At 41.6% G+C, this 288,358-nt stretch overlaps 10 protein-coding genes and 2 long non-coding RNA genes across 17 annotated transcripts; 4 read left to right on the top strand and 8 right to left on the bottom strand.

Annotated features, from left to right (window-relative positions):
• The first annotated feature begins 4,383 nt into the window (after window positions 1-4,383).
• Window positions 4,384-5,543, top strand: LOC146571428 (uncharacterized). Its single transcript, XR_014893120.1, has 2 exons — window positions 4,384-4,521; window positions 5,130-5,543. It is a non-coding gene; the product is annotated as an uncharacterized LOC146571428 (long non-coding RNA).
• Window positions 5,544-7,058: 1,515 nt separating this feature from the next.
• On the bottom strand, window positions 7,059-11,100 carry LOC146571427 (uncharacterized). Of its 2 annotated transcripts, XR_014893119.1 has the most exons (5): window positions 10,550-11,100; window positions 10,070-10,105; window positions 9,559-9,711; window positions 9,104-9,194; window positions 7,059-8,492 (listed from the first exon to the last, which is right to left on the bottom strand). It is a non-coding gene; the product is annotated as an uncharacterized LOC146571427 (long non-coding RNA). The 2 variants fall into 2 exon arrangements; XR_014893118.1 differs by having other exon boundaries at window positions 7,060-8,492; window positions 10,070-11,063.
• A 1,104-nt stretch (window positions 11,101-12,204) lies between these two features.
• cetn3 (centrin 3) lies at window positions 12,205-17,256 on the bottom strand. Of its 2 annotated transcripts, XM_085280610.1 has the most exons (5): window positions 17,107-17,256; window positions 15,810-15,945; window positions 15,490-15,604; window positions 15,178-15,369; window positions 12,205-12,851 (listed from the first exon to the last, which is right to left on the bottom strand). In XM_085280610.1, the coding sequence occupies exons 1-5, from the start codon at window positions 17,121-17,123 to the stop codon at window positions 12,808-12,810; spliced, it is 504 nt and encodes a 167-aa protein (XP_085136736.1). In that variant the 5' UTR covers window positions 17,124-17,256; the 3' UTR covers window positions 12,205-12,807. The 2 variants fall into 2 exon arrangements, with proteins under 2 accessions (XP_085136736.1, XP_085136735.1); XM_085280609.1 differs by lacking the exon at window positions 17,107-17,256 and having other exon boundaries at window positions 15,810-15,983.
• Window positions 17,257-57,729: 40,473 nt separating this feature from the next.
• On the top strand, window positions 57,730-80,152 carry hapln1b (hyaluronan and proteoglycan link protein 1b). The gene is made up of 6 exons (XM_085280608.1): window positions 57,730-57,987; window positions 73,649-73,781; window positions 74,962-75,125; window positions 75,555-75,753; window positions 76,548-76,850; window positions 78,319-80,152. The coding sequence occupies exons 2-6, from the start codon at window positions 73,676-73,678 to the stop codon at window positions 78,606-78,608; spliced, it is 1,062 nt and encodes a 353-aa protein (XP_085136734.1). The 5' UTR covers window positions 57,730-57,987; window positions 73,649-73,675; the 3' UTR covers window positions 78,609-80,152.
• A 16,140-nt stretch (window positions 80,153-96,292) lies between these two features.
• vcanb (versican b) lies at window positions 96,293-131,272 on the bottom strand. Of its 2 annotated transcripts, none has more exons than XM_085280606.1 (16): window positions 130,568-131,272; window positions 129,253-129,330; window positions 127,855-128,277; window positions 125,178-125,352; window positions 124,620-124,747; window positions 123,906-124,202; window positions 117,383-118,087; window positions 113,774-113,907; window positions 112,173-113,496; window positions 110,897-111,010; window positions 110,680-110,793; window positions 106,011-106,169; window positions 105,268-105,350; window positions 99,599-99,743; window positions 97,982-98,164; window positions 96,293-97,876 (listed from the first exon to the last, which is right to left on the bottom strand). In XM_085280606.1, exons 2-16 carry the CDS (start codon window positions 129,317-129,319, stop codon window positions 97,629-97,631), a joined length of 4,299 nt encoding a protein of 1,432 aa, XP_085136732.1. In that variant the 5' UTR covers window positions 129,320-129,330; window positions 130,568-131,272; the 3' UTR covers window positions 96,293-97,628. The 2 variants fall into 2 exon arrangements, with proteins under 2 accessions (XP_085136732.1, XP_085136733.1); XM_085280607.1 differs by having other exon boundaries at window positions 130,701-131,272.
• Window positions 131,273-136,807: 5,535 nt separating this feature from the next.
• xrcc4 (X-ray repair complementing 4) lies at window positions 136,808-223,019 on the bottom strand. Its single transcript, XM_085280605.1, has 8 exons — window positions 222,910-223,019; window positions 218,548-218,685; window positions 216,642-216,832; window positions 155,178-155,344; window positions 153,348-153,479; window positions 152,973-153,112; window positions 145,866-146,007; window positions 136,808-137,281 (listed from the first exon to the last, which is right to left on the bottom strand). The coding sequence occupies exons 2-8, from the start codon at window positions 218,681-218,683 to the stop codon at window positions 137,182-137,184; spliced, it is 1,008 nt and encodes a 335-aa protein (XP_085136731.1). The 5' UTR covers window positions 218,684-218,685; window positions 222,910-223,019; the 3' UTR covers window positions 136,808-137,181.
• A 6,417-nt stretch (window positions 223,020-229,436) lies between these two features.
• On the bottom strand, window positions 229,437-234,554 carry zcchc9 (zinc finger, CCHC domain containing 9). 2 transcript variants are annotated; one of them, XM_085280604.1, is made up of 6 exons: window positions 234,497-234,554; window positions 232,758-233,172; window positions 230,942-231,092; window positions 230,764-230,856; window positions 230,282-230,350; window positions 229,437-230,012 (listed from the first exon to the last, which is right to left on the bottom strand). In XM_085280604.1, exons 2-6 carry the CDS (start codon window positions 233,154-233,156, stop codon window positions 229,900-229,902), a joined length of 825 nt encoding a protein of 274 aa, XP_085136730.1. In that variant the 5' UTR covers window positions 233,157-233,172; window positions 234,497-234,554; the 3' UTR covers window positions 229,437-229,899. The 2 variants fall into 2 exon arrangements, with proteins under 2 accessions (XP_085136730.1, XP_085136728.1); XM_085280602.1 differs by lacking the exon at window positions 234,497-234,554 and adding an exon at window positions 233,983-234,459.
• A 475-nt stretch (window positions 234,555-235,029) lies between these two features.
• LOC146571421 (hatching enzyme 1.2) lies at window positions 235,030-240,714 on the top strand. Its single transcript, XM_085281288.1, has 10 exons — window positions 235,030-235,180; window positions 235,277-235,309; window positions 235,410-235,475; window positions 235,895-235,944; window positions 236,399-236,468; window positions 236,536-236,650; window positions 237,199-237,371; window positions 237,667-237,748; window positions 237,835-237,956; window positions 240,462-240,714. The coding sequence occupies exons 1-10, from the start codon at window positions 235,129-235,131 to the stop codon at window positions 240,509-240,511; spliced, it is 813 nt and encodes a 270-aa protein (XP_085137414.1). The 5' UTR covers window positions 235,030-235,128; the 3' UTR covers window positions 240,512-240,714.
• A 489-nt stretch (window positions 240,715-241,203) lies between these two features.
• On the top strand, window positions 241,204-246,679 carry wdr45 (WD repeat domain 45). The gene is made up of 11 exons (XM_085280601.1): window positions 241,204-241,355; window positions 241,531-241,617; window positions 242,914-242,988; window positions 243,312-243,416; window positions 243,601-243,706; window positions 243,785-243,879; window positions 243,962-244,041; window positions 244,133-244,341; window positions 245,012-245,113; window positions 245,241-245,386; window positions 246,273-246,679. Exons 2-11 carry the CDS (start codon window positions 241,569-241,571, stop codon window positions 246,380-246,382), a joined length of 1,077 nt encoding a protein of 358 aa, XP_085136727.1. The 5' UTR covers window positions 241,204-241,355; window positions 241,531-241,568; the 3' UTR covers window positions 246,383-246,679.
• A 1,124-nt stretch (window positions 246,680-247,803) lies between these two features.
• lage3 (L antigen family member 3) lies at window positions 247,804-251,452 on the bottom strand. Its single transcript, XM_085280600.1, has 3 exons — window positions 251,345-251,452; window positions 248,710-248,838; window positions 247,804-248,613 (listed from the first exon to the last, which is right to left on the bottom strand). Exons 1-3 carry the CDS (start codon window positions 251,389-251,391, stop codon window positions 248,499-248,501), a joined length of 291 nt encoding a protein of 96 aa, XP_085136726.1. The 5' UTR covers window positions 251,392-251,452; the 3' UTR covers window positions 247,804-248,498.
• A 1,559-nt stretch (window positions 251,453-253,011) lies between these two features.
• On the bottom strand, window positions 253,012-263,854 carry prrc1 (proline-rich coiled-coil 1). Of its 2 annotated transcripts, none has more exons than XM_085280598.1 (9): window positions 263,724-263,854; window positions 261,327-261,459; window positions 259,464-259,847; window positions 257,790-257,935; window positions 257,472-257,574; window positions 257,219-257,382; window positions 256,538-256,641; window positions 256,064-256,166; window positions 253,012-254,564 (listed from the first exon to the last, which is right to left on the bottom strand). In XM_085280598.1, exons 2-9 carry the CDS (start codon window positions 261,418-261,420, stop codon window positions 254,349-254,351), a joined length of 1,314 nt encoding a protein of 437 aa, XP_085136724.1. In that variant the 5' UTR covers window positions 261,421-261,459; window positions 263,724-263,854; the 3' UTR covers window positions 253,012-254,348. The 2 variants fall into 2 exon arrangements, with proteins under 2 accessions (XP_085136724.1, XP_085136725.1); XM_085280599.1 differs by lacking the exon at window positions 263,724-263,854 and adding an exon at window positions 263,583-263,687.
• A 16,460-nt stretch (window positions 263,855-280,314) lies between these two features.
• Window positions 280,315-281,340, bottom strand: LOC146571417 (uncharacterized). Its single transcript, XM_085279612.1, has one exon. It carries the CDS (start codon window positions 281,338-281,340, stop codon window positions 280,336-280,338), a length of 1,005 nt encoding a protein of 334 aa, XP_085135738.1. The 3' UTR covers window positions 280,315-280,335.
• Window positions 281,341-288,358: the final 7,018 nt, after the last annotated feature.

Here is a 288,358-nt window from a genome sequence, read left to right as displayed (position 1 = left end):
TGCAGTAAGCCACTGATTTTCCAGTGTTTCAGTCCAGTTGCTTACTCTTTTGATGGTATCTCATGACACCCAGATGAACATCAGATTTCTGTGGCTGTTGTATAACAGAGACCTCTGGCGATCTTGATGGAACCAAGGGAAGAAGAGCCCAGCAGAGCACCTGAAGCAACTGAACTGAACAGCCACACAGTTTATTTCCGTACAACCAAATACTAGACAATAATGGAGGAGCATCTGGCGAAGGACCTTTTTTGAGTCCTCAAAACAATCCTAGCATGTTAGTCTCACTGATGTGTCCCATACAAATCATCTGTTTTTAACCATTATGACAAAGTAGATAAGATAAAACCACAGAATTCTGTGCAAGAGGCCCATTTGTTTATTCCTTGGTAATAATATTGTATGGCCCACCATTATTGTCTAAGACTTTTTTTTTCTTTGTACAAATGCAGTTAATACCTGAATAAAGACCTAAATTATTTGATCCCATCAAATTATTTCTAGATTACATTTTAGCAGATGGTTTTCTCACTTCACAGATTATTTAGATGAATTCAAGGAAGACATGATTAAACCATCAACTGCAAAAGGACTGTTCATAGAAACCAGAAAGCCTTTTAACCAAGCCAATTAGCCCATCTACATGTGGAACCACAGGTAACCTATGTTTTTACCCCCAATCACAGAGCAATAAGATCTTGGTCTGCCATCTGATGCATTTGTAGAATTCTCATCAGCACAGATTACTACTAGTAATACAAGAGAGTGAGTGTGGAAAGTCATGTAGTGGAAACCACAGGGGGCGACTTTGAGGTTGTAACTAGGAAGGAACTGGGTTGGGTTATTTCTAGAGCATGTGCTGCTCCAGTCCGGGACGTGACAGCTGAGCATGTACCAGAGGAAGGCTAAGCTCAGGGCCTCACTGTAATAACCACATGCACGTTCATATAATCAACATTAGTGATGACTTTCAGCCTAGTCATGTACATACATACAATACTTTGTTTCTCAGCCTTTTACAGCATCACTAACATTTATCCCATTTACAGAATTCAACTCTACTGCTCAAGAGAAAAACCACAGACTCATTTACTCATTGGCACAGGGTAGTACCAAAGCAAACTGGGTTATTCAACCCCAATCATCTTAAACATCTGAGTACTTGATGGGGGCTGGGACAGATGAAGTGTAAAGCAATGCGATCCAGATGCCTTCATCCAAACCAATATGTAGAAGCCTGTGGGGCGTCAAGTGACGGAGTTCATGAGGATTCGCCGAAAAGCTCTGTGGGCAGTATTCTGCATCACAAGTGCAGTGTGTGACAAAGGCCTTGACTAACTGGCGTTATTATTTCATCACATACATCACATTATGAGATGAGATTTCTTAGCAGTATCTATTTTTTATAGTCTGTATGGAAGGTGTCCTTTATTGTTTTAAACATGAGCTTAGTGGCTTTATGCTGTGACATCATTTGCAGTTTGTAAATCACACTCAACTAAAATTTTACTGTACTTTTATCCACGGTCCTCTTTTTTTTATTTCAATTTTAACATAAAATAATAAAATTAAAATGTAAACTTTACCAGAAGTAGTGCTCACAAAGACCTGAAGGACACAGAGTGCATGCAGTGATCAGGTGCATAATGTGCTGTCACACATCACTCCATCTTGTGGGCAGTCGAAGTAAAGCAGGAAGGCTGTACAAGCTTGGTTCAAAACTACTGCATGCAAGTGTGCATTCTGTCCGCAGGTGGAGACATTAACATACAGCAAACACTTTGTTTGCTTTATTCATAACTGCCGAGCCAGGAGACCGATTGGATTTACATATTATTTTAAGTAACTGGTATCAAATACTCTGTTTTTTGTAGTAATTTGTGGTTTTGCTATACTAGTGTGTATCAATTATATTGTGTACCATTAATTTTGAATGTCATTTTTTTTCCACTACGAGGCAATGTACACGAGGCAAAGGCGTGCCCTAATTTAGTGTAACTAACATGACCTTGAATATTACTATGCAGCCATTTGGAAAGTTTTCACAGGACTACAGAGTCCTGTGAAAACCTAAGTACACCCCACACCATCCCGCTGCTAAAGAGATAAGCTGCACAGTATGCAAGTAAATGTCTGATGTGCATACAGGAGCTCCACAAGGGACTGTGCCATCTTTTTCAGCTCCACTCCCATGAGCACAGACACAGGAGATATTTGATATCCCATGCTATCACATATGCTGCTAATAAAGGAGGACTTCCCACTAAATGTCAGAAAACTTAAATTTTAAAAACCACTTATTTGGGTGTCCACGCCTGCCCCCTGAGCATTTTAAGGCTGAGAGGTTAAAAAAGAAATAAACTGTTAAGAGATTAACAATCGATGCTCAAAATGTCATGCTTAATTTCCAGAGTGAAACAGTCTTCAGTACCCACTCCACAAGCCTCGCCTTTTTAGTCCATATTTAACTACATAAAAAATAAGTAGACATGCCCTTTATTTTTGCTACATAGAAATTTGTTTTTATTAGTCATCTTTCGTGAGCAATAACAGTATTGCAATAACTGGTGATTAAAACAACCACAGAAAATGCAGGGAAAATGCTTTTTTTCAGTTGAACACAGTGAAATCCCTCCTAAATCCCACAGCAAGTCTCTACATAATTGAGTAAGGCATCACTCAACTATGAAGTTAGGTGGCCCTGGTTGGAAGTCGAGTGATGCAACAAGCCTCCACTCTTAATTTAGGAACAACCAATCCCCTCACTGTTACTGGCAGCCCTAAGCAGCTGAACAACACCCACCCTCCAGAGGAGGGCACAGCTGAAGCATGTAACATCCTGCTCCCTGCTCACACACGTTAAATATCCACTGCTTCCTTTTAATCAAGACCCACAGTCTCACTGGTTGTGCAGTCATGCACACCTCATATCAGTCATTCATGTTGGATCAGTGAAGAAGAGTTCAAAGCTCATCACAGTCACATTACAGTATATAGTATGGATATAGCTGGCAGGACATCATTTTGGTGTTTCGAAACCAGATGCGATGAACAGGGTCAGCTCTGACTGAAACTGCATGCTTATTGGCTAATGGCTTGTCAACCATAAATTGGTACCCAGTGAGAAGATCAAAAATAGTTGCAAAACAACCAAAATTAAGAAAATGGAGTCCACTTTCTGTACCGTATGACCTGGACTGAACAACCGAGCCCACAGGATAATCTAAAACATGTTTAGAGAGACCCCGGCAGAGGGCCGATACCCTTATGTCCCCCCTTATTGAGTAAGGCATCACTCAACTATGAAGCAAAGTCTAGGGTTCATGAGGGGTGCAACACAACAAGGGCAACAGCACGAGCTATATAAGCTCAGACTACAAACAGTGTCAAAGATTTTACAATTTCCAAAAAAACAATTTACAAATTCTTTACACTGTTAACTTAATTAGGAGGGGAAAAGGAAGCATATTAATTTTCAGGGTCTCCAAGGCCAAAACAAGAAACAAAAACCCCACTCCTCCGGGAAAAAGAAGAACACACTAAATTCTAGGTTAAGACCAAAGAAAAAGTACTATGCCTGTGCCTGGCCACAAAACAGAAGAAAAGGTTTTTATAACGAGGAAATGGCAGAGAATACGAACGCAAACTAGAAGTGATGGCGCGTTTGAAGCTGAAGCTCATGTGTCAAAAATAAATAAATCAACACACTGCTTCAGAAACACTGTGTCGAGGCTTTGTTTGTCTGAAAGAGTCACATGATCAATGACGTGATCAAAGCTTCAATTGCCATGCGACTGCTTCAGTACTTGATTTAGTGGCTTTTAAGGAATTGAATCATTGGTGGGATTTATGCTGTTTTGGTGGTGATTTTGTGTGACAGCAAACCAGTGTGTGACATAATTACAGACATAAAGCCAGGAAGAGTGGACGCTCTGCCTATTCCTAAATAAAAACAGTTTATCAGCAGTTCTGCTCCCAGGTCTAAAATGTACATAAGAAGTACACATACTATAGCTATAATTATAGAAGTTATAGTATAAGTTATAATATAAGCCTGTGCCATCAGAAACTGAATTTGAATAAGTTCAATTTGAATTTGAATTGCTCAGATTGAATCTGAATTGTAACTTGAATAAATGCTTTTGAAAACTGAATTTGAATTAGTCTAATTTGAAATTGAATTTATGGTTTGAAAATGATCATCACTAAATTGAAATTGCATTTTATATTTTGAAAATGAATTGATTTGCTTTGAAACTGCATTTTATTCTTTAAAAATTCAGCTCTCGAATAATTTCAGTTTCACTTCTCACCATTCAGTTTCAGTTCTACAATTCAATTTCAGTTCCAAAAGTCAGTTTTTTGGAACTTACATCCGGTTCCGGTTCAAGCGCAGATTAATAGAACTACGTTTTACCAGCGGACCGAAAGTGTTACTGACGGGAATCTACAGCATCTTGAGCTGAAGTAAGACTTCAGAAGTCATTCGTCATGTCGAATGACCAGCGGATAAACTCTCAGGTTGGTATTAAATGTATTACATGCATAAGAACAAGCGTCATGTTAACAAATGATAGCCGTAAGGTAACTTTTATGCTTATTGTAGCTGTTAGCTAAAAACGCTAATTTAGCGTAGTTTGCCCTGAATTCAGCTTTGACAAACAAATATGATCGACTGTTCCTAGTAGAATTCCAAAGTTGTCATCTTGTACCCTCTCAGAGTACCCCCTCTGTATGCTTGCAGAGACCCCTACAGTAGGGAAACATGCAAAACGGGGCCCAAACCTTTGTATTTTAGCTTTATTTATGTCTTACACAGCATCCCAACTCTTTAGCTAACTTAATAACTTTAGCTAAAGTGAATAGTTAGTCTAATTCATTAGTGCAGCATTACTGGGTCACCTCTGTTTGAAGTGATATAATATGATATACAACTATCACTGAAACAGCAAACTTTGTAAATAAGCAAACAACACTTCTCATTCTCTAAACGTTTGGCCACAGCTGTAGATTACACTATCAGTGCTTGTTCACTCTTGACAATAATTACATTTCAAAATTTACTTTGTGCATTTACAGGTAAACAATATCTAATATTTTATCTAAATGACTGCTTTGTCTTTGAAAAGGGTGAAGAGCCTGAGGCCGGTGACAGTCCAGTTCTACTCTAAGTACATCCTTACAGTGGCTCACAGGACAAGGCCACATTCCTGTCCTGCCAGAAGAGAAGATTAACTTCAGAGTCTTCATGCAGTTCAACCACACCTGTCATATTCCATACGGCAGGGGTCTCAAACTCCACTCCTCAAGGGCCAGTGTCATGCAACTTTTCCATGCCCTCGAGGACTGGAGTTTGAGACCCCTGCCATATGGTGTTCATGCTGTTTTCTACCCCACAGTTACAGCATGTCTGACTGCCTGTTCAGCATATGCAAAAATATATGAGTTTAAGCATGTGATGACTAAGGCCTTCCATTATGGTGTTTGTCATCACATGTCACAGACATCTGGATGATCATTTGGAATAAACAAAATACTAAAAACTTGTTACTTCATCTTTATTATTATTATTATTTTACATTGTTAGGCATTAGGTTTATTTGTAGTAGTCCTTTCCAACTTCTTTCCCTCTTCCATGTTACTGTGGCAGCTTGTCAGCATCTATTTGGGGTTGGGAGTGGAACAGAAAGTAAGGAAATCCAAAGTGCCATTAAAACCAGGAGAGGTTCTTATATTTCAGAAGAAGGGCTTAATTCAAAAGAAATGACCTCAATGCCATATTTTATTTAGGAACCCTAGAGAGCACTTTGCAAAATAACACATTCTTATAATTTCACCCTCAGATGAGCCAAGCTACAACTGTCAGGGAAGGTGATGTAGGTACAGAGCATATGAGAGTGGTTAAGTTAATGTCTCTTGTCTAGATGAAGGCACAAGAGGGATCAATGGCAAGGCGTAGAGATTCAGTATCTTCAGTCTTCAGTGGACACTCCATTTCTGGCACAAAACACCTGTAAAAGATGGTCGATTTAGGAGGTGACCCGACAACTTCAGCCTGTCAAACACATTAATGGAGCAGTATGCTTTAAAAAAAAAAAAAAAAAAATCTAATTAAGTAGGGGTGGGTTTTTATAATAGATTCATCGATTAAAATCGATTCTGGCTTGGATAACGTAAAATCGATTAATTAAAATCCTGAATCGATTTTTTAATATAAATTTATTTTGTCCGAAATGCCAGAATCTCTGGTGACATCTCACAAAATTTCAAGAACCACCAAACAGTAAATGAGAGCAGGTACAGGGATTCTGCACATAGACTTAAACACACAGCGCGACCCGCGGATCAGAATCAGTTAGATGTCGCCTTTCTCACAGTCGGGGCTGAAAGCCGACAGCTCGCTGATCCGGGTCCGCGCTTTGTGTTCACGCCCTTTATGCGCTGATTCTAAGGCTGTTAGTTTGATCTCTCTCCAAACAATATTGACCGAATCAGCAGCAAAAGAAGATCCAAACGCTTCACATAAACATCGTCATGAATTCACTCTTTTACTGTTTTGCTTCCATTGCGATGCGCAGCTCTCTCTCTCCCTCCCCCTCTCCCCCCCCCCCCCCCCTCTCTCGAACAGTTTCGCTTTCTTCATTATTCGCTTGCTTGTTACACAAGTCTACTGTTGCTTACAGCGCTGTCGGCCGCTGTTTTTTCCCCTTTTACATTCTTCCGAAAAGAAAACCTCATTTCTGCTGTTCAATACTGAACAAATTGAAACTTTTTAAAATTATTCAAAATGCAAAATGCTTAGCCATGTCTCTAATAAAACCGCTGTAACGTCAGAGGTAATGTTGATTAATTAATGGTTTTCTTTCGTTTTTGATGTACTGCAGAATATTTTTATAAAATCCCAGGCCAGGAAAATCACCTACATGTTTTTCTGTGTTTTATCTTCAGCTACTTTGACACAAAGGCATCTGCTGTGATGCTCACACCTCACTGAAAAAAATATGTTGTTGGATTTACTTAATTCAATGGTGGACATTTGTTGCACACAGATGTTTTGCTTTGGCAGCAACTTAAACCATTGAGTTAAATTAACACAATTTATTCATGTTCAATAAACCTGTGCAATTTGTGTTGATAAAATGTGACTTAAACATGTTTTGATGAAGTAATTTGAGCTCTTGGAATATTTTAATCCTTCACAATTTTCTCACGTTATCCCAACACGATTCAATAACTTTTACCCAATACTACTTGGTCACTTAAATACTACATGTTATCTTCAAATTACATTTTGCTATTATATTCTAGTATCAAATACACAATTTTCAAATGGAGGCCTTATAACAGATTGTATTGTTCTCTTCCAAGATGGTTGCTGGCATCCACCAGTAACCTTTCAAAACAACATGTCTAATTTCACTGCAGTAGGTAAAGAATTAAACTGACATTACTCCTCTACTGAATCTATATAAATCAACAGTTAAATAATGTCAGTTCTTCCGTGTTCTCTGGAATCAATCGCAGCAAAGAAATTAGACTGTTTCTTTTGAAAAATGTTGGGAAAGAACAATACAAAACATTCTATTTAAGGCCTCTGACATCAAGATTCAGTTAAACAACAATTATGACTAAACAATTTGAGGTAATGTTAGTTTCCATTAACATTAAATTAGGTTACTGAATTGGCAAACACCTTCCTATTAACACTACCCATTTTACCCCAATAACTAAAGAAATTAGCACTTGCAGGTCAAAAACTTTATTCAAGAGACGCAAAAATAACATTGATACAGTGACTGTCAAAAATTACAGCACTGATCATACTGTGACATCTTGGTTCAAAACAGCACACTTAGAAATATTCAACGTTCTTTACTTCAACTGAATGAAACTGAAAATACCATTTCACACGGCCCATATGGGATATTTAGACTGTATAACTGTTCACGCTACATCTCTTCACTAGTAAAAGAAAGAAAAAATACAAAGAGAAATTTAAAAATGCTGCCAAACAGACAGAGAACTTGTACAGAGCAAAAGGAAAAACAAACAACAACAAAAAACAGCTCGTCCTCATGGCAGTTGCAGAGTATATAAAAATGAACCCTGCGATCCGTTCCTGGAATTGAGCTTCAAAAATGCAGCAGAACAAGTGTGAGATTTAAATGTCCTCTCACCTAGAGCTGGTCACCTCACATGCATAACAGTGAGCTTCGTTGCAGGAGCAGTTTTGTCTTAGTTGTGAGCTTTTCTTGAGAGCTGAGTTGCATCCAACTCCATTACCACCCATTGAATCACCTCAAAAGTGTAGCAGAGTTGTGATGGGTAACTCATGTTGAAGGAATAAAAAAGGTCCAAACAGCATGGCTACTGCAAAGGTCACGTTATCCAGATCTTGAAGAACAACATCAGAAAAGTCATTGCCTGGCGCATCTCTGGAGACAGATGTTCATTGTGGTTTTCTCAATCTGTGCAGTGGCCTCAGTCAAGTCCTGGTTAAACACAAAACATTTCTTTAAGATTCCTTTTTAAACTCATCTCTTTTGAATCTACCAGTTCTAATGTTAGAGTAATTTAAACCAATGCAAGCAACATAGTAAATAGCTATAGCCAAAGAGTGGCCTGCCATGCTGCCATTCATGGTCTAACAGAGTTTCTAAGAGAGGGTGAAAAACATAATAATTTCAAATGCTTTACATTAGTTTTTGTTAGAAAGACACCGGCCCATCAGAAATCCAGGCTATGTCACTCAGAAGATGTTAGAATTTAGACTTTCAGCCCCACAATTTGGTTAGCTGTTGGTCAGTTGGTCTTTTTTTTTTTTTTTTTTTTTTTCCAAACAAAAGCTAATGTAAATACTGGTGGGATTTTCCTTTGTTCATTAGAATGACAAATTTAAAGTTTTTTCACACTGATGTGACCCCTAATACAGGGGTGGGGGTGGGGCCTCAAGGGCCGGCGGCCAAGTTCACTACCAGGCCTCATATGAACTTCAAATTATTAAAGAGGACTACTGGTCCTAACCAGTCCAATGAGGATCAAGTGGATAACTAAATGCATTTTTAAAGGTTGCAAATCCACAATCTACTCATAAAACACTCACCATGAACTCCTGCACCAAGATGTTGCAATTGTCTTTCACACAGATGCGGAGCACTTTGATGAGGGACTCCGAGCATTAATGTCATCCTTGACTATTATAACAAAGAAAACAGAGATTTGTGAACTTTTCAGTAGCACAGAAGAAAATGATCCCAGACAAAAACTCTTGACTTTTTAAACCAGTCAACATGCAACACCAGCATCTACAAAGCAATATCAAAAGTTCCTGTTTGACATCAACTTTATGGATATATAGTTTCCAGAACATTTATTTTTAAAAAAAGATAAATTTTTCTCAGTGGGCCAGTAAATGCATGACGAAAATTATGGCATCCTTTTAGTGGAATCATTACTCACAGGTAATAGTTGACTGTTTCAATGGATGTAGCATAAAAATTTTACTGACCTAATGCAATACATATACACTTTGTAGTTAAAGAATTTTAAAGTTCTTACTGTCATAATGGCAGCTACATCCTTTAGCTTTGTGCCCTGTTCCCCCGATCACTTTGCAAACACTTTCAGCAGACTGTCAGAGAGAAACTCAGCTCCGTCAGAAACCTTGACTGTAAAGGCATGGTTGGGATGCACTGGAATGCTGCATTTTATCTGAAATGACATAAAATTATTTTGAAATAACAGCAGGCACTGTGCTTGGTTAATCAGTAATGTTTTGTTGAATAAAAACTGTGTTTCCAGATCTTATGGGATTAAAAAAAATCCAAAGATGTTTGTTTCTGATTTGCAACCCAACAACCCACAAGTTACAACCTCATTTCAGTTCAAGTGTGCATTAATGCGAGTCCAGTAATCACCTTTCTGGCAATACATACAGGTATAAGTTAAACCTATGGCAGATTTTGGATTTCTCAGTTGTATTAATAGGGTGAGTATGCATGCACCTAATAATTATAAAAAACCCATTATAATTAAGTTACAGAAACGAAAATAGAATATACTTTCTTACCATAACACCTTGAACCCACAATCCATCAGCTGACTCCTGGTGAAATGCAGAATAGATGTGGTCTCTCAATGTGCAGCAAAAAAAAAACAAAAACAAAAACAAAAGGACAGCAGGTGAGGGCATGAGGGGTAGGGATGTAAGCTAGCATAATGCCGCTGATGATATTAGCTAAAGCTGTTCAATGTCCAAAATCTCACTAACACCACGGTGCAGTAAATACACAATGTAACTGAAGAGTCAGTTGGCAAATCTATTCACACACAAATTATGTTATGAGTGCCTCGTAATTAGGTTTAATGTGATATTACGGCTCTTGTGCCAAAGACAAATTCAAATGAAAAAGCGCCAATTCTTTGACAACAGATAAAACAGCAAATAAGCTAACGGCTCTTTTTTAGCATGTTACATGGCGACACTCTAGACGTTTAACTACATTTGGCTGAAATATGGTAAATATTAATTCAAAAAATCAAGACATACCAAAAACGTAGAGTTGGCTGCTCGACTTGACTGAGATGGATGCCTTTTTTAAACCACGATCCAAAGCCCGCGAGATGAAATCACGCGTGGTTTCACGAGATTTAACGTTGCTATCTTATTGACTTACTTCACCTGAACATGATATGAACAATTTAATACACCCTTTCTGCATATCATGTAGTTTTTACACTATATAGTTACATTTAACTTTAAAACATGAGGCAATTGTGTTAAATACATGCAAGATGCTTACATAAATCCAAGAGATGGCCAGTCCCTTTTTTTCAGTGCTTGGATAAAGTCTTGAGAGTGTCAGCTTCCTTTTTATAGATACAAAAATATGTAAATGTCCTGATCTGAATTATATCTCTGACTGTCAAAATTTCCCAGATTTAAATCGAATCGAATCGAATTAAATCGAATCGTGGATCGAATCGATTCGGGACCTTGTGAATCGGAATTGAATCGATTCTAGAAATCAGTGACGATACCCAGCCCTATAATTAAGCATGCACTCAGTACCCTAAGAATTATTATGGTAGTTAAACACAATGATAGTTGTATATCATAATATATCACTTCAAACAGAGATGACCCAGTAATGCTGCAATAATGAATTAGACTAACTATTCACTTTAGCTAAAGTTATTAAGTTAGCTAAAGAGTTGGGATGCTGTGTAAGACATAAAGCTAAAACACAAAGGTTTGGGCACTGTTTTGCATGTTTCCCTACTGTAGGGGTCTCTGCAAGCATACAGAGGGGCACTCTGAGAGGGTACAAGATGACAACTCTGGAATTCTACTAGAAACAGTCGATCATATTTGTTTGTCAAAGCTGAATTCAGGGCAAACTAAGCTAAATTAGCGTTTTTAGCTAACAGCTACAATAAGCATAAAAGTTACCTTACAGCTATCATTTGTTAACATGACGCTTGTTCTTATACATGTAATACATTTATTACCAACCTGAGAGTTTATCCGCTGGTCATTCGACATGACGAATGACTTCTGAAGTCTTAATTCAGCTCAAGATGCTGTAGATTCCTGTCAGTAACACTTTCGGTCCGCTAGTAAAACGTAGTTCTATTAATCTGCGCTTGAACCGGATGTAAGTTCCAAAAAACTGAATTTTGGAACTGAAATTGAATTGTAGAACTGAAACTGAATGGTGAGAAGTGAAACTGAAATTATTCGAGAGCTGAATTTTTAAAGGATAAAATGCAGTTTCAAAGCAAATCAATTCATTTTCAAAATATAAAATGCAATTTCAATTTAGTGATGATCATTTTCAAACCATAAATTCAATTTCAAATTAGACTAATTCAAATTCAGTTTTCAAAAGCATTTATTCAAGTTACAATTCAGATTCAATCTGAGCAATTCAAATTCAAATTATTCAAATTCAGTTTCTGATGGCACAGATTTCTGCCCATACAGTTCATTGTAAGTTGTAGATTTAAGGTGTTCATCATATTTTAGGCCACCAGATGTCACTAAAGATGACTGTGTTGAAAAGGTTCGAGTAATGAACCATTTTTCAATAAAAGCTTCAATACTTCACAAGGCTTCATTTGGCCATCACTACAAACTAGGTCGCACAACAGAGACACACTTACCAGCACTCAGAGAAAGTAAAATGGTAAAAATGGTGCGACTTGCTGGGAAACCAGTTTATTGTGTCAAAAATAAATAGAACACTTGAACATGCACAAGTAAACTGGAAATACAACCATTCAAAATAGCCATGTATGAAATAGGTGTCCTTTACAATATACAGACACTTCTGATAAAAGCAACAACATTTTACTGCTATTTGTCTATATTTTCCCCAACAGTAAATTAATGTGTTTATAAAAGAGTGAAAAGATCTTTTTACAGGATCTAATTACAGAAAGGTGTGAAATGGTTGCAAAACACATTACCGTAAATATTTAACAAAGATGTTAAAACATGGGGGGGAAAACCCAACAAAAAAAACTCAACAACAATTAGCTAATTTTAAAGACTAGCATGATATTGATACTTTAACTTTCACCTTCAATAAGAAATGAGTTTGGCTGACATTGAATCTGTCACACAGTTCAGTGCTTTTATGGAATGACTCAAGTACAACCCTCAGGGTCAATGAAACAACTTCTGTCCACCTGCGATGCTTCAGAGGAAGCTGTGCGTCCTTGTTGACAGTCAAGTCGCTTAACTGCTCACAAATTGGACAACCAATCCAACCAAGAAGTCCTCAGCAACAGAGAAATCCCTCATCAGGACTCCCCGCCCATAATTGTAAGGAACTCCTCCTGGTTTACTGGAAAGGGGGTAAACAAGTCCAGTCAGTCAATGAGAGCACCAAACACAAAAGAAAAAAAGTTTTAAAAATGTCAGTTTCAGTTCTCTAAAATACAAAAAAACCTTTCGTTTTTGCATGTATGTGTATATATGAATTTCTTGTAATCTTTTTATCTCATTTATTTAAATTCTTTTATTTTGACTACAGTTTCTCTGTTCAGCCCACTTTGACCTTAAGTGGGCTGGAGCTGTGAAACTCCTTTTTCTGTCAGTGTAAACATGTTACATAATTTACTGTTCTTTTACATGACAAAAAAAAAGCTGCCGTGACAAAGAAAGAAATCTGTCAACAGGACTCTTTGGACTTAAATTGTAAGAATAAAACTACAGAAAAGGTTCTGGTAGCCAATTGCCCAAAGGGTATTTTGTTTGTTGGTTTGTTTTAAACTGTAGTGGTTTAAAAAAAAAAAAAAAAAAAGTGGTACATGCAGACATTTCTACATCTCTGCCATTCAGTTTGAAACCTTCTGTCCCCCTACAATGAAAATGGAAAGGGTATCACTTCAGCCATTTAATCAATTCTGCACTAAGCTTTGCAGTCTACAAAATCACTGAAATGCAGCCAGATGCTGCTTAATTTACTTTTTCGCTTGTTTCTTCACATTTTCCTGACACGCAGGCATTTAAATCCAGCACCCCCATCTCTCTGTGCAACCTAGCTTCCAAAAGTAGGAAGTAGTAACAAAGTAAAAAATACTTTGTTACTGTGCTTAAGTACAATTTTCAGGTATCTTTACTCTACTTCAGTATTTATCTTTCCAACTTCTTTTTACTTTTACTCAAAACAGGTTCATTACTTTTGCTTTAATGTATTTGGGTCAAGCTATTTGTGTCAGGTAATTTCAAATGCAAGGTTTCTATCAGGTCAACAAACACACAAACTGTGTACAGTTTGTCTCACAGTGTGTTGCTACCTACAGGTCCAGCTGCTGGGTTTCACAGGGAAGAGAAAAGAAAGAGCGCTAACTTCACTGAAAGATGGAAAAGTTTAGAAAGCCAAGAAAGACAGGACAGGAGAGGAAGAAGAGAGCTTAGATTTAAAGGTAAGGACTGCTCAGTGGTATTTGATTTAAATGCAGATTATGCGTATTTAAAAGCTTACATGTCAGTCCTCATGTTTTTAAATCAGATATCAGGTCTGTACATGTGACATTATGTTTTTTCATATTGTGAAACATGCTGCAAATCAAACTGAGATAGACTAACTGTTGTGTTATTTAAAAGCTGCATGAAAATCCTCTGCAGGTTAGTGCAGGTAAACAAGTTAGTTTGCTGTACTGTGATGGATTTAAAGTAAAGAACAGTGTGTGACTAGCGCACACTGGCTGTGGGTCCATGGTCAGTGTGAGGTTACATTCAGTGTAGCAGAAATTCACATGAATTTTCACTGATGATGCTGAAATCCACTGACTTAATTCTACCTTCATACCGTATAGGAAAAAGACAGCTTAAATAGTTTACTATCAGCATAGAAGATGGAAATCAGCTAGGACAACTCATAAAACATCTGCTAACATCTGGTTGAATTCAGTTGTGTACATCTGATCAGCTGATCACAGCCTTTACAATAAGAAAATCTACTGAAGGTCTCAGTAGAAATTATTGTGAGTTATGAGTCTTTTCCCCACATTAAGCCATTACAACCAATTTAAGGGTTCCCCCCCCACCAGCTGAATCCCACTGTAACCCCTAACTGGCTCTAAAATTTGAGTATATTTCATATTTAAAATCAGAAAAAAAAACATAAAATCAGGGTAGAAAAAAATGGATACATTGACAGTTTGGAGGAAGTAATTGCATCATTTAACTCAAAGATTAATAGGAGAAAAAGAGTCTACGTAATTATCAATGGTCCTGAAAGTAGCTGAACATAATGGTACGTCTGTGAGATGGTTATGAGTAATTTTGCTCTAATGGTTAAAATCTCATGAAGTCATTATTAAGTAAGTTTAGAGACTCAATAGCGCTTAACAGAACCACAGACAATTTTTTGAGATTTGAGGCTTTCTTTTTCAGAGGAGCGCCAGTAGCCAGAGTCGTAAACGGTAAAGATAAAAAACTATTAAGATATGTATTTTTCCCAAACTACTTGACGATAAATATGTCTCCATACGAGCACCTTATAAATGGTGTTCATACGCCTCTTTTGTACGTACACCAAAACAAACAAAAGTCCCGCTCATCCACTCCTGTTCACTTAAACAAACTGAACGCATTTCCCTTCTAGGGATTAAATGTATAGCAATAATTATCAATGTCGAAGAAAAGAGCAAGTGCTGACTTACTTTCACCATCTCCGTCAGTATCAAACTCCTCGATCATGCTGCGGAGCTCTTCATCGCTGATATTCTCCCCAAGTTCCCGCGCCACACGTCTCAGGTTCCTCAAACTGATCTTTCCTGATTCGTCATCATCAAACAGCTTAAAGGCTTTCATGATCTCCTCTTTCGGATCTCGCTCTAGGATGCGATCAGTCACTGCAGAACCATACATAACATGCATCAGAGTTACTGAAACACTTCAGTTAAAGATGTCAGAGATTTTCTTCCCCTCGGCCCCTGTCTGCACAGGGGCACATACAGGGAAAGCAAACTTACCAACTTCGCTGAAGTCCTCGAATGTTATTTTCCCATTTCCCTCTCTGTCATAATCCTTAAGGATCTTGAGAACATCCACTTTCTTCACTTCAAAGCCGAGTGCACGCATTGCCACCTGTTGACAGTTTGTGACAGTGAGATGTTTCTGTATTCCAACAGCAGTACAGCAGATGTAAACATGTGAGGAAAAACTGTTTTTTGAGTTCATTATGACAGACATATTGCACATTTTAACATACTAAACACAGCAGATTAAATACTGCGTCACCGGACTGTTCTTAGCTGTCAAACTTGTTTACCTCTCATCATCCAGTGCTCACCTTCAGCTCGTGGTAGTCAATTTCTTTGTCTTTGTCTGTGTCAAACAACTCAAATGCTTCTTTGATTTCATGTTTCTGATCCTCAGTGAGCTCTCTCCTCTTCTTACGCTTGGTTTTGTCTGCCATGAGCTCCGTTCTGGAGAGAGACAGATGCAGCATGTGATACACAAATGTATTGCACATCACATCATATTGCAAACATTTTTCTTTAACTTAAGTGACACACTTATCTGCTGTTACCCCAAATTAAAGCTTCAATACAGAGTATGTTGTACAGCGTATGGCAGAACACCACAGCTTTACAGAAGAAGGTTAGCTAAAAAGCAAAGGGCTGACAAAACACACAATAGACAAATATGCAGGCAGTGCACTCAGTGTTTAGACAACGTACACAGCCTTGTGATCAGTTTTACCCAGCCTGAGAAAACAAACTTAAAATCTGTAACTATTTACAGACTGAAGTTTACAGGTATCTACGCTCTGTGTTTGCAACACAAGCAGAGTTCAGTGCATATATCGTTAGCAATCTAACGAAGTATCTACGACCAAATACTTATTCAATAATATCTGATTTATCAGCAACTTAACAACATGATAGAGTAATACTCTGACACCTGTTTATCTAAATATCAACAACATAACAAAATAACATAACAAAACAAATTGACTGTAGTATCATTATAACATTAATTGTCAGATACACATAACACGGAAGTGTTTGGCTGACCGCTGATACAGCTACTTTCCTCGGTTAGATTTTCTTTGTTTTTGGTCCTTTTTCCCCTTTCTGTGCCAATTCAACACAAGATTATCCATTTATAATATTTAATATAGGATTTTCCCCTTACAATTCCACTACACGTACACAAAAGTGTATGTGCACTGAATAAAACGGAATCAGCAACTATGTTGGTCAAGAATGCTGATTTGTTTAAAAAATAAATGAGAAAAAACGCTCCTTTGTACTGTTACTGATGACCTTGTGCTGTGGCTATGCAGTCGTACAGGGGTGGCATCTGAACAGTAGTTTTGCAACTAAATGTGGTCTATAGTACAGTACATTGTAGTCGTCCAAGTCACATTCAAAGAAACGAAAAACAGAAAAACAGTAAGCAGCTAACGTCGACTCTACACTGATTAGTAGCTGCAGCTAATTCCTATGCACTATCGCTCCCGAACAAACACAGCAAACGCGTTGCAAAGTTAACATGCTAGCGCCTCTTATGTGAAAGAGCTAGCGAATAGCTCTGTGCGCTGGTTTGAGGAATGTTGGAATAACTGCGACAAACCGGCTTACCTCAGAGACAGGCTCATTGTGAGGGGATTTAACGGCCCTGAAACAATTACTCTTATTACTGTCACCAAACACAATATCACCGAGGCCGACACACAACAATTCCGTTTATCCGCGCTCACATTCACGCTTCCTATTGGTAGCTGGTCACCAGGCAGCAGCAAATTGCTTTCTGATTGGCTTAGAGTCTTCTTCTTCTTCTTCTGCTTATTTATTTATTTTAATATTTCCTCTAGTGCAATCGCAGCGGATCGGAGCAGTATCGCCGCCAGCTCCACGTGTGCTGCACTGTAGACGCAGTAGACGTGCAGATGTGTATGGCAAATCAATACATATCATCTAAACTACGACGATTATAACACGTAAAGGTCCCTAAAATGTAGTAAGTATTTAAGTATAATTCTGAACAGTATTCACCATAGAACAAGATCCTGTGAGTGTTTTGTTTTGTTTTGTTTTGTTTTGTTTTGTTTTTACCGCATTTTATTGTGTGCCAGCTATGTTTAAAAGCTATTTTATACGAGGCTGCGACTAATTATTATTTAAATTAATGTTTAAAATGTACTTGACATCATCATCATCAGCATTATTATTATTATTATTATTATTATTATTATTATTATTATTATTATTATTATTATTATTTCTTTTTATTTTTTTAGCAGTCGTAGTAGTAGTAGTAGTATTTCAACTGCTGAACAAAAGAATATCCTATGTAGGATAAATAAAGTATTTTTAATATTGTTGTGCTGATATTTTCTTGGTAAGTTGATTGATTGTTTTTTTAAGCATGATGATGCTGGACCTTTGCAGTCAATGCAAAAAGAAAATGTCGAACAATGAACATATGTGTTCACATATGTGTATTTTATGTCTCCATCTTCCTACTCTAGACCTCCTCCACCTGAATAAAAAAAATACATTTTCATTTTATTTATTTGTTCAGCAATCAGTAGTTGTTTTTTTCATTTGTGTCTCTTTGTAATCTTTTCAGATTTTATTGACTTTTTAACAAGAACTCTCAACTTCAAACAGAAACCCTGCAGGAGTCTTTTAAATCTATAACAATTTTTTAAATTATCATATTTTAAGGTGTTTTGTACACAATTACCTTCATATAAGATGAATGCTGTGCAATGAAAAATCTGTTTCGCTCTGAAATGCAAAGTATGGATTATTGTTTGAGAAGATCACGTCAGGTGTATGTATTTTATACATACACTAATAACAATCTTCAATCTGAATCTTTATTTTTCTGCAGATATCATAGTGTGAACCTTTTGATGAGGTGCAGACATGAGTTTGATTTCAGTAGCAGGTGCATCCCCAGCACTTCCTGAATGGGCATCTTTCTCCTGCTAACCAAATGAGCTTCTCTGTTTTCTATCACCTTCAATTCTAACACTTACAGCATATTTTAGTAAAAGCCACATTTACCCATTGGCACATACATGCATGTAATTCTTTATGCTGCTCTAAGTACTTCATAACTAAGTGGTGGGACTCAAACCTCCAACTTGCCACTCTATCTCCTCTACTGCCTGAGCCACAGCCACCCCCTCCGTCAGTACTGTATAACTGAGGTATTAATTACCTCAAGGGATGAAAAATGAAGGCAGTGCTTTAAGTGCCAAAACCTGCCGTTTCTCTTACAAGACATTAGCTGCATTGCTCTGTTATATCTTTATTTAGCAGTATACAGTGTATACCACTCATGATAAAAACTGTAGTCTTTTCTCTAAATTAAAGACATCTGCTGTCTAAAACTGAGTATTGCAATAATGATGAGAAAGCCTCTCTCTTCACTGAGCCTTTTGTTACAGGCAGGGCAGCAGAGGGATTATGCTGTGATTATGCTCCAAATGAACACTACTTACACCATGAAGATATCTCGTGCTTATTTCCTCCATCATGTTGTAGCCTGCATTTTCACTGTGAGTTCAAGATTTGCTTTCCTTACCAAAATTTCCATAAAATGCAATAAAAGCTTGCATTGCAAGCTTGCAAAAAGTATTCGCATATTTGTTTTGAGGCAAGCAGTTAATATTTCACATACATTAAACCAAAGCAAATTAGAAAACTGGTCTATATTTTTTATAACTTCACTGAGATTGAACTGGGCTTTATTTATTTATTTATTTATTTATTTATTTTTGTCAGCCAAACATGGGAACACAGTATATAAAAGCAACAAATTCATCTCATTAAGAGTGTCAGAGCTGAACTGAGACACACACCTGGGGACATCCACTGTTTCTTGTAGAACTGAGTTCAACTTAAACAGTCAGCTGTGGAACAGCAGACAGAGGCTTCTTGTGCTGCTTATGTGAGCTGCCTCTGTCTTCAGCAATAGAGAAACACCTATGAAACAAAACATACCAATGCTTGCTATGCTTCCCATCAGTTATTTTGCACTGCTCAAATTTATTACACACAGTGTCCACTATATTAGGAATGGCTCCTTACTTTCAGAAAGACTCAGTTCTGTATTAAAGGTGAACCTTCTTTGATAATCTGCTAACATATGCTAGCATGTCATTGCATCACATCAGTTAAGCAGATCTTTAAGCGCTTTCCAAAGGTGTTCTGTGAGACTGAGACCTAATGAATGGGGAGGCCAATGAACTAAACACAGAGTTTACCCCATACAAAATTATCCCAAACAACCCAACTTAAAAATGTAATTCACACAGTCCCTCTAAGAGATACCATCTGCCCGAAAGGTAATAAGTATCCGCCTATCATGTTTTCCAGGACGTTAATTCATGCTTTTCTGCCAAACACACTGCTCATTTCTGTGCAAGGTGTCTTCTGGCAGTGATCTCTGACATGCTGAATTATGGGATTGCTGTGAGCTCCTCAAAAAGATCATACATGATATGATCTTTTTGCATGCAGGGAACGTCCATGAAACCAGAACATTAACCTAAAAACATAGTGTTTATTGACTAAGTTTCGAAACTTAAAAAGCAAAACAAACAAGACAAAGCTATCAGATGGCTGAAAGCACACTCTCCTGTCTGATTAGTCCGGAAAGTATGTATAACCAGTAAAATGATCAAATATTAGAAAACTCTTGGTAGGGAGCTTTTATGTCATTTATTGCATCACAAGTGTTTCAGATATTTTAGTCACAGCCAGATAGTTCCAAAAACGTGCATCCTCCATTATCTGGTGGTTCTAAATTTGCAATAGATGAAGCACGGTGTCTACGTGCAGCTACGGTGCAGCTTGTTTATCTTCACGGAGACGTGGCTAACCGAGCTAACGCCGCAGGCTAACGTAGACCTATGCGGTTTCACATCCGTGAGAGCCGATAGGGACACGCAGGCCAGCGGAAAAAGCAGAGGTGGGGGACTCATTGTCTACGTTAACAACAGATACTGTAACCCTGGACACGTCTCCGTTAAAGTTTCGGTATGCCGTCCGGACCTGGAGCTGCTAGCTGTTAGCTTGCGGCCATATTATCTACCTCGGGAGTTCAGTCATGTGATCTGTGTGTGTGTTTACATCCCTCCGAGGGCCGACGCAACAGCTGCCTGTGAGAAAATACACACAGTCACAGCAAGACTTCAGACACAAAACCCCGAGGCTTTCATTATTATATCTGGAGACTTTAACCATGCCACACTGGCTTCTACTCTGGCTGCTTTTCACCAGTTTGTGAATTGTCCCACAAGGAGCAACAGGACAATTGACCTACTGTATGCTAATGTGAGAGATGCATACAGAGCCACCCCCCTCCCCCCACTAGGGAAGTCAGACCACAACCTGGTTTACCTACAGCCACAATACACACCCCTCGTCCAAAGGCAGCCTGTCACAACACGCTCCATCCGGAGATGGACCCCAGAAAAGGAGGATGCTCTGAGAGACTGCTATGACACCACAGACTGGGATGTGCTCCTGAGCCCACATGGTGAGGACATAGAGGGGGCGACACACTGTCTTACAGACTACCTCAGCTTTTGTGTGGACACAGTCGCCCCTGCTAAGACGGTACGGTGTTATCCTAATAACAAACCGTGGGTAACACAGGAAGTCAAAGCTGTCCTCAACATGAAGAAGAAGGCTTTCAGGAGCAAAGTGAAGGAGGAGATGAAAGCAGCACAGCGGGAGGTGAAACGCTGCCTGAGGGAAGCAAAGGACACCTACAGGAGGAAGGTGGAGCAGAAGTTGGAGAGGAACAATATGAGGGAGGTCTGGAATGGTGTGAAAACCATCACAGGCCACAACACCAAGAAAAGCACAGTGGGGGGGACTGTGGAGAAGGCAAACGAACTCAACAACTTCTTCAACCCCCCCACCCTCACCTTCACTACAGAGTCCTCTCCCCACTCTCCTGCCTCCCTCGCTTCCCCCCCTTCCTGACAACATGACACCCCCCTCCTCCAATCCCTCTCTCAGCAGCAAGACATCTCCCCCCCCTCCCCTCCTCCCAAACATCTCCCAGTGTCACAGTGGATCAGGTCAGGAGGCAACTGAGGAAGCTTCGCCCCAGAAAGGCAGCAGGCCCAGACAAGGTGTGTCCTAGGATGCTAAAGGCGTGTGCTGCTGAACTTGGGGAGCCGCTACAACGAGTCTTCAACCTCAGTCTGCGACTGGGGAGAGTGCCCGCCCTATGGAAGACATCCTGCATCGTCCCGGTCCCCAAAAAGAACCGGCCCAATGAGCTGAATGACTTCCGACCGGTGGCACTGACGTCACATCTTATGAAGACTCTAGAGCGGCTCTTCCTCAACTTCCTCCGACCACAGGTACAACATGCCCAGGACCCACTACAGTTTGCATACAAGGCGGGTGTCGGAGTGGAGGATGCCATCCTGTACCTCCTACACAGAGCCCACTCACACCTGGATGGGGGAAAAGGCACGGTCAGGATACTGTTTCTTGACTTTTCCAGTGCCTTTAATACCATCCGGCCCTGTATGCTTCAGGAAAAACTGAACAGGATGGAGGTGGACCCCTGCCTGGTGGCTTGGATCTCCGACTACCTCACCGACAGACCACAGTACGTCAGGCTGAAGGACATCACGTCTGACACTGTGGTCAGCAGCACAGGAGCACCACAGGGAACTGTGCTGTCCCCTCTTCTCTTCACCCTGTACACCTCTGACTTCTGCTACAACTCTGAATTATGCCATATTCAGAAGTTTGCAGATGACACGACTGTACTTCCTCAGGAGGCTGAGGTCTTTTAACATCTGCAGGAAGCTCCTGAGGATGTTTTACCAGTCGGTGGTTGCTGGAGTACTTTTCTATGCTGTGGTGTGCTGGGGGAGCAGCACAGCAAAGAGGGACTCATCCAGGCTGGAGAAACTGATCAGGAAGGCTGGCTCTGTGCTCGGCATGAAGCTGGACACTCTGGTGACAGTGGCAGAGAAAAGGACATTAAAGAAACTGCTGGACATTATGAACAATGCTGGGCATCCTCTGCACACGGCCATAAACAATCAGAAGAGTCTGTTCAGTGACAGGTTGCTTCTCCCCAAGACAAGAACTAACAGACTTAAAAACTCCTTTGTCCCACACGCCATCAAGCTGTTTAACTCCTCTCTGGAGGGGAGAGGGAGGGGAAACAGGAGGACAAAGGAGGGGGGAACAACTAAGCTGTAGTGCCTCTTCACCTCACTGTACAATACCTTGTGCAATACTTTTTGTAAATAGTCAACAGTGCAATAGACTCAATACTTGAAATGTGCAATTCACTTGTATTTTTATTTTTTATTCCTATTTATTCTATTTATCCCCTTTGTATATTTTATTTATATTTGTCTCTGTATTTATATATATGTGTGTGTGTGTGTGTGTGTGTGTGTGTGTGTGTGTGTGTGTGTGTGTGTGTGTGTGTGTACATATATATATATATATAAATATATAAAACAATTCTGTAACTGTAACTTCGGTCGTTGCTGTGCTTTTTTGGAAGTCGAATTTCCCAGAGGAACCCACCCGAGGGATTAATAAAGTTCTATCTTATCTTATCTTATCTTAAATACTTAAGCACATATAATAAAGGCTGTATGAGTAGGTGAATGTGGTTTATTGTATAGAGTGCTTGGGGGTTCATTCATTGACAACTCTTCTGTAGTTATCTGAAGGCAGACATTTCAGATAAAACGGTTCTAGATCTGCTTATCTTTCCAGTCCATGTGAATGCTGTCTCTTCAAAGACTTTCTTCACCACTGTCATGAACTTCCTACAGAGAGTTCTCACTGGCAGTGACAGCACTGTGTGAAGTAGGTGCCACTGGGTCTCTGGTTATCTCCAAGTGAGTCTCCTGTTTCACATGTGTATGCTGAGATAGAAGCTGGAAGGAAAGCAGATCTCTGTTCCTCAAAGTCTCTTCTTTACTTGATAATGTCCTGACGTCCAACCAGGCGTAAACTGTTCTTGTAAATCTGAGGCTTCATTCCCTTTTGCACGAGCAAAATGACAAATGGCTCATAACCAAACTACACCCTGCTGCAGTGAATGGGTTCCCTCGAGTGCAGTAAAGCATCATACTGAAGAAGAGATGGGTGCGACTGTTCCTGCACAGATGTTCCATCGGTTTGAACATAGTGAGATTAAATGACCAGTAATTATTTGCTGTGTTTAAAGCTGTGTTTCATTCAGATTATGAAAATAGATTGTCGTTATGTATTGTCATTTCAAGAGAACTCTGAAGGTTTATAGTTTTATGAGATTTTTGTCCATCATCACAGAAATTTGTGGCGTGGTCTTTAATTTGTAGACACTGCAGCTTTCAAAAATGGTATTCACATCTAGAAATAGTTTCAGCATTACAGTGGAAAACCCACTGTTAGGCTTTCAATTGGGCTGTTGCTGCAAAATATTGTTTCACAAACATAACAGATGGACTACAGCAGGTCAAATGAATTACACTCTTAAAAGTCAAAACACATGAACACTTGGTCAGCTACAAACACAAACATGTAGTTGTTATTATTGCTTTTTATAGTACTTGGAGGAAAAAAATCCTGGGCTGTTTACAGATGAATTCTGTCTTGCCATGACTATTCCAATATCCTCCTCTGCATGCCCTCCATAAATCTTCTCCTCATGGTAATGTCTGAAAAAATTTTTTTTACAGCATATGAGAGAAATTGGCCAAAGGATGGGCCATTGGCATCGCTCACTGGTTTATGTACTTCTGAAAACTAAAAACACAGCACTCAGAAGCGAAGCGGTAACTAAAAGAGGTCGCTTTATTTGCTGTAACTGCTAGACTAAAAAGAAAGACAAAAGTACAAAATTCCAAGAATTAGAAATTGGGAATGAGGAAAAATTGATAGAAAGCACTGAACACATGGAAACACACAGCAAATGGGAACAATATGACAATATGACCATCAGAGGGAGACTGAGGATATAAATATACACAGGAGGTAATTAAAGAGATGGGATGCACTTGGGGAAAACAAGGCACAAGTGAATTAAATCAGACTAACGACAGGGGCAGCAAAACTGAATATGGCACAAACAGGACGAAAGACTATCAAAATAAAACAGGAAACTAAAAGCCTGAGACTGCACACATAAACTTGACAGAAAAAAATAAACATAACCTAACCAAAGCAAAGGTCACTTTTAAACTGAAAACTACAACAAATTCAAACGGAATATATGAAACAGAAAACAGTGGGTACAAAAGCAAGGATCATGACAGACATGCCTTAAAGCACACCTTTAATCACTCATTCTACTCTAAATGGACACACTTTTTTTGCATATGAGCCATCCATGCATTTTGAAGAAGACTTGAAACTAGCAACTTGGAGTATTAAGCTCTGTTTAATTAGTGGTTAGGACTGTTGCTTGTTACTAAACCTATGGTGGGTTCTAGTATGTTAACTCTGGATGTTTTCCCGGGGGTTGCGCTGGTTGTCTCCATGGGTCTTCACAAAAGAGAGTCTAAATCTCAAGACTTGGACTTCGTTGTCAAATGAAGGTGAATACAATCAGTAATGTGTTCTAGTTATGTCAGGAGGAGGAAGCCGAGTACTAAAAATAACCAGTAGCGCTGTACTGCATTTGACTGTAGCTAGTTGTGAGTCAGACCTCCATGCCTCAGACCAAGCTTGTATTTCATACCCCCTCTCCATGGTTGAACCCAGTTCTTCAGGTCTAATAAAACAAGCACATTCAGGATCAGCAGGCTGCACAGAGGTGGCTTTCTCAAGAAGCCACATGTGAGCGTGACGCTTGAAGCACATGCTATGCAAACAGACCAGCAAACGGTCAGCCTGTGCATGTATGTAGGTGTGTGTGTCTGACTTTGCCTGAGGTAGGCTAATGGAGGCATCGGTGGCAGGTTAGAGAGCTGGACTCAGAAAGGAGTGCTTGTTTCTACTCGGACAGAGTTTGATTCACATTTTTCAGAAGCTTAGCTCTGGTTAAAGGAGCTTTGTTAAAGGACTCCACTCTACATACACAGATAACTGAGTCTGAGGCTTGAACCCTGGGCTATTTCAGTGTACAGTGTACTGTATTTCTTTTTCAGCAGACCTTTATAAATTTAGTTATATTTATAATTACTTATAGCTGTCAAACTTTAACTTTTGATGAAATTCAAGTTTAAGCAATTCAGAGTGTTTGACGTAGTGAAGCCTTTGCTCACCATACTGCTGGAGACTATTTACTGGATTGTGTAAATGAAAAAAATAACAATTAAAAAACATTAGCAGATCACAGAGAAAAATAGTTTGAAGTTGTATTTCGCATTATTGGTTGAATAATACAACAATAAAAGATAGATGCCTAGATACAGTTAATAATAAAAATAAAATAAAATAAAATAAAAAGCAATGGCAGTACCATTTTTCAGGGGGAAAAAGCAAAGTACACAGCATCATTTTAATGTAGCTGCAAAGTGGTGAGACTTCCACTTTATTGCCCTATTAAACTATTCCCTTCTGTTGATGGTTTTAAATCTTTAGTATCAAGTCTTTTTCAATAGAGCGTGAAGTTATATTTGAAAATTGCAGTTACATTTAAAGTAAAACAGAAGATTATCTGGATATGCTTTAGAGTGTAACTACCCTGTGACTGACCGTTCACTACTATATTAGGATACCTCTGTATACTTCACTCTATGGGAACTTACCGTTATTCTGTGGCCTCTGAGGTAACTGTAATATTTTATGTTGACTACAAATGCAACGCTGAACTCCTCATAGTAGGATTTAGCAGAATTCACACAGTTCACAGTTCTATGCTATAGTTATGCTATTGGATTAAATCTTCCTAACACTGACCAATAGAACAGGTTTTCAAAATAAAACAGCAAGTACTGTAATGGTTGTTTAAAAAAACATAAACCAGCTACAAATGATAAATAACAGTTTCTAAAAGATTAAAATTTCTTATAAAATATGAATTATGAATGGTTGCCTAGAGTCATTCAAGGTGTCTGGGGAGGGGCTGCAGAATGTTAAAGTTGAAGTGTACATGTGTGATTCACCTTATTAAAACAATACCCTCTGAACTCTCACTAAACAAGTAGAAATACCAACTATAGTTCCTGCACACCTTGGTGCTACTTAAGCTGTAGCACTTCTTGTGATAGAGGCAGTAGACAGTGAGTGCCCTAAAGCCACAGCAGAACAAGACAGATAACAAGATAGAAGACAAGTAGTTGAAAAGCTGTGAGCATGTCTGCTGAAGTTATTGAACACATAAGAACTGTTTGTGGCATTATGTTTGAAAGCATCCTCACTTCACTTTCAATGCTTGGATGTATTTTGGAGGAATTTTTGGAGCAGTTAATCACAAACTGGATTACAAAATGCAGACAGCTTTGCCCTTTCTGTCTATTCGCTCTCTTTGGGTTGACTGCAAATTAGTAAGGTCTACTGTGGTCAGCTATGGATGTTTCACTGTTAAAAAAATATTAAATTAAAGTTCAGGAAGCTCCTTGCCAGGGACTCTACTACACTGCTGAAATGAATGTATTTCAAAGTTATGTTTCGCAGTTTTAATGGTGACGTGACTGTGGTGAAATGAAATCAGAAAAGTGAGGCTGTTATACGATGACACCAAGAATACCTTTAAGATCACTTTAATGTGCAGGGAGAACTTTTGGGTGCCCATTTCAATTTTTTATGCAGTGTGGGTTTTCTTTAAAACTGGCTTCATTTTTGTTATTCTTGTTCTTGTTCTTCTGTTATTCAGAAGAATAACAATTTTTGCTGAAGCGCTGACTGTAACATGACAACAGCACTTTTTCCAAGCAAAACTCATTAAGTTCAGAGCAAGATTTACTTCCTCTGACAAACCTCCTCCTCAGCTGTTACGGCTCACAGCCTGACTGCTGACACTTACAACGTTTTATTACTTATTCTGCCGGAAAAGTCACATAATGGTGTAGTTAATGATGCAAGTTGAGCAGAGTGAGCTACACTAAAAGATGTATTGCATGTGGTCCTGAGTCATTTATGCTGTTTGGTGATCCATTAGACATTTTTATCAAAGTGATTTTAAACTGTGCAAATCAAGATCCACTTGTCTAATCTAAAGTGTAGCTGATTTTCTTGTTCTCTGGCACCAATAAGGTAGACCAATGTGCATCAAGTGATCTTTACATGTTATCAGGAGTGTTTTCAAAAGGTAGAAGAAATGGGTTGATGTACAGGGGGAAAAAAGCAACCATGCTGTATTTAGTCCTGGAGACTGGACCTACCAAAGGTATGACGTTACTGTTTTGTAAATGCTGAAAACATAAAAGATTTTCATACACTATTGATGTAAAGCTTTTACAGTTAACAATTATTAACATGTTAAGTGTGGTACAAACACTATCAGCTGCTGGTTAGTATTGCTTTTACCGCAATCAATTATAACACTTATAAACAGCAACTTATATGCAATTAATATTTTTACCGTCATCCCTATTTACATACCATAATATCTGCAAGAATCGCCCTAACAACATGCCAGTGACAGTTCGCCAAATCACAACAACAGTTGCCTCAAGGCGCTTTATATTGTAAGGTAAAGACCCTACAATAATACAACACAAAAAACTCCAATAATCATTCAACCCCCTAAGAGGCAGTACTTTGGCGACACTGGTGACCAGACTCAGGGCGAGCCGCCCATTTGCTGCAACAGGTTGGGGTGAGGGGAGGAAGACAGGACAAAAGACATGCTGTGAAAGAGAGCCAGACATTAATAATGAGTAATGATTCAATGCAGACAGGTGTATAAACACTTATTAAGTATAAAAGGTGACTGAAAAAGAAATACTCAATGAATCATGGGAATCCCCCAGCAGCCCATACCTATTACAGTATAACTAAGGGAGGATTCAGGATCATCTGATCTAGCCTGAACTATATGCTTTAGTAAAAAGGAAAGCTTTAACCCTGATCTTAGAGACAGTGTCCGTCTCCCAAGTCCATATTAGAAGCTGACTCGGCCTCCCATTCTACTTTTACGTACTCTAGAAACCATAAATAATCTTGCAGTCTGAGAGCAAAGTGCTTCAACGGAGTGATACAGTACTCTAAGGTCTTTAAGATAAGATGGGACCGGATTATTCAAGACCTTGTATCTGAGAATCTGGATTTTAAATTAGAATCTGGATTTAACAGTGAGCCAAAAAACAGAAGCCAGTACAGGAGAAATATGCTCTCTTTTTAGTACCTGTCAGTAGTCTTGCTGCAGCATTTTGGATTAGCTGAAGGCTTTTCATAGATTTTTTAGGACATCCTGATAATAACAAATTACAGTAGTCCAGCCCAGAAGTAATAAACACATAACTAGTTTTTGCAATGTCACTCTGAGACATAATGTTTCTAATTTAAGAGATATTGCACAAATGGAAGAAAGCAGTCCTATATATTTGTATAATATTTGCATTGAAAGACAAAATTTCTCACAGTGTTACTGCAGGCCAAGTTATGCCATCAAGAGTTAGAATCTGGTTAGATACCATATTCCTAAGATTTTTAGGGGCAACTACAATAACCTCTGTTTTATCTGAATTTAAAAGCAGAAAATTAGAGGTCATCCATGTCTTTTTATATTTAAGCCATTTCTACAGTTTAACTAATAGGTGTGTATTATCTGGCTTCATGAATAGATGAAGTTGGGTGTCATCTGCATAGCAGTGAAAATGTATGCTATGCCTTCTGATGATACTGCCTAAAGAAAGCATGTATAATGTAAACAAAATTGGTCTTAGCACAGAATTCTGTGGAACCTTACTGTGTGAAGAGGACTCTCCATTTAGATGAACAGACTGGGATTTATTTGATAGATATGATTCAAACCACTGCAGGCTTGAATACCTAATATTTTTTACTATTATCAGGATCATCTGATCTAGCCTGAACTATATGCTTTAGTAAAAAGTAATTGCGCACTGCTGGCACGGTCTCTGCACACAGAAAATCTGCGTTGCGCACAAAAAAAAAATCTAACCTTAATTGAAATTAAAATTAATACTTTAACATTTCTGTTTTGCAGTCTTGATGCATCCTCAATCATCCAGGAAAGTAAATCTCCAAAGGTTGATTCTGTTCATCTGGACGTAGCGTTTTGTGGGAGAAACGTTTCGTCACTCATCCAAGTGACTTCTTCAGTCTCAGCTGACTGCAGTTTTCCCCAACCTTATAAACAGTACATTTGCATAATGACTGAAACTAGCCCACTGAAGGAACAATGGTCATTATATACTGTATTTTGCAGACATAGAGTTACAGGACTGTCTCCCAGACTACAAACTCATAATACAAGTCAGAGCTTTATAAAATAAAATAAAAATTAATAATTAAAAAAAAAAGTTGTTTTCAAAGTTGGAGTTCAAGTTATTTTTGCTTCCAATAGTGTTAACATACTACACAGGTCATGAACAAGATTTATTTAAATTTTCATTGTAAGTGGGCTAAAGCAGTTAATTAAAAGTAGTCTAACATAAATGTAAATGCTGTAATTTTATTATTTTAATAAACCATGTAACTTGGATGGATTCGATGCTGGCGTGACCACAGTGCACACGTCTGCTGTTGCTCACAGTGGTCCAAGGGACCGCACAGGGAGTTTTGCTCAGACACGGAAAAAATTAGAGGGAACATTTCTCACTGTAATAAAATATTATGGTCAACAATATTGAACACTGCAGAACAAGCACAGAGATGAGTCCACTGCAGAGGCCATAAGAAGATCATTTTTAACCTGAGCTAGAGCTGTTTCTGCTGTTATGATTCAGTGTTGTGGTTTGTGATCACATGCCGCCTGTGTTGATGTGTCGCTCCTCCCACTGGGGTGTTGGGTGTGTATTTTCTTTCTCCTTCCACAAGGCTGGTTGTGTGGGTGTGTCTGTGATTGGCTGAGATGGTTTTATAGCTTTGGAATCCCCCATTTGTTGCTAGTGAACAAAAAGAAGTAATTCCTCTCAGAGTCCACTGTTTAAAGGTCCCATCCAGCCTGGCAGGTACAAACTCCGGGTCATAAGCTATCCAATTCAAGGTCTTAGCCTGCTTTTCTATTTGTAGTTTCCCCACAACCCTGAACCATAGTTTCAGGGTGAACCGGGTCAAATGGTTCAAATCTTTGTAAAAAAGGAAAAGTACGAGCTGTCATCGAGCAGAAACGAGAGCTGGAAGCATGTAAATATAATAATAACCACTGCAGCCAAGAAGAGTGCCTGACGAGCCCAGTTGTAAGTAAGCTATTAAGACTCGACTGTACACTGTGCTCATGTTTTCCTCCAAAAACAATAAGTTCCGTTGGAGCAGCCTTTCAACGCCTCTCTCTGTCTCTCGCAAGCAAAGTTGACCCACACAACAAAGTAAAGCTATTTTTCGGCTACGGAACCCACGGTATTAGTCAGAGGTCCCTTTACTACGGTTCGGAGCCGCGGACCTTCAGTAATAGTAATAAATCACACAGCAATAGTACATTCACGTAGTTGTAAACAGCATGCTAATATATTAAGTAATCCAAAGTATTCAGAATACGTTACTCTCATTAAGTAACGTAACGGAATACGTTACAAAATACATTTTGGGGCATGTATTCTGTATTCTGTATTCTGTAATCTGTAGTGGAATACATTTTAAAAGTAACCTTCCCAACACTGACCATGTCTCATCTATACCAACAAAGTGCCATCTAGTTGTTTGTACTTTGTACTGATTGATAAGTCATTCACCAATAAGCATACACTGCTTTACCCCCCTTCTCACTTTAATGAGACCTCTAACCTACAAAACAAACTAAACAGCTTACTGTTTCCCTCAAGAAGTGAAATTAACTTTTCATCCAATAAACTAATCAGGAAAGTGGTGTTAACTGCAGACGTTTGCCTTCAATATCATAATACCACAATTTCTGTCTCAGAATAATATACAGTGGAACAGAGGGTGTTTCGTAAGTCCAAATTTTCGTATGTCGAAGAGCCTTTTTCCATCGCCTTTTTGAGTGAGGCGATGCTGGCTGAAGACGAAGTTCTTGGTGGAGGCTGAAGAAAGCATACATACGTACGTGTATGTTACGCGGGCATTTTGCCATACCACGGGCAAAAATATTGCCGTTAAGTGATTTCATAACTTGACTTTTTCGTTAAATGGGGTCTTCGTAAGCCGGGGTTCCACTGTATTTCCCATGTGTTGTTACTAACAGTCAATTTCAAAATGTGGTCAAATAAATAAAATTGTGCACTAAAGATAATTGATACTTCCTGAAGTGACATTTATTATACAATACTGACTATATAGCGCTTGTTGTACAAAAACAAAACAAGAGATAAAACGAAAGACAAAACCACTAAACCACCAGTAAAACAAAGAGAATAAAAAGAGCATGTCAACTCACACTGGTCCAAATGCTTTTGAAAAAAGATGTGTTTTCAAAAGAGACTTAAAAACAGGAAGTGAAGGTGCCTCTCTCAGCAGTTGGCTGATCTAAGGGCCCAGGAGGGAATATAAGGCTGAAGTACATCAGAAAAGTATGGAGGAGCAAGACTGTTTAGGCACTTATAAGCCAACTTTAGGACTTTAAAATAAATTCTGTGATAAACAGGAAGCCAGTGAAGAGAGGACAGGATAGGAGAGATATGCTCATGCCTGTGTGTACCAGTTAAGAGATGGACAGCAGCATGTTGAACAAGCTGAAGACGTGAGAGGGATGCTTAGCTGACTCCAGCATAAAGTGCATTACAATACCCAAGCCGAGTTGAGATAAAGGCAAGTATTATTTTCTCCAAGCCATGCCTTGACAAAACTGGCTGAAGCTTTGCTATTTGCCTTGAGTGGAAAAAGCTTTGTTGCAACACAGAACTGATTTGTTTATTAAATTTAAAATCCAAGTCCATAATGACTCCCAGATTTGTGACATGCTGTCTGATGTATGACCCAAGCCAACCATAATTAATAACTGGGTTGCGTCAGGTATTATTAGGCCTGCATATAATTACCTCTGTTTTGCTTTCATTGAAGCTCAAAAAGTTCAGAGCCATCAAAGCCTTGACATCTTAAAGGCAGTTTTAAAAGAGTTTGATGGTGCCTGGATTATTAGGTGTTAAAGGCAGGTAAATTTGGCAGTCGTCTGCGTAGCAGTGGAAGGATATCTCATGTTTTCTAGGAATAGAGCCCAAAGGCTGCAAGAATAGGGGAAAAAAAGATGACCAAGGACTGACCCCTGAAGTACCCCACAGGAAAGGGGGACTGAGGTGGATAAAAAATGTTCAATAGTAACACTAAATGTTCTGCCACCCAGTTGGAACCCAGTGTTCCAAACGTGAGATAAGAATACTGTGATCCACAGTATCAAATGCTGCAGTAACATCTAAAAGCACAAGAATCACAGAGCTTCCAGAATCATTTGCTATAAGGATGTAATTGAAAACCCATTAGAGTGCTGTTTCAGTGGAATGTAAATGTTTAGAACCTGACTAAAAATCCTCGATTAAAGGGGTGATCGTGGCTCAAGAGTTGGGAGTTCGCCTTGTAGGTTGCCGGTTTGAGCCCCGGCTCGGACAGTCTCGGTCGTTGTGTCCTTGGGCAAGACACTTCACCTGTTGCCTACTGGTGGTGGTCAGAGGGCCCGGTGGCACCAGTGTCCGGCCTCTGTCAGTGCGCCCCAGGGTGGCTGTGGCTACAATATAGCTTGCCATGACCAGTGTGTGTAGGAATGGGTGGATGACTGGATGGGTCCTTAGGGACTAATAAAGCGCTATACAAATACAGGCCATTTACCATTATTCAACTGGGTAAAAACTATTTTCTCTAATAACTTTGAAAGGATGAGATCAATTTGAGATTGATCTAAAATTTGAGCAAAGTAAAGGGTCAAGGCCAGTTTTTTTTAAATAAAAGATTTACAATTGCATGTCTAAAACCACCAGGAAACACATTGGAAGTAATACTGCTATTTTTTATAGCTTGCCTCCACCAGTGTGTGAATGCGAGAGTGAATGAATAGTGGCATTGTAAAGCACTTTGGGTGCCTTGAAAAGCGCTATATAAATCCAATCCATTATTATTATTATTATTTTTTATAATGGCAAGGACTGAGGTTCCAGTCGAGGGATAAAACCTCTTTAAAGAGCCATGCAGGTATAACATCTCGTGAGAGCCAGAGGGTTTCATTTGCCTAACCACCTCTTTGAGAACTTAAATGAAACAGGCTCAAACTGATGTAAAACAGCTGAGCAGGGAATTAGCATGGGTGGGTCATATGTTGGAAGTACTATTGCTGACCTGACCTCGACATGTTTACAAAGAAAGAAAGGAATTGATTACATGAGTCAGCAGAGGCTTTCAGGGCGGTAGACTGTGGCACATTTAAAATAGAGCTGATAGTCTTAAAAAGAACACTGGGATTATGACAATTTGGCAGAGTGATCTGAGAAAAATCTCTGTTTTTCTCTTTTATTTACATTTCAAACGAAACCTGCAATTTGTCTTTCTTCCACTTTCACTCTGCTCTCTTACACTGATGCCTGACTGCTCGGGTCGATTCATTTAACCAGGACTGAGGAATACGTTTTGGGTGCTTGGCCTAAAGATTTTCTTCATAAAAGTGGAGGAGAAGAGAGCCGCAATGGAGGAGTTAAACGTACAGCAGCGCCTTTCAAATAAAACAGGTTTGTGACCAGAAAACACTGAATCCCAATTTCCAAATTAAAAACAGATAAACCATATAACATGATAACACCAGGTCAAGAGTGTGCAGTGTGTAGGGTCTTTTGTACAAGGTTAAAACACTAAATACGATTTAAAAACTCCTAAGCTAACAGTTTATCAGGGCAACAGACATGAATATTAAAATCACTAACTATTAAAATATTTAGGCACAATTTCAGCCAAAATCATGAAAAGTCATTTAAAAAATGTTTTTTAAACTGATTAGATTAGATTACTGTACACTACTAGTTGAGAACATCCCCATTCAAATATGCAAGTTCAAAGCTGGAGGAGGAAACTAGCACCTGGAGTAGTTAGCAGTGAAAATTATATTTAAAAACAGTCAATATTCTTCCTCCTCTACCTGACATCCTTGGAGCATTAAGAAATGAGCAGTTGGAGAGTAACATTTCATAAATAATGCTAGATTCACCAACTCTCATCCATGTCTCAGTCACAAAAAAGAGATCCAACACATTAGCAGAAAAAAAATGTATAATGAATGTTTTATTTCCTAAAGACTACACATTTACAGCCCCGATTCAAAGTTTAACACCACTTAAAAATGGCAAAAAATTATATTTTGCATTGTTGGATCCTGATAGGGATCCTACTGAAGTTCCATTGTTCCACTGGAGGACAAAGCACTCTAGACCATTATGGCGCCCCCTACACTGTGGCGCATAGAATTCATCTCAGGTGGGATTTGCTTGTTATGCCAGTAATGTTGGAAACCATCAGGGCCATCAAGGTTACCGAGTGACCCTGCTTATACAGCTCAACAACTCGACCAAAAAGGGAAAGGTGTTTTGCCTTTGCCATCAAAAAGTCATGACAGTGTGACTACCTGACAGAAACTGACAATGAATCTGTCACAGTTCTGGGTCAGTTCGACCCAGCATTTTGAGTTCTCTTGCTTTGGTTTATTTTTGAATGATCGTTTTGTTCGCTGGCGCTTTGTTGGTTATTATTATTATTATTATTATTATTATTATTTATCTATTGTTTCTGTGATTCTGGTTTTGGTTTTTGCTCTCAGGTTTTGTGTTCTCATGTTTGGTGTGGGTTTTAATCTGTGCCCAGTCTGCGTCTTTGTGTAGTGATTTCTTGTTTCCTGTTTTATTGTGAAGGTCTGCGTCTCATGTGAGTGTATTCAGTTTTACCTCCCTTGTCTCGTCTTGTTAATTACTCCCAGCTGTGTCCCCCATGTGTAATCGCCCTGTTTTTCTCTGAGTGTATTTAAGCCGTGTCTTCTGTTGTAATACTTGCTGGTCTGTCTGTGTATCTACCATGTATCACCCGTGTGTTCTACCTGCTGTCAACCGTCGTTTGCCTCTGCCCACCCTCCTTCATTTTTGTGTTTAGTAGTTTAGTTATTCCCAGTATAGTTTAGTTTAATCTTCGTTTGCCATTTTTTCCCCTGTGTTCAATAAACCACCTTCACGACTGCCTGCAATTGGATCCTCCTTTATTTTCTCCACAGCTCACTCCACTCGCCGTGACAGAATCCCCATTTTTGCACAGATTTAGCTGTTTAAAGGCATGCAGTCCTAAACTTTCAGTCAGCTGTAAAACAGCCCGTTTCAGTTTAAGCGTTGTATTCAATAAGTTGCACGCTTAAAAAAATGTTTTGTCTCACTCCCATTTCTTCTTGTTGCATGTTGCTCTACTTGGAACCTTGTTAATATCAGCCTTGCAAAATATGATTTTTGCCATTCTTCAAGTGGTCTTAAACTTTTGATCAGGACTGTATTAGAGCCATCCTCGTTGGAGCCAGAGCCTGGGTAGAGGTTGTCTGTGAAGCCCAAGTTAATGGGCGAAAATTGAAAAAGCTTATTCCACGACTATCAAGAAGTGAAAAACATCAGCTAGCAGGGTTATGGACACATAGTCCTTCCACAGGAACCAGAGAGGAGATAACAGGATAAAGGAGACGCCTTAGGATGCGATGGAATGGAGCATAACCAGTTGGAGCAGCTGCTGAAGAAAAGAAAAGGCAAGCTTTAAGCTTCACCAGCCAAGCACTCTTTCCATGGAAAAAGCAGTCTGTCTTCATTCAGCACAGATTACATTTTACTTAGTATAATCCTTTCTAAATAGTTTGAATTGCACTCTAAGCTTAAGGAATTGTTTGCTTTGATTATTTGATGTTTAACTGTTTAACATTTGGCTTTGTACCTTTTTTGTCTTTAACAGTCTCGTACTGTACCCCCAGAACAACAGGATCAGAAGATAGGGAAACAAAAAGAAGGAAGCACAGTGTCCAGAAAAGCTGTAAAGCAGACAATGGTGAGGCAGTTAGGAGAAGATAAGTAATGATAGCTGGAGAGACATGGGGGGAGGGATGGGGTGTGATAACAAGAGTGTAATTAATTCTGGGCTTAGGGTGTTGTGAAACATTCCCACAGCATGTGGTTCATACTGGAGACACTTGAGAAATGCTCCTAATTAGCCTAAAGACTGGGCAAACAGATGTAAAAAGAAGAAGGTCGTTTCCTATAGGACACTTTCCATTTAGCTCTCAGTTTCTTAAATTTGAATGTTGAAAGCGTGTAGCAGTGCCTGTTTGTTCACTATGACATAATGTTCTGTAATATGTTTACATCTCATCACAGAACAATAAGTACTTTCATTTTCCACTTTACTGTTCCTTTAATGTTCCATTGAAACTGAATTGGATAAGCAGAAGAAAATAGATGGATGGATAAGAAAGAAAGAAAGAAAGAAAGAAAGAAAGAAAGAAAGAAAGAAAGAAAGAAAGAAAGAAAGAAAGAAAGAAAAGGGATGCATGAATAAGAAAGCACAAAGGTTCAAACACACAATTAACCAACTCAAAGAAAGACAAATCAGTAAATCATCAAAACAGACATTACAAATTCCACAAAACGAGATTCAAATAATACCGTAAAACTGATGTTCAACATACCAGGATAGCAAGAGATGAAAACAACAATCAAAGAATTACACAAGAGTCAAAATCTCCCAACACTAGAACTCAACCTCAGTTATATTCTCTAAGAATTTTAAGCAAAGAACACATTTAATCTCAGGGACCATGGCAAAGATGTAGTTGTTAAAAAAAAGCAATCTATTACAAATTGTTTATTTATTTATTTTTTAACAGTAATGCAGTAATTACTCAGAGAAAGTAACTTGTTACATTACTTTCTCGCTACTTCATAAAGATAGATGGCCCCATAATTATTAGTTAACAATATAAACCTGAGGCTACAGTTCCACATACCAACACAAACTCCTGCATTTGTGTGGTCTCCTAGTGAGACCACACAAATGAACATAAAACCAGCAAAGCAAAGATGAGCACAAAGAGACTTCGAGATGATCATCACAGTGATTCTACGTAAACAGGTAGAAACAGAGGCTACAGTCCTACTGCTCACTGGTACCTCTGTTACCTGTTTAAGTTCAGACTTAGCTGGTGGGTTGCAATTTCCAGTATTTGCCAAAAACTCATTGCCAGTATTTAAAATATTTCGAATGAGTTGTTTGCCTATATCTCTTATGAATTTTGTTAAGTTATATTGAGCAGCAATGATCGTTCCTGTCACAAGGTAGAAACTGCATGTTGTGGTTCTGGGTCATTTTGATCCAGCATTTTGGGGTATGGTGTTTTTGTGATTTCATTGTGTTGTAATGTTTTACTTTCTATTATTTAGTATTGCTTTATCTTTTTATTTATATTTCTGTTTTCATTCTGTCTTGTTGGTGTGTCTCATCTCCCCTAACACACAAATTTCCCCACCGTGGGATCAATAAAGTCTTATCTTATCTTATCTTCCTGTTTGCAAGTTTCCCTGCTTGTTTTTCCTTTGTGTATGTTCTCCCCAGTTCTTCTTGTGTCTCTCTCGCTTCGCGTCCCTCTTTACCTCTCATCTCCCTTGACAGTTTTCTGTGTTCCCCTCTTTGTGTCCCCCCTCATTGTCTCCCCAGCCCGTTCAGTTTCCTTGAGCCTTCCTTCCTTCCTGGTGTGTGATTAGTCAGCGTCTTGTGTTTCCTGTTTTACTTTGACAGTGTCATGTGCTGCGTTTAGTGTGTTCTGTTTTGCTTCCCCATGTCTCGTAATGCTTAACTTGTGTTTATCTTTTTATCATGTATCACGTTCAATGTATCTCATGTTCAGGGTTTTTTTTTTGTCTCTTATCCCTAGTGTTAGTGTTAGTCAGAGGTGTGGACTTGAGTCACATGACTTGGACTCGAGTCAGACTCGAGTCATTAATTTTATGACTTTAGACTTGACTTGAAAAAATGTTCTAAGACTTGTGACTTGACTTGGACTTTTACACCAATGACTTGGGACTTGAATTGGACTTGAACCGGTTTACTTGAAAAGACTTGATATTTTACCCCAAATATAAAATTTAACATGCATATTATATAGAGATTGAAAATGTGACGTCATTCACGGGTAGAACCGCAAAGGATTCTGGGAACTCGTGGCAAGCGGTACTAGCGCACGCAGGCTTTCAATTAAAATCAGTTATACAGCGATAAAAAGAAACACAAAAATGTCAAGAAGCTGTTGTATTATTAACTGCAATAGCCGGTCGCATGACAGCCACGGGAAGCCGACGGGTAAAGAGATCGGTTGTTATCGGATTACGTCGTTGAAGAGAAATTGTTCGAGCCATGTTTCCGAAGTAACAAAGACGCGACGGATGGCCTGGATTGCAGCCATTCAAAGATAAAATATAACGTCCCAGAACACTCCAGCTCACAGGTTAGTCTGCTCCAAGCATTTACACGAAGGTCAGTGTTTTTTAGTAGTTAATACGTCATTTTTCTTAACATAATTGGTGATATAGGTTACAAGCAAGTCTGGCGCTGAACAGAAATGGTCGCGCTATGCTCCTTTGTTTATTGTGCATAAATAGTGAATTGTCCTGACACAATATTGCGTTTCGCCTCTGTTATTATGGTACATTGACAAAAACATATACTTTTATTCACAGGATAAAACAGGTTTTTTGTATCACTAATTGCCCAGTACGATTACAGCATACAATATTATTGTCACTGCTACATTTCTGTAACACGTACCAGAAATTATTTCCACTACTAATTAATTACCGTTGAGCTCAAAGGTCCTATTAATAAACGGTTAACGAATGTGTATTTATGACGACAATTTGTGAGACTGGTAAACTTATGATACGTACGATGGTCTTTCGTTCTACACGGTGCATTTCAAGGTCCTGTACCCATCCGTCGGTAAACTGTACCTGGGCTTGTTGCAGTGACCTGAAGTTACTAAACTTCATGAGTGTGTGCACTCACTCCAAGAACCGTATAATTATAAATATGCATATAAATATGCTAGGATGAGATAGCTGACTTCATCTAACTAGCAAATGTTGTCCAGGCTACGTTGGTGATACAGTTTTTTTAATGTGTATGATATTTTTGTCATGCGATTTTAAAGCCGGTCCTACAACCGCATCCAAGAATAACATGCAGCTTATCTCAGAACTGTCGGTGAAAATTATTCTTGGAGCTAGGTTTAATTGAGCTGCATTTTAAAGAGGTGCAATTTCACAATTTGTGTATATTTTCTAAGTTCACTATTTTGTCATGTGTTGAGAAAAACACAGATTTTAAAATTACATGGTCTAATATTTACATTTAGCATAACTGCAACATTATTTTTTCGTTTTTTTTTTTTTTTAAAGACTCGAAAGGACTTGAAATTCAAAGTTTCAGACTTGTGACTTGACTCGGACTTTTACACCAGTGACTTGAGACTCGACTCTGACTTGCCTGACATTACTTGAGACTTGACTTGAGACTTGAGGATAAAGACTTGAGACTTACTTGAGACTTGCAAAACAATGACTTGGTCCCACCTCTGGTGTTAGTGTTGCCTCAGTTTCCGTGTGCCTTTGTTTCTTATCCTTGAATCAGCCAATAAATCGGTTCACCTTTCGTTAAGTTCCCGCCTCATTGTCTTGTTTTATTACATTAAGGTCTTCACTTACAACACATCGACCACCGGGCTGTGACACTGCTCAATTTTGGCAAAGTGATTCTTAGATATTCTTTTTATCTTTGTAGCTAAAAAACACAATTTACAAATCTTAAGTTACAAATGTATTTTTCAAGACAAATGTGGTGAAGAGGGAAGCAGAAATTTCAACAAACATAATGCTTTTACAAAAAATATTTTAAGTGGTGAAAAAGAAATGCATTTATTCTAATAACAAAGAGAAACTGTAGTTCAAGCCTTTTTATTTTTTATATTTTTATTTAATTCTTTTCTTCTGTAAAGTATCCTTGGATTTCTTTAAAGATGCTAGTTAAAATGGTTTTTATATGTTATCAATAATATATATAATCCTTTTGTAACTCCTGTTGTCTATACCCAATTTCCCAGTGTCTATTTATAATGTCTATTTCCCAATATAAGCAAAGATATTACACTTTACAATAATGAGTAGAAACACTTGCAATCGTTTTTTGCCAGGTGATCGCTTTTTGGCTCAACAGCGGCATACATTCAACTATAACAGCTCACTAGGTTCTGGGTGAGGTTTGCGTTAGCATGCTATATGTGGAGATGCTTGCAAAGAGCTAAAGTTGTATTAGCAGCATAATGCAGTTGTTTTATGTCTTGGACACAACTTACACTTTAACATCTTGCTCTTGTCCTTTTGTGCAATAAAAGTAAAAGTAATGTCCATATCTCCACCCCTTAAAAGTTCCACCTCCCTGCATAGGAACTGAAATCAGCTGACTATCTGCACAGGAAAAAAAAGTATGCCTGGGGTTTTTTTTTTGTTTGTTTGTTTGTTTTGGTTTGTTTTTTTGTCCAACGGTTGTGAGCAGATAACTTAAGGATCTTTGTAACAAAAGCAACAATTACAACATTTTTGTGATAACTGAATTTAGCATGTTACTGAAAATTTTTATGTAATTACAGTAACTGGTTATTTTGGAATCCTTTGTAACCAAAATTGCCTGCCAAGCACTTTTTTTTTACTGAAAGAGATACTCTATCTAGGTTGTTCTGTTGCCAAGGGTGCATGGGATTACCTACAACTGTTTTCCACACTTCTGTTTTAAGAGAGTGGAGATCTGATAACAGAAGAAATGTATCTCTATCCCTTTTGTCTCAACAAATTTGTAATAAGTAGTTGTCAAACAGCTAACAGATCATCTGCAGAGGAATGGCTTATTTGAAGAGTTTCAGTCAGGTTTCAGAGCTCATCACAGCACAGAAACAGCTTTAGTAAAGGTTACAAATGATCTTACGGCCTCTGACAGTGGACTCATCTCTGTGCTTATCTTTCTAGACCTCAGTGCACTATTTGATACTGTTGATTACAATATTTTACTGGAGCATTTAGAGCATGCTGTAGGTATTACAGGTACAGTATTATATCTAACTAATAGACTCCAATTTGTTCATGTAAACAGAGAGTCCTCTTCGCACACACTAAGGTTAATTATGGAGTTCCACAGGGTTCAGGGCATAACCTATTCTGTTTACATTATACATGCTTCCTTTAGGCCAGACCTTCCCAAAGTGTGGGGCCCGCAGAGCCATTGTGGGGGGGGGGGGGGGGGGGGGGGGTATGAAAAGGGGGGGAGGGGAAACAACGCTTGGACACTGCTAGCACGGGGCGCCCACACGAACGCAACGCAGGAGATGAAGCTGAATATGTTTCCAAACCAACTTCATTCTAAGCCAAATACTAGAAAATATGGTGAAGCATATCCTCCCTTTGGCTTCATCTGCACAAGTGCCGAGGTAGGTCTCCTCAGCAGAATTGGTTTTCCCTTCGTTGGGAGCTGGGCTCTCCAAATCACAGACAAACAGTGTCCCACATTCTAGAGTTTTAGTTCACAAACACTTGTTGTAATGACTAACTACTCCTGACATTTTGGAGATGTTAGCTCTTTATACAGTAAAGTTACAGCGGGATACAAATAATATCAGGCTGATCCTGCCACAATTTGTTCTCCCGGTTCAAATCACGGACAAACAGTATCCCACATCTGTTTATGTTTTTAAACCCATTTTGCACAGAGAAGCATTTTTTGAAAAATGTATTGATAGCAATGTTGAATATTGTTACACAGGAAAAAAACAACTACACCTAAAATAATCACACCGTGAAGCCTCTGCCTTTGTAAATGGAGGGACAGTAACTGTGGGTGTGTATGTAAGCGTGTAAAAACTGCAGATAGTCAGATTAACAGTATTTTGTCTCAATCTGCCATTCTGCAATTCATCTCATGTAAACAATAATGTGGCGCACAGCGTGACATGAAAAACGGCACATACCTTTGACGTTGCGTGACCAACTCTGTATTCCTCGTCCACACGTAAATGCAAAATAAGGAGTTTTAAAAATCTCAGTTTTCGGTGATTCGAAACGCCGTTTACGTGTGGACGAAACAGCTGCGTTTTCAAAAATACCCGTGTAGGTGTGGACGTAGCGTAAAAGAGTTAGTAATTTATTTTATTACTACCTGTAATTTATTGCAGATTACCTGTATTTGCTTAACTGTTTGCTAAATGTTTGAGGTGTGAAATAAATCGCAATGGAGCAAAATATGGGTGTGTGGAGGATGTGTTTTTGCATGCGTGCGGGGGGCGGAAGACATTTTTCTTGTAAAACAAAGGGGGGCCTGGCAAAAAAAAGTTTGGGAACCGCTGCTTAAGGCAGTACCATTAGCATGCATAGCATATATTTTCACTGCTATGCAGATGACACCCAACTTTATCTTTTCATGAAGCCAGATAACACACGTTATTGTTACGGATTCAAATATTGGGGATGGATACAAGAGGAAAAACCACAATAACAACACTGGTCCGGCCGGGTTGAGTCAAACAATGATTTTCACATGCGTGGGAGATGGACACCGTACGCAGACAGCATCAGATCTCAAAATGGTGGAGCATTGATCAAACTCTTATAGCCTCTAGTGGCCCCCACCTAATCATAAAAGCCTAAACATTCACATTCTTTCTCTCACACGGCGCCTAAGCTACGACCTTGGCTCCCTGTTTATCTGCTCCTGCTGAGATGGGGCAGAAAACTCCAGTATGTTCTGTTCTCTTCTAATCAGACAAATAAGGCGATGACTTTCTGCGAACAGTATTTCTTATAACTCAGCAGTATAATGCATCATAAAACAATATCATTCATTCACAATAAATCAGCAGTCTAATGTAATGCAAATCAGTTTAACAAATGCAATAGTTAGCAGCTTCTTCTAATTCAGGAGAATAATGCAAACTAAAACTACATAATAATTCACAATCTTTAATTAGGGGTATAACATGGCATAAAATAATATTATAATCCAACATTCCCCCTGATGAGCTCTTTAGAATAAAGAGCTCACCTACACCCTGTAATCCAGTGTGGCCGGGTTCATTTCTTCTCACTCCTGAGGTCCTTTGTTCCCCTGTTGGGCGAACCATATGTGAGATGACCTCTGAGTTTGCGCAGTTCAGATGCAAGAAAAACTATTATTACAACAATAGCAGGTACAGATGACACTCCCCAGTTCTTCCACAGCTTTATTTTGGTGCTACCTTATACCCTTCAGACGTACTCAGACTAGAACCTCTGTCCGAGGAGCTTTTAGCCTTTATTTTATTGCTGCAGCCACCAGTGTCTTCCAGTCAGGTGATTCTCTGCTCTTCTTTCTTCAACCTCAGGGGTTAGACAACCCTTCAGTCGTTGCACAGATCAGGGGATTATTCTGCCCCGATTTCAAACAACGATCTGTGTATCCTCGGGTCCTGTGTATCCTGTGTATCCTCCAGAAAAAGGAACAGGAACGTGTCCCCCTTTTGCCCAAGAGCCTCTTGAACCTCGCTGGTCTGGTGTTCCTGGATTTCCGCCAACCCCTTCATGGTTATTGCTGTGTTTATGGGATCCATCCTTTTGAGGTAACTAGCTGGAGCCCAAACGCCATGACACTTGAACCCAGTTGGTGTCTCGGCAGTAACTGTGTCTGTCTCTGCTGCGAGGGATCCTCGTATGTCTGTGACCTCGTCTGGTGTCTGTTCCTTTCTCTGTAAGAGACAGAAAACCAAAACACCTCTCTTCCTAGCTCTAATAATCTAATGTTGTTATCTACTGATCTTCTGGCAATTCAGAATTGGTTTAGAATATTCAGAATGTCCCAGGGACTTATTCTAATCATATCCTATGTGTGTGTAAGCGTGTTTGCATTTAGCCCTCTGCACTCAAAGTCAATACCTGCAATATATCAGTCCGGACCATCACGCCGAACGAAGCTTATGACCTCCAAAAGACCGAGTGCCAACTCATTATAAGCACATTTGCAAGGTGTGTAAGAAAACTATTAAAACCACTCACTTTAACCAAAGACATCAAAAACAAATTAGCCATTTTTAATCCTAACATTTGCCCCCCAAAAATCATGTGTTTGCTTCCGCCTACTGTCCCACGGTTTCCTCTCCAGTGTGGTACTCAGCTTCTCATGAACACAGGCATTTTATCTTCTAAACGTTATTCAGTTAATTTCAATGATTAATGCTTAAACATGGAAATAATGATTTATGCTTCTCACTGATTCTCTAAAAAAGTCCGGAAACCTCTTGGGTCACTATTAGCTTAAGCTTTACCATACCTAAGTTATTAAAAACACAAATGAAGTCATAAAAATGTTCATATAACCCTTGTTTGATGTTAAAACTCAACTTTCCCCCCTTTTTTGACACATTCCCATGTGTCAAATCAACGGAGCTAGAAAATTAAAAGAAAAGGTTAGTGACCTCATATCTTAGAAAGTATGAGACCTTCTCCTATCCAGTGTCGTTGCTCCCGTCCTGTCATCCTGTGTTAGGGAATGAAATCAATTTAATTGTCATGTTAGATCTGTTCAACTCCTGGCTCCGCTCAGAGCCTGCGTCCGCAGAATTGCCAAGAAACAAAACCTTTATTAATATGAACTTCACTTGAATATGAACTTGTTGACACAGCAAAGGAACATTCTCTCCTTCTCGAGGACAGGCACTGACTCCCACTTATCTCCTGGAGCCAACTGTCCCTTATGGAGACACAACATTGCAGCTACAAGGTTTTGCAGATTGTTAAGTTGATCTGTGTGTAATGCTCTGAATCAGGTATGTAATATTAAATGAATGTTGTTTAATCAACTGCCACTACTTAAAACTTAGCAAAAGATATAACTGAATAAAAGATCACAAAGAAAAGCATGACATCGGTGTTATGTAAGCGCGTGCGGCCTTCTATGCTCGAAGTCACTCCAGTCCATAGATCAGCCAAACATCGCGTTGACTGTAGCTTTTAACCCTTATTAACTCGAGCACAACTCTATAATGAGCAACAAACTGCAATATGTATAAAAATGATCATGGTTACACCTGCAATGAAAGATCATATGATTACCCTGACACCTGTATATAGGAGATTAACCTGAGGTTATAACCATCAATGGAACACAAATGTTAGTACAATGTCAAAAGCTTCAATAAATGATTAATGCAATGCTTGTTATATGATTCTGATGCAATAATAATGCTGATGCTAAAATAACAGTAAAACACCCCCTTTTATCCTGTTTATAAACTTCACACATAAACGTTTATCCATGCCTCTTCTAATTTTATTTCCCCCTGTTTTTGTCACGGTCCTGGGTCAGTGACCCAGTGTTTTGAGTTTCTTGTGCCTCTGAGTTTTCTGTATTATGTTCTTAGTTCTCGTTGTTGTCCTAGCTTGTTCTTTAGTGTAGTGTCTTAGTTTGGTGTTCTTGTATTCTGTTTAGTTCTCTGAGTATTTAGTAGCTGCCCTCTGTGTTTCTTAGTTGCTGTCTCCCCTAGTCTAGTTTGTATCTGTGCTAATTCCTGTTTTACTTTGATGGTCCGTGTCTTATGTGAATGTGTCCTGCTTTGCTTGTCTCGTCAGTCCTGATTTCTCCCAGCTGTGTCCTCCTTCTGTCTCATTCCCCTCGTTACTCCCCAGTGTATTTAAACCCTGTGTTTCTCTGAGTCAGTGTTGCGTCGTCCCTCATGCTGTGTGGATCTCCCTGTGTCTCCCTGTGAGTTTTAGGTCATTATTTCCCAGTTTAGCTGTCACGGTTTGCGGGGCAAGCCGTGTGGATTTGTAGTAAGGACCCAAAAGGCGGAAGCTCTGGTGCAGGTGAGTGTTTATTTACAGGGGTGTAAGTACAAACAGCGGTGGCGACAAAACATGAAACCGGAAACCTAAACTGCGTAAACTAATAAGACAAACCAGAATGAGGATGCAGGGAGGTCCGGAGAAATACATATGGGGAGACGCAGGGAGACCGAGGGGAAACAACACAGACGAACCAGCGATTACTAAGACAGAAAATACAACTTAAATACACTCAGAACACAGGGAGATTACACACAGGTGGGAGACACAGCTGGGAGTGATTAACATGACGAGACCAGGGAGGCAAACTGAAAACACTCACATAAGACGCAGACCTTCACAATAAAACAGGAACACACGGGGGGAACAGGGTAAACACCAATTAGAGAACAGAACCAAAATCGCGAAGAGAAAACACAAAACCAAAAGGACCCAGGATCATGACATTAGCTTAGTTTACTTTGTATGCTCGTTTTTCTGTGACCAGCAAATAAAGCTGTGATTTTGAGTTCATCCCCTGAGTCTGAGTCCTGCACTTTGAGTCCTCATCTCCTGCCTGCCACACAGCGTTTCATGACAGTTTTCCCCTTACTGACCACAGCAGGGGAATCTATGTTTTGATTCAGCCATGAATCCGGCTCACCTGATTAATCACTGAGCCCCACCGTCACTGGCATCTGACAGGGTGGCGCTGCATACTCTTCCTCTTATGTCACTATTTTCAATCTGTTAATTAGAGTGCTTAAACATGAAGTAGACTGTGTCCACAACAAATCAATACAGCTGTAAATGTGGCCAATTATCAATCTATTACCAATCAATAACAAAAAATAGCTTTTATTTTATGCATGCTTTTAGTCAGGGATAGCTCAGTAGGTAAAGTGGTCGCCCCATGATCGGAAGGTCGGCGGTTCGAATCCACTTAACGGCTACCCTGAGGTACCCCTGAGCAAGGTACCGTCCCTACACACTGCTCCCCGGGCGCCTGCTTAGTGGGCTGCCCACTGCTTCACTGAGTGAATGGGTCAAATGCAGAGAAAAACAAGTAATTTCCCCATGGGGATCAATAAAGTATCCATTATTATTATTATTATTATTATTAGTCAACCACTCACCCAGAGGATCTCCAATCCCAGAAAAATCCTTCTCCTCATCATGCCCTGGTAACTGGTTCATCCAGAGCTGTATCGTCTTGAAATATACATACAACAAGCCAAACCACACCTTGGTCACACCAACCCTTTTCCATCCTGAAGATGTCCAACGCCATCTTAGTCTGGACTGTCAAAGGTGACTGTAACGCTGACTGTTCCGACAATCCATTTTATAACATTTCCTGGTCAGATTTGCCAATCTCTGCACCAGGGTTTTAATAGTTTTGCAATTTTCATTATTTTTTATTTTTATTTAGCTTCGACTTCAGATTTTCAATTTTATATCAGTTGTAATTAGTTTTTACCAATTGTTTGCTAGTTTAGTTTTTATTTTCTGAAAATCCTTAGTTTCAGTTTAGTTTTGATTAGTGTCAGTTATAGTTTTAGTTGTGTTTGCAATAATTAAGTGTAACAAAATCCCAGTTTCATCATATCAGTCATGCTCTTGTGCTTATCCTTGGGGATTGAGACTATTAACTCTTGCAGCACCGGGTGTTCGTAATTTTGGTTCAAGTGAATTGATAAACTTTTTGAAGGCAATTGACTCACACAGTTATGTAGATGTCCCCGTCCTGTTGTCTCGGGATGCATCACGCTGCCTTGCCTGGGGTTAGCTTCTGTTCTCTGGGGATGAGGGTTGAGTGTGCTCCCGTACCTTCTCAAGGTAAGCTAGGTTAGCCTTCTGGTGTGAGCTTTTCAAGTGCACTTTAAGGTTTGTGGGATTTTTTCCCTTTAGAAATGTCCCTCATATAATTTGTCTCTTTCCACTACAAGACACTTGCTTTAAGCAAAGCACAGTCATACTCAAAGTAATCCCAAATTGGACTCTGGCGCTTTCTCCCAACTTTTCCTAACATGATTCTGCGCGTGGACGGAGCAGCAACACAGATGACTCGACTAATGTACTGCCACCGGCTGGCATAATGAGACAGCAAGAAAAAAAAAAATCGGGAAACTAAACTTCATTTTCACCCTTGACTATTGTAGGACATGCACACATCAATGAAAACTAAACACATTTTTGCTATAAATTCAGTTAATTTTAGTTAGTTTTGTGAACACTCTTTACAGTTTTAGTTAGTTTTCCTTTGTTTTTATTTTTATTTCCGTTAACGAAAATGTTTTTTCACTTCTAGTTTTCGTTATTTCGTTAGTTTTCGTTAATAATAATAACCTTGCTCTGCACACTGGAATAAACATAATCAACATGATCAACATTTTACTGCGTGTTATTTCACCATCTTATCGATTCCAACTCTCCATCCGCATGTGGTTTGGCACATTATATTTATCTAGAACTCCACTCTGTCTCTAAATGTTTGAAGAATTTATCATGTTTGGGGCAAATTTTGAGAATTTGACCATAAACGAAAGTTATGGTGTTATCACCCCCTTCGGGGCTTACCTTTCCCAGTCTTGATGATATTCCTCCCTATTCTTTGCAAGTACCCCCTTTTGGTGGCGAGAAACTGTTGGTGTGGTCAAGTGCGTGCTGTAAAAACAAAAGCTCAGGACAGAACAGTTATCAGTCATGTACTTCATACAAAATTAGCATATATTTGATTTCATATTGATCCTCTGAGTGTAATGGTACATTTTAATTTGAATTTATCAAAGCTAAACACAATAATTTTTCTTTATTTTACTCTTGTTCTTGTGCAGCACCACCTCTCAGCACATGCCCCTGTTGGTTCTATCCTACTTTTAAATTGCTGACCATTTCAAGAAAGCACCTAAAAGACGGGGACCAGTGTTTATTATTACATATATCCATTTTGAATGTGACAAGCCTACCATTTCCCTGTTATCCATAGATATTACTAGAGTTTTGGCTTTTTTTTTTTTTTACCTCTATTTAAGTGACCAGTTAATTGACTCTTTACAGTGGCCCGCTATGGTTAATAATAACATGCTCAGTCATGAGTGAAATCAAACCTCTTCTTCCCTTTAGCATTTAACATTCCCAACAATATAATGTGATACGTTAATCGAAACACAGCTACTAAAACACACTTTTCTTAATGCAAACATCAGTAACTCAAAATTAGCAACTGTGACCAAGTGGTCGGCGGGGTTATGAACAAAATAAATAAACTTGACAACGCCACCTAGGGGAATTACACCCCCAGGAAATATATTTAAGAAAAATAAATAAAAGGAATAAAAGAAGACCGCACAGATTCAAGGATGCACACTGAGGCAGGTTGGCTTCCAATATTAAAACAGTTTTATTTATAGAAATAAATAAAATATTATAAATAATATTTTATAAATAAAATATTAAAAGTCAAGATGTAGCGTCATTATTGACAGTGTCCTACAGTAAAAATAAACAATCGTGGAACTTGGACTTACCAGCAGCCGTGGAACCAAAAGAAAATCACACCAAAAGAATCACTGCAGACCACCCAGTGCTGTACAAAAGAAAGTGTGAAAACGACCCACCACCTGAGGTCCCAGGGCCACTGGCTCGTCCTCCTTCACTGAAATAAAACACAGAAAAGTATGTTAAAAGAATAAAAGGACACTGAGCGTCAGGCTCGCTACAAATCATAAAAAGACTAAAACACACTTTAATAACTTTAATAAAAGAAATCACACACACACACACACACACGGGAAAGGCTTATTCCCCACGGGTCAAACTACCACTCGTGCTGGTAATAATTATTCTCAGGCGTAGGCCGGTCTGGCTCCCCACCGGCTGAGACCGGCCACCCAGGCGATTTAGAGTCCCAGCACGACACTCGGGCAGAGAATCACTTCAGCCCGATCACAGAAGTGTGGGTACGAGCAACAGTCCAGGGTAAAATAGAACACCAGGCGAACCCAAAAAAAAGGTAAGCCTACTTAATAAAAACAAGATAAGACAAAACGAGACAAGACAGCAGACTCCACCAAGGAGGAGTTCACAACAGCAACTGAGAAAGCAGTCCACTCTTCCAATTTAGGTTGGACAATTTACCATGGAGAGGTGAGTACAGCAGTGAACCCTGAAACAGATAAGTGTAACCTTAAACTCTTATAGCTATGAATGCTAATAAAAGTAGTTCTAACAGCTTACCCCAGGACCGGAGGCACTATACTCTCATTGGTGGAGATACCACGAACACCTCTCTCCGCAATGGCAGAATTAAACAGACTGCTGCGCTACAACAGGCCGGAAAAGGATATTAACACCAATTCCAGTATTCGGAGGGAATCCAAGGTTAAGCGAGAGCATACCTGTAGCTGTCGTATAATTGGCTCTTGCTGATCAGTCCGTCGCAGTACGCCAGCATTTACTGCTGTATCGTACCAGAAGCTCGGGAGGAATTAATCCAACAAGACATCGGCTTAGCTTTATACAGGCTAGCGCCACCCTGCAATCAATGTGCAGGTGGGTTCCCAATTAACCCGATCACCTGATACAAGGAGCGAGTGCAGTGGAAAGAGAGCGAGGGTGGTAGAGCGAGCGAGAGAGAGAGAGAATGAGAGAAGAAAAACAACGGAAGGCGAGTAGCCCATCTGGCTACACAACCAAGGGGTTAAGTCTGCAGTTCACACTCATGTGAAGCTACAGCCTCCCCCTTTAGTCCCTGTCATCCTTCTGTTCCTGCAAAAACAAAACAAAGCAAGACAAAACATCCACCCTTCTCTTACAGGCTGGGTGAATTGTTTGTGGACATTTACTAATCCTAAAGTCGGTACCGTTTTTGTCTCAGTATCAAGTCAGTTAAAACTTTTAGTCGTCAGTCCATCACAGTCCAGTCACATGCATACATCCACACACATTCATACCAGATATTGCTGATAATGGAGTCTCACGCGCAACCTATTCGAGGCTCCCTCACCAGCAAGATGATGTCATCATTTTAAAGGAAAACAGTTCCTTGTTTTTTGGACTGGATTGACTTGCTGCAATCCTTTTAGGCTCAGGACTTCTCATGTGATCAATGTCCCATATAAGTGAATTTCTCCCAAGCCCATTATAATCATGGAGAAAAATACTTTGCGACTGTTTCCAGTAAGAATATTTTATAGCGCTTTAAAGTTCAATCTCTCAGGCCTGGATTAAAGAGCTGATTTGTTAAATCAGGAACTCACAAAATACCAAAACATCACAACCGGTGGATCACACCTCTCAGATGGTCTTATCTCAGTGCACTGTAACAAAAGCAAAAACAAACGTAACCAATAAAATACTCATATAATAACAAATACTGGGGCCCATTGCAAACATGTCCAAGCATAAAACCATCTTTCTCTCTCTTAGAGAAAGAAAACAATCCAAACCTCACTGATAAAATCAACCTAGTGTCAAGAAAAACCCAAAAATCAACCAAAACTTCACCAGAAAGTTTTTCTCCCTCCCGGGACAATATTGTGTACCGTAACTCCTTTTTGCACTGAAAAAACATGTTGGACTTACTTGATTCAATAGTGTACACTGGTTGCACACAAATGTTTTGCTTTGGCAGAAACTTAAACACCTGAGTTAAATCAACACAACCTTTTCATATTCAGTAAACCTGTGCATTTTGTGTTCATAAAACACAATTGAAACATGTTCAGATGGAGTAAGTTGAGCTCCTGGAATATTTTAATCCTTCACAATTCTGTCAGTTTATTTCAACACTATTCAATAACGTTTATCCAAATACTACTTGGTCACTTAAATACTACATGTTGTCTTCATATTGCATACTGTTCAACAAAGTCTAGATCCTGGTTACCATAAAAATTGAAGGGGTCTACAACAATTACCATCCTCCTATCTTTATCCTGGTTGCAACAGGGCTGAGAAATAACCCTGAAGTGACAGGTTACCAGGCAGGGTACAACCCGGACAGCTGACCAGTCCATCAGATAGAAACAAACAGCCGTTTACACTTCCATTCATGGATAATTTAGAATCATCAATTAACATAGCTCTAATAACTGCATGACTTTTCACTGTGGCAGGAAACCAGAATACCCAGAGAGAAACCACTGCAAACTAGCCAGACTGTGGATTTGCACCCAGGAGCTTCTTACTGTCAAGCTTACTGTTCGCCGACAGGTCAAGGTCGCGCATCCACGGCCAGGAGGGAGCGTAACCTCCGGGCTATGCGCTTCTTAGCAGCCTCTAACTGCTGTCCTATAATAATTTATAACACTTTGAAACAGCAGTCAACTCCTCGAAACAAGAGTGTGACTGAGGCAGGTGCATCCTAGATATCAATGGAGCCTCTAACTCACAACATGACCAACTCAGGTCCACCATATAACCAATGGAGCCTCTAACTCACAAAATGACCAATTCCCTACCAAACTACTTGAGCCTATAACTCAATTTCTTAGCAGCCTCTAACTGCATTAAACACTTGAGCCTCTAACTCAATTTCTTAGCAGCCTCTAACTGCATTAAACACTTCTTAGCAGCCTCTAACTGCTTTAACTCATGAGATTTTTTCATCAAAATCAAAACAGACATCTACCAGTAATTTCAGTGAGTAGACTTTAATTTTATCATGTCCAATTTGGCACACTAGATTCACACTAGATTCAACAGGTAGTGCCTTACCTTTGTATAAGCCGGCTTATGCCCACTCACGTCAGACCACTGGCTCTTGCCTGTCCGTTCGACAACCTCGGACCATCCAAACCTCCAACTTCCACTCCAATACAACAGGACGAGCCCCCAAACTGTTACGGATTCAAATATTGGGGATGGATACAAGAGGAAAAACCACAATAACAACACTGGTCCGGCCGGGTTGAGTCAAACAATGATTTTCACATGCGTGGGAGATGGACACCGTACGCAGACAGCATCAGATCTCAAAATGGTGGAGCATTGATCAAACTCTTATAGCCTCTAGTGGCCCCCACCTAATCATAAAAGCCTAAACATTCACATTCTTTCTCTCACACAGCGCCTAAGCTACGACCTTGGCTCCCTGTTTATCTGCTCCTGCTGAGATGGGGCAGAAAACTCCAGTATGTTCTGTTCTCTTCGAATCAGACAAATAAGGCGATGACTTTCTGCGAACAGTATTTCTTATAACTCAGCAGTATAATGCATCATAAAACAATATCATTCATTCACAACAAATCAGCAGTCTAATGTAATGCAAATCAGTTTAACAAATGCAATAGTTATCAGCTTCTTCTAATTCAGGAGAATAATGCAAACTAAAACTACATAATAATTCACAATCTTTAATTAGGGGTCTAACATGGCATAAAATAGTATTATAATCCAACATTATCTAACCAGAAATATGGTATCTAACCAGATACTTATACTCTTGATAGTATAACCTTGGTCTCCAGTAACACTTTGAGGAACCTTGGAGTCATTTTTGACCATAGTGTGTCCTTCAACGCACATATTAAAACAAATATGTAGGACTGCTTTCTTCCATTTGCACAATATCTCTAAAATTAGAAATATCCTGTCTCAGAGTGACTTGGGAAAAACTAGTTATGTATTTATTACTTCTAGGTTGGACTACTGTAATTTGTTATTATCAGGATGTCCTAAAAACTCCCTGAAAAGCCTTCAGATAAACCAAATTTCTGCAGCAAGAGTGCTGACAGGGACTAGAAAAAGAGAGAGCATATTTCTCCTATATTGGCTTCCCTTCATTGGCTCCCTCTTAAATCCAGAATTGAATTTAAAGTCCCATTCCTCACATACAAGGTCTTGAATAATCAAGCTCCATCTTGTCTTAATGACCTTATAGTACTGTATCATCCCATTAAAGCACTTTTCTCTTTTACTGCTGTCTTACTTGTGGTTCCTAGAGTATTTAAAAGTAGAATGGGAAGGAGAGCCTTCAGCTTTAAGGCGCCCAGCTTCCAATTTGGATTTGGCAGACAGACACTGTCTCTACTTTTAAGATCAGGTTTAAAACTTTCCTTTTCACTGGATCATTTGACCTTGAATCCTCCCTTAGTGATGCTGCAATAGCCGTAGACTGCTGGGGGATTCGCATGATACATTGAGTATTTCTTAGTCAGCCACCTTTCTCACTTGCTATGTGTTAATAGACGTCTCTGCTTTGAATCGTGCTTGTTATTAATCTGTGGCTGTCTTGTGCAGCATGTCTTTTGTTTTGTCTCCCTCTCCTAACCTCAACCAGTCATGCCAGATGAGCCTGGTTCTGCTATTAAAGGGAGTTTTTCCTTCCCACTGTCACCAAAGCGCTTTCTGGGGTCCTATGATTGTTGGGGTCTCTGTCGTATTATTGTAAGGTCTACTTTGCAATATAAACCAACTTGAGTCGATTGTTGTTGTGATTTGATGCTGTATAAATAAAACTGAATTGAATTAAAATTGCTGGCCAAAATGCATCTACCATTTTCTAGTTTCTGAAACTATGCCTGTTACAAACTTGAACTAAACTATGTGACTGTAGCTCCATTCTGCATGCCAAATATCAGTAGTTTGCTGGTGACCCTGTAAAGGCTCAGTTTATAATACTTTGTTGATGTCACGGGTAATGGGGAAATATGGACTCAGTCGCGGAGCTCTGGATGCGAAGCAAACAGTGCGTTTATTTACAGTGCTCAAAAACAGTCTCAAAACACAAAGCGAAGTGCAAAAATTCAACGGTGATCATCTCCAAATTCCCAGTGGTGTGCAGGTGAGTCTCCCAAGTGATTATCCGAGTGTGTTTCTCCTCCGAGAGCTTAATCCAGCGGGCTCCTTCTCTCCAACCTTCTGCTCCGTATCACTTCCTCCTACAAACGAGTGACGACAACAACAGGTGAGAAGGGTAGCCGGCTAAAGCTATGTTACAAGTAACAAACACTCTTTACTACCGAGCTTCCAGTACAATCCGGACACACAGTTAAATACCTCAGCCCACAACGAAGGATGATCAGTGACAGCTGGGTGGCAAATTAGGTGCAGGTGTGTCAGCCACTGGGTGGAGGAGGAGAGAGAGAGAAGCACACACAGACACACACAGGCAGGTCGCCCTGGGAAGGACCGTCCGACCAGGGCCCTGTTTCAGAAAGCCGGTTTAGTGCAAACTCTGAGTAAGTATACCCTGAGTTAACGAAAACTCTGGGTTTTCGGTTTCACAAAGCGAGTTCAGCTGAAGCCTGAGTGAGTCACTACGACACACTCCGTGAAGCTAACCTGCCCCCTAGCAGGTTTACTACAACTAACCCTGACTGTCCCCGTCTCTTTGTCGGAAACCTGACAGTAGGAAGTGTCAGACATGGCGTGCCACTTCCTTGAAGAGCCAGTAGATCTTGAAGCCCAAATACTCCACAGAGCTCTCCGCCGGGAGAGAGTGATCAGAGCGCGTTTGGACATTTTATCATTACCTGATGATTTCCTGTGCGAACGTTACCGTTTCTCAGCACAATCAATAAGTTATTTGGATAACATCCTCAGGCCATATATTACGCATGTGACACATCGCGGACATTCTTTCAGTTCTGTACATATTATTTGTATTGCACTTCGGTTTTTTGCAAACGGGAGCTTTCTGTATAATATTGGTGATGCTGAGCACGTTCCCAAGGCTACCGTCTGTCGGGCAGTCAGGAATGTTACAGTTGCACTGAAACGTCTCCTGTACTCGTCTGTGGTGTTCCCCGGTCACAGACCCACAAGATTTATCAAAGAGGGATGCCACAAAATTGCAGGTAGCAGGATGAACAAAACTTAATGTATGATGTGGTGATACTTGGACTACTACTTAAATTTTACATTTATTTTCACGGTTCCCAGGCGTGATTGGCTGTATAGATGGCACTCACATTCCAATCATTGCTCCTTCAGTAAATGAAGGAGACTATGTGAACAGGAAGTCTTTCCACAGCATTAATGTACAGGTACATAGTTCCCTGTAGCATTTCAAACTAACAAATTATTTCATTATAGTAATGGATGCTAATTTGTGTTCTCTGCACTGTGAAGATCATATGTGATGCTGCCAACATTATCACAAATGTGGAAGCCAAGTGGCCAGGCTCTGTGAGTGGTGGTGGTGGAGGACCCCCACCTGTTTTTCGGGCCTCCGCTTTTTTTCTAGTGGCCATAATGGGTCACATTTGAGCATACAGAGTAAGCAAATATGTACTTATAATGTGCTCAGATAATTTCAATAAATGCTTACAGAGGGGAAATTAATGTAGCCTCTAACTGCAATTGATTTACATGGGACAAACAGACCAAGCACTATGGCTCATAATACAATTACACCTTACCTGTTTGGACTATATTTTTATATTTCATTTTTACTTGCTACCAGGAACGTTGGGGGCCTGTTGGGTTGCACCTGCGCTCAAATCACATCACAAAGTAAAAGGTATAAAATACAAAATAAAATATAATAAAATAAGTGTTAAATGGGTGGAAATCCCTAGATCAATGTTTAAATTAACACTCACGCATTGACTGTCGGCTATGTTTTGCCATGCATGCTCCCTTTCTTTTGCAGCTGAGGCTGTGTTACTTTTTTTTCTGCAAAATTTGCATGTTATCAGCATATGCTGCCATCAGAATTTCGGCCTCAAGCGCTGTAAAATACATTGACCGCGCCTTCTTTCCCTCCTTCTCCATGGTAATTCGCTTAATCTGTGCTCCACTAATCAGGGCTTTATGTATCCTCGTGCGCGCAGGTTAAAGCAACTCCGCGTTGATTGAACTAATTGTTATCAGCCTTTCTGAAACCGAATATTCCGAGTTGGACAGTTCGGGGTTACTCAACCCTGAGTATCGTTTTTCACTCTGAGTTTTCTAAACCGGCTTCCTGAAATAGGGCCCATGACAGTTGATTTGTTCTGTCATAGCAGTGAAAAGAGCTCATCATGGTGGAACTGAAATACTGAACTACATTTTACTGAGTGTAAGAAAGACTGACTCTCTCTCACGAGACACTTCATTCTTTTCATGAGCATGTTTGTGATTTGATGTCTGATTTTTCGTTTCTCTTCAGGTAAAAAGAGAAGAACACATAAACAGTACATCACTACTGCTGACAAAGGCACGTTTGAATGTTTACTAACTTTAAACACGACGTGTGATTAAAGCTGAGAGGCGCTGAGAAGCAATGAGAAGGCGGGGTGATGGGCTTGTGCAAATCTAGTCTGTAAGCACAGATTGAGCAACAGGGCCGGGTACCTCCTTTGTTTGACACTTTTCCTGTAATGGGTGTGAGGCATTTGGAAATAGTTGTCCAAAAAGGCTAAACATCCACTTCACAGTGTGGATTTGCACTTCACGCACTTCACCTGCATGCGCGCGGTGCCGCTCGCAAGTCGGACTGTTCTTACCCACGTGCGTGTAAACTGGAGGACCGCGCTGCCGCACTGCTATTAGTGCTGATAGTGGAACCTGTTATTGGAGCAGATAGAGAAACACCCGCACCGCCTGCTGCTCTTAACTTGGTGCGTAAACGGTTTACGCTTCAATCACCTTCTTGGCTGCCGCAGGATTGAGGCTTCCAAACAGCGCACAGGGCGAGGTAAAGAGCTGGGGTTTTTTATTTCGTTTTGTGTTTACAAAAAAAAAAAAGTCCTGTGAAACTCTTGTCACTTTGACGCATTACAAAGAATATGAGAATTAATGCGATGTTTATTGGAATGATAAATATAACACCTTGTAATAATCTCAAGGTGTTTTAGGGAAAAGGAAAGACGTGTAACAGTAATGAAGACGTTAAAGTGCGTATCACAAACCAAACCTAATAGGAATAAGCAGTAACACTATTTTTGTTTGTTTTTTGTTTTTGTTTTTGCTATATAACTGTTTTCATAAAGAAAACCGACTTGTCCTTTTAACAGCAGAAACGAACGTTCACTCACTAAGCGCCTTGTAAATCTACTTCTTCTTCTTCTTCTTCTTCTTCTTCTTCTTCTTCTTCTTATTATTATTATTATTATTATTATTATTATTATTATTATTATTATTATTGTTGTTGTTGTTTTGTTATTATTATTATTATTATTATTATTATTATTATCATTATTATTATTATTGTTGTTGTTGTTGTTGTTGTTGTTGTTGTTGTAGTTATTACTGTTATTATTTTTATTGTTATTATTATTATTATTATTATCATCATCAACTCTACTATCTTATAACAAATATTAAAATGTAAAGAAACAAAAAGCATTCTGACTGCCACAGATCAAAAACTATTTACTTTTCCTTTTAAAAAGTCCTGCTTGTTTTTCCTCCTCAACATAAATACTTGCCTGAGGTTGTGTCCTGTGCACAGGTCTGGAACATTTTGGGGGATTTTGTAAAAGGTAACGGAAATATTTGTCTCCTTGTGGAGCTGGACTTTTAAGGATTTCCACTGCAGTAGACTCCAAACACCCTTCGTTGAGTGCTATATTTAGACATAGGCTTAAAGGTACTTGAGCTTTAGTTGAGTTTTCAATATGCATGCTAGAGGGTGTAATCTTTTGATGAAGTGAAGATGAGGCAGGGTCTCGCTTAGGTTTTAGGAGTTTTTACCCACAAAATGCTCCTGCTTGGGGGTAGTACTTTCACACAGTTCAGGAACATCTGTTGAGGGACTTGCAGCTCAGTGATACTTATCAACTTATCAGTGATAAGTCTACTGTTTTCTGAAGTAAAGTAATACAACCTGAATTTTTTTCCTAATATCTGTAAAGGCAGTCGGGTAGTTTTTCTTGTAGCATGAGCAGACCAAGACATATTACAACTGATGTACATACAGGTTTTGTTATACACTGCAAACAGGGAATTGGAAATCTGTGCTATTCAAAGCCAGGTTGCTTCATTGTTCAGGGGCCCGGCCATGGAAACACTAAGCAAAATGTTCTGGAGGAACATCTAACCAAGCCACGGAAGAGATGAATATCTGTGAATAAAGAAGAATGTCCCACTGCAGCAACCTGTAAAGAGCAAAGAGCAGTGTCTTACATAACAAGGATGAATTTATTTTTTAAGAATAGTTGATATTGACAGTTTTCACAGTTTACTTATTGGACTATTGCAAGTGGAATGCAGAAATTGCTTCTATAAACTCCATTGCGCTATAAACCAAGGTTTTGTTTTCTTTCCCCATCTTCATTCATCTGCTCATCATGGAATCGTGCAGCCGATCATATTTGTGAGACTTCTGAGAATAGTTGTGGTCGACCATGTTGTGCAGCAACAGGCCAAGTGATTTAGAGCTGAAAACATCAGGACTGTGAGCAGCTCTCAGCTCAACAACCCCTCTCTGTTTGCTGGCTTAGACTCTGCGGCTCCACCCGGACCCCCACCCATTACCCCTGCACCCACCCAGAGCACACACACACACACACAAACATACATTCAGACTGGGGCCTGCAGTGGACCATGTGAACCCTTAATCAAAAGGGGGGTGTTATTTCACACACACACACACACACACACACACACACACACACACACACACACACACACACACACACTTTATATGAATTAGTAGTGAGCAGGAAACAGCAACATCTACTGGCTGCTAGCTTGAAAGGGAAAAATCTGCATCAGTATGTCTTGTGTGTGTCTATTTATGTGTATTCACCTTTATATAGCAAATGACAAGCAAGACACATGAGCCAAATTTTCTGAACGTTTTCTCTCTTCAGTAACATTACCTTACCTTATTTATTATTTAACCATGCTCCCAGTTAAATGCTGTAGGTGAGTCTATTGTGGTGTTGAGTGGATGGACGAAATCACAAGGTTGACATTTTTCTCACTACAAGACTATTTGTGAAATATCTTTCTTGGTAACTTTTTCTCATACTGAAGCTATTTTTTGCTGGTTTTTAGTTTGTTTTTTGTCTGTTTGGAAGCTGACACAGTCTCTAAGGGGATCGGGTTTGGGGGATAACAGGAGGAGAGAAGCTGCAGAGAGGCTTGTAAGACTGCAATTCTGCTTCCTGGTCCCAACTCTGGATAATAACGTTTTTGGGGGGGTTAATAAATTTGGCAAAGTTTCTAGAAATGAGAGCTGCTCCATCCAAAGTGGGATGGCTGCTGTCTCTTCTAACAAGACCAGGTTTCCACCAGAAAGTTTCTCAATTATCTATAAAGCCTACATAGTTTTTTCTAGACAACACTCAGACAGACAGCAAGTTAAGGAGAAGATGCAGCCGGTCATTCCAATGGACTGATTCTTATATAGTACTTTTCTTTTTACCTTATTTACCCATTCACAGAAGCACTTTTTTTTCTAAGTCTAAGTGCTTTCTATCTAAAATTCACACCTTACTGAACACATCGGAGAGCAACCCCGTGACCCTGAATTAGATAAGTGGAATAAAATAATAATAATAATGGATACTTTATTGATCCCCATGGGGAAATTACTTGTTTTTCTCTGCATTTGACCCATTCACTCAGTGAAGCAGTGGGCAGCCCACTAAGCAGGCGCCCGGGGAGCAGTGTGTAGGGACGGTACCTTGCTCAGGGGTACCTCAGGGTAGCCGTTAAGTGGATTCGAACCACCGACCTTCCGATCATGGGGCGACCACTTTACCTACTGAGCTATCCCTGCCCAAAATGGATGGACAGTTAACAAGGCAAGGATTAAAAAAGCACTTGAACACTTAGTTACTTTTAGCTCTGATAGTGCCTCCTGTGTTTGGCTAGCAGTGAGTACCCTGTACCCATTTAGATGCTTATGAGGAGTGTATCTAACCCTAACCAAAGCTTGATTTCCCACAGAAAACAAAAGCAGAAACAAAAACAGAGATGGGCAGGATTGTAGGATCATACATTTCTAGCTATTCTCGTTCCTGCAATACAATCAGTGTCACCAACAGTATTACTGTTTTCTCATAGTATTTATATGGAATATTAAAAGGAAAATCTTGTGCTCTGTACTGAGGGCTCTTTGTGGCAGGTATGACGTGGTGTGCTGGTGATGTATAATAAAGAATTCAGTAGACTAGTTTGAACTCACCACGTCAACCATAGGAGGAAAATATATCAGCTGTGCAATAAGGAGACAGACTATTTGTGAATACCTAAGGCTGCATATACAGTAAATACCACACCCATCGAATTGCACCCCACCCACATGCAAACACATAGTAGATTCTAGAGACTGCTAATGTCTGTATGCTTGGCAGGGTTTGCTTTTCCAAAGCAGGTTGCCTCACAGCTTTTAGAAGACGTTCTCCAACAGGGTGTTCCTACTCCACTTTAGAGATGCTGAATATAGAATGTTTTCTGCATCATTTCCCTGTGGAAAGACTACACGAGGAAAAGAAATGCATAAGCATACCCTAGGCTAAGGTTTACACTAAACCTCCAAGTTTCCATTCAGTTTATTTTAAGAATGATTCTCCTATGTAACCTTTACAGAGTTTTAATGTGATCTTTGTGGACTCCTTCATAAGAAAAAAAAATATGTTTAGCATTTATACTTCTGCACTGGTGCTGCAGAGACTGAATGCCTCTCTGTTCGCCAGAAGTTTTAGTGTAAGCCAGGTAACCCTAAATGTTGTCCAGAGCTCTGAACATTTGCAGGCTTGCAGCAGAGATAGCAGCACATTAAAGGAGTCTGTCACTATCTGTACCATGAAGTTATTCACCCAACCACAACAGCCTGATCTGGCCTGTTGCATTGTTACGTTTGTTGAATGCAATCTCATTTATTGAATTCACATTCAACCTACAAATTGATACCTGTCTGAAACCAGTTTTCCCCAGACTCTTTTACAACTTGGGAGATAAAGAAGCTGCTTTTATCACTAGATTTTTGTCTTTTTATAGCTGTAGCTGAAGCTTGCTCTGTAGCTGGTTAAGATACTGACTAAAACTGAATGCTTCAATTGTCCTGCTTAATCTACCGCTCAGAAGGACATGTACAGTGCTGTGAAAAGTATATGCTCCCTTGCTGATTTCTTTCTTTTTTTCTTGTTCACGACCAGTATGGATTGAGAGGAGGAAGACAGGATAAAAGACACGCTGTGGAAAAGAGTTACAGTTTAAAATGATTAACAATTAAATGCAGAGTGGTCTATAAACACATGGAGGAAAGCATCTCCTTTGTACTGGTTTTCAGCATAAGCCAGGTTAACAACTTGTATGTAATGAAAGTATTGTGTTTATCGCTCAGGCTACAAAGTCTCAGGAGCTCTTACATCACCTTCTCACTCAGTCAGAAGTGAGATGTCCATTCAAGCAGAACAAAACTCCGCCTCTTTAATTCATAATGGTTACTTTATTTGTAAGCTTACACTGGGGAAGTGTGGTGGTGTGGTTGCTGTTGCGTCACAGCAAGAAGGCCCTGGGCTTATATCCAGCCTTTCTGTGTGGTGTTTGCATGTTCTTCTCTGTATGAACTCCCTGGCTTCTTCCCACAGTCCATAAACATGCATTGGTGATAGTTGTTTGTCTGTATGTGTTAGCCCTAAGACAAATTAGTGACCTCTCCCAGGTGGAGTCTGTCCCTTGTTCTGTGATAGCCTCTAAACTCCCTGTGACCCTGAATTGTATAACTGAAAGAAGATAGAGAGATGTCTGCATTAACCTGTGAACTATTTTCTAGTTATACAGTTGAGTGTTCAAAGAAACTTTCCAAATCTCATGATCACTTATGCATTTCTTACAAGAACAAGTACTGTCACTTTACAATGACATAAATGATTGTTTTGTCTCTTTGTGGTGGTCTTCACATCTCATTGTCTCATTAATGTCATTACCCATGCATTCCTTTGCATGTATCATTGTCCTGAGGTTTTGGTGCTTTTGTTTAAAAAGAAGGCAACAGTCCAGAGATGCTTAGCTCCCACACAAATGTGTACCTTAAAGGAGATAACCCATAACTGAGCAAATGATGTCTTACAAATAAAAAAGAAAATAACACAGACTTTTCTTTCCCTCTAAGTGGCTCATCAGGTCTCTCTTTTAAGGTTTTTACACTAAATTTAGTTTTCTCTCTAAAGGAGGTTTGTTGAGGTTCAAGTTACTCTGTTTTGTGGCTTAGTCATAAATGTAAATAATTTCCATATTCCAAACCTGGAATTTGGAAAGAACATTAAATTAAAAAAAAAAAAAACAGAGTATATGGATATTAATAAAAAAAAAAACAGTTCTGAATACATAAGATAAAATTGCATCACATGTAGTAATGACGTGTGCAAAGGAGACATTTAAGAAGTTTAAAGGATGTTTACCCTTCTTTTCAACCTGATGAGAATATTGTAGCCAGCACGGGTCTTCTAGAATATGTTGAGCAAACCAGCGTGCAGCTGGAGAATGCTTCCACTTAAGTGGTTATTATTGGCACCACTGTGATTCTAATGTGTGGTACACTGATTTGGTGAGTAAGTGGTTTACTGTTATGTTGTGCTTTCTTGCAGTTTAGCACCAGGTTCATGAACTTGCTAGCTAGCTAGTGTTAGCCTAGTTTTCGTATCCCGATGCTTTCTCTGCATGCTGCTGCTTCTCAGCTTAATAAAAAAGTAACCCCACGGCTTTTAAAACCTTATATAAAACGCTCTCAGTAAAATTTCCTGTTGTTGCTTTGAAATGGAAAAGTGAGCTTAGCAACTTCTACATAAGAGTTAAGAAGAATGTGGGGGCCTGTTTTCAATCCACACAAATTGTAAGGCAGCAAAATCAACCCAACACATTAATTCACAAGCCCATGACATAGATGTATTCTAAACTGCATTTACTTTAATGCTTTGTGGCTGCTTTTGAACATCTGTGGCATCTGTTTTTTACTGCAGTTTTACTGCAAGGTGGTTGGTGCTTTTTGTGGTGGTAATCCGAGAAGAGAGCCATCAAGCTGAAGGAGGAGTCCGTCCTATTGGGCTTAGTTAGCCATCAGGAGGTGTTCTATAGCTTGCACTGGAGTGGCTCACAGCTGACTGTGAAGTGGCGGGAATGAGAATCAGCACAGATCTGTGGCCGTGGTCCTCCGTGGGAAAAAGGTGCAGTGCCCACTCTGTGTCACGGATGTGTTGCTGCCCCAAGTAGAGGAGTTTAGGTATCTCAGGGTCTTGTTCATTAGTGAGTGGATAGAGGATCGAGAGATTGACAGATGGATTGGGGCTGCAGTCTTGCAGACACTGTACAAATCTGTCGTAGTGAAGAGAAAGCTAAGTGCAAAAGCAAAGATGTCCCTACCCTTACCTATGGTCATAAGCTCTGGGTCCCACATAGCAAAACTGGTATGGTCCAGATCCACACATGGGCCACCACAAGGCCAGTTGCAGACACACTGGTGGTCCTGTGCTGGCCCATGTTTGGATTACCTCTGGGAAACCAGATCTGGGCCACCAAAGGCTCATCATTCTTTGTGGTATGTGGGCCATGTGTAAGTTGTACAGCTGCTGTTATTGTGTATATATTTATTTATATTTAGATTTCTTCATACATTCTTATATAGTTCTATATTGTGTATTGTGTATTTTGTTGTACAGTTATTTTATTTTCAACTTTAATTTATATATTTTATCTTATTCTTCCCAGTTAAATTTACCCTTCATTCTAATTTGTGTTGTACAGTTATTTCATTTTTAACCTTAATTTATATTTTATTCCTTCCTAGTTAAATTTACCCTTTTTAATTTTTCATATTTATTTCCTATCTTATTCATAGCCTTTCCTTTTTTGTTTTCTTTAGGTCACGAGCAGTTGTCCAAGCATTTCACTACATATCGTACTGTGTATGACTGTGTACGTGACAAATAAAATTTGAATTTGAATTTGAAAGTTGTGTGCACCCACAGGCCAGTTGCAGACACACTGCTGGCCCTGTGCTGGCCCAGAACAGTTTCAGCTCTGGCCCCAGATGTCAGCCTAATGTGTACCTTAATCAAGCCATGTAATAACAACATGTGCCAGAACATGATAGCACAAAAGAAACATGATGAAACTTTGTTCAGACAGTGAATGGACTGTTTCTTACATAGCGCTTTTCTACTCTCCTGGATTATTCATAGTGCTCTATACAATATTCACCCAATTTCTCTAAACTGAGTGCTTCCTAACTACAGGGTGGGCCATTTATATGGATACACCGTAATAACATGGGAATGGTTGGTGATATTAAAGTCCTGTTTGTGGCACATTAGTATATGTGAGGGGGCAAACTCCTCAAGATGGGTGGTGACCATGGTGGCCATTTAGAAGTCGGCCATCTTGGATACAACTTTTGTTTTTTCAATAGGAAGAGGGCCATGTGACACATCAAACTTATTGGTAATGTCACAAGAAAAACAATGGTGTGCTTGGTTTCAATGTAACTTTATTCTTTCATGAGTTATTTACAAGTTTCTGACCACTTATAAAATGTGTTCAATGTGCTGCCCATTGTGTTGGCTTGTCAATGCAACCCTCTTCTCCCACTCTTCACACACTGATAGCAACACCGCAGGAGAAATGTCAGCACAGGCATCCAGTATCCGTAGTTTCAGGTGCTGCACATCTTGTATCTTCACACCATAGACAATTGCCTTCAGATGACCCCAAAGATAAAAGTCTAAGGGGGTCAGATCGGGAGACTTTGGGGGCCATTCAACTGGCCCACGACGACCAATCCACTTTCCAGGAAACTGTTCATCTAGGAATGCTCGGACCTGGCACCCATAATGTGGTGGTGCACCATCTTGCTGGAGAAACTCAGGGAACATGCCAGCTTCAGTGCATAAAGAGGGAAACACATCATCATGTAGCAATTTCAAATATCAAGTGGCCTTGAGGTTTCCATTGATGAAGAATGGACCCACTATCGTTGTCCCCATATACCACACCAAACCATCACTTTTGTTGTTCCAACAGTCTTGGAGGGATCCATCAAATGTGGGTTAGTGTCAGACCAATAGCAGTGTTTTTGTTTGTTAACTTCACCATTCACATAAAAGTTTGCCTCATCACTGAACAAAATCTTCTGCGTGAACTGAGGGTCCTGTTCCAATTTTTGTTTTGCCCATTCTGCAAATTCTGTCCGCCGATCTGGGTCATTCTCGCTGAGATGCTGCAGTAGCTGGAGTTTGTAAGGGTGCCATTTGTGAGTAGCTAATATCCGCCGAAGGGATGTTCGACTAATGCCACTCTCCAGTGACATGCGGCGAGTGCTACGCTGTGGGTTCTTGCTGAATGAAGCTAGGACAGCCACTGATGTTTCTTCATTAGTGACAGTTTTCTTGCGTCCACATTTTGGCAAATCCAACACTGAACCAGTTTCACGAAACTTAGCAAGCAGTTTGCTAACTGTAGCATGGAAGATGGGTGGTCTCGTAGGCAATGTTCCCTCTAATTTTTCATGTGTCTGAGCGAACACACAAACTCCCTGAGCGGACACTTGGACCACTGAGAGCAACATTAGACGTGTGCACTGTGGTCACGCCAGCATCAAATCCATCCAAGTTACATGGTTTATTAAAATAATCAAATGAAAGCATTAGACTACTTTTAATTAAGTGTTTAGCCCAATTACAATGAAAATTAAAAAAAAATCTTGTTCATGACCTGTGTAGTATGTTAACACTTTTGGAAGTAAAAATAATTTGAACTCCAATTTTGAAAACACAACTTTCTTTCTTTTTCTTTTTTCTTTTTTTTAAATGAAGCTCTGACTTGTATTATGAGTATGAGTCTGTGGTCTGGGAGAGAGTCCTGTAACTCTCTGCCTGCAAAATACAGTATATAATGACCAATGTTGGGCAATTAATTATGTAGTTACTTCTTCAAAAAAGTTTTGCAAACAAGTTTTTTGCAGCTGTTTATCTAAAAATGCAGCCAAGGCGTTTTTTAAAATAAACATTTCAAACTATTTACAGAACAATCAGCTGTTCTGCATCAAATCTGATGCCACACAATTATGCACTCCAAAACATAATTTCTGTCCACTATGAGATAAAGGGGAACAACAGCCTGATACCTGCAGGCCTGACAACAGGAGATGTATCACTGCTGTAACACCTGTAACATTTGTAACAAACCTTTTGGGTTATAGCACCACTAGGGGGGGAGTCTCCTAGGGGGTGTGTGAGTATAGCGTGGCAGCCATTACATGCTGCTCGTGTTCTGTTCTCAGGATAGACCTCACCATTGTAACGGCCTGGCACCGGCGACTACCGATCCCCGCACGTGTATGTACGGACAGTGTAGAGCCGTGGAGACCTGGCTTGTATGGTCTTATGTTGCTGACAAGGAATAAAGGTCTGTTGTTTAATTTAACTGACTGGCTCCGTGTTATCCGGCTAACCTCCACACCACATGCCCGCTGGACCGGCTAGCCGCTCCTTCCTCGCCAGACTGCTGTTACACATTCAGCAGTCGCCTCATTGTTCTGACACACACAAGAAAACTACTGACTACACTACACACTAACTACACAAGATTTGCGCTAAACGTCGCAAATCTCTCACATTTCAAAACACCATCGTCACTCCAAAACTTTCCCCTTCCTAAACAACTAAATACCATGTTGCCATATCATTTTTTTGATTGGTCGACATGGTACATTTTTCGACCAACAGGAAAGGCTGGGGTTTTTGGTTTTGGTTTTGCTCACAGGTGGAGAGCGCTTTCGAGGCTTTCCTTATAAAACGCCGTTTTTACCGTTTCTCCCCAAAGTAAATATTGGCTGGATTATGGGATAAGGTGGCATCGTTCTAATCCCATGCGGGAGCCGCCAGTCACTTACTGACTAACACCGCAAAACAGAATTATTAAAGTTTTAATTGCAATTCAGCTTGGATTTTTTTGTGTGCGCAACGCAGATTTTCTGTGCGCAGAGATCATGCAAGCAGTGTGCAATTGCACATATACTAATGTGCCACAAACAGGACTTTAATATCACCAACCATTCCCATTTTATTACGGTGTATCCATATAAATGGCCAACTCTGTACATTCATACACATTCACACTCTTGACATGCAGCCTGGAGGAGCCAGGGATCGAACCACTAACCTTCCGATCAGTTGATAACCCGCTCTACCTCCTGAGCTACAGGAGCCCGGTAGTAGACATAAGTAAACCCTCACTAGGTTGTGGATGAAGTGTACACTCACAAACCTGTCAAACCTGCATTTGAAAAGTTGGCTACCATAGCAGTATAGTATTGCAACATGGCACTTGGGTCCTCTAACTAAAATAGGAAAATAAATAGCACTATCATTGCCAGACCTGGCCCACATATGGTTGACATACACCCTGACATGACACCAGTCAGTCAGAAGTTCCAGCTTATTGCCGGATACAGGCCAGACCTGTTTTCTATGAGCCTTGGCCAGATAAACCAATCCACAATCGGGCCAGATGTGGCATGCCATCATATAAACAGTGCCATCTACGCCAGGCCTGGCCCATATCTGAATGACATACCACTTACCATGCCAGCTGTCAGCCAGCAGTGCCGACTTAACACCAGATCCAGGCCAGACCTGTCTACTATGTGGGGTAGTGATCGAAAGAATAAGATTATGGATACAAGCAGCAGAAATTAGATTTCTCTGAAGGGTGGTTGGCCTTCAGAGAAAGGGCAAGAAGTTCAGTCGTTCACAAGGGGCTCAGAGTACTGTACTGCTACTCTTCCACATTAAAGGGAGCGATTTGAGGTGGTTCAGATGCCCGTCTCCAATCCACATCCACTGCCACAGCAGTTTGTTAGAAATGTTGAAGGTTTAATGAATTCATGGGTCCACTTAAAATAGTGCCACAGTGTTCCAGTGGCGGTTGATTAAAGACTAATTAAACAAGGTTAATGCTGCATTTGATTCAACTCACAGCTCATAATCCAGTCTGTTTGAAAAAGTAGCCTGGAATAGCTCTTAAAGTTGGAGATTCAACTGGAAAACTCCCAGTTTCCATCAGTGCTCTGGTCCTCTGTTAGTCATGGAACACTAAAGGTTCAAGAGATTCCAAACTATGACTGCTGTGACCCCTGTGCTATCATGCCCAAAGGACATATTAGCATATTAGTCAATTATCTTATATGTTAAATGCAGATAAGAAGCAAGTGGACATAGCATCTGAATTTCAGGAACAGGATCATTCACACCCCTTCCAGCCTCAGGCTATGTATATGCCCCTTTCACCAATACCTGCTGTTCTCATTTTGAGCATATCAAACTCAACCAAAACTGAGGGTAAAGGCACATTATGATGTCATACACAATGTCTTTTCAGTGCTAAAGAAGGAATGTACTTATATATCCCAAATGGGTTTAATTCTATTTTTATGGCATAATACTAAACTAGTAAGTTTTGAAACTAAGACTTACCTGTGGGTTCATGAGTAAGGTGGGGAAAAAATCAATGGATGTCCAACAGCAGGGTAAAGAATCTGCCCTGTCCCTAGCATCCTCTTCATACATAATACTTAGACTAAAGCAATGAACTGAAGCACCAGCAGCATATTTACTCTACTGTGCAGCCAATGTCAAACTCAAGGCAAAAGACAGCAAAATATCTTACTTCTGGGCTCCAACAAAGTGACAAACTGTGTAAAATCTCAGTCCTCCAATCCTCCTTATGCAACTCAACAGCTTCTTTTTAAAAAGGTGCTTTCTTTCTTTCTTTTTGCTAATTAGAATATGAGAGATTTAGCAGATGGTGACTGGACATTCGATTTCTTTAATTACTGTTAAACTAAATTTGGTTGGTTGCTGCTATTAAAAAAATGTTAAAAAATGTTCATAAACAAACAAGGAGTGGAAATTTTGAATATATGCACTTGAAGCAAACCTTTTTGATGACTGCCTCTGTCAGTGCGCCCCAGGGCAGCTGAGGCTACAATGTAGCTTGCCATCACCAAGGTGCGAATGTGTGTGAATGGGTGAATGACTGAATGTAGTATAAAGTTTTTTCTTTGGGGTCCTTAGGGACTAAGTAAAGTGCTATACAAATACAGGCCATTTACCATTTACTTAACTAAGAGAGAGTATTTCTGTTCCTGTGTCTGACAAAATCCTGGAGATCCTGTACTTTGAGTACCTTATGCTAATACACTTAAAAACAAAGTCAAGCATGAACATATCCAACTTAATGCATTATGTAATTTTGTACCATAAACACTGATTTATTAAGTGACTACAGGCAATGCTGAAAATGGTAGGAACCCCATGAATGCACTTGTTTCTGGTACAGTTTGCTTTACCTCAAGATACCGTTAGGAAAACAAATGTATAAAAGTATTATTTTTTGAAAAATGACATGATATCTCTTTTGGCATGTCTTCATCACCAAATGCAGATCATGTGCCTCCATCTCACTGTCCCAGCATCCTCCACTCTCACACCAGCCCTCTGCATGTCTTCCTTCACTATATTCATGGATGTTCTTTTTGGTCTTTCTCTTTTTCTCTTGCCTGGCAGCTCCATGTTCAACATCCTTTGTCTGTTTCATTCTCGAAACCATACTTTACAGCAGGTCACACTACTATTACGTAAGGCTTCCCTTTCTGTCTTGCTGCTATCCTTTTGTGGCAAAACATACATTTTTGATAAGATCTCAAAAGAATTAATCTTTTCCAATTTCAGCTGTGGTTCATTGTTTAGCACTGTTGCCTCACAGCAAGAAGGTCCTGGCTTTAAATGAACTAGGTGGGGGTTGTCCAGCTACTCTGGGTGGGTTCTCTGGCTTCCCCCAACAGTCCAAAGACAAGGATCAGTTTAGTGATTTTAAATAAGTTGTGACCATTAATGGTTGTCTTCCTCTACATATACATATATACATACATATCTCTATTTAGGTATATATCTATATCTCTCTCTGTCTCGATAGAGAGAGAGAGAGAGAGAGAGAGAGAGAGTATGATTGAGCATAACCATCATGCTCTTTGAGTACAAATAGGTTTTGTGTTTACGCTTCATGCAGCTGAACGTGGAGCCCTACATACCACTATGTTTACCCAGGGGATGCTGTACCTTGTAGGAGGAGGCTGTCAGAAATGACTACAGCAAGACAGCTCCTCCCAAAGCAGAACCAACTTTACCCCAAATCAGATTTGCACACGATTACATGTCTGCCTCATCACGAGATATTTTAAATACAGTGAGGGTTTCTACAGACACAAACATGCCTCTTCAGTTCAATTTTATTTATATAGCAGTTGACTCAAGTGTAAGGTACAAACTACAATAAAAAATGGACAAGAAAACGGAACACCCCAATGATCATATGACCCCCTATGAGCATTACTTTGGTGATATTGGCAAGGAAAAACTCCCTTTTAATAGGAAGAAACCTCAAGCAGAACCAGGCTCGGGGAGGGGCGGTCATCTGAGCAACTGGTTGGGGTGAGGGGAGAAAGATCAAAGAGATCTTGCAGTAGATAGCCAGAGATTAGAGGATGCCAATGTTCACATTTTGGACAGAGAAGACAGAATCCCACTAGGATTTAAATACCTGGTGCACTCCACCTTTTGGGTTTAGAACTGAAGAAGCCTCTTGAATAAGAGTTGAAACATCTTCAGAAACTTAAATAAGATTTTCTCTTACAAGGTCTTAAAAGTGAATGTAAATCAGGCATCAAGAATTTGATAAAACATCACAGACCTGCAGTTCAATGTAGAGACATTAAAAACATTCCCTTGCTGTAACATGTCCAGGATTACACAACTGAAAAACATGAATTAAATGGATAAGTAAAAAGACTCAATGAACTTATAACTTGGTAAGTATCCAAGTAGGTAAAAGAAATAGTTCTTCGTACGAGGTGTACTATAAATGCAAATGTTATCAAACTGATCTAAACTTCCACTCTTCAGCTGTATGGAAAAAACACTACTTATTAACTTTTATATTTATTTAATAATGTTAACATTTTGTTCAAATAAAGTCAGCACATGACAGTTGTGGATGATGAGGTGCTGAAGCTCATCACCTAATGGTGCCAGTGAAGATTCAAACTGCATCATTTTTGCTGCTGCAGTCCCCTCAGCTTCTTCCGCCTCCCTCCCTCCCTCCCTGCTTTAGCTTCTTTTTTTCGCCATATCTCCCAGTCTTAGTCGCTCTCTGTCTGCTTCTCTATTATCATTTCACACATCACCTGCTCTTCTTGTGTCCTGCAGTGCACATTCTGACTCAAGCATTTTTACCTTTTTTTTAAACGACATACATCTTTCCCAACATACTTCACTTCCTTATCATTGCACCCTCCCCAGTTGTCCCGCCCATAATGACAGGCTGGGAGGGGTATAAAGTAAGTGTGTGTGTGTGTGTGTGTGTGTGTGTGTGTGTGTGTGTGTGTGTATACGCTGCAGTTTTTCTGCTGACTTCAGGAACTCCACCTGGCAAAGTCGGCCAGCACTCCTAACCATCCTCCAGCACATATATTGCCACACAAGCTGTGAAATATTTTTTACAGGTTATACAAAACCTGTCCTGCCAATATTAAAATGAAATTGTTGGGTTTTTTTCTTCTGTTATATTTTGTATAAGATATATAAGGGTACAACAATAATTTTTCACCCATCATCACCTAAACAAATACCACAGAAACCACCAATATATATATATTTTACATGTAAATACATTACATGTATATTTACATGTAATTTTTTAAGTCAAATTGAGGGCAATGAACAAAATGTGGGAAACTCAAAGGGCTAGTTAGCTGTTAAATCAAGAATTTCTGTTGTGTCAGCTGGTGTCCTCACAAGGATGCAACTACAGCTACGCCAGTGTGTGAGTGTGAATGAAGCTTGAGGTGCAGGGGTGACGCTGCACGGTGGCAGTCTCCTTCTAAAAGTGTGGGCTGTCATCAGGACATGCTGCTTTCTCACAGTGCTGAATGACAGAATACTTCCTGCACAGTATGTACTATATGGCTTACACAGAATGTGTATTTGTGTGAACGTCTTCTGTGGGCTGTAGCTTGTAGGGATGCCTGGTTTGTGCATTGAGAAGCTTTATTTTAATGTGCTGAGTCTGACTGTATGTTTAACTGCGTTCAACAACTTAGAAATGGGATTTTGAGATGTGTGTGTTTCTCTTTAGATGTGCTCAGTACCCAGCAGGCAGGCGTCCTGTTAACCAACTGTAATTACGGAGCTCTCGGGGGAGAAAAAGCACTGCAGATAGAAACACAGGGTCATACAGTTGCATACAGAAGAAGCTTATAAACGGGCTTTCTGTATAGCTTATACATGGAAAACTTTCCTTAGCATCCTCACTGTAGCATAACCCCACCCTCTGTCTGTGTGTCTCTGCAGTGGTCAGAACCTAGCTGGTGAGTGAAGATGATTCCTGTGCTGATCTGGGCTTTGATATCACTGAATGTAGCAGAAAACGACTTAGATGCTCTGTACCCTGACCTGGAGCATTCGAGAACCATTTATGTCACAGGTGAGTACATGTTCACTTGTGTTTCTTTGTGAGAGTGACAATGTCATTCCAGCATCTGTTTCTGTGTTTCGTTTAGAACACTCACTCTGCAGTGTCCTTTCTTCCCTCAGTTTATCAGCATGTTCTCAGTGATAAGACTGCTATGTAGGGACTTTTAGCTAACTTAGACAGAGCTATCCAGTTTGGCTTTTATCAGCAAATTAAAACACTGTATATCTCTAGTTTTTACATGGTAAAAAAAAAAACCAACAACACATAACAGCTATTTTGTTATGCAAGTCACTTCGGAAATGTATTTATTTATCTATTGTTTGGTTTTCCTTGTTTGTGAGATACGAACAAAACCAAAGCCCTTTTCATTTAGGCTGCGTGATTCAGTGAGAACGATGATATAAATCTTTACCAGCATGACTTCCAATTTCCTTTTTTTTCAATATCACTAGCTACTGTATAATATTTTTAGTAAAATAAAACATGATAAATTAATCTCTATTAGTTATTGTTTAAAGTAAAGTTTAAAGCAGTTTAGCAGCAGCTGAGTCTTTGGCACTGTTTGGATCTATGGCACAGATATTCTTTGCTGTTTGGTTTGAGACCTTGGAGCAGTTTCGTCTTAACTGGACTAGCATTTTTTAACGTTTTGCTTCATTTTGGGGGTTTTTTGTTATTGTTTGTTCATTCATTTATTTACTTTTGTTTTTCTAGTCTAACATGACCATACATAGAGAAGATGGCAGAATGCCAGAACCTCAAAGTTTTCAGCAGGCTTGGATATTCAGCTGCATAGCTGCAGCATTCTCAAATTTGTTATAGTCTGATCTCAGTTAGAGACTAAAATGTAATAGAATTTCCCTCTTTAAAACTGGAGGACAAACATTTTAGAGGGTTCATACCCCACAGATCTGTCTTCTTTCACCTGCACAATTGCTAAGACTAGAAACATCTTGTCAGCTGATCCAAAACATTCGACAGGAGTTCTGGTTGGGACTAGAAAGAAAATCATACTTCTAAAATACTTTGTCTGTCTATTAGCTTCTCTTGACTGCCTCGTTGGTAAATATGGAATCGAATTTAGAACCCTTCTTCTCACATATAAAGTCGCTAATAATCAGTCTGCATTCATTTCTTAAAATCCGTCCCATTGAAGCACTTTGCTCTCTGTTTTGTTGCTGTTTTTCAGAAAATGGCCCCCAACTGTCAGTGGTAGCAGAAAAAACCAAAGTGGTGTCAAGACGAGGGGGAAATGCTACTTTACCATGCACGATTCTAAGGGACCAAACACTGGCACAAAACCGTAAGATGCGGATCAAATGGACCAAGCTGACCTCAGACTATCTAAAAGAGGTTATCATTTATTTGACATGAACTGTCATTAGTATATTTTTTTTTCAAAACATTGTGTGTAGCATTCCAAAGTATCAATATATAATTTATGTAGAAGCATTATAAACTAGTTTTGTTACACATGTCCAATGATGGCCTTATTATCTTATTATTCATCACTTGCTAAGACATCTTCCCTCCCACTGTCATCAAAGCACTTGCTCATAGAGGGTCGGGGTTTTCTCTGTTGTATTATTGTATTATTGAAGGGTCTAGCTTACAATATAAAGTGCATCGAGGCGACTGTTGTTGTGATTTGGCGCTGTTTAAATAAAATTGAATTGAATTTCTTGTTTATTCTGTTCAAAATGTGCTGGACTATTCTTAAGAAATTCCAAAAACTGAAAGCAGTGGAAAAGTATAACATGAACACTTTTCATCGTGCTCTAGGTGGATGTGTTTGTTGCCATGGATTATCACAAAAGGAGTTATGGCAGATTCCATGGACGTGTCCACCTACAAGGTTCTTCGGCCATGGATGCTTCTCTAGTCATTACAGAAATCACTTTGGAGGATTATGGGAGGTATAAATGTGAAGTAATTGACGGGCTGGAAGATGGAACAGCAGTGGTGTCGCTGGACCTTGAAGGTATAATATTTGGAACTACTTCAAAAATTACTAGAATTTAAATATGGAAAAGGGGGGGGGGGGGGGGTAATGTCAGCTGAAGACAAAAACTGGAGCCAGTCAAACACACACACAGCTGACCAAACACATCCAGTTTATCCTGGCTGCAGGTCATCTCTATAAAGTTAAGGATCTTCTAAATCAAACATCATTATATATTATATACTTTGTATTGTTCCATTATACTTCTGTACTGTGTGGAATTGTGGGGAGCCACCTATAGAACACACACCATCCAATATATATTCTGCAAAAAAGAAGCATCAAATCAACTTTTTATTAAATTAAATATTCTTAAATTTAAAGACTTGGTTGACCTGATAACTGCACAAATAATGTATAAAGTAGGAAACAAATCTTTGAGCCACAACATTCAGAACTTGTTCCAAATAAGACCAAATACCCTTAGAGGAAACCCTATGTAGTAAGGATTCATGTAAAAACAATAAGTTACATGAATGTTGCTGTATCATTGTGTTCTATTGAATCCTTGTCTCATTTTTATATTTTTAGCAAATTTTGGTATTTGAAACAAGCGGGTAGCAACAAATAAGTGTAAATCTATCTTTTCTACTCCTTTTCAAGCGTATTAATTGAGTGGATATAGAGATATTAATGACAACTTTGATGCCTTTGTTTTGTGTATGTGTTTTCTTGTTATTTTAGTTATATTGACATGTTCAAAATAAATTCTATTCTATTCTATTGCATCTCCTTCTCTGCCCTCATTTTCTGTTTTCACCCTGTCTGTGCAGGTGTTGTCTTCCCATACTACCCCCGCCTGGGACGCTACAACCTTAATTTCTACGATGCAGAGCGGGCGTGCCACGATCAGGATGCTATCGTGGCATCTTTTGACCAACTGTATGACACATGGCGTGGAGGGATGGACTGGTGCAATGCTGGCTGGCTGTCTGATGGCACAGTCCAGTATCCCATCAACACCCCCAGAGAACCCTGTGGTGGCAAGAACACAGTGCCAGGCATTCGGAACTATGGGTTGAGAGACAAGGACAAGAACCACTATGATGTTTTCTGCTTTACCTCCCACTACAAAGGTGAGGAACAGCACTAAAACTGTGTTTTTGTAGGTATTGGCGACAAACACATCTGCAATACTGAGGGCAACATGCTCTCTGTGGTTACTGGGTTATGAGTTGATTGAAAACATTTTTACCTGTTTGGCCACCTAAAATTGAAAAAGAAACGAATGTTAATACTATAATACCAACATGTAAGAGTTTCTGAAAGTGTGCTTCTTTTTTATGTGGCTAAAACAGAATCCAGCCCTAACCACAAATGGGATGCTAGTGCCCTGATGGATAGCAGGTCTAAAGAAGTTAATTAACACTTGATATTAACATGTCTTTAAAATGTAGCTAGTGACCTGATATTTATCAAATTGTTGTTGTTGGTTTTTTTGTTGTTTTTGTTTTTTACACACTATTCAATCCAGCTTTAATATGAGTTAGTATGAAGAGCCATGTGAGCTCCAACTGGGATGCTTGCATCTTACTTCCTATAGCAGCACCTAGAATAGATGTGGCTCAGGAGACACACCATGGTTTCCACCACTGGACTCCTCCCTCTTTGTTCAGGTGTCCCAGGGCACAATACTGAATAGTGTGGAACAGAGGGTAACTTAGAGCTTGTGGGGTTAGGATGTGGTATCCGATTTTTTAGACCACCACTCAGTGTAAGTTTTATGTCACAGCTGCGTACTAAGTACTGGTAATTATCAAAATGATTTTTTATGCTTCCACCAATATTTGAGAGATCTTTATGATAATATTTTTAATCATAAAATACAAATATTCTAGTCCAAATTCTTTTAATGTACAGTTTTACAAAATAGCTGAAAAAAGATAGTAAATCACATCATTATCTTATGATGAAAATGACAAATTACAGTTATTTTATTATATTCCGGAATGTCTGAATGTTACACATGGTCTCAACAGATTTTGAGGGCTGTGCAATATGACCAAAATCTCTTATCCCGATGTAAGACATTTCTCATCCCGATAATGATATATATCGCATTTTTGGTAAATTCTGTGAATCTTGGGCAACTCGACTTGGGTAAAGTGTTTTCAGCTGGGCGTTGTGTACCTGGAGTGTACCTGTGACCAATGCATGAAACTATATATCTTTAGATTGTTGTAACGGCTGCCATTTACTTTCTATTTATTACATGGCGTGCCGTGTGAAAAAGGCTGTTCTAACGTTTGAGTCTAAGGTTCATTTTTCAGCACCTGACGGCTCTTTTTTGCTTCTCATCTGATCTTCATCATCTCAATATTGCCGTAAACAGTGTATTTTGCAACACCACAAAACAAACGATGGCGTATAATATGAAATGATGGATGTTTTAACTTCGTCAAATTTGTAAAGGCATCAAAGCATGTATATCCTGTCTTGTTGTGGTGACAGGATCATGTTAGGTTGCAGGAATTTGATACATTGATATATTTTCTGTATGTTCTAACCCATTATGTTCATCCTTCTGTTTTCTTGTCACCTCAGGTCGTTTCTACTACCTGATCCAACCCTTTAAGCTGACCTATGATGAGGCAGTCAGGGCATGCCAAAAAGATGGTGCTCAAATTGCCAAGGTTGGCCAGATGTATGCTGCCTGGAAGCTGCTGGGCTATGACCGCTGTGATGCAGGCTGGTTGGAGGATGGCAGTGTCCGTTACCCCATCTCCCACCCGCGCCGGCGCTGCAGTCCCACTGAAGCTGCTGTTAGGTTCAGTGGCTTCCCTGACAAGAAGCATAAGCTGTATGGAGTGTATTGTTTCAAGGGCCACAACTGAGCCACAACACACATCCAGCAAACAATTACATACACTAACATGCATCAACACATACAATAATGAGCATAATAATTGAGAGAAAGAAAACAGAGAAAAAAGCACATTCAAACTGTGATAGTTTTTTTTTTTTAATGGAAACCTTAAGATGTTTTATCCAGACCGATTCATGTTGTGCTTTGTAAACTGGGACCTTATATTCTACAAGGGATAGTTTACGCATATTTAAGGTTTATATTATTTAATCAATGCCCTTCAGAGAGGTGGGCACATTGTTGTGGGGATTAGATAACCTACGGCTACAGACATACTGTCATTTACAAATGGACTAGGCTCGTCAAAGTCTGAAAGTCTGAAAGTCTGAAACGTAACTAATCCAATCTCTGCTGTTCAATGTTAACAAGGTGCTAAGACAGGTACTTTGTAAATCATCCTACCACCCAGTGTTTTATTTTTTTTTATACAAACGTGATGAACCAAACACTAGTCTCATCACCAAAATGAAAAAGAAATCATTTAACTGTTAGCATTGTTTATGTTTTCTAAGTATGTAGAATGTGATAATCTAGAAATGTATTTCTGTTAATGACTATTTTTTGATATACTGTAGAAATATTTAGAATATAATTTTTATCTTTCTGGTCAAACTATCCAAGTCTATTGGGTTTACATGAAACATACAATAACGGTGGAAAAAACACCACAAAAAATGATTTTGCACTGAATTTACCGAATATGATGCATAGAGGAGAGAAGACAAGGCAAACAGCAGTTTGCTCTTTGCAGCAATACAGAATGCCTGGCATGAAAAAATGCTTTGCAGTGCTAGAGTACGTTTTGTTCTTCAGAGCATGCCTTGACTTCAACAGCAAAATTGTTATTAGAGTATAGCTACTCTTGCTATCTATTTAGCGCCTTATAGACTGCTATTTTTGATACAAATGCCATAGATTCTTCTAGCTTATTACCAGAGCCAGGCTTTGCCCTGCTTGTGACTGATGTTGCTCATTAGCCCAGCAATCCCAGTGCAACCTGAGAGGACAATCAAAAAAATCCTGTTATTCAGTTGTGGGTTTGACCTTCAGCATGTGTTTGTAATATCATAAAAATCTGCTTTCTGCATACAATGTTGCTTGACCTTTAAATCACATTTTTCTACTCCATTCCTCTCCTATGATGGTGCTAGGCTGCTGTTAACTAGAATTGTAGCTAGAATTGGAAAATTTAGATTTAAATCCAGGTTATGCTCAGGTTTATGTTTTATCTATTTTAGTCAACAAAAAAGCAAAACAATAAAAAGAAATAAATATTAGTCATGTCACAAAAGCAAAGATTTAGTTGTTTGTACCACTGAAATTGCAAAGTTCTTTGTGCCAAATACAAAGAAAAAAGCAAAATAGTGACTGTTAGCATGCTAAAAGACACACATGGCCAATGACTACTACTCACACTGTGGATTGTCAGCCTAAACAAGACTTGCAAACTCTTTGGACCCAAAAATCTACCCTCTCTTTAACAAGTCATATAGTATTGATGCTTTGTGTGTGTGTGTGTGGGGGGGGGGGGGGGACGTAATAAAGTCTTAGTTTACGTTGACAAGAAACTCAATTGTGACTAAAAATAATATGCAACTCTTTTGAATAAATTGGGACTAATGCTAGGCTAGGTCAGAGTATTCAGAAAACCTACTAATGGATACCAGGTAAAAGATTAAGGTGCTGAGGTTAACAGAGATAACACTCTGTGACTGACTTACACACTAATGTATATAGAGATGAAGTCTAAGGTCCTGAACTGGCCCCCTAATTGCTGTCTAAGTTCTGCAAGGCACAGCCATGAAGCAGCCGACCAGTTCTTCCTGCAGGAGCCTCTAAAGGTTTCTTCCATTTAAGGGTATAACAGTAAATGTAATGTGTAAGCTCACTGTACACAGCCCAGGATGGAAAAGACTGAAGTTTAGGTAATCTAATTGGAATGGTGCAGAGTTGGCTATACTTGGCTACTCAAGTCACTGCACAATCAGAGTTTTGCTATACTTATCATCAGTGAACTGCTGGACGAAATTAGCCTGTAATGATCACACACTGATGATGTGGAAGATAAAATGCTATAACAGCTATGAAGTAAACACTTACTAAAGATCTGTTTTATTTAATTTACTCCTTTTGTATTAGTGTATTGATTAGAATTATTGCAGAAATTACAGTCAATTAAATGAATAGTTTGACATTTGTGAAAGTGCAAACTGGTACGCTAACACACAGCTGTGTAATAGCTAGATCTCATAATGGGCTATAAAATCAAGATATTTCTTGAAAGTAAACAGTATTATGTGTTAATTGGTAAGATTCTGAGCTACATGTTGACACCAAGCTCACACCAGTGTTTAAATTTAGGACACCCACAAGCTCATTAGCTAGCATAGAAAAATACCTGGAAAATCCTGTAAAATAAATAGAATGAAACTAATATATAAGATATATAATAAGATATGCAAGGCAGTTCTTCAGTGCATCAGTGCAGATTGAAAGCAATTTCACAATTGATGTTACATCATCCATATTTCCTACAGTCAAGTTGTCTCAACCTGCTACTCGTTAAATGAAGAAAATAGTGGGGAAATTTTGCTAATTCGTTGTCCAGTGTTTCAAGTTTAGTGCAGCTCAGCTACCTGTTTACATTTGTTACTTGCCTTACTTAGTATGTTACATTTTTCCTAACCAGATTACCTGTTTCTACCAGTTGCTAGTCTAAATTCTGTGTGTAGCTAAAGTTCAAGTAGTTGTCAGGAATATCACATTTCAGCAAATGTTTTCACATCTCTTTACTAGCCTTTCTTTTATGCTAAATGAAGTTACGTGTCTCCTGCTTATCTACCACTTTGTATCTACTGTACAGATATGACAGTGGTATCACTTTTGTCATATCACAAGAAAGTAAATATCTATGTTTTCACCATTTCAACTGTTCATTTTAAAGCTTCTATTTTGTATTCTATTGTCTTTCTGATATTGTTCTTCGAGAACCACAGCATAGAAAACAATCTTAGGGATTTGCAGACAAAGGGATAATAAAAGAATATATAAACCATGACTCAGCCTCTATCAATGTATACAACCATTACTGAATTAACATAAATACATCATAGCAACGATGAGCGATTCCACTGTAGTTGCAGCGGAAAAGAAAAATCATCAAAGTTAATGTCTGCCCTTTATTTGTTAGGATGTGTATTTGCAGAGCTGTAGTTCTTGGGTAATGCTGTAATGTGTAAATGTTTGCAGAGGGAGGGGTCCTGCTTACATGAAAATGTTTTTCCAGTGGGAACACTGAGGCCATTCATGGTGCTGCATCAGTTAATTTTGTAACTGAAATACAGCATGTTGCCAAAGTAAATGACTGTTTTAAAAGCTGAGTGACGGCATGTTGGTTTTCATGCTGATTCTTTTGTTTGTGCTATTTTCAGGAAAGCTGTCTGTTTAACATTACAAAGAGAGCACAGATTATATATAGACATCCACAATAAACAAAGACAGCAGTACCGGTCAAAGATTTTCAGAATTATACAAAAAGGCCTGTTTCAGGGAACACAAAATGCGTTAACAATTTAAAGTTGTTCTGCAGCAATGGAGGTTGATCAAACCCTCAAAGCTCGTGCTACTAATTCCTACAGGTGTTCCAACTTTTCTGGATCACTTACAACCCCCTCTGTCTGCATAACAGCAGTGCTGGAACACACTGTGGTACCCTCGTGAACATCAGTTGAACTGTCTTGTACTGCAGAAAGTAGTGCGTTGCTAGAAAAATGGTGAGAAAAGGGCAAATAACAAGGGAAGAGAGACAGACCATCATAACACTTAGAAATGTAGGTCTTTCCTACAGAGAAATTGGAAAGAAAGTTAAGGTGTCAGTGAGTACAGTTTCCTTCACCATCAAAAGGCACTCAGAAACTGGGGCAAACTCAAACAGGAAGAGGTCTGGAGCCTGGGGCTCGCTCGGGCCACTTCGGGGGTGGGGTGCCCTCGGCCTCTCGGCCTGGGGCTCGGTCACTCTGGCACAGCTGGCTGCCGGCGGAGCTCACGGGCATGTCACTGCAACCCCCCCGACTTCTTCTGCTCCTCGGCAGCTGAGTGACCCCTCATCTGGGACTCTCCTCAGCTCTTTCTGGGACAGTGGCGCGGCTGCCCCTCTGTTGGTCTTCCTTGGTCTCTTGTGTTCTGGAGGCCTCTGGATGTCTGGAGTTTTGATCTCCTCCATACCTGCTTCATGCCCTGGTGGACGGGGCTGTGCACACATGAAGGAACCTTTTAAAAACAAGCGCGTTCATGCTCACAGGTGTACACACGGGTGCTCACACACACAAACTACACCGTTTTTGGCTCCTACCTCAAAGCACACTGTGCGCTGTCGATCTTACGTGCTGCACAATAATATTCAATATTTAGTATTTACTGTCATATTCCCATAGATCATCGTGATGTTGTTTATTATGTTGCTCTCGTTTTCTTCTACTTGCTTTGTTTTTTCATTCTCAACAGGTGAAATTAAAAAAGTATCTACTGTTATCTATTGTTAGCTAGTTTATTGTGATGGTGTTGTTTTTATTACGTTGCTCTTTGTTGTTTGTTTCTCTTCTGTTTTTTTTTATCTCCATACAGGTGATCCAGGTGTTTTGTTTGTTTTTCTTTTTTTTTCTTCCTCCCTTTCTCACCATCTCTTCTCCCCTCTATTTTTCTTTCTCTCCCTCTCCCCCAGTCATGTCTGTCCCGTCTTTAAAAAACGAAAATAAAATAAATACATAATTATAATAAAGGTCAATCAAATGGACCGATATGGCAAGGCCATGATGATCCACTTGGTAAAGTAAATCCATTTGGCATCTTTCTTGGCCTTCAGACAACAATTCTGATGGCTAAAGATCCAAACGGGACAGGCAAAAAAAAAAAAAAAAGAAGAGAAGACTTCAAGCTGTAGGTTTGACAGGACAAGTTGCAGGAATAAAGCCATTGCTAAGATGTCAGAATAAGACATAGAGGCTTCCCTGGACCATGAAACATTGCCATTGGGATACTGAAGACTGGAAGAAGGTATTATGAACTGATGAATCAAAATTTCAAATCTTCGGTTCATCACACAGGATCTTTGTACGCCGTCAAGTATGTGAAAGGATGGTTCCACAGTGTGTGGCATCAACTGTTAAACATGGAGGAAGTGTGATGGTCTGGGGCTGTTTTGCTGGATCCAGGGTCGGTGACTTGTACAGAGTGACAGGCACCCTAAACCAAAACAGCTACCACAACTTTCTGTAGCGCCATGTAGTACCCTCTGGTATGTGCCTAGTTGGTCAGGGGTCCATTCTACAGCAAGATAATGACCCAAATATAAGACCCAGCTATGCCAGAACTACCTTAGGAAAAAAAGAACAAGCTGGTAAGCTTGAAAACATGGAGTGACCAGCACAGTCTCCAGACTTAAACCCCATTGACCTGCTTTGGGATGAACTGGAGTGAAAGCAACAGATATGGGGAGAGCTTTCTGAAGTAGAAAAGAATGTAGAAAGAATGCCACGTGTGTGTTCAGCTGATACATCTGCCAAAGGTGGCTACTTTGATGAGTCAAAAATTTAGAATACACTTTGGTTTAATAATTGATTCCATGATTTCCTCTTTAACTTCAGTTGCCTATTTGTATTATGTCTTGCAATGACACACACACACACACACACACACACACACACACACACATATATATATATATATATATATATATATATATATATATATATATATATATACATACATACATACATACATACATACATACATACATACATACATACATACATACATATTGCTCCATTCTGTAGTTAGTATACGTAGCCAGTCCTGTCAGTAATCTCACTGAGGGGGTTCAGGCCTATACAGAACAGCAGTGGGAATAGAGCATTTCCTTTGTAGATCCCGCACTTGATGGCAACCTGTCCTATGGGCTTGAAGTTGGTCTCTAGTGTTGTCCACCACACCCCCACTGAGTTCCTGATGAAGGCTCTTAGGGTCCTGTTGATCTTGTACTGTTCCAGGCATTCCAGGATCCAGGTGTGGGGCATCGAGTCATAGGCTTTCTTGTAATCATTCCAGGGAGTGCTCAGGTTGGTCAGCCTAGTCCGCACTGCCCTGTCTACCAGTAGCTGGTCTTTCACTCCTCCGCTGTTCTGACAAAACGTCCTACTTTGGCAAAACGTCCTACCGTAAGTAGTTTATGCACATTTCTGCTGTCACACAGTAATTCCAGCACAAACGTAAGTAGGTATGACGGTTTACCACTTAACTTTGCCCATCAGAGTATGCTTGTAGCTCACATTCATAAAGCCAGGATGGTTTGCCACTTCATTTTACCTGTTAAAGTATGCTTGTAGGTCACATTCAGAAAGGTAGCATGGTTTGGCACGTATTTATACCCGTCAGAGTATGTTTCTAGCTCTTATTAACAAAGGTAAGATGATTTGCCACTGAATTCTAGCTGTAAAATTATGCTTCTAGCCCATATTAACAAAGGTGGGACGATTTGCCACTTAATTATAGCTGTTAAAGTATGCTTGTACATCACTTTTACAAAGGTAGGACGGTTTGGCACATAATTTTACCCGTCAGAGTATGTTTGTAGCTTATATTCACAAAGGTAAGACGGTTCGCCACTGAATTTCGTGTTGCGCGCATGCGTAGAAACAACGGGTAGGATGGTTTGTCAGGTAGGATGGATTCCCAGAACACCGGTATTCCTGACAATTCCTTTTTGTCCCCCCACTCATGTATTGTTCTTCTTAGCTGCTATGATGCCTGACAGCAGCGTCCATGTGGTACTGAGGCAGGTTATTGGCCAGTGGTTGGATGGGAAAGTTCTCTTCTGGGGGTCCTTGGAGATCAGGACTGTCTGGCCTTCAGTAAGCCATTCTGAGTTGTGAGGAAGTGAGCAAAATGAAAAAGAACTGGATAAAATGTCTATAAAATGGTTTCTTTTCCGTCACCAGAGGATTTGTTTTCCTTTTTGTCAAAGAACAAAATATAATACTGCAATCACTTAAAAAAAGTAGTTCTTCATTTTATACATTTTATACAGTGTTCTCGTTTTTATGTTTTTTTGTTGCTTTTCTTTTCAGTTGGTAAAGGCATAAAATGAGAGAGCTCGCTGGCTCTAGGTTGGGCGAGGCAGGGCAATGTTGGCAGAGTTCAGTCCATGCCGAGGTCTATGCCAGGGGGTCGCTCATGTCCTCGTCAACCTGGGAGAGGAGCTCCTTCTTTTCATCAGTGCTCGCCAGAGAATTGCGGCTGTTGTGGGCACCCATGTACAGGGTGGCATACACTGGGTTCGTGAAGTTGGTGGGCTGCGGAGTGAAGAAAATTTCTCAGTGACTCAGGCAAAAGAAATGAAAAGATTTGGTATATTGTGAAAGAAGCAGTATTTTTCTTATTCAAATAGGCTCAGCTCGCATAAATAACAAGATGTTTCCCAGCTCAGTGCTGAAACCCTGGCAGACATTTGTGGTTTGTTATGTTTTCTGTGTTTGGTTATTTGTTTCTGAAAGTCTGGGCACTAATCATCTGCCCCCAACAAACCAGTAGGTGTATTTCCAGTGAAGAACTTGCAACTTCTTTTTAAGCACTCAGGACTTTATGGACAATTCCTCATTTGATGTTTTATGATTGTGGTGTGGCTTTTATCTGCTGAATGCATTCACACACACAGAGGTAACTCAGGGTTCAGTATCTTGCCCAAGCATTGATCTGTATACAAACCACTCGAGCCACAACGTGTAAACCATGAGACTATGGAGCCACTCATCAGAACTAAAGTATATGATTCACATAATTCTAACAATATTCATTCCAAAATTCATTACAGATGCCAGAAGTAAATACCATAACGACACCCACTGGTTTCCTAAGTCTTGCTTTAAAGCTTTTGCATTTGGACTGTGGTGATCTCGATGGCAAAAAACTGGATATAAATGTAGAAAAGTGATTACAGATCAGTCAAGACAGAAAACTGTTTTTCACTAGACGTCCAAAGGACAGGAATATATTGAGAAACTCACTTTTTATTATTATTTGTAAATATGTGTATAAATGGTTGGTTTTTTGTACTGTTTTTATCAATAAATCTCAGCAACAAAGGACCTACACCCATGTGTGTTGATTTCTCCCTAAGATGGCAAACTGAAACACTCCAAGTTGGTGACTTTTGGAGATTTATTTCCCTGGATGATTGAGAATGCATCAAGATGAAACACAAAAGGAAGTTCACAGCTTTTAGCAGCTCCCCCACCCCCTCATCCACACACCCCCACTCCCCTCCCTCCAGAATTCCCAGCTAACAACCTAATTTACATATGAATGACTAGCCAATTTAGCTTCCACTTGGCTACCAGCCATTTGGCTGGTGGTGGGTTTTAAAGGTAGAAAGGTAGAAGCCTGGGACTCCAAGTGTTAAGACAGCAAAGAAAGAGAAGAGTGGCAACGGACCGGTAACCCATAACAACGCATGTAAACGCATGGCAACGGACAGTTAACCCATAACAACGCATGTAAACGCATGGCAACGGACAGTTAACGCATGGCAACGGACAGTTAACCCATGGCAACGGTCATATAACCCATGGCAACGGACAGTTAACCCATAACAACGCATGTAAACGCATGGCAACGGACAGTTAACCCATAACAACACATGTAAACGCATGGCAACGGACAGTTAACCCATGGCAACGGTCAGGTAACCCATGGCAACGGACCGGTTACCATGGCAACGGACCGGTTACCATGGCAACGGACCGGTTACCATGGCAACGGACCGGTATCCCATGGCAACGGACAGTTAACCCATAACAACGCATGTAAACGCATGGCAACGGACAGTTAACGCATGGCAACGGACAGTTAACCCATGGCAACGGTCATATAACCCATGGCAACGGACAGTTAACCCATAACAACGCATGTAAACGCATGGCAACGGACAGTTAACCCATAACAACACATGTAAACGCATGGCAACGGACAGTTAACCCATGGCAACGGTCAGGTAACCCATGGCAACGGACCGGTTACCATGGCAACGGACCGGTTACCATGGCAACGGACCGGTTACCATGGCAACGGACCGGTAAACGCATGGCAACGGACAGTTAACCCATAACAACGCATGTAAACGCATGGCAACGGACAGTTAACCCATAACAACGCATGTAAACGCATGGCAACGGACAGTTAACGCATGGCAACGGACAGTTAACCCATGGCAACGGTCATATAACCCATAGCAACGGACAGTTAACCCATAACAACGCATGTAAACGCATGGCAACGGACAGTTAACCCATAACAACACATGTAAACGCATGGCAACTGACAGTTAACCCATGGCAACGGTCAGGTAACCCATGGCAACGGACCGGTTACCATGGCAACGGACCAGTAACCCATGGCAACGGACCGGTTACCATGGCAACGGACCGGTATCCCATGGCAACGGACAGTTAACTCATAACAACGCATGTAAACGCATGGCAACGGACAGTTAACCCATAACAACACATGTAAACGCATGGCAACGGACAGTTAACCCATGGCAACGGTCATATAACCCATGGCAACGGACAGTTAACCCATAACAACGCATGTAAACGCATGGCAACGGACAGTTAACCCATAACAACACATGTAAACGCATGTCAACGGACAGTTAACGCATGGCAACGGACAGTTAACCCATGGCAACGGTCAGGTAACCCATGGCAACGGACCGGTTACCATGGCAACGGACCGGTAACCCATGGCAACGGACCGGTTACCATGGCAACGGACCGGTAACCCATGGCAACGGACAGTTAACCCATAACAACGCATGTAAACGCATGGCAACGGACAGTTAACCCATAACAACGCATGTAAACGCATGGCAACGGACAGTTAACGCATGGCAACGGACAGTTAACGCATGGCAACGGTCATATAACCCATGGCAACGGACAGTTAACCCATAACAACGCATGTAAACGCATGGCAACGGACAGTTAACCCATAACAACACATGTAAACGCATGGCAACGGACAGTTAACCCATGGCAACGGTCAGGTAACCCATGGCAACGGACCGGTTACCATGGCAACGGACCAGTAACCCATGGCAACGGACCGGTTACCATGGCAACGGACCGGTATCCCATGGCAACGGACAGTTAACTCATAACAACGCATGTAAACGCATGGCAACGGACAGTTAACCCATGGCAACGGTCATATAACCCATGGCAACGGACAGTTAACCCATAACAACGCATGTAAACGCATGGCAACGGACAGTTAACGCATGGCAACGGACAGTTAACAGATGGCAACGGTCATATAACCCATGGCAACGGACAGTTAACCCATAACAACGCATGTAAACGCATGGCAACGGACAGTTAACCCATAACAACGCATGTAAACGCATGGCAACGGACAGTTAACGCATGGCAACGGACAGTTAACCCATGGCAACGGTCATATAACCCATGGCAACGGACAGTTAACCCATAACAACGCATGTAAACGCATGGCAACAGACAGTTAACCCATAACAACGCATGTAAACGCATGGCAACGGACAGTTAACCCATGGCAACGGTCATATAACCCATGGCAACGGACAGTTAACCCATAACAACACATGTAAACGCATGGCAACGGACAGTTAACGCATGGCAACGGACAGTTAACCCATGGCAACGGACCGGTTACCATGGCAACGGACCGGTAACCCATGGCAACGGACCGGTAACCCATGGCAACGGACAGTTAACCCATAACAACGCATGTAAACGCATGGCAACGGACAGTTAACCCATAACAACATATGTAAACGCATGGCAACGGACAGTTAACGCATGGCAACGGACAGGTAACCCATGGCAACGGACCGGTTACCATGGCAACGGACCGGTAACCCATGGCAACGGACCGGTTACCATGGCAACGGACCGGTATCCCATGGCAACGGACAGTTAACTCATAACAACGCATGTAAACGCATGGCAACGGACAGTTAACCCATAACAACACATGTAAATGCATGGCAACGGACAGTTAACCCATAACAACACATGTAAACGCATGGCAACGGACAGTTAACGCATGGCAACGGACAGTTAACCCATGGCAACGGTCAGGTAACCCATGGCAACGACCGGTTACCATGGCAACGGACCGGTAACCCATGGCAACGGACCGGTTACCATGGCAACGGACCGGTATCCCATGGCAACGGACAGTTAACTCATAACAACGCATGTAAACGCATGGCAACGGACAGTTAACCCATAACAACGCATGTAAATGCATGGCAACGGACAGTTAACCCATAACAACGCATGTAAACGCATGGCAACGGACAGTTAACGCATGGCAACGGACAGTTAACCCATGGCAACGGTCATATAACCCATGGCAACGGACAGTTAACCCATAACAACACATGTAAACGCATGGCAACGGACAGTTAACCCATGGCAACGGTCAGGTAACCCATGGCAACGGACCGGTTACCATGGCAACGGACCGGTTACCATGGCAACGGACCGGTAACCCATGGCAACGGACCGGTTACTATGGCAACGGACCAGTAACCCATGGCAACGGACCGGTTACCATGGCAACGGACCGGTATCCCATGGCAACGGACAGTTAACTCATAACAACGCATGTAAACGCATGGCAACGGACAGTTAACCCATGGCAACGGTCATATAACCCATGGCAACGGACAGTTAACCCATAACAACGCATGTAAACGCATGGCAACGGACAGTTAACCCATAACAACGCATGTAAACGCATGGCAACGGACAGTTAACGCATGGCAACGGACAGTTAACCCATGGCAACGGTCATATAACCCATGGCAACGGACAGTTAACCCATAACAACGCATGTAAACGCATGGCAACGGACAGTTAACCCATAACAACGCATGTAAACGCATGGCAACGGACAGTTAACGCATGGCAACGGTCATATAACCCATGGCAACGGACAGTTAACCCATAACAACGCATGTAAACGCATGGCAACGGACAGTTAACGCATGGCAACGCATGTAAACGCATGGCAACGGACAGTTAACGCATGGCAACGGACAGTTAACCCATGGCAACGGTCATATAACCCATGGCAACGGACAGTTAACCCATAACAACGCATGTAAACGCATGGCAACGGACAGTTAACCCATAACAACGCATGTAAACGCATGGCAACGGACAGTTAACGCATGGCAACGGTCATATAACCCATGGCAACGGACAGTTAACCCATAACAACGCATGTAAACGCATGGCAACGGACAGTTAACCCATAACAACGCATGTAAACGCATGGCAACGGACAGTTAACCCATAACAACGCATGTAAACGCATGGCAACGGACAGTTAACGCATGGCAACGGACAGTTAACCCATGGCAACGGTCATATAACCCATGGCAACGGACAGTTAACCCATAACAACGCATGTAAACGCATGGCAACAGACAGTTAACCCATAACAACGCATGTAAACGCATGGCAACGGACAGTTAACCCATGGCAACGGTCATATAACCCATGGCAACGGACAGTTAACCCATAACAACACATGTAAACGCATGGCAACGGACAGTTAACGCATGGCAACGGACAGTTAACCCATGGCAACGGACCGGTTACCATGGCAACGGACCGGTAACCCATGGCAACGGACCGGTAACCCATGGCAACGGACAGTTAACCCATAACAACGCATGTAAACGCATGGCAACGGACAGTTAACCCATAACAACATATGTAAACGCATGGCAACGGACAGTTAACGCATGGCAACGGACAGGTAACCCATGGCAACGGACCGGTTACCATGGCAACGGACCGGTAACCCATGGCAACGGACCGGTTACCATGGCAACGGACCGGTATCCCATGGCAACGGACAGTTAACTCATAACAACGCATGTAAACGCATGGCAACGGACAGTTAACCCATAACAACACATGTAAATGCATGGCAACGGACAGTTAACCCATAACAACGCATGTAAACGCATGGCAACGGACAGTTAACGCATGGCAACGGACAGTTAACCCATGGCAACGGTCATATAACCCATGGCAACGGACAGTTAACCCATAACAACACATGTAAACGCATGGCAACGGACAGTTAACCCATGGCAACGGTCAGGTAACCCATGGCAACGGTCATATAACCCATGGCAACGGACAGTTAACCCATAACAACACATGTAAACGCATGGCAACGGACAGTTAACCCATGGCAACGGTCAGGTAACCCATAACAACGCATGTAAACGCATGGCAACGGACAGTTAACGCATGGCAACGGTCATATAACCCATGGCAACGGACAGTTAACCCATAACAACGCATGTAAACGCATGGCAACGGACAGTTAACGCATGGCAACGGTCATATAACCCATGGCAACGGACAGTTAACCCATAACAACGCATGTAAACGCATGGCAACGGACAGTTAACCCATAACAACGCATGTAAACGCATGGCAACGGACAGTTAACCCATAACAACGCATGTAAACGCATGGCAACGGACAGTTAACGCATGGCAACGGACAGTTAACCCATGGCAACGGTCATATAACCCATGGCAACGGACAGTTAACCCATAACAACGCATGTAAACGCATGGCAACGGACAGTTAACCCATAACAACGCATGTAAACGCATGGCAACGGACAGTTAACGCATGGCAACGGTCATATAACCCATGGCAACGGACAGTTAACCCATAACAACGCATGTAAACGCATGGCAACGGACAGTTAACCCATAACAACGCATGTAAACGCATGGCAACGGACAGTTAACCCATAACAACACATGTAAACGCATGGCAACGGACAGTTAACCCATGGCAACGGTCATATAACCCATGGCAACGGACAGTTAACCCATAACAACACATGTAAACGCATGGCAACGGACAGTTAACCCATGGCAACGGTCAGGTAACCCATGGCAACGGACCGGTTACCATGGCAACGGACCGGTTACCATGGCAACGGACCGGTAACCCATGGCAACGGACCGGTTACCATGGCAACGGACCGGTATCCCATGGCAACGGACAGTTAACTCATAACAACGCATGTAAACGCATGGCAACGGACAGTTAACCCATAACAACACATGTAAATGCATGGCAACGGACAGTTAACCCATGGCAACGGTCATATAACCCATGGCAACGGACAGTTAACCCATAACAACGCATGTAAACGCATGGCAACGGACAGTTAACCCATAACAACGCATGTAAACGCATGGCAACGGACAGTTAACCCATAACAACGCATGTAAACGCATGGCAACGGACAGTTAACGCATGGCAACGGACAGTTAACCCATGGCAACGGTCATATAACCCATGGCAACGGACAGTTAACCCATAACAACGCATGTAAACGCATGGCAACGGACAGTTAACCCATAACAACGCATGTAAACGCATGGCAACGGACAGTTAACCCATGGCAACGGTCATATAACCCATGGCAACGGACAGTTAACCCATAACAACGCATGTAAACGCATGGCAACGGACAGTTAACCCATAACAACACATGTAAACGCATGGCAACGGACAGTTAACCCATGGCAACGGTCAGGTAACCCATGGCAACGTACCGGTTACCATGGCAACGGACCGGTTACCATGGCAACGGACCGGTAACCCATGGCAACGGACCGGTTACCATGGCAACGGACCGGTAACCCATGGCAACGGACAGTTAACCCATAACAACGCATGTAAACGCATGGCAACGGACAGTTAACCCATAACAACGCATGTAAACGCATGGCAACGGACAGTTAACCCATAACAACACATGTAAACGCATGGCAACGGACAGTTAACCCATGGCAACGGTCATATAACCCATGGCAACGGACAGTTAACCCATAACAACGCATGTAAACGCATGGCAACGGACAGTTAACCCATAACAACACATGTAAACGCATGGCAACGGACAGTTAACCCATGGCAACGGTCAGGTAACCCATGGCAACGGACCGGTTACCATGGCAACGGACCGGTTACCATGGCAACGGACCGGTAACCCATGGCAACGGACCGGTTACCATGGCAACGGACCGGTATCCCATGGCAACGGACAGTTAACTCATAACAACGCATGTAAACGCATGGCAACGGACAGTTAACCCATAACAACACATGTAAATGCATGGCAACGGACAGTTAACCCATGGCAACGGTCATATAACCCATGGCAACGGACAGTTAACCCATAACAACGCATGTAAACGCATGGCAACGGACAGTTAACCCATAACAACGCATGTAAACGCATGGCAACGGACAGTTAACCCATAACAACGCATGTAAACGCATGGCAACGGACAGTTAACGCATGGCAACGGACAGTTAACCCATGGCAACGGTCATATAACCCATGGCAACGGACAGTTAACCCATAACAACGCATGTAAACGCATGGCAACGGACAGTTAACCCATAACAACGCATGTAAACGCATGGCAACGGACAGTTAACCCATGGCAACGGTCATATAACCCATGGCAACGGACAGTTAACCCATAACAACGCATGTAAACGCATGGCAACGGACAGTTAACCCATAACAACACATGTAAACGCATGGCAACGGACAGTTAACCCATGGCAACGGTCAGGTAACCCATGGCAACGTACCGGTTACCATGGCAACGGACCGGTTACCATGGCAACGGACCGGTAACCCATGGCAACGGACCGGTTACCATGGCAACGGACCGGTAACCCATGGCAACGGACAGTTAACCCATAACAACGCATGTAAACGCATGGCAACGGACAGTTAACCCATAACAACGCATGTAAACGCATGGCAACGGACAGTTAACCCATAACAACACATGTAAACGCATGGCAACGGACAGTTAACCCATGGCAACGGTCATATAACCCATGGCAACGGACAGTTAACCCATAACAACGCATGTAAACGCATGGCAACGGACAGTTAACCCATAACAACGCATGTAAACGCATGGCAACGGACAGTTAACGCATGGCAACGGACAGTTAACAGATGGCAACGGTCATATAACCCATGGCAACGGACAGTTAACCCATAACAACGCATGTAAACGCATGGCAACGGACAGTTAACCCATAACAACGCATGTAAACGCATGGCAACGGACAGTTAACCCATAACAACGCATGTAAACGCATGGCAACGGACAGTTAACGCATGGCAACGGACAGTTAACCCATGGCAACGGTCATATAACCCATGGCAACGGACAGTTAACCCATAACAACGCATGTAAACGCATGGCAACGGACAGTTAACCCATAACAACGCATGTAAACGCATGGCAACGGACAGTTAACCCATGGCAACGGTCATATAACCCATGGCAACGGACAGTTAACCCATAACAACGCATGTAAACGCATGGCAACGGACAGTTAACCCATAACAACGCATGTAAACGCATGGCAACGGACAGTTAACCCATAACAACGCATGTAAACGCATGGCAACGGACAGTTAACCCATAACAACGCATGTAAACGCATGGCAACGGACAGTTAACGCATGGCAACGGACAGTTAACCCATGGCAACGGTCATATAACCCATGGCAACGGACAGTTAACCCATAACAACGCATGTAAACGCATGGCAACGGACAGTTAACCCATAACAACGCATGTAAACGCATGGCAACGGACAGTTAACCCATGGCAACGGTCATATAACCCATGGCAACGGACAGTTAACCCATAACAACGCATGTAAACGCATGGCAACGGACAGTTAACCCATAACAACACATGTAAACGCATGGCAACGGACAGTTAACCCATGGCAACGGTCAGGTAACCCATGGCAACGTACCGGTTACCATGGCAACGGACCGGTTACCATGGCAACGGACCGGTAACCCATGGCAACGGACCGGTTACCATGGCAACGGACCGGTAACCCATGGCAACGGACAGTTAACCCATAACAACGCATGTAAACGCATGGCAACGGACAGTTAACCCATAACAACGCATGTAAACGCATGGCAACGGACAGTTAACCCGTAACAACACATGTAAACGCATGGCAACGGACAGTTAACCCATGGCAACGGTCATATAACCCATGGCAACGGACAGTTAACCCATAACAACGCATGTAAACGCATGGCAACGGACAGTTAACCCATAACAACACATGTAAACGCATGGCGACGGACAGTTAACGCATGGCAACGGACAGTTAACGCATGGCAACGGACAGTTAACCCATGGCAACGGTCAGGTAACCCATGGCAACGGACCGGTTACCATGGCAACGGACCGGTAACCCATGGCAACGGACCGGTTACCATGGCAACGGACCGGTAACCCATGGCAACGGACAGTTAACCCATAACAACGCATGTAAACGCATGGCAACGGACAGTTAACCCATAACAACACATGTAAACGCATGGCAACGGACAGTTAACCCATAACAACGCATGTAAATGCATGGCAACGGACAGTTAACGCATACTAAAGGAAAATGTATGAAGGACATGAAGACAACGTGAGATGCATAAAAAAAATCTTATAGAGCAGGTGGTCATGTTTATTTGTTTCTTATACATTCTCTTATTCCTTGAAAACAATAAACAAACTGATTCCACGTCTACAGGAAAAGGCAACATGAAGGTATGTGTCTAATAATGTAAAAATAACGTAGAAATAACCAGAAGTGTTTTCATTGACAATAGAGGAAGTCGATTTTGAGTCACAGCACAATAAAGAAAATCAACAATCTCAATAAAACTAGAGGACGGCATTGCGTATACATACTGTCAATGATAACATGATTTCTCAATAAGAAAGATCATGACAAGAGTCTGTAAACAGTGCAGAAGATATCACTTCAGTTCCATGGACCTTTATTCAATATCACAGTCCTTTCATAGTTTTGAAGTATACAATAAATTAAATTCTTATGGCTTCAGATAATATTTATAATATATATCCTATGATTAATAGCCACAGCATAGACAGACGACATATTCATCACAATTTCCTATTTGTGTTCATCAAATCTCAATTAAGAAAAAAACTCAGGTAAAATATTTTGTACAAAATCATAGACAAACAATGAAAAACAATGAGTTCAGATAGGCAGACACATTGAAAATGTGGTCAAAGGTAACAATCTGAGGTGATTTGAGGTGAGGAATTCTTGCTCATCTTTATAATTCAGTGACAAGTTCAAAGTTGTCATTTTTTGTTAGTTTTGCTCAAGAACTGCTAAAATGTTTCCATTTAATTTTTCCATTTCCATCCCTTTTAAAAGTTAACAAAGTGTGAGTGTCTTTAACCAGCTTGGACGTGACTACGCTGTTTAACAAAGAATAAAGACTTGAATTCCTTTTAATGAAAAATTTGCCACTGAGCTGCATTAAAATCTGACAGAAGGCACTAGACTTATGAGCACAGGTTAAAAGCTGATGGCTTAAGTTACACTGAACACTTTGACTATTAAGTGTAGAACGCATTGAGGAGCTAAAGGCTGCAGTGCTCCTGTGTTGTGACTGATAGACCTGGTTTTAGGGCGACCTCCTTAGGAGACATGGCTGTGTATATCTATATCAGACACAACATATCCAAGTATTTGAACAATGGCACTAGCTGGTGTTTGAAGCAGTGAAAAGGAAGCATATCAATAATCTGAGCACCATGGTTTTGTGGGGAGACTGATGTGGTCAATAAATGAAGTTTGGAAATGAAGCTAAACTGTCCTTGGTGTCTGATCCTGGAATGTAATTGTAAAAATGTCCCCTCAAGAGACACTGATAGACAGTTCAGTGGAACATCACTCTCTATCAGTGCCTCTAGACAGACTGCTGCAATTAGTCATCACCAAAAATCTGATGTCCACAACTACAAACCCACTGAGTGTTTCATCTGATCCTGGCTGCGAGTGCGGACCTGCAGCTGCCTCTCCTTACTCAGCTGTCGATGACTCTGAATGGCGATCCAGTTGCTCTGCAGGATGTTGGAAATCTGCTGTTGCCCTTGGTTTTGTCTGTGTTCCTCCTGACTCTTGGTGTGGTGTTGATAGTGCCTGTGTTGATGCTTGTTCTGGGTGTGGCGGCGTTGAAGAACAAATGTCTTATGGTAGGTTGCAGCTGAGAGCACAGATGTAGAAATTAACTAAAAGTGAGTACAGTTGAAAATACTTTACAGACCTTTAATGAAAAAGTTAGCTAAAGTACAATTAGGAGGAGACTCACGGCTTGTGCAGGTGACTTTAGGCGAGTCCCACTGGCCGTTGGCCTGGCAGCGTATAGTTGGGGTGTGTCTCTGAATGAAGCCCTGCTTACACTGATAACGGAGCAGGGTGTTGATGTCATAGCGCAATTTTGTGGCCCCAAAAACTCGGGCATCCTTCACCACAGGAGGCTGACCGCATGATACTGTTGGCAGGAGATGCAGAGTTTAATAATGTTATTCACAAACCTGTACCAATCATTTCCATTGACACTTGGGACAGTGCAGGAAACTCTAAACATAAGCAAAGCTCTACATATTTGCTGCAGTTCTGTGAGTCCCAAGGAGAAAACTACAGCTGCCCAAAACACAACAAAGGCTCATCTCAGATCGGCCAAAAACATCTTGATGATCTCCAAGACTTTTATACTTTAGACTGACTGACAAGGCAAAAGTTGGACTTTTTGGACGTTTGAGTCCCATTACATCTGGCATCAAACTAACACAGCATTTCATAAACAGAACATCAGACTACCAGTCAAACATGGTGACTGGACTTCAGTAGTGGTAACTGGACTTCATGTCATTTTTAGCTTCTGGTGTGAATAAACATGGTCTCTAATGATGTAGCCAGGTCTCCATGATTATTAACACGCAGCAGTCCCAAATAGAGGAGGTAGTTTCCAGCAATAGCTCTAGTTTGTTGGTCTTCATATGCAAGATGGCTCTTCCATATGTTGAGTAATGGGGATTTAAATGGTTAGCATGCTTGCTTGGTATCCCAGCTGTGCTCCCTATGCCACCTGTGCTACTTTCCAGGGTTGAGAACAAACCAGGAAGATTCTGGCAGTCTGGCTATATCTGGCATGCTGTACAACATATGACTCCCGTGGAACTCTCTAATAACTATACCCTGACACTGTAATATGATGTTCTCAACCTCCATGTGACTATAGATGTGTTAAATGGCAACTGGCACCCGTTAGACCACACACCACCATCTTTGTATTTTGTTTTTACTCTTTGTCAAAAACCAAAATTTGATTGATGATCTGAAACATGTGTCAAATATGCAAAAAAATGTGCATTTTTTAATACAATGCACAGCACTGTAAGTGAAAGATAAAGATAAGTAAAAGATAAAGACTGTACTGTGATTCTGTTGTTTAAGGTTAGAATGATCACCGAGACAAAATTAGAAGCAACAGACAACACTTACTTTTTCATCCACACCCCATGTAAGTACTGCACTGAACAAAACAAAGCTAACGCAAAAGTACAGTTCCTCTCGTGGCCACTTGAGGCTGGCCTCTAAACCTAATCCATGTTGAAGAGTCTGGTACAGAACACAGCTTTGGCAACTGCTGGCAATAAAACTAAACTAAATTGAAAAGACTGTTACTTGGTCTGCAGACTTAGTCTGCACAAATTAGCTAATATGTGTCTGTGTATTACACCTGCACAGTTTATGAATGCAGCTCATTCTATGTTTACTATCCCTAGCCAATAACTTTGAAGCTAAGCTTCAAAGTTAAAGTTAAATAAAAAAGCTTCTCTAAGCTTTTTTACTTAAAGAAAGCATTCTTCCCAGTTGTCCTTTAGTCTCCAAAGAGAACACGTATGTTTTTCCATGTGCATACCTGTTCCCTTTTTGCAGGTAAATGTCAGGTGATAGTTGCAGGGCACGTCATTCCACTGTCCTCCCTCATGCCAGATCATCACCACACAGTCCTCTCCTGACTGGAAGAAGCTGTCCGGCTGGTTTGGCCTCCAATGGTCATATTGCTATCAGAAGACAAATTACAAAGGGCATTATGTTACAGACTGTCTAATTAAATTAGTTTACAAAGTAATGCTGTTACATTTAAGATGGCATGTGCACTTAGCGACCAGCAATGAACAAGCGCTTAGCATCCTAAGTTTGTTTTTCTGTTTTTTTGTGTTTGTTTTTTTTCCTTTTCTAAATAAGGCCCCAGCTGTGCTGGCCTGTTTCCCATGATGCGTGTGAGGCTGTAAGCCCGCTGAGGATTGTTTACTCCCGTGAGGAGCTGCTACAACTTAACTTCTTGTATGGTGGTAAGGACCTCACCCCATGTATGCTGGGTTTTATACCAAAAGACAGAACAAGTGATAAGAGGAAGACAAAAAGAGGGAGACATGGAGGTGTTAAATTGTGTCTGAGGAGACAACAGGTCAGTCGAGCTCCCCTGCCCTCTGTTATCTTGGGAAATGTTCAGTCTGTGAGCAGCAAGCTGCATGAACTCCAGCGGAACGTTAGGTTCCAGAAAGACTTCACACAGGCACAGCTGTGTGATGACTTTTTCTGAGACATGGCTGACAGAGCAGGACCAGGACGTCGATTTTTCAATTGACGGATTTGGAGCTCTCTGAAAGAGCTCAGAAAGCTCCAAATTGCCAGTCTTGGCAGCCGGGGGTCAGTCCGCCAGGACCTCCGCTCCTGGCCGCCACCCGGCACACAATGCACCCGACCCCTATGGCGCCTCCTGCGGGTGGTGGGCCTGCGGGAGGATGGGCCCATGTCTCCTCTTCGGGCTGTGCCCGGCCGGGCCCCATGGACTAAGGCCCGGCCACCAGACGCTCGCCCTCAGGCACCCGCCCCGGGCCTGGCTCCAGGGCGGGGCCCCGGTAACCCTATCCCGGGCAGGGTAAACTGTTCCCTCGATGTTCTTTTCATAAGGGTCTTCTGAATCGCTCTTTGTCTGGTCCCTCACCCTCAGAGTAGAGCCGCTGCTGCTCCACATCGAAAGGAGCCAGCTGAGGTGGTTCGGGCATCTGACAAGGATGCCCCCTGGGCTCCTCCTGGGTGAGGTGTTCCAGGCATGTCCCACCGGGAGGAGGCCCCGGGGCAGACCCAGGACACGCTGGAGAGATAATATCTCTCGGCTGGCCTGGGAACGCCTTGGTGTTCCCCCGGATAAGCTGGAGGAGGAGGTGGCTGGGGAGAGGGAGGTCTGGGCCTCTTTGCTTAGGCTGCTTCCCCCGCGACCTAGCCTCGGATAAAGCGGATGAGGATGGATGGATGGATGGATGGATGGATGGATGGATTTGGAGCTCCATTTCATCGGGATCAGGATGTGGGGGTAAAGGGGAAATCCCAAGGAGGGGGAGTATGCTTGTATGTGAATAAACGTTACTATAGCGCTGTGACTGTTAGAGAGTTTATTTGCACACCAGACGTTGAACTTTTATCGGTTGCCACTGTGCCCTTTTTGCCCCCCTCATGAGTTTCCACAACTTTTCAGTACTATAGTCTATGTTCACCCGAGGGCTCACCTCTCCCCCTCCACCTCAACATTATCACAGAAGTAGGGCATAAGCTACAGGCACTTTTTTTGTTTGGTGGCATGGTTCAGTCAGACCTCTGTCACAGAGAAAAAACTCATTGAATCAGATAGTGAGATGGTCCTGACAGGTGAGTCACAACCCTGTCTAGCCTCCCTGTACTTTCAACAGATACAAAGGATGGCTTTATCAATTGTTAATAATGGCCCCCCATCCTCTATGGGGTGAATTTCAGCTTCTTTCCTCTGGACGGAGGTTTCTAGTCCCAAGTTAGTAATATAAAAACAGCTTTGTCCCTACTGGTGCTACTGTTTTATTTGATTCATCTTCATCTTATTTATATTGTTTTTTATCACGCATCTAATTATCAAATATGTGTTTGTCAGGTTTAATGGGTGTGTGTGTGCTTTGTGAGTGGATGCCAAATGCTATCATTTTTTTATGTAAAGCAAATTTACCTAGGGATAGAAATAAAGTAATCTTGAACCTTGAACTGCAAATTTAGCAAAAACATACATTACTGGCCAAATATTTTAGGTACTTGTGATCTTAGTTGTGATTTAAGCACCTTTCCTGTTCTCGGAAAATGCACAGAAAAAAACAAATTCAATTCAGGTTTATTTATATAGGGTCAAATCACACTTAAAAAAACAAGATCATTTGGGGGGATTTTTAACCTGTCAGCCTGACACTGTGTGGACACCAAGGTTTGTAAATAAGAGAACTTGAAAATGAGTTGTATCTGCTAAAAATCTACAAGTTAGAATCTTAGTGGCCTCAAACTCAAATTCGAAGTCAGGTTTTCTGAAAAACTTGTCAATGCGATAACTCAAAAATTAGGTAATGTAGGATTTTGAAACTGCTGGATGGTTAAGGGGCAGCACTGGCTGTTGCCAGTATTTTTCTCATTAATGTCCTCTTTACGATCGTAGCTACTGATAGCTGTATCTACTTATGGACAACTTATGGACAATATCTCTTTTGTGAATATAGACTATGAAGTCCCCACCTATCCTCTTCAGAAGGCAGTCAATACTCATCACATGTGACTGGATGTAATTCATAAAATATACAGACAGTGGTGCTGCAGAGACAAAAAACAACAGGCCTAAACAAACCCAAGGTTGTGTGGCCTTATATACCAGACGAAATACACAAAAAGTTCATTTTTGTTCATTTTATACTGTATATCTACTGCACGCACTTAACATGGTGTATGGCTCCGATTTGACCCCATTCAGGGTGTGTCTGTATTAAGAATGATAACACATGACACAGTCCTCCCTCTTCAGGATCAGATTTCAATTTTCTTGCTCTGAGTTTCCAGCAGATGAACCATGTGTTTGAGATTGTGTCATCACTGCCTACAACTGCTACATCACATGAACATTTTGCCCCGAATAAGGTTTATTGCCAATTTAAATTCAATTCAATTTTATTTATATATCACCAAAGGTGCTTTATATTAAAAGGTAAAGACTACAATAATATAGAGAAACCCCAACAATCAGATGCCCCTTTATGAGCAAGTGCTTTAGCAACAGTGGGAAGGAAAAACTCTCTTTTAATAGGAAAAATCCTCCACCAGGACCAGCTTCAGGGAAGGGTGGCCAGAGTAGTAATAATAACTAATGCAAAATGGTTTATAAACACATAGTGAGTGATAAAAGATCAGTGAAGAAGAAACGCTCAGTGCATGATGAGAAGCCCCATAGTAGCCTGAATCTTCTCTTAGCTGTGGGATAACTTTGGCGGGTTCAGGGTCAACTGAGCCAAACTTCACTATATGCTTTGTCAAAAAGGAAAGTTTTAAGCCTAATGTTAAAAGTGTCTGTCTCCCGAATCCAAACTAGATGCTGGTTCCACAGAAGAGGGGCCTGAAAGCTCAACACTCTGTCTCCTATTCTACTTTAAATATCCACAAGACAGCTGCCTGAGAGCAAAGTGCTCTAATGGGGTGATATGGTACTATAACGGTCTTTAAGATAAGATGGAGCCTGATTATACAAGACCTTGTATATGAGGAGCAGGATTTTAAATTTGATTCTGGATCTACAAGGGAGCCAATGAAGGGAAGCAAATATAGGAGAAATATGCTCTCACTTTCTAGTCCCTGTCAGTAGCCTTGTTGCCGCGCTGAAGGCTTTTCAGGGAGTTTTTAGGGCCTCCTGATAATAACGAATTACAGTAGTCCAGCATAGAAGTAATAAATGCATGAACTAGATTTTCAGCATCACTTTGAAACAGGATGTTTCAAATTTTAGAGATACTGCGCAAATGGAAGAAAGCAGTCCTGCAAAGTTGCTTAATATGCGCATTGAAGTACATATGCTGGTCAAAAATGACTCCAAGAATTCTCACAGTGGAGGCCAAGGTAATGGCATCTAGTGTAAGTGTAAGATATCATATTTCTAAGATATTTATGGCCGAGTAAAATAACATCAGTTTTATCTGAATTTAGAAGAAGGAAATTAATCATCCACATCATTATATCTTTAAGATATAATCTCTATTCCTAGAGATTAACTCAAGTGATCTTAACCCAGCTTTTTAAGTAGCTTTTTAAGTAGTGGTTTAATTACTGCCAGCTTGAACGCCTGTGGGACATAACCCATTAAAAGAGAGAGGCTGATGATATTTAAGATTGAAATCTTACTGCACCTGGTATTCCCAGATTGTACTGTACTAACCAGAGATCAGGCATGCTCAGAGTGGTACAGCAGCAAGTTAAATATAGCAACAGGTCGTAAACTTGACTGAGGATAAAATCAGCAACTTAGAGATGCAGAAGTAAAGATGGGCAGAGGTTCCCCAATCTGCAAAAAAAAAACCCACACACACACACACACACAAAAAAAAAAAAACTGTCTACTAATTGTGGAACATTTTCTGAATAATTTTCTTCAATGAAGAAAAAAAGTAGGCCTCAATATTTCATCAGCTACAGTTCATAATATCATCATCTCTGCCTTCACGGGACAAGGCTGAAAATCAATCTGGGCCCTCAGGTGGCACAGCATTAAAAACAGGCATGATTCTGTCATTGGACTCGTGTTTTTTGAAGTCAAACAACATTCTGAAAGGTACAGTGTCTGAGAACATCTGAACCCCAACATATTTTCCACTGAAAATCAAAGAAATCTACCTGAACCTGTAGGCTCCATAACAGATTAGCAAACCACGTCTGGTTCTACTTGCACAGTAGAATGAATAAGAATATCAAAAATGAATAAAGATCATGGAATGAATCTTGAGGCCCAATCTGGCCCAAGTCCAGTTCGGTTCCAGTCATTCCCCACTTCATCTGGTTCTGATCTATTTTGGATTCGTTCATGTAAAATGGTTCATCTTGAAACTGTACTGAAATAAGCCTGACTAATGTAGATAGTAGACAGCTCCCTAAGAGCCGAGACATTTCTTGTAACGTGTTTGCTCTACATTTATTAAAGACTTGGAAAGCTGCCATGTGTTTTTCTTTCTTTCAGTTAAATGTGAAACTATTATACTCTGGCTATTAACAGTACCTTAATAAAACACCTCTGCTACTGCTATATGAGAGCCATCATGTATCATTGAAGGCTGATTTTAAATCAAATTGCAAATGGTTACACTGGGGAACAATATGGTAAATGGCCTGTATAGCGCTTTACTAGTCCCTAAGGACCCCAAAGTGCTTTACACACACAGTCATCCACACATTCACACACTGGTGATGGCAAGCTACATTGTAGCCACAGCCACTCTGGGGCACACTGACAGAGGCGAGGCTGCCAGACACTGGCGCCACCGGGCCCTCTGACCACCACCAGTAGGCAACGGGTGAAGTGTCTTGCCCAAGGACACAACGACCGAGACTGTCCGAGCCGGGGCTCGAACCGGCAACCTTCCGATTACAAGGCGAACTCCCAACTCTTGAGTCACGATCGCCCCACGATCAATAATCATTGATGTCTGTAAATCTAACTATATCCATAGCCACTTATCTTATCAATAGTGCTTATCTTACCATTGGTCTGCCATCAGTCCATCTGAAGTCTCTCTCAAACATCTTATCATTCAGGCCAATCCACTGGTAGTCACTTCCTAGATCTGCAGGGAAAAAGCACGATGCAGTGAGTCCGAGATCATTTTACCGAAGCAGAACCTGATCAATACCAAACAAAGCATTTTGGAGAGGAGTGTAAACAGACAACAAAGAATTATGGTGAAGCACCGTTGAGCTCAGTGTCAGTAGCTTCACCAGAGTTTACTTGCAGCTCCATCACTATTCTCAGACTGATTTCTGTAGTAGAGCAGTGACTGCAAATCGTGTAGCATTTGCTTGCGTTTTCAAATTTGGTAAAATTATTATTTATCATCAAAGTTTCATTGTTTGCTTGTTTGTTTTTTTACATACATTCGTTGTGAATGAAACCCAAAGACATGTTGAAATCAATGCAATCAAATAACAAAGCAGCTACTCAAAATGTAACTAATGTTTTAGGTAGCCATTTCTACTGTATTTTCAAAAATATGATCAGATTTAGTTTTAGACCGTCCAACCAAAAGTAGTCTGGACGAGTGGTTGACCACAAACAACAAAGTTGTGCTGCTAGCACGGCCAAAAACTGTTTCATTTATGATATGCATTTTTAGTATTTGTACCCCGAAGGACTTTTTCACAGACTCTCTAGACCCATAATTCCTTATACTCTCGACTGATAGTATAAGGAACATTTTAGACACCTCATCGAAACAACACAAACTTACTATTGACAAAAATTTGCTCCTCATGCGACAGGATGCTGGTCAGGTGGGCTCCGTGTATCCGACATTCCCTCTCTGCAGCGTCCCAGGTCCGACGGTGTGTAAAGTGCTTGTAGCAGTGAGATTGAAACTTCTTCCAACCAAAACCACACATCTCAATGTCTGCAGAAAGAGAAAAACAAAATGTGAAAGAACCATCAAACGAGGTGGAAAAAATATTTCATATGATATACACTTTATCTTGACTTCTTGTGTTGGTGCAGAATTAAAAATGTGGTATGTATGTGGCTATATCATAACTAATGACAAGTCCCTACTTATCTTTAAGGCAATAAAACAAAATCCACATACTGAAATATCAAATTTAGGACATGCCAGGAGCTTCGGTTAACAACTACATCAAATAGGCTCTCAGAATGTTTGTTTCTACTGTCATTAACTATGAACAGGTTCACTGAAACTGCACTCCTGAAGACTTAAAACCATAGCCATGTTTGATAAAGCTACATTTAATCTGGCGGCAGATGCCGTGCTTGCAATCTGAATGTCAACCTGCCTGTATCCGAGGGATGCCCTTCTATTAGATTAACAGGTAAGAGACTTATCCTACACACCTACAGCCAGTCTAGAATCTTCAATTCACCAAACGTTGTGCATTTCGTAGGACTAAACTCCAAGGACTTAGCTTTAATATACAGATGTTACAATAGAAATTAACACCATGGGTTAACCCAAAAAACTGTGAACCACTGTTGTGATAGCCAGTATCTCTGACTAGGGTTCTTGGTTTTATTAGGCCAGCTAACAAAGACTATGTACACCTGTTTCATAGTACACCTCTCATTTCTGAATTAAATACCACGTTCTGACTGATTATTGTGACAGATCACCTGAATCCCTTTTGGCATCTTTTAACAGCTACTTTCATCAGGATAATGCAGAAAGAAATTGTTTGGCAAATCAATTTAATGAAGAAAATTAATTTAGTGGCTTTCAGTGGCCTTCTGAGCAACTAGATCACTGACTGGAAATAAAATGTTAGATAGTGACTTCAGCTTTGGTTGGTGAGGTCGCATTGTAAAGCCTTGAGCTGAGCACGTTCTTTTGGTGTTATAAAACCAGGTTTGACACTGCATGCCTTATCACAGCTTATCACGTGGTAGTGTCAGTCAAAAGCAAACTAATCCAAGTCACCTCTCCTTGTGATGGATCCTAGTGTATTCAATAACACTTAAAAGCTGTGACTGAGATCTTAAACTAATCAATAAAGTGTTTACCAAGATCACAACTCAAAGGAGGAAAAGACTTCTATAGAACCTGTCACAGTATGCGGCACCACACTGTATGAATTTGCGAAGAGGACCCAAAATATAGACACCAACGAACTTGGACCAAAACTTGAATATTAACAAAAGGCGAGCGGGAAGTGGAAGCACAGAAGGAAACAGCTGCCACTAATCTGACATAACGAGACAAAAGAAGCAAAACTGACTACACTGACATAGGACATAGACCTTCAAAATAAAACAGGAAACTGAACGGAAAGCAGACATGACAATACAACTTCACAACAAGGACAAGAAGACAAGAAACATGACAGACTAACACCGAAGACCTAAGTGAAACATAAATAAACTAAAGGCAACCAAAAGATAATCCAATTACTCAACATAATAAAGGAATAACTTAAGAACTCAAAACGTAAACTGAAAACGCTGGGTCAGAGACCCAGGATCGTGACAGAACCAACCTTTTTGCTCTTGCAGACATCACCATTAGAAAGACCACAGGTGCAAATCAGTGTTTATACAGTATGGTCTATGGACCTGATACTACACAGGTTCTGATACAGCAGGACAGCAGCACTAATTTGACGATGAAAATAAAAACCGTATAAACTAAACAAACATAGTGGCAGAACACACAAAACTGAGAGAGATCATGACAATGAGCAGAGGCAAACAAGGGAACAGACCACAGGTGGGGATCGAGCTGAACATAGTCTAACTAACGAGACGGGGAACGAAAACAGAACATGCTGCAAACAGGACAGAAGACTATCAAAGTAAAACAGGAAGTATGAGAAACACACTGAGATGCAGACTGACTAAATACAAGGAACAGAGGGAGCAAGAGACAGAGGCACCACTGGGAAAGAAGCGAATAAACATGGAGACGGAGGCGAGACTATGGAGACACCGAACAAGGGATAGAACTTAAAATACATAACAGACATGGACTACACACGGAGGCATAACCGAGAAACAGACAAATTGAGCATTGAGACAGGACTGATTTCAAAGAGGGATACGACTACCGGAAACTAGACACAATATGACAGGAGGAGGGAAAATGTAAGGCTAGATAACAAATGAAAACCTAGCAATCAAAACTATAACAACCAAAACTAGGATCATGACAATAAAGAGCTGAAGCTGTCTGAGAGCAAAGGGAAGCTTCAACCAGCATTAGTATGCGGTTTCTACTAAACAGACTGTAAGACACAATATCTCTTACTATGAATAAGTGCCTTTTTTCAAACTTCATGTGGCATATTCAAGAAAATGTTTAGACTTTGCTGCTTCGTAACCACATTTTACCCACTCCTTAGGTGTTAATGTGTAGCTAATCGAACTTCTGTCTAAAAGTAGCTATACTACATTTCCCTGGTTGCCTATCACTGCCTTCTAGTACACTTCATAATCTGGAATCAGATTTTCATTTGTTGATGAAGTTACATGTTGTTTTGGAAACATGCTGTTGTAACGGTGAAGCTAACAGCAACACAACAGCTCTGAATTTTATTTCTGTGCTCTGGCCAGAGACGGTGAGAGAGAAAGAGAGGCACAGAGAGAGCTGAGGTCCAGCTGGGGAGTGAAAGCCCCTCACTGAATGAGCTCAGCAACACACAGTTGGACTTCATTAAGTCTCACAAACATCCAGTTGTCTGCAGGTCAAGCACACAGAGACACACACAAAGAGCTCATGTATAACACACATTCAACTTCATATACAAGTCACATAATCAGCCCTTTGCTTTGTCTGACCATACAAACAATGGCTGTTTTGTATCAGTGGCACCAGAATTATACATGCCAGTAAAGTCATGATGGACAGTATCTGTCGAGTCTTTTAAGGTAGTAGCCATCATCAACTGACCTCATTTTAATCCTGCCTCTGTGCAGCTACCTGGAATGAAAGGTGAGGTCTCTAATGAATGCAGCACTATAAGCCACAGCTCTCTGTCTGCCAGTTTGAAATTAGCAGAGTGGTCAGTTGAGTATGAAACATAGCATCACTCAGCATCACCCAGGATATTAAGCCCAGCCTGAAAAAACTGAAGCAGTATTGTCAGTATTGATTCAATTCCACACGCAGCTGCAAAAGCTTTCTGGAAAAATAGAGGGCAATTATCTTTCTTCCCTCATTCTTTCCATTGGCAAAAAGCTGCAAGAGGACAGCTGTGTCCCTGATTTTTGAACTCTTGCATATACTAGGAAGGAAAAATAAGCAGTAAACAGTCCATAATTTATGTCTGAGTGTCTACATTTAGCTTTACACACTGTATTCATCATTCAAATAGATATGCCCTGCAAACTGGGAATTCTTATAGCACCAATGTCTCTATTTTTTCCACAAGACCCCAACAATGCTGACTTGGATAAGCAGAACAAAATGCAAATTTCCTCAGGAGTGTAGGTACCACAATATTAAGCGCAAAGGATGTTTGGAAGAAAGCCGCTTCTCTCCAAAAAGAAGATGTTGGCATGGCTTAGCTTTGCAGAGCTAAATTTGAACAACAAAACCAAAATGGAGATGTTTGACCATAATAAGAGCAGCATGTTTGGAGTAAACCAAACAGCCTAAACACCTCAGACCAACTGTCAGCACAGTGGTGGAGCGATGATGATTTGAGCACCTTGCAGTCACTGAGTGGAGCATCTTCTGCTTGGCACACACCCTTCTCCAGGTCCCAGTGTCACTGAACTAGCGAGTGGAGTGGCACACCACACTACACCTCCGCTACATTTTTGTTAAATAAATAATAGCACATAATATGTAATTTGTTCTTGTTCATCTGTGGTTGTATTTAACTCATTTCAAGACTTGCTAAGGACCAAATAACTTTTTAAATATCCTGATATATACTGTGAAACCTCAGAATTGACAGATCCAGTTGTTGTACTTCTATTCTACAATGACTGCATATGAATACATTAAGTAGTGTATAATGTATGACTCCAAACCATTAATAGACTGAGTAAAATAATTTAAGCAAGCAAATAAAAGCGGAATTTAGTTAAATGGCTTCTTATCATGACTACATGATACAAAAGAAAAACTATGGGGCCTCATTCTGAAACCAAACATTTTGCTCAGAGCAGCAGAAAAAAAAACTGTTGCTGCTGAGAACTGTTTCCTTGTTTGGAAAATATTAATCCTCGGAGTCCTCTTGTGTGCCTGAGTTTTGATTATCTGCTGAGTAACGGCAGAAATATTAGTCCTACGGCTGGAACTCATCTGTTGAAGAGCCAACGCCCAAAGCTGAATGATGGCCCAAAGACCCAAACTCTGCAGTAAGTTCAGACTTACTTGAAAAGAATATATCTGAGAACTGACTTCCATAGATGAATGATTTTGACACAGTTGCTTATTAATTCTGTTTCCTGACCTTGTTCACAGAACTCTCCTTTGTAGCTCGGGAGGCAGAGACAGGTGAAGGAGTTGATCCCATCCAGGCAAGTGGCTCCATTCAGACACGGGTTAGACTGGCACTCATCAATATCTTCAGACATGCAACACAGACCAGCATTATTATACATCCACCTGTCAGGAAGGGTCAGGATGGCTTGTTAAAAGAGCACACCTGGCTCTGAGGCTCTCTGTACCTGTTTCACAGTGCCACCCGGTGTATCCAGGTGCACAGATGCAGACATTTTGTGGTCCTTTCTTGTAGCACGAGCCTCCGTTCTGACACACATTGGTTGAGCATGGCAGGAGATCTGCCAAGGAGACAATGAGAATGGAAAACGATTAAAATCATCAACATCATTAAGAGCGGTGAAACGTACTGCAGTTCAGAAAGGCTTTGCAACTCCTTATTGGCACAGCAGGGCTGTCCACATTTGTGGTAATAGACACTCGGTTTGTTGGTGGGCTGACCTGCTCATATTAAAATATATCAGAAAATTCAACATCTGCACAAATGTTTACAAGGAACCTTCAATTGCAAACAGGACAGGCTTTTATCCTGCTGTGAATTTTTAATGCATATATTTGTAGAACCTCTCCATCTTCTAGAAAAGCGAGGCCAACAAGGGACAACTTAAATACACTGTTGCTACAAATCACATAGGCAAACCTGGAAGCTAAATGCTAAATGCTGCTTAGCCCTGCGACAGACTGGCGACCTGTCCAGTGTGTACCCTGCCTCTTGCCCTAAGAGAGCTGGGATAAGCTGCAGCCACCCTGAAAAAGGTAAGCACAAGAGAATAAATGGATAAATAAAACTAAATTGAATGTCTTGGGTTCAAGACTCTGCATTTTTAAGCTGGATTTGGTCACTTCTGGTTTGAAAAACATCACACAATGCCAAAATGTTCGTTTTGTGAAGCCATGAAGTAACCGCATTTGAACAAGCAGGTGGACTAACATGTCAGCTAAGGACAGTAAGGTCAGCTCACGGATCTGACAGTACATTATTTGTCGTATAATTTCATTAAAACTGCTAGGTCAGGCCTACCAGACACCTGCTAGCTACCTCACATCTGACTGAAATCATCATGCCCCTAAAGTTTTACAAATCCATGAGGGTGTGTTAACAATGGGTGAGTTGTTATGAAGGTGGAAACTATGTAATAATTTTTTGTGAGCAGCTATTAAGCTGTCTATTTAATACTTGATGTGCAAAGGGAAAACCTTGTATTTGGGAACTTTAAAAGTGTATTACAGACTTTTGATAGCACAAGTGGGTATTACCATTGAAAAAGCATGTTCTATCCCTTTTAACTACGGCAGAAGGCTGAGAGAGGGCTCAGCTCAAACATTATAGCTGCTGCCAAAACTGGCAAAAATGTTAAGCAGGGGAACGAAACCAAGCTGCTGTGCTGTTTAAAACAACTGAAGCAGCTATGAACCAAACCAACAACAACAGAGTTCATGTACCTGTAATGTTTATAGTGCTGGTCATGACTGAATAAGTTGTGTCCGAGCTGGTCTCAGGTTGAACTGTGGCCACTGTCTGTTCAGGCATCTGAGGTTGGGACTCCACAAAAAAGGGGGTGATGTCTTTATCATTGTCTACAAACTTATCCTCTGCTACAGCAGTGGCAGCCGGGTCAGGGATTAGAGCCCGCTGGGGGACAGAATAGCTTTTTTGCTCAGAAGTATAAAAGGGTGAAGTAGTGGAGAGTGTGGTCTGGTCTATGTTCTCCATGGTGGACAGGTCAGCATGTTCTCTGTAAAACTGAGCGTGGATGTCAGAGGAGGCAGACGGAGACTCAGTAGCGACAGCTGGATGGCTCTTATTTTCAAAGGAGGGATGGGTAAAGGGTTTAAGTTTGCTCATTTCTGCAGTTGTGCTCTTTACATTGGTGAAGGTCACAGCTGCCATGGCTGGTGAAACAGTAATAGCGACTTCTCTGAAAAGTTCCCCAGAAGCTCCCTCCTCATCAGACAGCTGGTCTGCACCAGAGTCTGGGTCTGTAACTGCAACATCACCTGATGAAACTCCAAGCACATCTGCGATTTCTGTAGGTACTGCAGGTGAAGGCTGTTGGGTATAAAGGTCATTTGAAATCATAGTGCTAAGCATGGTGCTAAGACTGGGTGTGTCTGACGGGTATACATCTTGACCTGAAGCCTCATCTTCTCCAGAGGAAGACCCTTCAAAGTCCCCAGTCTGGGCCTGCTCAGTGGTTTCCTGTGACTTTGTGTCTGGGATAAAAGTCACAACCTCTGTTCCTCCGATTTCTGTCTCATCAGTCCTCGCATCCAACTGGTGTCCGGTAGCCAGGGTGGGTATAGCACCATCTGTAGAGCCCTCCTGCATACTGCCAACCTCATCATCTGTGGAGTTGCTTGCAGAGCCTTCCATGTCCTCATCAGTTAAGGCAACATGAGCAACATCCTTGGAAACACCAAGCAGGACTGGAGTTGATATTGTAGAGACAGGGGGAGTGTATGTGGTTGAGACTGCTGTTTCATGTGGTTCTTGAGTGTTGACTCTCATGGCATCTGTAAAAACATAAGAAACTGTGTCTGCATCCAGGCCTGAGACTGCAACATCATCTGGGTATACAGCTTGAAGATAAATGCTCTTGTCCGTGGTTTCCTGTGGAAATATCTCCCCGGTTCCAGTTTCGAAGGTAAAGGGAGTCGTGCTGATGTCTTCTTCCTCCTCTACTTCTGTCTCATTCACATTTCCAGGAGTGGCCGTCTCAAACTGATCTCCTCTGGCCTCCTCTGGCTGCTGTGGTTCAGGTGTTACCTGGATGGATTGAAACAAATTGGCTATTTTTAACAAATGAGAAAGAATGACAAAGAGCCAGTAGCTTGACTCAGACCAGATTAGACTATTTTACACATTCACGGAGAGGGCGTCTGGTTGAATGATTTGAATGAATTAGTTTGCTGAAGACACAGCTGTGTTTACTAGTAGTGATAGAAAAAAATGGGAGAACACACAAACACAGACATACATATATATGTATATTGGAGGATTAAACTAGAATTATTTAGTAGACATATCAGTGTATAGAAAGTACCTCATGTTTTCCATTGACAAAGCTGACTATTTGTGCCATATCAATCGGAGGCACCTCAAGGGAAGTGATCTCCCCGCTGCCCTGGATACCTTTACTGGTCACAGGCTGCTTCAGGAGGTCCACGAGACGTTTCACTAGAGGCAGATGATAAGCAGCCATATAACACATCAAGGCAAAAAACAAAAAAAGAAAAGAAAAACAAGCAACAAGTGTTATGATTTTATTCCTTACTTAAAGTGCAATGTCAGTACCAGGCCACAGCCTCTTGGGAAAAATCAAATAAATCACCATACAGCCTCTATGTTAAAATGACTAACTTTAGAGCAAATTTAAAATGGTTTGCAGCCTGGTAGAAAAGTTTTGCTTATTATAATTAAACTAGATCATCATGGTATTGTAGCATAAAGTCATGTATAATGAAGGCCTCAGAAACACAGGTCTAGAGACGGGTCAGTCATGAACTAGCAACCAGCAGTTGAGAGGAAAAACACATGTTCCTAGACAGGTTGCTGGCAGTTTATGTGAAACTGATTGCTAAAGCCCCACTCACACTGGCTAAAGATCAGTCAGTGATCCCGAACAACAGGTGACATTCTGGTGGTTTCGTCGTAGTTAAGTGTGCTCTTGAGCGAGGGAATCAGAGACAGCAGAAAAAAAGATGGATGTATCCACCACAACATCATATGTTGTTATGTTAAGTTCTGTTATAATGCCTCAAGCTAGACATTTTTGCTGCCTTAAACTTTTAAAACTCAAGACCAAGGGTCAGATTTGACTGTGATACTGACAGACATGCAGTTATAGTTAGAATCAAGGTAGCCAGTTTTAAAGCATATCTTGCTTACTAAGCTTTAAAAATCAATGTGATCGAGACCATAGACTCATCAGAAGAGTTTGTACTACATTCACAAAATCCAGCCAGGGTGGCTTCACCACAGACTACAATACATTCGGAAATCTTGGTTTGCCATCAGAATCCAAGCTTAAAGGCTTCACTTCGAAGACACACTAGCTATGGTGATCTTTTCATCGTAAACCTGCAGAAGTTTTTATATTTTTAATTTTTTAATATTCCTGATGACGTTTCTTCACCTTAACATCAGTAAAGCATTTGAAAGCAGAGCTTTTGCATTGTGGTACTGCAACTTCAGTGAAGGATCTAAGATCTTACAGCTCTGGCAAAAACCCACAGTAGCGCATTTCTGACATTTGTTAAAATGAGCCGAAGAGCATATTTGGATGGTTAACAGTTAAAAGTCTGAGTTTCCTATAATTAAGGTCAGTCTGTGCCAGCAGCTTCTCTCAAACAATGCATGCTTGTGTCTCTTCATTAAGACCTAGTGGTACACATGGAAGCTATACAGAGGGGAAGCAGAGTATGCAAATGTATACAGAGTCATAACAGAGAACTTACAGACCTTAAATTGTCTAAATATGTACAAAACTTCAACAGAAAAAAACAGTTGACCAAGAAGCATGCTGTTACTGTTAAGTGACTAGTTAATTGGTCCATGTCAACCTCTGTGTCACTCTGAACTTGACACCACATGAAGAAGTCATTCTTCATTGTAACACTCAATGGTTCAACTTTCCTAATTTCCTGAGGATATGAACTGAGAGCCTCATGTGATGGTATATTACACATGTAACAGAACAGGCCTTCATCATTTTAATAACAAACACAACTTCTGGAAGATGGTACCACTTGGCTAAGGGTAGCAAACACATATGCACTGTAATCTGAATCAATGATTATTAGGCTCTGGGCAGACAGGGCCTCTCTCTTGTCAAGTGCTATTAACCATTTCCAGGCACAAAATATGCCAAAACAAAGATCTGAGCAAGCTGGTGAAAATACATTGTCTTTGTTTTACTGCTGTAAACCCCACTGCATTCACTGCAAATCACGCCCTACATCTCACATTTGTCAGCAAGTGATTTTAATTTTTTAATTATAAATATGTACTTTTGATATGGTTGTAATTCGAACGGAGAAATTTCTCTTCTCTCCAGAGAACCTAGATTAAAGACACAACACAGGACCTACTGTGGCCATATCCAGCCTAATCAGAAGGGGGGGAAATAACATGACTGTCTGCCAGTTCTTGGTTAGCCTGTTTAATGTAATCAAACATTGGTGGTAATGGTGCTAATTCAAACGAATTAAGAGAAAATGAAGTGTAGAATATAGGGATTGTTTGAGAACTTGTTAATTTTAGCAACTCAAACTGTTCCCTGGAGAAAAGATTATTACAGTCCAGTATTTGTGGTTTATTGGCAACTCTTTGTGCAGAAATCCTGATGGGAAAGTTGAAGACCAAACTCTGTAGGCATGTCTAAAGCCAGCAGACTAATCACTCCATCAGACCTCCACTGTCTCTTTGCGTGTGAGTGAAAAGAAAAGAAAGTGTTCAGAAAGACTGTTGATATACAGTGTTTGTCTTTTGCCGAACCCATCCTGTTTTTTCCAGTGCTGTGGTGTGTTTACAGTGTGTTTAACTACAAACTGGCTGCACAGCAATGACTGACTTCATTTCCACATCTGGCTCTACAAATACAGCATGTTTTGTGTGAAATGTGTGAGCATATAAAAAAAAGGTTGCACACCATGAGCTGTGTCCTTTGCCATTTTACACATGAAGTTCTTACTACAAATTGTTGATAGAATCGGGTCAGTCTACAGTTTGTTCCAGTGTTATTTCACTGCTGCAATGGATGCTGCCTCGGTATAACATGCAGTAGACAGGAGAGCCACTTGCAAGGTGCTGTTATCGCATTTCACCCCAATTGGTCGTGACAGATGGCCGCCCCTCCCTGAGCCTGGTTCTGTTGTTCTGGGTTTTTTCCCTGTATGTATTATTTTAGGGTCTACCTTACGACATAAAGCCTTGAGGCAATTAATGTTGTGATTTGACGCTGTATAAATACCATTGAATTGAATTATCTGCACTGTTATCACAGTGCTGCAAATCAGTGTGCTTACATTCAAGATTTCTCAATCATTTTAAAGCTGTGTTAACACTTATGTTTATACATAAACCTCTTTAGACTAGTATTTAGACAAGTTCAAGGCTGTGGTGTATGTGGCTCCACTGAGACAACAAAATCAGCTGTTCTTCAGTCCTTGACAGCACAACATAACAAACATAAAGTAATTCCCAAGATAAATGTTCTCAGCCAAAGCCTTTTACAAGATTCAGGAGGGCACATTGCACCACATGTTAGATAATAATCTTTTTATTGCCAATGGTGAAATTTTCCCACTCTGGAGGTCTACCTCTACAGCCCCCATACTGGGGGCTTTAAATGCCTGCTGGCTTCCAGTTAATATGTTCTGTCGTGGGATAGATTATTATTTAAATCACGCCAAGAAAAAAAGACATGTTTTGGCATGGACATATGTGTGTTTTTGTCATCATACTTCTCCTTCTTTCTAGAGAACGATGCTTACATGACATGCTAACATGTACTTATTATTTTTGCCAGTACTTCCAACCAAATTTTCAACACAGTACTGGCATCTATATGCCATTTCTCTTAATGCTTTCCAGGGCCTAACAGTATGACTTAAATTACTACATGACTTATTTAACACCCCACCCAGCTCACCTGATTCTGACCCATTGGTGCTTTGCACATCGACAATGATGAGATGGATAGGAGGTTTTGCTGATGTCGTCTCAGGAATGTCCAGAGACTTCTCATGGTCAAATATCGTTTGAGCTCTAATGGTGTAATCCTCTTTGAAAACAACTGCAGGTTGTTCCTCCACTTCAGTAGTCCCAGCTGCAATGTCTGGCTTTGGTGTAAGGATCTCTGATGGAACTGGGTGTGCAGCGGCGTCTTCAACTGATGACGTTTCAACCCGTGCACTGATGTCCTGAAGTTTACTAGGCCTTGATGTGATCTCCGGGGTTACTGTTGCTCCTACCTCAGACCCACCAGAGTTGCCCTGGCTGCTGCTTTCTTCCCCTCTGCCACTGGTCTCACCCCCGCCCGGTCCTGCCTGATCTAATTGGGAGATGTCCAGACGTGGAGGCTGAGTGCGGGAGGTGGGTAATGGAGGCAGCTGCAAGATATCTCCTGATACAAGCTCTTGTGAAGTGGTAGTAAGAGTTGCTGAGGCTGTGGTGTGTGTAGAAGTAAGTGGGCTGTCTGTGGGTGAATGTCCAACAGGTTCTGGTCCTTTTCCTTGGATTTCAGCTCTTTCAACGTGTGAAGCTATTGTAGCATGGGGACTATATGTAGGGATGTCAGGTTTGTACACAATTGGAGTCATCAGGGAACTCGTAGTTGTTGGCTCTTCCAGTCTAACTGTAAAAGAGGGGAACACAGGAGCAAGACAAGAATTTAGAAGTGGGTCCTACAAAGAGCTCGGCAGTTAAGAAGTGCTGCCCAACTGCAACTCTGTTAATGAAAAAGGCATAATTTTTTCTTAGTCACTACAAAAAAAATAATTGCAAAACACATAATACTAATGTAAGGAAGCAACATTTTCACTAAAACTAGCCATATTCACAAGTCTTTCTTTATATCAAATGTGGTGGCAGCAAGAGGCGCTCCCTACTGGTTTGAACCACTGCAAGGGCCTAACAACACCAGTGCTGTCAGTGCAATCATTCTCATTTCCTCCTTTCTTTCTTTTCCATTTGTCCATGTTATTGTCAGTCATTCAGAAACAAATGCTAGGAAGGAAGAAGTGTTAGTGATCAACGTAGCAGTGAGTTACAAATGAGTATTTGCGAAAATCCTATTGTAAAGCTGGCATATACAGGGAGTGCAGAATTATTAGGCAAATGAGTATTTTGTCCACATCATCCTCTTCATGCATGTTGTCTTACTCCAAGCTTTATAGGCTCCAAAGCCTACTACCAATTAAGCATATTAGGTGATGTGCATCTCTGTAATGAGAAGGGGTGTGGTCTAATGACATCAACACCCTGTATCAGGTGTGCATAATTATTAGGCAACTTCCTTTCCTTTGGCAAAATGGGTCAAAAGAAGGACTTGACAGGCTCAGAAAAGTCAAAAATAGTGAGATATCTTGCAGAGGGATGCAGCAGTCTCAAAATTGCAAAGCTTCTGAAGCGTGATCATCGAACAATCAAGCGTTTCATTCAAAATAGTCAACAGGGTCGCAAGAAGCGTGTGGAAAAACCAAGGCGCAAAATAACTGCCCATGAACTGAGAAAAGTCAAGCGTGCAGCTGCCAAGATGCCACTTGCCACCAGTTTGGCCATATTTCAGAGCTGCAACATCACTGGAGTGCCCAAAAGCACAAGGTGTGCAATACTCAGAGACATGGCCAAGGTAAGAAAGGCTGAAAGACGACCACCACTGAACAAGACACACAAGCTGAAACTTCAAGACTGGGCCAAGAAATATCTCAAGACTGATTTTTCTAAGGTTTTATGGACTGATGAAATGAGAGTGAGTCTTGATGGGCCAGATGGATGGGCCCGTGGCTGGATTGGTAAAGGGCAGAGAGCTCCAGTCCGACTCAGACGCCAGCAAGGTGGAGGTGGAGTACTGGTTTGGGCTGGTATCATCAAAGATGAGCTTGTGGGGCCTTTTCGGGTTGAGGATGGAGTCAAGCTCAACTCCCAGTCCTACTGCCAGTTTCTGGAAGACACCTTCTTCAAGCAGTGGTACAGGAAGAAGTCTGCATCCTTCAAGAAAAACATGATTTTCATGCAGGACAATGCTCCATCACACGCGTCCAAGTACTCCACAGCGTGGCTGGCAAGAAAGGGTATAAAAGAAGAAAAACTAATGACATGGCCTCCTTGTTCACCTGATCTGAACCCCATTGAGAACCTGTGGTCCATCATCAAATGTGAGATTTACAAGGAGGGAAAACAGTACACCTCTCTGAACAGTGTCTGGGAGGCTGTGGTTGCTGCTGCACGCAATGTTGATGGTGAACAGATCAAAACACTGACAGAATCCATGGATGGCAGGCTTTTGAGTGTCCTTGCAAAGAAAGGTGGCTATATTGGTCGCTGATTTGTTTTTGTTTTGTTTTTGAATGTCAGAAATGTATATTTGTGAATGTGGAGATGTTATATTGGTTTCACTGGTAAAAAGAAATAATTGAAATGGGTATATATTTGTTTTTTGTTAAGTTGCCTAATAATTATGCACAGTAATAGTCACCTGCACACACAGATATCCCCCTAAAATAGCTAAAACTAAAAACAAACTAAAAACTACTTCCAAAAACATTCAGCTTTGATATTAATGAGTTTTTTGGGTTCATTGAGAACATGGTTGTTGTTCAATAATAAAATTATTCCTCAAAAATACAACTTGCCTAATAATTCTGCACTCCCTGTAATGTAAAGAATGATTAGGTAGAAAATAAACCCGTCTGCTTTGGAAAATAAGACACAGCACCGGCAGTGGGAAAATGTGGAAAACTATGAGTGCGTTAAAAACCATTTAGCCAAGCAAGCAACATTTATACTGAGTGAAAAATGTTCACAGAATGAAATCAGCAAAACCAATGAGTCATTAAATAAAGAAACAGGAGTCTGGGAAGCTGTCAGACGGCAGCTAGCACACAGCAAGCTATAAAAGGAAATGCAGCAGATTGATTGCTGATTTTGGAAACATTAAGTCACCTGTCAAGAATGAAGCTGTTTCAGTCCCCAGAAAAAATAGCACACCCTCAAGACATAATAAAAATTATCTTAAAATTGGTTAAATACAACCTCAGATAAAGAACAAAAACATGACTTATTACACCGTATCAACTGAGGCAAAATACAGAAAGTGTGTGAAAAACTATGTAAAATTCTGTGTTTCCACGGGACTTAAGCTGCTAACCAAATTCACTTGATTATCTGATCATCAGTAAGTGTGAACACCTCTATAAATACTGATGGTTTGGCAGTTTGCACATTATCACATTATCAATTGTACATCAGTAATCAATCAGTCTAGGAAGGGTTATAATGTAAGGCTATATCCAAACCTTTCCAAGTCCATCATTGTACAGTTTGAACGATTATTCATAAGTGGAAAACACAGAAGACTTTTGCCAGTCATCTTAGCAGAGAAGACTGCTTTCTTGTCACGGTTTGTCTCACAAACAGCGTGGAGATAAGAGGTGTGGACCCAGGTGCAGACAATGATGAAGGGGAGTGTTTCAAACTGAGAATGAGCCTTTATTGTGGCTGTAAGAATTACCTCAAAACCACTATAAAAACCTAAACTGGGGACAGCTAAACATGAAGCTAGAAACATAAAACTAAATAACCTGAAACATGGAAACTTAGCTGGAGAGACAGTGGGGAAGATGAACAAGATGACTAACAGGCATAATACACAGAATGATACACAGATGCTCCAACAAAGAAGAGAGGTAACCACACACTAATAATAATAACGTATACTTTATTTATCCCCAAGGGGAAATTCCTCTCTGTATTTAACCCATTCACTCTGTGAAGCAGTGGGCAGCGGTGTGTAGGGACGGTACCTTGCTCAGGGTCACCGTTCAGTGGAATCGAACCCCCGACCTTCCGATCATGGGGCCATCACTCTACCTACTGAGCTATCCCTGACCTAAAATGCCACTAAATATTCACACAAGGTAACAAGGAGATGGCACACAGGAGTGAGACACAGCTGAACCTAATTAGACAAGACAATGGGGGAGGGGAGCAAAGCAGAATACATGACCTGAGACATGGACCTTCAAAGTAAAACAGGAAATACAACTGGCTCAAGGGCAGGGACTTGAAACTACACAGGGGACCAAAACCTAAGAACTAGAAATACAAAACAGAAACCATCACACTAGCAGTCAAACTCCAGATAAAAACAAAGATCAATAATCAGACAAAAACCAAAACACTGGGTCACCGACCCAGGACCGTGACAGTTCTACAGTCAAATGTTAAGCCATCTGTCTGACAGCTAAAGCCTTGGTGAAACTAGGTCATCAACAGGACAATAATCCCAAACACAGCAGCTTATCTACAACAGAATAACTGAAAAAGCAAAGAATCAGTGCTCCAGACCTCAACCTGATAGAAATGATGTAGTGGACCTTCAGAGAGCTGTGCATGAATAAATCCTCACAAAGGGAAGATTAATGCCTTGTTATCATGGAGCATATACCACATGAAAAACTAACAATTAGGGCTCCTGAACATACAATGCATTCCTTTGTATGTGTCTAAGTGCTGAGTTCAAATGGTTAGTGTCCTGGGAGTGAGTGGGGGGTTTGAGCGTCACATACATAATGCTTTAATAAACTGGATGTAACATAGTCCCCTCCATGTGTGAATGTGCAGGAGGGTGTTTGGTTGGGTGGGTTTTGTGAGTGTGCTTTTTTCCTGTTTCTCTTTAGCACTATAGCCATAATTTTAGATCTAGAGAGACATATAAGGAAGACTTTTCAACATAATGGTAAATGGACTGATTCTTATATGATGCTTTATACTGCAGGTACAACACCACTATTATCCTCTATAATCTAGAGAAAATACCTTTCTGACAACCTAAAACAAAACTGAAAATGATGTTACGGTCATGCTCCATTCAGTTAGACTTCACTGGGTTACACAAGTCCTCAGAAAGTCTGTAACAGAACAGGTGAAGCAGTCACAGAGCAGATGCTGAGGCAACCGATGCTGTGATTTGGCACTATAGAAATAAAATTGAACTGAATTGAATCAAATGTTTCTGCACTACTTTTACTAAGTAAAAGCTGTTATACGTCTGTACCTTTATTGTGACTTTTATTGAAGGAATACTTGTTAAACTGCATTTTTTGATTACTGCTTCTATCAAAGAGCTTGCTAAAGGTGTGAATTGCCTGCAGACTTGTGCTTTAACTGTGGTTGAGTCTGTCTTTTTGCACAGTGAAGGAGACCCTGGCTGCATGTTAAGTCCTTCCCAGATATGATGTCATGTATTTAGCGAGCTTCAACCATCTGGCTGGGGTCTGTCCGTCACTGTACATTTACTTTCTCTTGCAGTCCTGCCACTATACTTAAGTCTTGGTAAAGCACATTACACAGGTTTCATGTTCAGAAAGGCAAGTGAGTGAAATTATGTTTAGTGCCTCATACTTGATGCTGCAGCTTCACACTGCAGACTGAGCTGGGCTCACTGTTAAAGTTTTGTGCTTTTTATACAATGATGTCACTTATGGGAGAAATCCCTCTCTTTTACATCTCCTCCTCCGTCTGTCTGTCTGAGTTTGGGCAGGGTCGCAGCTGTGAAACATTAGGGACTTGTCCTGTTTCCGTTCTATCTGTGTTAGAGTGCACGTGCTGGGTTTTTCCCCTCGTAAAAAACATGGCCCACCATTAACATGGCTACTAAGAGATCATTCTTCTCTTGGTTGGGTTTGTTCTTTGTAACTTCTTTTTACTCGGCTTTTAAGTGGTTGCAGATTGTGACACCTCAGTGTTTATTGACCAAATTAGACTTTTCTTGTCAAAGTGTTGTGGATGTTTGGAGGAGGGCAAGTATTGCAAGCTCAACAGTGCAGCATGGACCTGGATTCCATACACTTTGTAATTTGTCTTAATTTTTTATCTGTAATATTAATTTTCTTAACCAGGTTACACAATGCATCTAAAGACACAACTGCTCTAAGCAGAATTCCTCATTAAAATATGACCAAACAATTTGCACATACATGCTCGGTGTCTTGTGAAACACTGCTCTGTGACCTGCAAAGGTCCTGAGTGGGACTGTATCTGTAATTAAAGCTTGTGGTTTTTGGAGTTTCAAAAGCCAACTAGGATGCAGAGACTTCAACTATTCGATTCAATTCAATTTGATTTTATTGATATAGCGCCAAATCACAAGCACAGACATGTCAATGTGCTTAATATTTATATAAGGTAAAATAACCCTTAAATAACAGAGACAGACTCCTGTCCTGTGAAACCAGCTCGATGTATGTGGCTTAAATGAAAGAAGCTGCCGAAACTGACATGCTTTTTAAAACTGTTTATTACGCAGCCTTTTTCACCCTTTGAAACTAGATAACGGGATAAACACTTAATAGATATGAGACCACTCTGTTGCAAGACTAAGTTCATGCAAATAAGAAAATGAGCAGAGTAAATTACTGTCCAGTTTGGATCAATGTGTGTTTCTGTCTTACCCTTGAAGCAGAAAGCCCCGTGCCTGTCAGTGGGGTCTGGGTAACCAGTCTGGTTTTCATACTTGTAAAGTGTGCGGACCCCCAACTGGCCTCCTCCACACTGAGGCCTGGGGACGGTGATGGGGTAACGGACACTGCCGTCAGATAGCCAGCCAAAGTCGCAGCGGTTTAGCCCCCCCCTCCAGGCTGCAAACAGATGACCGGGCGATGCCAGCACGGCATCATGCTTCTCGCACTCTTCCCTTGCTTGCTGCCAGGTGAGCTTACTGCTGATGGAAGTAGGATAGAATACCTCGCCTACAGACAGAGCAGATACACAAAGTCAGTTTACAGCTAACCACAGTCTTTTTACTTGATGTTTTAAATGAATTACATTTGTCACCCTGGATCAACACACCTGAATCAAATGATTATTATCATTACCAGGCCTCTGGAGAACCTCAAGACATGTTGAGGAGGTAATTTAGCCATTTAAATCAGCTTTGTTGTTTCAAGAACACATCTAAAACCTGCAGGACACCGGCCCCTGAGGCCTGGAGTTCCCCACCCCTGGTATAGAGCCGCAGCAGACTAGCAGAAACTAGTGGAGGAGCTACAAGGTTGAAATTTTAACTTCAGAAAAGTGTTCTGCTAAACACTTAATGCTAAGCTAAGCTAACCACTGCCTCTATAATTCTGTATTTCAGTATGTATGTGTCTTGCATGTGTATTTACCGTGTAGTTTGTCTACGTAACAGTACACATCATATTTCTCCATGGGGTCACGGATGCCGTAGGTTCTCACACCTGGCCGATTCTTTAGATTACCTTCGCAGCCTGGACGGGTCACTGTGACTGGATATCTGAAAAATGAACAATAATAATGACAATATTTTTAAAAGCAGAGCAAGAAATGATCTGATATTTAAAGAGGTCACATTTATTTGTTTATTCGGTTTTCATGTTCTATAGTTGGGTCCCTAAGTACGTGTACAATAACAGTTTTTGTAGTTTTGCCTCTGTGCACCAACACAGTGAACTGCACACGACGAAAATGTGACTTAAGTGCAGAGTCTCAGAGAAGATCCATGGATGTAATGAAGGAGGAAATACAGAGGGTTGGTGTGGCAGAGTTGGCCTACCGCACTTGATTTACCATCACATTTGGGCTCGCTGAGATTCAAAATGGCACTTCAACTTTTGAATTTCGGTTATTTTATCTGCTAATTTATCATGAAATTACGAGGGACATTAAACTTGAGATTATTTGTTTAAAGAAATGTAGGAACATACCTAACTGACTGGTCTGCAAGCCAGCCCGCATCACACTGGTCGAGGCCATCTTCAAAAGCAGCCGTCAGCTGCTCAGGTGTAGCGATGGATGCGTCTACAGAGTGGCACGCTTCCACAGCCTCAGAATAGTTCAGACTGTAGCGGCTGCTGTTAGCTCTGTAGTGGAACACCACACCTGCAGAAGGGTTATCAACAATCAGGAATATATGGATGCCTTCAATAGCGTTTTATTAAATCAACATAATTTTAGATCCATTATTGAAGGTCCTCGAGACGAAATATATGACCAAAATTATGAATATCCAAAAGTCAAGGTTTCAGTTCATGCTTGAAAAACAAATCTACATATCAGGAAATCAAACTTAAAATCAAAACAAAATCAATAGCCAATCAGCCAGATTGGATGGAGAGTATCTGTGAACAGCAATTTTCAAGTCTTGCCATAGATGCTCAATGGGATTTAAGTCTGGACTTTGACCGGGCCGTTCTGACACATGAATATTCTTTGATCTAATCAATTCAATTGTAGCTATTGCTGTATGTTTAGGATAATCGTCTTGCTGGAAGGTTAATCTCCTTCCCAGCCTCCAACAGGTTTTCTTTCAGGATTGTCCTGTATGTAGCTCCTTCCATTTTCCCATTAACTCTGACCAGCTTCTCTGTCCCTGCTGAAGAAAAGCATCCCCACAGCATGATGCTGCCATCACCATGTTTCACAGTGGGGATGGTGTGTTCAGGGTGATGAGCAGCATTACTTTTACATTACCTCCAACTGAGTCAGCAGGTCTGGACTCAAACCAGGGGGACTCTGCTTAAAACCACAACAAAAAGTACACTGATTGTCATTGCTCCCTTGCACCCAGTTACTTACCCAGTCAGTATGGCTTCCAACTAAAGATTTACCATTAAAATCATTAACCCAAAAAATAGCTTCTCGTTTTATGGGTCCATATGAAATAGACTCTGTAATTAGTCCCATGACTGTCAAACTCAAGTTGCCCCCATCACTGCGCAGTCATCTCACCTTTCATGTGTCTCGACTCAAACCGGTGTATTCCAGTCAACTGTGCCCTCTATGCGATCCTCCCCCACTACCCACCCGGCTCATCGACAGCCACCCAGCCTATGATTTTTGCTGGCTCGTTAACGTTTGTCAGCAAGGCCAGCGCAATCAGTTCATGTTGGACTGGGAGGGGTACTGCCCGTAGGAGCATTCCTGGGTCCTGCGGGCATTCATCCTTGACCATTCTTTAATCTCTTTCTTCTACGAGTGTCTTTGCAGGTCTGTGTCTGATCAGTGCCTGGAGGTGACTCTTGGGGTACTGTCAAGATCTGGTGTGTTTTGGTATTCTGGCATATTTTCCATTCTGCTCCTGAGGCTTTGTTTCTAGTTCCCAGGTCCACCTTTCCTTATGTCTCCATGTTCCGTTAGCATACTCATTTCCCTGTGTAACATTGCTCTGTGTTTCCAGTTTTGCATCCTTGGATCAGCATTCACTCATCTCCACTAAGAACCAAATTCCCTCTGATGCTGGTCCTCCTCGCCCACTTGCTACCTACCAGCTGCCACTGGTCTTACCTCTAGTTTTCCTGGAGTAAGCCTGAAATCTCACTTGCCTGCCCTCCGGCTTGCTGCAAGTTACCCCCGCTGTGGAAAAGAGGACGTCGGACATCTGCTCGTTTATCACTCACCCACTCACCCAGTGAACCACCCCTCTCTGTAGCCTTGCTTCGCCCTCTTACCCTTCTCCTTTCACTCACCATTGCAATCATACACACCTTCTACCTGAGCTTGTGAAATAACACACCTCTCCCTCTATCGCAGTGGCTCCCAGTCCTGTGAATTTCTTTGTCCACCATGCTTTGACTTTAGTGATGCCTGTGTTAAATAAAGTTTTGTCTAAAATTGAAAGGTTGTGTTTTGAGAATTTTAAAAAATCAGAATTAAACTTTTTAAAAATGAATGCTGGCCACTCTCCTAGGCTGCAAATAATGCAGATCTGGATCTCCAGCATATGTTGTTTTTTTTTAAAACACTCTCTCCTCACAATACAGCACACAGCTTAAAATAGTGGTAATATCTTTGTAGCACACACAACAAGACACAAGATGTCTCCTGAATGAGTGAAAGAATGATGTGAGACCTCCCAGCCCATTGTTTGCCAGTGGTGCTAGTTTCAGTCACTGTGCAAATGTACTGTTTATGAGGTTGGGAAACTTGCAGTCAGCTGAGACTGAAGAAGTCACTTGGATGATACCGAAACATTTCTCCCACTGAAAACGCTACGATGAACAGAATCAGCTTTTTGGGACTGGTGCGAGTGTTTGTGTAAAGCAGACTTTAGGTTTCCACATCACACTGGAGTAAAGTGTTTGCTGGACACAGTTAGCTTTGGACTAGTTGCCTAAAAGTTTTTAGGTCATCTCAGAGAATCTTTCCTCTTTCAGCAGATGGATTAGAAAACAGACCATTACAATGACCAGAGAGGAAGGGCACTTTAAAGAAAATGGCACGTGTACACATTTCAGTCAATACTTTTGGCGACACCTTCAACTTTGAAGTCTCTGCCAGCTGGGCACATCTGGATACAGACAATGAAGTTTGTAGACTTGCATACAGACTCCTAACCTGACTATAAAATGGTGAGTTGCTAGTGTTCCTGTATGTTTTACTCACCTCTGACAGTGAGGATGACTGTGACCTGAGTGGACTCTAGCCCATGCATCACCTCGCAGCGGTATAACCCAGCATCGCTGGCCCTGAGCTTCCCTATCACCAGAGAAGCATCTCCAAACCACTGTGGGTAGCTGAGCACTGACACCCTGCTCTCAAAGCTATGCCCCAACTTTACTCCCAGTCCCTGGGCCACCAGCACCACTTTCTCCTCCTGCCCATCTAGCTTCGTCCACTTGATCCTGCCGTAGTCATCAGAGCTCTGGCTGTGAGTTTGCGCAGGTGTAGGGGTGTGCGTCAGAGCTTGTGCGGAGCTGCTGGGATAAGCTTGCGTTATGGAGAAGTAACACGGTAGCACCACTGTGTCTGCTAGAGAGCCAGCTACAGCCAATTTCTCCTCCATCTTCACTGCCATCTCTGGAGGTGCTGGAAGGAAAACAGGAACCAGTTTGAGTCTAAAATGAATAAAAGCAATGCTTTTTGCTGCATTTTAATGGACGTACAACCTAACTAAGAAGTCTAGACTCCACTTTTCATGAGTGCAATTCCAGTATTTTACTAGTTTTGCTATTTCTGTCTGTGTGTTACACCGCGTCTTTGTGTGAGGCTAGCTAACTCAGCTTGCTGACATTAGCTGATAACTTAGTACTCCACCCTGTCTAAATATGATCATGTCTGGCTCCAAAAATACAAGGCAGAGGCCCAATGCAGTGAATCAATGTCACTTCCCATCCAATGAAACACTGATCCACAGCGACCCACTCCTTAGCTCTCAGGACCCAAAATAGAATCAGGAAAAGTAGGATCTGCTGCCAATAGCTAAGTACCAGACCCCTCAGGCCCATGTGTCATACCCAGAAGTCTATGCCCATGGCCTAATGGCTGTATTGATCTCAATATACACATAGCTGCAGATCAATCTCAAAGCAAGAGTAGTGACCAGCTACACCTGAGCAGGGTTTGGTTCAAAGCAGGAAACCAGTTTCTGTGGAGTTCAACTATAAATCCATTTGGAGAATTGAAATTCTATATGGAAATATATCTTTAACCTGCATAAACAACCGTGGAATCTGCAGAAGTATTGCACTAATACCTGCTCTGAGAAAGTGTGGGAGCGTTCAGCTGCAAGAAGAAAATGGAAAAAAAAAAAAAACAAGTGAAAGAGTGTGTGTGTGTGTGTGTATGTGTGACTGCATACACACTTAACCAGGGAATGCTGGTTACGTGTGTATGCAGAGTGAATTTGTGTTGTGTTGAGAGTATAATAATTTTCCACTTTGTCAGTCTTGGATCTGCAAATCTGGCACGTAATTACAGCTACGTCAGAGAGAAAGCACCAGGGCGGGTTACAAAGTTTGGATTCAGCTACAAAATCATCATATCCTGCTAGACTCAACTTACCTGGCTGAGGACGGGGTGAACACAGACACACAAGACAGAGCAGGAGTATAAGGATGTGTTTAATCATCTCAACAGTATCTGCAAGAAAGAAAAAAAAGCAGTGACAGTCAGTGTGGGACCTTATAATAAATGCCAAATATTAGCCTACTGTAAGACTACAGTTAACTTTAGTTAATATATGTTATAATGTTCGAATGAGATAAGCTTTTTTTTTAAAACATAGAAGCGACACAGTGACCACAAACCACAGAAAGTGCAGTCTAGTGTAGTACCTAGTAGCATAACCTAAAATGATTTTAAAAATTAGTAATACCCTCTAAACTGTAGTCAATTAGTCTCAACTGACCAATCAAGCCATTAATTATTAGATTAGTAGTTTGTACAGGAATATCAACCAGTAGTGTTGGTGCAGACGAGCACAAATACTGCTGCGCTGTAGCCTTAGACTGTAAATAAAAAGACTAGACTGTGTTTCCAGGTGAAGTGGATTTTTATGCAGCATTTCAGTAATCTATAGTACAGTTTCACTTGGACAAAATTAGGCTTTTAAAATCTTATTTTTCTTTACTCACTTAATCTCATAGAAATAAAATCAAATGTTTTATTGTAGCTCATATAACCTACAGTTTTGAATCACTGTTAACTAAAATAAATGAACAGACATAATGGAATAACATGTTTTCCCAATTTTCTTCCATTATTGCACGAACTAGGACATGTATGTCTGGAATTCACATTGCCTGGACTATATAAAGTACTATTTGTTCTATTTCAACGTTAAATAAAAATAAATTAATTCATAAATACAGTTAACTGTCTCTGAGTAATTATGAATAACTGAGAAACCTTTCTTAATCTTATTAGGACACTTCGTGTCGGTGAATCACATTTAGGTTTTGCTTTAATGCTTTACATAGCTCTAGTTTGCATAATAATTATTATTAAAAAATAATTCAAAAACAAGAGAAAAGCGCTGCTTCTGGAACCACGTGTGTGCTAAGCTGTTCCAGGGCTTCACTGAGGCTGCTGCAGTGATACCGCTTATCAAGTGATCAATCAGCTGGTTGAGGGGACGTAATTGGTCCCTGGCTCAATTTTATCAATGAGTGTCTAATCACTTGGATCTACTAGTGTGGGAACATTCCCGTCACCTAAAAAGCAGCTCCTGATATGGGAATAAAACACTGACATTAGAGTAATATCGCTAAATAACCACACAAATATTACCCTTAGTTAACATCAGGTGAGCCACGGAGAAAACATAATAATAATCATAATTATTATGATTATTATAATTATAATAATGTAATACAACCTTGGAAGTGTATCCAAAGTCCAGCTGGCTCGTTTCGGGTTGATTTCTTAAAACTTTTCCAAATGAAACTGCCGGAGACTCCAAATGATCCGCGGAGTGTGAGCGTGCTTATTTTTCAGACCACTGTACTCACCCACTTCACTGGTCTGGCTGGAAGTTCAAATCCACTCTGCACGCGTTATTATCTTGATATTAAGAAGAGGAGGAGCGCACAATCCCTAAAGTAACGTAAAAACGGGGGAGGGACTTGGGGGCGGAAGGAGATCTGAGTGGGACAAAAAAGAGCAAAGTATAGATAGGCTGAATTTGGAGAAATGAAGGAAAGGGAGAGACTTTTCTTTGGCAGAAAGACCTGACTCCTGGGCGGGATGGCTTTGGAACCCTAACTGCCTCATATTCCTTTAACGAGTGTGATTTGTTTAGTAGGGGAGACCGGGGATAGTTGTAACGTGGGTCAGTTGTAACACTTCAAATTTCTCCAATCAGAGCTAAGTTTCAAATGATGTGACTCATCCTGTGCATGCCCAATCCGATTGTTCAGTCTGACGTCACTAGCCGTGTCTGGGTCTAAACTCCGCTGCAGGTCCATATATCAAACATCACTGTGGCATTACTGAGAGTTGAAAAACTGTCTAAAGTCTTTCATCTTTAATAAAATGATCAGCGTTCTGCTCTACCAGGTGTAACAATTGAGTTTAAGATCCAGGCATCCATGAAAACAGAATTTATGACATTTAACGGAGTTAGAAGTTAGCAGGGAGTTAGCTCGCTAGCTTCTATCTAAATACAATATAGCATGTCCTGACTGCGGGGTTTTGGAAACAAATTAAAACGTACAGCTCTGCTATCACTTCCAGCATAAATGAAGACAGAAAACTAAACAGCAGTGACGTTTGTAGGGTTACTGAAGTTGAGCTACCTGGTATATAATGATGTGCTACGTGACCGCTAGCGACACAGCTATGTTAGCTTAATATAAACAAGCTAACTTTTTTTTCCCACTCGATAAAAGTTAACGTGAGTGTTGTCGGTGGTCAGGAACAAATGTAATCGCATGGCAGGATGCTGTAAAAGGACCAAACTTCAGCCAGGAGAACAACTGAGATAATCCATCCACATATGAGGTTAGTCATTCATATACTGCTGCATGGGATGGGCTGTAGTTACATCCTAAGGTTTTAAAAACTGAGCTTAAATAAATGATTAGCGGTAATAAAAGCCGAGGGAGGTCAACAGGGATCACTGACTGTTTTAGGAGCTTTTTGAGATCAAATAGAAGAAAATACATAACATTAAACATGTTAACAACACAAAAGCCATATTAAACGCAGACTACTTTAGACCCGGAAGTAGGATTCGTCGCGTCATCACTGAACAACCGGCTTCAGTTCTGCTGTCACATGTGAAAAATCAGCACATTTTGTCAAACACAGACAATTTAACATGAAAAAAAGTAATCTGTATGCCAAAAAGTAAGTTTTTCTACTTTATTTCAATGTTTAATAGCATTATCCGCTTTGCAGTTAAACTCATCAAACTTAAATTATGTTATTTGTATGTCTATGGGGATATATTCTGTGTAGGTCTTTAGTGCTAATGTTTTAGCCGTTGGCTATAATGTTAGCTAGTTCATGGCTATAGGAGTCTGGGTCAGTTGTAACAGCAACAGTCTGGGTTAGTTGTAACAATAATGCAGATGTTACAACTTACCACACTATTACTTTAACTTATATTAAACAAGTTGGGGCAACGACATCAGCAGAGAGACGTTCACTGGTCGCATTTGTATATCCGGTTAATGCCATTGGCAACACAATTCCTCCACTGTTTGTGTTCCCACACATACATTATGCAGATCACTGTGTCAGAGATGGACCAGTAGGAAGTACTGGTAGTGGAAATAAATCAGGATGGATGCAAGAAACAGATTTCCTCATCTTTCTGAAGCACTTTGCAAACCACACCAAGGTAAGCCATGATAAAAAGTAATGGAATTGCGATGCTGGTGAACAACTACATTTTTTCAGCTTCATTGTTATGTTCAAAATTGGTGCAAGAGTTGTAGGTTATAATGCCCACTGAGCCAATGAGGCCAAACTCAAGGAAGACCAACCAAAATTAATGAAATATTCAGTTGCAGATTTTCCATAATTTGTCTTTTTTGGGGGGTTGGAATATGTTCAAAAGCTAGATTTCTGCATTCTGTCACACACACACAGCTACATAAATGGCTCTAAGTGCATTCATGTGTTGAATAAACAAAGATTACATGTTAATATTTTGTCAGTACCCTTATTTCATTGTGTTACATTTCACCCCGGGATGTTACAACTAACCCAGACTATGGGGTTAATTGTAACATTTCACTCTTTGTGTTTGAGGCCATACCATGCAATGGGTAATTGTGCTGCAGAGAAAATAGCTGCACTATTTAATAGCAGAGACATGTAAATACTTTGCATTACATTTTGAATCCACTACCTTAAAAGAGCTCCAATTTACAGACAGAAATGTCAAAAATGTTACAACTATCCCCGGTCTCCCCTAATGTTGTTCTCGCACTCTGTAGGAACACAGTCTGCAATGTATTTAATCGGTTAAGTGACGACAAGTTAACATCTGCACAAGTGTATTAGTAAGAACAAGGGGAGGTTACAATGAAGGGTGTTCCAGGGGGCAAGGCAAAAACTGTCTTAACTCAATAATAAGTATGATTGACTTTTCAACACTGTGGAGGAGTCCGTAACGCTAATCAGCAGATCATGAACACACACACGTTCAACGAACATCTGTACGGACTGTGGAGTAGTGTTTTATGCACTTTAATAGAGAGCCAGGTGCTTCTGCAGTTCATGTTCCAATTACGAATAGCAATGCAGGGTCTTTACAATATCAGGCGACTGCTGTTGTGATTAGGCACTATAAAAGTGACACTGAATTAAATGGGAGAATCTTTTTCTTCCAATATTTTAGTTTCCACTTAAATGCTGTCCTATGACACAGTGAACATTGTTTATTATTTTTGTGTGGAAAATTACAGCAAGCATTCATTCAAACCATACAAATCTTTAAAGTCAAATTATCCTAAACCTCTAGAGAAGACAAAATACACACTGAGAGTCTAACCCAGATTATAGTCAAAGGAGCTTGCAAAGAAAAGCGTCTGGACTTCTTTAAGTTGCTTGAAGACGTTTCACCTCTCATCTGAGAAGCTTCTTCAGTTCTAAGGTCAAATGGTGGAGAGTCCCAGATATAACCTAGTGGGAGTAACCCCCCACAGAGGGACAAAAGGACCCCCTGATGATCCTCTAATCGCCTGAGCCAAGGTGTGAAACTGGGTGTGGGTCCCAATCAGCCAGAGTTTCGGGTGTGTTCATTGTGAAACCTGGCCCCACCTTATCATGCGAATTCCTGAGGTCAGATGGCCCAGGATGTGAGTGGGCGTTAAGGCGTCTGGGAAGGGATCTCAAAACTGGATTATAGATGGCAGAGAGTTGGTGTCGTAAACCCCCGCCTCTGTTCAAAGATGGTCGCTCACAGTGGACATAGATGGCTTCTTTCACTCCTCTTTCAAACCATCTGTCCTCTCTGTCCAAAATGTGAACATTGGCATCCTCGAAAGAGTGTCCTTTATCCTTAAGATGCAGATGGACTGCTGTGTTGTGCCATGCGCTTGTGAAGTGGCTGTTTGGTCTCTCCAATGTAGAGGTCTGGGCATTCCTCGCTGCACTGTACAGTGGCGTTTTGTCTTTCGGGTGAACCAGTTTTTGTCTGAGCGTGTTGCTGGGTCTGAAATGCACTGTTTTACCAGCTGATACGGGAAGGTGCACCGTGGTCCTAAACACTACAGATTACCATACAAAGATCACTACTCTCCTCAGTGACAACAATACCTACGAAGCCCTAAAGCGAGACCCCACAAGCAGCTACAAAAAGAAAGTTATAGCTTGCCTTCAAGACTTTGAAAAGGACAAAATTATTGACCGCCTTACATATCACCGCCTTTACCCAGGGAATGCCATACCCTGCATCTATGGACTTCCTAAGATCCACAAGGAAGCTGTCCCACTCAGACCCATAGTCAGTAGCATAAACTCAGCCACTTACAACATTGCTAAACACCTTGCTACCATCCTCGCGCCTCTTGTGAGGAACACCCCAGACCACATCAAGAACTCCACCGACTTCACCGACAAGGTCCAGAAACTTACCCTGGATCCAGATGAAACCATGGTGTCCTTTGATGTAGTCTCTCTCTTCACTTGCATACCCACCACGGAGGCAGTGGAGACTGTCAGAAAACGACTACAAGAAGACAGCTCCTTGGAGGACAGGACCAACTTCACACCCGATCAGATCTGCACACTGTTCGACCTCTGCCTCACCACTACATATTTCAAATACAACGAAGGCTTTTACAGACAAAAACATGGCTGTGCCATGGGCTCCCCCGTGTCACCTATTGTAGCCAACCTTTACATGGAGGAAGTGGAAAGGAAGGCTCTTGGCTCTTTCAAAGGAAGAGTACCCAGCCACTGGTACAGATATGTGGACGACACCTGGGTCAAAATCAAGACACAAGAAGTGGAATCCTTCACTGCGCACATTAACACTGTGGATAAGAACATCAAGTTCACCAGGGAAGACACAAAGGACAACTGTCTGCCTTTCCTGGACTGCGCTGTGCACATTGAAGAGAACGGCAAACTCAACATCGAAGTTTACCGGAAGCCCACACACACGGACCAGTACCTCCTCTTTGACTCCCATCACCCTTTGGAACACAAACTTGGAGTACTTAGGACCCTACACCACCGGGCAGAACATGTTCCCTCTAAGCCTGAAGGGAAAAAGAAGGAACACACACATGTAAAGGAAGCACTCAAAACGTGCGGCTATCCTAAATGGGCGTTCTTAAAGTCAGCAAAGAGGCACAGAAAAGAAGACCAGACACCAGCGAGGGAGGATAAGAAGGACAGACGCAACAACATTGTCATCCCCTATGTAGCCGGTGTATCAGAAAAACTCAGGAGAGTTTTCTCCAAGCATGACATCCCGGTGCATTTCAGACCCAGCAACACGCTCAGACAGAAACTGGTTCACCCGAAAGACAAAACTCCTAAACACAGACTTAACAATGTGGTGTATGCTGTACAGTGCAGCGAGGAATGCCCAGACCTCTACATTGGAGAGACCAAACAGTCACTTCACAAGCGCATGGCACAACACAGAAGAGCCACCTCCACAGGACAAGACTCAGCAGTCCATCTGCATCTTAAGGATAAAGGACACTCTTTCGAGGATGCCAATGTTCACATTTTGGACAGAGAGGACAGATGGTTTGAAAGAGGAGTGAAAGAAGCCATCTATGTCCACTGTGAGCGACCATCTTTGAACAGAGGCGGGGGTTTACGACACCAACTCTCTGCCATCTATAATCCAGTTTTGAGATCCCTTCCCAGACGCCTTAACGCCCACTCACATCCTGGGCCATCTGACCTCAGGAATTCGCATGATAAGGTGGGGCCAGGTTTCACAATGAACACACCCGAAACTCTGGCTGATTGGGACCCACACCCAGTTTCACACCTTGGCTCAGGCGATTAGAGGATCATCAGGGGGTCCTTTTGTCCCTCTGTAGGGGGTTACTCCCACTAGGTTATATCTGGGACTCCCCACCATTTGACCTTAGAACTGAAGAAGCTTCTCAGATGAGAGGTGAAACGTCTTCAAGCAACTTAAAGAAGTCCAGACGCTTTTCTTTGCAAGCTCCTTTGACTACGATGACCTGGATGACTGAGAACCTTCACAGACAACCCAGATTATACACGATACCAGGTGGGTATCCTTACTGCTAAAAACCAGCCCTGGAATGGCACGGCTACAGCTGCAGCCTGTCTGCAGCTCAGGACACAAGCATTTCACTGCATGTTCACTATATGTTATACTGTGTATGTGACAAATTAAAAAAAAGTAATTGTAATTGTATTGATGAATAGGTTGTGGGTTTGATCCCTGGCTGTTCAAGTCCTAAGCTACAGCCCGGGTGGCTTAGGAGTTAGATCAGTTCTGCTAATCAAAAGGTTGGTGGCTTGCCAAATATCCTGGGGCAAGATATTAACCCTGATGTATCCATCGGAGTGTGAATGTTAGACAGAAAGCACTAAAAGTGCTTTATAGATGCTTCGCTTAAGTGCTCCAGAAGAGTAGAAAATTATGTAAGAATCAGTCCATTAACTATTTGCTTTCACTTTTTATTTACACAAATATCAAAATTAGTTGTTGATGTGTAGCCTGCAAAGTATATCAGAAAAAATACATTTCAAAGAAGTCCTGAGCTAATGTAAACTTTGATAAAAACATGTTTATTATTTTTACTATTCCAAACATTGGTCATTAGTGTACTTTACTAAAAAAAAAGCAACCTCTACAGTGCTTTATAAAGAATCACCAAGCATTTCTCTCATCAGCATCCATTGAACGCCTTTTTTTGCAGTGCTTTATCCTTCCATATAGATACAGCACTAGATGCATTCAATCACAATAAAAATATGATGCCTTGGCATTTCACTGCTGTGGTCTTGTCTACGTCTATAAGGTGCAGACGTGGAACATCAGAATTCCTCAAAAAGGTCTTCCACTGCAGAACTTGCTGCAGCATCTGCAGAGAGCCGTGGAGTCTGATGCTTACTGGATCCTGCAGGGGAGTCATTCCTGTCAACCACACACACACACACAGACACACGCACGCACATGCACACACACGCACACACACAGAAAAGAGGTCAGTGGGCTAATGAGACTGGTTTACAGGACCGTTTGCCTGTTGAAACAGGAAATATGTCATGTGCTCTATAGGACACAAGACAAGAAACACATGGGCAATGTGTGTGTGCGTGTGTGTAACTGTGGCCCAGCAATTCCCCTACTTTAAGTGTTCTACATCAAACACATCACTACTTCTATTTGTTTTTGTGCATTTCAACATAGAGGCTCATGTTCTCCACCAGTTTTTAAGTCTGATGATGTTACCTCCCCAAAGCAGGCTTTTTTTCCTGTGGCATAAGCGTGCATTCGGTCTATATACATCATAGCTGTTGTATGCAATATTTTAAATGTTATGATTTATTGGTGAAAAATTGACAAATAATGTCACATTTGACCTCTGACATGGTTAAAGCTGTAGTAAATCAATATCGAGCTTTTTAAAACTATGTTTCATACGGTTGTTGTTCTACCTACAAGCACATAGGGAACGATACACAGGGGTTTTAAATATCATGTCACATTTGAGCTCTAAAAGGAAATAATGCCCAGACAGTGAGCTGCCTTGGTTGAAGGTCACACTGAAGGTCTCTAAAACTTAGCTTCATCAAGCAATGAATATTTTTTACATTTTATACTTTAAACTAGTTAATCCATAAGCAGGGGCAGATCTAGAGGGGTGGCATGGGGTGGCATGTGCCACCCTAAAATGATCTCTTGCCACCCCTAGTGCTACCCTAGTTTTGCACATGACAATAACAATAATAATAATAATAATAATGGATACTTTATTGATCCCCATGGGGAAATTACTTGTTTTTCTCTGCATTTGACCCATTCACTCAGTGAAGCAGTGGGCAGCCCACTAAGCAGGCGCCCGGGGAGCAGTGTGTAGGGACGGTACCTTGCTCAGGGGTTGTTGTTTATTATAATAAGATAGCATTAACACTTTGAGGGTAGCTACAGTTAACACTGAATATAAATTCTAAAACTGAATATATTACATAGTGCCCCCCCACTCACCATTAACAAATGGGTTTTGTTTTTTTTTTAGAAGCAAGTGATACCTATGACTGTGCCAGAGCACCTTTTGAACAACACCATGGGAATTTCACATTCCACACAAGTGGTTGGTTGTTTGGAAATGGAAAGAAGGTGAATGTTATTAACACTCTGGGGTCAAAGGACACGACACACCTGACATTACATGACTGATTTAAGCTGACATAGCAACAAGCTGCAGCCACCCTGAATCTCTATTTCAGCTTGTTTTGAAGGTTCAGACTCCAAAGTGAACACCAGTTTTAAATTTTAATGGCAAGCCACTAAACCCAGATTTACAATTTTTATATTATATTATATATATATATATATATATACACACACACACACACACATACACAAGCAATGCTTTTTTTCTGAATACTATCATCACGTTTGTGCAGGAAGAAATGCTAGAGAAAGCATTTTCTAAGGACAGCCCGAAAACTGTAAAGAAAGAAAAGAAGCCACCTCTCTCCTATTGGTGAAAAAAAATGTACTATGTCGACCAATAGAAAAATAGCAACAGGTGGGATTTCTTTGTTTAGGAAGAGGGGCAAGTTTTAGGAGTGAGCGAGAGAGAGAAAGCGAGTTTTGAGATGTGAGAGATTTGTGGTTTAGCGTGGAGTGTGTAGTTAGTGTGTTGTGTGGTCGTTGTTTTGTTTTGTGTCAGTGAGGGTACTAATGAATGTCACAAAAGCAGATTGCAATGAAAACACCGTCTTGAGGTGGAAAACCGGAGGAGTGATACACCTGTTGTCAGGCCTGCATATGTGTTTAAAAAAAAAAAGGGGGGGGGGGCTTTGATTTGCCACCCCATTTGATTTCCATGCCACCCTAAGAAATTTCTCTAGATACGCCCCTGTCCATAAGAAGTTTCCTGCTTCTGCGTCTGTCATGATTCTTTCTTCTCACTGTTATGCCTTTCCGGTTTTGACTCTGCGGCTTTCTGTGTCTCTTGTATATTTTTCTCTTTGTGGTTATTTGAATATGAATATACAGGCCACCTGAACCCAGGTGGTGCAGGTCATCTTCATGTGAGGTTCTGAGAAAAAACAAACAAACCCCAAAACATGAAATAGTTTCATCAATAAATACTGGTTTTGTAATTTTTCTTTTCTTCGTGTGACTACCAACAGTGGTTCTATGCTACATTAAAAGATTTAAAGGGCTCACAAAATTTAAATGATCAGCCTTTTAGAAACCATGGTGACACCATGTGATGTTTAAGTGTGGAGATAAGAGAGGACAAAAGGGGATCATGAAAGCTCAATGGGTAACAGAGAAAAGAAATCAAGAGGGGATCAAGGGAGAAAAAGTGATAAGGAAAACACAAATGTGGGCCAGCTGGTCACACTAGTGCTTTAAGAGTCTCCACATTTCTGTGCTACATCTTGATGAATAGAAACATATATTAGCTTAGCAAGAAAGTGGGAGTGACGGGAGGGTGGGGGCATACAACCTCTGCCATTAATGAGCGTGTTATATCTAACTGGTTAACTTTGGCAAAGCCATAGGCGTATGAACTCCTTATAAAGTACTTTAGCAGCATTCCCACCTGGAAACTTTATTTACAAGGATAATGTCCAAAACCTTTGTTCTGCATTTCCACTGAAGACTACAGCTTTGTAGATAAGGCACATTAGGCAGCCGATACATCAAAAACTGAAAGCTGTTTTATAATGTGATTTCTCTATGTAGCAATATCAAACTTATCTGGTGCATATCCCAAAACGTTGATTCTGTTCATCAGGAGATAGTTTTTTCAGTGGGAGAAATGTTCATCCAAGTGACTTCTTCAGCCTCAGCTGAAAGCAGGTTTCCCCAATCTTATATTTGCACAATGACTGAAACTAGCACCACTGAATGAACAATGGGCTGGCAGGTCAGTTCCTTGATTATTAATATGCAAATTCTCATGACCATTGAGAGTTATGTGTGTGTGTGTGTGTGTACGTACACAGGTGAAACTCAAAAATTTAGAATATCGTGCAAAAGTTCATTTATTTCAATAATTCAACTTAAAAGTTCAAACTAAAATATGATATAGACTCATTCCTTTATTTTTTTATTTTGATGATTATGGCTTACAGCTTATGAAAACCCCAATTTCAAAATCTCAGAAAATTAGAACATTTTATGAAATGAATAAAACAAGGATTTTAAATAGAGAACTGTTGGACCTCTAAAAAGCATGATCATACATATGTACGCAGTACTTGGTTTGGACCCCTTTTTGCATGAATTACTGCCTCAACGCAGCATGGCATGGATGCTATCAGCCTTTGGAAGACTAGGTTGCTTAATTAGCAGCCTTCAGCTCTTCTGCATTGTTCGGCCTCATGTCTCTCATCTTTTTGTTGGCAATGCCTCATAAATTCTCTCTGAGGTTCAGGTCAGGCAAGTTTGCTGGCCAACCAAGCACAGTAGTCCCAGTGTCATTGAACCAGGTTTTGGGTACTTTTGGCAGTGTGAGCAGGTGCCAAGTCCTGCTGGAAAATGAAGTCAGGATTTCCATAAAGCTTGTCTGCGGAAGGAAGCATGAAGTGCTCCAAAATGTCCTGGTAGATGGCTGCGCTTACTCTGGACTTAATAAAGCATAGTAGACCGTCACCGGCAGATGACATGGCTCCCCAAATCAACACAGACTGTGGAAACTTTACGCTGGACTTCAAGCATCTTGGATTGTATGCCTCTCCACTCTTCCTCCAGACTCTGGGAACTTGGTTTCCATATGAGATGCGAAATTTGCTCTCATCAGAAAAGAGGACTTTAGACCAGCAACAGACCAGTTCTTTTTTTCCTTTAGCCAAGGTAAGATGCTTCTGATGTTTGTTGTTCAGGTGCGGCTTGACAAGAGGAATACGACATTTGAAGCCCATGTTCAGGATCCGTCTGTGTGCCGTGGCTCTTAATGTACTAACTCAGTCCACTCATTGTGAAGGTCCCACACACTTTTGAATGTCCTTTTCCTGACAATCCTCTGAAGGCTGTGGTCATCCCTGCTGCTTGTGCACCTTTCCCTTCCACGTAACTTTCTATTAATGTGCTTTGATAGAGCACTTTGGGAACATCCAACCTCTTCTAAGAGACCATTTAAAAGCCCACTATGCAGGTGTTTTGGATTAATTAGCTAATTAGACTGTGACGCTTTAAATGGTAAATGGCCTGCATTTGTATAGCGCTTTTCTAGTCCCTAAGGACCCCAAAGCGCTTCACACTACATTCAGTCATCCACCCATTCACACACTGGTGATAGTAAGCTACATTGTAGCCACAGCTGCCCTGGGGCGCACTGACAGAGGCGAGGCTGCCGGACACTGGCGCCACCGGGCCCTCTGACCACCACCAGTAGGCGAACATGGGGTTAGTATCTTGCCCAAGGATATTTGGCATGCAGCCAGGAGGCAGCCTGGGATCGAACCACCGACCTTCTGATTAGTGGCTGACCTGCTCTGCTCTGCCACCTGAGCTACAGCCACCCCATATTTTTTAAACCTAAAATATCGAGAAAATATATATATATGAATTAGACTGTTTTCAAACGACAAAGAATGTATTAAATCTGTGTTGATCCCAGTATAAATCAAAATGAAAACACTTGTGAGACCCTCACAGTGCCATGGCTTGTAGTGATTATCTGTGATGGCTTGGAGCGATATTTGATCGTTTACAGAACCAGTCCATGTGTAAAAGGGAGGAAGGATTTCACTGTAACTTTCTTTTAGTTTCCTTTCATGGGAAAACAGTCCTCTGTGTACACAAACAATTATATCCCAACCACATGTTCAAAGATCAGGAGAGGGAGATGGGGTAGTAAACTGAAAACCTCTCTTTATTTTCAGAGGAACTGAGAAATCCTTCTTTCATCAAACAAAGAGTTTTGGGTTAGAAATATGTGTATTAGTGAAGTAAAGAAGAGAATATGGGAATTGGTTAGTTTATTGTAGGAATACATATTTACTGCAAAGAGCAGAACAGCTGCTAGCCTGCAGTACTGTGAAAAACTCACTTCTTCACAGTTTGTATCCAAGGAGTCAGACTTTCTTGTATTTTTGTGCTCAAGTGCTCTTGAGCAACAGTTCTCCAGCTTCCTGTAGGTCTTTAAAATTGTTCCTTTTGGCATTGCCTGCTTTATCACACATTTTCAGTCCTTGTACCTGACCAATTTGACATAAATGGGTTCTTTGTTAAGCCACTGATCTCTAATCTATATATCATTCAAGTATAAATATTTTGTTAAATACAAACTTGACTGCTTTTATACACCTGCTTGGTGCTGCTGGAGTCACAGTGAGGTTAAGTGACACAAAAAGGAATTTCCCAAAATGCTGAGCACTTTTTTACATTGCCAGCCATGCTTCTGTTTATGTGGCTCTCTTACTATGTTAACTTTTCCTCATCCTGGTCTCCATCTTCTCTGTGGAGGTAACAGTGGTTAATAGCCACTACCAGGAGAAGGGCCTCTTTTCTGCTGTGTGTGCCAGCTCAGAGGGGGGCAGTTTTAGCAGCCACTGCAGTGATCAAACATCCAGCAGCTACAACTGTACATTAGCTCACTGCTGCTTCTTGTTAGAGAAGGCAGAGCTGGTAATGGGCAGCAGTACCAAATCCTGACAGCAGCTTTAAATGGATGGCAACACTTATCTGCATGTGTTTTACAGTCACTGGCACTCTGAGAAACCTGGACACAGTATATTTACTCTGTTGGTAGGGACTGCTACAGAAACAATGTCAGATTGAGACATGCTTTTAAGAATATTTTCTAAACAGACACCTCCAAAAGAAGCTGGCAAATGGACGAAATGGGAACAAGAGCAATGGTATTGAGAGGTTTTGGATGTGCAGCAATGGGGCTTTCAGAGCAGTGTGATGGTCTGACTGAGCTTGAAAAGAGGGGCTATAGAAACAACAGCGAGGAGAATAGAAGAGAGTTGCACAATTGTTTCTTTGGCTCCTCACGTCACATGCTAGACCTCCTTTGACAATCCCCCACCCCCATCCTAGCAGCCGCACTCCAAACTGTCTTCAAACCAGACAATAACGGCATTCACTGATATCCAAGATATTAAAAGGGTTGATTATGAAAAAAAATATTATCCACTTATGTAAAAATAAAGCACGTTCTTTTAAAAGTGAACACACATATCTGAATCCTAATCCAAAATTTGTGTTACAAACATTTATCCAAATCTGCACATTGCATAGACTGTATATAAAAGAAGGATGTGGCTTCCGTGCAAAAAAGTGCCTTAAAAATTAAAAGCAAGGCAGTAGGGGCCTCCTTTAGTTGTCTCTACACACTGGGCTTAATAACACAGAATAAAGATGATTCCCTACAGTGAATGTTTGATATTTTTTATTAAAGTAACTACCAAGGGGTAAGATCAGGGGTAGATCTAGAGAAATTTTCTTAGGGTGAGAAGGAAAACAAATGGGGTGGCAAAATCAAAGCCTTATTTTTCTAAACACATATGCAGGTGGTTACATATGGTTAAAATGATTCAAATGCAGTAAGTATACACATTTTTCCATAAATATAGTCTATAACTTAATTATTTTCTGTAGCCCACATAATTAAACATTTTAGTTACATAATACGTGCAAATTTTGATTTTATGTACTGTATAGCCTGTATAATAAATAAATAAATATGTAGCTCAACTAGCTAACTTGAGTTTCACACCGTTTTTTGTTAGAAAAAAATCAAATTGTTCCACAAAACGTCAGAAATTTGCACTGTCATGAACAAAGTTTTTGATTTGTTGAGTTAACCCTCTGAGGTCCAAAATATAACTGGCTATTTTTGACTCCTTTTGATTTTACATTTGTATTTCACCTTTAAATTGCTTCATTTTATTTGTTTGCCTAGCTTGGTATCATTCTTTTCAGCACAACTTCACGTGTCTAAATTTACAGTTATTTTTTCATTGACATACTGTATTATCACAACTCATCTGAAATCACACAAAAGACAATAAAATCCTAGTAGTAGTTTTTTTTTTACTGTAAAAACCACAGACATGTTTAGTAAATTATTTTTATAACTTGAAATGCAAATATAAATTGTTCATTTTGGAAACCTTATGCACACATTTTGTAAACATATCCAAATATTTATCTAAAAATGCAACCAATACACCTGCTGTCTTTTGTACAACAATTTAAAAATACTACTCTAACTGAACTGAGAGAACAATCAGGTGTCACAATAAGTCATTAGGGCCCTCACTGACACAAAACAAAACAACGACTACACAACAGACTAACTACACAAGACAACGCAACACACTAACTACACACTCCACGCTCAACGTCACAAATCTCCCAAATCTAATCGCTATTGATATCTCTCTCTCTCTGTCTTACTCACTCGCTCGCTCTGTCTCTCCGCCGTCACTCCCAAAACGTGCCCCTCTTCCTAAACAACCAAATCCCACGTGTTGACTTTTTTTTAATTGGTCGACATGGTACATTTTTCCACCAATAGGAAAGAGGTGGCTATTTTTTTTTTCTTTACTGTTTTTGCGCTGTCATTAGTAAATGCTTTTTAAAAAACGTGACAATAGTATTTAGAAAAAAGCATTGCTTATGTATGCTTTCTAATCATAAAACTCTGGATTTAGTGGCCTGTCATTAAAATTTAAACACCGGTGTATACTTTGAAGTCAGAACTTTAAACACTGGCTGAGACTCTGCGCGGCTGCAGCTTGATGTCAGCTTATATCAGTCATGTGATCTGGAGGTGTGGCATGTCCGTGGACCCCAGAGGGTTAGTAACACTCACCTTCATTCCATTTCCAGAGTGTAACATCCAACCACCTGTGTGAAATCTGAAATTCCCATGGTGTTGTTCAAAATGTGCTCTGGCACAATCATAGGCATCACATGCTACTGAAAACAAAAAGCCATTCTGCGCTATGGGCTGAACCACTTGTTAATTGTGCAGGGGGTGGACACTATGCAATATATTCAGTTTTAGAATTTATGTTCACTGTTAACTGTAACTACGCTCAAAGTGTTAATGCTATCTTATTTTAATAAACAACACTGTCATATGCAAAACTAGGGTGCACTTGGTGTGGAAAGAGATCATTTTAGGGTGGCACATACCACCCCATGCCACCCTTCTGGATCCACCCCTGAAGAGAAGGGATGATGGATGTGAAGGAAAGGAAAATATGACACAGCAGAAAGGACTGGGAAATTAAAAACAGATCAAGCTCTTTGTGTTTTGATTTTAGTTCCTCAGCAATAGAGGGAGATGTGTGAATTATGACAATCAAGTTGATTGATATAGAATGTGTTATTTCAGGTGGAGCTGTCCCTCCCTGTCACATCTGAACACATTTTAACAGACCTAGATGATGTGTTTGAAACTATAAAGGCAGCGATGTTAAGTTGGAGGAGCTACTCTGAATACAAAACGAAGTACAGCAGCATAACCAGCAGCGATCTTGATGTGAATGAGGCAGCGCAGAGACACTCATACCTTTTTCTCTGAGATGTCTCTGGGTTTGGTCGCTTTACTGCAGCCTCTGGGGCCCTGAGGTGACGAAAGCGCCGTTTGCGAGACGGGGCCACATCTGTGAGGTCACTCAGGCTTTCATCCAGTGGTCCCAGAGTCGGTGATTCTGAGAAGAGCATGGAGTCAGGAGAGTGAAAAACAGTAGTCAAACAAAATGAGAGCAATCTTACTATACTGATGATAATCTTTGTACAGTATGGACACCATCTCCTCATTAACCAGTGGGCCAGTCTAAACAAAACATTGTCACACATACAGCAACTATTTACATCTATGTGTTTTTAAAAAAAAGATTCATTATAAACCCCAGTTCTTTGGATTTTTGTATATATTATGTTCATTTAATTGCCCCCCCTGCAAAAGCAATGATGCAGTCTCTATTTGTGTTTGTTTTCACTGTGTCACGTTCAGTGGATGTCATCTGTAAGTTAATGGTTTGAGTCACAACTAAATACAGGATGAAGGATTGGAAGAAGTGCAGAACAGGCGGTTTTTGCTACTAGTCCCATTGGATTAGCCCACTGAAAGAATCTAACACACATATTTCCCAACCTTAAATGGGATCACCAACTAATCCAATGTTTAAGTAACACATTTTGAACCTTAGCAGCACTTTCTACACTACACAAAACAGACCCATGCAGACACACAGCAACACTACAGTATTCCACGAATTCACTTTACCCCTTCACGCCCCCCTTCCCTACTAGCCATCTGAGTCATTGTCGTGGCAACAGAAAAAACACAAATGGTGCAAGTTTTGCCTGGTGATGGGAAGGGAAAGCCCAACAAGGAAAACAGCATCCAAAAATTGTTGACGTATAAAAAAGAAATCTAATCTGGAAGTAAACCATTTCAAAGTGGAAAAATCATGAAAGGCAAAAGTCCCCTAAAAATCTCTTGCAGTGTCTTTATTGCTAACTTATGTTCACTACTTACACTTACATACTTGGCACACTAATTACATCCATGCCATCTGGGAGTAAAAATCTAGTGGCTGATGAAGGGTAATGTCAATGGTAGAAGCTGCTTATGTAATACTATAGTTACTTAAAAAAAAACTTAACTTCACCTTAATTTACTTCATCAAAACTTTTAAAGGAGCTCAAATGATTTGGACCAGAAGGTTTGGCTATGTACAGAAGCAGTGAAATGAATGAGACTTCAACAAAGGTTTGAAAGTCGAAAGGGTGTGGGAAAAAAACCCGAAAAAAACAAAAACAAAAACCTGACCTGTCAGTGACATAGGACACACCAAGTTTTCAAATAATTACACTTCAATATTTGGTAGCACATAAAAGTACTGCTTGTAACATTAATCTTGTTTACAATAGAAAATAAAATAGTGATGTAAAAATCTTCACATTGGTTTTAAATGCTTCTTCAGTGTTAATCTCAATAGTTTAAATGTTTACAATTTAAAAAAACATTCTGAATAAAAATGTTTTTCAGCAAAATAAAGTACAAAACATTGTAAACTATTTCTTCAGTAAAGGTTAGACATGTTTTACTTACAGTGAACTCATAAAAAGTGCAAATAAACCATGGAAAGATAAAATATTTCACTCAAGATGAGACCACAGTAGCATGAAATGGCACCACCTCTAAGCCCTGACTTTCTACAAAAAAACATTCACGGAGAGAAGCAAAACTGGATAATAGCTTTGAACTTAACGCATCACATCATTAGAGTAGTTTGGACGCGGAAGCAGGGTTCATATGTCATCACTTAAAGACCGGATATCCCACCTGCTGTGAATGTTTTAAAGCAGTGCAGTTGTTATTATTATTACTTGTCACATCCCGTTTATGACAGTTAAAAAAATTACATTCATAAAAGAAGTAAAATTGTCTTGTGTAAACTAGAGATGGCACGATACCACTTTTTTATGTCCGATACCGATATCATAAATTTGGATATTGGCCGATACCGATATGAATCCGATATAGTGTTTCTTAATCAATAAAACTGTTTTTTTTGGGGGGGGTTTTTAATATCTTGCTGCATTTTGTATAAGTTCAAACTCAAATTACAAACAAAACAAAACACTAAAGCTATTCTGTTATACCTGTATGCAAAAACTATACTGCACCGAAAATATTTCATAGTTCAGCAATACTGATCAATCTAATGAACTTAAACCTTCTCCATCCTCCCTATTCTGGTATTTTAAAGAGTAAGCAACCTAACTAATAGGGTTGCAAACTCCCAGCAAAAAAAAAGGAACCACCCCCCACCCTCCACCTCATGACGCTTAATCGACGTAATCAACTTTAATTTGATGCAGTGTGAAAAAAAATGCAAAGAAATCAATTCTTTTTCAAGAATAATTAAATAGATTCAACATCTTTCTTCAACAGAATTGCAGACTGCACAGATGGTACCTTCCCAAAGGAAAAAGTAGTAAAGCTTACTAGGGTATATTAGACTTAATAGTTACTATATACAGTAATGGACTTCTATACGTTTTACATAAGATTAAAACTTTGGGTGTAAGATTCAGATAATTATTTATTAAAAGCTAGATATTTTAAATGAGAATAAGAAAGAAAAGTATGTCTTTGTGCCCCCTTTTCCCTGTTAGCCCCACTGGCTAAATTTTGCTAGATCCGGCCCTGCACAGTTACCAGCCGTCAGCTACGTAGAAAAGGATCCTGGTGTACAAAGTAATATTAAATAAATTCTAACAACAGCTTATCAAGCTTAAACGTGCTGCTGTTGTTCAGCCGCTGGTTTCCTCTTTCTGGCGTGAAGTGGGCCAAAAACAAGCAAGAGAGACAGACTTGCGACAGAAAAGCCGATCAGCTGATCATTGATCAGTTTCACGATTGAAGTAGCAGCAGGAGAGGGAGGGGAGAGAAGAGGCAGTCGCTCCATATATCGGTTGTTCAGCTTAACGCGGGAATGCTTTAGAAACATTCAGAGATGAACTTACACACTTGCTTTACTTCTCTCTGCGATCACTTTCTCAGAGATGAAATGCCAATTTGGTAGCGAGGCTCCAAATGCTCAACCAGACCACGACAGGTCTCGCACGCCACAGCCGCTCTATCAGGTGATGCATACTGCTCCGACGTGCTACAGTTATGAGCCGAGTTATGCCATGTCGCAAGTTTTGTGAGGTGCTTTTTTGATATTTAATGGATCGGATTGCATTTTTTATTTCTCTCTGATATCCAATCCAGTAATTTAGGTCAGTATCGGACCGATACCGATACGTAATACCGGATCGGTCCATCTCTAGTGTAAACTGTATATGGTGTTAAATAGGCCTATACTATTGTACTTTAATGTTGTTCATAAAGGTGGTACTTTAAGAGCCATATATTTTATGAGGTGGTACTCATTGTGAAAAGTTTGAGAACCAATGTACTAGAGGTTTTACATATTCTTTCCAATGCAACTTTTCATTGTCACTCAAAGTACCAAGCATTTGGAGGAGCGTCCTATAGAACCTCTCAACGGCATTGGCTCTGGGATGATACAGTGTTGTACGTATCTTTTTCATGCCATCAATCTTGCATAGTTTGCTTATTGTGTTCAATTCAAAATCGGGGCCCTGATCGCTTAAGTCTGTCTGGGACAACGTTATGAACAATAAACTTTTCCCAGAAGACTTTTGCAACAGTGCATGCTCATTGATTGGGTGTAGGGACAGCCATTGCGAACTTAGTGAAGTCATCGATCATAACTAATACATCTTTTGTGTTAGACTGCTCTGACTCAATAGATAGATAAACTATAAAGAGTAACTCAAGGGGACTACCTGTCTGAATGTTCATGAGAGGGGCTGCCCTCTCACGTCTACACTTCCGGCAGACATCACACTCACACACACTGATCAAGTCCTCTGCTAGCAAATGCTATGGCCCTCAACTGTCCATCCTGAAGTTGGTAAAGAGCTGCATCAAGGTCAATGGTACTAGCGTCCGTGCGGAGGATATATGGGAGTTTGGGGCCTGCAAAACCCAACACTGGGGCTGAGGTAAACGTTCAAACAGATCATTTGTGAGTCCATCTCTGGCCAAATGGCTCTTTTAGTATACAGACCTTTATTGCTTTGTGGATCTTTTCTTCCCCTTTTTTATTGGTAGGTAACCGGCGGTTAGCTAATTTAATGGCCTTAAAATGTTAGAGTAGTCCTGGATGAATCCCCGCTAATACCCAGCAAAGCCCAAAAAAGATCCTTAGCTCCTTAAAGTTGGTGGAGATGGGCCAAGTTGTGAGGGCTTTGATTTTCTCTGTATCTGTTTCGACTCCATACTCTAATGCTATATGGCTGAGGTACTTAACTGAGATATTTAAATATCTCAGCTGGGTGCTAATTTCAAGCCAAACTTTTTCAATTTCAACAGGACTCTCTTCAGACACTGCTCATGCTCTTCGAGGGATAACAAGAAAATAATGAGATCATCAATAAAGACGAGGACCTCCTTACGATTCATCAGACCCATACACCGCTCCATGAGCCTTTGAAATGCTTATTAAATTCCCAGAACCCAAAGGGATACATTAGGGCAATTTTCTGCTTGTCTGACTCCAACATTTCAATCCGATAGTATCCGAACTTGAGATCCAAGACTGAGAACCATTTTGACCCTGCCAGAGCTGAAAATGCTTCCTCTAGATTGGGAAGTGTGTATGCATCTTTATGGTTTAGAGGTTTAGCCTCCTTTAATTGATGCACAAACTACCAGACCCGTCCTCTTTCCTGACAACTACAATTGGGGCGGCAAAAGGAGATTCAGATTCTCGTATCACTCCGATGTCGAGTAGTTCTTGTGGTGCACTTTTTCTGTCTGTCCAAAATCTAACTCATGCTGTGAAAACAGTTCTGGCACTGAATTAAGCATATTTGTGACACAATCTTTCCATTCAGCAGACAAGTTACTTCCAAAGTCAAAACTGATCTTTTTAGACTGAGTACGATCTTCTGACTGGTCTGAGGGTTTTGGCACCTTCTCTATTTGTTCTGTATGTAGGACTCAGGTTAAGGCATTAATGTTGGCTAGCACACAGCCTGAAGGGACAACAACGTTGTGATTGGTTTCATTTTTAATATGATTGGCAGTTAACAGGGCTTCTTAGCTGGCAGGTTAACAACACCAGTAGACCACTGGGGAAGGGAAAGGCTGATGACTGTTCAATAATGGCTCACCTCTCATTAATGGAGTCGGGGATATACACTGAGGCTTCCGGAACTGCTGTCTGCCCTGCTTCCACCACACATTTAAAGGTGTTTATTGAAGTCATTACATGGACGCACACTACTCTGCATTGCATAACTGCTAACTGAGGTCATGGTTAGTTTCTGAGTAGGAAAACAAAGTCTCTTGATAGTCCAAACACACTTAGCTCCCACAACAACAGCTCCCAATGATGTATTTTAAGCCATAGCTGACAAGTCAAAGTGTGGAAATGCCCAACGTTTGCTGGTTTGCCAACTTTAGAGCAATAAATGTGAAGGTAGTGGTGTTTCAGACCTGCTCTCAGTGACATGTCACACTCATCTTAGCAGGTGTTTTCCATCAGCTAGCAAAGTTAAAAAAAAAACAAAAAAAAACGGTAAAAGCACTTCTCCGCCAAACTCCAAAGCACAAAAATATGTAAGTAAGACTCAGATTAAAATGGACATGGCTTCATGATTTTTTTTATATTTAATAATATATGTGCAAGATCTAAAAGTAGACAAACTGAAACCAGTAAAAGAAATGAAATTTCCTGAGAATACATATGAGTGAGGAGAAAAAGTATGCAAACCTGTAGGATTACCAGCAAATTTATAGCAGAAATTAGAGTCAGGCCTTTTAATCAATGGGATGATCCAGTACAGGTGAGCACCTTGTTTTTATTCAACGAAATGACTTGAAGATCGGCATTACCCTCTACGTGAGTCAGGGAGGTCACGAAGGAAGACAAGGTAACTCTGAAGGCCCTGAGGTTCTCTGGTGTTTAGGGCAGGGCTAGAAGGAGAAAGCACTGCTCTCCAAAAAGAACGCTGCTACTCATCTACAGTTTACTAAAGATGACATAGATGAGCCACGAGACAATGTTCTGGATGGATGTGGCCAAAACAGCATGTTTACTTTAAATAAGTGTTCAGTTTGGAGAAAAGACAATAACAGAATTTGGCATAATTACATCTGTAAAACATTGTGGTGGTATTATGGTTTTTACCTGTTTAGTTACCACTAAACCAGAAAAGCTTACCATCAATGATATTAAAAGCTAGGAATCTTTCAGTAAATTCGCAAGGAAAATATCGTGACATCTATTTATGAACTAAAACAAGTTGGTCATGACAAAAGGAGCACAAGTACCTCCTCAAAGTAATGGTTTAACAAGAATGTTTGGAGATTAATTTAAGAGATTAATTAAGAGATTAAGATTAAGTTTACTTGGTTATTTAATTTTCTGTGGCAGCTTCTAAGAGCAGCTCCCTCTTTTCTTATTGACGTTGTGCCACAAGGTTCTGTTCTGGGTCCTTTACTGTTTCTGTTATATCTGTTACACACTTACACACTCTTCAACACACTTTGAGCCTTTTTAAATACACTTCTTATCACTGCTACACAGATGAGATTTAGTTGTACGTCTCTTTTAATCCCCAAGATACTTCTAATCTATCCCGCATAGGCGCTTAGACTCTATTAATAGTTATTTGGATGACAATTTTCTCCAACTTAATGAAGAGAAAACGGAAATTCGTTTTTTGTATCCCTGACAGGTTGATGGCTAAGGTAATGGAAACTCTAGGTCCTCTTACCTCTTGTGCTAAATCTTCAGTTCAAGAACATTGGTGTAACTTCAGACTCAGTTTTCACTCTGGGTGTTCAGGTTGAGGGCCTGCTGCCTGTGCATCATACAAGGCTGAGAACTAAAGGAGACAGAGCTTTTGTAACCCCAGACTCTCGAAGTCTCTTCCTCTGAGCTTGAGAACAGTCGATTCTCTTTTTAAAAGCAGCTAAAAACTCACCAACAATGATTCCCAGTTTGATTTTTAGCAATTTGTTTTGATGTTTTGACAAAATTGTACTTAATTGTTTTTTCCCCAGTGTCACCAGTCTTACCCAAACTGGAGGCTGGAGTCGACTGCGTCTCCACTGGGTCCTCATCAGTACTGCCGCCATAATCATCCGCTTCAACACCATCATCCTGACCTCTTGTCTGACCTGACTTTACTGAGTCTTTCTTTCGTTGGTCATTACTCCTGTATCAGAAACCATACATTATACATGATTCACTGCTTAACATAACTTTTACAACAAAGAAATCAGAGGAATGTTGTAATTAAGGAAAAATACCCTTGACCTGTTTAATAAGCAATTATGGCATATATTTCATTTTAAAAAATGCTTGCCTTAAAACTCACAGCTAAAAATCTACTTTTTAAACATTTGGAAAAGCTTCAGTGTTTGAGAGTCAATGTGGTATAAGCAGTGCACCTCATTTCCTCCAGTTTTGTGACATCCTGCTGTAGACTGCGGATCTTTGCTTTCTTCTCATTCAGAACCAGGACAAACCGAGAGTAAAGCTCTGCCTCCAGGGCTTCCTTACCACCAATGTAACGCTTCAGTCTTGAATGTACAGAAACAAAAAAGTTCTTTAGCAAACCCAAATATACTAATTAGTCTGTGTAATCTGGCTTCATGGAAAGATCAAGTTGGTGAAAATGTATGCCATGCCTTCTGATGATACTGCCTAAGGGAAGCATGTATATTTTAAATAGAATTGGTCCTAGCACGGAACCCTGTGGAACTCTATTGTTATCCTTAGTGTGTGAAGAGGACTTTTAATTCCTAAGGAGATCATTTGTAACCTGTACTAGAGCTGTTTCTATCCTGTAATGAATTTTGAAACCTGACTCAGCCTCTTCAAATATAATAATGTTTATGGTGACTCAGGATTTAGTACAGTCTACTAGTGTAAAAGGCTGAGAGTAAAAAACAAAACAAAACATAAATTACAGTCCATTTAACATGGACTAAACTAGATGATCATATTAAAAATGCTGACACTTTATGACATTATATAGAGCCACGGATAGAAAACAAAACATCTGAAACAGAGTGTGCAGTGACAGGAAGACAAAGCAACAGTTTTGGTGTGGACCAAAATTAGGGATGGGTATCGTTTAGGTTTTATCCGATACCGGTGCCAAATCGGTATTTTTGAAACGGTGCCGGTGCTCAAACGGTGCTCAAACCGGTGCTTAAAGGATGGAGAACACAAAATTGGTCCAAAAACCTCTCATGTTCAGCTGGTTTTTTGTAAAAAGATAACAATGTTAGCCTTTTCTGCAGCTATGGGGCATATATGGTATCACTCTTGGCTGGAAGCAGTGCTTAAACAATGGAAAAACACAAACTTTGTCCTAAACCTCTCATGTTTAACTGTTTTCCACTTTTTCTTTGGTCCTTTTAGCCTTTTTGGCAGGGTGAAGGGAGTATCTGCCATCAAACAAGAAGACAGCTGCATGTAACTACGACGGTGTTTGCTAGTTCACCTTACTGCATTAATGTAATAACGTGGTTAGCCTACTCAACGTAAATGACACACGAACAACATTAAGCTACTCACGCAGAGAAGAACGGCTGCTGCTGCATCATCATCCGTCATCATTTCTGCTACACTGGCAGGGCTAGGGGCCAGGACTCTCCTCTTCGGGGTTTTTGGGGGATATTGCTAACTCCGGGTCAGATAACAGGCAACCCACGCAGAGTAGATGCGCTCGATGTGAGGTCTCGCAGCAAGCTATCATACGGCGCATTTCTCGGCTTTAAAAAAAACGCTATGCGTCGCCAGGTGTTTCATCGGATTCGAGGTGTTACCTCCTTTGACAGTATCACAGTATCAGCTTAAAGCACTTGTTGCTGCTGAGTTTGCATATTTTGCTGTGAAGTACAGCCAGACTTTTGACCGCTTCGCCTTGGGCATTTTTAATCTGTAGCTCTGCTCTAAAAGAACGCACTATCCTCGGAAACGTAAAATGATTGGCTAGAAGTGTATCACAGCTCAGGAAAAAAAAGCACCGAAATAAAGCACCGAAATGTGCGCTGCTTTTCGGTCTGGTTACTACCGTTTATGTCAGAACCGGTGCCATCATGGCACCGGACACCGGTACCCATCCCTAACCAAAATATTCCTGTATTTTCTGTGCACTATGTGCTAGCACAAGATTACATACTCGCACCTTCCAGTTTGTGTGGTTTGGGTGTAAAGTTGACTTTACTGTGATTTTGTATGCATGTGTGTTCATCCATGCATGTACTTACTCTGCAGTGATGTGTTGCTGTTCTCCTCGAAGTCTCTCGTTCTCCTCCTGTAGTCTCTGGTTGTGGTGCTGCAGGTTATTTCCCCTCTGCAGACTGTGAATCAGTAAATTTCTCACTGCCTCTGCTGGCTCTGGGACGGCCTTCAGCAGAACGCAGCCCAGCCTGAACTGGAAGAAAGGAGTGAAAAATCAACCAAACAAACTGACTTGTTTAGTTTTGTAAAGGCAGTCTTTGTGACCTAAATATATGTTTTTAGCGCTACAACTACCAAGCTGTGGTGTTCTCATGGACCTGTATTACTGGCACATGTTCATAACGTATTTATCCAAAATAACTGACAGATGATTTGATATTCTTGATAAGATCTTTGGGCTGTCATAACCATATCATAACATGACAGCCCTACTACCAAGTATTTCATTACTGATGAACTACTAAATGTATTTTGAGAGGTTAAATACTAAAGAAAGGCTATCAGAGAGAGTGAAAACTTAAAGAATGAAATAAAACTCTAACCAAAACTGTCTGATTTGACAGTATTAAAGTTTAACTACTATGTTTAGACTTAATTTGAGGTTATGGGCCATCTCACTCATATCACAAGCATAGTGATCAGTGGCCTCTGGGGAACAAACGTTTCTCTCAAACATGTTTGCATTCACACAAAGACATGGAGCACAAATGTGGGTATCAGCTCTAACTTCTGACCCCTGTGATCCACAGCTCCATAAATAACTGTGTTTCATGGGGGAAGTAATAGTTGTGTGTCTCCAGACTGGATAAGAGAGATAAACAGCAGAAAATCAACACCAAATGCTGATATACTATCCTCCACGTACTGTTTTAATTAAGTCGCAGTTCCTGGATTAATCATTTGATGCCAGCGTAAACTACCCACAGACTACAATGTAAAAATACTCAGCTTCACAGCATTAAAAAGCATCTTTAAATCCTGGCACAAACCAAAGAAATAAAAAGTGTTTTATTCTTTAAGGATAGTTTTCCCCTGTGTTTCAATCAACACAGCCACAACGCAACTTTAAGTATCAACAAAGCCAATTGTGGTGAGTTACAGTCACAATTCGGCTCTTGTTCGGGTTGTATGAAGGGAGAATTACGTGACAAACAATCTTTTCTTCTCTGAAGTGGAAGACTTTACATTTCAGTATTTACTCACTATTTCCTCGCAGTACATTTGAGGAACTGCAATTTCTACTGAATAGACAAACCAGTAATTTATCCCTTCCTGCATTTCCACACTTTCTGTTTTTTCTGTGTCTAACCTTTAAAAGCTATTACTTCATCAACTCTTACAAATGGTAAGTAAATAACATGTGACTGAAATATTACATATTGAAATGAAAATGGCTTTTCTAAGACGCTCTGGGAAAAACGTTCTAGTTATTAGGGCCCGAGCACCGAGAGTGCGAAGGCCCTATTGTATCTGCTCCGTTTCTTATTAGGGCCCGAGCACCGAGAGTGCGAAGGCCCTATTGTATCTGCTCCGTTTCTTATTATTATTAGGGCCCGAGCACCGAGAGTGCGAAGGCCCTATTGTATCTGCTCCGTTTCTTATTATTATTATTATTATTATTATTATTCAGGCGAAACAAGGGCCTTTTTGAGGTCCTAAACATGCTCAAAAACTCATGAAATTTTGCACACATGCCAGGTCTGGTGAAAAATTTTGTATTTTAATGGTTTTACATATGAGCACTGGGAAATGGCTCTACAGCGCCACCTATGCCTTGTTAAATGCAGCCCTACGACCACATCGTTTGAGCTACATGTATGAAATTTGGCACACATGTGTATCATGCCAAGACGAACAAAAAAGTCTGGGGGCCCATTGACGCAAACCCAACAGGAAGTCCGCCATTTGGAAGAGAAGGTGACATTTTGGCTCTAATTTTGCCATTTCCATGCCTCGAACTTTTGCGAACTCCTCCTTGGGGTTTGATTTCATAACCTTCATATTTGGTCAGTGTCAACTACACCCTTGTGCCATGTTAAATTGCGGAGCTTTTGAGTTTTCACAATACTATGAGGCCGTGGCGCCATGGCGAATTTCGATGACTCGCCATGAAAATCTTATTGCCTCTCATTTTGTCATACATTTTCTGACCTTGACCAAAGTGAACACATATGATAAGGCTCCACCCCTGAACATATTTCAACTGCCATATTTGACACCAGGGACAGCGCCACCTAGTGGGAACAGGAAATGTCATGTTTTACACTTTGGGGTACAGTATAGTGATGGGTGACATCTGCAGCCTCAAATTTCTCCAGGAAAGCCTTAAGGAGTTGGTCTTGGGTTACAGTGAAAACTGTGAGTTTTCGCGAAAGGGTGTGACCCCAGCAGCATGGCGAACTTTGATGTCACGCCATGAAGAAACAAATTAGTATAACTCAATGAAATCCAGTCTGATCAGTACCAGACTTTACAGGCATGATGTCAGACCCGCCCTGAACAGATTGATGTGCCCATTGTCGGAAATACGGGCAGCGCCACCTAGTGGGAACAGGAAATGTCATGGCTTTCATTTTGTTGTACTGATTTTCACAGGTTCATCGTGGCCACCTCAAAAGCGGTGAATAACACCATCAGTCCCTCGTGATGCTTCAGTGCAAAAATTGTGACTTTAAACTGAACGGCGCACCCTGGTGGCAACGCTGTTCACCATGAAAGATGAAGTGGCTTTTGAGGGTCTTGGCAAGTGTATAGAGGCTTGAAATTTGGCACACACCTCCAATGTGACGAAGGCTTTGTTGTCATGTGATAATTTTCATTGAATATCCCAAAATGGCTCCACAGCGCCCCCTACAAAATTTCAAAACCACAGCCCCAGCTCTGTGTTTTATGTATGAATCTGAAACCTGGTAGGCTTATAGGAGATAATAAGATGTACAAAAAAGTCTCTTGGAGCAATATCCCAAATCTAACAGGAAGTCAGCCATTTTAAAATTAATGTGTAATTTTGGCGACATTTTCCCCTCTTTTCAGGCTTCATACTTTGACGAACTCCTCCAAGGGATTTCATCAGATTGGACCGATCTGAAGTTTGTGGAATCTAAAGACCTTTGTGATGTTAAATTGCGAAGCTTTTTACATTCAGGGAAACGGGGTTGTCATGGCGGCACGTGGAGTTTCAATCACTCGCCAAAAAGCAGTAATCTGCTGTCACTCAAAAACACAATATCCAATCTCTCCCAAACGTCGCAGGTGTGATGAGACTCGAGCTCGGAAATGTTTGTTATGCCATTTGTCAGTAATAGTTAGAGCGCCACCTAGTGGGACGACTATAATCATGGTTCAATGAGATGAAATGTTAGCTGGTGGTTAAATGCATGAATCCATCAATGTGACATCACATCGGACGTGCTGGTTTTAGGTGTTGGGCATGGCTCGCCACGCCAGGGTGCGAGGGCCCTCATAACGCTGCTTGCAGCTTTAATTATTATTATTATTATTATTATTATTATTATTATTATTATTATTCACCCCAAACAAGGGCCTTTTTGAGGGCCTAAACATGCTCAAAAACTCATGAAATTTTGCACACATGCCAGGTCTGGTGAAAAATTTTGTATTTTAATGGTTTTACATATGAGCACTGGGAAATGGCTCTACAGCGCCACCTATGCCTTGTTAAATGCAGCCCTACGACCACATCGTTTCAGCTACATGTATGAAATTTGGCACACATGTGTATCATACCAAGACGAACAAAAAAGTCTGTGGGCCCATTGACGCAAACCCAACAGGAAGTCCGCAATTTAGAAGTGAAGGTGACATTTTGGCTCTAATTTTGCCATTTCCATGCCTCGAACTTTTGCGAACTCCTCCTTGGGATTTGGGAGTATAAGCTTCAAATTTGGACAGTGTCAACTACACCCTTGTGCCATGTTAAATTGCGGAGCTTTTGAGTTTTCACAATACTATGAGGCCGTGGCGCCATGGCGAATTTCGATGACTCGCCATGAAAATCTTATTGCCTCTCATTCTGTCATACATTTTCTGACCTTGACCAAAGTGAACACATATGATAAGGCTCCAGCCCTGAACATATTTCAACTGCCATATTTGACGTCAGCGACAGCGCCACCTAGTGGGAACAGGAAATGTCATGTTTTACACTTTGGGGTACAGTATTGTGATGGGTGACATCTGCAGCCTCAAATTTCTCCAGGAAAGCCTTAAGGAGTTGGTCTTGGGGTACAGTGAAAACTGTGACTTTTCGCAAAAGGGTGTGACCCCAGCAGCATGGCGAACTTTGATGTCACGCCATGAAGAAACAAATTAGTATAACTCAATGAAATCCAGTCTGATCAGTACCAGACTTTACAGGCATGATGTCAGACCCGCCCTGAACAGATTGATGTGCCCATTGTCGGAAATACGGACAGCGCCACCTAGTGGCAACAGGAAATGTCATGGCTTTAATTTTGTTGTACTGATTTTCACAGGTTCATCGTGGCCACCTCAAAAGCGGTGAATATCACCATCAGTCCCTCATGATGCTTCAGTGCAGAAATTGTGACTTTAAACTGAACGGCGCACCCTGGTGGCAACGCGGTCCACCATGAAAGATGAAGTGGCTTTTGAGGGGCTTGGAAAGTTTATAGAGGCTTGAAATTTGGCACACACCTCCAATATGATGAAGACTTTGTTGTCATGTCATCATTTTCATTGAATAGCGCAAAATGGCTCCACAGCGCCCCCTACAATATTTCAAAATATCAGCCCCTGCTCTGTGGTTTATGTATGAATCTGAAACCTGGTAGGCTTATAGGAGATATCAAGATGTACAAAAAAGTCTCTTGGAGCAATATCCCAAATCCAACAGGAAGTCAGCCATTTTAAAATTAATGTGCAATTTTGGCGACATTTTCCCCTCTTTTCAGGCTTCATACTTTGACGAACTCCTCCAAGGGATTTCATCATATTGAACCATTCTCCAGTGTGTGGAATCTAAAGACCTTTGTGATGTTAAATTGCGAAGCTTTTTACGTCCAGGGAAACGGGGTGGTTATGGCGGCACTTAGAGTTTGAATCACTCGCCAAAAAGCAGTAATCTGCTGTCACTCAAAAACACAATGTCCAATCTCTCCCAAACGTCTCAGGTGTGATTAGACTCGAGCTCGGAAGTGTTTGTTATGCCATTTGTACATAATGGTTAGAGCGCCACCTAGTGGGACGACTAACTAATCATGAATGAATGAGTTGAAATGTTAGCTGGTGGTTAAATGCATGAATTCCATCAATGTGACATCACATCGGACGTGCTGGTTTTAGGTGTTGGGCGTGGCTCGACACGCCAGGGTGCGAGGGCCCTCATAACGCTGCTTGCAGCTTTAATTATTATTATTATTATTAGGGCCCGAGCACCGAGAGTGCGAAGGCCCTATTGTATCTGCTCCGTTTCTTATTATTATTATTATTATTATTATTATTAGGGCCCGAGCACCGAGAGTGCGAAGGCCCTATTGTATCTGCTCCGTTTCTTATTAGGGCCCGAGCACCGAGAGTGCGAAGGCCCTATTGTATCTGCTCCGTTTCTTATTATTATTAGGGCCCGAGCACCGAGAGTGCGAAGGCCCTATTGTATCTGCTCCGTTTCTTATTATTATTAGGGCCCGAGCACTGAGAGTGCGAAGGCCCTATTGTATCTGCTCCGTTTCTTATTATTATTATTATTATTATTATTATTCACCCCAAACAAGGGCCTTTTTGAGGGCCTAAACATGCTCAAAAACTCATGAAATTTTGCACACATGCCAGGTCTGGTGAAAAATTTTGTATTTTAATGGTTTTACATATGAGCACTGGGAAATGGCTCTACAGCGCCACCTATGCCTTGTTAAATGTAGCCCTACGACCACATCGTTTGAGCTACATGTATGAAATTTGGCACACATGTGTATCATGCCAAGACGAACAAAAAAGTCTGGGGGCCCATTGACGCAAACCCAACAGGAAGTCCGCCATTTGGAAGAGAAGGTGACATTTTGGCTCTAATTTTGCCATTTCCATGCCTCGAACTTTAACGAACTCCTCCTTGGGATTTGGTCCTATAAGCTTCAAATTTGGACAGTGTCAACTACACCCTTGTGCCATGTTAAATTGCGGAGCTTTTGAGTTTTCACAATAGTATGAGGCCGTGGCGCCATGGCGAATTTTGATGACTCGCCATGAAAATCTTATTGCCTCTCATTCTGTCATACATGTTCCGATCTGGACCAAAGAGCACACATATGATAAGGCTCCACCCCTGAACATATTTCAACTGCCATATTTGACATCAAGGACAGCGCCACCTAGTGGGAACAGGAAATGTCATGTTTTACACTTTGGGGTACAGTATTGTGATGGGTGACATCTGCAGCCTCAAATTTCTCCAGGAAAGCCTTAAGGAGTTGGTCTTGGGTTACAGTGAAAACTGTGACTTTTCACGAAAGGGTGTGACCCCAGCAGCATGGCGAACTTTGATGTCACGCCATGAAGAAACAAATTAGTATAACTCAATGAAATCCAGTCTGATCAGTACCAGACTTTACAGGCATGATGTCAGACCCGCCCTGAACAGATTGATATGCCCATTGTCAGAAATACGGACAGCGCAACCTAGTGGCGACAGGAAATGTCATGGCTTTAACTTTGTTGTACTGATTTTCACAGGTTGATCGTGGCCACCTCAAAAGCGGTGAATATCACCATCAGTCCCTCGTGATGCTTCAGTGCAAAAATTGTGACTTTAAACTGAACGGCGCACTCTGGTGGCAACGCGGTTCATCATGAAAGATGAAGTGGCTTTTGAGGGGCTTGGAAAGTTTATAGAGGCTTGAAATTTGGCACACACCTCCAAATGGATGAAGGCATTGTGGTTATGTAACCATTTTCCTTGAATAGCGCAAAATGGCTCCACAGCGCCCCCTACAATATTTCAAAACATCAGCCCCTGCTCTGTGTTTCATCTATGAGTCTGACACTTGGTAAGCTTGTGTAAGATATCAAGGTGTACAAAAAAGTCTCTTGGAGCAATATCCCAAATCCAACAGGAAGTCAGCCATTTTAAAATTAATGTGTAATTTTGATGACATTTTCCCCCCTTTTCAGGCCTCATACTTTGACGAACTCCTCCAAGGGATTTCATCATATTGAAGCATTCTTCAGTGTGTAGAATCTAAAGACCTTTGTGATGTTAAATTGCGAAGCTTTTTCCGTTCAGGGAAACGGGGTGGTCATGGCGGCACGTAGAGTTTCAATCACTCGCAAAAAGCAGTAATCTGCTGTCACTAAAAAACACAATGTCCAATCTCTCCCAAAGGTCGCAGGTGTGATGAGACTCGAGCTTGGAAATGTTTGTTATGCTATTTGTCAATAATGGTTAGAGCGCCACCTAGTGGCATGACTATAATCCTGGTTGAATAAGATGAAATGTTAGCTGGTGATTAAAAGCATGAAATCCATCAATGTGACATCACATCGGACGTGCCGGTTTGAGGTGTTGGCAGTGGCTCGACGTGCCGGGGGTGCGAGGGCCCTCATAACGCTGCTTGCAGCTTTAATTATTATTATTATTATTATTATTATTATTATTCAGGCGAAACAAGGGCCTTTTTGAGGGCCTAAACATGCTCAAAAACTCATGAAATTTGGCACACATGCCAGGTCTGGTGAAAAATTTTGTATTTTAATGGTTTTACATATGAGCACTGGGAAATGGCTCTAGAGCGCCACCTATGCCTTGTTAAATGCATCCCTACGACCACATCGTTTGAGCTACATGTATGAAATTTGGCACACATGTGTATCATGCCAAGACGAACAAAAAAGTCTGTGGGCCCATTGACGCAAACCCAACAGGAAGTCCGCCATTTGGAAGAGAATGTGACATTTTGGCTCTAATTTTGCCATTTCCATGCCTCAAACTTTTGCGAACTCCTCCTTGGGGTTTGATTTCATAACCTTCATATTTGGTCAGTGTCAACTACACCCTTGTGCCATGTTAAATTGCGGAGCTTTTGAGTTTTCACAATACTATGAGGCCGTGGCGCCATGGCGAATTTCGATGACTCGCCATGAAAATCTTATTGCCTCTCATTTTGTCATACATTTTCTGACCTTGACCAAAGTGAACACATATGATAAGGCTCCACCCCTGAACATATTTCAACTGCCATATTTGACACAAGGGACAGCGCCACCTAGTGGGAACAGGAAATGTCATGTTTTACACTTTGGGGTACAGTATAGTGATGGGTGACACCTGCAGCCTCAAATTTCTCCAGGAAAGCCTTAAGGAGTTGGTCTTGGGTTACAGTGAAAACTGTGACTTTTCGCAAAAGGGTGTGACCCCAGCAGCATGGTGAACTTTGATGTCACGCCATGAAGAAACAAATTAGTATAACTCAATGAAATCCAGTCTGTTCAGTACCAGACTTTACAGGCATGATGTCAGACCCGCCCTGAACAGATTGATGTGCCCATTGTCGGGAATACGTACAGCGCCACCTAGTGGCAACAGGAAATGTCATGGCTTTCATTTTGTTGTACTGATTTTCACAGGTTCATCGTGGCCACCTCAAAAGCGGTGAATATCAACATCAGTCCCTCGTGATGCTTCAGTGCAAAAATTGTGACTTTAAACTGAACGGCGCACCCTGGTGGCAACGCGGTCCACCATGAAAGATGAAGTGGCTTTTGAGGGGCTTGGATAGTATATAGAGGCTTTAAATTTAGCACACCCCTCCAAATGGATGAAGGCTTTGTTGTCATGTGATCATTTTTATTGAATAGCGCGAAATGGCTCCACAGCGCCCCCTACAAAATTTCAAAACCACAGCCCCAGCTCTGTGTTTTATGTATGAGTCTGAAACCTGGTAAGCTTATAGGAGATATCAAGATGTACAAAAAAGTCTCTTGGAGCAATATCCAAAATCCAACAGGAAGTCAGCCATTTTAAAATTAATGTGCAATTTTGTCAACATTTTCCCATCTTTTCAGGCACCGTACTTTGACGAACTCCTCCAAGGGATTTCATCAGATTGGACCGATCTGCAGTTTGTGGAATCTAAAGACCTTTGTGATGTTAAATTGCGAAGCTTTTTACGTCCAGGGAAACGGGGTGGTTATGGCGGCACTTAGAGTTTGAATCACTCGCCAAAAAGCAGTAATCTGCTGTCACTCAAAAACACAATGTCCAATCTCTCCCAAACGTCTCAGGTGTGATGAGACTCGAGCTTGGAAGTGTTTGTTATGCCATTTGTACATAATGGTTAGAGCGCCACCTAGTGGAACGACTAACAAATCATGAATGAATGAGTTGAAATGTTAGCTGGTGGTTAAATGCATGAATTCCATCAATGTGACGTCAGATCGGAGGTGCTGGTTTTAGGTGTTGGGCGTGGCTCGACGCGCCGGGGGTGCGAGGGCCCTCATAACGCTGCTTGCAGCTTTAATTATTATTATTATTATTATTATTATTATTATTATTATTATTCAGGCGAAACAAGGGCCTTTTTGAGGGCCTAAACATGCTCAAAAACTCATGAAATTTTGCACACATGCCAGGTCTGGTGAAAAATTTTGTATTTTAATGGTTTTACATATGAGCACTGGGAAATGGCTCTAGAGCGCCACCTATGCCTTGTTAAATGCAGCCCTACGACCACATCGTTTGAGCTACATGTATGAAATTTGGCACACATGTGTATCATGCCAAGACGAACAAAAAAGTCTGTGGGCCCATTGACGCAAACCCAACAGGAAGTCCGCCATTTGGAAGAGAAGGTGACATTTTGGCTCTAATTTTGCCATTTCCATGCCTCGAACTTTTGCGAACTCCTCCTTGGGGTTTGATTTCATAACCTTCATATTTGGTCAGTGTCAACTACACCTATGTGCCATGTTAAATTGCGGAGCTTTTGAGTTTTCACAATACTATGAGGCCGTGGCGCCATGGCGAATTTCGATGACTCGCCATGAAAATCTTATTGCCTCTCATTTTGTCATACATTTTCTGACCTTGACCAAAGTGAACACATATGATAAGGCTCCACCCCTGAACATATTTCAACTGCCATATTTGACACCAGGGACAGCGCCACCTAGTGGGAACAGGAAATGTCATGTTTTACACTTTGGGGTACAGTATAGTGATGGGTGACACCTGCAGCCTCAAATTTCTCCAGGAAAGCCTTAAGGAGTTGGTCTTGGGTTACAGTGAAAACTGTGAGTTTTCGCAAAAGGGTGTGACCCCAGCAGCATGGCGAACTTTGATGTCACGCCATGAAGAAACAAATTAGTATAACTCAATGAAATCCAGTCTGATCAGTACCAGACTTTACAGGCATGATGTCAGACCCGCCCTGAACAGATTGACGTGCCCATTGTCGGAAATACGGACAGCGCCACCTAGTGGCCACAGGAAATGTCATGGCTTTAATTTTGTTGTACTGATTTTCACAGGTTCATCGTGGCCACCTCAAAAGCGGTGAATATCACCATCAGTCCCTCGTGATGCTTCAGTGCAAAAATTGTGACTTTACACTGAACAGCGCACCCTGGTGGCAACGCGGTTCAACATGAAAGATGAAGTGGCTTTTGAGGGGCTTGGAAAGTTTATAGAGGCTTGAAATTTGGCACACACCCCCAAATGGATGAAGGCTTTGTTGTCATGTGATCATTTTCATTGAATAGCGCGAAATTGCTCCACAGCGCCCCCTACAATGTTTCAAAATATCAGCCCCTGCTCTGTGTTTTATCTATGAGTCTGAAACTTGGTAAGCTCATGGAAGCTATTAAGATGTACAAAAAAGTCTCTTGGAGCAATATCCCAAATCCAACAGGAAGTCAGCCATTTTAAAATTCATGTGTAATTTTGGCGACATTTTCCCCTCTTTTCAGGCTTCATACTTTGACGAACTCCTCCAAGGGATTTCATCAGATTGGACCATTCTCCAGTGTGTGGAATCTAAAGACCTTTGTGATGTTAAATTGCGAAGCTTTTTACGTTCAGGGAAACGGGGTGGTCATGGCGGCACTTAGAGTTTCAATCACTCGCCAAAAAGCAGTAATCTGCTGTCACTCAAAAACACAATATCCAATCTCTCCCAAAGGTCGCAGGCGTGATGAGACTCGAGCTCGGAAATGTTTGTTATGCCATTTGTACATAATGGTTAGAGCGCCACCTAGTGGAACGACTAACTAATCATGAATGAATGAGTTGAAATGTTAGCTGGTGGTTAAATGCATGAATTCCATCAATGTGACATCAGATCGGAGGTGCTGGTTTTAGGTGTTGGGCGTGGCTCGACGTGCCGGGGGTGCGAGGGCCCTCATAACGCTGCTTGCAGCTTTAATTATTATTATTATTATTATTATTATTATTCAGGCGAAACAAGGGCCTTTTTGAGGGCCTAAACATGCTCAAAAACTCATGAAATTTTGCACACATGCCAGGTCTGGTGAAAAATTTTGTATTTTAATGGTTTTACATATGAGCACTGGGAAATGGCTCTACAGCGCCACCTATGCCTTGTTAAATGCAGCCCTACGACCACATCGTTTGAGCTACATGTATGAAATTTGGCACACATGTGTATCATGTCAAGACGAACAAAAAAGTCTGTGGGCCCATTGACGCAAACCCAACAGGAAGTCCGCCATTTGGAAGAGAAGGTGACATTTTGGCTCTAATTTTGCCATTTCCATGCCTCGAACTTTTGCGAACTCCTCCTTGGGGTTTCATTTCTTAACCTTCAAATTTGGACAGTGTCAACTACACCCTTGTGCCATGTTAAATTGCGGAGCTTTTGAGTTTTCACAATACTATGAGGCCGTGGCGCCATGGCGAATTTCGATGACTCGCCATGAAAATCTTATTGCCTCTCATTTTGTCATACATTTTCTGACCTTGACCAAAGTGAACACATATGATAAGGCTCCACCCCTGAACATATTTCAACTGCCATATTTGACCTCAAGGACAGCGCCACCTAGTGGGAACAGGAAATGTCATGTTTTACACTTTGGGGTACAGTATAGTGATGGGTGACATCTGCAGCCTCAAATTTCTCCAGAAAAGCCTTAAGGAGTTGGTCTTGGGTTACAGTGAAAACTGTGAGTTTTCGTGAAAGGGTGTGACCCCAGCAGCATGGCGAACTTTGATGTCACGCCATGAAGAAACAAATTAGTATAACTCAATGAAATCCAGTCTGATCAGTACCAGACTTTACAGGCATGATGTCAGACCCGCCCTGAACAGATTGATGTGCCCATTGTCGGGAATACGGACAGCGCCACCTAGTGGCAACAGGAAATGTCATGGCTTTAATTTTGTTGTACTGATTTTCACAGGTTCATCGTGGCCACCTCAAAAGCGGTGAATATCACCATCAGTCCCTTGTGATGCTTCAGTGCAAAAATTGTGACTTTAAACTGAACGGCGCACCCTGGTGGCAACGCTGTTCACCATGAAAGATGAAGTGGCTTTTGAGGGGCTTGGAAAGTTTAAAAAGTCTTGAAATTTGGCGCACACCTCCAATGTGATTAAGGCTTTGTTGTTATGTGATCATTTTCATTGAATATCCCAAAATGGCTCCACAGCGCCCCCTACAAAATTTCAAAATCACAGCCCCTGCTCTGTGTTTTATGTATGAGTCTGAAACCTGGTAAGCTTATAGGAGATATCAAGATGTACAAAAAAGTCTCTTGGAGCAATATCCCAAATCCAACAGGAAGTCAGCCATTTTAAAATTAATGTGCAATTTTGGCAACATTTTCCCCCCTTTTCAGGCATCATTCTTTGACGAACTCCTCCAAGGGATTTCATCATATTGAAGCATTCTTCAGTGTGTAGAATCTAAAGACCTTTGTGATGTTAAATTGCGAAGCTTTTTCCGTTCAGGGAAACGGGGTGGTCATGGCGGCACGTAGAGTTTCAATCACTCGCAAAAAGCAGTAATCTGCTGTCACTAAAAAACACAATGTCCAATCTCTCCCAAAGGTCGCAGGTGTGATGAGACTCGAGCTTGGAAATGTTTGTTATGCTATTTGTCAATAATGGTTAGAGCGCCACCTAGTGGCATGACTATAATCCTGGTTGAATAAGATGAAATGTTAGCTGGTGATTAAAAGCATGAAATCCATCAATGTGACATCACATCGGACGTGCCGGTTTGAGGTGTTGGCAGTGGCTCGACGTGCCGGGGGTGCGAGGGCCCTCATAACGCTGCTTGCAGCTTTAATTATTATTAGGGCCCGAGCACTGAGAGTGCGAAGGCCCTATTGTATCTGCTCCGTTTCTTATTAGGGCCCGAGCACCGAGAGTGCGAAGGCCCTATTGTATCTGCTCCGTTTCTTATTATTATTATTAGGGCCCGAGCACTGACAGTGCGAAGGCCCTATTGTAATTGCTCTGTTTATTATTATTATTATTATTATTATTATTATTATTATTATTATTATTATTATTATTTCGGCAAATGAATTGGCCGTTTGAGGGCCTAAACATGCTCGAAAACTCATGAAATTTTGCACACGCGTCAAGTCTGGTGAAAATTTACGTATTTTAATGTTGTCAGACATGGCCAGGGAAAATTAGCTCAGTAGCGCCACCTAGAAAATTGAAAAACGCGAGCCCCCGGTATGGGTATGGCCTACAAGTTTGAAAGTCGGTACACCATTATAACGTTCAGAGTCGAACAAAAAAGTCTATTATGGCAATGTCCTAAACCCAACAGGAAGTCCACCATTTTGGATTGAAGGTGACATTTTGGCTCTGATTTTACCGTTTCCATGCCTTGTACTTTAACGAACTCCTCCTTGGGATTTGGTCCTATATACTTCAAATTTGGACAGTGTCAACTACACCCTTGTGCCATGTTAAATTGCGGAGCTTTTGAGTTTTCACAATACTATGAGGCCGTGGCGCCATGGCGAATTTCGATGACTCGCCATGAAAATCTTATTGCCTCTCATTTTGTCATACATTTTCTGACCTTGACCAAAGTGAACACATATGATAAGGCTCCACCCCTGAACATATTTCAACTGCCATATTTGACATCAAGGACAGCGCCACCTAGTGGGAACAGGAAATGTCATGTTTTACACTTTGGGGTACAGTATAGTGATGGGTGACATCTGTAGCCTCAAATTTCTCCAGGAAAGCCTTAAGGAGTTGGTCTTGGGTTACAGTGAAAGCTGTGACTTTTCGCCAAAGGGTGTGACCCCAGCAGCATGGCGAACTTTGATGTCACGCCATGAAGAAACAAATTAGTATAACTCAATGAAATCCAGTCTGATCAGTACCAGACTTTACAGTCATGATGTCAGACCCGCCCTGAACAGATTGATGTGCCCATTGTCGGAAATACGGACAGCGCCACCTAGTGGCAACAGGAAATGTCATGGCTTTAATTTTGTTGTACTGATTTTCACAGGTTCATCGTGGCCACCTCAAAAGCGGTGAATATCAACATCAGTCCCTCGTGATGCTTCAGTGCAAAAATTGTGACTTTAAACTGAACGGCGCACCCTGGTGGCAACGCGGTTCACTATGAAAGATGAAGTGGCTTTTGAGGGGCTTGGAAAGTTTATAGAGGCTTGAAATTTGGCACACACCTCCAAATCGATGTAGGCTTTGTTGTCATGTGATCATTTTCATTGAATAGCGCGAAATTGCTCCACAGCGCCCCCTACAAAATTTCAAAACATCAGCCCCAGCTCTGTGTTTCATCTATGTATGTGAAACCTGGTAAGCTTATGGAAAATATCAAGATGTACAAAAAAGTCTCTTGGAGCAATATCCCAAATCCAACAGGAAGTCAGCCATTTTAAAATTAATGTGTAATTTTGGCGACATTTTCCCCTCTTTTCAGGCTTCATACTTTGACAAACTCCTCCAAGGGATTTCATCATATTGAACCATTCTCCAGTGTGTGGAATCTAAAGACCTTTGTGATGTTAAATTGCGAAGCTTTTTACGTTCAAGGAAACGGGGTGGTCATGGCGGCACGTGGAGTTTCAATCACTCGCCAAAAAGAAGTAATATGCTGTCACTCAAAGACACAAAGTCCAATCTCTCCCAAAGGTCATAGGCGTGATGAGACTCGAGCTAGGAAATGTTTGTTATGCCATTTGTCAGTAATGGTTAGAGCACCACCTAGTGGGACAACTATAATCATGATTGAATGAGATGAATTGTTAGCTGGTGGTTAAATGCATGAATTCCATCAATGTGACATCAGATCGGAGGTGCTGGTTTTAGGTGTTGGGCGTGGTTCGACGCGCCGGGGGTGCGAGGGCCCTCATAACGCTGCTTGCAGCTTTAATTATTATTATTATTATTATTATTATTATTATTATTATTATTCACCCCAAACAAGGGCCTTTTTGAGGGCCTAAACATGCTCAAAAACTCATGAAATTTTGCACACATGCCAGGTCTGGTGAAAAATTTTGTATTTTAATGGTTTTACATATGAGCACTGGGAAATGGCTCTACAGCGCCACCTATGCCTTGTTAAATGCAGCCCTACGACCACATCGTTTGAGCTACATGTATGAAATTTGGCACACATGTGTATCATGCCCAGACGAACAAAAAAGTCTATAGGCCCATTGACGCAAACCCAACAGGAAGTCCTCCATTTGGAAGAGAAGGTGACATTTTGGCTCTAATTTTGCCATTTCCATGCCTCGAACTTTTGCGAACTCCTCCTTGGGGTTTCATTTCATAACCTTCAAATTTGGACAGTGTCAACTACACCCTTGTGCCATGTTAAATTGCGGAGCTTTTGAGTTTTCACAATACTATGAGGCCGTGGCACCATGGCGAATTTCGATGACTCGCCATGAAAATCTTATTGCCTCTCATTTTGTCATACATTTTCTGACCTTGACCAAAGTGAACACATATGATAAGGCTCCACCCCTGAACATATTTCAACTGCCATATTTGACATGAAGGACAGCGCCACCTAGTGGGAACAGGAAATGTCATGTTTTACACTTTGGGGTACAGTATAGTGATGGGTGACATCTGCAGCCTCAAATTTCTCCAGAAAAGCCTTAAGGAGTTGGTCTTGGGTTACAGTGAAAACTGTGACTTTTCGCAAAAGGGTGTGACCCCAGCAGCATGGCGAACTTTGATGTCACGCCATGAAGAAACAAATTAGTATAACTCAATGAAATCCAGTCTGATCAGTACCAGACTTTACAGGCATGATGTCAGACCCACCCTGAACAGATTGATGTGCCCATTGTCGGAAATACGGACAGCGCCACCTAGTGGCAACAGGAAATGTCATGGCTTTAATTTTGTTGTACTGATTTTCACAGGTTCATCGTGGCCACCTCAAAAGCGGTGAATATCACCATCAGTCCCTTGTGATGCTTCAGTGCAAAAATTGTGACTTTAAACTGAACGCCGCACCCTGGTGGCAACGCGGTTCACCATGAAAGATGAAGTGGCTTTTGAGGGGCTTGGAAAGTTTAAAAAGTCTTGAAATTTGGCGCACACCTCCAATGTGGTTAAGGCTTTGTTGTTATGTAATCATTTTCATTGAATATCCCAAAATGGCTCCACAGCGCCCCCTACAAAATTTCAAAATCACAGCCCCTGCTCTGTGTTTTATGTATGAGTCTGAAACCTGGTAAGCTTATAGGAGATATCAAGATGTACAAAAAAGTCTCTTGGAGCAATATCCCAAATCCAACAGGAAGTCAGCCATTTTAAAATTAATGTGCAATTTTGGCAACATTTTCCCCTCTTTTCAGGCGTCGTTCTTTGACGAACTCCTCCAAGGGATTTCATCAGATTGATGCAATCTCCTGTGTGTGGAATCTAAAGACCTTTGTGTTGTTAAATTGCGAAGCTTTTTACGTTCAGGGAAACGGGGTGGTTATGGCGGCACGTAGACTCTCAATCACTCGCCAAAACGCAGTAATCTGCTGTTACTCAAAAACACAATGTCCAATCTCACCCAAAGGTCGCAGACATAATGAGACTCGAGTTCGGAAATGTTTGTTATGCCATTTGTACATAATGGTTAGAGTGCCACCTAGTGGAACGACTAGCTAATCATGAATGAATGAGTTGAAATGTTAGCTGGTGGTTAAATGCATGAATTCCATCAATGTGACATCAGATCGGAGGTGCTGGTTTTAGGTGTTGGGCGTGGCTCGACGCGCCGGGGGTGCGAGGGCCCTCATAACGCTGCTTGCAGCTTTAATTATTATTATTATTATTATTCACCCCAAACAAGGGCCTTTTTGAGGGCCTAAACATGCTCAAAAACTCATGAAATTTTGCACACATGCCAGGTTTGGTGAAAAATTTTGTATTTTAATGGTTTTACATATGAGCACTGGTAAATGGCTCTACAGCGCCACCTATGCCTTGTTAAATGCAGCCCTACGACCACATCGTTTGAGCTACATGTATGAAATTTGGCACACATGTGTATCATGCCAAGACGAACAAAAAAGTCTGTGGGCCCATTGACGCAAACCCAACAGGAAGTCCGCCATTTGGAAGAGAAGGTGACATTTTGGCTCTAATTTTGCCATTTCCATGCCTCGAACTTTAACGAACTCCTCCTTGGGATTTGGTCCTATAAGCTTCAAATTTGGACAGTGTCAACTACACCCTTGTGCCATGTTAAATTGCGGAGCTTTTGAGTTTTCACAATAGTATGAGGCCGTGGCGCCATGGCGAATTTTGATGACTCGCCATGAAAATCTTATTGCCTCTCATTCTGTCATACATGTTCCGATCTGGACCAAAGAGCACACATATGATAAGGCTCCACCCCTGAACATATTTCAACTGCCATATTTGACATCAAGGACAGCGCCACCTAGTGGGAACAGGAAATGTCATGTTTTACACTTTGGGGTACAGTATTGTGATGGGTGACATCTGCAGCCTCAAATTTCTCCAGGAAAGCCTTAAGGAGTTGGTCTTGGGTTACAGTGAAAACTGTGACTTTTCACGAAAGGGTGTGACCCCAGCAGCATGGCGAACTTTGATGTCACGCCATGAAGAAACAAATTAGTATAACTCAATGAAATCCAGTCTGATCAGTACCAGACTTTACAGGCATGATGTCAGACCCGCCCTGAACAGATTGATATGCCCATTGTCGGAAATACGGACAGCGCCACCTAGTGGCAACAGGAAATGTCATGTCTTACACTTTGTTGTACTGATTTTCACAGGTTGATCGTGGCCACCTCAAAAGCGGTGAATATCACCATCAGTCCCTCGTGATGCTTCAGTGCAAAAATTGTGACTTTAAACTGAACGGCGCACCCTGGTGGCAACGCGGTTCATCATGAAAGATGAAGTGGCTTTTGAGGGGCTTGGAAAGTTTATAGAGGCTTGAAATTTGGCACACACCTCCAAATGGATGAAGGCATTGTTGTTATGTAACCATTTTCCTTGAATAGCGCAAAATGGCTCCACAGCGCCCCCTACAATATTTCAAAACATCAGCCTCTGCTCTGTGTTTCATCTATGAGTCTGACACTTGGTAAGCTTGTGTAAGATATCAAGGTGTACAAAAAAGTCTCTTGGAGCAATATCCCAAATCCAACAGGAAGTCAGCCATTTTAAAATTAATGTGTAATTTTGATGACATTTTCCCCCCTTTTCAGGCCTCATACTTTGACGAACTCCTCCAAGGGATTTCATCATATTGAAGCATTCTTCAGTGTGTAGAATCTAAAGACCTTTGTGATGTTAAATTGCGAAGCTTTTTCCGTTCAGGGAAACGGGGTGGTCATGGCGGCACGTAGAGTTTCAATCACTCGCAAAAAGCAGTAATCTGCTGTCACTAAAAAACACAATGTCCAATCTCTCCCAAAGGTCGCAGGTGTGATGAGACTCGAGCTTGGAAATGTTTGTTATGCTATTTGTCAATAATGGTTAGAGCGCCACCTAGTGGCATGACTATAATCCTGGTTGAATAAGATGAAATGTTAGCTGGTGATTAAAAGCATGAAATCCATCAATGTGACATCACATCGGACGTGCCGGTTTGAGGTGTTGGCAGTGGCTCGACGTGCCGGGGGTGCGAGGGCCCTCATAACGCTGCTTGCAGCTTTAATTAGGGCCCGAGCACTGACAGTGCGAAGGCCCTATTGTAATTGCTCTGTTTCTTATTATTATTATTATTATTTCGGCAAATGAATTGGCTTTTTGAGGGCCTAAACATGCTCAAAAACTCATGAAATTTTGCACACATGCCAGGTTTGGTGAAAAATTTTGTATTTTAATGGTTTTACATATGAGCACTGGGAAATGGCTCTACAGCGCCACCTATGCCTTGTTAAATGCAGCCCTACGACCACATCGTTTCAGCTACATGTATGAAATTCGGCACACATGTGTATCATGCCACGACAAACAAAAAAGTCTGTGGGCCCATTGACGCAAACCCAACAGGAAGTCCGCCATTTGGAAGAGAAGGTGACATTTTGGCTCTAATTTTGCCATTTCCATGCCTCGAACTTTTGCGAACTCCTCCTTGGGATTTGGTTGTATAAGCTTCATCTTTGGTCAGTGTCAACTACACACCTGGGCCATGTTAAATTGCGGAGCTTTTGAGTTTTCACAATACTATGAGGCCGTGGCGCCATGGCGAATTTCGATGACTCGCCATGAAAATCTTATTGCCTCTCATTCTGTCATACATGTTCCGATCTGGACCAAACAGCACACATATGATAAGGCTCCAGCCCTGAACATATTTCAACTGCCATATTTGACATAAAGGACAGCGCCACCTAGTGGGAACAGGAAATGTCATGTTTTACACTTTGGGGTACAGTATAGTGATGGGTGACATCTGCAGCCTCAAATTTCTCCAGGAAAGCCTTAAGGAGTTGGTCTTGGGTTACAGTGAAAACTGTGAGTTTTCGCGAAAGGGTGTGACCCCAGCAGCATGGCGAACTTTGATGTCACGCCATGAAGAAACAAATTAGTATAACTCAATGAAATCCAGTCTGATCAGTACCAGACTTTACAGGCATGATGTCAGACCCGCCCTGAACAGATTGATGTGCCCATTGTCAGGAATATGAAGAGCGCCACCTAGTGGGAACAGGAAATGTCATGTCTTACACTTTGTCGTACTGATTTTCACAGGTACATTGTGGACACCTCAAAAGCGGTGAATATCAACATCAGTCCTTCATGATGCTGCAGTGCGAATATTGTGACTTTATAGTGAACGGCGCACCCTGGTGGCAACGCTGTTCACCATGAAAGATGAAGTTACTTTTGAGGGTCTTGGCAAGTTTATAGAGGCTTTAAATTTGGCCCACACCTCCAATGTGATGAAGGCTTTTTTTGTTATGTGACCATTTTCCTTGAATAGCGCAAAATGGCTCCACAGCGCCCCCTACAAAATTTCAAAACCACAGCCCCAGCTCTGTGTTTTATGTATGAATCTGACACTTGGTAAGCTTGTGTAAGATATCAAGGTGTACAAAAAAGTCTCTTGGAGCAATATCCCAAATCCAACAGGAAGTCAGCCATTTTAAAATTAATGTGTAATTTTGATGACATTTTCCCCCCTTTTCAGGCCTCATACTTTGACGAACTCCTCCAAGGGATTTCATCATATTGAAGCATTCTTCAGTGTGTAGAATCTAAAGACCTTTGTGATGTTAAATTGCGAAGCTTTTTCCGTTCAGGGAAACGGGGTGGTCATGGCGGCACGTAGAGTTTCAATCACTCGCAAAAAGCAGTAATCTGCTGTCACTAAAAAACACAATGTCCAATCTCTCCCAAAGGTCGCAGTTGTGATGAGACTCGAGCTTGGAAATGTTTGTTATGCTATTTGTCAATAATGGTTAGAGCGCCACCTAGTGGCATGACTATAATCCTGGTTGAATAAGATGAAATGTTAGCTGGTGATTAAAAGCATGAAATCCATCAATGTGACATCACATCGGACGTGCCGGTTTGAGGTGTTGGCAGTGGCTCGACGTGCCGGGGGTGCGAGGGCCCTCATAACGCTGCTTGCAGCTTTAATTAGGGCCCGAGCACTGACAGTGCGAAGGCCCTATTGTAATTGCTCTGTTTATTATTATTATTATTATTATTATTATTATTATTATTATTCCGGCAAATGAATTGGCCTTTTGAGGGCCTAAACATGCTCGAAAACTCATGAAATTTTGCACACGCGTCAGGTCTGGTGAAAATTTACGTATTTTAATGTTCTCAGACATGGCCAGGGAAAATTAGCTCAGTAGCGCCACCTAGAAAAATGAAAAATGCGAGCCCCCGGTATGGGTATGACCTACATATTTGAAAGTCGGTACACCTATATAACGTTGAGAGTCGAACAAAAAAGTCTATTATGGCAATGTCCTAAACCCAACAGGAAGTCCGCCATTTTGGATTGAAGGTGACATTTTGGGTCTGATTTTACCGTTTCCATGCCTTGTACTTTAACGAACTCCTCCTTGGGATTTGGTCCTATAAACTTCAAATTTGGACAGTGTCAACTACACCCTTGTGCCATGTTAAATTGCGGAGCTTTTGAGTTTTCACAATAGTATGAGGCCGTGGCGCCATGGCGAATTTTGATGACTCGCCATGAAAATCTTATTGCCTCTCATTCTGTCATACATGTTCTGATCTGGACCAAAGAGCACACATATGATAAGGCTCCACCCCTGAAAATATTTCAACTGCCATATTTGACATCAAGGACAGCGCCACCTAGTGGGAACAGGAAATGTCATGTTTTACACTTTGGGGTACAGTATAGTGATGGGTGACATCTGCAGCCTCAAATTTCTCCAGGAAAGCCTTAAGGAGTTGGTCTTGGGTTACAGTGAAAACTGTGACTTTTCGCAAAAGGGTGTGACCCCAGCGGCGTGGCGAACTTTGATGTCACGCCATGAAGAAACAAATTAGTATAACTCAATGAAATCCAGTCTGATCAGTACCAGACTTTACAGGCATGATGTCAGACCCGCCCTGAACAGATTGATGTGCCCATTGTCGGAAATACGGACAGCGCCACCTAGTGGCAACAGGAAATGTCATGGCTTTAATTTTGTTGTACTGATTTTCACAGGTTCATCTTGGCCACCTCAAAAGCGGTGAATATCACCATCAGTCCCTCGTGATGCTTCAGTGCAAAAATTGTGAGTTTAAACTGAACGGCGCACCCTGGTGGCAACGCTGTTCAACATTAAAGATGAAGTGGCTTTTGAGGGTCTTGGCAAGTTTATAGAGGCTTGAAATTTGGCACACACCTCCAAATGGATGAAGGCTTTGTTGGCATGTGATCATTTTCATTGAATAGCGCGAAATTGCTCCACAGCGCCCCCTACAAAATTTCAAAACCACAGCCCCTGCTCTGTGTTCTATCTATGAGTCTGAAACCTGGTAAGCTTATAGGAGATATCAAGATGTACAAAAAAGTCTCTTGGTGCAATATCCCAAATCCAACAGGAAGTCAGCCATTTTAAAATTAATGTGTAATTTTGGCAACATTTTCCCCTCTTTCCAGGCACCGTTCTTTGACGAACTCCTCCAAGGGATTTCATCATATTGAACCAATCTCCAGTGTGTGGAATCTAAAGACCTTTGTGATGTTAAATTGCGAAGCTTTTTACGTTCAGTGAAACGGGGTGGTTATGGTGGCACTTAGAGTTTGAATCACTCGCCAAAAAGCAGTAATCTGCTGTCACTCAAAAACACAATGTTCAATCTCTCCCAAACGTCTCAGGTGTGATGAGACTCGAGCTCGGAAGTGTTTGTTATGCCATTTGTACATAATGGTTAGAGCGCCACCTAGTGGAACGACTAACTAATCATGAATGAATGAGTTGAAATGTTAGCTGGTGGTTAAATGCATGAATTCCATCAATGTGACATCAGATCGGAGGTGCTGGTTTTAGGTGTTGGGCTTGGCTCGACGCGCCGGGGGTGCGAGGGCCCTCGTAACGCTGCTTGCAGCTTTAATTATTATTATTATTCAGGCGAAACAAGGGCCTTTTTGAGGGCCTAAATATGCTCAAAAACTCATGAAATTTTGCACACATGCCAGGTCTGGTGAAAAATTTTGTATTTTAATGGTTTTACATATGAGCACTGGGAAATGGCTCTACAGCGCCACCTATGCCTTGTTAAATGCAGCCCTACGACCACATCGTTTCAGCTACATGTATGAAATTTGGCACACATGTGTATCATGCCAAGACGAACAAAAAAGTCTGTGGGCCCATTGACGCAAACCCAACAGGAAGTCCGCCATTTGGAAGAGAAGGTGACATTTTGGCTCTAATTTTGCCATTTCCATGCCTCGAACTTTTGCGAACTCCTCCTTGGGGTTTCATTTCATAACCTTCAAATTTGGACAGTGTCAACTACACCCTTGTGCCATGTTAAATTGCGGAGCTTTTGAGTTTTCACAATACTATGAGGCCGTGGCGCCATGGCGAATTTCGATGACTCGCCATGAAAATCTTATTGCCTCTCATTTTGTCATACATTTTCTGACCTTGAACAAAGTGAACACATATGATAGGGCTCCACCCCTGAACATATTTCAACTGCCATATTTGACATCAAGGACAGCGCCACCTAGTGGGAACAGGAAATGTCATGTTTTACACTTTGGGGTACAGTATTGTGATGGGTGACATCTGCAGCCTCAAATTTCTCCAGAAAAGCCTTAAGGAGTTGGTCTTGGGTTACAGTGAAAACTGTGAGTTTTCGCGAAAGGGTGTGACCCCAGCAGCATGGCGAACTTTGATGTCACGCCATGAAGAAACAAATTAGTATAACTCAATGAAATCCAGTCTGATCAGTACCAGACTTTACAGGCATGATGTCAGACCCGCCCTGAACAGATTGATGTGCCCATTGTCGGAAATACGGACAGCGCCACCTAGTGGCAACAGGAAATGTCATGGCTTTAATTTTGTTGTACTGATTTTCACAGGTTCATCGTGGCCACCTCAAAAGCGGTGAATATCACCATCAGTCCTTGATGATGCTTTAGTGCAAAAATTGTGACTTTAAACTGAACGGCGCACCCTGGTGGCAACGCTGTTCACCGTGAAAAATGAAGTGGCTTTTGAGGGGCTTGGAAAGTTTATAGAGGCTTGAAATTTGGCGCACACCTCCATTGTGCTTAAGGCTTTGTTGTTATGTGATCATTTTCATTGAATAGCGCAAAATGGCTCCACAGCGCCCCCTACAAAATTTCAAAACATCAGCCCCAGCTCTGTTTTTTATCTATGAGTCTGAAACCTGGTAAGCTTATAGGAGATATCAAGATGTACAAAAAAGTCTCTTGGAGCAATATCCCAAATCTAACAGGAAGTCAGCCATTTTAAAATTAATGTGTAATTTTTGTGATATTTTCCACTCTTTCCAGGCACCGTTCTTTGACGAACTCCTCCAAGGGATTTCATCATATTGAACCAATCTCCAGTGTGTGGAATCTAAAGACCTTTGTGATGTTAAATTGCGAAGCTTTTTACGTTCAGGGAAACGGGGTGGTCATGGCAGCATGTGGAGTTTCAGTTACTCGCCAAAAAGCAGTAATCTGCTGTCACTCAAAATCAAAATGTCCAATATGTCCCAAAGGTCGCAGGCGTGATGAGACTCGAGCTTGGAAATGTTTGTTATGCCATTTGTCAGTAATGGTTAGAGCGCCACCTAGTGGGACGACTATAATCATGATTGAATGAGATGAAATGTTAGCTGGTGGTTGAATGCATGAATTTCATCAATGTGACATCAGATCGGAGGTGCTGGTTGTAGGTGTTGGGCGTAGCTCGACGCGATGGGGTGCGAGGGCCCTCATAACGCTGCTTGCAGCTTTAATTATTATTATTATTAGGGCCCGAGCACTGAGAGTGCGAAGGCCCTATTGTATCTGCTCCGTTTCTTATTATTATTAGGGCCCGAGCACCGAGAGTGCGAAGGCCCTATTGTATCTGCTCCGTTTCTTATTATTAGGGCCCGAGCACTGAGAGTGCGAAGGCCCTATTGTATCTGCTCCGTTTCTTATTATTATTAGGGCCCGAGCACCGAGAGTGCGAAGGCCCTATTGTATCTGCTCCGTTTCTTATTATTATTATTATTATTATTATTATTATTCAGGCGAAACAAGGGCCTTTTTGAGGGCCTAAACATGCTCAAAAACTCATGAAATTTTGCACACATGCCAGGTCTGGTGAAAAATTTTGTGTTTTAATGGTTTTACATATGAGCACTGGGAAATGGCTCTAGAGCGCCACCTATGCCTTGTTAAATGCAGCCCTACGACCACATCGTTTGAGCTACATGTATGAAATTTGGCACACATATGTATCATGCCAAGACGAACAAAAAAGTCTGTGGGCCCATTGACGCAAACCCAACAGGAAGTCCGCCATTTGGAAGAGAAGGTGACATTTTGGCTCAAATTTTGCCATTTCCATGCCTCGAACTTTTGCGAACTCCTCCTTGGGGTTTCATTTCATAACCTTCAAATTTGGACAGTGTCAACTACACCCTTGTGCCATGTTAAATTGCGGAGCTTTTGAGTTTTCACAATACGGTGACGCCGTGGCGCCATGGCGAATTTCGATGACTCGCCATGAAAATCTTATTGCCTCTCATTTTGTCATACATTTTCTGACCTTGACCAAAGTGAACACATATGATAAGGCTCCACCCCTGAACATATTTCAACTGCCATATTTGACACCAGGTACAGCGCCACCTAGTGGGAACAGGAAATGTCATGTTTTACACTTTGGGGTACAGTATTGTGATGGGTGACATCTGCAGCCTCAAATTTCTCCAGGAAAGCCTTAAGGAGTTGGTCTTGGGTTACAGTGAAGACTGTGACTTTTCACGAAAGGGTGTGACCCCAGCAGCATGGCGAACTTTGATGTCACGCCATGAAGAAACAAATTAGTATAACTCAATGAAATCCAGTCTGATCAGTACCAGACTTTACAGGCATGATGTCAGACCCGCCCTGAACAGATTGATGTGCCCATTGTCGGAAATATGGACAGCGCCACCTAGTGGCAACAGGAAATGTCATGGCTTTAATTTTGTTGTACTGATTTTCACAGGTTGATCGTGGCCACCTCAAAAGCGGTGAATATCACCATCAGTCCCTCGTGATGCTTCAGTGCAAAAATTGTGACTTTAAAATGAACGGCGCACCCTGGTGGCAACGCGGTTCATCATGAAAGATGAAGTGGCTTTTGAGGGGCTTGGAAAGTTTATAGAGGCTTGAAATTTGGCACACACCTCCAAATGGATGAAGGCATTGTTGTTATGTAACCATTTTCCTTGAATAGCGCAAAATGGCTCCACAGCGCCCCCTACAATATTTCAAAACATCAGCCCCTGCTCTGTGTTTCATCTATGAGTCTGACACTTGGTAAGCTTGTGTAAGATATCAAGATGTACAAAAAAGTCTCTTGGAGCAATATCCCAAATCCAACAGGAAGTCAGCCATTTTAAAATTAATGTGCAATTTTGATGACATTTTCCCCTCTTTTCAGGCCTCATACTTTGACGAACTCCTCCAAGGGATTTCATCATATTGAAGCATTCTTCAGTGTGTGGAATCCAAAGACCTTTGTGTTGTTAAATTGCGAAGCTTTTTACGTCCAGGGAAACGGGGTGGTTATGGCGGCACTTAGAGTTTGAATCACTCGCCAAAAAGCAGTAATCTGCTGTCACTCAAAAACACAATGTCCAATCTCTCCCAAACGTCTCAGGTGTGATGAGACTCGAGCTTGGAAGTGTTTGTTATGCCATTTGTACATAATGGTTAGAGCGCCACCTAGTGGAACGACTAACTAATCATGAATGAATGAGTTGAAATGTTAGCTGGTGGTTAAATGCATGAATTCCATCAATGTGACATCAGATCGGAGGTGCTGGTTTTAGGTGTTGGGCGTGGCTCGACGCGCCGGGGGTGCGAGGGCCCTCATAACGCTGCTTGCAGCTTTAATTATTATTATTATTCACCCCAAACAAGGGCCTTTTTGAGGGCCTAAACATGCTCAAAAACTCATGAAATTTTGCACACATGCCAGGTCTGGTGAAAAATTTTGTATTTTAATGGTTTTACATATGAGCACTGGGAAATGGCTCTAGAGCGCCACCTATGCCTTGTTAAATGCAGCCCTACGACCACATGGTTTGAGCTACATGTATGAAATTTGGCACACATGTGTATCATGCCAAGACGAACAAAAAAGTCTGTGGGCCCATTGACGCAAACCCAACAGGAAGTCCGCCATTTGGAAGAGAAGGTGACATTTTGGCTCTAATTTTGCCATTTCCATGCCTCGAACTTTTGCGAACTCCTCCTTGGTGTTTCATTTCATAACCTTCAAATTTGGACAGTGTCAACTACACCCTTGTGCCATGTTAAATTGCGGAGCTTTTGAGTTTTCACAATACTATGAGGCCGTGGCGCCATGGCGAATTTCGATGACTCGCCATCAAAATCTTATTGCCTCTCATTTTGTCATACATTTTCTGACCTTGACCAAAGTGAACACATATGATAAGGCTCCACCCCTGAACATATTTCAACTGCCATATTTGACATCAAGGACAGCGCCACCTAGTGGGAACAGGAAATGTCATGTTTTACACTTTGGGGTACAGTATAGTGATGGGTGACATCTGCAGCCTCAAATTTCTCCAGGAAAGCCTTAAGGAGTTGGTCTTGGGTTACAGTGAAAACTGTGAGTTTTCGTGAAAGGGTGTGACCCCAGCAGCATGGCGAACTTTGATGTCACGCCATGAAGAAACAAATTAGTATAACTCAATGAAATCCAGTCTGATCAGTACCAGACTTTACAGGCATGATGTCAGACCCGCCCTGAACAGATTGAACTACCCATTGTCGGGAATACCCACAGCGCCACCTAGTGGCAACAGGAAATGTCATGGCTTTAATTTTGTTGTACTGATTTTCACAGGTTCATCTTGGCCACCTCAAAAGCGGTGAATATCACCATCAGTCCCTCGTGATGCTTCAGTGCAAAAATTGTGACTTTAAACTGAACGGCGCACCCTGGTGGCAACGCTGTTCACCATGAAAAATGAAGTGGCTTTTGAGGGGCTTGGAAAGTTTATAGAGGCTTGAAATTTGGCGCCCACCTCCATTGTGCTTAAGGCTTTGTTGTTATGTAATCATTTTCATTGAATAGCGCAAAATGGCTCCACAGCGCCCCCTACAAAATTTCAAAACATCAGCCCCAGCTCTGTGTTTTATGTATGAGTCTGAAACCTGGTAAGCTTATAGGAGATATCAAGATGTACAAAAACGTCTCTTGGAGCAATATCCCAAATCTAACAGGAAGTCAGCCATTTTAAAATTAATGTGTAATTTTTGTGACATTTTCCCCTCTTTCCAGGCACCGTTCTTTGACGAACTCCTCCAAGGGATTTCATCATATTGAACCAATCTCCAGTGTGTGGAATCTAAAGACCTTTGTGATGTTAAATTGCGAAGCTTTTTACGTCCAGGGAAACGGGGTGGTTATGGCGGCACTTAGAGTTTGAATCACTTGCCAAAAAGCAGTAATCTGCTGTCACTCAAAAACACCATGTCCAATCTCTCCCAAACGTCTCAGGTGTGATGAGACTCGAGCTTGGAAGTGTTTGTTATGCCATTTGTACATAATGGTTAGAGCGCCACCTAGTGGAACGACTAACTAATCATGAATGAATGAGTTGAAATGTTAGCTGGTGGTTAAATGCATGAATTCCATCAATGTGACATCAGATCGGACGTGCTGGTTTTAGGTGTTGGGCGTGGCTCGACGCGCCGGGGGTGCGAGGGCCCTCATAACGCTGCTTGCAGCTTTAATTATTATTATTATTATTATTATTCACCCCAAACAAGGGCCGTTTTGAGGGCCTAAACATGCTCAAAAACTCATGAAATTTTGCACACATGCCAGGTTTGGTGAAAAATTTTGTATTTTAATGGTTTTACATATGAGCACTGGGAAATGGCTCTAGAGCGCCACCTATGCCTTGTTAAATGCAGCCCTACGACCCCATCGTTTGAGCTACATGTATGAAATTTGGCACACATGTGTATCATGCCAAGACGAACAAAAAAGTCTGTGGGCCCATTGACGCAAACCCAACAGGAAGTCCGCCATTTGGAAGAGAAGGTGACATTTTGGCTCTAATTTTGCCATTTCCATGCCTCGAACTTTTGCGAACTCCTCCTTGGGATTTGGGCGTATAAGCTTCAAATTTGGACAGTGTCAACTACACCCTTGTGCCATGTTAAATTGCGGAGCTTTTGAGTTTTCACAATACTATGAGGCCGTGGCGCCATGGCGAATTTCGATGACTCACCATGAAAATCTTATTGCCTCTCATTTTGTCATACATTTTCTGACCTTGACGAAAGTGAACACATATGATAAGGCTCCACCCCTGAACATATTTCAACTGCCATATTTGACATAAGGGCCAGCGCCACCTAGTGGGAACAGGAAATGTCATGTTTTACACTTTGGGGTACAGTATTGTGATGGGTGACATCTGCAGCCTCAAATTTCTCCAGGAAAGCCTTAAGGAGTTGGTCTTGGGGTACAGTGAAAACTGTGAGTTTTCGCAAAAGGGTGTGACCCCAGCAGCATGGCGAACTTTGATGTCTCGCCATGAAGAAACAAATTAGTATAACTCAGTGAAATCCAGTCTGATCAGTACCAGACTTTACAGGCATGATGTCAGACCCGCCCTGAACAGATTGATGTGCCCATTGTCGGGAATACGGACAGCGCCACCTAGTGGCAACAGGACATGTCATGTCTTACACTTTGTTGTACTGATTTTCACAGGTTCATCGTGGCCACCTCAAAAGCGGTGAATATCACCATCAGTCCCTCGTGATGCTTCAGTGCAAAAATTGTGACTTTAAACTGAACGGCGCACCCTGGTGGCAACGCGGTCCACCATGAAAGATGAAGTGGCTTTTGAGGGGCTTGGAAAGTCTATCGAGGCTTGAAATTTGGCACACACCTCCAATGTGATGAAGGCTTTGTTGTCATGTGATCATTTTCATTGAATAGCGCGAAATGGCTCCACAGCGCCCCCTACAATATTTCAAAACATCAGCCCTTGCTCTGTGTTTTATCTATGAGTCTGAAACCTGGTAAGCTTATGGAAGATATTAAGATGTACAAAAAAGTCTCTTGGAGCAATATCCCAAATCCAACAGGAAGTCAGCCATTTTAAAATTAATGTGTAATTTTGGCGACATTTTCCCCTCTTTTCAGGCACCGTACTTTGACGAACTCCTCCAAGGGATTTCATCAGATTGGACCGATCTGAAGTTTGTGGAATCTAAAGACCTTTGTGATGTTAAATTGCGAAGCTTTTTACGTTCAGGGAAAAGGGGTGGTTATGGCGGCACTTAGAGTTTGAATCACTCGCCAAAAAGCAGTAATCTGCTGTCACTCAAAATCAAAATGTCCAATATGTCCCAAAGGTCGCAGGCGTGATGAGACTCGAGCTCGGAAATGTTTGTTATGCCATTTGTCAGTAATGGTTAGAGCGCCACCTAGTGGGACGACTATAATCATGATTGAATGAGATGAAATGTTAGCTGGTGGTTGAATGCATGAATTTCATCAATGTGACATCAGATCGGAGGTGCTGGTTGTAGGTGTTGGGCGTAGCTCGACGCGATGGGGTGCGAGGGCCCTCATAACGCTGCTTGCAGCTTTAATTATTATTATTATTATTAGGGCCCGAGCACCGAGAGTGCGAAGGCCCTATTGTATCTGCTCCGTTTCTTATTATTATTATTATTATTATTATTATTATTATTATTATTATTCAGGCGAAACAAGGGCCTTTTTGAGGGCCTAAACATGCTCAAAAACTCATGAAATTTTGCACACATGCCAGGTCTGGTGAAAAATTTTGTATTTTAATGGTTTTACATATGAGCACTGGGAAATGGCTCTAGAGCGCCACCTATGCCTTGTTAAATGCAGCCCTACGACCACATCGTTTGAGCTACATGTATGAAATTTGGCACACATGTGTATCATGCCAAGACGAACAAAAAAGTCAGTGGGCCCATTGACGCAAACCCAACAGGAAGTCCGCCATTTGGAAGAGAAGGTGACATTTTGGCTCTAATTTTGCCATTTCCATGCCTCGAACTTTTGCGAACTCCTCCTTGGGGTTTGATTTCATAACCTTCATATTTGGTCAGTGTCAACTACACCCTTGTGCCATGTTAAATTGCGGAGCTTTTGAGTTTTCACAATAGTATGAGGCCGTGGCGCCATGGCGAATTTTGATGACTCGCCATGAAAATCTTATTGCCTCTCATTCTGTCATACATGTTCCGATCTGGACCAAAGAGCACACATATGATAAGGCTCCACCCCTGAACATATTTCAACTGCCATATTTGACATCAAGGACAGCGCCACCTAGTGGGAACAGGAAATGTCATGTTTTACACTTTGGGGTACAGTATAGTGATGGGTGACATCTGCAGCCTCAAATTTCTCCAGGAAAGCCTTAAGGAGTTGGTCTTGGGTTACAGTGAAAACTGTGACTTTTCGCAAAAGGGTGTGACCCCAGCGGCGTGGCGAACTTTGATGTCACGCCATGAAGAAACAAATTAGTATAACTCAATGAAATCCAGTCTGATCAGTACCAGACTTTACAGGCATGATGTCAGACCCGCCCTGAACAGATTGATGTGCCCATTGTCGGAAATACGGACAGCGCCACCTAGTGGCAACAGGAAATGTCATGGCTTTAATTTTGTTGTACTGATTTTCACAGGTTCATCTTGGCCACCTCAAAAGCGGTGAATATCACCATCAGTCCCTCGTGATGCTTCAGTGCAAAAATTGTGACTTTAAACTGAACGGCGCACCCTGGTGGCAACGCTGTTCACCATTAAAAATGAAGTGGCTTTTGAGGGGCTTGGAAAGTTTATAGAGGCTTGAAATTTGGCACACACCTCCAAATGGATGAAGGCTTTGTTGGCATGTGATCATTTTCATTGAATAGCTCGAAATTGCTCCACAGCGCCCCCTACAAAATTTCAAAACCACAGCCCCTGCTCTGTGTTCTATGTATGATTCTGAAACCTGGTAAGCTTATAGGAGATATCAAGATGTACAAAAAAGTCTCTTGGTGCAATATCCCAAATCCAACAGGAAGTCAGCCATTTTAAAATTAATGTGTAATTTTGGCAACATTTTCCCCTCTTTCCAGGCACCGTTCTTTGACGAACTCCTCCAAGGGATTTCATCATATTGAACCAATCTCCAGTGTGTGGAATCTAAAGACCGTTGTGATGTTAAATTGCGAAGCTTTTTACGTTCAGTGAAACGGGGTGGTTATGGCGGCACTTAGAGTTTGAATCACTCGCCAAAAAGCAGTAATCTGCTGTCACTCAAAAACACAATGTCCAATCTCTCCCAAAGCTCATAGGCGTGATGAGACTGGAGCTCGGAAATGTTTGTTATGCCATTTGTACATAATGGTTAGAGCGCCACCTAGTGGAACGACTAACTAATCATGAATGAATGAGTTGAAATGTTAGCTGGTGGTTAAATGCATGAATTCCATCAATGTGACATCAGATCGGACGTGCTGGTTTCAGGTGTTGGGCATGGCTCGACACGCCGGGGGTGCGAGGGCCCTCATAACGCTGCTTGCAGCTTTAATTATTATTATTATTATTATTATTATTATTATTAGGGCCCGAGCACTGAGAGTGCGAAGGCCCTATTGTATCTGCTCCGTTTCTTATTAGGGCCCGAGCACTGACTGTGCGAAGGCCCTATTGTATCTGCTCTGTTTCTTATTATTATTATTATTATTCAGGCAAAACAAGGGCCTTTTTGAGGGCCTAAACATGCTCGAAAACTCATGAAATTTTGCACACATGCCAGGTCTGGTGAAAAATTTTGTATTTTAATGGTTTTACATATGAGCACTGGGAAATGGCTCTACAGCGCCACCTATGCCTTGTTAAATGCAGCCCTACGACCACATCGTTTGAGCTACATGTATGAAATTTGGCACACATGTGTATCATGCCAAGATGAACAAAAAAGTCTGGGGGCCCATTGACGCAAACCCAACAGGAAGTCCGCCATTTGGAAGAGAAGGTGACATTTTGGCTCTAATTTTGCCATTTCCATGCCTCGAACTTTTGCGAACTCCTCCTTGGGGTTTGATTTCATAACCTTCATATTTGGTCAGTGTCAACTACACCCTTGTGCCATGTTAAATTGCGGAGCTTTTGAGTTTTCACAATACGGTGAGGCCGTGGCGCCATGGCGAATTTCGATGACTCGCCATGAAAATCTTATTGCCTCTCATTTTGTCATACATTTTCTGACCTTGACCAAAGTGAACACATATGATAAGGCTCCACCCCTGAACATATTTCAACTGCCATATTTGACACCAGGGACAGCGCCACCTAGTGGGAACAGGAAATGTCATGTTTTACACTTTGGGGTACAGTATTGTGATGGGTGACATCTGCAGCCTCAAATTTCTCCAGGAAAGCCTTAAGGAGTTGGTCTTGGGTTACAGTGAAAACTGTGACTTTTCACGAAAGGGTGTGACCCCAGCAGCATGGCGAACTTTGATGTCACGCCATGAAGAAACAACTTAGTATAACTCAATGAAATCCAGTCTGATCAGTACCAGACTTTACAGGCATGATGTCAGACCCGCCCTGAACAGATTGATATGCCCATTGTCGGAAATACGGACAGCGCCACCTAGTGGCAACAGGAAATGTCATGGCTTTAACTTTGTTGTACTGATTTTCACAGGTTGATCGTGGCCACCTCAAAAGCGGTGAATATCACCATCAGTCCCTCGTGATGCTTCAGTGCAAAAATTGTGACTTTAAACTGAACGGCGCACCCTGGTGGCAACGCGGTTCATCATGAAAGATGAAGTGGCTTTTGAGGGGCTTGGAAAGTTTATAGAGGCTTGAAATTTGGCGCACACCTCCAAATGGATGAAGGCATTGTTGTTATGTAACCATTTTCCTTGAATAGCGCAAAATGGCTCCACAGCGCCCCCTACAATATTTCAAAACATCAGCCCCTGCTCTGTGTTTCATCTATGAGTCTGACACTTGGTAAGCTTGTGTAAGATATCAAGATGTACAAAAAAGTCTCTTGGAGCAATATCCCAAATCCAACAGGAAGTCAGCCATTTTAAAATGAATGTGTAATTTTGATGACATTTTCCCCCCTTTTCAGGCCTCATACTTTGACGAACTCCTCCAAGGGATTTCATCATATTGAAGCATTCTTCAGTGTGTAGAATCTAAAGACCTTTGTGATGTTAAATTGCGAAGCTTTTTCCGTTCAGGGAAACGGGGTGGTCATGGCGGCACGTAGAGTTTCAATCACTCGCAAAAAGCAGTAATCTGCTGTCACTAAAAAACACAATGTCCAATCTCTCCCAAAGGTCGCAGGTGTGATGAGACTCGAGCTTGGAAATGTTTGTTATGCTATTTGTCAATAATGGTTAGAGCGCCACCTAGTGGCATGACTATAATCCTGGTTGAATAAGATGAAATGTTAGCTGGTGAGTAAAAGCATGAAATCCATCAATGTGACATCACATCGGACGTGCCGGTTTGAGGTGTTGGCAGTGGCTCGACGTGCCGGGGGTGCGAGGGCCCTCATAACGCTGCTTGCAGCTTTAATTAGGGCCCGAGCACTGAGAGTGCGAAGGCCCTATTGTATCTGCTCCGTTTCTTATTATTATTATTATTATTCAGGCAAAACAAGGGCCTTTTTGAGGGCCTAAACATGCTCAAAAACTCATGAAATTTTGCACACATGCCAGGTTTGGTGAAAAATTTTGTATTTTAATGGTTTTACATATGAGCACTGGGAAATGGCTCTACAGCGCCACCTATGCCTTGTTAAATGCAGCCCTACGACCACATCGTTTGAGCTACATGTATGAAATTTGGCACACATGTGTATCATGCCAAGACGAACAAAAAAGTCTGTGGGCCCATTGACGCAAACCCAACAGGAAGTCCGCCATTTGGAAGAGAAGGTGACATTTTGGCTCTAATTTTGCCATTTCCATGCCTCGAACTTTAACGAACTCCTCCTTGGGATTTGGTCCTATAAGCTTCAAATTTGGACAGTGTCAACTACACCCTTGTGCCATGTTAAATTGCGGAGCTTTTGAGTTTTCACAATAGTATGAGGCCGTGGCGCCATGGCGAATTTTGATGACTCGCCATGAAAATCTTATTGCCTCTCATTCTGTCATACATGTTCCGATCTGGACCAAAGAGCACACATATGATAAGGCTCCACCCCTGAACATATTTCAACTGCCATATTTGACATCAAGGACAGCGCCACCTAGTGGGAACAGGAAATGTCATGTTTTACACTTTGGGGTACAGTATAGTGATGGGTGACATCTGCAGCCTCAAATTTCTCCAGGAAAGCCTTAAGGAGTTGGTCTTGGGTTACAGTGAAAACTGTGACTTTTCACGAAAGGGTGTGACCCCAGCAGCATGGCGAACTTTGATGTCACGCCATGAAGAAACAAATTAGTATAACTCAATGAAATCCAGTCTGATCAGTACCAGACTTTACAGGCATGATGTCAGACCCGCCCTGAACAGATTGATATGCCCATTGTCGGAAATACGGACAGCGCCACCTAGTGGCAACAGGAAATGTCATGGCTTTAACTTTGTTGTACTGATTTTCACAGGTTGATCGTGGCCACCTCAAAAGCGGTGAATATCACCATCAGTCCCTCGTGATGCTTCAGTGCAAAAATTGTGACTTTAAACTGAACGGCGCACCCTGGTGGCAACGCTGTTCATCATGAAAGATGAAGTGGCTTTTGAGGGTCTTGGAAAGTTTATAGAGGCTTGAAATTTGGCACACACCTCCAAATGGATGAAGGCATTGTTGTTATGTAACCATTTTCCTTGAATAGCGCAAAATGGCTCCACAGCGCCCCCTACAATATTTCAAAACATCAGCCCCTGCTCTGTGTTTCATCTATGAGTCTGACACTTGGTAAGCTTGTGTAAGATATCAAGGTGTACAAAAAAGTCTCTTGGAGCAATATCCCAAATCCAACAGGAAGTCAGCCATTTTAAAATTAATGTGTAATTTTGATGACATTTTCCCCCCTTTTCAGGCCTCATACTTTGACGAACTCCTCCAAGGGATTTCATCATATTGAAGCATTCTTCAGTGTGTAGAATCTAAAGACCTTTGTGATGTTAAATTGCGAAGCTTTTTCCGTTCAGGGAAACGGGGTGGTCATGGCGGCACGTAGAGTTTCAATCACTCGCAAAAAGCAGTAATCTGCTGTCACTAAAAAACACAATGTCCAATCTCTCCCAAAGGTCGCAGGTGTGATGAGACTCGAGCTTGGAAATGTTTGTTATGCTATTTGTCAATAATGGTTAGAGCGCCACCTAGTGGCATGACTATAATCCTGGTTGAATAAGATGAAATGTTAGCTGGTGATTAAAAGCATGAAATCCATCAATGTGACATCACGTCGGACGTGCCGGTTTGAGGTGTTGGCAGTGGCTCGACGTGCCGGGGGTGCGAGGGCCCTCATAACGCTGCTTGCAGCTTTAATTATTATTATTATTCAGGCAAAACAAGGGCCTTTTTGAGGGCCTAAACATGCTCAAAAACTCATGAAATTTTGCACACATGCCAGGTCTGGTGAAAAATTTTGTATTTTAATGGTTTTACATATGAGCACTGGGAAATGGCTCTACAGCGCCACCTATGCCTTGTAAAATGCAGCCCTACGACCACATCGTTTGGGCTACATGTATGAAATTTGGCACACATGTGTATCATGCCAAGACGAACAAAAAAGTCAGTGGGCCCATTGACGCAAACCCAACAGGAAGTCCGCCATTTGGACGTGAAGGTGACATTTTGGCTCTAATTTTGCCGTTTCCATGCCTCGAACTTTTTCGAACTCCTCCTTGGGATTTGGTCGTATAAGCTTCATCTTTGGTCAGTTTCAACTACACACCTGGGCCATGTTAAATTGCGGAGCTTTTGAGTTTTCACAATACCATGAGGCCGTGGCGCCACGGCGAATTTCGATGACTCGCCATGAAAATCTTATTGCCTCTCATTTTGTCATACATTTTCTGACCTTGACCAAAGTGAACACATATGATAAGGCTCCACCCCTGAACATATTTCAACTGCCATATTTGACACCAGGGACAGCGCCACCTAGTGGGAACAGGAAATGTCATGTTTTACACTTTGGGGTACAGTATTGTGATGGGTGACATCTGCAGCCTCAAATTTCTCCAGGAAAGCCTTAAGGAGTTGGTCTTGGGTTACAGTGAAAACTGTGACTTTTCGCAAAAGGGTGTGACCCCAGCGGCATGGCGAACTTTGATGTCACGCCATGAAGAAACAAATTAGTATAACTCAATGAAATCCAGTCTGATCAGTACCAGACTTTACAGGCATGATGTCAGACCCGCCCTGAACAGATTGATGTGCCCATTGTCGGGAATACGGACAGCGCCACCTAGTGGGAACAGGAAATGTCATGGCTTTAATTTTGTTGTACTGATTTTCACAGGTTCATCGTGGCCACCTCAAAAGCGGTGAATATCACCATCAGTCCCTTGTGATGCTTCAGTGCAAAAATTGTGACTTTAAACTGAACGCCGCACCCTGGTGGCAACGCGGTTCACCATGAAAGATGAAGTGGCTTTTGAGGGGCTTGGAAAGTTTAAAAAGTCTTGAAATTTGGCGCACACCTCCAATGTGGTTAAGGCTTTGTTGTTATGTGATCATTTTCATTGAATATCCCAAAATGGCTCCACAGCGCCCCCTACAAAATTTCAAAATCACAGCCCCTGCTCTGTGTTTTATGTATGAGTCTGAAACCTGGTAAGCTTATAGGAGATATCAAGATGTACAAAAAAGTCTCTTGGAGCAATATCCCAAATCCAACAGGAAGTCAGCCATTTTAAAATTAATGTGCAATTTTGGCAACATTTTCCCCTCTTTTCAGGCATCGTTCTTTGACGAACTCCTCCAAGGGATTTCATCATATTGCACTATTCTTCAGTGTGTGGAATCCAAAGACCTTTGTGTTGTTAAATTGCGAAGCTTTTTACGTTCAGGGAAACGGGGTGGTTATGGCGGCACGTAGACTCTCAATCACTCGCCAAAACGCAGTAATCTGCTGTTACTCAAAAACACAATGTCCAATCTCACCCAAAGGTCGCAGGCATAATTAGACTCGAGTTCGGAAATGTTTGTTATGCCATTTGTACATAATGGTTAGAGTGCCACCTAGTGGAACGACTTACTAATCATGAATGAATGAGTTGAAATGTTAGCTGGTGGTTAAATGCATGAATTCCATCAATGTGACATCGATCGGACGTGCTGGTTTTAGGTGTTGGGCGTGGCTCGACGCGCCGGGGGTGCGAGGGCCCTCATAACGCTGCTTGCAGCTTTAATTATTATTATTATTCACCCCAAACAAGGGCCTTTTTGAGGGCCTAAACATGCTCAAAAACTCATGAAATTTTGCACACATGCCAGGTTTGGTGAAAAATTTTGTATTTTAATGGTTTTACATATGAGCACTGGGAAATGGCTCTAGAGCGCCACCTATGCCTTGTTAAATGCAGCCCTACGACCACATGGTTTGAGCTACATGTATGAAATTTGGCACACATGTGTATCATGCCAAGACGAACAAAAAAGTCTGTGGGCCCATTGACGCAAACCCAACAGGAAGTCCGCCATTTGGAAGAGAAGGTGACATTTTGGCTCTAATTTTGCCATTTCCATGCCTCGAACTTTTGCGAACTCCTCCTTGGGGTTTCATTTCATAACCTTCAAATTTGGACAGTGTCAACTACACCCTTGTGCCATGTTAAATTGCGGAGCTTTTGAGTTTTCACAATACTATGAGGCCGTGGCGCCATGGCGAATTTCGATGACTCGCCATGAAAATCTTATTGCCTCTCATTCTGTCATACATGTTCCGATCTGGACCAAACAGCACACATATGATAAGGCTCCACCCCTGAACATATTTCAACTGCCATATTTGACATCAAGGACAGCGCCACCTAGTGGGAACAGGAAATGTCATGTTTTACACTTTGGGGTACAGTATAGTGATGGGTGACATCTGCAGCCTCAAATTTCTCCAGGAAAGCCTTAAGGAGTTGGTCTTGGGTTACAGTGAAAACTGTGACTTTTCGCAAAAGGGTGTGACCCCAGCAGCATGGCGAACTTTGATGTCACGCCATGAAGAAACAAATTAGTATAACTCAATGAAATCCAGTCTGATCAGTACCAGACTTTACAGGCATGATGTCAGACCCGTCCTGAACAGATTGACGTGCCCATTGTCGGAAATACGGACAGCGCCACCTAGTGGCCACAGGAAATGTCATGGCTTTAATTTTGTTGTACTGATTTTCACAGGTTCATCGTGGCCACCTCAAAAGCGGTGAATATCACCATCAGTCCCTCGTGATGCTTCAGTGCAAAAATTGTGACTTTAAACTGAACGGCGCACCCTGGTGGCAACGCTGTTCACGATGAAAGATGAAGTGGCTTTTGAGGGTCTTGGCAAGTTTATAGAGGCTTGAAAATTGGCACACACCTCCAATGTTACAAAGGCTTTGTTGTCATGTGATCATTTTTATTGAATATCCCAAAATGGCTCCACAGCGCCCCCTACAAAATTTCAAAACCACAGCCCCAGCTCTGTGTTTTATGTATGAATCTGAAACCTGGTAGACTTATAGGAGATATCAAGATGTACAAAAAAGTCTCTTGGAGCAATATCCCAAATCCAACAGGAAGTCAGCCATTTTAAAATTAATGTGCAATTTTGGCAACATTTTCCCCTCTTTTCAGGCATCGTTCTTTGACGAACTCCTCCAAGGGATTTCATCAGATTGAACTATTCTTCAGTGTGTGGAATCCAAAGACCTTTGTGTTGTTAAATTGCGAAGCTTTTTACGTTCAGGGAAACGGGGTGGTCATGGCGGCATGTGGAGTTTCAATCACTCGCCAAAAAGAAGTAATCTGCTGTCACTCAAAAACACAATGTCCAATCTCACCCAAAGGTCGCAGGCATAATGAGACTCGAGTTCGGAAATATTTGTTATGCCATTTGTACATAATGGTTAGAGTGCCACCTAGTGGAACGACTAGCTAATCATGAATGAATGAGTTGAAATGTTAGCTGGTGGTTAAATGCATGAATTCCATCAATGTGATATCGATCGGACGTGCTGGTTTTAGGTGTTGGGCGTGGCTCGACGCGCCGGGGGTGCGAGGGCCCTCATAACGCTGCTTGCAGCTTTAATTATTAGGGCCCGAGCACTGACAGTGCGAAGGCCCTATTGTAATTGCTCTGTTTATTATTATTATTATTATTATTATTATTATTATTATTATTATTTCGGCAAATGAATTGGCCGTTTGAGGGCCTAAACATGCTCGAAAACTCATGAAATTTTGCACACGCGTCAGGTCTGGTGAAAATTTACGTATTTTAATGTTCTCAGACATGGCCAGGGAAAATTAGCTCAGTAGCGCCACCTAGAAAAATGAAAAACACGAGCCCCCGGTATGGGTATGACCTATAAGTTTGAAAGTCGGTACACCTATATAACGTTCATAGTCGAACAAAAAAGTCTATTATGGCAATGTCCTAAACCCAACAGGAAGTCCGCCATTTTGGATTGAAGGTGACATTTTGGGTCTGATTTTACCGTTTCCATGCCTTGTACTTTAACGAACTCCTCCTTGGGATTTGGTCCTATAAACTTCAAATTTGGACAGTCTCAACTATACCCTTGTGCCATGTTAAATTGCGGAGCTTTTGAGTTTTCACAATACTATGAGGCCGTGGCGCCATGGCGAATTTTGATGACTCGCCATGAAAATCTTATTGCCTCTCATTCTGTCATACATGTTCCGATCTGGACCAAAGAGCACACATATGATAAGGCTCCACCCCTGAACATATTTCAACTGCCATATTTGACATCAAGGACAGCGCCACCTAGTGGGAACAGGAAATGTCATGTTTTACAGTTTGGGGTACAGTATAGTGATGGGTGACATCTGTAGCCTCAAATTTCTCCAGGAAAGCCTTAAGGAGTTGGTCTTGGGTTACAGTGAAAACTGTGACTTTTCGCAAAAGGGTGTGACCCCAGCAGCATGGCGAACTTTGATGTCACGCCATGAAGAAACAAATTAGTATAACTCAATGAAATCCAGTCTGATCAGTACCAGACTTTACAGGCATGATGTCAGACCCGCCCTGAACAGATTGATGTGCCCATTGTCGGGAATACGGACAGCGCCACCTAGTGGGAACAGAAAATGTCATGGCTTTAATTTTGTTGTACTGATTTTCACAGGTTCATCGTGGCCACCTCAAAAGCGGTGAATATCACCATCAGTCCCTCGTGATGCTTCAGTGCAAAAATTGTGACTTTAAACTGAACGGCGCACCCTGGTGGCAACGCTGTTCACCATGAAAGATGAAGTGGCTTTTGAGGGTCTTGGCAAGTTTATAGAGGCTTGAAATTTGGCACACACCTCCAAATGGATGAAGGCTTTGTTGGCATGTGATCATTTTCATTGAATAGTGCGAAATTGCTCCACAGCGCCCCCTACAAAATTTCAAAACCACAGCCCCTGCTCTGTGTTCTATGTATGATTCTGAAACCTGGTAAGCTTCTAGGAGATATCAAGATGTACAAAAAAGTCTCTTGGTGCAATATCCCAAATCCAACAGGAAGTCAGCCATTTTAAAATGAATGTGCAATTTTGGCAACATTTTGCCCTCTTTCCAGGCACCATTCTTTGACGAACTCCTCCAAGGGATTTCATTATATTGAACCAATCTCCAGTGTGTGGAATCTAAAGACCTTTGTGATGTTAAATTGCGAACGTTTTTACGTTCAGGGAAACGGGGTGGTCATGGCGGCACGTGGAGTTTCAGTCACTCACCAAAAAGCAGTAATCTGCTGTCACTCAAAATCAAAATGTCCAATATGTCCCAAAGGTCGCAGGCGTGATGAGACTCGAGCTGGGAAATGTTTGTTATGCCATTTGTCAGTAATGGTTAGAGCGCCACCTAGTGGGACGACTATAATCATGATTGAATGAGATGAAATGTTAGCTGGTGGTTGAATGCATGAATTCCATCAATGTGACATCAGATCGGACGTGCTGGTTGTAGGTGTTGGGCGTAGCTCGACGCGATGGGGTGCGAGGGCCCTCATAACGCTGCTTGCAGCTTTAATTATTATTATTATTCAGGCAAAACAAGGGCCTTTTTGAGGGCCTAAACATGCTCAAAAACTCATGAAATTTTGCACACATGCCAGGTCTGGTGAAAAATTTTGTATTTTAATGGTTTTACATATGAGCACTGGGAAATGGCTCTACAGCGCCACCTATGCCTTGTTAAATGCAGCCCTACGACCACATCATTTCAGCTACATGTATGAAATTTGGCACACATGTGTATCATGCCAAGACGAACAAAAAAGTCTGTGGGCCCATTGATGCAAACCCAACAGGAAGTCCGCCATTTGGAAGAGAAGGTGACATTTTGGCTCTAATTTTGCCATTTCCATGCCTCGAACTTTTGCGAACTCCTCCTTGGGATTTGGTTGTATAAGCTTCATCTTTGGTCAGTGCCAACTACACACCTGGGCCATGTTAAATTGCGGAGCTTTTGAGTTTTCACAATACTATGAGGCCGTGGCGCCATGGCGAATTTCGATGACTCGCCATGAAAATCTTATTGCCTCTCATTTTGTCATACATTTTCTGACCTTGACCAAAGTGAACACATATGATAAGGCTCCACCCCTGAACATATTTCAACTGCCATATTTGACACCAGGGACAGCGCCACCTAGTGGGAACAGGAAATGTCATGTTTTACACTTTGGGGTACAGTATAGTGATGGGTGACACCTGCAGCCTCAAATTTCTCCAGGAAAGCCTTAAGGAGTTGGTCTTGGGTTACAGTGAAAACTGTGACTTTTCGCAAAAGGGTGTGACCCCAGCAGCATGGCGAACTTTAATGTCACGCCATGAAGAAACAAATTAGTATAACTCAATGAAATCCAGTCTGTTCAGTACCAGACTTTACAGGCATGATGTCAGACCCGCCCTGAACAGATTGATGTGCCCATTGTCGGGAATACGTACAGCGCCACCTAGTGGCAACAGGAAATGTCATGGCTTTAATTTTGTTGTACTGATTTTCACAGGTTCATCGTGGCCACCTCAAAAGCGGTGAATATCAACATCAGTCCCTCGTGATGCTTCAGTGCAAAAATTGTGACTTTAAACTGAACGGCGCACCCTGGTGGCAACGCTGTTCACCATGAAAGATGAAGTGGCTTTTGAGGGGCTTGGAAAGTATATAGAGGCTTTAAATTTAGCACACCCCTCCAAATGGATGAAGGCTTTGTTGTCATGTGATCATTTTTATTGAATAGCGCGAAATGGCTCCACAGCGCCCCCTACAAAATTTCAAAACCACAGCCCCTGCTCTGTGTTTTATGTATGAGTCTGAAACCTGGTAAGCTTATAGGAGATATCAAGATGTACAAAAAAGTCTCTTGGAGCAATATCCAAAATCCAACAGGAAGTCAGCCATTTTAAAATTAATGTGCAATTTTGGCGACATTTTCCCCTCTTTTCAGGCTTCATACTTTGACGAACTCCTCCAAGGGATTTCATCATATTGAACCATTCTCCAGTGTGTGGAATCTAAAGACCTTTGTGATGTTAAATTGCGAAGCTTTTTACGTTCAAGGAAACGGGGTGGTCATGGCGGCACGTGGAGTTTGAATCACTGGCCAAAAAGCAGTAATATGCTGTCACTCAAAGACACAAAGTCCAATCTCTCCCAAAGGTCGCAGGCGTGATGAGACTCGAGCTCGGAAATGTTTGTTATGCCATTTGTGCATAAGGGTTAGAGCGCCACCTAGTAGAACGACTAACAAATCATGAATGAATGAGTTGAAATGTTAGCTGGTGGTTAAATGCATGAATTCCATCAATGTGACATCACATCGGACGTGCTGGTTTTAGGTGTTGGGCGTGGCTCGACACGCCGGGGGTGCGAGGGCCCTCATAACGCTGCTTGCAGCTTTAATTAGGGCCCGAGCACCGAGAGTGCGAAGGCCCTATTGTATCTGCTCCGTTTCTTATTATTATTATTATTAGGGCCCGAGCACTGAGAGTGCGAAGGCCCTATTGTATCTGCTCCGTTTCTTATTAGGGCCCGAGCACTGACAGTGCGAAGGCCCTATTGTAATTGCTCTGTTTATTATTATTATTATTATTATTATTATTATTATTATTATTATTATTCCGGCAAATGAATTGGCCGTTTGAGGGCCTAAACATGCTCAAAAACTCATGAAATTTTGCACACGCGTCAGGTCTGGTGAAAATTTACGTATTTTAATGTTCTCAGACATGGCCAGGGAAAATTAGCTCAGTAGCGCCACCTAGAAAAATGAAAAACGCGAGCCCCCGGTATGGGTATGACCTACATGTTTGAAAGTCGGTACACCTATATAACGTTCAGAGTCGAACAAAAAAGTCTATTATGGCAATGTCCTAAACCCAACAGGAAGTCCGCCATTTTGGATTGAAGGTGAGATTTTGGGTCTGATTTTACCGTTTCCATGCCTTGTACTTTAACGAACTCCTCCTTGGGATTTGGTCCTATAAACTTCAAATTTGGACAGTGTCAACTACACCCTTGTGCCATGTTAAATTGCGGAGCTTTTGAGTTTTCACAATACTATGAGGCCGTGACGCCATGGCGAATTTCGATGACTCGCCATGAAAATCTTATTGCCTCTCATTCTGTCATACATGTTCCGATCTGGACCAAACAGCACACATATGATAAGGCTCCACCCCTGAACATATTTCAACTGCCATATTTGACATCAAGGACAGCGCCACCTAGTGGGAACAGGAAATGTCATGTTTTACACTTTGGGGTACAGTATAGTGATGGGTGACATCTGCAGCCTCAAATTTCTCCAGGAAAGCCTTAAGGAGTTGGTCTTGGGTTACAGTGAAAACTGTGAGTTTTCGCGAAAGGGTGTGACCCCAGCAGCATGGCGAACTTTGATGTCACGCCATGAAGAAACAAATTAGTATAACTCAATGAAATCCAGTCTGATCAGTACCAGACTTTACAGGCATGATGTCAGACCCGCCCTGAACAGATTGATGTGCCCATTGTCGGAAATACGGACAGCGCCACCTAGTGGCAACAGGAAATGTCATGGCTTTAATTTTGTTGTACTGATTTTCACAGGTTCATTGTGGCCACCTCAAAAGCGGTGAATATCACCATCAGTCCCTCGTGATGCTTCAGTGCAAAAATTGTGACTTTAAACTGAACGGCGCACCCTGGTGGCAACGCGGTTCACCATGAAAGATGAAGTGGCTTTTGAGGGGCTTGGCAAGTTTATAGAGGCCTTAAACTTGGCCCACGCCTCCAATGTGATGAAGGCTTTGTTGTTATGTAACCATTTTCCTTGAATAGCGCAAAATGGCTCCACAGCGCCCCCTACAAAATTTCAAAACATCAGCCCCTGCTCTGTGTTTCATCTATGAATCTGAAACCTGGTAAGCTTATGGAAAATATCAAGATGTACAAAAAAGTCTCTTGGAGCAATATCCCAAATCTAACAGGAAGTCAGCCATTTTAAAATTAATGTGTAATTTTGGCGACATTTTCCCCTCTTTTCAGGCTTCATACTTTGACGAACTCCTCCAAGGGATTTCATCATATTGAACCATTCTCCAGTGTGTGGAATCTAAAGACCTTTGTGATGTTAAATTGCGAAGCTTTTTACGTTCAAGGAAACGGGGTGGTCATGGCGGCACGTGGAGTTTCAATCACTGGCCAAAAAGAAGTAATATGCTCTCACTCAAAGACACAAAGTCCAATCTCTCCCAAAGGTCGCAGGTGTGATGAGACTCGAGCTCGGAAATGTTTGTTATGCCCTTTGTCTATAATGGTTAGAGCGCCACCTAGTGGGACGACTATACTCATGGTTGAACCAAATGAAATGTTAGCTGGTGGTTAAATGCATGAATTCCATCAATGTGACATCAGATCGGACGTGCTGGTTTCAGGTGTTGGGCATGGCTCGACACGCCGGGGGTGCGAGGGCCCTCATAACGCTGCTTGCAGCTTTAATTATTATTATTATTATTATTATTCACCCCAAACAAGGGCCTTTTTGAGGGCCTAAACATGCTCAAAAACTCATGAAATTTTGCACACATGCCAGGTTTGGTGAAAAATTTTGTATTTTAATGGTTTTACATATGAGCACTGGGAAATGGCTCTAGAGCGCCACCTATGCCTTGTTAAATGCAGCCCTACGACCACATCGTTTGAGCTACATGTATGAAATTTGGCACACATGTGTATCATGCCGAGACGAACAAAAAAGTCTGTGGGCCCATTGACGCAAACCCAACAGGAAGTCCGCCATTTGGAAGAGAAGGTGACATTTTGGCTCTAATTTTGCCATTTCCATGCCTTGTACTTTAACGAACTCCTCCTTGGGATTTGGTCCTATAAACTTCAAATTTGGACAGTGTCAACTACACCCTTGTGCCATGTTAAATTGCGGAGCTTTTGAGTTTTCACAATACTATGAGGCCGTGGCGCCATGGCGAATTTCGATGACTCGCCATGAAAATCTTATTGCCTCTCATTTTGTCATACATTTTCTGACCTTGACCAAAGTGAACACATATGATAAGGCTCCACCCCTAAACATATTTCAACTGCCATATTTGACATCAAGGACAGCGCCACCTAGTGGGAACAGGAAATGTCATGTTTTACACTTTGGGGTACAGTATAGTGATGGGTGACATCTGCAGCCTCAAATTTCTCCAGGAAAGGCGTAAGGAGTTGGTCTTGGGGTACAGTGAAAACTGTGGCTTTTCACGAAAGGGTGTGACCTCAGCAGCATGGCGAACTTTGATATCTCGCCATGAAGAAACAAATTAGTATAACTCCATGAAATCCAGTCTGATTAGTACCAGACTTTACAGGCATGATGTCACACCCGCCCTGAACAGATTGATGTGCCCATTGTCAGGAATATGAAGAGCGCCACCTAGTGGGAACAGGAAATGTCATGTCTTACACTTTGTTGTACTGATTTTCACAGGTTCATAGTGGCCATCTCAAAAGCGGTGAATATCACCATCAGTCCTTGATGATGCTTTAGTGCAAAAATTGTGACTTTAAACTGAACGGCGCACCCTGGTGGCAACGCTGTTCACCGTGAAAAATGAAGTGGCTTTTGAGGGTCTTGGCAAGTTTATAGAGGCTTGAAATTTGGCGCACACCTCCATTCTGCTTAAGGCTTTGTTGTTATGTGATCATTTTCATTGAATAGCGCAAAATGGCTCCACAGCGCCCCCTACAAAATTTCAAAACATCAGCCCCAGCTCTGTGTTTTATGTATGAGTCTGAAACCTGGTAAGCTTATAGGAGATATCAAGATGTACAAAAAAGTCTCTTGGAGCAATATCCCAAATCCAACAGGAAGTCAGCCATTTTAAAATTAATGTGTAATTTTTGTGACATTTTCCCCTCTTTCCAGGCACCGTTCTTTGACGAACTCCTCCAAGGGATTTCATCATATTGAACCAATCTCCAGTGTGTGGAATCTAAAGACCTTTGTGATGTTAAATTGCGAAGCTTTTTACGTCCAGGGAAACGGGGTGGTTATGGCGGCACTTAGAGTTTGAATCACTCGCCAAAAAGCAGTAATCTGCTGTCACTCAAAAACACAATGTCCAATCTCTCCCAAACGTCTCAGGTGTGATTAGACTCGAGCTCGGAATTGTTTGTTATGCCATTTGTACATAATGGTTAGAGCGCCACCTAGTGGAACGACTAACTAATCATGAATGAATGAGTTGAAATGTTAGCTGGTGGTTAAATGCATGAATTCCATCAATGTGACATCAGATCGGACGTGCTGGTTTTAGCTGTTGGGCGTGGCTCGACGCGCCGGGGGTGCGAGGGCCCTCATAACGCTGCTTGCAGCTTTAATTATTATTATTATTATTATTCAGGCGAAACAAGGGCCTTTTTGAGGGCCTAAACATGCTCAAAAACTCATGAAATTTTGCACACATGCCAGGTCTGGTGAAAAATTTTGTATTTTAATGGTTTTACATATGAGCACTGGGAAATGGCTCTAGAGCGCCACCTATGCCTTGTTAAATGCAGCCCTACGACCACATCGTTTGAGCTACATGTATGAAATTTGGCACACATATGTATCATGCCAAGACGAACAAAAAAGTCAGTGGGCCCATTGACGCAAACCCAACAGGAAGTCCGCCATTTGGAAGAGAAGGTGACATTTTGGCTCTAATTTTGCCATTTCCATGCCTCGAACTTTTGCGAACTCCTCCTTGGGGTTTGATTTCATAACCTTCATATTTGGTCAGTGTCAACTACACCCTTGTGCCATGTTAAATTGCGGAGCTTTTGAGTTTTCACAATACTATGAGGCCGTGGCGCCATGGCGAATTTCGATGACTCGCCATGAAAATCTTATTGCCTCTCATTTTGTCATACATTTTCTGACCTTGACCAAAGTGAACACATATGATAAGGCTCCACCCCTGAACATATTTCAACTGCCATATTTGACACCAGGTACAGCGCCACCTAGTGGGAACAGGAAATGTCATGTTTTACACTTTGGGGTACAGTATTGTGATGGGTGACATCTGCAGCCTCAAATTTCTCCAGGAAAGCCTTAAGGAGTTGGTCTTGGGTTACAGTGAAAACTGTGACTTTTCACGAAAGGGTGTGACCCCAGCAGCATGGCGAACTTTGATGTCACGCCATGAAGAAACAAATTAGTATAACTCAATGAAATCCAGTCTGATCAGTACCAGACTTTACAGGCATGATGTCAGACCCGCCCTGAACAGATTGATGTGCCCATTGTCGGAAATACGGACAGCGCCACCTAGTGGCAACAGGAAATGTCATGGCTTTAATTTTGTTGTACTGATTTTCACAGGTTCATCGTGGCCACCTCAAAAGCGGTGAATATCAACATCAGTCCCTCGTGATGCTTCAGTGCAAAAATTGTGACTTTAAACTGAACGGCGCACCCTGGTGGTAACGCGGTTCACCATGAAAGATGAAGTGGCTTTTGAGGGTCTTGGAAAGTTTATAGAGGCTTGAAATTTGGCACACACCTCCAAATGGATGAACGCTTTGTTGGCATGTGATCATTTTCATTGATTAGCGCGAAATGGCTCCACAGCGCCCCCTACAATATTTCAAAACATCAGCCCCTGCTCTGTGTTTCATCTATGAGTCTGACACTTGGTAAGCTTGTGTAAGATATCAAGATGTACAAAAAAGTCTCTTGGAGCAATATCCCAAATCCAACAGGAAGTCAGCCATTTTAAAATTCATGTGTAATTTTGATGACATTTTCCCCCCTTTTCAGGCCTCATACTTTGACGAACTCCTCCAAGGGATTTCATCATATTGAAGCATTTTTCAGTGTGTAGAATCTAAAGACCTTTGTGATGTTAAATTGCGAAGCTTTTTCCGTTCAGGGAAACGGGGTGATCATGGCGGCACGTAGAGTTTCAATCACTCGCAAAAAGCAGTAATCTGCTGTCACTAAAAAACACAATGTCCAATCTCTCCCAAAGGTCGCAGGTGTGATGAGACTCGAGCTTGGAAATGTTTGTTATGCTATTTGTCAATAATAGTTAGAGCGCCACCTAGTGGCATGACTATAATCCTGGTTGAATAAGATGAAATGTTAGCTGGTGATTAAAAGCATGAAATCCATCAATGTGACATCACATCGGACGTGCCGGTTTGAGGTGTTGGCAGTGGCTCGACGTGCCGGGGGTGCGAGGGCCCTCATAACGCTGCTTGCAGCTTTAATTATTATTATTATTATTCACCCCAAACAAGGGCCTTTTTGAGGGCCTAAACATGCTCAAAAACTCATGAAATTTTGCACACATGCCAGGTCTGGTGAAAAATTTTGTATTTTAATGGTTTTACATATGAGCACTGGGAAATGGCTCTACAGCGCCACCTATGCCTTGTTAAATGCAGCCCTACGACCACATGGTTTGAGCTACATGTATGAAATTTGGCACACATGTGTATCATGCCAAGACGAACAAAAAAGTCTGTGGGCCCATTGACGCAAACCCAACAGGAAGTCCGCCATTTGGAAGAGAAGGTGACATTTTGGCTCTAATTTTGCCATTTCCATGCCTCGAACTTTTGCGAACTCCTCCTTGGGGTTTCATTTCATAACCTTCAAATTTGGACAGTGTCAACTACACCCTTGTGCCATGTTAAATTGCGGAGCTTTTGAGTTTTCACAATACTATGAGGCCGTGGCGCCATGGCGAATTTCGATGACTCGCCATGAAAATCTTATTGCCTCTCATTTTGTCATACATTTTCTGACCTTGACCAAAGTGAACACATATGATAAGGCTCCACCCCTGAACATATTTCAACTGCCATATTTGACATCAAGGACAGCGCCACCTAGTGGGAACAGGAAATGTCATGTTTTACACTTTGGGGTACAGTATAGTGATGGGTGACATCTGCAGCCTCAAATTTCTCCAGGAAAGCCTTAAGGAGTTGGTCTTGGGTTACAGTGAAAACTGTGACTTTTCGCAAAAGGGTGTGACCCCAGCAGCATGGCGAACTTTGATGTCACGCCATGAAGAAACAAATTAGTATAACTCAATGAAATCCAGTCTGATCAGTACCAGACTTTACAGGCATGATGTCAGATCCGCCCTGAACAGATTGATGTGCCCATTGTCGGGAATACGGACAGCGCCACCTAGTGGCAACAGGAAATGTCATGGCTTTAATTTTGTTGTACTGATTTTCACAGGTTCATCGTGGCCACCTCAAAAGCGGTGAATATCACCATCAGTCCCTTGTGATGCTTCAGTGCAAAAATTGTGACTTTAAACTGAATACCGCACCCTGGTGGCAACGCGGTTCACCATGAAAGATGAAGTGGCTTTTGAGGGGCTTGGAAAGTTTAAAAAGTCTTGAAATTTGGCCCACACCTCCAATGTGGTTAAGGCTTTGTTGTTATGTGATCATTTTCATTGAATATCCCAAAATGGCTCCACAGCGCCCCCTACAAAATTTCAAAATCACAGCCCCTGCTCTGTGTTTTATGTATGAGTCTGAAACCTGGTAACCTTATAGGAGATATCAAGATGTACAAAAAAGTCTCTTGGAGCAATATCCCAAATCCAACAGGAAGTCAGCCATTTTAAAATTAATGTGCAATTTTGGCAACATTTTCCCCTCTTTTCAGCCATCGTTCTTTGACGAACTCCTCCAAGGGATTTCATCAGATTGCACTATTCTTCAGTGTGTGGAATCCAAAGACCTTTATGTTGTTAAATTGCGAAGCTTTTTACGTTCAGGGAAACGGGGTGGTTATGGCGGCACGTAGACTCTCAATCACTCGCCAAAACGCAGTAATCTGCTGTTACTCAAAAACACAATGTCCAATCTCACCCAAAGGTCGCAGGCATAATGAGACTCGAGTTCGGATATGTTTGTTATGCCATTTGTACATAATGGTTAGAGTGCCACCTAGTGGAACGACTAGCTAATCATGAATGAATGAGTTGAAATGTTAGCTGGTGGTTAAATGCATGAATTCCATCAATGTGACATCGATCGGACGTGCTGGTTTTAGGTGTTGGGCGTGGCTCGACGCGCCGGGGGTGCTCGGGCCCTCATAACGCTGCTTGCAGCTTTAATTAGGGCCCGAGCACTGAGAGTGCGAAGGCCCTATTGTATCTGCTCCGTTTCTTATTATTATTATTATTATTATTATTATTATTATTATTATTCACCCCAAACAAGGGCCTTTTTGAGGGCCTAAACATGCTCAAAAACTCATGAAATTTTGCACACATGCCAGGTCTGGTGAAAAATTTTGTATTTTAATGGTTTTACTTATGAGCACTGGGAAATGGCTCTAGAGCGCCACCTATGCCTTGTTAAATGCAGCCCTACGACCACATCGTTTGAGCTACATGTATGAAATTTGGCACACATGTGTATCATTCCAAGACAAACAAAAAAGTCTGTGGGCCCATTGACGCAAACCCAACAGGAAGTCCGCCATTTGGAAGAGAAGGTGACATTTTGGCTCTAATTTTGCCATTTCCATGCCTCGAACTTTAACGAACTCCTCCTTGGGATTTGGTCCTATAAACTTCAAATTTGGACAGTGTCAACTACACCCTTGTGCCATGTTAAATTGCGGAGCTTTTGAGTTTTCACAATACTATGAGGCCGTGGCGCCATGGCGAATTTCGATGACTCGCCATGAAAATCTTATTGCCTCTCATTTTGTCATACATTTTCTGACCTTGACCAAAGTGAACACATATGATAAGGCTCCACCCCTGAACATATTTCAACTGCCATATTTGACACCAGGGACAGCGCCACCTAGTGGGAACAGGAAATGTCATGTTTTACACTTTGGGGTACAGTATAGTGATGGGTGACACCTGCAGCCTCAAATTTCTCCAGGAAAGCCTTAAGGAGTTGGTCTTGGGTTACAGTGAAAACTGTGAGTTTTCGCGAAAGGGTGTGACCCCAGCAGCATGGCGAACTTTGATGTCACGCCATGAAGAAAGAAATTAGTATAACTCAATGAAATCCAGTCTGATCAGTACCAGACTTTACAGGCATGATGTCAGACCCACCCTGAACAGATTGATGTGCCCATTGTCGGAAATACGGACAGCGCCACCTAGTGGCAACAGGAAATGTCATGTCTTACACTTTGTTGTACTGATTTTCACAGGTTCATCGTGGCCACCTCAAAAGCGGTGAATATCAACATCAGTCCCTCGTGATGTTTCAGTGCAAAAATTGTGACTTTAAACTGAACAGCGCACCCTGGTGGCAACGCGGTTCATCATGAAAGATGAAGTGGCTTTTGAGGGGCTTGGAAAGTTTATAGAGGCTTGAAATTTGGCACACACCTCCAAATGGATGAAGGCATTGTTGTTATGTAACCATTTTCCTTGAATAGCGCAAAATGGCTCCACAGCGCCCCCTACAATATTTCAAAACATCAGCCCCTGCTCTGTGTTTCATCTATGAGTCTGACACTTGGTAAGCTTGTGTAAGATATCAAGATGTACAAAAAAGTCTCTTGGAGCAATATCCCAAATCCAACAGGAAGTCAGCCATTTTAAAATTAATGTGTAATTTTGATGACATTTTCCCCCCTTTTCAGGCCTCATACTTTGACGAACTCCTCCAAGGGATTTCATCATATTGAAGCATTCTTCAGAGTGTAGAATCTAAAGACCTTTGTGATGTTAAATTGCGAAGCTTTTTCCGTTCAGGGAAACGGGGTGGTCATGGCGGCACGTAGAGTTTCAATCACTCGCAAAAAGCAGTAATCTGCTGTCACTAAAAACACAATGTCCAATCTCTCCCAAAGGTCGCAGGTGTGATGAGACTCGAGCTTGGAAATGTTTGTTATGCTATTTGTCAATAATGGTTAGAGCGCCACCTAGTGGCATGACTATAATCCTGGTTGAATAAGATGAAATGTTAGCTGGTGATTAAAAGCATGAAATCCATCAATGTGACATCACATCGGACGTGCCGGTTTGAGGTGTTGGCAGTGGCTCGACGTGCCGGGGGTGCGAGGGCCCTCATAACGCTGCTTGCAGCTTTAATTATTATTATTAGGGCCCGAGCACCGAGAGTGCGAAGGCCCTATTGTATCTGCTCCGTTTCTTATTATTAGGGCCCGAGCACCGAGAGTGCGAAGGCCCTATTGTATCTGCTCCGTTTCTTATTATTATTATTATTATTCAGGCAAAACAAGGGCCTTTTTGAGGGCCTAAACATGCTCAAAAACTCATGAAATTTTGCACACATGCCAGGTCTGGTGAAAAATTTTGTATTTTAATGGTTTTACATATGAGCACTGGGAAATGGCTCTACAGCGCCACCTATGCCTTGTTAAATGCAGCCCTACGACCACATCGTTTCAGCTACATGTATGAAATTTGGCACACATGTGTATCATGCCAAGACGAACAAAAAAGTCTGTGGGCCCATTGACGCAAACCCAACAGGAAGTCCGCCATTTGGAAGAGAAGGTGACATTTTGGCTCTAATTTTGCCATTTCCATGCCTCGAACTTTTGCGAACTCCTCCTTGGGGTTTGATTTCATAACCTTCATATTTGGTCAGTGTCAACTACACCCTTGTGCCATGTTAAATTGCGGAGCTTTTGAGTTTTCACAATACTATGAGGCCGTGGCGCCATGGCGAATTTTGATGACTCGCCATGAAAATCTTATTGCCTCTCATTCTGTCATACATGTTCCGATCTGGACCAAAGAGCACACATATGATAAGGCTCCACCCCTGAACATATTTCAACTGCCATATTTGACATCAAGGACAGCGCCACCTAGTGGGAACAGGAAATGTCATGTTTTACACTTTGGGGTACAGTATAGTGAAGGGTGACATCTGCAGCCTCAAATTTCTCCAGGAAAGCCTTAAGGAGTTGGTCTTGGGTTACAGTGAAAACTGTGACTTTTCGCCAAAGGGTGTGACCCCAGCAGCATGGCGAACTTTGATGTCACGCCATGAAGAAACAAATTAGTATAACTCAATGAAATCCAGTCTGATCAGTACCAGACTTTACAGGCATGATGTCAGACCCGCCCTGAACAGATTGATGTGCCCATTGTCGGAAATACGGACAGCGCCACCTAGTGGCAACAGGAAATGTCATGGCTTTAATTTTGTTGTACTGATTTTCACAGGTTCATCGTGGCCACCTCAAAAGCGGTGAATATCACCATCAGTCCCTCATGATGCTTCAGTGCAGAAATTGTGACTTTAAACTGAACGGCGCACCCTGGTGGCAACGCGGTCCACCATGAAAGATGAAGTGGCTTTTGAGGGGCTTGGAAAGTTTATAGAGGCTTGAAATTTGGCACACACCTCCAATGTGATGAAGACTTTGTTGTCATGTCATCATTTTCATTGAATAGCGCAAAATGGCTCCACAGCGCCCCCTACAATATTTCAAAATATCAGCCCCTGCTCTGTGGTTTATGTATGAATCTGAAACTTGGTAGGCTTATAGGAGATATCAAGATGTACAAAAAAGTCTCTTGGAGCAATATCCCAAATCCAACAGGAAGTCAGCCATTTTAAAATTAATGTGCAATTTTGGCGACATTTTCCCCTCTTTTCAGGCTTCATACTTTGACGAACTCCTCCAAGGGATTTCATCATATTGAACCATTCTCCAGTGTGTGGAATCTAAAGACCTTTGTGATGTTAAATTGCGAAGCTTTTTACGTCCAGGGAAACGGGGTGGTTATGGCGGCACTTAGAGTTTGAATCACTCGCCAAAAAGCAGTAATCTGCTGTCACTCAAAAACACAATGTCCAATCTCTCCCAAACGTCTCAGGTGTGATTAGACTCGAGCTCGGAAGTGTTTGTTATGCCATTTGTACATAATGGTTAGAGCGCCACCTAGTGGAACGACTAACTAATCATGAATGAATGAGTTGAAATGTTAGCTGGTGGTTAAATGCATGAATTCCATCAATGTGACATCAGATCGGACGTGCTGGTTTTAGGTGTTGGGCGTGGCTCGACGCGCCGGGGGTGCGAGGGCCCTCATAACGCTGCTTGCAGCTTTAATTATTATTATTATTATTATTATTATTCAGGCAAAACAAGGGCCTTTTTGAGGGCCTAAACATGCTCAAAAACTCATGAAATTTTGCACACATGCCAGGTCTGGTGAAAAATTTTGTATTTTAATGGTTTTACATATGAGCACTGGGAAATGGCTCTACAGCGCCACCTATGCCTTGTTAAATGCAGCCCTACGACCACATCGTTTGAGCTACATGTATGAAATTTGGCACACATGTGTATCATGCCAAGACGAACAAAAAAGTCTGTGGGCCCATTGACGCAAACCCAACAGGAAGTCCGCCATTTGGAAGAGAAGGTGACATTTTGGCTCTAATTTTGCCATTTCCATGCCTCGAACTTTTGCGAACTCCTCCTTGGGGTTTGATTTCATAACCTTCATATTTGGTCAGTGTCAACTACACCCTTGTGCCATGTTAAATTGCGGAGCTTTTGAGTTTTCACAATACGGTGAGGCCGTGGCGCCATGGCGAATTACGATGACTCGCCATGAAAATCTTATTGCCTCTCATTCTGTCATAGATTTTCTGACCTTGACCAAAGTGAACACATATGATAAGGCTCCACCCCTGAACATATTTCAACTGCCATATTTGACACCAGGGACAGCGCCACCTAGTGGGAACAGGAAATGTCATGTTTTACACTTTGGGGTACAGTATAGTGATGGGTGACATCTGCAGCCTCAAATTTCTCCAGGAAAGCCTTAAGGAGTTGGTCTTGGGTTACAGTGAAAACTGTGACTTTTCGCCAAAAGGGTGTGACCTCAGCGGCATGGCGAACTTTGATGTCACGCCATGAAGAAACAAATTAGTATAACTCAATGAAATCCAGTCTGATCAGTACCAGACTTTACAGGCATGATGTCAGACCCGCCCTGAACAGATTGATGTGCCCATTGTCAGGAATATGAAGAGCGCCACCTAGTGGGAACAGGAAATGTCATGTCTTACACTTTGTTGTACTGATTTTCACAGGTTCATTGTGGACACCTCAAAAGCGGTGAATATCACCGTCAGTCCTTCATGATGCTGCAGTGCGAATATTGTGACTTTATACTGAACGGCGCACCCTGGTGGCAACGCTGTTCACCATGAAAAATGAAGTGGCTTTTGAGGGGCTTGGAAAGTTTAAAAAGTCTTGAAATTTGGCGCACACCTCCAATGTGCATAAGGCTTTGTTGTTATGTGATCATTTTCATTGAATAGCGCAAAATGGCTCCACAGCGCCCCCTACAAAATTTCAAAACATCAGCCCCAGCTCTGTGTTTTATGTATGAGTCTTAAACCTGGTAAGCTTATAGGAGATATCAAGATGTACAAAAAAGTCTCTTGGAGCAATATCCCAAATCCAACAGGAAGTCAGCCATTTTAAAATTCATGTGTAATTTTGGCAACATTTTCCCCTCTTTCCAGGCACCGTTCTTTGACGTACTCCTCCAAGGGATTTCATCATATTGAACCAATCTCCGCTGTGTGGAATCTAAAGACCTTTGTGATGTTAAATTGCGAAGCTTTTTACGTTCAGGGAAACGGGGTTGTCATGGTGGCACGTGGAGTTTCAATCACTCGCCAAAAAGCAGTAATCTGCTGTCACTCAAAATCTAAATGTCCAAATTCTCCCAAAGGTCGCAGGCGTGATGAGACTCGAGCTTGGAAATGTTTGTTATGCCATTTGTCGGTAATAGTTAGAGCGCCACCTAGTGGGACAACTATAATCATGATTGAATGAGATGAATTGTTAGCTGGTGGTTAAATGCATGAATTCCATCAATGTGACATCAGATCGGAGGTGCTGGTTTTAGGTGTTGGGCGTGGCTCGACGTGCTGGGGGTGCGAGGGCCCTCATAACGCTGCTTGCAGCTTTAATTATTATTATTATTATTATTATTCAGGCGAAACAAGGGCCTTTTTGAGGGCCTAAACATGCTCAAAAACTCATGAAATTTTGCACACATGCCAGGTCTGGTGAAAAATTTTGTATTTTAATGGTTTTACATATGAGCACTGGGAAATGGCTCTAGAGCGCCACCTATGCCTTGTTAAATGCAGCCCTACGACCACATCGTTTGAGCTACATGTATGAAATTTGGCACACATATGTATCATGCCAAGACGAACAAAAAAGTCTGTGGGCCCATTGACGCAAACCCAACAGGAAGTCCGCCATTTGGAAGAGAAGGTGACATTTTGGCTCAAATTTTGCCATTTCCATGCCTCGAACTTTTGCGAACTCCTCCTTGGGGTTTGATTTCATAACCTTCATATTTGGTCAGTGTCAACTACACCCTTGTGCCATGTTAAATTGCGGAGCTTTTGAGTTTTCACAATACTATGAGGCCGTGGCGCCATGGCGAATTTCGATGACTCGCCATGAAAATCTTATTGCCTCTCATTTTGTCATACATTTTCTGACCTTGACCAAAGTGAACACATATGATAAGGCTCCACCCCTGAACATATTTCAACTGCCATATTTGACACCAGGTACAGCGCCACCTAGTGGGAACAGGAAATGTCATGTTTTACACTTTGGGGTACAGTATTGTGATGGGTGACATCTGCAGCCTCAAATTTCTCCAGGAAAGCCTTAAGGAGTTGGTCTTGGGTTACAGTGAAAACTGTGACTTTTCACGAAAGGGTGTGACCCCAGCAGCATGGCGAACTTTGATGTCACGCCATGAAGAAACAAATTCGTATAACTCAATGAAATCCAGTCTGATCAGTACCAGACTTTACAGGCATGATGTCAGACCCGCCCTGAACAGATTGATATGCCCATTGTCGGAAATACGGACAGCGCCACCTAGTGGCAACAGGAAATGTCATGGCTTTAACTTTGTTGTACTGATTTTCACAGGTCGATCGTGGCCACCTCAAAAGCGGTGAATATCACCATCAGTCCCTCGTGATGCTTCAGTGCAAAAATTGTGAGTTTAAACTGAACGGCGCACCCTGGTGGCAACGCGGTTCATCATGAAAGATGAAGTGGCTTTTGAGGGGCTTGGAAAGTTTATAGAGGCTTGAAATTTGGCACACACCTCCAAATGGATGAAGGCATTGTTGTTATGTAACCATTTTCCTTGAATAGCGCAAAATGGCTCCACAGCGCCCCCTACAATATTTCAAAACATCAGCCCCTGCTCTGTGTTTCATCTATGAGTCTGACACTTGGTAAGCTTGTGTAAGATATCAAGATGTACAAAAAAGTCTCTTGGAGCAATATCCCAAATCCAACAGGAAGTCAGCCATTTTAAAATTAATGTGTAATTTTGATGACATTTTCCCCCCTTTTCAGGCCTCATACTTTGACGAACTCCTCCAAGGGATTTCATCATATTGAAGCATTCTTCAGTGTGTAGAATCTAAAGACCTTTGTGATGTTAAATTGCGAAGCTTTTTCCGTTCAGGGAAACGGGGTGGTCATGGCGGCACGTAGAGTTTCAATCACTCGCAAAAAGCAGTAATCTGCTGTCACTAAAAAACACAATGTCCAATCTCTCCCAAAGGTCGCAGGTGTGATGAGACTCGAGCTTGGAAATGTTTGTTATGCTATTTGTCAATAATGGTTAGAGCACCACCTAGTGGCATGACTATAATCCTGGTTGAATAAGATGAAATGTTAGCTGGTGATTAAAAGCATGAAATCCATCAATGTGACATCACATCGGACGTGCCGGTTTGAGGTGTTGGCAGTGGCTCGACGTGCCGGGGGTGCGAGGGCCCTCATAACGCTGCTTGCAGCTTTAATCTTCTCCTTGTATTCACTGAGTTAGTATTGTGCTCTTAGTCATCATAAGCCTACCTCCAACTGTTACCTGAGGGCTTATGTGAGGGGCAGTAGGTTGTAAAGCTGCTAATCAAACTGGATGTTGTTGACTGGTTTTAGGCACCAGCAGGCCAGCTGGACACAAAATATTGAGAGCAACAGGTTTCCAATGTCATCATAGCAACAGTACTGTTTGTAACTCTGACTCACTGATTCACATATTCACATAAATTAACAGCTAGACACTTTTATTTCAGGACTGGTCCCCCACTTACTCCAAATTTACAACCAAGAAGAGTGAATGTTGCATTTCTCCTTTATCCCCCCACCTAATAGTCTAACACTAAAAATCTAAGATGTATTCCCATTAACAACTAATAATATTAATAATGGATTGCATTTATATAGCGCTTTTCTAGACAGTCAAAGCGCTTTACAATTCCACCATTCATTCACCCTCACATTCACAATTTTCCTGAGAAATGGTAAATGGACTGATACTTACATAGCACTTTTCTACCTGGAGCACTTAAAGCACAATTTACTACAAGCTTCATTCACCCAATCACACACACATTCATCCACATGCTGTTTTCTGTACGCAAGCTCCTTATCTAATATTCACACACTCAAAACTCAGGTTTCAGTATCTTGCTCAGGAATACTTCAAAACGCTGGAATGGTAAACGGCCCGCTCTACTACCTAAACCACAGCTGCATAATAGCTTACAGCACCTGGTATTCACCCATCTGACCCTGCTCAGCTTCTGAGATCAGATAAAACTGGGTGCGCAAATAGTCAGATACAAGGACTGGAAGGAGTGAAAAGGAGAGAAAATGCAGCCAGTGTCCAAAGATACCATCTAAAATACTAAAGTTAGGTGCTCCCTGAAGTGGTTGACTATTTCCAAGTGTGAGACTCATTTCTGGGCTCTGCTGGCAATCAGCAGAGCTTGACAGGAGCAGAAATAGGGAGACATTACAGTGAAGGCTCATGTTATGACTCAAAACCTTATGACAGATGAATAACTGGGCTTTTCTCTGTTGCGGAAGAAAAGCCTTGGTCACCTCTAATAACACATTGCTGCACACGTCAGTAAACTGACACATGGTACTTTCATTATTTTTTTTTAATTGCAACATAGATTCATTTCCCTTTTGCTGTTATGGAAGCACTCAACATTTCCATTTTTTTCACAACTACGATGAGAACATAGGCCCTGTGTCTAAATCTTGTACGTGTATTCACACAGTGAACCTTTACAGAAGCATTACTCAGTCAACTGCCAAATACCATCACTCCGTCTGTCGAAATATGAAACACCAGCAGTGCAAATATACTAAAGGTCATATTTCATAAAGCCACTAATCGATATTAAATGTGAAGCCACAAACCAAGAACAAAGATTCAAACGACAAAGAGCAACTGAAAATACAAGAAACAAATCAAAAAGATTCATAAAACTACAACAAATAACCACAAAATATGAAGAAAGAGACAAAAATAAGCACACTACAGAGATACACAATAACTTCTCGTTACCCCATGTATACTACACGATGCACAACACACGATTAAAGCGAAACTCGGGCCGATCCCACAACCGTCGCTCGACTGAAAAGTCGACTCAAAATGGGCCAAAAATGGGCCAGCTTAACCACACTACACTGTTTATCTAACCCACTGCTATCTGGGTGTCATAGTGAGATATTAGGTCTAACTCATTCATGAGTTAGACATGCAGCACTTACTGAGATATCCTTCTGCATCTTCTCATATGTCAGTGTCAAAGTGGAACTGTGACCTGGGGGATTAGGTGTCAAAGTGAAGTTGTAGGTGTTGGAGTTTTCTCTCCCTGTAAAGGCTTGCTCGACGTCCTCGATATATCTTTCCAATGGCATCTCCAGTTCCTCTGCCTCATTGCACACCACTTCACCCCTCACTGTATAGGAAAAAATAAATAAAAAGAGAATCACGTCTAAAATTTAAATTAAGAAAAAGATTATCCCAAATCCTCTAGCAGCTAATTCAGCATGTTACTCAATGAGATGGAAACAGTGTTGATTTTTGAGGGGAAAAAGTGTACAGTGGGCACATTTAAGTTTAGCAACATCAGAATCTGTTGCTGTTAATGAATTGAGGCTGGAACCTCCAGTGCTAAAAAGTGCAGCCACACGTTTAGTCCAGATTGGACAATGTATGCGTGAATTAGAGCAAATAAAATTTGATGGCAAATAATTGAAATTTGCCAGGGCGCCACAGCCACGCCCTTTGACAAAAACTCAAAAGATCTACAATTCAATATTGCCTAGGTCTGCAGTTTAGACTGACCAAATGTGAAGTTCATCTGATAAAACCCCAAGGAGAAGTTCTCGAAAGTACAACAACTGGAAATGGTCAAAGCTGTGCCAAAACTCGAAGTGGCGGTCTTTCTGTTGGCTTTGGGACATGGGTCTATCGGACCCATGGATTTGCATGTTACACACGTGTACCAAATTTCATACAACTATGTGAAACCCAGCACGGGGACGTAATTTTTCCTCACTGTGCAGGGGGGTTTTCCAAGCCATTTTGCCCCACCCATGTCTGAAACAAAAATAATAATAAAATTTTCACCAGACTTGACACGTGTGCAATACTTCATGAGTTTTTAAATATGTTAAACCCCCCAAAAAGCCCCTTCATTTGCTTTAATAATTACAATAATGAATGGAGTGATTACAATAAGGCCTTCACATATTTCGTGCTTGGGCCCTGAATGATTTTGATAATTACTGTAAATACAGGGCTGCTGTGGCATAAACGTTGCACTGTGTGTTGATTTAATACATTTACTAAGCACTGTGTACATCCCAGAACCACCAACTTTCCCATTAGTAGATGACCTGTCCTACATCCTGAGCTACAGCTATCCCTCAAATCAGTATGTTACAAATTACTGATTTAAGTTTCACATATATTTCAAGAATCGTTAGTTTCTGAACTGAATCAACCAAAAAGGTCATTCAGTTCCTCTGAATACAGCGGTTTTCAGTGGTTTATAGTCATCTGGTTTTTAGTCATCACTCATCCAACTGACTTCTTGACCCTCTTCAGATTCAGACTGTAGAGACGGAAGAAGTCACTTGGGTCTAGATAAATGGTATCAAGGATTTTTGTCTGAATTACTGAGCTTGCAACAAAACATTCTTTGTCTTTATTTTTTGCATTTAGCATTTTCTAAACTAATTTTCAGCTTAGCATGCAGCAGCTTTCTGAAGAACAAACTAAATTCATCTATCAAAGATATAGCAAAAACTTTCAGAATGGCCAAGTCAGCTACACCAGAACAGCAGAAAACAACTTGGCCCCGTCACACAGGCCCAGAAGCCCATTAGTGACCATTTGGTAACCACCGGTTGATAAGGAAAAATGTATTTTCAGGAATGATTAGCAGGTGGTTACTGGAGGTTGCCAGCAGTTGCTCAGTGAAATTGGTACCAATTTCCAATGTCCCAGGCAACATTTATCTCAAAGGACTTTAAGCCTTTGAAGTTTATCTTGAGCCTCTGAAAACTGAGGACTGTGTATAAAAATGGCATGTGATGTAAAAGAGGTAAGAGTGTATAATATAAGGTAATAAACTGTGAAGTCATGCTGAGTGATTTTTGTTTTTACCTTCCCCTCTCCATGCATCTTGTCCATCAGTAAGCAGCAACTGGAAACCGGTACTAAAGTTGCACCCTTCCCAGTCCACCCGCAGGAAATACGAGGTGTCTGAGCAGAGATTAATTTCGCGCACTGACGTGTGCATCCCTGCAGACAGACAGACCAAAAACTGATTAAAAGATCACTTAAGTTTTCCGAGTACTTTAATAGGTACTTACTACTGGATTTGGTTAACATCATTTCATTACATCAAACCTTTCAATGGCCCCACGTGTGAGGTCAGCATGACAGAAATGTTTGATTACAGGACAAAGACGATCACTCAGAACAACTTTGTACTGATTTCCCTTTGAGGCTGTGGTGTCCAAACCCAGGCCTCAAAGGGCCGGCGTCCTGCTGTGTAGACCCAGGGTGAGATCTAAAACCTGCACGACACCGGCCCTCGAGTTGGCCAAGCCAGCTTTAAGGGATTAAGTGGAGAGGACATACCACCTAAAAAAATAAAATAAAATAAAAAAGATTCCAGTCTGTAATTGTCTTTTCATTGAAGCGCATTTCTGGATTCCCTCATCGAGCAGCCACATGCTTGTGCTCTTCATTAGAGAAAAAAAAATTGACAATGTTTCTATCCACTGTACTTGACCTGTAACTGTACTTGTCAAAGTGGTCAATAATTTATTTTATTTTATGACATAAAGAAATATAGATAGATAGAGTGAGCTTGTCTCATTTTGCAACTCTTCATCATTCTCTCACATAAAGAAATTAAGAAACCACGAAGAGGTTCGTGAATGCAAAGTATTTTTCGGAAAATAAAATAAAATGGTTTTTACTTCTTTGCTTTTGTAAATTTGTAATTTTCTGTATGACCATGGTCTGATCATTATTGATGTAAATCTTTTGAAACTAAAGCTAAAACTGGCTCTTTAAAAGCTAGAGACTGTTAGCATGGGGATTGGCAGACCTGACGACTGGATGCGTTTCAGCAGGAGCAGAGTCCCAGGTAGGGGATGGGTGTCGTTTTGTGGGCATGCTTGATGTTGCCTTACACATGTTCCAGTGCCCCGTCCCACCAGTGTCCTGCCGGTGTAAACGTATCTAATATTTCATGACGCATAGCTGAGTTCCCGGGAAGAGGAGAATGGCAAAAAAACTTCTAAGACCAACAATTTAAAGACTGAAAAGCACAGATAGTGGATGCAGCAGACACTTCTTATTATTTTTAACACTCTGCTTCAATTCAGCTCTTTGTATGTTATGACTTCGTTCTTTTCTGCGGGTGGCTTACGGACCAACAAAACCGTAAGCAAGAGCTGCCCACAGACCAGCTGTAGCACATACTTTGTACACTGCCTTCATCTGACAACAGATGTCACTCGGACATCTGTGCAGTCAAGATCTTGAAGGACTGCATGCCAGCTCTTCTCACATCGGTGAAAACCACCTCTCCCCTCCTCTGTCCAACCAAATAATGTACAAATAATATGACCAAATATGACCAGATAATGGTCATAAATTTACAGGACCATAAATCCCAGACAAGCAGGAAAGCCCAGACCTTCAACTTGTCAGCGACCTCCTCCAGCTTATCCAAAGAAACATCGAAGCACTCCCAGGCCATCCAGTATATATATTCTCTGGGTCTAGTCAGGGGTCTCCGCCGGAGCCTCGTCTCACTAGGACATGACTAATTGGAATACTTTATCCAAGAGGCGCCCACCTCAGCTGACTCATTTTGATGTAGAGGAGCAGCGGCTCTACTCTGAGCCTCTCTTGACTAACTGAACTCACGCTGTCACGAAGGGAAAGCCCATCCACCTTTCACAGAAATCTCATTTCCACTGCTTGTATCCATGAAGATGGATAGTGCCAAAAAAAACAACTGACGAAGAACAGTCACAGGTAACAGAGCTGGTTTTATTTAAAGTTTTCTTTGGTATGCGGGGAGACATTGACATGCAGAGTTGAAAACAGTCGTAATTTTTCAGTGGAATAAATTTCTTGTACTGCAACCTTTAACAGCAATAGTTTTACGACAGGTTTTGCAAATTTGCAAATTGTTCGACATCCTCCTTGTAAAATCCAAACGACAGCTAGTCTAATTCCTACAACAATGCTCCATCTCGTGGTAGATGGTTGCATAACATTTAGGACACAACAAGGTATCAAAGGGTATTCACTAATTACCAAATAATAAGTATCTAGTTTCATTCCAACCTAGGGAAACAAAAAATACATCAAAACTAGAAACCAAAATAAAAGAAATGAATTAACCTCACTAAAAAGAGTCAGTTGCTATAAGCATAGGCATGGCTGGATGTCTCAGCTTCACATTAATTTCTCTGAAGTTGTGGAATTCAGCCCTTCTTTTTGTCACAAAAAATTGGCAGACATCAGCAGTGAGCAAACTCATTTACTGTTTAGTTCAAGCCAAGATGATTAAAAGCGAGCTTGTGTCAATAGGATCTAAACAGCAGAAGCTTTGACTTTCTACAGGTTTTTCAAGCCAGGGGTGGCTCAGGTGGTGGAGCAGATCAGCTACTGATTGGAAGGTTGGTGGTTCGATCCTTGGCTTCCCCAGTCTGCATGGGCCCAAATATCCTTGGGCACAACCCCAAGTTCCCCAAGCGTCGTGTGAATGTTGGTTAGTTTGCACTTGTGTTTAGAAGTGCTTGTATGAGTGGGCGTGAATGGGGTGAATGAGGCATGTTGTGTACAGCGCTTTGAGTACTCCGGAATATAAGAATCAGTCCATGTGGGTCTACTGGAGACCTGTCCTCACACTGTCTACAAGACTGCTTTTCGATTTGTAAGAGTGCTGCTATTTTTGCACATCACACTTCAGAGCATTAACATAAGCATTTAGTACTGAAGCAGATGTTGGAAAGATGTAATTAAAGGTGCAGTGCTCTCAAACATGTGTCTGGCTTCATGGTGCTGTTTATCAATCCAACAACCTTCTCCACTGCACACAGCCTGTGTTTAGACCTAATTAAAGGCTGTGTATCAGTGCATTAGAGCAGTTACATAGTTACACAGTTATGATAACATGGTTGTAAAAAGCTCAACTTGGCCATGTTGCCACTTTAGCCAATACAGTAGCCAAAATTGACATCGCATTTTATGTATGTGACTAGAGGCCGGTTATGCTTTATAATTTATTTTAATTTAAAGATCACAAACAGAATTGGACCCTTGGAAAGCCTTAAACATCACCGACTCTTAAACATCAACACAGAATTTTACAAACTGAAAAAGGAAAAATAAAAACTTGAGCAGACTCCCTTTACATGTATTTTAGCCCAGTCCATTGTAAATGGCTAACAATCACTTACACTCACTTTCATGCCTATGATCATTTTACAATGACCAATCACAGTAACATTGATGTCATTGTACTGTAGGAGGAAGCTGGATTAGTAGAAGAGAGCCCACAAAGACACAGGAAGAATATGAAGAACTCCAAACAAAAAGACCGCAGCAGGGTATGGAACTTCTTGCTGTGAGGTAACACTGCTAACCACTGCATCACTATGGCTTCCTCCATGAAACACACAACAGTAATTTAACAAAACCGACTCAATTTAAAAATAGAAGGTGACACACTAACTGTGTCTGATCTCTTTTCCAGATCGTCAGGCTCCCATATCTCGCTCCTGTCAGGTTACAGCTGAATAATTAGCTTAACGAAAATTTGAGTAAATGATGACAACAGACGTCATAAAATAACATATATAGAGCTCCACTGACGACGGCTTTTACTCACGCACGCAGGTGAACAAGGTGAACATACTCTAAGTTGATTAAATTTACTCTGATCAGCTGTTCTCAAACAGAAAATTCAAAGTTGCCCATCTCAGAGGTGATCAACTCGGAGTTTATTTTTAAACTCAGACTTTGTTGAACAGGATTTCTAGTTACAGAGCAAGTGTGCTGAGCAGCAACATTTGGGAGACTAATATATGTACTAAAATCCCGTTCGTTTAATGTTTTCTCACAGTCCACTCTAAGTATTAGGATGTATGTCCAAACAACTGTCCCATGAATGATTAAAAGAAATGCGCTCCTTCTCACAGTTGGACGTCTGTTTCCGAATCAAACAAACTTCTTGGTGCTTCTTGCAGCAAACTCAGTCTCAACTATTAAAACGCGTCAGCGATCTTTGCTTTTCCAAGACTGGCGGCAACTTGAGGTTTACACTGAGAACAGATCCCGCGACTGCACTGTATGCTAACATGACAAGAACAAGCAGCTAGCAAGTGCTAGCGAGCTCAGCTCAGAGTGAGACACGGGTTGTTTGTAAACACAAGCACGAGGGTAGAAGCGCTCCTTCACATCTATATGAGAACAGCACATCTATTAATGTCCTACCTTCAGCGCTTCAGCTGCACCTTTATGCGTCCGCCAATTTGTTTTGGGTTTTTGTTGACAAGCTGCACCGGGAACGTGGATGTACGTCATCACCCAGCGACATCCAGCAACCAAACAGATGAGGGGTGTGTGTGTGTGTGTGTGTGGGTGGTAAGAATGATGGGAAACTACGAAAATATCACTAAAGACTCAAGAAAAAGAAAAAAAAATTATACATCTCTCCAGGTGTCCTGCAAGCAAACATTCATATCCTTTAGAACACCTGCTTATTTACTTTCTTAAACATTTTTTTCTGCATTTGCTATATAATAGACCTCAAGTTAGAATATCTAGCTGTTTCATTAAACTATTACCAAAAAATACTGCACATTTGATATAAACAGTTATGTCATGCATACATTTTCTTCCACTTATCTGCAACTGGTTCATGGAGGCTAGTAGCCTAAGCAGAGAACCTCCTTCAGCTTATCCAGTGTCTTCATGCCACATATTTCACACACAAGGACCAGTACTATAGGCAGAAACATGGGTGTGCCATTGGTTCCCCAATTTCCCCCACTGTGACCAATTTGTATATAGAGGAAATGGAAGAGAGGGCTCTGTTATCCTATCCTGGAACACCACTGATTCAGCACATTGGTTCAAGGATGTGTATGACACCTGAGTGAAAATCAAATCTCAGGGTAAAGGTAAGGGTACACCTTTCACCATCTTAAAATGCTGTGACTGCAGCCATTCTCCAACTCTCAGTGAGTGGTACTCATGGCCCTTGATCATTGGCCATTACAATTTGCATATTACTGTTTATGAAACTGAGTTCATGACCCATTGTTAGCCAGTAATGCTAGTTTTGGTCATTATGCAAGTGTACTGTTTAGGTTGGGGAAACCTGCTGTCAACTGAGAGTGAAGAATGGCCTGTATTTGTATAGCGCTTTATTAGTCCCTAAGGACACCAAAGCACTTTACACATCCAGTCATCCACCCATTCACACACACATTCACACACTGGTGATGGCAAGCTACATTGTAACCACAGCCACCCTGGGGCGCACTGACACAAGAAGTCACTTGAATGAGTGACGAAATGTTTCTCCCACTAAAAACACAACATCCAGATGAACAGAATCAACTTTCTGGGATATATTACTCACAACATCCAACAATTCAACAGTGGGTTACAGAGGAAATTATATCTGATCCTGTCAGAAAAGTGTGTAAACAGTGAACCAAACTGGGAACATTTTTAACCCAGTGATTTTGGGTGTGTAGTGTGAAGGGTTTGTGGGAAATGCAAATAGATAAACAGGAAGGGATTACTGTTACAGTGAACCCGTTACATTAGTAGGCTCCACCTCAGGGTAGGAAATGCAGCCAAGTAATAAAAAAAGCAAAGAAAACAATGGATCCCACTGAGGCTGAAAGAATAAAAGAGATCAGGCTGGACTGTACACTGCTTCAGATGTATTTGTGTCTGACCTTGTGTAGTTTGCTACTGGAACAGTTTTTGTCCCACAGGAACTTAATTACCAACTGCAAGAAAAACTTTATGGATAGCCTTTTGCTGAGCATTTGGGTCTGACCTTGTTATAGCTATGAAAGTTTAATTAGACAGTGTTTTGGGAGGGATTTAGCATACACTCATTTCCTGTCCGTTTGGAAACCATGGTTGTCTTTTTTTTTTAGCACAGTCCCATTCATGTAGTTATGAACGTCAAGATCAGAACTGAAACTGTACAGGTTACTCCAAATCAAATCTGTCATACATACATCTCTGAACTTCTGATCACACTTTTAGTAAATCACTACAAAAAAACAGCTGTTGTGGGCTTTTGTGTGTACTTCTATGTGCTTTAACATAGTAGAAAGAACATCAGTGAAAGGACAGCCTCTCAAAGCCATTATTCTTGAAATAACTGCTTACCAAACTTAAATCCCTGTTTTGTGGTAAGGTCTACATTTCAATTCGCTTGAAATTATTTAACTATAAAGAAAACTGTGCTTATTGTGTCCGTTAAACATCAGAGAATTAGAAGTCCTCCAGTTTGTCTTTAAGACTTGGGATGTCTGTATGTGAGGGGGTTAAGCAGGTCATCTACTAATTATTATGTTAATTATAAGGTTATATGTTTTTATTAATTAAAAGCATAAAGTAACCAATCCCACATATCTTGTCATGTTAAACCGCTGTTCTCAAAACTCTTGGTTAATATTTGAACTTATAAGAGGAGTGACAATGGGAAGAAACAAAAAAAGCACCACTAAGAACCGATGGCACAAGATGGCAAATGTAAATGAAAATTAAACTAAAATGAATGTAAATGAAACTGGAAGTTTAACTGGAGTCGATACAAAACTTTAAAAATAACAGCTAAATGGTTTTCAATCAGGATTCACTAACATCAGTCAGACAAATAGCTGAGGCTGAGATACGAACTGAAAAGATGGAAGATTTTGTTCAAAATGTGGAACAGTATAAGATGATAAAAATGATGAAATATCAGGAAAACCAACTACTTGACCAAGAAGGGAGATCTTTAAAGAATAAGAATATTCACTATTCCTGAAGGAATGGAGGGATTTTGTGAAGAAGCTTCTACAAGACACAATGGGGATTCACCTGGCTACAGAGCTGAATATTGAACAAACACATTGGGTGACTACTCCAAAACCCTCTGGAGACAAAATACTGCATGACTTTTAACAGGAACTCTTCAAAGAGAGCATATAACCCCTGTTCTAGCTTCACTCCACTGGCTGCCTGCCTCAATTTAGCAGTTTGGAGACAAAGTTAGAGAGACATAAAAAGACAAAGAAACAGAAAAGATTCATGGATGTAGTGAAGGAGGCCATTATGCTGGAATAGGGGGAGATGGAGGTAGATTCTATGCTAGAAGGAGCAGACAGAAGGAGAACATGACTTGGGTCAGAAACAGATCATAGGTTGGGTTAAATTAATAACAGTAAACACATGTTTTAAAGCTCAATTTTAAGGAAGAGTGGGAGTAGAGTGGCTCGCCTCCTCCTCACAAGTCAAAGTGTCCTTTGGCAAGATACTGAACCCTGAGTTGTCCCTGAAGTATTCATCAGAGTCTAAATGTGTGAGAATGTCAGACAAGGTATAGAAAAAAAGTTATTGTATGAATGTGTGAGTCATTGGGTGAATGAGGCTTTGAGTACTCAGAGTAGAATAGTGCTATATAATTACTAGCCCATGTTTTTTTTTTACCATCTTATAAATTCAGCACAAATTTCACGTGCATTTATCCATAGAATTGCACTAACACGGTTAGTGTTAGTGGTTAGCATTAACTTTAAAATGAAAGACAAAAAGAACCACTGGCTTCAATCTGCACAAAAAAATATAAAGTGATTACAAAGAGACACAAAATCAAAAAGTCACACAATTATTAGCAGACAGAAAGACTCCAAAAAGACACAAAAGAGGCAGAAAAAATAAAATAAGACACGAAGATAGATAAAAAGAAACTCAAAGGAGGAAGAATACAACAGCAAAGAAATGCATAAAAAGTACAGAGTGCAAAATATCACAGCACTACAGCAAAGAAACACAAAACAACTACAAAAAAAATGTACAAAAAGCCATTAGCATCTGATAGCTGTTTGTACCATCGATGCTTGAGCCATGTTGCTAATATATCGAAAAGAGTAGTGTATGATTACTTTTAATGGTGCCATCATTATGGTAGTTAGGGATATGACCTTGAGGTTCTGAAGATTTACGTATGTATGCATGCTCAGAGGAGAACAGGACTGAGGCAAGATGTTGGGCAATTCAAAATCATAAAAACAATACTTGGAGGAAAGGCCCCCTTTCAGTTTCTCTGAAATTGGAACCAGGAGACATAAGAGAATGAAGCCTCTGTGCTTTTGTTATAAGGCACACTCTCCTGTGGATGAAAACTTTTTGGTAAGTTGTGTAATCCTCCACTGTGGGCTGCGAGCTGGCACAGTGCAGGAGCTGTCTGGCTGCAGTTTCACTTTGCCTCCATGAGAAAGAATCCAGCTGTGTGCAGACTGTGTGTGTGTGTTTGGGGGAGGGGGGGGGGGGGTCTTATGAGGGTAGCCACTCTCCCCCACTCACTCTGCTATGATTTACTGCGTCACAATTTCCAGAAACTATCCTTCCTATGAGCAACTGTGTGAAAAATATACTATCATTAACATGCAAGCATATAAAACAAATATACATTTGTCATAATTTCCTGTGTAAGACTTTTCTTTGATTAACTCTTTTGGAAGTGAAGCCAAGATGTTAACCTAACCCTAACATAAACAACATGTGCAGTACCAGCCAAATCTGTTCCACAGAGGCATTAAAGTCCATTATTGTCACAGAGAGAGACCAACTCAGACTGCATGATCCAGGTTTAACCAAAACCATAGCTGTGAATAGGTGAGAGAAATGGCAGAGAAAGAAGAGGAACACAACACATCCAGGTAAAGCAGAGATGTGGCTGATGAAGATGGAGAAACAGAGGACTTTATGATCTAATTCATGAAATCAGTTTAACATACAATTGTGATTAGTTACAACTGACTAATGCATATGAACGTAAGACTGTGGTTGCATTATCTTAGACACGAGCCACAATTCAACCGTGCATTAGTGTATTACTGTAGGGTTTTTACTTTACAACATAAAACGACTTGAGGCAACTGTTGTCACTATTTAAATAATATTGAACTGAACTGCATGGGGACGAGTCAATGTCATCATTGTGCTCCACTACTTAATGTAAGTGTGTTGCTTCTTTTCATTGAGGTTTGTGGGCATTTGTTCATACACAGCTCAATGAAGGTCCCATCACAGCCATTCAGGCGTACGGGCGTGTTTGAGGTCTGGACTTTGACTGGACCACTGCAGCACTGATTCTTTCTTTTTTCAGTTATTCTTTTGTAGATTTGCTGCTGTGCTTGCATTTACTGCCCTGTAGATGACCCAGTTTCATACAGATGGCCTCACATTTGACTCTAGAAAACTTTGGTTCATGCTCCGCTCAGTGACTGCAAGGTGCCCAAATCATCCTCCACCACTGTGTTCACAGCTGGTCTGAGGTGTTTGTGCCATTACTCCAAACGTGCTGCTGTTACTATGGACAAACATCTCTTTGGTTTTATTGTTCCAGAAGTTTTTAATGTTTTGTTTAGATGCAGCTCTGCAAAGCTACACTGTGCTTTTACATAATTTCCTTAGGGATTAATAAAGTATTCTGATTCTGTGCTGACATGTTGCTTTTAGAAGTCATAATTGCACAAACCTTTGCAAGTTGTAGTGTAATGAGTCCAAGATCAAGAAGGGTTGTTGCAGTTTCTCTGAACATTGCACAGTCAGACCTTTGGGTCTTAATTGTTTTCCACTCGTGAAGAATTTTTCTTGGGCTACAATGATGGACTTTAGATTGTTCGGATAGAGCTTTGTAACTCTTTCCAGAGTAATTAGATTGCTGATGTTTTTCTTGGGCTTGTATTTGACCAGGATATATCCTTCAATGCACATATTAAACAGATATGTAGGAGTGCTTTGTTCCATTTGCACAATATCTCTAAAATTAGAAACATCCCGATGTTGAAAAACTAGTTTATGTATTTATTACTTCTAGGCTGGAGTACTGTAATTCATTGTTGAGTAGATGATTATTATGTTCTGATATGTAAAGCGTTTTCTTTTTAATATAAATAAACTCAAGAAGAAAGATCTTTCTAGGCCAGCACTACATCAGGTCAGCATTGATAGCCACTATTTTTCTCATCAACTAAAGCAGTTTTGTCTGCCGAGGACTGCACTGGATTTCCAAGAAACCTTTTGCATCATCAATGATGTAATTTCTTTTCTTCGTGCTCTCAGGGGAGGTTTTCAGTGCAACACAGGCCCTTGCTGTTCCACTGAAAACAAAGATTTATCTTCATCTTGAAAGAAAAAGTCTGGAGTGAACATTTGAGTAAAGTCCAAAAAAATGATCTGTTATTCCTCAAGCTTCCTGTGAGCCTCCTCTCTGTAGCTGCCAGTGTATAATGTTTGAGGTTCAGTTTATTATCAAGTCGAACTGCTGACATTCTTATTGATCAGTCATATAAGCCCCCCTGGTGAGCTGTGAAAACTGAAAACACACTGCAATATTATCACATTATTCCCTTATGCCTATGAGAAGGAAATTTTCCTTGCAGCTTTAAAACACCCCTTAAAGAGAAAAAGATGTTGGTTGTTGACACTGTACCAGATTTTTATGCAAAACAAAAACAGGACTTTCAGCGCTGTGAGAATCAAAGACACAATTTTTTAGAGGAAGGCCTGCAGCCTACTGACTATAAGTTCTCTACATTTTGCAGGCCAAAGCTTAACTGGTCCATAACAGAAGCTTAGAAAGACTTAGTACTGCCTCTGAGTGGCCGTGCTTCCACATTGCAGCTCCACAAAGCCTCACAACCACACATGTGCTGATTATGCAGCAAGTGGAGTCCACATCCACACATACAGTCCTTAAGTAACAGCCGCTGTACAAAGACTTTTTATTTAATGACAGCTTTAATAACAAAGGTATTGCACAAGCCATTTAGGCCATTTTTATACACCCTGTGATTTTCAGAGGCTCAAAAGTAATTGGACAACTGAAGACAACCCAGTGGATGACTGTAAAATTCTTGGTGAAATAAAAATTCCCTTCAATCACATCCTGATTGTTTAATTTACAATCCACTGTTTGAGCGGGCAATCCATATGCTGAGGGAAATTGCAGGGGCCTTAGTCTGTGTCCACTTATGACTACTTCCTGCAACAAGAATTCTTAACTATAGCATATCAAAAGTAGCTGTGGAAAACTTTTTATTAAAAAGATCTCATTCATATACAGTGGTATACAAGACTTCATTCCCTGTTAGTGGGTAACCTGTCCATTTATGAAGTCCAGAAGCTGAGGTGGGTCAGAGAAGTACAACGAGGGACACACATTAGCACTGCTCAGTTCTGTGATTAGAACTTCACCACTTTAGGCTGCTTGGGTTTGGCTTTCTTTACTGGAATGTGCACTTCCTCATGGTCTGCACTCATGTTGTTGGACAACCAGCCCACTGTCACATGATTATCTGGAAGCATATGAAGAGGGAAAGAATAAGAAACATCAGCCATGCCCCGCCCAAATCCTTTCCCATTATTTCTAGCTACCCACCACACCACAGGCTAGAAACACATTTGTTATAGACCTACAGACCTTTACATTTTCAGCTTCCTAAGCCAAAGATGTTCTCTAATTAATATCAGACTTCTGAGTGATTTTGCAAACTAATCTAAAATGGATCATTTTTCAGGTGCACTGAAATCCCAAAAGCAAACGTTTAATTCCAAAGGTACTCACTTGGAGTCTGGTGCTCTGGACAGTCCTTCTGAAAATGTTCCACTGAGCCACAAATATGACAGCAACCTCCTGCAAAACACAAGATGCAGATGCAGTTCTGTCATCGTAAAGGGTTATTTTAAACATTCAATGGTGCAAAGCTAGCTTCCAAAAATACAAATATAAAACTAGAAATGAGCACAATAGGTCTGCTTTACAGATTTAGGAACCGGATGCATAAAAACATGCTGGGTCCATTTTATTTATATAGGACCAAATCACAGTAACAGTTGCCTCAAGGCGCTTTAAAACACAAACACTTGAATGCTAATGTTCTCCTTTCTGATTAAAACTACCTCAGAGAGCTAAAAGGTTAGATGAAGACCTCCTGCCATTGTAGCTTAAAGACTGAGTAAACTGCCAACATGGAACCAGCTATCCTCTCTCATGCGAGTGTGAAATTACTTATCGAGGACATGATGTATGAATATCTGTCTTTTTACCTTGAGCGTAAAGTCCTTTGGGATTATCAGGGCAGGATCGTGACAGATGTCCAGTCTGACCACAGATAAAGCACTTTGCATATGGGTAATCACCTGAGAGAAGCAGCATGGTTACAGCAGTGTTACAGGCAAATCTGATACAGCTGTTCAGGTGTTAGTCTCTGTGTTTATTCCTCACCCAGAGCAGGGTCCACTTTAGCTTTGCATTTGTAGATTTCATGTTCAGTGGAGCCACAGCGGAAGCAGATGCCTCGGCCCATCTCCTCATCTCTGTCAGCCTCTGGACAGTCTGCCAACCCGTGACCGGGCTTCCTGCAGTTAAAACAGAACTGAGAAGAGACACGTGAGTGAGGATTCAGAGGAGCATCATAGATCACATCGGGGTCAACAGAATTTCTATAAGTTCACGAAGATTTAAAAAAACATCACAACTTCTAAAAACGTTTTAAAATATACCAGTTTGATGCGCACTGAACACTTTCATTGAAAAGTGTGTGAGCTCAATATTTATATGTCAACTCACAGCTTCCCAAATTGATCACAGAGATTTACTGTTTTTGTTTATCTTATTTTAGTTATCCTAGGATTTTTTCATAGATTCAACTAAAGAAACAGTGTGGTGTGTTTTTGTGATGAGCTGCTGGTAACAAAGCTGTGCCTAAAGTTACATGTAGGCACAACACTGGTTCGTCAGTGTGAAGTGGCTTAATAGATTCCTGTCAAAATGCCAGGAACACGAACTACACTAAAGCAGAGTGAAAAAGCAGCCAACGTCCAAACTGAAACTTTGAAGGAGCTTCAGAAAGCCTGGACAACTACGGCTAAAGAAATGAGAACAAAGTGTCACTTCCAGATCAGGTGTAGCCACCATGAAGCCTCCTGACAGGTGTGATGTTCACGGCTGTGGTGGCAGATTTCAACAACTGCAGTGCTCCCCAAATGACCACGGGTGGCAGTATCTCACACTCCTGCCCTATCTTTATTGAACTATAGCTCACCAGCTAACTAACTTTCCACAGTCTAAGACCGAACTCCATCCTCCAACATGAACATGTTTGCCTTCAAACAGCGTGGTTTATCAGAGACTAACCCCAGAATTCAGGAGTGGATAGAATGGCCTGCCTGCAGTCCTCACCTTAAACCCATAGAACACTTGTAGGATCACCTTTGCGTGCTGTTCATAACTGCTCAAAGAAGTCCTACCATTAATTAATGTTCAAACTTAAATATGACGAACCAATCTCTATTAATCTATGTACTGTAGTTTTTCAAGGTAGCAGTAGTTAAACCACTGTCTGAGGTAATTATAGGCCAATCTCCAACCTTCCTGTCATCTTAAAAATCCTTGAAAGAGCAGTTGTTAAACAGCTAACAGATCACCTGCAGAGGAATGGCTTATTTGAAGAGTTTCAGTCAGGTTTCAGAGCTCATCCCAGCACAGAAACAGCTTTAGTGAAGGTTACAAATGATGATAACATTGTATTAGAACATGCTGTAGGTATTACAGGTACTGCGCTGCAGTGGTTTATATCATATCTAATAGACTCCAATTTGTTCATGCAAGTTAACCTTGTGGAGTTCCGCAGGTTTCCCTACTAGGACCAATTCCGTTTACATTACATGTATAAACTGATAAAACTTAGGTTTTTTTCCATCTATCAGCAAGAGTACTGAGAGCACTATGTGGGATCTTTACCTTACAACATTAAACTGATGTAAGACGATTACAGCTCAAACCACAAATGGAATTTCCTTACAAATACAAGCTTTCCAGTTGTATAAGATTTATATATTGTTGAAACAAAGAAATAATGGACCAAACACAATTTTCTTCACTTTTTGTGTCTACTTTATTTTTTCAGACCAAATGTAGGTATTCTAATTCAATGAACTGTGAACTACTACTATTACTACCACTACTTCACTACTGTGAACATGTTGGGAGTTTCCAAAAGTCTTAGTTGGGAAAATGTTTCAGACTTTCAACAACTCACCATTTTGTTCTTCTTATTGGTCTGTCTTTTTATCCTCCTGTCCTCCCTCTTCTTGTCCTTCTTTAGAGCATTTTGCACCTCCTCTCTGAGCTCATGCTCTCCCTCCTGACTTTTTTTAGCCAGGTGCTGCCCCGTTTGCTGGAGATACTCCAGGAAGCCGTTTACATCCTCGCTGACGTACTGCTTTTTCTTGCCGTTGGGTTTCTTTATAGCAGACCCACTGGGCTGTGTCTTTCTCAGAGGATTCCTCTCAGCTACTCCTTTAACGCCAGCAGTGCTGCTGCTGCCACCGTCGCCTCCTCCGGCTCCTGGTGGTCGTCTTGTTCTCAGCTGACTCCAGGGGGTGGCCTCCGCTGGTTTGTGTTTGTGGACGTTGTTAGCTCTCGCCCACCTCGTCATGACTGCAAACAAAACACTGAAGCACAAGAAGAAGGATTTCAAAGGAAACGTGGTGACATACACTTCATCAACAGGAATATTTCCAAACGTCTTCATAAAAGCATTCAGATATAGATGGGTGAATAAAGCCTTGGTAAGCTTTTGAGGTTACTTCCTGGTTGTACTGAAAAATGATTTGAAGCTTAAAACCCTCAAAGATGGATCCTACCAGTAACATCTATTGGTCAGCTGCAATTATAGCAGCCATGACTTCTAAAGCAACAGTAGGCGTCACCCCTACCTCATTTTGACCCCGTAGAAATTCATGCTAAACTAGTAATAGGCTGCCCCACTAGTAAACCTGGTTACGTAGCCCTTGTTATTTGGACACCTTTTGACATGAAGGCTGTTGTAAAATGATCATAATAACCTTATAAAGTAATCTTAAATACTGATATTGTCAAATCCCACTTAAAATTGGAACAGAAATTAGATGAAAATGAACAACTTCATCATTACTGCTGTTATTGCAGGTAGGAGTTAAAATGATCCCTCCTGGCTCTAGTGTTAAATGTGTTGTCCTGTTAGATTTCAGACAGTTTTGTTTTGTGACGTGAGATGACAGACATTTTAACATCACAGTGTTGGAGGTATGATTTTAAAGTCTGTGAGTTCTAGCAACTGAAGATCTCTCCCAGCACCATGAAGCAGGGAGGAAACACTGAACATTCCAAGTCTCCTCATAATGAATGAAACAGCAGCAAAGATTCCAATCAGTCACCTCACTTCAGAGAAAATTAAGACTTTTGTACTCAGCCATAAACATATTAGAAATATGGTATCTTACCAGAATTCCCATGATGCACTGGTTGCATCGTCACTAACCATACATTAATACACCTCTCTGCATTTAATTATGAATTATTATTCATCTCTTGCTCTCTTCCACTGCATGTCTGCTTCCTGTCTTCCTCCCCTCATAGGGGCCATCTGATGTTTGGGGTTTCTCCGTATTGCTGGTGGGGCTTAACCTTACAATACAAAGTGCCAGTCCAAAAACAAATCAGTCCAAGGTACAAAGTTTTCGAAGGAGGATGCGTAGTTTCTAATGTCCCCTCCACCGCTCATCGTTGTTTAAACGCAGCAGTGAACGTGTAGCATTTCCAAATCAGTCAAAGCTTCAAACCAGCGCATGTAGAGCTGAACCACATGCTCATTAACACATTAACATGCATCACTACCGCAGCCTATTCTCTTCTATCGTCAACGACCACTGAGCACGTACCAAACCCCCTGTCTGCTCGACATTTTGATAAAAGTGTCTTTACAAATGTCAAGAAACTTCGGCTAAATAGCGTTACCTCCCCACGTCTTCAGCCCGTGTTTGGTTTTTAAACCGGAAATACTTTCTTTTTCTTAATGGTGATTTGTGTGCATGTGTATGGCGCAGGTCTGCCACCCTTTGGTGTGGAGTCATTACTGCATATGAGCGCAATAATAAAAAATAAAGAAATTAAAAAATACATTTAAAAAACTAAATATATATAAATGTGTGTGTGTGTGTGTGTGTATTGTGTAATTTGGAAAGTTATACTTTCTCCACTGCTGATAATAAAATATTAATATAGTATAAATATTAATAAATTAGGAAAAAGGGGGCCGTCTGACTGTTGTGGTTTCCTCTGTTTTCTCTGTATTATTATAGGGCCTTTACCTTCACTATAAAACACTCTGAGGTAACTGTTGTTGTGATTTGGTGATATCTTAAAAAAAAAAACAACAGAAAAATTTGAATAGATGTGTGAAACCCTACACCATAAACTAGCATATTAAAATGTATTTATGTATTGCCTTATTAAAACTGTGAAACCTCCTCCTATGAGCCTCACAGGACTGAAGGAGGAAGCAGCATCAGCTCACAGCTGATTTTATTTAGTGCAATTAATGAGGATGAGGAGCTGGAAGCCTCACTTGTGTCCTGACCTTAAACAACATGCTGCAAATACTCTGTGTTGCTCTTGTGTGTGCAGAATATCTGAAAGACGGTAAAAAGTCAGCATCTAACATGATTATTTTTTTTAAATTACATTTTTCCTCTTTAAATAAGCAAGCGGGTGTTTTTCTCTCCTGTTGTGTTTCAGTGTACTGCAGTCCTCTACAAGAAGCCAAACGAGGTATAATGTGTTCATGTTTAAGCCTGGAGGGATGAGTGTCCTGGTATTTTAAATATCAGAACACTCTTGAGCGTTATGCTGTGTAAATGTGTTTTTACAGCTCTTAAAGATGACTGGCTAATCAAGGCGGTGCATTACATGGAGGAAAACCCAGAAACTTTAGAAGGTGAGCCCTAACAGTGTTTTGGTCATATTTTTTCTTCATACATGATGCTGTACCTCACTGCGCACAGTCAGTTGTGCGCAACCAGGAGCCACAAGCTACCTAGGTTTATTCAGTGTTAGTTAGTCATATGGGCTGAGTTAATTCTTCTAGATGGAGTTTGATTATTAATGGATCAGATCATTTTGGCTAACTAGGAAGCACCTCAAGGGTGTGGCTGATAAATGTTTTATCAGCCGTTATTTATGAAGTTTTTAGGATATCATTTGTAGTTAATAGTCAAACCTTTTCAAAACAAGCACTGGAAACCTTAAAGTTATCACATGAACTAATGGTAGAAAATAAGTGAATGTGATTGAACAATACAACTTTGTAGTAGCACTTTGTAGCTTCATGCTGATCTCCTCTTGTCGTTCTGTTAGAGCTGATGGACAAAAACTATGCTTTGGCAGAAGGAGACATGGTGCTGTTGGTGAGTTACCTGAGAACACATGCCAAAACTGAGGCAACAGATCCACAGACAGACTTCTACACAAAATTTGGTTTGAAATGTCTGCACATTGAGTTTAGGAAAAAAGTTTGCAAGAATCGTACTCTTTGTAAATTATGGACATAACCACAGCCATGTTAGTGGGACCTGTGGTAAACTTCCAGCTGAGCATTTTTGCCACCATAATTCTAGTGTTCTGAATCCAAACATGATCAGAATGACAGAAACTAACAACAAGGTGGGGCCTTGCCTCCTTTGAGTCTAATGTGAACCATAATTTACAAAACAAATTCAGAAGGGCATGAACATGGCAGTTAAGACCAGAAAATCGTAGGAAAAAGTTCATTGAGGTCATTTAAGCTTCATAACACTGAGCAAAGATGTGATGTGGACTAGGCAGTCGGTGAACACTCTAAGTATTTCATTTCTTCTGCAGAATGACAGGAATGCAGTGAGCAGTAGCTGGCCAACTCTGGAGATACCCTATATCATTAGCCCAGATTTAGGTAAGCACAGTATGTGCATTTCATTGGATCTTTGAGAAGTCTGTCTTACTGCCACTTTGTTTTTCAGCTAGTCGCACAGATGATATTCTCTCTGCTATGGAGATGGTGTCCAAACACACCTGTGTATCCTTCCACAAGCGAACCATCGAGCAAAACTACCTGCTCTTCAAAACCAGTACAGGGTATGTAGTTTTCTGAAGCTCAGTCTAAACTCTGTTTGAACTGCAGTTGGAGCTCAGATTGTATGCTGAACACCCCAAGTTTTCTGCAGCACTTAGTGTTCTGATTGGGTTTCTGAAATATTCAGTTTCTGTATCTTAACATGACAATATGACATCCTGGCTGCAGAAACCTCTGGCCTGTACTGCAGGTCAGCATACTCAGAACCTATATCAGGCTTCACTAAATCTAGTAACTGCTATCACGTAACAGAGAATCACTCAGCAATGTCAGTCTACAAAAGAAAAAATGGTGAATTTGGTACTTCAGTCATGCCTCAGAGCTCATGACTGTGAGGATGGAAATGGATCAGTTGAAAGTGAGTTTAAGCACCCTGACCAAGGCACATAACGCTGGTTTAAAAAGAAAAAGACTCTCCTCACTGCTGGCAAGATTAAGTACAGCAACAACTGCTTTTTATTTTTCAGATATTAATGTTTAAAGATGGATGTCTCATTTAAAAGAAAACAAAAAAAAAAAAACAGGACACTAACCTGCAGTTTTGTTCTAGCTGTGCGTCATTTGTGGGCTTAAAGGGTGGCGAGCAGCCTGTTTTTGTTGGGCCCCAGTGCATGGTAGGTAACATTGCACATGAGATTCTTCATGCTCTGGGTTTCCACCATGAACACACAAGGATGGACCGTGAACAGCACATCACCGTTATTCACAGCAACATTATGCCAGGTAAGGGTTCTCCTCAAATATTATCTGTACTGTTTAAACGCTATGGTAGCTAAATGGTCATAATGCTTGGAACTTGTACAATAAGAAAAAGTGTTTTGTATGTATGTGTTTTTCAAACTCCAGCTTTCCCTTTATTTGACATAAAAAAATGAACCTGTTTACATGTGTGAGGCAAACACAGCTCTCATCTTGGAAGATGAGCTTCACCACAGTTTACTGCACATTGTGCATTTACCAAAACTTTTTGGGGGTTATTGATTGTTTACACTCAGGGAAAGTATCACATGTCTTTCAGGGATGGAGAAAAACTTCAGAATGCAAGATGGCGAGACCTTTTCTCTTCCATATGACGCTACCTCCATCATGCACTATGGAAGGTACAGTACCCAAAATGACAAATGCATAACAAACCGTTTCTCTGTAAAGGTTATGTGGTACTTCAAGGTGATTACTCTTGTGTCAGGGATTTTTTTTCAGCGACCGGCCTGCCCACCATCTTCCCAAAGAAAGATGTGAAGGAAATGGGACAGAGAGATAAACTGACAAAGACTGACATTGAAAGGGTTCGACGTCTCTACAGCTGTGGTATATTCTCAACTCTGCTCACTGCACATAAATTTCATTTGTGGTCTCCACATTTTGAAGCTTTAAAGTTAGTGTGGCCACCATATTTTTGTTGGAACCAGAAGTGATCGCATGTGGAATCTTAGCAAGGTGCACCGAGGCGCTGTTTGGTGCTAATGTGGAGAAAGTGATCCAACAAAATGTCTGGGATTGTCCATCAAAAAGTTGTCAGCCAAGCTGCCTGTCAAAGTAGCCATGCCTCTGAATTCAAGTCTTACCCAAAACCAAGTGAGTTGTAAAGATCCATTAGCTAAAAAGAGCACCCCAGCCTAATATAGGACTTTTGTTTTCCCTCCAAGTGGCAAAAGTGAGTTTCCTTGTGACAACCATTTTGCATTTTTAATCATTTTATATGTACATATGATTTATATATACAGTTAGGGCCGTATGTATATATATTTAGACACTGACACAGGTTTTGCCTGTTTACTAAAACATATTCATATTGTTGACATGGACATAATATGTAGACTCTCAGCTTTCATTTGAGGGTATCCACATTCAAATTGGATGAAGGATTTAGAAGTTTTAGTTCTTTAACATGTGCTACGCTATTTATTTTTTTAAAGGGACCAAAAGTAATTGGACAATTGACTTAAAGGCTATTTCCTGAGCAGGTGTGGACAATTCCTTCATTATCCCATTATTGATTAAGAAGATAGTAGGCCTAGAGTTGATTTGAGATGTGGCGCTTGCATTTGGAAGATTTTGCTGTGAACCATGCGGTAAAAGACATTTTCTGTGCAGGTGAAGCTGTGAAAACGGAAACAAAACAAAAAAAAAATCATAGAAATTGCTACAATATTAGGAGTGGCTAAATGTACAATTTGGTACATCCTGAGAAAGAAGGAAAGTACTAGTGAACTCAGCAATGCAAAAAGATTTGGATTCTTTGGACAGATTCTACCAGAATGATGGTATACCACATCACCTGTAAAACATGGCACAGGCAGTGTCATTGCTTGGTCGTGCATGGGTGCCAGTGGCACTGGGATACTAGCGTTCATTGGTGATGTGACACAGGACAAAAGCAGCCCAGTGAATTCTGAGGTGTTCATAGACATGCTGTCAGCTCATATCCAGCTAAATGTAGTCAAATCGATTGGGTGGTGTTTCATTATACAGATGGATAATGGCCCAAAACATGCAGCCAAAGCAATCCAGGAGTTTATTAAAGCAAATAAGTGGCGTATTCTTGAATGGCCAATTGAGCATGAATTTCATTTGTTGAAAACCTGAGACAGGCCCACAAACGGAAACTGAAAGCTGCTGCAGTAAAGGTCTGGCAGAGCATTAAAAAGGAGGAAACCCAGCATCTGGTGATGCCCATCAGTTCAAGACTTCAGGCTTTCATTGGCAACAAAGGGTTTTCAACCAAGTATTAGATATGAATATTTTATTTTCAGTTATTCCATTTGTCCAAATACTTTTGCACTCTGAAATTAAGGGATTACGTACATGCAATCTTTATGTAACTCACTGAATTAAAGCTGAAAGTCTGCACTTCAACCGCATTTCAATTTAAAATTCATTATGGTAGTGTGCAGATCCAAAATTAGAAAAAAAAAAGTTCTCTGTACAAATATTTATGGACCTAACTGTATAAAATATGCCAATGAAATGTATTGGCAAAGGACATCAGCAGTTACCTTTGTGTTTACCCAGAATTTGTAGCACATCTGGTTAAAGTCTGAACCACTCTGTAAGCCGTCCAATATAATACCAACATAAAGGAAAATCTGTAAGGAAATATAGGGTGGGCTTTGTAATTTGTTACTTACCGCATTCAACAGTTGAAAGCTGGAATAGATACCTGAGCTCTGGCCTCAATAGCAAGTATAAGAATAACTGAAGGAAACTAAAGACCTAATAATAAGTCTCACTCTGAACAGACTCACAATGTAAGTCAGCCAGCAGAAATGGCCAAAACACTAGTGTGGCAGAATATAGACTTTAAGACCCGAATGAACAGATTACAAAATGCCAGAGGGGGGCTGTGTTAAAGAAACTGCTGAAGTCTCAGAAATTAAGGACTGAAAAGATGCAAACCAACTACAGAGAGGGAAAAATGTCAAACAAAGAAAAGATGTCTGACCGAGACATGGCAGTCAAATGATGTTGAACTGACAACAAAGATGCCCTTGAAAGCTGATTCTGTTCATCTGGAGTTTGCAAAATTTAAATTAAAAAAAAAAAAAAAAAAAAAAAAGCGATGACCTGATGATCCCAGAATGTCCTTTCTGGGTTTTCCTTGCCTCGATTATTGAGGATGCATTTGGATGTACAACGAAGATGATAGCAGCAGTTTAACTTCCAGAGATTTAAAAGCTTATTAAAACCATTTATTAGACAACCATTTATTATATTTTTAAAAAGTCAAAGTTAACTAGTAATTCTATACATACAGACTCAATGAGTTTAAAAAAATGCTGTTTTTAATCTTTGCTTGTTTCTCATTTTTCCAAGATTCCCTTAAACAAACTGAGAAGGAAAGCCATGACTGGGATGATGTCTGATCTCGGTGCCACCGATGGAGGCTATGAGAACCAGATTACTAGCATTGTGGTTCTATCTGCCTACTCCAGCACCTGAACAATGACACTAGCAGTCAGCAAACAAACTAGTTGTCATCACTGACACATCTATTAATGAAAATATGCTGGCCAGGATCTGGTGGATTCATCTCCACTGTTCAATAAACCAAAATACTTTGTTTCTCTCTAACCAGAATTTGTTAAGACTTTATTGTTTGCACTTTTTTTGGCTTCTGGGGGAAGAAATGGTAGGCTTGATGATCAGATGTGCACACTGAACTCACTCAATTTCTGAATTTTAGAAAAATAGACTTCAATTAAGGGTAAAAGAAATATCACAAAGGAATACAGGTGATGTAGTTTATAGTGCGATATTTGGGTTTTAAAGAGCAACACCCATATTCTCACGAGAGCATGGGTGTAAAAGCTGTTCTGATCCACACTCCAGTCCAGAAGGTGGCGGTAATGCACCTGAAGGTGTTTGGCAACCGGTATAAAAAGATAGAAGGCCCCACAGAAACCAGTGTGAGTATTCCAGTTTGAAGGACCACTTATTCTGATGAAAATAAACTGGTTGGCTAATAATTGATATGAATATGTTTATTACAATTATGAACTCAGATTATGCAATTAGTCTTTTAACGTTTAATAGAAATTCTTTTGTTTACTTGTTTTTAACAGGAAGCGGAACCTAACCGGAAGCACGTGTCGGTGACGTCTTCCTTGAAAAACAAAAACAAACCTGTGTGTTGCAATATTTCTGTTTTCAGTCGACGTTTGATCAGCGCCTGAAATCGTTCGTCTCGTTTTTGGTGTGCGCCTTATGGTAAGACTTGCATATGTATTTAAATCCAGAGAAAACCAACAAATGATCGCTTCTGCCTCCTGCTAATGTGGCTAGCTGCCTCTGCCAGCTTGTGTTGCTCAGCTTAAAGCATCCAGAGAAAAACGAAGACTGTGGGCTGAAGATCCGTCCTATTCTTTTGTCCCATCTTTCTCAGGTTGCTGCAGTTTACCGGTAATAGCTTGTTTGAGAGCCATGGCCCAGCAGAGAGGAGTAAACAGCCTGCAGTTCAATCAGGACCAAAGTAAGTTGCCTTTGTTCATGAGCTGAGTTGGTGCACGTTTTAGAACCAAACTAAGTTGAGTTACTGAGGAGAAACCTGGCAGATTTACAGAGGCTCGAAAATTTTATTCATATTAACGTCAAAGGGGAAAATGCACACCCAAAAGAACAAGATAACAATGGGTACAATGAAACTAGAGAAAGTGGTGTGAGAACGGTGGCACGTTCTCTGGCTACACAAAGGGAAGGCCTTCAAGGGAAATGGCTTTGTTCTGTAACTACATTCTTTTCAGAGCTTTTCAACATAAAGTTGTCTCGGAAATAATCCATGTAAGATTTCTTATGTCTTTTAACTTACAAGTCGCTCTCTGAAAATTTGGTAAATTATGATATTAGAATAATACACATAGATGAAACTGAACACTGCTGTGAAAAACCCAGAACGATTTACGAGCTAACCGCCAGACAGAAACTACATGTATTAAGCTGGTTGTGGTTAAACATATTACATATACAAAAACAGAATTAGTAAGAAATACAGAACCAGGCAAATGTGTGATAAAGGAAAATCTATATGTACCTTCAGTTATTCTCCTGATATCCATCCACACGTTCATTAACTACCAGTGATTACTTGTTTTGCCGGTTAATCGTCTGATTTTCTGACCTGGTCACTGCTTGGTGAGCACAGCCTTCCCCCAACAAGGCAGCGCTGAGACTTATCTTCTGTCTAAACTGAAAATGTATTGCAATATGTTGATGAATGTGTAGATCAGAGGGAAGGTGTGGGTTGAGTAGTTTGGAGACAGAGTTAGAGAGGCGTGTTTTGGACATGTGCAGATAATATAGAAGATAAACAGCATTATTTAGAAAGAATATATTAAACTAGTATATAATAGCAAAATCAGTCTGATGAGTCTGTTACTGTTGCTGTTGCTAGCACTATGATGTAGCACTTGAATCAGAGTCAGAATACTTTATTAATTCCTAAGGAAATTATGTGTTTACAGTTGCTCCAAGACGATAGGAACAGCAACAGACTGAACTAAATTAGATAATAAAATAGATTACAAAGTTACAAAATATAAGAAATAACTTTAATATATACAAGTAGCTCAATTATAAATATCCAGAATATTACAGAGAACTATGGAGGCAACACAATGAAAAAGCCCCTGATGTCCCCAGCACCTGGTTCAGTTTGGAGGATTATTACTGGGCTGTAAACGGCTCCAGGCAGCTAACATGTTAGATTTGCCAAAGCTGAATAAGAATGATTCATAGGTTTAAATCTTCTCTGTCCTCTAATCATCACCAGGCTGTTTCTGCTGCGCTATGGAGACGGGGGTCAGGATTTACAACGTGGAGCCGCTGATGGAGAAGGGCCACCTGGGTGAGTCCTCTGACCCGGCTTTCACATGTAGAGCAGTGCCTGAGAGAGAGCTCATTCATTATTTCTAGACATGCTACCAATATTTTTCAAGACATTTTGGTAATTATTTTCAAATGTTTCATGAATATTTCAGACATGTTATGTGTTTATAGATGTTAATACTTTTCAGACTTTTATTAGTGTATTTAAATGTTTTTCGTGGTACCTCAAGTGGCTGAAATGCTGGGAAAACGATGACTTTCATAACGAGAATACAAGGAAAACATTGTTCTTGTGCACCTTTCCCTAAAAAGGACTTGAATATGTGTTTGTGTCATTTGCAGACCATGAGCAGGTTGGCAGTGTAGCCCTGTGCTCCATGCTGCATCGCTCTAACCTGCTGGCCATAATTGGAGGTGGAGTCAATCCTAAATTCTCAGAAATATCTGGTGAGTTGGTTTAAAGTAGGACGTGCATTGTACAGCTTTGACCGGTGTGTGTGTGTGTGTGTGTGTGTGGGTGTGGGGGGGAGTCATTATTATGAGAGGTGTTTGCTATACCCAAGATATGTGAGTGCACCTTAAAAACATGATGGAAAAATAAGTTTTTAACAAAACAATGTCAATGTCTCAGTGTTGATTTGGGACGATGCTCGGGAGTCACGGGATCCTAAGGACAAACTGGTGCTGGAATTCACCTTCACCAAGCCTGTTCTGGCTGTCCGCATGAGACACGACAAGTGAGTTTTACATCACCTCACACATGCTGTTTATTGTCACTGAACTGTCAAAATGATAGTTGCCTTTGCTCCCTCTAGGATCATCATTGTGCTGAAGAACAGGATCTATGTGTACAGTTTTCCAGACAACCCTGTCAAGCTTTTTGAGTTTGACACCAGAGATAACCCCAAAGGTATCATACTACTTGTGTAGAGCTGTTTTTCCATTGCAACATCCTGCTTAGCATTTTGAATACAGTGAATTCTTTCTTTCAGGTCTTTGTGATTTGTGTCCCAGTTTGGAGAAACAGCTTCTGGTCTTCCCAGGTCACAAATGTGGCAGCCTGCAGCTGGTTGTAAGTCACAAACAAACAGGACGTTTTATTTCTCCTGAAGAAAATGTCTGTGTCGTAAAAGTCGTAGTCTAACATGTTGCTTTTTATTCAGGACCTGTCCAACACCAAACCTGGAACATCATCTGCCCCTTTTACTATCAACGCCCATCAGAGCGAGATTGCCTGTGTGGCACTCAACCAGCCCGGCAGCGTGGCAGCTTCAGCCTCTCGTAAAGGAACCCTCATCCGCCTGTTCGACACAACGACCAGGGACAAACTGGTGGAGCTGCGCAGAGGAACAGACCCTGCCACTCTTTACTGGTAAACACTCAAGTAGTAAATGGGTAGTGCACCGATGTTCCAGAATATTTCAATGTTCCTGTGTCTTCAAAACCTCTCAGAATCAGACCTCAGTGCATGCAGCAAGGAGCACACTTAGCGTTACAGAGATCCTTCACCCAATAAATCAAAAATAAATAAATAAATGCCCTCTTCCTAAAACTCCTATGAATGTATATGAATAGAGCCAGTTACAAAAATATCTGTCTACACATTTCATTCAAAAAAAGATCACCACTGCACAGCTTCAGTTGATATTAACCATACGTTGTAACATCAACAGGGGTTGCTGAATCTGGCCCATTATGTGTTAATGGGCACATTATGTTCTCTGGTAATTTCTTTAATTAATTAAATGAATTACAATAGTCTAAACTAATATATATCTTACATCTTAAAAACTAGGATTTTTTTTTTTTTGGCAATAGAACAATACATTAATTCTGTTCCTCCATCAAGATCAGAGAAATTAAAGACAAAGAAAAAGGCCTTCTTATTCCATATTTATTCTGCATGATGAATAAACTGATTTTAGGAAAAGTCATGAAATATGAGGTGAGGGTTTTAATGTAACCGAGCTACAGAATGGCCTGTAGCTCGGTTACATTACATTTGGCAGTTGTAAAATGATACTTGTGGTTTTTCTTTCCAGCATCAACTTCAGCCATGACTCATCCTTCTTGTGCGCATCCAGTGACAAAGGCACAGTTCACATCTTTGCACTCAAAGACACCAAACTCAACCGTCGCTCTGCGTAAGACCACTTTCTGCTAATTGAGTCCTTTTAACACACACACACACACACACACACACACACACACACACACACACACACACACACCATCGTGATCCTCACGCCTCTGCTCCTCTTCATCCCACAGGCTGGCACGTGTTGGGAAGGTGGGTCCTGTGATTGGTCAGTATGTGGACAGCCAATGGTCATTGGCCAGCTTTACTGTGCCTGCTGAGTGTGCCTGTATCTGTGCTTTTGGAAAGAATACTTCCAAGAACGTCAACTCAGTCATTGGTGAGGGAAACGTCAAAATATAAATGTTGTCTTTTGTCATATACACAACACAGCAACATGACTGCATTGGTTGTTACAGTGACATAACCATAAATTCACACCTAGCATGTTATGGTTGGCTCGTTCACTGCTAAACAAAGAAGGAAGAGCCGGGACTTCCGGCGTGAGGACATGGTAGCATAGCACCAGAGACCCTGCTATTGGGGCTCAACAATAAAGGAGGAGATGTGCGGCGAAATAATGCTTATTGGGAATCTGAAAAAGAAGTCGGTCACAGTGTAACATCCCGAGAGTCAAGATGGGGAGGGGAGAGAGCCACACTGGAAGCACACCAACCTATAGACTCTCAAACAGCTGATCCCGTTTTCTTTATTGGTTAGGATTTGATAGTGATGGGAGTTTTACCAAAATTCATAAGATTCTTTGCTTTGATGCTGTTTTTAATGCGTTTTAAGGATGTAAACACAAACATTTTACCCATGTCTGCAATTATTAAAAAAAAAAAAAAAAAATACGATAGTGGCATGTGAAGAAAAACAAACTTTATAGCTTGAATATTCAGTGGATTGCTGGATTACTAAAACAATCGGTATCTGCAGCCCTGGATCATGTGTGTGTCGGCCTTTGTGGTTTAAAAAAAAAAAAAGTAGTCCAGAAAACTCCCATAATGACCATTCTGCACTGTATGCACCATGGACGCATGTTTTACACTTAGCATGAGTTCACTTGTATTTACATATGGCATCTGATATTTTAACAAGAACAAGAATTCGTGTCATTGTGCCTTTTTTTTTTTTTTTTTTTTTTTTTTTGTAGCCACAGTGCTACACTCTGTGTGTCTTTAAAAAAGAAAATTGTCATTGTAGTTCTGTTTTGTCTCCTGCAGCCATATGTGTGGACGGGACCTTCCATAAGTATGTGTTCACCCCTGATGGAAACTGCAATCGAGAGGCCTTCGATGTGTATCTGGACATATGTGATGATGACGACTTTTAAGGCCACACAGAGAAACAAGTTCTAGATGAACATGAGGATTATGAATGGAAAAAGACTGATTTTAATGAATTATCTCCTGCTGTGAATCTGAGGAGCACAGACTTAATGCAAAGAGTCTGTTATATGAAGTTTTATGTAATCAGTTTTACTTACAGTGTATAGCAGTGTGAATATAAAGTTTTCTATTGGGCTGTTAACCATCACTCTGAAAAGTTCATGTTATATAACAAAAACAGGAATGTATATGTTGTATGTCTTGGAAACTAATATTGAATTAAAATGATACTAAAATTTGAATTCACTTTTGCTAAGAAAGCAGAACATGAAGCCCTGTTATTTGCCTGTTACATTAGTGAATGTATGGTGCACATTTCATGGCATAAACAAAAAGCACTTACGTGGAAATGTTGCTTTGTCATGCTGCTGTAGCAGATCACAAACTTCCAGAGCTGCCACTCTCTGGGGAGTATTTCCTTTTAAAGAACATGTACTTATTTTATGTATATTTTGTTCTTTTTAAACATGGTTAAGAAGTTGGTAGTGCAGTAAAAATTAGATAAGAGTAGCATGACAGAAGTTTACTCTGATTGCACAAACGTCATGTAGGAGCAGGTAATGGATAAAAGGCATTGAGCTTATTACATGGAGGAGGTGGCAGATGATTGCTCCATTCCATAGTCAGTATCCGTAGACACTCCTGTCAATGATCTGACTTGAGGGGGTTCAGGCCTAAGCAGAACAGCAGTGGGGACAGAGCTACAGTGCTATGGGCTTGAAGTTTGCCCCTAGCGTTGTACGCCACATCCCCATTGAGTTCTCGATGAAGGGTCTTAGGGTCCTAATGATCTTGTACAATTCTAGGCATTCTGGGATCCAGGTGTGGGGCACTAAATCACAGGTGGTCTTGTAGTCAGTAGCTGGTGTTTCGCTCCTCTGGTGTTCCTGCCTATTCTCTTCTGTTCCCCACTCATGTATTTAGCCATATGCTTGTTCATCTTAGCCACTATGATTCCTGATGGGAGTTTCCATGTGGTGCTCAGGCAGGTTATTGGCTTGTAGTTTGATGGGACCTTCAGTTAGCAATTCTGGGTGTTTCTCAACGATTAGCAGCTGGTTCATTTGTGCTGCCATATGCTCGTGGAATCAGCTTCTTCAGTCAGTATGCGTGAAGCATGTCGGGACCTGCTGCTGTCCAACTCTTCATACTGGAGACCCTTTATTAGATATCTGCCACTGTGATGGTTACTGGACCCTGTTCAAGGAGGTTACTGTGGTCTGCTCTTAGGTCCACAACTTGCTCCTAAGTTAGTGTCTATTGCAAGTATGTTTTTAATCGCAAATGTGGGTAAAACACTCACATTTCCATGGTGACAATGGCACGCTACAGAGCCATCTACTAAATGAAGCATCGGAGCAAAGAATGTGTGTTGAATTTTTTTTAATAATCGAGTTATTCGAATTTGTTGCTGAATTGTTGCAGCACTACTTTCAGTAATCAAACTCTTTATTTACATGTACATAAATGATCTCAAAAGTAACTGTGTGAGAAAACAAGTGCCAAAAAGTTCTCATTTTTATAAAGTTCTATCAGTTTGATGGTCTAAGCCTCGGACTGGTTTACGTAGTGATAGCTGGACAGATTTTTAATTCATTGTTTGGATGAGAAGTCTTCATCTGAACACAAAAATATTCAGTGAGAGTATCTTTTTAGCTGTCCAAAATGGTAACTTTATGATTGCCGGCAAAACAAAATTAAAAGGCATCTAGAAGCTGTAGCCAAATAAAGCAAGACTGAACTTACTAATATTTAAAACTAACCTCAGTTAGTTTTAAATATTTGTATAATCATACATTTTTATTTTTGAAAAGAATTATTATGGTTATACCCCCATCAGATACATTCTGTGAATCTATTTCAATCACAGCTGTAGAAATTATTCAACTGAGCACTGAGCCAGTGTCATGATCTCCCCCTCAGTTCCACTTCATCAACCACCTTTTACTGTGTTCGAAGGTGCCAGTGACTTTAGCTCACTTAATCAAACTTCAGTCCAGTCTGTAGGACCTCAGTTAGTTCCAAGCATCAAAAACAGAGTCCAGAATCACTTGTTATACATCATACGGCAACAGGTGGACCAAACATCTCCATGGTCTCCATAACAAGGGATAGATGATCGAGAAACGAGTTCACAGACACTCTGAGGATTCGTGCTTCATCAGCGCTCCACCTCCTGAAACACAGCGAAGGATTTTTAGTACAAAAAGGACACAGATGTTAGGGCTCAGTTTGATACAGGCTATGAAGGAGCCAAGGAAGATAATCTCACACAGAAAGCGTGCTTCCAGACACTGTAATCAGTTTGCTTATGCCGCCTTTCCGGGGCTCTTTGTCCGGGGAGAGCGACCGCAGAGCGATGGTGGCCTCACGAGATGATGGGAAGGGAACATCCAGAGAGCTGCACGAGGGTCAAGGAAGACTGAGGACATGGCTGAGACAAAAGAGAAAAATAAAAGAGGCCGGGTTTTTCATCTCTGACTCTGTTCTCTCATTTTGCCCTACTTGCAATGGAAAATGCTATTTGCTGCATTAAAAAGGCTTCATCCTTACTATAATCTGTTACTGACACACTGCCCCACCATAAGGAATATATTTATGCTTTAAAAATAAAAGCTTGAAAAACACACCCATTTATTACAAGAGACCTATTTCTTAACATTTTTTTTCACCCCTTTTCTTTATTCTCACTGACTCTTCTTGTGCAAATATCTCTTAAACAACAGGAAGGTGCAGGTTCACTATAACTAGGGTTGCCAACCGTCCCTTAAAATACGGAATCGTCCCGTATTTCGAAACAAAAGTACACGTCCCGTATTGAGCTAATAAGGGACGCACTTTGTCCCGTAATACAGTGAGAATCAAAAGTAGCCTATAACTTTTAATGGAATTAACGCTTTGTTTGAAAACATAATTCCCAGCCCCTCTCCTGCTTTGTGACCAATGAGCTGACAGCACACTTATGACAATTCGAGTATGACAATTCAGATTACCGCTCATCTCATTGGTCGAGGAAAGGTCGCTTGCGGAGAAAATACCGGAAGACAACAGATGACCACAACAAGAAGCATGGCCAACAGGGAAACAAACGCCGACACTGCGGTGCAAGTCTCGGACGACAGTACACCTAAAGCTGGGCAGACACTGCGATTTTTTCAGTCGCGATATTCAGCTCCTGCTCAAACTGCATGATTGACTCGCAGGGGTTAGAAGTTGGTAGGTCACGATGCAGGTCTCACACTATTCCGCCCGATGCTCTGATGCCTGACCTGAGTGCTCACACTGTGCCTCCATAAAATGAAGGTTATAACAGAAAATCTGTTGCGCTCTCTCTCTCCGTCTTACACTCACACAGACACACCACCACCATCAACTTTGCTAAATTGCTAATGAAAAACATTGTTCAGGCAGCTGTGATTGGGCAGCAATGTAAATCCAACTATTTTCACGGTTGTTGTGGTCGTGATAATTTTGTGATGCCACATCGAAAAGGCTCGGATGAGCTTTCCAAAGTTCTACAAGTTGTGCCTCCATCGCTTGTGTCCAGATCAGCTGTGCTGCTCCATTTTTTACACCAACGTTTACGTGTTTGCGCGCGAGCAGTGTGAGCGGCTGTGGTGAGACCCTCACGAGCGATTGATTGATCGGGAGCTGGTCGTGAGGTGTTAATCACTTCTCGTTACCCCACGTATACTACACGATGCACGATGAAGGCCAAAATCGGTCCGATCACTCAAAAATCGGCTCAAAATGGGCCTAAAACCGCACAGTGTGAGCCCAGCATTAGAGCAGCAATGTTTGTTCCCCTCAGAGAAAGGGAAGAATGGGAAAAGGAAAACACCTGGCTGGAAAAAGTTAATATGGGCATGTGCAGTGAATATCAGCGCTATGTGGCCAGAAGTGTGATAATATAATTTATTTTGTGTAATAAACAACTGCAAGGATAGATGATTACAACAAATAGATGAATAATACATAAAAGTAATACATAGATGAATAATGATGATGAGTTAAGATGCGTAATCATGGGAACAAGCGGGTTTACAAACAGGAGCAGCTGATTAGCATTAGAAAAGCTGAAATAATACCTCAACTGAAGCCAATTGTACTAAATGCACTAAATGTGCACTGTTACAAGAATATTTTTCTTTCTATTGTTTTATATTATTTTAAGTTAAGCAGGACAGAGTTAAAGAAAGATTTACTTATATTCTCAAAAGTTAAGCATGACAGGCTTCTGTTTAAGAAGGAGACCTGTTTTATTGTGTTAATGTTGTCATTTTGAGCTAAAAATAAATGGCTAAATGATCATTTGTTTCACATGTGTTCATATCACAAAGAATACACATCTACTTAAATCAAATTCAAGTCAAATGGTTAAAAAAATAATTTCACACACAAAAAAAGAGCTAGAAAATTCACCACACTGGGAAGGGTGAAGACAACTGGGTCGCCCGGCCCTGGCCACGAGGTGTCCCTTATTTATTTTTCAGGGAGTTGGCAACCCTAACTATAACCAAAACTCCAGACTCAAACATAATGTTACAACATCCACAGTAGTTATAGTCATCGGTGAGTAGTAAATAAATTTAAGGAAAGTTTCTTTAGAGGATGATTTAAAAATGTTTAAACTTCAAACTCTATGCCAGCTTCTAGCTTCGCTTGACAGTGTAGAACAAACCTGATGACACAAACTCCTATTAAGCTTAAAAGTCAACCTAACACACCCAAACAGAAAGAGCCCAGATTCAGATTCAGGTTATTTCGAAACCTCGATACAATTACCGGAACAAATACTTCGAATGTTTCGTTGTTTCAAGAAGCCTCGCTTTGCCCTTCGCTAGTAGAAAATATCATTAAAGTTTTCATAGACCTCAGTGGTAAATATTGACAACAATAAAGGATACAACTCCAGTTTGCCTGTTCCTCCGTTAGCTTCTCCAGCTGCCGCCATTGCGATTGTTGTGCTGAAACGAACCGGAAACGGAAACGCTTTCCATGTATGAGGAAAAGGACAGCTGTCCCCAGTGGCAGAATGCAGTATTACAACAGTGAATACTGCACAACAATAGAAATAAATATTTTTAGTGAACTGAAAATACACTAAAAATTAACAAAACTAGGTGTGAATAACATTTAAATTCACTAATATAAACGAAAAATAGATTTTTGCAATAATAATAATAATAACAACAGTATACTAACTCAAAATGGATGAAATCCAACCGAAAAGACAACAGAAATTTGAAATGAAAAATACATTTTTAAGAAATTATGGAGAAAATACACGTCACATGTCAAAAACATGTCAAAAAGGTAGCCTGGTTGTGACTTCTTTGACGTTTTCATTTATTTATTTTGAAAAGGAAACTTTTTGCAAAAGAAATGTGAAGTGTAACTTTTCTGCTATAAAATTAGCAGCCACTAATTCCAAATTTCTAATCAAAGTCTTCCAACCTGCACCCAACCTGAAACACCTCCTGGCACTTGGGCAGCTACTTTGAGGTATTGGGATTGGGTATTGGGCAATACGCAATAATACCAATACGTTAATTTCACGTTTCATCACTACATAAAACTGTATGGATAGAACCGCCAGTCAAATCTATTTGGAATGCCTCAAGGTGGTTTCTTTTTTGTGTTTAAAAGCAACTAATACAACTAATAACTGCTTTGTTCATATCTTCCTGAAGCCATCATGGCTTCATTATGATGGTATTCAGTTCAGTTCAATTTTATTTATATAGCTCCACATCACAACAACAGTTGCCTCAATGGTCTTCACAAGGCAAAGACTCTACAATAATGCAGAGAATGTGAATGTGTCCCTTTGAATGTGTCCCCAAGTGCAGTTGCAAAAACCCATCAAGCGCTACAACAAAACTGTCTCACATGAGGACCGCCCCAGGAAACAAAGCCAAGAGTCACCTTTGCTGCTGAGAATAAGTTAATCTGCGTCACCAGCCTCAGAAATAGCAAGTTGACAGCACCTCAGATTAGAGCCCAGATAAATGCCACACAGAGTTCCAACAACATGTAGCCACACATCTGAAAGCATATTGATTTGCTCTCCTGATATTTAGACTGTAGTATTGATATTTTAACTATCTCTACGTCAACTGTTCAGTGGAAACTGCACAGTGGTCAGAGGAGATCGCACAAATCAGGCCTTCGTGGTCAATTAGCTGGCAAGAAACCACTACTAAGTAAAAGCAACAAGCAGAAGAGATTTGTTTGGGCCAAGAAACACAAGGAATGGACATTAGACCAGTGGAAATCTGTGCTTTGGTCTGATGAGTCCAAATTTGAGATCTTCGGTTCCACCTGCCTTGTCTTTGTGTGATGCAGAAAAGGTGAATAGACTGTCTCTACATGCATGGTTCCCATCGTGAAACACGTGGAGGACGTGTGATAATGTGGTCTGCTGGTGACGCTGTTGGGGATTTATTCAAAATTGAAGACACACTGAATCAGCACGGCTACCACAGCATCCTGCAGCGCCATCCCATCCAGTTTGCATTTAGTTGGATATCATTTATTTTTCAACAGGAGAATAACCCCAAACACACTTCCAGACTGTTGATAGTCATTTATTTCCAGTAATGAACAGAAAAAATGTTTTTGGAGTTGAATGTTATGCTGGACTTCTCAGGAAACTCCAATGTTCCTTAAGAATTCTGCACAGTATTATATAGCAGTGATATATCCTTTGGTTAAGGAGGGGGGCATCCAAATCAGCATTAAAAAGTGATTTATGTAAAAAGGCACAGCACAAGATATGCATAAGAATATTCTTTACACCCAACTGTAACTGACAGAAAGTTAGATCTAGTGTTTCTGACAGTTTCTTACCACTTGAAGCCCTAAGAAATAAATTAAGTAAATCATTGTTATGGTTTAGCTGCATGGGACAGAAACACTTTATGTATAAATTTGTATTAGCATTCACGTCAGTCATGGTCTTTATGTAGGACAAGAAATCAAAATACTTCACTAATTGGGTGGCTATCCAATGAATCTGCAAATATGACTCGTGGCCCTCCACTGGATTTATATCAGGGAAGGCTTGGGCCAATCTCAACACTCCATGCTACAGTCCTTGAGCCATCCATTAGCAGTTTTTGTGATGCTGAAGGATGTACTATCCTGCTGATGGAGGTCAGTAGCATCAGGAAGATGTCGGCTGTTTGCTACAAAGTTAATTTAGGTCACACTTATCAAGGTAACAATATGTGAAATTAAGATTTTTATGTATAGATATGTTGTAATGACATGGCTCTTTTTTTTTTGTTTGGGTTAAATGGTCACATATATTTATTTTTGTATTAATTGAGCATTGTATCAACAAATAAAAGTAAATCATAACAATTAATGTTTGATAACTGCAATGTTGGCATGCAGTTAGTACATTGTATAGGGAGTAGCTGGTAATAATGGCCCTAGGGCATGGTAGAAAATTCTCCCCCCTAAAAAAGATTTTTTCCTATATTGTAGGGCTTCTTGATGTTGCACTCAGCCTAATCACATCAGGTAGTTGCTGCATTACTCCCTCTAAACTGGACTTAGGGTACAGAAAAGTACAAATGGGACAAACAATAAGAATGCCTAAATAAAACACTAAACTTTGCCTTAATATGTGCTTATACTGATAAACATTTTAAAAAGGATGGAGAGGATCATAATGCATTATAGCTTGATCGTAACAAAATGGAATCTAAATTTTCAGTAAAACCCATTAAAATACACGAGAATGCCAGCAAAACGTCTGTGGGCACAAACATCTTTAACGAAATGTGCAGTTGGCTTTGTTGTGCAGGACAGACGGATGGAGGGAGGTACGTGGAACCTTCATGTCCCATCAGCTAGTTTACTGTCCACCTCCTCTCAGTATGTCACAGAAACTTGACGCACTCAGCCTGACGTAGTCCTGGGAAGCAACTGCTGTTTGTAGATACCAGCCAGAGCTTTGGAAGCACTGTGGATCATCTGGCGTTGGGTTAGGCCTGTCATGGCCTGGTGCCAGTCTGTTCTGTTGATGTTGGGAAGGCTTTGCTCCAGGACCTCACCCACGGTAACACTCAGACCTGACCAGCGCAGGCTGTAGTCAGGAGGGGTCATGGACTGAGCCTATATGGGGAAGGTTACAAAAACACTGTGAGTTGTAGCAGGTTTCTACATGGGAGATTTTGAATAAAATAATTCTACGGTACAACCTGACATTTTTTGTTCAAAGACAAAAAGTCAAGAGAAAACTGTAGAGCCTGAAAAAGGTGGGAAACTTTATCTTCTACCAGCATGACAGGATATTGCCAAAAGTATTTGCTCACCCTTCCAAATCATTAAATTCAGGGATTCCAATCACTTTAAGGTGTATAAAAATCAAACACTTAGGCGTGAAGATTGCTTTTAAAAACATTTGTCAATGGGTCCCTCTTATTTGCTCAGGAGTTGGGTTTAGTTCTAGCATCCCAAGATATGTTTGCCAGTTTCATGACCTTCCCACTAACACATTACCTGCCTTGTGGAAAGCCTTCCCAGAAGAATTACAGCTGTAAAGGTTGGGCGGACAACATATTCAAGTCTGTGGATAAACAATGGGATGCTACTCAAATTTGTTTGAGTGTAAAACCAGGCAAGCCAATACTTTTGTCAGTAGAGTGTACAGTGTTCCCTCGTTTATCGCGGGTGTTACGTTCAAAAAATAACCCGAGATAGGTGAAATCCGCAAAGTAGCGAACTTTATTTTTTACAATTATTATAGATGGTTTAAGGCTGTAAAACCCCTCACTACACACTTTATACACATTTCTCAGAAAGGGGATCGACATTTTCACACGTTTCTCTCTTGTTTAAACACTCTCAAACTTCAAATCTTCGAAAATAAGTCCAGCATTATCGAATGAAACCAAAGATCAAACCCTGTTTTCAGGTCCAGAACATGGGCACAGAGCAGCTGCGAGAGAATTCAACATTAATGAATCAATGGTACGGAAGTAGAGGAAGCAAGAAGAATGAGTTCAGTAAAGTTTGACTTATCGGACATTTTGGTTTCACTTAATGCTCCTTATAATCCTTTTGTGTTTGTTGTCTTCTGCTAGCGAAGATTTATGTAAATTTGACAAGCTGGACGCAACTGTACTGTACAGGAGACACGGCACGATGTAATTGATTGAAAATGGTCTACAGTTGATCAGGACGCAGAACACAACGCACTGTGACAAAACAAAAAAACAAACAAAACAAAAAAAAACAGCGGGGCCGTGAAAACTGAACCGCGATATAACGACGGACCACTGTATAACAAATCAAAAACTAAGGGAAACCTACAATACTTACTCAAGCAGTGTTGGTTTAGCTTGACTACAGAAGGTAACAGGCCTTTTTAAGCAGGCAGGGCTTCATTTCAACATTCCCCATGACCACCATTTTTTCCACGTACAGATACAAGGGCCCAGGAGCAACCATACATACAGTATACACAGCCAAAAAACTCCACGCCACCCTCACCCGCACAGTTTTACTTCTGTTTGGTTTTATAAATTGTAAAAGTTTCTTTTTCCTGAACATTTTTTTTAAATATTTAAACTTCAACCAGAAAAGCTCTTCCTTTGTAAACCAAATGATACCTGCTGGACGTGCTCTAATGCTACAGGGGTCGCCTGAGTGAAGAGCTCGATGTGAATGTTCTGACCAGGGTCCTCGAGGATCAAACATCCGATGTCAAACCACCTGGAAACAAAAAGAAGGTTTTGTTGTTGTTTTTAGAGCTTTTAACTAAATGTTAACGCTTTTGTTTGTTGCCACAAAAAAACATCAAACTGCATCAAACATGTGAATATTTGGCTTGCATTTTATTCAACACATGACTAATTATAAAGTAAATAATGGAAGATGAAAGGTGAATAGAAATGTCAAAAAGCATTTCTGTCCTGTTGTAGATGAAAACTGTTGTAGCCCAGCATCCACACATTTTTTTGTTTTTTATGGGATGCTCCAAGCTGTTTACAGCAGTACTGTGCACTGTTTGTGAGATAGAAAGTCCGCTAGGCCTCTAAGAATGTGTGTGCTTTCTTTTCAGAAGTCAGTCAAAACCTTCTTACTTGTCAGGAAAAAGTTCAGCAATGAAGTTTTCTAAAGAGACCACTGGCTGTCTCTCGTGGATCACACCAGCTCGACGCAGACTGTCAATGCGCTCCTGAGCCCCCTGCAGACACGCAGGGACAGACAGACACACACATGTATGACTGAAGCTGCAAACATCAGTGCTGTCAAGAACTAAACTGAAACAAACTCAGACACTAGTAATACTTATGTAACTGGGATATTTCAGCATTTTATTTTGAACTAAGAAAAAAATAAGTAAACTTAAAAATGACCAGACTGATATTTTAATAAACTAATACATCATCATAATTAACATTTTTCTCTTTTACTGTGCGTAGAGATATTAACTAAAATGAGCCTTGACTCATAAAATGTGGAACTCTCTATGCAATCCAGTTATTATGATTAAAAGGTTACACACAATTTTTCAGAAGCAACCTATTTTGTGTTTCGTTTTTCCCACAATATTAAGACTCAGTTCTCAAAATATTTCCTCTTAACAAATCTAGCACTGCATGATTTATATACATTTTTATCTTCACACGTGATGGTCTTAAAAGCCATGTCATTTATAAATAAATAAGCTATAAAACCTATTCAAGGAAAACAAACATTTGATGCTTGAAAAAAGTTGAACGAGAAAGAAATGAAGTAACGTAAAAGCGAAGTCCACTGACCTTGACACCGGCGGCATAGCCCACAGGCTGTGGAGCAATGTTTGACTGACCAGACTCTCCGGTGACCATGGCCAGCCCAAAAACCTCCTGGAAAGCATCTCTAACTGCCCCCACATTCATCTCCTTATCTGAAGTCACAACGATGTCAATGTCCCCACCAGACTCTGAGGATGAACAACACAGAAACATTTATTAAGAACATTTGAATGTTTTGTACATTTTTTTTTAAATTGGGTAAAACAGGGTAACTTACTGATGTATGGGGCCATGCCAGGATCAAGAGTAGTGATCATGGACTCCACAGAGTGTTTGGTTTTGTCTAAGACTGTCTTTACTACAGCGTTTCCTGCTACTCCCTGAGGGGACACAATACACACAGAATAAGACTACCCAAAAATATATATACACACACACACCACACTTAACCAACTCTTCCTATTAACTTTAATTAAAGAAGAACTTCATCATTTTAAAGACTTTTTATGTTTGAAAAATATGTCCAACCATATCGCAAAAAAGCTATAGGGAACATCAAGCTTCAAAAGTCCCCTTTCACACATTTGTATTCTACCTTAAAAAAGCCCCAGATGCCTCCACCACTGTTGGTGTCTCCAGACACTCTGGGATCCTCCTGTTCCTCCGGGAACGTGATTGAAGATCCAGTATCTAATCCTCCTCTAATGACTGACTGCTGAAGCATGGGGTTGGACACCACACCTGAAAATATGGAACATTTTTTAACAAGTTGTACTTTTTTTTTTAAATAAATCAATTGTTTACAGAATGTCCTCTGAGCATCTGCTGCTGTTCTGTTTTGCGCTTCCCTATTGGCTAGATTGTGAGGTTGCTGCTGCGGTAGCCCATGCAGTTGCTTCTCCAGTCTCTGATTCTGTAGTCTGACAGACTTTAACTACACAGTCGTCTTGGAATTCAGCTAACAACGCTAGATCTTTCTCTGCTCTGGAAATCTGCTGTGAGTTTGAGGACTACTGTAAAAAATATGATTTATTACCCTTATGTCTTACTTCTAAGTTAAGGGACATTCATTTCAGCTTTCAACACCCTGTTGTTATGTGTCTCAGGGGCCCTAAACCTGCACATGAGGTCTTCCCAGGTGTGGTACCACACTATCGGGCGTCTATCTTGTACTTAAAGCTTGTTCCTGTGCTGCCATGATTAGTGCCTCTGTGCCGTCTCATATTGGTCACCTGCCACCTAGAGTACATCTTGGATGGTTCTGTGGAGAACTTCTGGTTTATTCTTCTGCCTCATATCTCTCTGGAACACCTCTTCAAGCATGTGGCCAGGGCTGTGAGTCCTTGCATGGCAGTTTCCCAGGCCTCAGGTATGGACAGTTTGCTGTACTTCTTGGGTACCCCTTTCCTCATTGCACCTTTCTGCAGCTCCAATAGTTGGCTGACTTCCTTCCACACTGCCTTGATCTTGGCCTCCAGTCTCCTTCTCCATGGAGGGCACTGCTCCTTGTGGCTGTTCATCTGGTGGCCAAACATCTCTGTGATCACTACTGTCATAATGTAGATCGGCTGGTTAGTTTCCTAATCATCCCAGTAATGGATTGTCCATAATGCTGCATTCACATCGTCTAGCAGACTTTCAGAGGGTACTTCACATTTGTCTTGGTAATCGGCCATGAAGGGTTCAGGTTTCCAGCTTCACCATGATCCTCTCTCTCAGGTCAGCTTCTCTCACACTCAATGCACCTCCAGTCATACTTGGGGCTTGCTACTCGACCGCTGACTTTACTGGGACTTCATAAGAAACAACAGTTCTTAGGTCCATTATAATAATATAGATGGGCAGTTCTGATAGCATTGCTCCCACATTGATGTTTTTGATTTGTTATTAGCCATAACCACGAGCCGCATCCTTAATGATAACTTAACTAAACGTTAAGTGCCAGTGGTGTAGAAACTGGAGTTTCACGGACCTTCCAAAATTGCTTTCAAAAGGGTTGTTCAGTGTTGTGAATGACAGCTAGTCAAGCGAGGTGTGCTTGCCTGTTCAGGTATAACGTGAAGGTGTTTTTCAACTGGATAAGGCAAAGATGCCTCTGTTGGTATCAATACTGTTGCAAATGAGTATCTAATTTGATAGTAATATTTAGTGTTGGCTAGTATGTGGGTATTCTGGGTGTCAAACTGATTTGGTTCCAGTTTTTAAAAGAGCATAAATGTGTTTATCAGATTCGAAAATTTCACCCGAGCTTCACATTTTTCACTCTGACCTGGTATAGAAGCAGGACTGGAAAATGTTGGCATCAGCGGTGTCTGTGGGGTTCGACCAGCATGACCCCGTGTGATGTCATATCCTGCACCCACAGAGAAGCTCGATACAGGTGGACCTACAGGAGGGGGCAACATGCTGGAAGCAGTAGAAGGAGGTCTGATGGAAGAGGCCTGAGGAGGCAAAGAGAAGGAGGCAGCAGGAGGGACGGGAGAGCTGCTGGTGAAAGGTGAGGCCAGTGTTGAGGCGGGGGGAAATTGGGAAGAAAGGGAAAGCGGTGCAGCCAGAGGGCTGCTGAAGGCAGGAAGTGGTGGGACACTGGGGAGAGAAGTCGAGACTGAGGGGGAACTGATTGTTCCTGGGAGAGGGAGCGAAGTGGACAGACCTGAAAAACAAAGAGAAACATCCAATCAGAGAGAGCTTTCCCTCTACTCATCTGCTTGCCATTTTCTCACTCTGCAGGTCTTTATATCCTCAGCTCTGCTCTTTAGGCCTGAAACCCGTCTGATTTCACTCTTTATTTGCTTGAATTAGTTCTCTAGACTCTCTGCTCGGGTTACCTTGCAACATCTCGCTATTAGGTAACTGCTAGAAGTAAAATTGCTAATATTAACATTCACACCGCACAGGTAAATATTTATGATAACTGTGTAATACTTTGATATTGCTGAAATGAGAGTTTTACTTCTTACTCTTCTTACTCCTAAACTGCTATTTAGAGTTATGAATGTTAACTACTATAGCTTTTGAGGAAAGGAGGAGCCATGTTTGGCTGTCATGTTGTGTGCCACATCAGTCCAGCTCTGAGGTCTTTACACTGGCTGCCTGTCCGTCAGAGGATAGACTTTAAAGTTCTGATGCTGGCCTATAAAGCTCTGAATGGTTTAGGACCAAAATACATCAATGACCTCCTGACCCAGTATGAACCTTCCAGATCCCTCAGGTCATCTGGATCCGGTCTTTTATCAGTTCCTAGAGTCAGAACCAGACACGGAGAAGCTGCATTCAGCTTTTATGCTCCTTATATCTGGAACAAACTCCCAGAAAGCCTCAGATAAGCTGAAACACTCAGTTTATTTAAATCCAGGTTGAAGACTCACCTATTCTCAGCTGCATTTGAATAAAGCACCAAATCCACACTTTAAGCTTAAATTTCAAAACTTACATTTAACTACTGATTTTATCTACTGTTCTGATTTTATCTGTTTTGATTTTATATACTGTTGTTTGTTTGTTTGTTAATTAGTTAGTTAGTTTATTTGCTTGTTTTAATCAATTTTAAATCATGCTTTTTATTTGTTCTTGTTTCTAATGTCTCTGTAAAGCACTTTGAATCACCTTGTTGTTGAATTGTGCTATACAAATAAACTTGCCTTGCCTTGCCTTGCCAGCTGAAGAAGGCAAAGACAGCACAATCGGTATCAATACTGTTGCAAGTGAGTGTCTTAATTGAATATTAATTTTCCAGTTTTAATATTACAAGCCATTCAGTCCCTGTACAACCACAGCGAGTGCTTAATTAGCATTGCCAGCAACAAGTTGGACTTGTTTCCAGAGGATGTTGGACTTCATCAGGGATGCACTTTGTCATTGATTCTGTTATGAACAGAATTTCTAAGCGGAGCCACATGGCTGAGCTTCTCTGTTATTGTTACTTCCCTGCAACCCAGCTCTGGATAAGTGGTAGAAAATTGATAGATGTTGTATCCATAATGTCCACATCAACACAATTAAAATTTATTTACACGTATTACCAATCTTGAATTTGTATCAACAATGTGAACTGTAGCAAATGACATTTAAAATCTCGACTCAGCTAAGCTACAAGCAAAGGGAATGTTGATTTGCACATCAAATGTCTTACCAGCAGTGGTGGGCAGGCTTCCGACTGGGCCACCCACAGTCAGAGGGGTGGGGCTGGCAGGAGGTGTAGTCTCAATCCCACTTTCTTCCATCATATTCTCTGTAGTATTTATTTTAACTTCAGCCCAGAATTGCTGCAATAAGATGTTGTGATGAATTATATTGTGTTCAACTTGTCGGTCGATTGTTCATTTCCTGCATGTACACTCTGGGAACTATAGCACATAAAGTTTGACTGACAATAATGTTTATTAAACCTTTTTTCACACCAAGGAAGAAATTTAGAAATTTCTCAAGTTAAATCTATAAGTATATGAACACAGACACAATTTTCTATTTTTTTTTTTTGCACACTACCAATGTTTTTTGTCTATCAAACAATCAATATTTTAGTACTGACTTTCAGCTTTAAGTTAGTGGATATAAACTAAAGTATTGCACTGGTGATGCCATGGTTGTTTGCAGGTAGACCAGCTCCATCAATACTAAAAGGTATATACAGATTTTAAAGAAACATATGCTCCCATTCAGATGATGTCGAGGCCTTGCATATTTAAGCAAGACAATGCTGAATCACACACTGCATCTATTACAAGAGCATGTCTTTGTATTAAAAGAGTAAGGGTGCTGAACTGGCCTGCCTGCCGTCCAGTGCAGATTATTGTGAACTTCTTTTTATTGATTGAACAGGTATCCTCGGTTTTCTAAATCAACAAATTGATACATGCACCTTCCTGTGACAATGCATCGCACAGTTTGAGCCTCATTTATTGGCTTAAGTAAGGTAGACTTGTGCCTGATTTAGACTTCTGCAGAGAACCTTTGAGGATTCGAGGAGCCTATGAAAACAAAAGTGTTGTTGCCCACATTTATGCCTGTGTGTAGTGCACACAGAATCAGCATGGCTGCACCCTCCTATGTCAGTATGCATACTGCAGCAAAACGCCATCCCAATGGATTTAGTTGATCATTTATTTTTCCAACATGACAATGACCCCAAACACACCTCCAGCCTGTGTAAGGGCTAGTTGATCAAGAAGGAGAGTGATGGAGTGCTGCATCAGATGGCCTGGCCTCCACAATCACCTGACCTAAACCTAATTACAACCATTCCAAATTGAGATGGTCTGGGATGAGATGGACCGCAGAGTGAAGCCAAAAGGGCCAACAAGTGCTCAGTATCTCTGAACTCCTTCGAGACTGTTGGAAAACCATTTCAGGTGACGACCTCACGAAGCTCATCGAGAGAACGCCAAGCGTGTGCAAAGCAGTAATCAAAGCAAAGGGAGGCTATTTTGAAGAGCCTAAAACAAGTTTTCGTTTACTACATAATTCCATATGTGTCCATTTATTTTTTGGTGCCTTCAGTGAGAATCTACAATGCAAATAGTCATGAAAATAAAGTTTAAAAAATATTAAATGAGAAGGTGTGTCCAAAGTTTTGACTGGTTTTGTAGATTTGTGAGTCCTTAGATGGATCATTCTGAGGCAGTGATTTTATCTTATTGTTAAATAAAAACAACAAAAAAACAACTGTGGTGAAAAAGTAGCCAGAAATGCAAATAAGGATTCAAGCGCGTTGAACAAACCAATCATAACAGCTGCAGTCTGCACTGACCCACTGTGTAATTACATTCTCGGGAGGTGCACCTCAGGTTACATGGTACGTCAGGAGTTTACAGTGACGTCATAGGTTCCCACATAGATTCCCTGTTAAACTTGGGCATTAAGCTGCGCATGTAAAACATATTCCCAGAGAAAATAATCTGTATTGCAACGCATTTTAATCCAAAACTCAGAAGATAACATGCTGGGAGCAGGTTATCAGATGCGCTGTTTTAGGAGCATATAGTAATAAAATTGTTTGATCCCAACAGAAACAAACAGAAGACCCTCTTACGGTCTCCACAGAGGTCTTCCAGGAAGCGTGATCATATTTTCTGATTGATCAGCAGACCATGAATTCACGCATGGTCCTTTCTAATCTGGAATCTAGACTGCTGCAGGTCAGGCTTTGCAGCACAACCTACTACAGCGATTTACCCCAGTAAGACATGAACCACCTTCGTAGTACAAAAACCCAGGGTTAAACCTTAAGTTTCGCACACGAAGAGGCAAGCGCTGTGCTCTGAAACAAAGCGGATCTATATCGTCTGACGCGGACACACAAGGTTTGTTCCGTGTCTGCCACGCCACAGAACGACAGGAGATCCAAATGAATGCAGTGTAGCGTTTTTTAAGACTGTTCACAACTTACACGTGCCTCACAACCCCAAAGAAAAACAGCAAAACGGACAAAGTACCATACACATCTTTATCTAATTCTCTAAAAAAGACTCAGCATGACACGTGCCACTATTATGATAATCTCTACAGAACAAGTAACTTAACTACTCACCTGCTGGCGGTACTAACACAATACACCCATAAATAATAATAAAGCGCCGACCCACAGTGATGACGTGGTGCTTTGCCACGTCTGCTCCAGCGTGACGCCTGCCGCCGTCTTACGTGGCTTACGAAACTAGTGATGTGAGAGGCTACTGATTTCCCTTTCCGATCTGATTCCAAGTAAAATTCAGGCTGGAATCGGCTGTGTGAAACTGTGTGTTTGGAAAATTTAAATCACAAGTAGTGTATTTCAAACTATACCATAATAATGTATACAAGCCATCAGACTTCTTACTTATGAAGAGTGATCATACAAGGAATAAAAAAAACCCTGAAAATGTAATACCTGCATTTAAAATGTGACTGAATTGAAAATTATAACAAAGCTGAGAAACATTTTAGTTGTCTCTGTAGCCGGAGTACAGGCCACTATTTACTCGTGTGGTGCAAGCTATTCAGTCTGTGTATTCTGTATTTTGTTTTAAAGGGTTGTGCGTGTGACTGGTTTCTTGTTTTATTCAAATGTACACTGTCTCCTGACTGTGCGCAACGAACTTGGTGCTCTTTTAGAGTTTTTCTTTGACTTTTAACGTGTTGTGTTGTGTTTTTATTACAGTGAAGCGAGGACACACCAGTAGCCGTGGAACCTTTGGTGGTGGGTTATTTTCCACACTTCCTAAGTCCAGATCAATGTATGGTTTTATGTAATCCAGGACATTGTTATAGAATAGGCTATACCACACTTAGCTTTTATTGTTTTATTCTTTTTTTATTTTTATAAATTTATAAAAGGGTTAGGGTTAGACATATCAATATTGGACTTGGTAGTGCAGTCCCTACCAAGTCCCTAAGTTGCTGTCTGTTGAGATTGATGGTTTGATAAATGGGGTGACTGTCCCGTGCTTGGTGGATACTGGGTCTATGGTTTCCACCATCACAGAGAGTTTCTTTTTGACACATTTTGCACCTTGGGGACAAGAATGCCTTCATTCATGCCATTGGTTGCAGCTTTGGGCTGCTAATGGGCTCTCCATTCGTTTTATTGGTTATTTAGAGCTCAGTGTACTCCTGTGTGGAAAGGAAATGTCCTCTTGTTGGATCCTTGTACTGAGAGACACTCCTGCTGCCATGCCCTCTGTTCTTGGCATTTTAGGGATGAATGTGACCGCTCTTATCAAGAGCTGTTTGGGGCATATGGTGGGTCTTTGTTTAATTCACCTTCCGTGTCCCAGGCACCAGGGCCAGTTTTGGAGGCCCTGCATCAGTGTCACCAGTCTGCTGACCAAGTGCCAGAGGACCCTGTAGGCACTGTCAAGGTGTGCGGGCCACGAGCCGTACGGATACCTGGTGTCGTTACGCAGCTGGTGGCCACTACATATTCCCAGCAATTCTCAGGCCTTCCTAAGTCCAGTTCAGTGTATGGTTTTATGTAATCCAGGACACTGTTATAGAATAAGCTATACCACAGTCAACTTCTATTGTCTTATTCTTTTTTTATTTTTATAAGCTTAATTAAAGACATATCAATATTGGACCCAATCTGCCTCAGTTGTGCATCCCTAAACCTGTGCGACCTTTTCTGGTTTTTAAGAAGACTTTATAGTTCTTGGGGGTGAAATTCCCCTAAGTGGCGTTGTCATTTTATTATTTGTTATATAACCCCTTGCTGTTGCTGTTTTACTGTAAGTATGCTATATATGTTTAAAGATACAGGATAGTCTATATAATCCACTTTAGGTGCGCTAAAATGTGAACAAATGGGATTCTGTAATTCTAAGGATGTGGTGAATTCTCGTCTTTTAAACATAGACACAAAAACCTAAGTCTAGACATAAGTCGCTTTCCAAAATTCTGCAACAGTATCTGCCTGCAACACCAAAGGACTCTGCGATTGATGTTTGTCTTGCCCTAGCAGCAGGCTGTACTTCTCCTTCAGCTCGCCTCATGATAAACTCATCATCATATTCTGTGTTTTAATGTACTTTTTCTTGTGTATGATGTGTCACAAACCACGTCTTGGCTGTCTGATCATCAACTGAGTGAGCAAACACATGTTTGTGGTGATGCAGTTTTACACCCGTTTGCACATCACTATGATAGGTGAAAGAAGACATATATACCAATAATTTAGACGATCTCTGTGATATATAGTGTCCTTCTACTGCTGTTAATCATAAACTACAAAACTGTACAAGCTGAAAAATAAACACATTTTAATTGTTAAAGACTTGAGGACTAATGCTGTTGTTGAGGCAATAATTACATTTTTCTTTTCCCTTGGCCTTCTTTTGCTTTTTTTTTTTTTTAGCATGCTAGAATATGCAAGCTAAATATATACAAAATATATACAAAAGATTTTTGGACATCTTCATGATTATTCATGCTTTTATTTCTTTAAAATAAATTTGACTAACCGACAAGCTAAATTCAAAAACCATTTAATGTCAAAAGCTCACTAAACAAAGGCATTTTAAACCATTAATCGGATTCTTCAATAATGGATCATGCCATTTAACTGTACGGCACTTCGCATCATGCATTAACAACATTAACATTACGTGTTACAGTGAAAGAAAAATGCCTGAAATAAACATCCGAAAAACAAATAAACTGCGACTGAAAAGTGTGATGCGTTGCGCTGTGCAATATTAACGATGCACGCTGGTTGAAAATTCATGACATCCACTTCAATAAAAGATCAAAATCTAATATTACAAAATGATTAATCATCCATCCATTTTCTTCTGCTTACCAGAACTCGGGTTGTTGGGGCAGCAGCCTAAGCAGGGAAGCCCAGACCGCCCTCGCCACCTCCTTCAGATTATCTGGGGAAACATGAAGGCTAGATATATTCTCTCCAGTGAGTCCCAGGTCTGTGCCAGGGCCTCCTGCCAACGGTAAATGGCCTGTATTTGTATAACGCTTTACTTAGTCCCTAAGGACCCCAAAGCGCTTTACACTACAATAGGACATGATTGGTTGGGACACCTTGCCAAACCTGGAGGTGTCTGCCTGTACTGGCTCCTTTTGACTCTACTCAGAGTCCGTCCTGAGTGACTGAACTCTTCACCCTGTTGCTAAGGGAAAGTCCATGCAACTTTTAGAGAAAGCTAAATTTTTTTAGCCTTTAAAAGAACTAGCAATAACAATGTCAATAAAAAGATCAGGCCAAGATTAACGAATTTAAGTTGTTTTTTCACCAGCCATGCTCCATCTGGTTAGGACAAAATTATTTAAAAAAGCATTGGGTATCAATTAAAATGTAAAACAATTAGATTAGTATTAGTACATCTGGTGCCAATAGCAATGATTATTTGGCAAATCTACTAAGCTCGGACATCCCTAATTTCTATACCTTACAAAATGTCATCTACATTATAACAAAACATCTGCACTTTCAGTCAGTGAGCTGGAGCCTATCATAGCAGTCACCGTGTGGACAAGTCACCAGCATGGCACTCCTGACAAAGAGTGAAACATTCAAGTATGTGTGTCCTTCGGCTCCTAGGAGGAAGTCAGAGTACCTGGAAATAATTCATACAGGCACAAGGAAAACATGCAACCAAGTCTACATAAAAAGACTTTTTGAATTCAGAACCTTCTTGCTGTGAAGTGCTAACTAATACATCATTGTGCTGTCACAGTGAAAAAGTTACTTTTGGTTGACCCCTTACACACAAGGAGTCACCACAGCAGGTAGCTTCACATGATGAATCTCAAAGTCTCAAATCTCTAGTCACTCTAAAAAGCTTTCAAGGTTTCTGACGATTCAGTTAATTATTTGTGTTTATTTATATTTATCCCTAGCAGAAACATCTTGTTATAAAAAGCATTAATGACATACACACAGTGTAAAACTGGGTTACAAAATTGTGAGTCAGGCGGCAGTCAAAGGTAGTAGCCCTGGTGATCCAATCCTTGGCTGCTGAAATTAGCTCTTGAGACATGGAACTACACCTTTCTGGCGAGGAAGTGTTGTGGAAATTTTAACAATAACCTGCAACTGACAAGTAATGTATTAATGTAATAATAATAATAATAATAATAATAATAATAATAATAATAATAATGTATACTTTATTTTTTACTTTTAACACATTGCAATGTGGAGAAATCGTTCAGATCAAACGCCAAACATTTTTATGAGGATGGACACCGCCCTGGACTCTTTTATACCTTTCCAGAACACTCTCAAACAAACAACATGTCTATATCTTCAGTCCCATCCTTAAAACCTTCTCCCTCAGAGAGAGAATTATGACCTTGTTTTCTGCTTAGCCATCACCTAAGGATTTAAATCCCTGATAAGTAGAAGGCGTCTCACTATCTGTTTTATGTCTCCCATTACAATGGCCTCACTGTGTGTGTGGAGCATAAGGCCCACTTGTAGTGCACATGCATACAACTAAGTGACAGGAGTGCTCTTGCTATTCTAAAGTGATATGATTAAAATATGTGATTAATGCATGAGAAAAGAAATCTGCCACCACAGAAGGAAACTGAGCTAGTGCATGAGGTTGAGCTAGATATGGTTTGGCTCTACTCAGCAAACAGCTTGGGATCTAGAACCACCTTGAAGTATACCAGTGGACACTACAGTGGACACTACAGTGGACACGACATATGAAGGGAGTCATAAAGCTGCTGAACAGCAGCACTTCATTAAACAGGCAAGTAAAATCTACCCTGTTAAATATGCTTCATTCAAAGAGATACATGTTGAGTGAAATTATACTGGCAGAAGACAATTAAGGTAAATGCTTTGTTTGCCATTTTTATTCAGAAATGTGAAATTGTGGCAAGCAGTTTTATTCCTATAGGACATAGTTACCAGCATAAAAAAAGAAAATTTTATTATATTTTGGCAAACTAATCATAAAATGATCCTGATTCTGGCCCTGAGCTATTAGCAGTTTATTTTAGAACAAACCATTTATAGGCAAATACCAAATCAAATCAAATCAAATCAGTGGATTACTTGATGTTAATGAAAATGAATTTGTCTTTTCCTTCCCTGACTTCAAAGCATAGTGACGGACAGAAATATGGGAAGTTAAATCACCTGTTAGGTTATGCTGTGTATGGCAGGCAGAGTTGCGGACCCAATATGGAGACTCAGAGACAGGACTGAGCTCAAAACAGCTTTATTTTGCTGGTAAATATGAATACAGTGGTCGCTCGTTTATCGTGGTAGTTACGTTCTAAAAAATAACCCGCGATAGGTTAAATCTGCAAAGTAGCCAACTTTACACACTTTATACACTTGTCTCAGACAGGCATGACTCTCTCAAACTCTCAAAGTTCAAACCTTGGTAGAAAAATAAGTCCAGTATTACAGAATGAAACCAAAGGCACCCACAGATGCCTTTGACTGTGAAAAACGTTTCATCAACATTGTTGTGTTTGTTGGGGAGAAAACTTACAAACATACAGTACAGCCCTTCAGAGTCACACTGCTAGCGATCAAAGATTTATGTAAAGTTGACAAGCTTTACGCATTCTGTACTGTACAGGACTGTAGCACGAGATTGATTGACAATGGTCTACAGCCAATCACGACACAGAATATAATGCACTGTAAAAAAAAACAACACACACACAAAAAGCATGTAAAATTGCTCAAAGGCCGTGAAAGATGAATCGCGTTATAGCGAGGGACCACTGTAACTTCACTGGCAGGGCCCCAGATATACAAACAGGTGGAACACGCAGCTAGAGAAAAATAACGATGAGGAGCAGGAGGAAATGCAGACATTATATATACATGATCTAATTGAGACAGGGAAGCAAATCTGAACATGATGCACACAGGACAAGTGACTATCAGAATAAAACAGGAAGTATGAGAAAAACACACTGAGACTGTTAGGTATTTTAGTACCATGGTAGCATTTACTGGATATTGTTTTATAGTGACATTATGCAGGAAAACTCTGTCATTCAATAAGGCCCTTTTGTTTTAGTTATTTTTCTCTTTGACCCAAGAATTGATGTGTGAGAATCACAGGCTGGTACAAGGTTGAAATACCACAGAGATCACTCCCTCAGCTACATTAGTTTCTTAATCTTTTAGGAGACGCCTGTTGAAGGCCAAATGGTTTGTTTCAGATTTCACTAATGTAAGAACTCTTTGTTTTGTGCCTTGAAAATATGTCGCTGAGATAATCACAATTGTAGCTGAACTGATAAACTACACAAAGGATGCTTCTTCACCCAAGGGCAGGAAGACGCTGCCTTATCTTGGTCTGTACTGGTTTAAACTGATAAATCTGCTGTCTCATGAATTTTACCCTCTATATAAACTGTTGTACTTGTGAATAAAGTTGAGTCACTTTGGGAAGACAATCTAAAGCAGTCTCTGTTTTCTTGTTCTCCCAAGCTGCTCCCGAGCTCGTACTAACACGCCGAATGGCATGCTTGAATATTACTTGAGAATATATTTGACTGTGTTACAGACTAAGGGACATTCTCTGCTGATAGACGTCCACGCCTCGAAGGAAGTCGATCCACAGATTAGGCCCTGGAAACCGTTTCCTTCACTGGTGTTAGTGTTCCCCTGTCTCGTCAGGTTAATCAGGTCCAGCTGTTTCCCCCACCTGTGTGTGATTTCCCAGTGTCTCTTCGTGTACTTATAGTGTGTGATTTCCTCTGCTCCTGGTCGCGTCGTCTGTGTTCATACCTGGTGTAATCCCCTGCGTGCTCTCCCTGCTGTTCTCCCTTCATGCTCAGGTTTGCTATTTCTTTGTGTAGTTTCTCCCAGTTAGTTCATCCTTAGTTCTGTTTTACCATCCCCACTTTATATTTGATATTATCAATAAATCACCCTCACACCTGAATAAGTGCTGCGTTTTGAGTCCTCCTTCCACTCTCCACACGGCCGCTGCCCCGGACCGTGACAGTACGACGCGACCACAGCATGGACCCAGCAGCGCTTAACCCGTCCAGGGAGCTATGGGAAAATCTCATCGATGCCACACAGGAGCTCATCGACCGGTGGCTGGAAAACCCGGGTGGCACGTCCCAGCGCGCTATAGAGAGGCGGCTACAGCATCTGGTGACCGGTCTCCCATGGCTTCTGGGCTCGCTTTGTTCGTGGGAGCGGGAGTTCCTCCTTTTGGACCTCGGACTTCACCCCCCGTCTGCTTTTACTTTCGAGCAGCCTGAGGCGGTGAGCGAGCGACATGTTCTGGCTTCCCCAGATTCCGGGACTCTGTTTTCTGGGGCTATTCAGAGCGGGATGAGAGACAGTGTAGATAGCTTACCTACCTTCGTGGTAACGGATCCTTCGCAAGTGGGCGTCTACAAACCCTCTGTAAAACCGAGAGACTGTTTCTCTGCCGCTCCCTCTGAGCCAGGACTTTATCACCATTCTCCGGCTCAGTTCTGTGTCCGGCCACAAGCTCTCAGGTCTGTGGCTCAACCGTTAGCCTCCCTAAGGGCTCAATTACCCGTTCTGCCGCCGCTCCGGTTAGCCACTCAGCCACCACCACCGCTAGCATCGCTACAGCCCACAGTTCCGGTAATGGCTGAGCCACAATTTTCGCACTGTTTTTCCACCGCTGTTTCTGAGCAGGGAGACAAACTGTTTCACTACGGACCTGTTCCTCAAAAGCTGGCTACATTAGAGACTATTGCTCACTCCGGGGCTTCCCCAGAGGCTGGGTTACTGCCCTCAGCTTACTCTGGACCCCTGGAGGCCAAGATGCCAGCTGTGAACTGCACCGGGCTGTCACTGCCTGAGCAGGGTCAGTGCTCTGCGCAGCTGCAGCCCTCCTTATGTGTGCCGGAGGCCCACGTGCCTACTGGTTTTGTTTCATACGTGCCAGAGGCCCACGTGCCTACTGGTTTTGTTTCATATGTGCCAGAGGCCCACGTGCCTACTGGTTTTGTTTCATATGTGCCAGAGGCCCACGTGCCTACTGGTTCTGCGGCTGTTTTCGCTGGGGGGCCCGAGGAGCCCGTCCAGCCTCCTGCTTCGCTAGCTGGGGGGCCCGAGGAGCCCGTCCAGCCTCATGCCACACTGACTGCCACGTCGGCTGGGGGGCTCGAGGAGCCCGTCCGGCCTCCTGTGGCTGCTTCTCCACCTGTGGCTGCTTCTCCACCTGTGGCTGCTTCTCCACCTGTGGCTGCAGCGCCGCCTCCTGCAGTACCACCACCTGCAGCGCTACCACCTGCTACTACCACGCCTCAGCCTGAGGACGCAGCCTCGCCTGGCCCGGCTTCATCCTCGCCTGGCCCGGCTTCATCCTCGCCTGGCCCGGTTTCATCCACGCCTGGCCCGGCTTCATCCTCGGCTTCATCCTCGCCTGATTCTGGTCCAGCTTCATCCTCGGCTTCATCCTCGCCTGATTCTGGTCCAGCTTCATCCTCACCTGGCCCAGCTTCAGCTACAGCGTCAGCTTCGCCCGGCCCAGCTTCAGCTACAGCTTCGTCCTCGCCCGGCCCGGCTTCAGCTACAGCTTCTTCATCGCCTGGCCCGGTTTCATCCACGCCTGGCCCGGTTTCATTCACGCCTGGCCCGGTTTCATCTCCAGCTTCATCCACGCCTGGTCCGGCTTCGGCTACTGCTTCAGCATCGCCTGGTCCGGCTTCGGCTACTGCTTCAGCATCGCCTGGTCCGCCTTCGTGTCTGCATCCTCATCAGCCTCGCCTGGTCCGCCTTCGTGTCTGCATCCTCATCAGCCTCGCCTGGTCCGGCCTTCGTGTCTGCATCATCGCCTGGTCCGGCCTTCGTGTCTGCATCCTCGCCTGGTCCGGCCTTCGTGTCTGCATCCTCGCCTGGTCCGGCCTTCGTGTCTGCATCATCGTCTGGTCCGGCCTTCGTGTCTGCATCATCATCTCCGCCTGCTGCGGTCCCGGCTTCCGTGCCCTCAGCCTCGCCTGGCCCAGCCTCGTTTGGGTCTGGAGCTAAACGGCCGTTTTCTGGACCGCTGGCCGGGCTACTGGCCGGGCGCCGTTGCCTGACTGGCCGCCGTTGCCTGACTGGCCGCCGTTGCCTTCCGCACGGCCGGCCCCCGGACCGCCATTGCCTGAGCGGCCGCCGTTGCCTTCCGCACGGCCGGCCCCCGGACCCTCTTCGCCTGAGTGGCCGCCGTTGCCTTCCGCATGGCCGGCCTCCTGAACCTTTTGTGCGCCTCTACGGCCTTCTTCGTGGCCGGCCGCCTGAACTGTGCTTCGGACTCTGCTCCCCTGTGAGTTTTGTGAACGTTTGTTTGGGACTCTGGGGCCTTCGTTTTGGTCATGGCCCGGGTCTGGTGGTGTGTTTTTGTGGCTGTCAGGGGGCGGCCCTTGAGGGGGGGGTACTGTCATGGTCACACTCACCACTATTTATTTCCTGCAGTTAAACCACAAGTCCCTCCTGATGCACTCATGTAGTCTGGAAACTAGACTTCCTTCACAAGGGCCGGTGAAGGTAGGAACTTGGGTAAGCTAGAGTGGTGCAACACTGCCATAAACATAACCTCTGACGCCAATTTCTATAAGGGATGCTGGTTTTTAAACTATGCCACTGGCAGAGCAGATATTTGGTGGCTGTGTGGGAATAAGAAGCTGCGCGCTAAACTACCTGCGGAGTGGAAAGGTACATGTGCCATAGCTTATCTTGTTATGCCTTTTACAGTGACTATTAATAAAAATGTTGATTGGATAAATTACCTCATTATAATCAACAAAGATCCTTGAATCACAGTAGAGGGGTTTTCAGAACAGCTGCAAGCAACCTCTCTGATAACATGGCAAAACAGAATGGCATTAGATATGCTAATAGAGTAAGTAAAATGTTCAGATCTAGCTGTTGAACTGTCATACCTAGCAATACTACTCCTGATGGATCTATGACAAGAGCATTGGTGGGATTAACTACACTAACAGAGGAGCTGAAAACTCAGGGGGCAGACAATCCATTAGACGAGATGGAGCACTCTAATCTGTTCTGTGTTAGTCTCTGTAGCAGTTGCAGGTGCTGTTGCATCCCGTGTCTGAGGGGACCGGCCCAAAGACTCATCACTGTTTTTTGAGAAGCCAATAGAAGGAAATGTGTCATTGTGTGACAGTTTTAAGACAAAGGAGGGTGGGATTGATAAAACATAATAAAAATAGGCCCAAAGGCTGATAGAGACTGCTGTGGCGAAGACGTACCTATCACCAAATCCACACATGGACCAGTATTATCATGAGCTGGAGAACAGAGATTATGAAGGCATAAAGGCAGTAGCTGAAGTGTAAAGCACTTAGGACGAGCACATTGAAAATCAGAAGAGACACAACTTAGCCTTGATTAAATGACTGTATATGCATATATACTTTTATCTATAATGTGTGTTGTGTCATGCTTTATTTTAAAGCATGATTGCATAAACAGGAGGGAAATGATGGAAATAATATGTTATGGAATGTTCACCGTTCGAGGAACTTGCATGAAACCTTGTATTTGATGTTTTCACTCCCTTGAAAGAATAAAAGCTCCAGTTGTTGACAGTTGTTCATTTTTGTTAGTTTTTATTCTGATAGACTACATCTCTGATCATTTTCTTCTTCCTTGTTTGGTTAAATACGCAAGAGGGTAATGAGGGAAGTGGAAACACCTGGGGAGACACAGCTGACACAAATGAACATGATGCCACAGGAAAATCAGAATAAAAATGGAAAAATCGGTAGACATGATAGCACAAGCTTGACAACATGAAACAGACAAGAAACATATGTTAGACTGACACACAAGACAGGAAAAGCCTCACAAACACAGAGACATAGGTGATAACACAACTAGACTAAACTTCAATAATACCACATGAACTTAACATATTTCAATATAACAAAAGGAATCAAAACTACAAAATAAACTCAAACTGCTGCAGACCCCGCTCTTGACACAAGATCCAATCAGAATAAAATAAGTTGTGTAGAAAGGCAGGGTGAGTTTCAGTTACACATTTGGTGCATGACTGAAGAGACTGACCAACATATTAGCAAATCCACATGTGACTCTGTAAACCACTTCAAAATCAAATTTCAGCTAAGGAGATAACTGACTTGATCACCGTGCTTTGGCATATTTAAAATATATTATTTCTTTAATGCCCGATATTTTCCGATATGTAAATACAAGTGTGTACACAAACACATGATATGAAGAATCTGCTATCACACTCTTTAATTCATCCACTTGGGTCAGGTTCACACATGTGGAACAGAATTAATCACACATCAATGCACCCTGTCACTTTTATACACCACGACATTTATTTGCGCACATACTTAAATTTATATGTATATTTATACCTATATCTGTTTATCTATTTATCTTAATATTTATCTATCAAAATCTCTGTTTTTACACTCACTTTATATGAGTGCTTGATGTTTGTTGTATATTTGCTGCTATGACAACTCAATTTCCCTCTGGGATTAATAAAGTCTCTCTGATTCTAAATGTTGTAGTAGACACAGAACCATAATTCATACTGATCAGAACATAATCGGGTATAAATTTAATCAATAAGGGAGAGTTTCCCAGACAGAGATTAAAGTTAGTCCTAGATTTAAACAACCTTTAAATGCAGACTAACAGAACTCTGTTTCCTCAGTCAAAGTATAAAACAGTACTAGACTAAGCCTTTTCCTAACTAACAAACTTGTTTCCTGAAGGAGGATTAGAGCTAATACAGGCATAAATTGAGGTTTAAATAAAAGCTCCCAGCAGGCAGGTCTAACTTTACATTAGTGCTGTTTGCTGAAGAGGACACATGGATTACTTGGAGTATCTCAGTGATGGTCACTGAATACCACCTGCTAGACAAATTCTTGCTGACAGAAGTGACCCACTACAAAACATCAGTTTGAGACTGTTTTTGAATGCATAAAGTAAATGCTGGGGGGATCATTTCCCTTTTGGAACCCAGTCTTTCATCTGTTAACCAAAGAGGACTGCCTGTTCCAATAAGTCTGCAGGTGCTCATAACCTTATGTTTTTCGGCATGTAAATGGCCTGCATTTGTATAGCGCTTTTCTAGCCCATAGGACCCCAAAGCGCTTTACACTACATTCAGTCATTCACCCATTCACACACACATTCACACACTGGTGATGGCACCTTTCACCAAGAAACTGGGGATTTATGTGGAGTTAGTGACCCAACAGCGTGTAAAGTCTTTCACAGAGTGTTCAAGGCCATTTGTGTATTGAGAAGACAGTACATAAACTTCCCAGATGATGCCCAAGTTAATTACAAGGTAGAATTTTATGACTATAACGAATGGAGACATTGAAAGGCAGACAACATTCAAACGAGATCTTTAGATATCCTTCAGAAGCCTGGAGAGGTTAATATAGGTTAATGCTGTTTTGTAGTGCATTTCACTCTTGTTATCTTAGTAAAGATAAGCAAGAGTGAACTTTTGGGGCAATTGTTAGAGCACGTACTCTCAAGAGAAACTGTCAGTTAAAAAAGCAAGAAACTGAACAAAAACTGAAAATTAAGTAGGAAAACCTTAAATTTAGGGAATTTGTGTCACAGGACAGAGTGGTCAGTACCAAAACTGGACTCAGGTGCAGAAACCCAGAACAGAGACAGCAGGTGGTTTTACAATATATTTATTGGTTAGACTAAGAGGCAAGGACAAAACACAACGAAACACAGAACTTGATGTGGCGTGAAGTGGCGTGACCTGGGTAACGTGGCTCGGGGATCTGGAGGTTCCTGATGGAGTGTGGTGGCAGGACAGCAGGCAGGTGAGGCTCAGTGTGATTTCCAAAATGGTGGTTTGGTATCCTGAGTCTGAGAGAGGAGCGTAAGCCAGAGGGTTGAGACAAGGTGAATCCAGGAACTGTAGCACAAAAAAATTATGGTCAGCAAGGAAAATCACAAAGAGAGCTTGAAATATGAAAACCAGCTACCAACATGGGTTCAGCTCCAGGTGAGAGGAACTGGCCAGGAGTGGATTCCAGGTAGGCTCAGGACTCTGATAGAAAATTCCAGCCGCACACCGGGGGGGGGGGGTAGTAGTCTCCTAATTTTCTAATAATGGGATCATGCGGCCACTTTGTTTGTCGCGCTCAGTCCTGTCGCCCATTTGCAGATCTGCCTTACATGCCCAGCCATATCCATCAGGTTAATCCATCTAATACACTTTAATTTGCATGGTTAAAACAGATTTTGAAAATCAGTCATTGGCATTACCACCTTTTTTCTCCAACACAGCCTGAACTATAGCTTTCTTGTAATTCTTCTTCTTGTAGTTGTAGTCTTCAGGAAGTAGTTCTCCAGGCTTCCGAAGGATTTGTAAAGCTCTCATTTGAATGTTGGCTGCCTTTCGATATCTCCATTGATTATTACAACGACACTGCTTCAGTTTCCAACATAACAACAAATGGACCTCCAATCCATGACAGATCTTCCACTGTTTTTGTTGATGGCTGTAGACACTCCCTGTTGTCTCTCTACTGACCTCCGTCTGTTTATAAAACCTGTTGTTAGGTGTCATTTTTGAATGTTTCATAGCTCATTGTTAAGTGACTCAATAAACAAACAAAAAACTTTCTTCTGCACAAGGACTAGACTAAAAAAGATTTATAAAGTAACCAGTGTCCAAAAACCAACGATTTTGATAAAGCTTGGCGACCACTAAATGTATGTATGTTTGTAGTAATGTATGGACTATATCTATGTTTTTATGTATATGTATAGAATAAGGCTGTAGATAATGATATGTTTCCACATTTAAATATATCCACTATCAAAAGTTAGTTTTTGACTACTATGAACAAATATTCTCTAAATATATTATTAGCCCCTCTCTTATTATTATAAACATTTAAATAGTGATAGGGCCCAAATAAGGTGACTCTCGGGCTGTATAAGTAGGTCTCTGGTCTCTGTTTCATTCGTATTCTTCTAAGCTACAGAAATTTTAATTTAATGTGACTGCTGGTGAACCTTTAAAGAGGTTGCCTCCTGGGGAAAACCCAGAGCTCTATCAAACAACAGTAAATATTTTTACCATAGCAAAAGTTAAACAGAAGATAATTTCTGCATAGTAACCATAAACTAACACCACTCTTGACCTGAGTGGCCTTGGCCTCCAGAGTCACCCTCTGGTTATAGTTCCTGAAGAAATTCGGTGTCACATCAGTGGTGCCAGCTTACCAACAATCTGCATGTACTGCTTCACTACATCCACGAACCTACTCTGAGGTCTTCCTCTTTTCCTCCTGTCTGCAGCTTCATATTCAACATCCTTTCTCCAATATATTTACTATTCCTGTTATATACTGATTTCTAATCACATCCATCCTTGTTCAGTACCAATGAAAATCTTAACATCCTCTACCCTTCTACCTCCTGCTGTGCCTCCTGTGTTTTGTTACTACCACTTTTCCATATTACCCCTGACAGTAATCTCCACCCACTCCAAAATGCCTTTACTCTCTTGTACAATGTGTGTTGTTTTGGATGGCTGACCTCAGGCATTTAAACTTATTTACTTTCACTATCTTTACTCTTTGAAAATTCACTTCTCCACCTATCTCCCTATTATCCAGACAAGTGTATTCTGTCTTGCTTCTACTGGCTTGGGGGCGCTTTTATAAAGGAAGCAATCCTTGTTGTACGTTACATAAAAGACTTCCTGGATTTCTCAACACAGCACATCACACCACTACTAGTTACTAGCACAATTTAAAGAAATTCGGAGACTTTTGCAAAGTACTGTATAACAAAAGGGTCCAAATAATACAGATTGAAACCAGCAGAAGGAGAAATTCCAGAAAAGAAATGGTAGAGAACTGAATTCTAGGAATACACAGGACACATGACAAGTCACAAAGGAATGAAAGATGTAGATTAATTCAAAAAAACATATGGAAATTATCAGTTAATAATAGAGGTGAACCTAACAAGGACAGTGCAATCATCAAGAAGGAGCAGCACACACAAAAACGGAAAAAAACACCCTATCATATAATTATTTCTGGTTATTTTAAATAAACAGAGTGGCAAACTTTGCTTAAGCCGCTTACCTTAATACTGAGCTCTGTCTTCTTACAGTTTGAACAGATAATTTGGCCATTAGTGTGGCTTTCTATTCAATTTCCCTATTGAGCTGTGCAGTAATAGATCAGAGAGGCTGTTAACCAGTGTTGGGTAAGTTACTTTAAATTAGTAACTTAGTTACATTACTAGTTACTTCTATCAAAAGTAACTCAGTTACTTCAAGTTACTCGTTACTTTCAGAGTAACTAGTTACTAGGGAAAGTAACTTTGGTTTTACTCAGAATTCTCTTGTTAATGTGTTGCTTCCATAACTTTGCCAGTCTTCTAGCTTGCTTACTTGCCACAAGTGCACTGTGCCACCTACCAATAGGAAGGAAAAAATAATGTGCACATTTCCACGAGAGAAATCCCACGCCTGATTCTAAACTAGCCTGCTTTTTACATCCAACACAAAAACTGCAGTTGTGGTGCTTTCGATTGTACTCAGAACTCGGAAATTCTGTCTTCTGAATAGGAAGATGTAGGTAACACCAGACTGCAGATGAGCTGCATACAGGGCTGGACTGGGACAGAAAAATCGTCCCGGGCATTTTGACTAGAGACCGGCCGCCATTATAGGAAAAATCATAAAGCCTTTGAATAAAAATAAACACTGTTGTGACAGTGATGTACACTGTTCTGATGGTATATATGTATCAATTTATCAATTGTTTGTTGCAAGACTCAGATAATTATTTTTTTACAAGTGAGACATTTTAAATGAGAATAAGAAAGTATTTCTTTGTGCCCCACTTTCCCTTTTAATGCCCTACCTGGCCCCCTGGCAACACTTTGCTAGACCCGCCCCTGCACAGTTACCAGCTGTCAGCTACTTAGAAAAGGATCCTGTCACGGTCTGGCTGGCAGACCGTGGGGATGTGGGGAAGGAGGACCCAGGCGCGGAGCTCAAAGTTCAAGCAGTGCGTTTATTTACAGAGGGTGATATCAAACAACAATAAATCCCCGTGTTTTTCCCCAGACTCCCGTGTCGTGTCCTCCAAGTGCTCTCTGCACACGTGTCTGCTCGCTGCTCCTTAAGCCTTCCACGCTCCTCCTGCGGGAAACAATAGCGGCAGCAGTCAGGACACTGAACAATGGCAGGCATACACTACACGACCAAAACCTAAACTGGGTAACTAACGTGGAGTCCCAAGCAATGATCCCGCGTCGGTGGGAGCTCCAAGACTCTCTTAAGTAGCTCCCCCGACGAGGCCTGATCAGCAGCAGGTGTGTGGCTTCGGGTGTGGCCAGTCCCCTTGCTGGGCCACACCCTCCAGGCCTGACGCCGCCTATAAACAAGTGCTCAGCCACCCACACACACATATACACAAGCACAGGGAAGGGGGAGCAACACCAAAATACACAACAATAATAATAATAATAATATAATACATGACTGCTCAGGGATCCTGGGTCGCCCAGTCCCAGGACCCTGACAGTACCCCCCCTCTAAGGGTCGGCTCCCGACGACCCCAAAACCAAAACAAAAAAAACAGCACAACCAACCCAGGGCGGGCGGCGGGGGGGAACCAGGACGGAGGGCCAGAATCAAAACAAGCAAAAACAACCAAAGAAAACAACCCCCCCAAGGTCACAGTCCCAGAGACCGACCGCGCATCCAGCAGCGGAGCAACAAAAAGAAAAAACGCCACAAAACAGTCTCAGGTGGCCCATCAACATAACAAAAGAGTTCAGGGGGCCTACCTCGAGTCCAAAGGCGGCGACATTGCCGCTCCGGCGGACGGCCACGGGTCCGGCAGCAGCAGCAAAACAGTTCCGGGGGCCTGCCACAGCTCCAGTGGCGGCGGCACTGCTGCCCCTCCGGTGGCGAGTCCCGGGTCCAGTAACGGCGGCGCTGCTCCCCAGGCGGCCTGCCCGGGATCCAGTGGCGGTGGCGGCGCTGCTGCTCCTCCGGCGGCCTGCCCCGGGTCAGACGACGGCGGCGCTGCTCCCCAGGCGGCCTGCCCCGAATCCAGTGGCGGCGGCGCAGCTCCGGTGAACAACGGCGAGGTATGGTACAAGGCCGATGACACGCCGGTCGATGACACGCCGGTCGCTGACGCGCCGGTCGCTGACGCAGACGCGCTGGGCGTAGCTGGCGTGGAGGGCGCGCTAGACGTGATGACCCGTCAGACTTGCTGACCTCCAGTTCAGGCTGAGCGGGTCTCTCCGGACCTCCGAGCTCCTCCGGTGGCAGCGCGGGCTCCACAGGCTCGCCGAGCTCCTCCGGCTCGACCAGCTCCACCGGCACGCCGAGCTCCTCCGGCACGCCGAGCTCCTCCGGCTCGCCGAACTGCTCCCGCTCCGGCTCGCTGAGCTGCTCCGGCTCGCTGAGCCCCTCAGCTGGAGGTGCGGGCCCCTCCGGCTCGCTGAGCCCCTCAGCTGGCGGTGCGGGCTCCTCCGGCTCGCTGAGCTGCTCCTGCTCTCTGAGCTGCTCCCGCTCGCTGAGCCCCTCCGGCTCGCCGAGCTCCTCCGGCACGCTGAGCTGTTCCGGCACGCTGAGTTCCTCAGCTGGCGGTGCGGGCCCCTCCGGCTCGCTGAGCTCCTCAGCTGGCGGCGCGGGCTCCTCCCGCTCGCTGAGCTCCCGCTCGGGCATGCTGAGTGTTAGGTATTTTAGCACTACGGTTAGCATTTACTGGATATTGTTTTATAGTGACATTATACAGGAAAACTCTGTCATTCAATAAGGCCCCTTTGTTTTAGTTATTTTTCTCTTTGACCCAAGAATTGATGTGTGAGAATCACAGGCTGGTACAAGGTTGAAATACCACAGAGATCACTCCCTCAGCTACATTAGTTTCTTAATCTTTTAGACGCCTGTTGAAGGCCAAATGGTTTGTTTCAGATTTCACTAATGTAAGAACTGTTTGTTTTGTGCCTTGAAAATATGTCGCTGAGATAATCACAATTGTAGCTGAACTGATAAACTACACAAAGGATGCTTCTTCACCCATGGGCAGGAAGACGCTGCCTTATCTTGGTCTGTACTGGTTTAAACTGATAATCTGCTGTCTCATGAATTTTACCCTCTATATAAACTGTTGTACTTGTGAATAAAGTTGAGTCAATTTGGGAAGACAATCTGAAGCAGTCTCTGTTTTCTTGTTCTCCCAAGCTGCTCCCGAGCTCGTACTAACACGCTGAATGGCATGCTTGAATATTACTTGAGAATATATTTGACTGTGTTACAGACTAAGGGACATTCTCTGCTGATAGGTGAAGGTACATTCTCTGCTGATAGACGTCCACGCCTCGAAGGAAGTCGATCCACGGATTAGGCCCTGGAAACCGTTTCCTTCAACTACTATGAACAAATATTCTCTAAATATATTATTAGCCCCTCTCTTATTATTATAAACATTTAAATAGTGATAGGGCCCAAATAAGGTGACTCTCGGGCTGTATAAGTAGGTCTCTGGTCTCTGTTTCATTCGTATTCTTCTAAGCTACAGAAATTTTAATTTAATGTGACTGCTGGTGAACCTTTAAAGAGGTTGCCTCCTGGGGAAAACCCAGAGCTCTATCAAACAACAGTAAATATTTTTACCATAGCAAAAGTTAAACAGAAGATAATTTCTGCATAGTAACCATAAACTAACACCACTCTTGACCTGAGTGGCCTTGGCCTCCAGAGTCACCCTCTGGTTATAGTTCCTGAAGAAATTCGGTGTCACATCAGTGGTGCCAGCTTACCAACAATCTGCATGTACTGCTTCACTACATCCACGAACCTACTCTGAGGTCTTCCTCTTTTCCTCCTGTCTGCAGCTTCATATTCAACATCCTTTCTCCAATATATTTACTATTCCTGTTATATACTGATTTCTAATCACATCCATCCTTGTTCAGTACCAATGAAAATCTTAACATCCTCTACCCTTCTACCTCCTGCTGTGCCTCCTGTGTTTTGTTACTACCACTTTTCCATATTACCCCTGACAGTAATCTCCACCCACTCCAAAATGCCTTTACTCTCTTGTACAATGTGTGTTGTTTTGGATGGCTGACCTCAGGCATTTAAACTTATTTACTTTCACTATCTTTACTCTTTGAAAATTCACTTCTCCACCTATCTCCCTATTATCCAGACAAGTGTATTCTGTCTTGCTTCTACTGGCTTGGGGGCACTTTTATAAAGGAAGCAATCCTTGTTGTACGTTACATAAAAGACTTCCTGGATTTCTCAACACAGCACATCACACCACTACTAGTTACTAGCACAATTTAAAGAAATTCGGAGACTTTTGCAAAGTACTGTATAACAAAAGGGTCCAAATAATACAGATTGAAACCAGCAGAAGGAGAAATTCCAGAAAAGAAATTGTCATGGTCCTGGGTCGTTGACCCAGCGTTTTGTGTTTTGTGACTATTTCCCTCTGTTCTAGTTATTCTGTGTCCTCCCCCCTTGTGTCCGGTTTGGGTTCTAGATTTCCTGTTTTACTTTGTAGGTCTGTGTCTCGTTATGCCCATTAAGTTCCAGCTGTGTCCCCTCCTGTGTGCCATTTCCTCATTACCTGGTGTGTGTATTTATAGTTGGTGTCTGCCTGTGCTCCTCGTCGGGTCGTCTGCACTCATCCGTGTATTTCTGCGTATCTCTGCATTCATCTGCGTTCCATGGTGTCCTGTCTCTGCGTCCCTCTGCCCCGCACCCCCTTTGTACGGTCTCAGGTTTGCTATTTAGTTTCTCCCAGTTTAGGTTTCCGTTTGTAAAGTACTCATACCTCGTTGCCTGTTTTTGTCACCACCACCTTTGTAAATAAAACATCACTCGTATCATCAGTTTGCTGCATCTTGGGTCCTCCTTTTCCTCCACACCACACGGCTCCCTCCGCCAGCCGTGACAGTACGACCCGACCAAACATGGACCCAGCAGCATCCGCACCGTCCCAGGAGTTTCGGGAGGAAGTGATCGACAGCGTCTCCAGGTTGGTCAACCTGTGGCTGGAGCATGAGGAGGAAGAGCTTCACCACGCTGTAGAAGCTAGGCTACAGCAGCTGATGTCTGCTCACTGCTGGCTACTCGACTCTCTTCACCCGCTCGCACAGGACTTCATCCTTAACGAACTTCACCTCCACCCTCCAGCCGCTACCGCTTCCCAACCCAGCCCGGCGGTGAAGATTTTGCCCGGCCCGCCGGAGGTTTTGCCCGGCCCGCCGGAGGTTTTGCCCGGGAGGAAGCGACGATCGCGCCGTCGGCGCGTCGCCCCACAGCCGGAGGTTGGGACTTCGGAACTGCCGGCTGTGGTGAGTGGAAAAGACACTCCGTCTGTTTCGCCAGCTCGCATGACTGTTTATTCCGGGGCTGTGTTTGTTGAGCCAGCTGCCCAGCCGGTAGCTCGGTTAGCTGCCCTGCAGCCGCTACCTCAGTTAGCCACTCAATCTCCACCTCCATTACAGTCACAGCCAGACCTATTAGACACCTTGTTACAATCCGTGGCTCAGTCAATAGCTCAGTTGGCAAGAGACTCATCAGCGTTATTACCAGCTCAGCCACCATCTTCACCAGCTCCGCCTGTACTACAAGTCCAGTCCATCCAACCGGAAAAGCACTGTTTTTCACCTGTTCATGTCAAGCAGAGAGACACACCACATAACGCAGTAGTCAGTCCGCAACAGCTGGCCAGCCCAGAGACTGTGACGCACTCCAGGGCCTCCCCAGAGGCTGGGTCCCAGCCCCCGGCCGACTCTGGACCCCTGGAGGTTAAGAAGCCAGCTGAGGACTGCATCCGGCTGTCGCTGCCTGAGCTGAGTCGATGCTCTGTGCAGCTGCAGTCTGCTTTGTGTTTGCCAGAGGCCCGTGCGCCTGCTGGTTCTGATCTGTTCCTGCCAGAGGCCCGTGCGCCTACTGGCTCTGTTCTGTGCCTGCCAGAGGCCCGTGCGCCTGCTGGTTCTGACCTGTGTGTTCCAGGGGCCCCGGTGCCCACTGGTCCAGAGACTGTTTTCGCTGGGGGGCCCGAGGAGCCCGTCCAGCCTCCTGCTTCGCCTGCTGGGGGGCCCGAGGAGCCCGTCCAGCCTCCTGTCTCGCCTGCTGGGGGGCCCGAGGAGCCCGTCCAGCCCCAAGACCCATCATCGCCACCAGCTGCAGCCACTGTGTCTCCATCCTCGCCAGCTGCAGCCTCTGTGTCTTCACCCACGCCGTCGCCTGGTCCAGCCACTACTTCACCCACGCCTGGCCCGGCTTCAGCCTCTGCTTCACCCACGCCTGGCCCGGCTTCAGCCTCTGCTTCACCCACGCCTGGCCCGGCTTCAGCTTCTGCTTCACCCACGCCTGGCCCGGCCTCTGCTTCTGCTTCATCCTCGCCTGGCCCGGCTTCTGCTTCACCCACGCCTGGTCCGGCCTCTGCTTCTGCTTCATCCTCGCCTGGTCCGGCTCCAGCCTTCGTGTCTTCAGCATCGCCTGGCCCGGCTCCAGCATCCTCGTCAGCATCGCCTGGTCCGGCTTCTGCTTCAGCATCCTCATCAGCTGCCTCGTCTGGTCCAGCCTCTGCTTCGGTCTCGTCTGGTGCTGCGACGGCCACGCCACCTTCGGGTCCCAAACTGCCGCCTCGACATCGGCGGTCATCTGCCAGGCCGCTGGTGGAGTGTCATCGTCAACATGGACGACCTCCTAGACGCCGCCGCTGCCTTCCGCGCGGTCGGCCTCCAGACTTCTGTTATCGCCGCTGTTGCCGTCCGCACGGTCGGCCTCCAGACTTCTGTTATCGCCGCCGTTACCGTCCGCACGGTCGGCCTCCAGACTTCTGTCATCGCCGCCGTTGCTGTCCGCACGGTCGGCCGCCTGAACGGTTTCCCTGTTGCCGCCGCTGCCGTGTGCACGGGCGGCCCCCTGAACTGCCTCCACTCCGCCACCGCTGCCTTCCGCTCGGTCGGCTTATGGATCTGCGTCGCCGACGTGGCCGGCCTCAGAAGATAAACTGTCCTGGACTTCTGAGTAGGGCTGGGCGATATGACCCAAAATTCATATCTCGATATTTTTTAGCTGGATGGCGATATAAGATATATATCTCGATATATCTTTTTTTAAAGCCATAAAGTAAGAACAAAAAGAGAGTTCTTAGTCAAAGCTGTGTCCCAGATGTCACACAGGCACTTTTATTAACATAGAGCAGATGTACATAAAATTTACTCAAAAATAAATTATGAGCATTTATTAAATAATAATGCTCCATAAATAAAAGAAAACAATGTTGTTTTTGTGCATAACAAAAAGCTCACAAATGTGCAGTCAAAATGTAAAGTAAAAGACGAGCACTATAACAAAGACAGATTTCACAGCTGCTCTGTTCCCAACTTGTACTGTGTGACTGACAGCCTGGAGTTTGTAATCCGCTTCGCAACCACGTCTCTTAACAGGTGCCATTTATGGTCCTTATACACAGTAAGGTAATATTACGTTGAAGCACAGTACGTATCACTCCGCGAGGCTCAGCCGTAATGCTCCGACAATCCATCAAGCGGTGCAGCTCCGTAGCTTACCAAAGTCGTACTAAAACATTTTTTGACAGATTGCTGAGCGCCGTGTTCCACATAAAATCGGTTCGCGGCCATCAAGCACAACCAGAATTCATACATAAGGCGCGCTGTCAACTTTTGAGAAAATGAAAGGATTTTAGTCCGTGCAGCACCTCTGGGCTGCATGGCGTTAGCGTGGTTAGCTCGTTAGCGTGGTTAGCTAGCTAACACGTTGACGCCGTCCAGCCCCACGCACGGGGCGATGCGCAGTAACTCGTTAACGGAGATTTGCCGTGTCCATCTTGTCGCTTCCTGCAGGTGAAGCGATGGGGGAGGAGGGGGAGTTGTGTTCAGTGAAGGAGAGGCGAGGCCGAGTAACGTTGCGTAAAGACGAAAGTGGACGAAAGAAAGGCAAACTTGCGGCTCCGCAAGTATAATTATAACGTAACATAGACTATATCGATATAAAGGATATGGTCACATCTTATATCTCGTATAAAAATATATCGATATTTTTTAAAAACTCGATATATCGCCCAGCTCTACTTCTGAGCTGTGAGCCTCTGGGCCGGCCTCCTGAACTGTGTTTTGTCCTAGTACTCCAGCATGTGTGTTTTTGTTTTGGACAATTCCCTCGGTCCGCTGGAGCTTGTTTTGTTCGGTGTTGGTCCCTCCGTCCTGGGCCCCCGCCGCCCGCCCTGGGTTGGTCGTCTGTTTTTGTTTTGGGCTGTCTGGTGCCAGCCCTTGGAGGGGGGGTACTGTCATGGTCCTGGGTCGTTGACCCAGCGTTTTGTGTTTTGTGACTATTTCCCTCTGTTCTAGTTATTCTGTGTCCTCCCCCCTTGTGTCCGGTTCGGGTTCTAGATTTCCTGTTTTACTTTGTAGGTCTGTGTCTCGTTATGCCCATTAAGTTCCAGCTGTGTCCCCTCCTGTGTGCCATTTCCTCATTACCTGGTGTGTGTATTTATAGTTGGTGTCTGCCTGTGCTCCTCGTCGGGTCGTCTGCACTCATCCGTGTATTTCTGCGTATCTCTGCATTCATCTGCGTTCCATGGTGTCCTGTCTCTGCGTCCCTCTGCCCCGCACCCCCTTTGTACGGTCTCAGGTTTGCTATTTAGTTTCTCCCAGTTTAGGTTTCCGTTTGTAAAGTACTCATACCTCGTTGCCTGTTTTTGTCACCACCACCTTTGTAAATAAAACATCACTCGTATCATCAGTTTGCTGCATCTTGGGTCCTCCTTTTCCTCCACACCACACGGCTCCCTCCGCCAGCCGTGACAGAAATGGTAGAGAACTGAATTCTAGGAATACACAGGACACATGACAAGTCACAAAGGAATGAAAGATGTAGATTAATTCAAAAAAACATATGGAAATGATCAGTTAATAATAGAGGTGAACCTAACAAGGACAGTGCAATCATCAAGAAGGAGCAGCACACACAAAAACGGAAAAAAACACCCTATCATATAATTATTTCTGGTTATTTTAAATAAACAGAGTGGCAAACTTTGCTTAAGCCGCTTACCTTAATACTGAGCTCTGTCTTCTTACAGTTTGAACAGATAATTTGGCCATTAGTGTGGCTTTCTACTCAATTTCCCTATTGAGCTGTGCAGTAATAGATCAGAGAGGCTGTTAACCAGTGTTGGGTAAGTTACTTTAAATTAGTAACTTAGTTACATTACTAGTTACTTCTATCAAAAGTAACTCAGTTACTTCAAGTTACTCGTTACTTTCAGAGTAACTAGTTACTAGGGAAAGTAACTTTGGTTTTACTCAGAATTCTCTTGTTAATGTGTTGCTTCCATAACTTTGCCAGTCTTCTAGCTTGCTTACTTGCCACAAGTGCACTGTGCCACCTACCAATAGAAAGGAAAAAATAATGTGCACATTTCCACGAGAGAAATCCCACGCCTGATTCTATCCTAGCCTGCTTTTTACATCCAACACAAAAACTGCAGTCGAGGTGCTTTCGATTGTACTCAGAACTCGGAAATTCTGCCTTCTGAATAGGAAGATGTAGGTAACACCAGACTGCAGATGAGCTGCATACAGGGCTGGACTGGGACAGAAAATTGGCCCGGACATTTTGACTAGAGACCGGCCCGCCATTATAGGAAAAATCATAAAGCCTTTGAATAAAAATAAACACTGTTGTG

This window comes from Mchenga conophoros, linkage group LG7, assembly GCF_057382185.1.
Source record: "Mchenga conophoros isolate Kocher_MC1m ecotype Shallow Benthic linkage group LG7, M_conophoros_male_GT1.1, whole genome shotgun sequence".
In the NCBI taxonomy this organism is placed as follows: Eukaryota; Metazoa; Chordata; class Actinopteri; order Cichliformes; family Cichlidae; genus Mchenga; species Mchenga conophoros.
The sequence above is the reverse complement of the archived record's forward strand: the minus strand, read 5'-3'. Positions and strand labels throughout refer to the sequence as shown.

What these genes read in the sequence shown, in the direction of transcription:
- cetn3 (XM_085280609.1), bottom strand. Translation starts at nt 15,968, where the DNA reads ATGCTGCATCTGTCTCTCTCCAGAACGGAGCTCATGGCAGACAAAACC. An exon ending in TTGACTACCACGAGCTGAAG is followed by an intron (nt 15,605 to 15,809) that starts GTGAGCACTGGA and finishes AACTGTCAACAG; the next exon opens with GTGGCAATGCGTGCACTCGG. An exon ending in TACTGACGGAGATGGTGAAA is followed by an intron (nt 12,852 to 15,177) that starts GTAAGTCAGCAC and finishes CCCCCTTTCCAG; the next exon opens with TAAACCAGGAGGAGTTCCTT.
- hapln1b (XM_085280608.1), top strand. Translation starts at nt 73,676, where the DNA reads ATGATTCCTGTGCTGATCTGGGCTTTGATATCACTGAATGTAGCAGAA. An exon ending in GGTGTCGCTGGACCTTGAAG is followed by an intron (nt 75,754 to 76,547) that starts GTATAATATTTG and finishes CTGTCTGTGCAG; the next exon opens with GTGTTGTCTTCCCATACTAC. An exon ending in CTTTACCTCCCACTACAAAG is followed by an intron (nt 76,851 to 78,318) that starts GTGAGGAACAGC and finishes TTGTCACCTCAG; the next exon opens with GTCGTTTCTACTACCTGATC.
- vcanb (XM_085280606.1), bottom strand. Translation starts at nt 129,319, where the DNA reads ATGATTAAACACATCCTTATACTCCTGCTCTGTCTTGTGTGTCTGTGT. An exon ending in TTCACCCCGTCCTCAGCCAG is followed by an intron (nt 128,278 to 129,252) that starts GTAAGTTGAGTC and finishes TTTTCCTTCCAG; the next exon opens with CACCTCCAGAGATGGCAGTG. An exon ending in GGACTGATGGCAGACCAATG is followed by an intron (nt 99,744 to 105,267) that starts GTAAGATAAGCA and finishes GTCTTCTGATAG; the next exon opens with CAATATGACCATTGGAGGCC.
- xrcc4 (XM_085280605.1), bottom strand. Translation starts at nt 218,683, where the DNA reads ATGCACACGTCAGTGCGCGAAATTAATCTCTGCTCAGACACCTCGTAT. An exon ending in AGATGCAGAAGGATATCTCA is followed by an intron (nt 155,345 to 216,641) that starts GTAAGTGCTGCA and finishes CCTTTCTTCCAG; the next exon opens with TTCAGGCTGGGCTGCGTTCT. An exon ending in GACTCCAGCCTCCAGTTTGG is followed by an intron (nt 146,008 to 152,972) that starts GTAAGACTGGTG and finishes TGCTCTTCTCAG; the next exon opens with AATCACCGACTCTGGGACCA.
- zcchc9 (XM_085280602.1), bottom strand. Translation starts at nt 234,023, where the DNA reads ATGGTTAGTGACGATGCAACCAGTGCATCATGGGAATTCTG. An exon ending in TAAAGTGGACCCTGCTCTGG is followed by an intron (nt 230,857 to 230,941) that starts GTGAGGAATAAA and finishes TGCTTCTCTCAG; the next exon opens with GTGATTACCCATATGCAAAG. An exon ending in TCCAGAGCACCAGACTCCAA is followed by an intron (nt 230,013 to 230,281) that starts GTGAGTACCTTT and finishes ATATGCTTCCAG; the next exon opens with ATAATCATGTGACAGTGGGC.
- LOC146571421 (XM_085281288.1), top strand. Translation starts at nt 235,129, where the DNA reads ATGCTGCAAATACTCTGTGTTGCTCTTGTGTGTGCAGAATATCTGAAA. An exon ending in AAGGAGACATGGTGCTGTTG is followed by an intron (nt 235,945 to 236,398) that starts GTGAGTTACCTG and finishes TTTCTTCTGCAG; the next exon opens with AATGACAGGAATGCAGTGAG. An exon ending in TCACAGCAACATTATGCCAG is followed by an intron (nt 237,372 to 237,666) that starts GTAAGGGTTCTC and finishes CATGTCTTTCAG; the next exon opens with GGATGGAGAAAAACTTCAGA.
- wdr45 (XM_085280601.1), top strand. Translation starts at nt 241,569, where the DNA reads ATGGCCCAGCAGAGAGGAGTAAACAGCCTGCAGTTCAATCAGGACCAA. An exon ending in TAAATTCTCAGAAATATCTG is followed by an intron (nt 243,417 to 243,600) that starts GTGAGTTGGTTT and finishes TCAATGTCTCAG; the next exon opens with TGTTGATTTGGGACGATGCT. An exon ending in GTCCGCATGAGACACGACAA is followed by an intron (nt 243,707 to 243,784) that starts GTGAGTTTTACA and finishes TGCTCCCTCTAG; the next exon opens with GATCATCATTGTGCTGAAGA.
- lage3 (XM_085280600.1), bottom strand. Translation starts at nt 251,391, where the DNA reads ATGGCGGCAGCTGGAGAAGCTAACGGAGGAACAGGCAAACTGGAGTT. An exon ending in GGAACAGGCAAACTGGAGTT is followed by an intron (nt 248,839 to 251,344) that starts GTATCCTTTATT and finishes ACCCTCGTGCAG; the next exon opens with CTCTCTGGATGTTCCCTTCC. An exon ending in TCTGGAAGCACGCTTTCTGT is followed by an intron (nt 248,614 to 248,709) that starts GTGAGATTATCT and finishes GCTGTGTTTCAG; the next exon opens with GAGGTGGAGCGCTGATGAAG.
- prrc1 (XM_085280598.1), bottom strand. Translation starts at nt 261,420, where the DNA reads ATGATGGAAGAAAGTGGGATTGAGACTACACCTCCTGCCAGCCCCACC. An exon ending in GCTGAACTTTTTCCTGACAA is followed by an intron (nt 256,167 to 256,537) that starts GTAAGAAGGTTT and finishes TTTTGTTTCCAG; the next exon opens with GTGGTTTGACATCGGATGTT. An exon ending in CATTAGAGCACGTCCAGCAG is followed by an intron (nt 254,565 to 256,063) that starts GTATCATTTGGT and finishes TTCCCCATATAG; the next exon opens with GCTCAGTCCATGACCCCTCC.
- LOC146571417 (XM_085279612.1), bottom strand. Translation starts at nt 281,340, where the DNA reads ATGCCCGAGCGGGAGCTCAGCGAGCGGGAGGAGCCCGCGCCGCCAGCT.